The sequence below is a fragment of the Lissotriton vulgaris genome, chromosome 4_1 (genome assembly GCF_964263255.1).
Source record: "Lissotriton vulgaris chromosome 4_1, aLisVul1.2, whole genome shotgun sequence".
Taxonomy (NCBI): Eukaryota; Metazoa; Chordata; class Amphibia; order Caudata; family Salamandridae; genus Lissotriton; species Lissotriton vulgaris.
In genome coordinates, this window is record NC_141691.1 from 1009195779 (window position 1) to 1009484136 (window position 288358).

Sequence of the window (288358 nt, forward strand, 5' to 3'; positions counted from 1 at the left end):
ATGTAGGCTGTATGCACATTACACCTTACCGTGTTACACTGAAACCAGGAGTTGTTTTACCCCGAATCAGACAATACAAGTTACCACCCGATGCTGTAGTGGCTTTACTGGAAATCATTGAAGAGCTCATTGCCCAGGGAGTGGTCGTAGAGACCGACTCCAATATCTGTAATTCCCCTATCATTCCGATTCTTAAACGTACTGATCCCAATGCACCGCCAGTATATCGGCTGGTGATTGATTTACGAGAACTGAATAAATGCATTGTACCACAGTACCCTGTGGTCCCCGACATCTCTTCCCTACTGACTGCTATTGATTCAGAAGCAACGTTCTTTACTGTAATTGACCTCAAGAACGCCTTCTTTAGTGTACCTATTGACCCAGAGAGCCAATATCTCTTCGGATTCAGTTTAAATGGACGAAGTTTCAAATTTTCACGCGCACCTCAAGGATTCACAGAAAGCCCCAGCATCTATAGTCAAGCACTGAAAAGACAACTCGATTGTATTCAAATGCCAGTTAACACCGCTTTACTGCAATACGTCGATGATCTGCTGATCACCGCACAAAGTGAGCCCGAATGTGAACAAGCATCACTGACAGTTTTACATTTTCTGGCCGACAAGGGACACAAGGTGTCTCCTTCGAAGCTACAATTCTGTGTTCAGCAAGTTGTGTACTTGGGTCACTTGCTGTCCAAAGTGGGGAGACAGCTCACTCCTGATCGCATTCAGTTAATTGTAAATATGTCACAACCCCAGACACAAAAAGAAGTGCGGGCCTTTATAGGCCTCACCTCGTACTGCAGACAATGGATTCCTCAATATGCATTTCTAGCTAAACCACTCATTCAGTTAACAACACAGGAGGCAGCGACTTCGACTGTCCTTCCTTGGACTCAGGAACATACACAGGCCTTTGAAGAATTAAAGAAAGCTTTATGCCAAGCACCAGTTCTAGCGACACCATGTTACAGCAAACCTTTTACACTTTTTGTTACAGAACGTGATGGTACAGCATTGTCTGTCCTCACTCAAGACCAAGCAGGTTCACATAAGCCTTGCGCTTATTTTTCAAGTACATTGGATTCTGTAGCCCAGGCACTCCCTGCGTGCTTGAAGTCAGTAGCAGCAACAGCACTAGCAATCAGACAGAGTGACTCAATTGTTTTAGGACATCAATTAACAGTACAAGTTCCACATTCTGTAGAGGTTCTTTTAAACAGAACCCAGACTCAACACTTGACTATAGCACGACTGACAGGTTATGAATTGACGCTATTCCAGCCACACATAGAAATCAGACGCTGCAGCATTCTAAACCCCGCAACATTGTTACCTTCCATTATGACAGATCCAGCCCCGCATGATTGTATAGAGATCATTAATGCAGTAACAAAGCCTCGACGAGACTTAACAGATGTTCCATTGACAAATCCAGACCTGACACTTTATGTGGATGGTTCATGTATGAGAACAAGTACAGGAGAATTAGTGGCCGCGTATGCAGTGACCACTGAAACTGAAGTTAAAGAAACACACCGTATTGACACACTGTCCGCTCAAGCGGCGGAGCTCATCGCTCTGACCCGAGCCTGTATACTAGCCAAGAACAGAAATGTTAATATATACACTGATTCCCGTTATGCGTTCGGAGTTGTACACGACTTCGGAATGTTATGGCAAGAACGAGGTTTCTTGACCTCTCATGGTGCCAAGATTCAACACGGTCCCCTCATTCAAGCACTGTTAGAAGCAATACATCTGCCTTCAGGCATTTCCGTCATGAAGTGTAAAGCACTTACTAAAGTTACGGATTCTGTTTCCCAGGGTAACGACCTGGCAGACCAGACAGCAAAACATATAGCACTGACTCACACCCAGACAACTGACGTGACAAAGACAATAGTACCGACACATTGTATGACAGTCAGGGATCCCGCACTGGATGTAATCGATATTCAGACACATGCTACTACAGATGAAATAAAGAAATGGACCGAACTAGGAGGGATTCAGACAGATCAAGGTTGGATGACGAAGGGAAAATCTACATGGTTTCTCCCCGACTCTATGGTTCAAGTCATAATCAATACAGCACATAGTCCTGCACATCTAGGAGAGAAAGCGATGTTAGACAGTTTACAGAATCTCTGGTATAACAAACACTTACGAGCAGCAGCAAAACAGAAAGTGCGTACTTGCATGATCTGTTGTCAGTTCAATCCAGGAAAAAGCGTCCCTGTAGAGCAAGGTGGATTTCATCCTCCCGATCACCCTTTTGAAGTACTCCAGATGGATTATATCCAGATGGACCGTTGTCGAGGATTCAAATATGTCCTCGTAATTGTTTGTGCACTTTTCCGTTGGACCGAAGCATATCCAGTCCCAGATTACACTGCTCCGACCACTGCCAGGCAGCTGGTTCGAGAATTCTTCCCACGGTACGGCTTGCCTCATGTCGTGTACTCAGATAACGGACAGCCATTCTCATCCGAACTTATGAGACAGGTTTCCCTGCTGCTAGGATATCAGTGGAAATTCCATTGTGTCCGACATCCCGAAGCCGCTGGCCTTGTAGAAATATTTACAATAAGGGGTGGTGAGGGACAGAGTCTCTGAATTAAACAGAATACTCTCACCCAGTCAAGAGATCAGGGCTAGATCCAACACCGTTTTTTAGCTCACTGCACCATCCCAGTTTCAGAACCTGGCTGTATGCAAATTAGTCTGTTCCTGTCCCAGTGCAGGATGGGAACAGGGCAAACCAAACTACAAAAGCCAATTCTTACACTGGGAAGGAAACAAGCTACCGGGGACCGGTTTCTGGCATTTCAGCCTCTTCGGCCCGGCTTGCTTGAATCCTGATGGTGCAATGAGCAAGGGACTCACATCTGAGTATACCCTTCCACGCTTAGGGTGGACAAAAATATTTACAATAAGGGGTGGTGAGGGACAGAGTCTCTGAATTAAACAGAATACTCTCACCCAGTCAAGAGATCAGGGCTAGATCCAACACCGTTTTTTAGCTCACTGCACCATCCCAGTTTCAGAACCTGGCTGTATGCAAATTAGTCTGTTCCTGTCCCAGTGCAGGATGGGAACAGGGCAAACCAAACTACAAAAGCCAATTCTTACACTGGGAAGGAAACAAGCTACCGGGGACCGGTTTCTGGCATTTCAGCCTCTTCGGCCCGGCTTGCTTGAATCCTGATGGTGCAATGAGCAAGGGACTCACATCTGAGTATACCCTTCCACGCTTAGGGTGGACAAAAATATTTACAATAAGGGGTGGTGAGGGACAGAGTCTCTGAATTAAACAGAATACTCTCACCCAGTCAAGAGATCAGGGCTAGATCCAACACCGTTTTTTAGCTCACTGCACCATCCCAGTTTCAGAACCTGGCTGTATGCAAATTAGTCTGTTCCTGTCCCAGTGCAGGATGGGAACAGGGCAAACCAAACTACAAAAGCCAATTCTTACACTGGGAAGGAAACAAGCTACCGGGGACCGGTTTCTGGCATTTCAGCCTCTTCGGCCCGGCTTGCTTGAATCCTGATGGTGCAATGAGCAAGGGACTCACATCTGAGTATACCCTTCCACGCTTAGGGTGGACAAAAATATTTACAATAAGGGGTGGTGAGGGACAGAGTCTCTGAATTAAACAGAATACTCTCACCCAGTCAAGAGATCAGGGCTAGATCCAACACCGTTTTTTAGCTCACTGCACCATCCCAGTTTCAGAACCTGGCTGTATGCAAATTAGTCTGTTCCTGTCCCAGTGCAGGATGGGAACAGGGCAAACCAAACTACAAAAGCCAATTCTTACACTGGGAAGGAAACAAGCTACCGGGGACCGGTTTCTGGCATTTCAGCCTCTTCGGCCCGGCTTGCTTGAATCCTGATGGTGCAATGAGCAAGGGACTCACATCTGAGTATACCCTTCCACGCTTAGGGTGGACAAAAATATTTACAATAAGGGGTGGTGAGGGACAGAGTCTCTGAATTAAACAGAATACTCTCACCCAGTCAAGAGATCAGGGCTAGATCCAACACCGTTTTTTAGCTCACTGCACCATCCCAGTTTCAGAACCTGGCTGTATGCAAATTAGTCTGTTCCTGTCCCAGTGCAGGATGGGAACAGGCAGGGTATACTCAGACATGAGTCCCTTTCTCACTGCTCCATCAGGATTCAAGCAAGCCGGGCCGAAGAGGCTGAAATGCCAGAAACCGGTCCCCGGTAGCTTGTCTCCTTTCTGGTAAAGAATTGGCTTGGTAGTTTAGTCTGCCCTGTTCCCATGATGCACTGGGCCAGGGACAGACTGATTTGCATATAGCCAGGTTCTGAGCTGGGATGGGGCAGTGAGATAAATAACGGTGATGGATCAAGCCCTGATCTTTGGACTGGGTAAGAGTGGTCTGCTCAATTCAGACACTCTGTTCATCACCACCCCCTTTTGTAAATCGATTTTGGCCACTATAGGTGTGGCAGGGTATACTCAGACATGAGTCCCTTTCTCACTGCTCCATCAGGATTCAAGCAAGCCGGGCCGAAGAGGCTGAAATGCCAGAAACCGGTCCCCGGTAGCTTGTCTCCTTTCTGGTAAAGAATTGGCTTGGTAGTTTAGTCTGCCCTGTTCCCATGATGCACTGGGCCAGGGACAGACTGATTTGCATATAGCCAGGTTCTGAGCTGGGATGGGGCAGTGAGATAAATAACGGTGATGGATCAAGCCCTGATCTTTGGACTGGGTAAGAGTGGTCTGCTCAATTCAGACACTCTGTTCATCACCACCCCCTTTTGTAAATCGATTTTGGCCACTATAGGTGTGGCAGGGTATACTCAGACATGAGTCCCTTTCTCACTGCTCCATCAGGATTCAAGCAAGCCGGGCCGAAGAGGCTGAAATGCCAGAAACCGGTCCCCGGTAGCTTGTCTCCTTTCTGGTAAAGAATTGGCTTGGTAGTTTAGTCTGCCCTGTTCCCATGATGCACTGGGCCAGGGACAGACTGATTTGCATATAGCCAGGTTCTGAGCTGGGATGGGGCAGTGAGATAAATAACGGTGATGGATCAAGCCCTGATCTTTGGACTGGGTAAGAGTGGTCTGCTCAATTCAGACACTCTGTTCATCACCACCCCCTTTTGTAAATCGATTTTGGCCACTATAGGTGTGGCAGGGTATACTCAGACATGAGTCCCTTTCTCACTGCTCCATCAGGATTCAAGCAAGCCGGGCCGAAGAGGCTGAAATGCCAGAAACCGGTCCCCGGTAGCTTGTCTCCTTTCTGGTAAAGAATTGGCTTGGTAGTTTAGTCTGCCCTGTTCCCATGATGCACTGGGCCAGGGACAGACTGATTTGCATATAGCCAGGTTCTGAGCTGGGATGGGGCAGTGAGATAAATAACGGTGATGGATCAAGCCCTGATCTTTGGACTGGGTAAGAGTGGTCTGCTCAATTCAGACACTCTGTTCATCACCACCCCCTTTTGTAAATCGATTTTGGCCACTATAGGTGTGGCAGGGTATACTCAGACATGAGTCCCTTTCTCACTGCTCCATCAGGATTCAAGCAAGCCGGGCCGAAGAGGCTGAAATGCCAGAAACCGGTCCCCGGTAGCTTGTCTCCTTTCTGGTAAAGAATTGGCTTGGTAGTTTAGTCTGCCCTGTTCCCATGATGCACTGGGCCAGGGACAGACTGATTTGCATATAGCCAGGTTCTGAGCTGGGATGGGGCAGTGAGATAAATAACGGTGATGGATCAAGCCCTGATCTTTGGACTGGGTAAGAGTGGTCTGCTCAATTCAGACACTCTGTTCATCACCACCCCCTTTTGTAAATCGGCCTTGTAGAAAGGCATAACCAGACACTAAAGACCCACCTTGGTAAAATATGTAAAGAGAAAGGGGTCGACTGGATAGTCGCCCTGCCAGTTGCATTGTTCTACATGAGAATGGTTGCCCACTCGAGATCAGGACTATCCCCGTATGAAGTGGTCTTTGGCAGACCACCGAATATGTGGGGGACGCCCATTCCTAAGAAAATTACCGATGTTGATTGTAATATGCTGACAGATTACCTTGCCTCCTTGATGTCTGCACTCCAATCATGTCGTTCACAGGTTGCCGCAGCCTTCCCTGACAACACTGATGTAAAGCCGCATGATGTCCGTCCAGGAGATCTGGTCCTAATTAGGAACTTCGACAGGAAAAGTCCGCTGGAGCCCAGCTGGAAAGAGCCGAAGACCGTCCTTCTTACAACGAGGACCGCCATCAAAGTGGAAGGCAGAAAGGGGTGGATCCATACCAGCCATATAAAAAAGTGTAACGAACTGATGCCAGAAAAAGACTCGTCCACCCCCTCCAAAGACTGTATCGAACCTAGTGACTTTAAAGTTCCGAAACAAGAGAAAACTCCCCAAGAAGAGTACCGCATGAAACTCCGATCTAGCAAGTCAGACAGTTTAATTGTTTAAGTCCTCCCCTAGGTGAATCGGTTAAATAGTTTCTGACATGTATCCCCTAGATCGAGATAGAGAGAGAGACAACTCAAGAAACGTACATATTGCAAATCACTCCGCAGTCACTGTATAGTGACATTATTGATTATGTTTTTTCTCAGTCTTCTGATTATTGTTGCGAGTATATTGCTTCCTATATACTACCCTATCTTCAAACGTGAACAATCTGCTTACAACGTCACTGCTGAACATTCTTTTAGTGAATTACCTCCCCACGAACTTTCTTACAGACTTGCGCTGCGCAACAACACATTCATTAGTATGTTACATCACTCCCATCAGACCAACAACGCTACCAACTGCTGGATATGTGGCCGACTCCCTCCCTACCAGAAATACAAGGGAGTTCTGCCCCTCTTTCCGTACCCGTTCACTCACAATGGCTCCTGTGGTGCATGGTTTAGAATAATTAATTCCTTAGATTCTGATATTGCTGTTTTCAAAGGGAGCTGGGTTTGGGGAAACTTGAACTTAGTTCTGCTTAATGCCTGTTACCCTGACAAGAAGGGACTTCCCACTAGAATAGGAACTGATCTAGAAAATGAAGTATATGGATTAGGTAATTATACAATTAACCTTATGATTCTTACTGTTGAATCCGAAGCTGCACCAGTTCTCCCCGCTATGTCAGTATTACCAGTAACTGGTGATTTATGTGTCAGTAAGAAAGGTTCAGTACACTTAGGTCATAGTAAATGTACTACTGTGGTCGAATTCAGTGATCAAGGTAAATCTTCCTTTAGAGCTACCCGTCATTCCTACTTTGTTTGTGGTCATACCGCATACATACGCTTACCTCCAGATTGGGATGGTACCTGTTACATTGCATTCCTTCTGCCACCTGTTTTTCTAGCCCCTCCTGATTATCACAGAAATACAAATCTAGTAAAGAATAGGCTCCGAAGAGATCTCCCGATTGTCGACTACACTGAAACGGCATGGGAGCAGTACACAGATTTCAATAAAGGATTCTTTTTCTTCACAGGCCCCGTCCAAAATAGTAAACTAATACGCAGATTAACTAGAACACTTGAAGCAGTAGTAAATGAAACTGCCTCCGCCCTAGGTAACTTAACAGAGGAGCAGTCCGCCATGCGGGTTGTTGTTCTTCAGAATCGTCTTGTTATTGACGTCATCTTGGCAGATAGAGGCGGAGCTTGTAAGGTCATCGGGTCAAGTTGCTGTGTTTTCATCCCAGAAAACGCGCCAACGGTATACCAAGCTATTACACGTCTTCATAAAATTGCAAGTCAGATACATCAGAATCCAGACACCTGGACTTGGTCCAGTTGGTTCTGGACAACGTTGACCGCTTGGGGATGGAAGATCCTATCCTTCCTAGGCATTGGCCTAGTCATAGTATTCAGTTGCTGCCTGTGCCTGCAGTGTGGGCCAGCGATTTGTGGACTGTGTGCCACATCATGTATTGAACATTCCAGTTTTCTCTCAAAACGTGAGAGGAAGAAAGAAGAGCAAATGATGTTACAAGAACAAACTGATCGATTCATGAGGATCGATATATCATGAAGGGTCCGTAGGGAACAAGGAGGGAATGAGGAAATATAAATTTTATGGTCAAGTTGTGTTCCCTAGCGTGTACCCCACCGTCTCCATGTACCAGCTTAAAGTGCATGTAACTTCCCTCCTGTGCCAGCTATGAAGACGCAAATACATTTGCGTCCAACGTTAACATGTCCTCTTTCAGACCCACCCTGAATGGGTTGAATAGTCCGTTCCTAAGTATGCTATGCCAACGTCTTTTTGTGGTGTACTTTACACGTTTTTCAGCTCTGGCGAAGTAGGCCCTGAATTCTGCCATCGAGCCTTTTTCCTGCCTTCTGACTCTGAAAGCCTCAGCCCAGGCTGTCTCTGTACCCGTGACCTCTGCCTTACTCCCTGTGCGGCTCATGGCGCTTAGCTCAGCCTGCTGCCTGCCAAGACTGACTTCAACCTTCGAATTATCTGTTCCGCTCCTCGAAAATACATTCCTGCCTACTAGTTTAAGTAAACATCCCCCCAGCTGCAGAGCAAAGGGCCCGGCCCCACTGTCTCCGTGCAAGTAATTCATAGCCTCCGTTACCATGGTAGGCCTATACCCCTCGCATTCTCATATAGACACTTAGGCGCTTATACACGCACTCACAGTCAGTATAGAATAGCTTCTGCCCCAGAGACCTTTTCCGTTTATATAATATGGTTCCCAAACATCAGATACCAGATATGATAGAGTACGAGTTGATCTGACATGCCAGACTTCTGTCTCTTTCCGCCAGTGTAAATGTCAAGTCCCCTGCACCCTCTGGTTTCACGTCAATCACACGTCATGCAGCTGCGCGCGCATCCAGGCCTCAGATTTCTGCTGACATTGCAACATTCTGCTTTGTACCACCCACTTGTGACACCTATCTGTGACGTTTCTAGCACACACCTCTATGTTCACGCCTAGTTCACGCCTTCTAATTACGTATCACTACCACGTGTGTGCTCTTATCTTGCTTCTCTCAGCTGTTACGCCTACTGTATTGGTTTCTACTGTACGATTTAAGTATATAAGCAATGTATTGTCAATAAAATATTGCTCTATCCCTTCCTGAACCCCTGTGGTTGCACGAACATGATATCCAGTTCTAGAACAATTCATTTTTAAGGAATAAAACCCCTAAGAACTCTAACACCACGGACTCTGCCTCTTTTTTTCCGATTGAGTTATTATTGATTAAGTACTTACCTGCATAGAAATTAGGACGGTAAATCAAATATTTACCACATTAGACCTTCACAGCAATGCCCCAGACCCGTCAACTCACCCGCAAAGAAGTAGAACACCCCCACAAGTGCAGAGTTTTTCTTCATTGGGTGTAATCCAGCCATCTGCTTTGAGGGAAATAGGATTCTGGAGGAGGAGGATAGAGGAGCATGTTCTTGTGAACTTGTGAACCTGAGGAATGCAGACTGCGGCACCTTCAAATCAATAGGCAAATAAGTGAAGACAGTTCTGCTGATGGGCTTGTTTTTGTGATTAGGTGATTAAAGTTTTTTTATATAGATTTTGCAAAACAAAGAAAGACAGACACACAGGAATAAAAGTGAATAAGGACAAAAAAGAAAGTTAGTGATTCATTGACTCATTTTCAGGGCTCGGTGTCAGGGAAGAAGAGCTTGTCCTCAAACTCTGCGAATTCAGACTGAAGTAGGTCATTTAACAGAGAAGAACTTCCCTCATCCAAGTTGGTGTCCTCCTCGTCTTCTTCCTGGTGTATTCTCGTATTTTGTAATCTGGTGGTATAAGGTGTTCATTCATCTTGATCATTGTTAACCTCTCCACATTTTTGGGCGAGAGGCGGGTCCTTTTGGAAGTTACAATGCCACCAGCAGCACTGAAAACACGTTCAGAAGACATGTTTGCGAGTGGGCAAGACAAGTAATTTATAGCCAGGTTGGTGATCTCTGGCCACACATCTCTTTTCCCATGCCAATACGCCAATGGGTCATCATTAACATAGACCTCTGTTGAGTCATTCAGATAGTCCTGCACCATCGACTCAAGGTTCTCCAGGGTCCCTCCACTTTGCTTATTTTTTTCTGGGACCTTTTGAGAAGCAAACCCAAGCTGAGTTAGCCAATCCTCTTCTTCACACAATGTTACTGTTGTGTCTGGTGCAGATGATACGGTTGCTGGTGTCTTTAACGGCTGAGAGGGAAAATCACTCACTTCTGCCACAGCTACAAATGTAGAAGTGGATTTTTTTTACTCTGGATGGCCTGCTGATGCTGATGTACTGCCTTTTCCTTCAATTTCCTGCTGTTATCTTTCAAACCGACTGGCTGACACAGCTAGCCAATGTTTGTACTTTCTAACATCTGCGTCATCAAAAGCTAAGAATACTCTGCCTGCCACTGCCTTTTTGTACCATGGATCCAGAATAGTAGCACAAATGTAATGCTGTTCTGTGTGGATCTTTTGAAGACGTTCATTGCAAAGTAGGCGCTGTAATAACTTCTCCGCTAACTCAAATGCTTCTTGCTTTCCCTCTTTTTGAAACGTAGAAGACACCACCTTCAGTTGGTGCTCTAGCCTGCGCAACAATGGGATAGCTTTTCCCAAATTACAGTCCTCCCTGCTGACTGCACGCATGAAGACCTCAAAAGGACGAAGCATGTCTGTCAGGCTTTTAACTAGCTTCCATTGCTCCACCTGTATCCTCAGGTCCATCATAGGTGTACCCAGTGTAAAGAAATACTGATTGACTACCGCATACTGCTCATACAGATGCTCAAGCATGTAGATGGTTGAGTTCCAACGTGATACCACCTCCTGGATGAGTGCTTTTACTGGCAGTTTATGTTCATGTTGCAGGTACCTCAGCTGCTTCCGGGGCTTAAAAGAATGGTTGAAATGTGTGCACATTCTCCGGCAGGTGGTCAGTAACTCGCACACTGGACTTTCTTCACTCAAGAATTTTTTAACAACCAGGTTTATACAGTGCGCCAAACACGGCACTCTGAAATAGTTACCCTTATCCATGGCCTTAACTACATTGGCGCCATTATCCGTGGAAACATTACCAATCATGCATTTTCTTGGGGACAGCCATTGAAAGACCTTTGTGTTAAACTCATGCAAAATGTTTTCTCCTGTATGACTTTTCTCCATGGCAAACATGGCTAGTGTTGCATGTTTCCGAGCAGCTTTAAAAACTTTGTACGGGTCAACACCTACGTTTAGCTTTGCTTTAACCCCTGAAAAAGAGACCCAGTGTGTAGTGATGCACATGTAATCAACGGCTTGGCAACTGGTCCACATGTCTGTTGTCAGATGTATAGTGTGAACAGCACTGTTCTGCAAAGCTGCCCCAATCACCTCCGGCACATCTTCATGTAGTGCTGGAACCGCAACTCTGGCAAAATAGAACCGGCTAGGAACCTTCCATTTAGGGCAGAGCGTTGCCACTAATTCAAGAAAACCCACCCCTTCCACAAAAGAAAAAGGGAGAAGGTCCAGCGCTAGCATTTTAGCCAGCTTAGTGTTATACAGACGCGCCGTTGGGTGGTTGCGTTCAAATGGCGCATCTGAAAACAACTTGCTTCTAAGGGTGGGCTGGACCATTTTACAGGATGATGATGACTTCTTCGACCCAGTTACGCTCGGTGATGATGAACTTTTTCGCATTGGTGTCTCACTCTCTCCCACACTCTTAGTGTGGCTCATATATCTTGCAGGGGGTGTGCTGCTGACAGGGGTACTGGGTGTAAGTGAAGAAATGTTTGACGCTTCTTCCTCCTTGTCACCATTAAATGAAACATCAACGGATACAATTTGTTGACTTGCAATTCGGGCTGCCTTGATCTCCTTTAGGTGCGCATGCCATTTGATAGTGTGCTGTCTCTCAAGATGACCTCTCTGTCCTCCGGTACCATAGTTGGTACCAAGCTTACCACGACTAACTTGAAGCTTACAAATGGTACAAATGGCTATGTTTTCCCTCGTTGGGCAAACATTAAAGAAGTCCCAAACTGCGGACTTCAAATGTCTGTGGGGGGCGGAGGAGGCGATACTGGGAATGCTAATGCCAGATGAAGAGGTGGATGTGTTTTGCCGAAATTTACTACGTTGTGCACTTACAGCACCACTAATTGAGGAAATGGAGGTGGAGGTAGATGGAGGTCCCTTCTGGCGATAAAATATGGACACGGTAGGTAGTGGTGTACTAGTTAACTGCATTGGTGGTGGTCCCATTGCCATGTCGCCAACATCACGCTCAGCAGCATTTCGGGATAGGGTAAAATGTCTGTTTGCTGCATGCCCGCTGAGGCTGGAGTGACGTGTATGATGACTGCGTCGTCGTCGTTAGAGTCTTCATCAGCAGGAGTATACGCCACTTCTTGTTCAGTGTCATCATCACACTCCATAACTATGAGACTTTCGGGGACCTTCCTTTTACGCTTAGCTACCTTTGTCAGATCATGGCGTGCCTCACTCTCAGACGGCCGTGGTGGTTCCCAATTTTCAACCATATCATCAGAAGGAAGGGGGCTTGAAGAAGATGTAGACACCATCCTTGATCTTTTCCTTGCTGTGGATCTGGAAGACAATGAATCATCAGGAGGAGTGGCTCCCTCAGATGATACCTCGGCTTGAATTTCGATTTCCTGATGTGCCCCTACTTCGGGAGGAACAACTATTGTGGGCACTTGTGCTGCTCCATGCACCTCTGCTTGCGCATCTCCTTGCGCCGCCTCTCCTTCCACATGTACTTGGGCTTGTACTTGCACATGTGGTTGTTGTTGCGGCTGTGGTTGTTGAACACTCGTCAGATGAGTTACAACAACCTGTGTTGATTGAGGGATGCTGCTACTTTCTTGCGATGAGCCAACATCACTGGTTGATGGTGATTGAATAACTATACTGACTGCCTCTGCAGCACTCAAGGGCTTGGACTTAAGTTGGCGTGATGGTGGTGGTGGCACTGAGCACAATGGAGCGGAGGTGCTGCTCCCAGCTTGGTCCCCAGCAGACCCCGCTGCTGCTGCAGGCGTACTTTTTCTTTTTCCCAAAAAATGTGGCGGTCGGCACACCAGTCTCCTTGGTAAGTGGCGCCACTTGCTTCTTCTGCTCCTTACTGGCAACTTTCTTGCTAGAGGAGCTACAGGCAGCTTTTTTTGGGGCCGTCTTCTTCAAATGTCAGAACAGCAGGCCGCAGTTGCACAAGTTGCAGAGTTGTCTGTGGCCACACGTGACGTTGTGCTGCACACACCGCAGCAGGACTTGTTCCTGGCACTGATGAGGAACGATGAGGCTGATGATTCGTCTTTCTGCACCTAAAAGCAAACGAAGCCAGAGGAACATCAGTTAAATAAATGTTGCATATGTAGCGCTTCAATTAAGAGTTTGCAAGTAAGCATTTTTATTATACCCACCCCCAAAATGGAAAGACCAATAAAATGCACCACTGACAGAGTACCCCTGGGCATAATGGATGAAAGCATGGCAGACTGGGTGCAGGCCTATGGCACAACAAAGCACACTGCCTGGCTTCAAAATGGCCCCTAGACCCCCAGCCACATGGCCAGGCCCTGCCTGTACCAGTCCTCAAAATGGCCCCCACTCACATGGCCATGCCCCATCAACACCTCAAAAAATCGAAAAACACACAAAAATCACCACAATCCAATGACATCCATGCCCACAATCAGGTTCAAATTCAAGACACCCCACAGAATGACTAGGCCCATGCACCACTGAGTAACCCTGGGCATAATGGATGAAAGCAAGGCACATTGGATGCAGGCCTATGGCAGAAAGCACACTGCCTGGCTTCAAAATGGCCCCTAGACCCCCACAACATGGCCAGGCCCTGCCTGGACCAGGCCTCAAAATGGCCCCCACCCACATGGACAGGCCCCAACACCACCCCAAAAAATCGAAAAACACACAAAAATCACCACAATCCAATGCCATCCATGCCCTCAATCATGTTCAAATTCAAGACACCACACAGAAAGACTAGGCCCATGCACCACTGAGTAACCCTGGGCATAATGGATGAAAGCAAGGCACATTGGATGCAGGCCTATGGCACAAAGCACACTGTCTGGCTTCAAAATGGCCCCTAGACCCCCACAACATGGCCAGGCCCTGCCTGGACCAGGCCTCAAAATGGCCCCCACTCACATGGACAGGCCCCAACACCACCCCAAAAAATCGAAAAACACACAAAAATCACCACAATCCAATGCCCTCCATGATGTTTACATTAAAGAGACCCCGCAGAAAGACTCAGTCCATGCACCACTGAGTACCCCTGGGCAAAAGGCCCCAACATCACCCCAAAAAATTGAAAAACACACAGAAAATCACCACAATCCAATGCCATACGGGCCCTCAATCATGTTCAAATTCAAGACACCCCACAGAAAGACTAGGCCCATGCACCTCTGAGTACCCCTGGGCATAATGAATGAAAGCATGGCAGACTGGGTGCAGACCTATGGCACAACAAAGCACACTGCCTGGCTTCAAAATGGCCCCTAGACCCCCACCACATGGCCAGGCCCTGCCTGTACCAGTCCTCAAAATGGCCCCCACCCACATGGACAGGCCCCATCAACACCCCAAAAAATGGACAAACACACAAACATCATCACAATCCAATGCCATCCATGCCATCCATGCCCTCCATGATGTTTACATTAAAGAGACCCCACAGAAAGACTCAGTCCATGCACCACTGAGTACCCCTGGGCAAAAGGCCCAAACAACAGCCCAAAAATCGAAAAACACACAACAATCAACACAATCCAATGCCATCCATGCCCTAAATCATGTGGAAATTCAACAAAACAGTTGTATCATGCACCCATAACTAACCCTGGTCCTACTGGATACTGTGGCTACCCACAATATATTTTATTTAATGTTCTGAAAAAGTTCCAAAATTGTAGTTGCAGCAACTGTAATGCCCCAAACAAACTTACTTGTGAAATTTCTAATCCAAAAGTGAACCAAAGAAAGTCAAAAAGGCCTCAAATCCAAATATCCAGCAGCATCCACAAAAAGTAATCCTTCCAGGTCAAGATCCAAATCAAAGTGACCAGGACATGAACAAAGCACTGGGAGTAAGCATGGGCGAATTTTGCGAATCTCGCGTTCGCGAATTTTGCGGATTTGCGAACTCGCAATCCGCAAAATCCGCGAATTCTCGCGATTTTGCGGATTTTTTTTTTGTGTTCGCGCGGGTTTCTGCCAGTTCGCGAGGGTTTTGTACAATTTCGCAAACGCGAACTTACCTGTCGGGTCGCAAGTTTTGTGAACTTGTTGTTTCTACGTGTCCAGCCTGTTTGGGACACTCTTCTTCATCACTGCCACTCTCTGTCACCACTGCCACTCTCTGACTACTCATGCCACCCTCTGGCCCACCCATGCCACCCTCTGTTTCATCACAGCACCCTCTGGTTGTCCAGTCAGTGTACATTATTGTGGCAAAGCAAAGCACACCTTCCCTGCCTCAAGTGACCTGAATTAATTTGGGGCTGATTAATGTGTCACAGAATATTTTTTTAGCTGGCACCTGCTTCCTTAGTGCTTCCTGATTAGTGATCTTTTGCACTTGCTAAGTGCTTTCATTGTTGCAAAATTAGTTACAACACCTGCCCTGCCCCAACTGACAATAATGAATTAGGGGCTGATTAATGGATTTGAACTTCCAGCCTGGCTCCTGCGTGTCTCCCTTAGCTGAAATTCAGGACCTTTGTGGCATATGTGTAACTATTCTGAGGTTCAGAGCAGGGTCACATAATAGTTGCAACTGGCAACTGAACTCTGGAGGGGCCCCTCAGGAAGCACTACAGGAAATGGCTACTAATGATGAGCCTGAAATTTTGAACCTGGTAAGTAGTTTCAGTTTTGCTAAGATCGTATTTCTGCAATTTAGCGCTTATTCGCGGGGCGCGAAGTTGTACTGGGAAGCCGCGAACTCACGCGAACAGCTGCTCGCGGATTTGCGGATTTTGCGGGAGATTCGCGAATCTCGCGGATTGCGAATTTACCGAAAATCCGCAAAATCCGCGAGCGAAACGGATTTTCCGCCCATGCTTAACTGGGAGGAGCCTGCTGGACAGGAAGAGGAAGTTGGAGACTGTGGGGCACTTCCTTCCTCCCACCCCCCCCCCCCCAAAATGGACTCCTTGAAAAAAAAGTGCAGGCAAATGTCAACCTGAGGAGTTATTCTGATAAAAATCATCATTTTCAGAAGGTTTATGCTGCCTGCTGGTGGATTTCTTGTGCAGAATTGCAAATTTTGCAATTTCGCGAGTGCAAGATTGTTGCTGCCCGCCGCATCTACGTTTTCGCAATTGTTTACTCCCGGGATGCGTGATCACGGGCCTTTATGACGTACTCGCGTTGACAAACTCTCGCTGTGGAAGGTGGCAAGCCGCGATGACGTAATCGCGGTCGACAAACTCCCTCGGCATCATGCAGCAAGATCCAAAATGGCGCAGCACACGCAAAACATGGAGAAAAACAACTCTGCAAACGCTGAATGACAGTAAGTGAACGCCGCACGCCGCAATATTGTATCACCAAGCAAATAAATCCGCTGCGTGCAAATTTGCGAGTTGTTGGGAAATTCGCGAGAATTTGCGGATTGCGAATTTGCCGAAAATCCGCAAATTCCGCGAGCGGAACGGATTTTACGCCCATACTTAATTCTGACATCCCAAATTGTGCCTTTATCTTTAAATACACTGAATACTCTGTTGAGTGACTGGAACACCAACAACTGTCTGTAGGGAAGCTAAAGATTCACCTCACCAAACACTTTTGTAAGTAGCAATGTAGCTGGAACACCAGATGTGGCTGTAATATTACTCCAACTCACTGAAATCCTTTTGTATGGAAAATGTTGTGACTGGAACACCAATAGTGGTTGTAGTTGAACTACTCCTACAACTCACTGAAATCTTTTTGTGGCTGGAACACCAATCCGGTTGTAGTTGAACTACTCCTCCAACTCACTGTTGCTGTAGCATTCCTAGGCTGTAGTGTCAGTTGGTGGTGACACTGCTCGTTGGGGCTGTCTATTGGAAGGACACTGGTGGCGCTGGAGCTGGCATGCCAGGATATACCTTCTTTATAATTGTAGTTGCTTGTAGGATCTCTTGGTTTTTCTTGTAGTTCCTTAGTTTTTTTGCTGTACCAAGAGTCTCTAGGGTTCAAGTCTGGCCGTGGCCAAAAATATGTTGTGTCCTATGCAGAAAGCCACCAGGAGCTAGGATGTATTTTTAGGTCTTCTTTATTCAGTCTTCAAATCAAGTTACATCTCTCTTGACTCCAGCCAGCCTAGAGTGGTACCAGCCCCACCAGAAGCAGCCTGCCTAGCTGCTCAGCCCATCTCTGACTGCCACATTCATCCCACTCAGTCACCCAGGCATTCCACGCATCACAGGCACACCAACATTCTAAGACCAAGACACACTCTGGCTGAGCAGCTAGAGGCAGCAGGGCTAGAGTACATGTTATACTAGTAAGGAAGATATAACACCTCGCCTCCACAATTCCTCTTGAATTTTGGGTTAAGTGAGCGAGAAGTAACTTCTCACCCAACAGGCAAGGGACTAAACCCACTACCATTAAATAACAAGAACATCTTCAGACAATGACCTGCCCACTCCTATGATGAAACGCTTAATGTCCCATGGCAGGCTAAACAAAGGTATGTTCCTCTATTGTTTTCATACTATACCAGATCCAGAGGGGATAACACATAACAGAGCTGCTAATCAACCAGAATGCTATGTGCTTTGTCAAAGTATTGTTTTTTAAGATTCACAGTTTATTAGGACAGTTGGAAACAACATACACTGTTTGGGTGCTAACAACAGTAAACTGTAAGGAGCCCTAGAGTGAAAAGTAAGATGCAAATTGTGACCGAATATGTAATAAAGAATACATTTGACAGAGCATGTCTTATACTGAACGTAAGAGCTTGAAAAATCAAGAGTTTGCACTTTATCTGTCATTCTGTACTAAATGCCAGAAAGAGTATTTAAAAAAAGGGTCCGTTCCTGTTTGTCCCTATCCCCCTCTACTTTCTTTCGGCTCTTTCTATTTTTTTTCTTTCTAACTCTATCTTTGTCTCCTTCCCAAATTGACATGAGCTACATGACCCTTCCCTTACCTCTGTTATCTCTCTTTCTGTGTGTGTCTCTCTCTCTCTCTCTCTCTCTCTCTCTCTCTCTCCCTCACATACACACACACAAACACGTACACAAGTTTCCAACCCCTTTTGAATGCAAAAGGAATAGAGCTAATACACCTTGTGTTCCACAGAGATGGGCGAGCTTTCCCTATTAAATTTGATTGGCAACTTGTAAACATGCTCACCATGTATCCTGTGCTTTCATGCATCTTTTAGAAAAATACAAAGGTGATGGATTGGATGACTGCATTAATCTCACCTGAAAGGAATCAAACATATACAAATCAGCCTTGATGTGGCTCCAATAGAAACGTTTATTTTACAATACAAAACTCAAAACACGCTTGAAAAAGAATTGTGTGAATGTGTTTTCCCCATTAATTTCTATTGAAGCAGAGGCGATTTCAGACTTGAGGCTGCTAAGCTAAAGCAATTTCAGGGCTTCACAAATCTGGTCTGTTGGCTTGTATGAAGTTAATAAAAAATATGGTGTAGATGGGAAAAGGTTCGTTGATGTGTTGTTTCTTGTTTCTGAGCTTCACTACTTGTTCGAATTTTGCTTTGAATGTAGAAGTTCTACTGAGCAGCTGCGTTAATGGCAGTGAATTGTTTTCCTGAGGAAAAAATAGAAGCGCATTGATGTTTCATTGGAGAACTGCCATAATTATATGACAGTTAAACAATACGTAAGAGGTAAAGAGACAGGAACGTGCGTGAGATTAATACTTTACCTTTTTAATCTATTCATCGTCCAGTTGGGACAGGGTTTTAAATCCACTCCAGAGGGTCGTGACGTAAAATCATTCCCGTCTGACAGCTTTAAAAGATCACAACTGAAATATCTGAAGACGGCCTCGCCTCCCTTCCCCCTGCATAGTAACAGTCTTATTGAAATATGTCCATATTAGGATACATTCGGTACTCCGAAAATGCCCTTACCTGGAGGGCTTTTTTTAGAATGGGAATGCATTTTTACGTGCGACATTATAAAGCTGGAGGAACATGTTAGAGCAATTTTAACCACAGTATTATTCATTCACAGAAGTGTTCACTGCAAAATTGAATTATGGGCGCAGGACTCTTTCCCGCTCGCCACGTAGTGCTGGTTACATTGAGGTCCTCTGCAGTTATGTGGGAGTGGGACATGTAGGTACAAGGGAGCATATTACCAACAACTAGCGATAATTATCGCTATGTTGGCTTAGCGGCAATATTATTATCGCCGATGTCTGCCGATATTTATCGCAGATAAACCTTGCAATGATCAAGGTTTATCTCAAAAGCGATAAAAATCGGCCGAAATGCATGAATATCGCTGAAAAGTCAGCGATATTCACGCATTACCGAGCTAATGCTCTTAGCCATGTTATCCGCCTACCATTGGATAGCATGGCTAATAACTGCTCTGGGCAGGCGTTAGCTTTTGGAGATATTCGCGCTTAGCGCGAATATTTTCAAAAGTAGGTAATAGGAGATAACGATATTAGCGACTGTTTCCAGTCGCTAACATCTTGGCACGACCACTTTGCATGTCATTAGCGATAAATATAGCTGACATGCAAAGCAGGCCCCAAGATGATCGCTATCTCCTACTAGCTGTCACTAACTGGTGTTAGCGACAGCTAGGTAATAGGGCGATAAAATTATCGCCGCTTTGGCGGGAAAAATTCCCGCTAAAGCGGCGATAAGGACCTTGGTAATATGCCCTAAGGTTTTTGCCGCTGCAATATTTGAAAATGATCGCAGGCAAGTATAACAAGCAGTGGTAACATATAACACAACCCAGGGGCACAACTAGACCCGAACTTCGGAGGGGAGGGGGGTAAGACTCCCAGCCAGGGTTGCCCTAGCACTGGTCACGCACGATGCAAGTCTTTTTTGGCTCTCCTCGCCTATTTCTTCCTTCTCCATTAATTTCCTCACTACCACTCACCAACAATGCACCTCATCTCTCTATAGCCCCTTTCTGAAAAACATGTCATTTTTTATTGGGCTACTCGTAGTTTACTCGCCCTCAGTTCTGTGATCTGCATGGTAGTTGTTCTTTGTAGCAGGCGCATTAACCCTCTGCACTGTGTGGGTGTCAGGAGTTTCCAGGGCACAAGTCCTATCACCATGTGCCATCACAGCACGTCGTCACAACGCATGACATTCATCGAGGCATCACAGTGAGTGACCTCACTGGAAGTGACATCACAAGAAGTGACATCGGATACAAAGATCTCACACATATGTTTACCAGGTGTATCATGACTACATTTAAGTGCATTATGATATAAAACGAATGAGATTTGGAGTCGGGCTGTGCCAAAAATGTGGTGCAACCCTGACGCAAAATATGGGCTAAACAAACAATTTTTTTTTAAAACCATGCCACAAAGAAATTGGCAACAAGGAAACGCATGATAGTAGATCTGTTCTGCTTAATTGGTTGCAAAGTCTGCGTTTTTAAATATTTTGTGGCGTTAAGGCATCTGCTGAAGAGGTGTCCAGTAAAGCTCAGAGAATAATAATAATGGTGAGATAACTCAAGAGGTTAACGCATTTGTTAGCGAGATCTGTGTTTTGGGAAGTCCCAAATTTGAATCAAAGTAGAATCGAAGATTATATTGTCGCCTGCAAATCATAATCACCCACTGTTCCAGGCAGGATGGGATGGGGTGTTTGGGGGCTGTTGAACCTCTATTTTGTTGCTACCTTCTTCAGCTTTGTTATTTATGATATTGCAACACACATGGTGTGCGTCTTATACAATGTTGTGACGATAAATGTACCGCTTAATTATGCAATAGTGCTCTGATATGTGGATGTTATGATATATACCAACTGGAAATGCAATAATTATTTTATGGAGATAGGTAAGTGGATTACTGCTTTGAACACTTTGTTACTTGCAGTTCATAAATTGTAATCCTTCTGGTAGACCACAGTGAGCTATGAAAGGCATTTGACTCCTACACCTTGTAACCCTGACTGTCTCATGTGACACATCTTGTACATTGATTTGCACACTTACATGATTTATTTTGAATGGATAAAGTGTATATTGTAAAGCGCTCTAACACTCTGCATTGGAATAAGTAGCGAGTAGCGCTATAAAAGAAATAAAATAGTACTAATTAAATTGTTATTTGTGTACATACTGCGACAGCCAAACACATCTGACATTCTTACAGTGCATGCACTTATATAAAGGGACTGAACAAAGTAAAAAGCATGCATCTCTTAGGTAAGCTAAGCTGTGCACTTTTTCTTTCCTCTCCGTTGTATTTGCATGTAAGTGTGAGATTCCAGGCCTCCTCCAGTCCCATACTCGCCTCCAGATCCATACTCGATCAAAAGAAGGCTTGATGGCCCCTTAACTTCGGCACAGCTGGAGGTAAAAAAGAAGTCCCCTCGCTGCCTGCAAGTTGCACTGGGATTAGAAAGCAGACAACGTGCAGCAGCTGCTGAACGTTTCCTGGTGTCTAAAAAGTAGACCGGGACAAGTTCAACATATTTTGGTGGGGCCCAACTTCTTGGCAAGGTGGACGGCATCCACCTTGTTAAAACAGTGGGCGGACGCTGTGTACCCATGTGTAGTCCCGACATGTGCCCTGGGAGTGCCCATGTGAGTGCACAGTGAGCAATGCAACAGTGTGAGAGTAGGGTGAGATGAGTGACTTCATGGTGATTGAGGTGATCATGTGAATTTGGGTGCGGATGTAAGCAAAGTGGGACGAATGAATGTATGGTTAGTGATGGGCTTCTTTGTGTGAGATTGCAGAGTGAGCAGTGAGGGGGACAGGTGAGTAAAGTGTCACATGAGTTCAGGGTGAGCAGTGTGCTTGTGTGACTACTGGGTGAGATACAGGATGAACAGCGCAAGTGCATTGTGAGTGCAGAGTGGTCACTGTCAGTGCAGAGTGAGCGGTGCGCTCATGTGATCGCAGGGTAAGCGGAGGAAGAACTGTGTGAGTTCATGGCGATTGGCATCATTGTAGTGTAGTCACTGTGAGTTCAGGGTGAATGGTGTGAGTGCATGGTGATCAGTGTGAGTGCATTGTGAGTGCAGAGTGATCACTGTGAGTGCAGAGTTAGCGGTGTGCTCATGTGACCACAGGTTAAGTGGAGGGAGAACTGTGTGAGTTCATTGTGAGTGGCATAATTGTAGTGTGGTCACTGTGAGTGCAGGGTGATCAGTGTGAGTGCATTGTGATCGCTTTAAGTACAGGGAGAATGGTGTGAGTGTATGGTGATCGCTGTGAGTGCAGGGTGAGTGTGAAAGTGAAGGGCGAGAATGAGGAGTGAGTTGTCTGAATGCAGGGTGCATTCCCAGACACTTGAAGCAACTCAGCGTGATATTGAGGGCTGGCAGTGCGTTTCAGATATGTTAAACTATTGCTAATATGGCATTATTCAGTGTCAGTCTGGCCATAGCGGGCCCCAGGTGTATTCTCTTTGGGCAAGAAGGATTGGAGTTGGATTTAAACTGGTGGGCGGCCATTTTTGGTACAGGGGGCCGGTTTTGCAGCAGTGCTACAATATCGTCCCACTGTACCAAAAGCGGCTGCAGTGTTTTCCATGCGCCACCCGCCTCTCTCCCCCACACAGCGGCCGGTCCAACTCAATTGCCATGGCCGGTTTGCATTCCCAGTCCAGCCCTGTTCAGGGATTGAGGGTGGAGAAAATAAATAGTGTGCTCATCCTGCAACAAACTTCCAGTTTTGTGATTAGGGATGCCAGGTCCTTATATTGATGTCCCAGGCTATACAAAAAAAGCAGTCACCTAAAGCCTATCTTCAGCACTTGTCTGTGCATACTTGTGAACAGCAAATATAAAAAGAAATAATTTTTAATTGTGTTCTAGGGCTGCCTGAATGATCCATGACTGATAATTAAAGGGAACAAGGACAAAAAAGTCACATTACAAATAAACACATACATATATATATATATAATACTTTATTGTTTGATTATTTAAAACCATTATGATTTAAAACACTTTTAATTCACTCGTATATAAAAAAAAAAGAGAAAACTAAATAAAAACTACAAAACAGATTTTTTCTTTAGACTCTCTTCTGCCCTGACAACTGTTAATGTTCGGCTGAAGAGCCAGGCTCTAATCAGCAATTGTTAGCAGGCAAGGATTCTGTGGTTGAGCCAATGAACAGTTTTCAGCACTGTTGGGGTTGGGGAGATGTGTGGTACTGGTGTCTCCCAACATTCAGCTATGTGTTGCCTGGGTTTAAGGCAGCTATTATGGCTTGGCGGCAAGAACGTACTCCTAGCCTGTTTCATTCTTGCCGCAGTAAAGACCGTCTGGCTGTGAGCATTGCAGGGCATACACAATCTACGTGCTCCATTGCTTCGGAATGGTAGCCGCACATTCTGCATTTAATACTAATACTGGGTCGGCACTGTTCAGGAAGATTCTTTAAAAAAGGCCATTCGCCTATCCTCAGAGCAGTAAACGTTTGTTTCTAATAAAGTGCAAATGTGCTTGATAAATAAGGTGACTCAGCACCTGGTTTAAAATCAGAAATCACTGCCCAAGCGTGGTTCCTACTTGACAGTTTTGACCTGTCTGAGTGAAAGGACCACAGCCGAACAGTCTTCTTGATGACTGCCTTTAGTGCCGGCTGCGAGGGAGTTGATCCCCAGAATTCTTTGACTCCCAGTAGTTATAGTCTGTAGTCCAGGTGATGCCGATGTTTATGGGTGATATGGCTTTTCAATAGTTCCTGCCAAAGTCTAACCTCCAGGGAGCACTCCTGAGCATGGTGCAATCTGATGCAAAGTTTTATGAACGCACCAGCCTCTACGCCATGATGGTCTTGCAGGCCTAGTTCGAGTCGAACTTGAGCTGGCGAATCTAATCTTGGCAGGCAGAATGCGCGTTTAAATGTTTGATGGTTTGATTATTTAGTACGGTGCTTGATGTACCCTTCATGATCTCATGCCCATACGAAAGGGAATTGATTATCTTCACCTTCATTAGCTTCAGCATAGGGGTTAGGCTTGGGCCAAGTAGTTGTTTAGACAATTTCGCAGCAGCAGCAGCCTCAAGTGACAGAGCTTTAGCCCGTAGTACTTCTTTCTGCTTAAGGCATGAGCATCTGGTGTCGAGGAAGATCCCCAAATGTTTGTCGTGGGGTGTTGAATCAAGCTTTACGTTGTTGAAATACCACCCTCCTTGTGACCTCTTTTGCTTCCCAAAAGTAATTGTTTTTGTTTTTGACAAGTTCAACTCTAAAGAGTTTCTTGTAGTGTAGGGAAGCAGCTCGACGAGTAGCCTCTGTAGGTCTACTTTTGTGTGGCTTAGTAGCACCAGGAAGTTGGCATATAACAGGTTACTGATGCGAGATCCGTCTAGTTGAGGGGGAGTGGCAGTTGACGCTATCAAGTGTTAAGGATAAGTCCCATATAAACAAGTTAAAAGAAGTGAGGCCAACACACAGCCTTGTTTGACGCCACTTTTAGTTTCTATCTTCCTTGAAACGTGGGAGCCTTCACACAACTTGATTCTAATCCATGTTTCCAAGTGGAGTTGACCTATGGCGTTTAAAATGGTCAGAGATATACCCCAGGACTTCAGTTTTTGCCACAGCAGACCCCAGAGCACCCAGTCAAAGACCACTTTAAAATCGACAAAACAGCAATGAAGTTGAGATTGTTGGCGAGCCGCTTTCTCTATCAGGACGGTCAGGGTAAGTAGGTTAGTCGGTGTGCCAGAGTTGGCCCCAAAGCCCATCTGATTAAAAGGAAGATGCTTTGTTGAGTCGGCCCAGGCCAACAACTCCTCTAATAAAATGCTGGCATAATGTTTGGACTCAATGTCAAGGAGTGCTATCATTCGGTAATTATTGGGGTAATTTCTCTTCCCACTTTTATAAATTGGGTGAATGATAGCACCTTTCCAGGACTCTGGAATAGTGTTATTTAACCTGCAGTGGAGATACAGGGCCAGGTAAGCTTACCATAGTTCAATATCTGATTTGAACATGGCCTGAGGAATACCATTTGGCTCTGGAGCTCATTCAGCTCTAGCTTTTCTCATGGAGCATGAGATCTTTTTTTTTATGCGTCCATGTTCACTGTGGTCTCTGTTGTTATGTCATTGTTTTTCACGTGGCCCGCTTTTGTTAGTTCTTCAATAGCATTGTTAACTGGGGTTTTAGGGGTGAGACAACTTGGTTTTGGGGTTGCTTCTTACGAATGGCTTCTTGCTTACTTTAGTACTGAAAAGGGAGCCGAATTTGTGCGAACAGTGTGGACCTGATTATTTTCTAGTATTGATGGATAATGGGGGGCTCTGTGTTGTTATTTTTATGCCCCAGTTTTTAAATTGATCAGCTTTTGACTGTATCAGTTCGCGAATTGCTGGAGACGCTAGTGTGATTTGAGTGGCTTCATCTGCTTGAGTGCCTGTGGTTGGTACAAATTCAATGGAGACTTTGTCTTTTGATTGCAAAGTGCTTGAATCCAGGAATGACTTGAAAAGTCTTAGAATGTTCCCTTGGTTAAGGATATCGTGGGGGCCTCTGGAAACATATTCTGGAGTTAGCAGCAGTTTGGTGCCAGGGCTATTGGATGCTTGCCTAGAGACCTCGTCTGTGGTTGGTAGCTTTCTTGACTTTAGAGTTTCCTCGGGGGCCTGCTTAATGATACATATAGCAGGGGATGAAGGAGACAATACTCGATGATGGGAAATTGAAGGTGGGGCAGGGGATCTTTTGCGCTTGTCCCCAGCTTCTAGTAGCTAAGTGAAGTTGACGGGTTCCGATTGACTAACTCTTAACTATGCTCAGTGGGGGTGGATTTTAAGCCCCACTGTTGGTGGACAAGTAGCAGTGGTGTCTAGAAGTAGCATCTGGGGGTTTATAGATCCCGGGAAACCTATGTCAGTTGTGAACGTCAAGTGTGAAAATTGGTTGGATCTGAGTGTTACTTGAGTTGATGGATGCAAGGGGAGCCCTATGTCTTGGGACGGTCCTGCTGTATGACTGTTGGATTTTAAGAGTTCTGTTTGAGACATTGATAGGTTCGCTGTTAATTGCAAGCTCGGTTTTGCTCCTGGCATAGCTAGCTGTTCCTGTAATGACTCTGGATTTGTCTTTGTGAGGTTACTAATACTGAGATTTCTGGTTTCTGCTATGAGTTTGTTCCGGCTCTTCCGCTGTCTTTTTTTCCCATTTCAACAACCGATGTTCATTATGTGGTGAGACGGATTGTCGAAAGTTGCTTTGCAGTCCGCTGGCTGCTTGGGAAGCAGGGAAAGAGGTTGCAGTTGCACTTCTGCGGCAGAAGGTCCCGGAACCTAGCTGAGAGCCTGGGGCTCATGATCAGATGGTCCTGGCACTGGTAGCTCCTTAATTTCAGTTAATACTGAAGAGAGAAATTGAGGTAAAGACGAAAGAGAGTTGATGATGGGGGAGCAGCAGCATACTGATTGAACGAGTTGGACTTGGGATTGGGCTTCTGTAATGAGTAAGTTGAGCGCCTCTAGTTTTTTATCAATCCCGGAGGTGTACACCAGAAGTGTATTTAAAAGGTCCACCCGCAGGACCATTTTGTCTGAGTGGTAAATTAGTGCTGCAACCGTGGCTTGAAAAGTTTTAAGTAGTTGAGTTTTCCTGGGCTGTGGGTTTTTAGAATCATTAATGAAGAAGGATAAGTCTAAAGGGGTGAGATTTAGGTTCTCATTGGGCCCTTCAGGAGTGATCGTTTGGTCACCTTGGTCAACAAAGTCTGGGGAGGGTAGCCTTCATCTTTGAACTTTTTTTTGTGGGCCTTGTTGAAGCTTTCCTCACTCTCCCCGATCTCATTCTTGGTGGGGTTTTTGCTGGATAGAGCGGCTGCCCGCTATATTGTTGATAAGATGTTAAGTCTTGTTGGTTGCAAAAAGGCTGTGCTATTTGGCAGCCGGGTTTGATGATTACTAGGCAAGCTGGGCTGCCTGGGGGCAACTGGGGAACAAACTTGGTATCACGTGAGCACCTGCTCCCTCTTCTGGACTTCACCTGGGCTTCTTCTTGTGGGCTACTTTTTGTAGAGTTACAAATAATTATGTTGACGATAGTAGTCTGTGGGACACCTGGGGTCCGATATGAAGATGGAGCTGAGGTGTGTTAGATGAATGGCTGGGCAGACTTTATAACTGCGGCCAAGAGACAAGAGGATAAATTGAACGGGGCTGTGGTGGAGTAGAAATGGTGATGGCGAGGTGACAGGAGGCTGAGACTGCGGGAGGCTGGGGCAAGGGCAAGGCAAGTGTGGCACTCGAGGCTGAGTTGCTTGCTGCACCTGGTCTAGTCAGGCCGCCTCTGCAAGTCGCCAAGGGCTCGCGCTTGCTGCAGCCACCTGCTAAAAGGCAGCCACGCTTGCTTCCAGCTAGCCCCCTGCTGTCCTCCGGGGTGCCTGACAGTCGGGATGTGTGGACCTTCGAGAAGGTGATTGTGATAATGATGGTGGCGAGGTCGTAGAGGGCTGGTTTGGGGGCAAGGCAAGTGGGAAATGCTGGCTGCACCTGATCTAATCTTGCTGCCTTCGCAGTTTACCTGGGGATCTCGCTTACTGTGGCTGCCTGCTTAAGGGCGGCTGCGCTTGCCTCCAGAAATCTCCATCACCCTCCGGGGGCTCTTCTGCCCAGCTGTCAAGTCAAGCCAAGTTGGACGGGGTTGAGTGAGGCCGCAGGACTGGGAACTGGGTGGGAGTGGGTGCAGGGGGACGGGCACAGCAATTGGTGACTTGCGCCACTCGCACCTGTGCCCACGGTCTGCTCACCATTCGTCGGTCTTCCTGTGCGTCCTGCACTCGACGCTGCTCTCGGCACTCGCTCGTTGCCTTCCGGCTCTTTTCCCTCCGTCTGCGTTATGCTGCTCTGCTCCGGCCATCTCCAACTCACGATCACGTGACCGGAAATGAATACATACCATTTTGTTTATACCCCTATCATTGTTAAGAGGAGACCTTTGTAGGCTCTTTAAAACAACAAATGGCTGTTATTTTTCTTTTAGGAACCCAACTTTATATTCCTTTTCATGAAATGCATTCTCACACTACAGCTGTAACAGTTAAATACAAATGTAAGGAATAGGCAGAGTGGGGGTCCAGGGGGTATTGGAATCAGAAAAAAAACTATGTTTCCGTAACCAGTTTACAATAAAAAAAAAAAATTGGCAGAGTTTTTATATAGATTGAACTTGACCCGAATCAGTTATCAGAGCGCTTTACATAGACCAGTTACGTTACATGAGGACACACATTCATTTTTGGTAGGCACGGGGAGATTAAGTGATTTGCCCAGAATCACAGGATGGTGTGTAAATATGCAAATGGTCTTTAAAGATCTGTGAAAAACTCAGGCATACCAGAGATACGCCTCCAGACACTGCCCAGCTGAGCCCACAGCAGCTCGAGCTGCATCAGCTCAGGCTGAGACACACCATGTTGCACCCTGAAACAACCTGTAATAATAATAATCAATGTTCAATGATGTAGCATTTACTGTTGCCTCAGAAAGCCAGACTGTGGGTGACTTATTTATAGCTACTGTTCACCTGTTATTATTTTGATCCCATCTGTCAACCACACATAAAAGTACTAAAAAGATATAGTGATGAAAGACAGCATGGGGTAAACTCATCTAACATGCAACTCCTCTTTGATTCTAAGGGAGTTCAGGGTCTTGAGCATAGTGTATCTGCCTGTATGTGGATAGGGGAATTGGAATATGTTTCCAACGATGCCCTTGTGGGTTTTATGTACTCGTACTCACAATAATGTGGTATAGCAAGAAGAATTTGATTGACACTAAAGGAACGAGAGTTTGATTGGAAAGGGTATGATGGCTTCTGGCATTTTGCTTAGTTTACATGCCAATGTCTAGGGAGGGGCAAACCTCACCCCTGCCATTGCTGCGGTGTATTGGGGCCCCAAACTCTTCAGGGGGCTTTCATTTAGCCCAAGGCCAATGAATATCTGTGAAATTTGGGAGACTTAGGGGACCCTCATCATATTCTGCAGGGCCCCAATCATTTTGCTTTATACCACTGAGTCTCAGGAATATTCCAGAGACATTTCAGCCTCAGGGTTGAGTGGAACAAAAAAGAGGACCTTCGAATGTTCTCATTTTTTCTGGACAGCTGCATTGTAAGATGACATAAAATACATGGAAACCTGCAATCCCTGTATAAAAAGCCTGCCTCTAGTTTCCTAATCATACATGGGGCCTGCATTCCCCATAAAAAAACCACCTCTAATGTCATTATTACAGTTGACTTGTGACATCTCTAATCACCTGTAAAAATTGAATGATGTAACTGCTTAACTGCAATAAGTAATTACAATTGAGTTGTGACGGCATGATACCACAGGCGTAATGAAACTTGAGTGGCCCCCCTGCAAGGTACATGGAGTGGCCCCCTCCAGTCTCATTAGGGATCTCTCCGGGAAGAGTACTCCGCTGAGGGACCCCCTGGAGCGTGGGTGTCCCCCACACTGCAGGGGCTGCGGGGACCTGTGTTATGCCACTGCATGATACTTGATGTCAGAGCCAGCAGCCAAGGTGAAAGACAGGGTGCTGAGCATGATTACACCTGTGGTTTAAACAATGAAAATGAAACCTAGCATTTTGCTGATCGTTTTTTCTAAAATGAATAGTGATCAGCAGAAGGGAGATGTTAATTATGACCTCATATTTATTTTTTGTTCACTAGATAATATTATAGAAAGTATAGCATTTTTTGCATGCTTTTACATACCCTGTACTACATAATGTTATTAATCTGACACATTAAACTGATTCTTTTTTCTTGCAACAAATTAGTAACTGTCTAAACATGTTTTATTGTGCACTTCCATGTTTCACTTTTATTCTTCATGTTTGAACCCATATTAGCTTGATCGTATGAAACACCAATGATTTAATGATTTAAAGGGTTTGAGAGAAGTGATATGGTGCAACCATGTATTATAAGGAATAAAGTACAGAGTTTCAAAAGCTTATAAAGGAACTCAGCTTTGAGCCTCATTCCTCTGGTAGACATGAAATCCCTTTGTAAATTGTAATATGCTCATAATATACTGCAAAGATAATTTATCCCAAATATTACAGTTGATTTGTTAGGTTTCTAGTGACCTGCAGTAAGAACATTTCATATCTGCTCAACTGTAATAACTACTTTCAGTTGTGTTGTGATGTTATAGGACCTGATGCCAGAGTTATCAGCCAAGGAAGGCCACACAGTATCATTATAACTGCAGCTAAAATAATGAAAATTAGACTTTATCTTTTTTCCTCTGATTTTTTTTCTAAATGAACTGTGATCAGGAGACAGGAGATATTTATGGTGGTATATCTATTTTTGCATGCTATCAGTTTTTACAGGAAAGGCACAGTCACTCAGCATGTTTCTACACATTTTGAGGTACAGCATGTTTTAAATCTGGCATAGATTAAACTGATTCTAATGTATTTCTGTAACAAAGCACTGACTGATTTTTGGTGTGTTTAATTTTGCACTACATATTCTACTTCTAGTCTTCATGTCTGCAGACATTCAATCTCTGCCATATAAAAGAGCAGCAAACCAATGATGTAAGCAATTTGTGGCAAGGGTGATGGTGTGCAATGTATTATAAGGAAAAAAGTATCTTGGAGTTTCCTGATCGTATTAAGGAACTCAACCTTTGGGCTTTTGGCCTCATTCTTCTATATAAATACTTTAGACCTGGTTTAGAACTCGACAGTCTTACCGCCGTCACTCTGCGGCACCAGTCCCAAGTACTCTGCCAAGTTGACAGTCTTGTGCCCGCCATATTTAGATGCATACAGGCTGACTCTGCATTGGCATCGACAGTGTTTCCCGTCGCAGTCACGGCTCCCCGCTGCTGATACGGCAGACCACAATGCTGGTGAATAGTTTTCGATCACCTTCAGGGCGGTGGGATCGTGCTGGGCAGATTCAGATTTCACAGTTCTGCTGGTAGTCTCCTAGCAGTTTTTCCCTGATGGAGGGAGTCCTTCACGGTGCACACTTTACAATGCACCATCACTGTGGCCATTAGATGAATGCTAGTATAACACACCTGATGTCCATTGGCCAAATGGAAACACCTGCATACAACACTGTAAAACATACTCTTTTTCAGACCATGATCCTTTGCCATTTCAGTGCACCACAGCATTTCAAAGGTCAGAGTAGGCAGGGTTGTGTTTGTTCACTTTCGAACTCTCCAGTCACTTTTTTCTCCTCATATTTATTTTCTTGGTGTCATTTATTTTGTTGTCTTGAATCTTTTTTTTTTGCTTTGAGATTATGGCAGGGGGGAAATCCAAGTTCAACAGAGGGAGAGTTGGCAGTCACGGTGGCTGAAATCATTATAGTAGGGTACCAATAGTGTGGAGCCCAAGTCCAAAATACAACTGTGGGAAAATGCAAATGTGGACCAGAATAATTGACAGGGTGAATGCTGTAGCAAACAACCTGCACACACAGGAGGAAATTAGGAAGTGGTGGAAATATCTTTGGGGGTGCCCTGGCCTCCAAGCATCACCTGGAGGCCCAGAGGACTGGTGGTAGTTTTTCCAGGCCCACAATACAATTGTATCTCTTGAAGGAGAAGGTCTTGCAGATCCTATGTCCTCGAGGCATAACAGGGACACCGGATGGATGGAGTCTGGTAATTTACACTTTACAAAGCCTCATTAAACTTCAATGTCCTGTTTGTTCTCAATTAAGCCGTTGCCAATGTGTTCTGCACATATTTTCCTATCGAAGAAACCTCAAAGTTATCAGTTTCAGATAATGTGTATTATTTTGTGAATGTATTGTGTTGCATCCAAGATTACAGGTGTCAATCTCCATTAAATGTCACATGATGACATGGTGCCTGTAAGTGTTAGAACACCAAAAACCCATTACCCATATGTGTGTCATATTGTAAGTGTCTCTTTCATTTGAGCTTCATGTGCATCTCCCTGTGTGCCATGCCCAAAGACACTGCATGAGATGCAAGTAAGCCACCCCTACAGCAGGCCTTACAGCACTAAGGCAGGGTGCACTATATCCCATGTGTGGGCATATCTGCCTGAACCAATATACCCTACAATCTCCAAGTCCATTCTTGGATATTGTAAGTGCACAGGGAAGCCTTATAGAGTAAATGGGTTGGACACCCGTCATTATGGGTTCCCTAGCACCATGAGGGCTTCCCTGTACCCAGGGATGTTTGGTACAACAAGTCTCATCCTAATAAATCCACACTAAAACTAGTGTTGGACTTATCAATAATGCACACAGAGGACACCTTAGAAGGTACCCTGAAATCCTACCAAACACTGGTATGGTCTCTGACTAGTCTTAGCAAGTCTGCGACAACCAGACATGTTCATGACTTCATGGGTTAGAAGCCTGCACTCTCAGAGGCCACAGACAATGCCTACTCTGGGCAGAGGTGGTTCACATCTCCTCCAGACCAGAATGGAATTCCGAGGTGGGAAACTTCTAAGAGGATGCTGAATTTGAAATGCAACCCAGGCATCTCTATATAGTGGAGGATGCCAACTCCTCTGTCCTGCTCCCCTTTTGGTGAGAGGACAGGTGGGAACATTAGTTAGACTAGGGGTGAGCCCACACTCAGCCAGCCCTTAGGTGGAACAGTTTCCTCCATCTTGTTTTGGAGGTTATTAGCCAATTAGGGTCAGGGTTATGCCCACTTTCCAAAGGAAGTTGTCACATAGAGGGTGAAGACACCCTAAGGGTAGGTAGCCCATTAGCTACTACTTATCCCTCCCTGTAGCGCCCCTAAATTTAGTATTTAAGTGGCACCCCTCAACCCTGAACTTCAGATTCAATGGACCTAAGAAGACAATGGACAAAGAAGAGATGGTGACCCACGAACAGCGTACCCGCTGCAGAATTTTGGTGCAAAACCCTGCCTGCTGCCTCAAGGACTCGACCATCGTGGTGGGCTATCTCACCCTTCTGCTGTGAGGCCTCCAAGAATGCTGGAGCACTTCAACCCCTTGCCAATTGCCAGAGAACTCCCTTGGAGTAGAAGAGCTACTCCCCTACAGTCAGCAGGCACCACACCTGCAGAGTCCGACTTACCCACCTGATGCTCCCCGACAACACCAATGCAGAAACTATACCAGAAGCGGTACTCCAGCTCCACGGGGTTTGATCTGTCCACCCACCAAGTGAGAGGACCCAAGAACCTAAGGGAGTCATGCTGTAGCAATTCCCAAGGTACCAGCCCATCTGCAACTGACAACGTGACGAAGAGCCTAATTCAACTCCAACTACCCAGGAAGCAAGCATCCAAATGAGGGACATCAAGGCCACTGAGACTCACTTTGTGAATCACCCAGTCATCCAGAAATCATCCCTACTAGCTGCCTACCCGTGATAGCAAAGACTGATTTGACTCACAGACTCCAGCTGGCCTATCTACATCTCCACTAGCCTGCCTGGCCTAGGTACATATGAACCAGCTGTGTTTCCATAGTCCTGATGCCCTTGTGACCCTATCCCTCATTTAGGGTCCCCCTGGATGAACCTGCAACCCCCTGTTCAGCCTATTTTTAGGTGCCCTCCCTTCTAGTAGCACAGCAACCATCAATACCCTCAGCACCCTGCTTTCGGCTGAATTCGGGACCCTCCCAACGATCTGCTGGTGGAACATTGGACCTTGGCCTGCTGTTACCCCAAACCCTGAAGTTGAATCCCTATATCGAATTGCACGATTTTACATGGATTTTTGAATTTTCTCCCAGAGACTATCATTGTGCATAATTGCTCACAATAGTAAGTTATTTTCTGAACTTTGAAAAATCATAACTAAAAAGTACTTACCTGTGAACGAAGATCTTGGTCTTACAAATCATATAAAAATGTTTGTTATTTTTGCAAATTGATATCAGATTTCAGTTCAGCTCAGTTCAAATAACTTTATTTGATTCAATCGAATCATAAAAGTTTGCATACATACATTACATAGTGAAACAGAATATTCATAAAAGAAAACTTTATGCAGTGATTAGACATACAGTACACATATTGTCTTTCCTAAGTCATATTACCCAAGCACAGATTCTAAGAATTTAAGCCTCCTATCGTTCTACAACACATTTATACAAGATATTAAAAAACCCTAAAATAACTGAAAACTTGAATTCATTTTAAGTTTCCTAGGTTTCCTGACTTAAAAAAGCATTTCTAATGAAGTTAGGCACAGTGCTGCAAATAGCAGCAGTGGATAGTGACAGCAAATAATTAAATCCCTCCTGATAAGAACGGGAACGGATTTCCTTTAAAACTGGATTGATGAAACGTGCCCTTGGGTCTTTATAAAGTGTGCAAAACAACATAAAGAGCTTTGTGCTCTAATGGGCTAAATTATTATAAGGACAGGGGGTTAGTTTCTCACACCAGCCTGCCTGTTTGGGAAAAGCCACAAGAAGGTGCAATGTGCAAAGATGGAATCTAGTCATAAAGAAATACGTTTGAACATGCATAGTAAAAGACAAATAAAATTGCAGTTGACTTAGAAGCACACGATCTGGTAATCCACAATCCCCATTAGACGTACCTAATTCAATGCGATATGCATTTTTTATAACTAGTTTCATGTTGTATTGGATACTATCTGGATTATAGCAGTATTTTTCTAAGCCTATTTTATAAAAAGAAGCCATGGAAGTGACATTGCATTATCTAGATTCATGCAATCTCTAAGTATACTCCTTAAAAATAATAAGTCCTCTGAAGTCCAGATTTTCCCCCATAAAATCAATGGGGCAATATTTGTCCTATCTTTTACATAGTCCAGACGCACATCAGAGTGACAGAAAAGTGTTGAAGGATTGCTGGGAATCATCAGTAATCTTTTTTAAAATGCTTTCTTTAAAATCTGAATCTGGGAGCTTTAATGGTAACCCCATACTCCAGCCCCAAAGGTGGCTACTGTCAGACATTTTAATTTGTATAGAGTTATCATTTCTTCTACTGGCTTATGTCCAAGCTTTCAAGCAAAGCGAAACAGCCCCTCTAATATTCTACTGGTATGTTGGACTCTCGCCACAATTAGATGGTCCCAATTAAATTTATTATTAAAAACATTCCCCAGATAGGTAACATTTGGCACCTTATCAATGATTTTTTCCTTCACTATAAATGTTCTTGTTTTAGTTTGATTGGGACTGCATACCATAATAAATGATTTACTAAAATGTACCTTTAGGTCCAATGCCATCATAAATTCAGTAAAGGCATGCAAACATTTTTGAAGGCTATTGGCCGTTAAGGTCATCAAAACTGTGTTGTCAGCATATGAAAGCAATGGAACCCGTTTGCCTTCTATACTTGGAAAGTGCAATTGCTGTTCAAACAGGAATGATTCCAATCAATTTGTATATATAAGAAATGAAAAAGGGGCCAAAATGTAACCCTGGTGTGCCTCCTCAGTCGAGGCTATGGGCCGAGTCTTCTATCCTCCAGGACCAAAACAAAAAGCTACAGTAGTGGACGTGTGTAACCTGTGCAGCAGTCTAATGAGGGGTTCTTCAAAACCCATATTTTCCATAAGTGTCCACAACTTCCCCCTGCTCACAATACTGAAAGCACCGGACAAATCCATGAAGGCCAGGTGGATCGACCCCCCCTTGCCGTCATGTACTTGCAAGGGCACCATGGACGATTTGAGGCACTGTTCTTTTGTTCCCATCCCCCTCCTGAACCAAATTTAGTATTCAATATGAGTCCAGAGGCATTAGACCATGACTCCAGACGTGCAAGGATTACCCTCCCCTAACCTTGATGTAGAATCAATTAACTAAATCAGCCTATAACATGTGGGGTCATTCCTGTTACCTTTTTTAAAGATTAGGACCACTACTGCATGTTTTCATGATAATGGAATACGACCCACTATTACTGCTTTAAAAACATTAAGCATGAGGGAGCCCCAACGTTGAGGATTGCTCTTAAATAAATCCAAGGGCACCCCACCTGATTTGGGGGCTTTCGAGGAAATAACCTGTGCTAGGGTACCCTCAACCTCGCTTAAAGACAGGGATGAACAAGTTGGTATGCGGTTTGTGAATTAATGACTATCTCATCCCTTTGCTCTTGTGATGAGACACCCTTTGTGTTGAATATACCCAGGAAATGAGACTCCAAAGCTTCCCCCATTATAGTAGAGTCCATACTCCTTGTGTATTTAGAAAAAAAGGGATCATTTATGACTTCCCAGAAACTCTTAGAGTCCTTGAGAGCGCGCTAGCTCTTTCATGATCTTCCCAGACCAGTCTTCTCAGTGCACCTTTCCTACGCTTAATCATGTTTTTGTAGGTCTGTCTAACAGTCTTGATCGAAACCCTATAATGGGGGACTGCAAGCAGAGCTTTCTTCAGATAGTATTTGCGTTGTGGAACATTCAGCATTAAAACATCTTATTTCCGGTGAATCCAGTCTCCTCACTGATTTAGTCAGGTTTTAAGCCACATCTTCACAAATTGATTCAAAACATTGAATTATAGCATCTGGATGGGAGTCATAAGCTAAGCATGTCATGACTTGACTCAGATTTGCTTTGAATATGACCTCAAATTTGGAGGGATTTATTGTGCTCCACTTTAACATTACCCCCTGATTGTGATTATGCTTTAATGGGTGATCATCACCCCTACCCTTCTGTGCAATGACATACATAGAAGCCGTAAGGGAATTATGGTCGCTAGCAGGGTTTGGTTTGACCACAAAACTATCTATAACACATGCATACTTACAAGATATAAACATAAAATCAATTGTGCTGGCTCTACCACTACCCTGATAGGTTGGAAACTGGACAGAAGGAATACTGACCAAGGTATAAATCATGTATAAATCATTTACTACAATTATAGTATTTAGTGCTTTGCACTGTGGAGTATACTTAAAGTGAGACAAAGGTTGATCTGCAGTGTATACAAACCCACATATTCTGTGCATGCTGAGCTGACAGTGTACAGTTAAAATCACCTACCCAAATTATGCACAATGGGAAAAATGTCACCGCAACTTTATCAATTTGATCTTTAAGGGTGTTAATATCCCCACAATTTTGTGGGTCAAGAATATTGTAGTACCAGTGAATCAATAATAATGTGGCATCAATCAGATTAGAGTCGGAATAAGCTGGTATCAAGGAGAGTCTATTATATTCTCTATCTTTAGTGATTCATATTGGATGGAAATCAAAGTCACTAATCCTCCCTTTGCCCTCCCTGCAGGTTATGGTTTTGCCTGAACATTAAAAGAACAATATCCATCCATAGTGACATCATCCCTGCTCCAAGTTTCCTGGGCACAGATAATGTCAAACTTCTTCACGTATTGTACCTCAGATTTATTTCTGAGTGTGTGCCTCATTTATTGTCTCTGTGAGTAAAACAAATGCTGAGTACTACCCTCTGATAAGCCTAACTGCTCACCCACACTACCACAAATAGAGCGTTAGTATTATCTACTTTTGCCTCTGTGTAGCAACTTGGCACTCTCTAGATTCTCTGAACAATGTAATTTGTTTTTGTACACTATATAGAGAGGCAGCTCCGTACATTGGTGGATCAGCAGTGGGGTGTATGACTTTGCATTGCTGATACCACTCTGTTCCTAAGTGACCACATGAGTAAATCCGTAAATTGTTTTTAGCTATTTTTATTTTTTAATTGTTCTATTTTTTATAAATTTTAAAATTAACTTATAAGTCCTTGGTTAAGTCCCTGAAACCAGTGTTAAAGTTTGAAAACATACTTTAGTTAGGACAATAGTAAAGTGTTAAGGTGTGTTAGCTTTACCAAAAGGTCCTACCTTCAGAGTAATAATGGATACCCACAGAGGCAAGCTCAGGAGATCGACCTGACATCTTACATGTAGTTGTCATACTCCCATTCATGGACCTTCTGGAAAGGCTATGATGTAAAAACTGCCTCTTATGCTACCAAAGATAAACTTAGAGGGCTTTTGGAAGAATATGAGAGAGATCATCCGGTGGATGAAAATGATTCCCAGGAGGATCATCAAACAGGAGAGAAGGATACTGAGGAGGTGGTAGAGTTCTCTGTCACAGAAGAAGAAAATCCCTCAGAGGAGGAGCTTAACCTAGAAAGATTGGCCAGGAGGTTGGCTTTAGAAGCACAACTCCTGGACACAGAGAAAAAGAGAAAATAGATGGGTCTAGAACAGATCCCATCTTTCCTGGCAGTAATTTCATAACATGGGAGCGAGAGGAATCTTCTGACCCAAAAAGATTATCCTCCAATATACAGATATCAATAACATCACCAGGTGATTTGCTGCTTTTGAGAGAGCTTGCATCTGTAGAAAGGTAGCCAAGAAGCAATAGGGCTCTCCCTTGTGTGAACTGTTCTCAGGTAAATGCAGGGATAGACTCCTGACATTGAATGAGACAGATGCTGGATCATTTGATCTCATGAAGGGTACCCTGGTTAAGGGCTTTGCACTCCCACTGAAGAACATATATTCAAAATCATGGAGACTGAAAAATACCCTATCAATCCCATGTTGATTTCATGGACTTTTCAGTAAAAACACCAGGTGGTTGGTTAAAAGGTAACAATGTGCATGATTATGATGGGCTTTATAATGTAATTATGAAAGAACATCTGTTAAGTAATTGTGGGAAGGAAAAGTTGCATCAATACCTGGGGCCAGTCTGTCCTCAAGAGTTGGGGAAGAAGGCTGATCATTGGATAAGAACCAGAGTGTCCAAGATTAGTCAAGGTGTGGATGCCCAAAGGAAAGTGGCTAAAAAGACCCCCAAAGAAAAGAAAGTGTACAACTCTGAAAATAAAGATACATGTAAAGAGTCCTCAGTAAGTCCCAAAAACACTATCCAGGAGGGTGGGCCTTAAAACCCTCACACAACAAAGGTGGGTACAAGGGTATGAACTGGGACCCCAATAAAACGTTATGCCTTAGCTGTAACAAGACATGTCACCTAGCCAAGGACCATTCCTGTCCTAAAAACAAACCCCCTAGTGTAACTCCAGGGGTTGCCAGTGTAGCCTTTGATGGTGATTCCTCAGATGAGGTAATCCTCCTACCCTTTAACTGGCAAGTAGGCCCAAAGGGGAGCTGAAGATTCCAGAGGGGAGTAAACACTTCCACCGCCTACTGGTGAATGGAATCCCAGCATCTGCCCTGAGAGATATCTATGCCAGTCACAGTGTTGTGCATGACAGGCTGGTTCACTCCATCCAGTATATCCCAGGTAAGACAAAAAATAAGGGTTATCCCAGGGGAGGTCACTATTAGGCCCACATGTCCCCCCAAAAGTCATAACTAGTCGGGCAGCTGTTCAGCTTGAGATGGTTGCTACTCAGCTGACAGGAAAGGTGGTGGAAGAGGGGTGTCTACTAGAGGAGGTAGTAACCCCCCACTCTAACACAGCAGACAGGCAACCTAAACCCCAAGAAACCTGCAAGTTAGCTCCTTCATGTGACAATGAAAAGCTCAAGGTGTGAATCTGGGAACTGACAGTGTCTGTTGATTCTGCTGGGAGTTAGCCTTTATGGCTGTTTTGTTCTCTGCATGGTGGTCTGACCCAATGTCAAATAGCAAGATAGCCCCTCTGTTCCTGTTGGTCATGGTGAGGTTACTCAAGCTATGGGTAAAGATAGGGGTTACCCTGGCTAAGTTAGAATTAGCAGAGGTGGCCACTTCTGAACCCAAAACAAATTGGATGAGAACACTAAATAAATGGGCAAAGGGTATTTTAAATTGAGTCCTGAAACAGTGGAGGTAGAACTATCCCTTTAGGGAATGACCTAGACAGGAGGAAGTAGGGCAGAATAGGCCCTGCAACAATGTGACCAATTTCCCTACTCTTCTGGAAAGGGGCGACCACTCGGTCCCCCCGAACGTATGGCAGAGTACCACGATCCCCCCGGGAAGCCATCTTGGGCGGGAGGCGAGTCTCGGCTGGTATGCCCGAAGCGGCGTAGCCGGGGCGCGCCTTTTCCCGCCCTAGAGTGGGTTGGCCTAGACACGGACGCGGCTGGCCACGCCCTAGGGGCAGGCAGGGGCGGGTTTACGCCCGCCCTGAAGACGGATAAAAGGAGAAGCAAGATCCGAAGGCATCCTCTTGTTCCTGTGCTCTGAAGCTGCACCTCCTCGCTGCACGTGAGCTCGAGACGGAACGAAGAGCCAATTTTGAGCGTTGTAATCGTTCTTGTTTGTTTTGCAGATACTCTGTTGGAGAATGCCGAAGAAGGCTGGAAAGCGCATGACTACTGAACAGATGCTGCGCGTTCTCATGAAGGAGATGACCGAACTAAAGAGGCGAATGGATAAGAACGAGGAAGGGGGACCGAAACGTCCTTTGGCGGGAGCAGCCCCGGGAGGGAAAAACAAGAGGCCCAGGAGGGGAGCAGCGGGAGAGGACATCCCGGGTCCCAGTGCCCCGCTCGAGGCACCAACTCCCGTGCCGAAGGAAGGGAATCCGATTCCCGTTGTGGTCACCCCCGTGTCCGAGGAAGATATGCCGCCCGAGCTGGCAGCACAATTGGCAGCGTGGTTGGGAAAAGGTAGCGAGGGCGCCACGGCTGTCGACGCGCAGGAGCTAATGAAGCAACTGCGTGAGTCACGGGAAGCAGCGAAGGTGTCCACGCCGGCTGCAGCAGTAGAGAAGCCACAGGGGACGGGTTCAGTAGCAGAGACAACGTCCGGTGCAGGTAAGCGGCCATTGCCGATTGCGAGGGATGAGTCGGCACCCTCTCGTAGGGAAAAATTGGGTCAGCATGTTCCTTTGGCTATTAAGGAAAAGATATGGGCAGGGGAGTACGTAAACATATTCTCGTTGCTTACTGATCACTATGAGATGGAGCATGTCAAGGGCCAGAAGGAGCTCATGCATCCGAGTGTTTGGCGCGCAAAAATGGCCGCCTTTAAGGTAAATGAAAACATTGGCAATTGGGGCCAAGCGTGGGGGGTTTTTACATCGATCTTGGGGGAGCGAAGGCCCGATCTGTTACCCGAATTGCCGATTTATCAGTCACGAATCATGGGGTACTCGGTATCACACGAGGGTAATCATTGGTTCTGCTATGATAACCTGTTTAGAAAAGCTAAAGAACATGATAAAAACTTAACATGGGATTGTTATGATTCTGTGTCATGGTCCAAAATGAAGGAGACTGGTATGTTAAAATTGCCATTAGTGGGGAGTATCGTTGGCGAATCTTCCCGCCAGTATGCGGGGACGCCCTTTCGGTCAGGTGCGGGTACAGACAATTACTCGAAGCCTGCCGGTAACACAGGAAAAAGGGGGGTTTGTTGGAACTTCAACAGGGGTAAATGTACTAGGCCCCAGGGATCGTGCAAATTTAGACACGAATGTAGTGGGTGTGGGCAATCATCCCATCCTGAGTCCACGTGCAGAGCCAAAACGGGTGATAACGGGGGTAGAGGAGGCGCCAAACAGGTCTAACATAGTCCGAGGGGCGCCTTTACCTACCCCGATTGATACCTTGGCAATGATTCCTTGGCTCAGTGAATACCCGGATCGTACTTCTGCTGGGGTGTTGCGGAACGGGTTTTCTTATGGTTTCCGCATCCCAGTGGGGGACTTTCATGGTGCAACGAAATGTAAAAATCAGCTATCGGTCTTTCAACATACGACTGTGGTACAGGATAAGATCAGGAAGGAGGTTACTCGAGGTCGAGTCGCCGGTCCGTTTAGTGTACCACCGGTTCCTAATTTTGTTTGTTCCCCTTTAGGTGTGGTCCCAAAGAAGGACCCGGGTGAGTTTCGGCTGATACATAATTTATCAGCCCCACGTGGTCTTTCCGTAAACGAAGCGATAGACCCGGAAGTGTGTTCGGTGCGGTACGCATCCTTCGATGAGGCCGTAGCCATTTTGAATCGCCTGGGGCCCGGGGCGCTGATGGCAAAATCTGATATCGAGTCAGCGTTCCGGTTGCTCCCGGTACATCCAGACGATCAGCGTCTCTTAGGTTTCATGTTCCAGGGTCATTATTACATGGATAGGTGTATGCCGATGGGGTGCTCCATATCTTGTGCCTATTTCGAAAAATTCAGTAGTTTTCTACAATGGGTCTTCACAAGGAAGACGGGTTTCCAAAATGTGATGCATTACCTTGATGATTTTTTGTTCCTGGGGGCAGCCGGGGACCCGGAATGTGGGCAGGCTTTGGCACAGTTTTGTGTCTTGATGAATCAGTTTGGCGTGCCATTGGCACCAGGTAAGACTGTGGGGCCTTCCACTTGCCTCGAGTTTCTGGGAATCGAGTTAGACTCCGCAGAAGGTTGTTTTCGTTTACCAGCTGACAAAGTGTCAAAGTTCAGGACATCCCTGCAGATGTGTATAAGGGGACCTAAGGTTAAGCTGCATCAATTACAGCAGTTAGTTGGCCAGTTGAATTTTGCCCTGAGGGTTATACCAATGGCCCGCCCCTTTTCCCGTTCGATCGCTCAAGCCATGGTCGGCCTGAAGGAGTGCCATCATCGCACAAGGCTCTCGGCAGAGGTCCGCCAGGACATGCGCATTTGGTTGGCATTTCTGGCGGATTTCAATGGTCGAGTCGTCTGGAACAAACCAGCCGTGTCCTCTGAGGAGCTGGGGCTGTGGACAGATTCGGCAGGGAGCATAGGTTTCGGTGCCATATTCGGCACAAGATGGTCTGCACAAACGTGGCCGACATGGTGGCATGACAGTGGACTGACAAGTAACATTGCTTTCCTGGAACTTTTCCCCATTTTAGTGGCCCTGAGAACTTGGCCCGAAGGGTTCAAAGATCACTCTGTGGTATTTTGGTCTGACAATATGACCGTGGTCGAGTGTATCAATAGTCAGGCAGCACGTTGCAAATGGATTTTGAGACTGCTCAAGGAAATTGTTTTACTTTGTATGCAATTGAATGTGCTATTCAGAGCAAGACATGTCCCAGGGGTAATGAACCAGGCGGCTGATGCACTGTCTCGTTTTCGTATGCAGGCTTTCTGGGGTTTCCTTCCCACAGCGGACCCGGAGCCGGCACCCTTTCCCGAAGCTCTCTGGTCTCTCGGTGCCCCGAACTTCGTAACCTCGTGGGAGAGAGTTTAGCACCCAGGACGAGGAAGGCATATGAAGGGGCGTTCCGGTCCTATTTGGCCTTTTTGGGGACTGATAGGGAGGAGCTTTGGGGCCAGGAAGAGTGGGTGGTGGATTTTCTGATGTCCTTACATCGGGTCGGGAAATCGGTGGCCACGGCTCAGAGGCATCGGGCTGCCATTTCCTTTGTTGCTAGGGCTCACGGGATCCATGACCCGACAGCGTCTTTCGTTGTACAGAAAGCGCTACGGGGGTGGCAACGCCTTGAGGGTCGCAGAGTAGATGAGAGGCGCCCGATAGGTTTGGATAGGCTGGCCCAGTTATTATACAGACTCCCTGCTACGTGTTCATCTCAGTTTGAGACAGTGTTATTCCGAGCCGCTTTTATGCTGGCATTCCATGGGGCTATGCGGGTAAGCGAATTAGTGGCGAGGAACAAGCAGGATGTGACAGGAGGATTGTGCCAGGAGCACGTCCAGATCAGAGGGGAGACGATGACGGTCTCATTTGTCAGGTCCAAGACCGATCAAAGTGGGATGGGTGACTGCGTAATCATACGCAGGATTCCCGGGTCCTCCATGTGCCCGGTAAGGTGTCTAGAAGATTATTTAGCACGAAGGGTGGCATCATGGGGGGGGACCTTGTTGAGACACGCTGACGCCACCCCACTGACAAAGTTTCAGTTTCAGCGGGTGCTTGCGATGTCGATTGCCGCTGCGGGCTTGAACCCGGGCGAGTTTGGGACCCATTCCTTTCGGATAGGGGCTGCTACAGAAGCTACAGCCAGGGGTCTGGATGTTGAACAAGTTAAACGGGTGGGGCGTTGGTCCTCCAATTGTTATAAAAGGTATGTGCGGTTGCACATGTTGTGAAGCTGTAGCAATGTACTCACGCTTCTTGTTTTTGTTTGGTTTTCAGTTGCGCAAGCCTACGAGGCGGGCGGACTTTGCAGTCGACCCTACACCGGGCCAGCGGTCAGACATCACCGGCTGTGAAAAAGGAGGTGTGGGTTGTGGGCCACTCATACGTGAGACGTGCCGCAGACGTATTCAAGGCAGGTGATATGATTCACGTAGCTGGGGAATACGGGTACAGTGTGTCCTTCTACGGAAGAGGCGGTCTCTGTATTGACCAGTTTCAATCATTTTTTGAGGGTTTGCTAGGGCGGACGAGGTCACCGCCGTCTGTAGTGATAGTACATCTTGGGGGTAATGATTTGGTCACCACTGGTAGACGACTTCTTCTTGAGGCGATGCTTTCCACTGTAAGTTGGTTAGCGAGGAGAGTTCCAGGGTGCACAATTGCGTGGTCCCATATGATCCCACGAAAAGTGTGGCGGGGGGCTATTTCAGTTCCTGCTTTAAATCATTCTGTTAGGAAGCTTAATAACAAAGTGAGTAGGTTGTTCTGTTCCAAGACACTGCATGCTATTTCACATGGGTGTATTAATGATGACAGTATGTATTTGGGGGATGGAGTGCATTTGTCTCGGGTGGGGAATGAGTTACTCATAGGAGACTTCTTAGCATGGCTAAAAACGTTACACCATGACCTTTAGGTAGGAGTGTTGTGGGGGGTCCGGATAGCCGGTCAACTATCCGGCCTGTGGCGGTAAGGTCATGATCGGTGAGCACTAATTGGAAGATCCCTATGAGTGGGCGTCACCCAGCACGGATGGGAGCGCTCGGGGGAGGTGGCCATTGGCCCCTCAACGGGGAGGCGGTCCCTTCTAAGGATGGGTCGCCGAAAGAAGAGGAAAGGCGGTCAAGGCCCCTTCCTGGGTAGGAGGGGTTACAGCCCCCTCCTGGGGAATTTCCCGGGGCCAGGATGTCTGCGACGGCAGATATGGTAAGTTGTGTGGGGTTTGGGGGGGGGTCTACGCTACCTTCTAGATACCTCACACGAGTCCTCGTACGACCTCTAAGTGGCGTCGAGTTTTATTGGGGCCCCCGTCAAGTCAAGGGAAATTGGTAATTGCACTTGAGGTACGCCTCTGGGCCGCCCCTCACAAGTGAGGGCGATATTTCTGGGTTAGGGATCTTGACACCGGTTACGACCTTGCCGTTGGCCCTTAAACGTTAGGATGTACAATTTCAAAATTTCAAGTAAATGTTTTGCAGGATGTTAGTTCGGCTAGGAGAACCTTTGTATTAGAGAATCTGTTAAGGTTAGCCAAACATCGCAATGTGGTAATGAAATTGTACATAATATGAAACTGTTTATTTAATGTTTTAATTTTGTTTCATATTTTAATAAATACGGCCGGGGGGGTTACTCCCTCCCGTCTTCCAAAGACTTCAGAACTGTTTCCGGTTTCCCATCCTTGGGGATTGTGTTGAGAGGGGGTGGCGGGTATCTCAGCCATATGGAAAGGGGCGACCACTCGGTCCCCCCGAACGTATGGCAGAGTACCACGATCCCCCCGGGAAGCCATCTTGGGCGGGAGGCGAGTCTCGGCTGGTATGCCCGAAGCGGCGTAGCCGGGGCGCGCCTTTTCCCGCCCTAGAGTGGGTTGGCCTAGACACGGACGCGGCTGGCCACGCCCTAGGGGCAGGCAGGGGCGGGTTTACGCCCGCCCTGAAGACGGATAAAAGGAGAAGCAAGATCCGAAGGCATCCTCTTGTTCCTGTGCTCTGAAGCTGCACCTCCTCGCTGCACGTGAGCTCGAGACGGAACGAAGAGCCAATTTTGACCCACCCACCAGCCCCTGATGACAGCAAGTGGTTTTGAATAAAGTTGATGGATAACTCTGATTTTCGTTTACAGGTTGTGGTATTATCGTGATGATTTTGAGTATGTAATAAAGAATGTCGATTTGTGTTACGTTTTGCAAATAAAGAAATTCTGCTTTAGTGTTCATTGGTAAGCATGCTTTTAATAAAAGTATAGTTGCTACTGTATTTTTAGTTTAGTCATTTAGTTAGCATTGTCGTATTTATTTTGGTCGGGCGGTAAGGTCATGATCGGTGAGCACTAATTGGAAGATCCCTATGAGTGGGCGTCACCCAGCACGGATGGGAGCGCTCGGGGGAGGTGGCCATTGGCCCCTCAACGGGGAGGCGGTCCCTTCTAAGGATGGATCGCCGAAAGAAGAGGAAAGGCGGTCAAGGCCCCTTCCTGGGTAGGAGGGGTTACAGCCCCCTCCTGGGGAATTTCCCGGGGCCAGGACGTCTGCAACGGCAGATATGGTAAGTTGTGTGGGGTTTGGGGGGGGGGTCTACGCTACCTTCTAGATACCTCACACGAGTCCTCGTACGACCTCTAAGTGGCGTCGAGTTTTATTGGGGCCCCCGTCAAGTCAAGGGAAATTGGTAATTGCACTTGAGGTACGCCTCTGGGCCGCCCCTCACAAGTGAGGGCGATATTTCTGGGTTAGGGATCTTGACACCGGTTACGACCTTGCCGTTGGCCCTTAAACGTTAGGATGTACAATTTCAAAATTTCAAGTAAATGTTTTGCAGGATGTTAGTTCGGCTAGGAGAACCTTTGTATTAGAGAATCTGTTAAGGTTAGCCAAACATCGCAATGTGGTAATGAAATTGTACATAATATGAAACTGTTTATTTAATGTTTTAATTTTGTTTCATATTTTAATAAATACGGCCGGGGGGGTTACTCCCTCCCGTCTTCCAAAGACTTCAGAACTGTTTCCGGTTTCCCATCCTTGGGGATTGTGTTGAGAGGGGGTGGCGGGTATCTCAGCCATACACATCTGACAGACTAGAAAGACTCTCCCAGGTTTGGCTGAGTCTCCTGGCCTATGGGCTGGGGAGTTTGTGTGGGAAGTAGGACTTTTGTTGCTATATCCCTGTAACGATGGGCAATGAGAGACCAACAGCAAAGAATAATTTAAAGTGAATGTTTCCTTATTATTCTTTAAACTAGACTTGTATGCTTCTTATCGGTCTGGAACCTATAAGGAGATATCACTTTAATTCTTTGTTTCCTTCTTTAATTTTAAACATAAGTCATAACCAGTCCGGTTAACTCATAAATGTCTCGTAAATGTCTATTCCTTAATGGTGATAGACATCTTGTTTCTAAGCGTCGTCTCTTTCATCAATGTCTAGGAATCTTCTCTGGGGCTCCGAGGGTATGGAGCGGGGACAAGAAAGAAAAGGAGACCGTCAGTGCTTTTGCGTGCTGTATTGAGTGCACAGGGAAGGGTGTGAGGGATCACTGGTGCAGCAGCATCTCGGAGTTCTTCTGACTCCTGGTTTGGAGACTCTTCCAGAAGCAGGCTCTTCTCTGTCGGTTCCGGTGTTTCTGGCTGCACCTTCTTCTCTTCGTGTTCCTCAATACAGCTGCATTCTCTTCCGTCTTCCCCCTCAAAAGGATCCCGCGGTTCCTCTATTGGCCAGCTACAGTATACGTCATTGTGACGTTCCGCAATCTCCAAACTTGCATTTTTCTTAAATGGGACGCGCTTTAGGTGGCGTCTTTCTGTGGAATTATCATATCCTTTACATTCTTCATGCTGGAGGAAGAAAAGAGGATGGGTAGAATAAGAGACGTCCTTTACTTGTTCCTGGCTCGGGAGGTCCCTAAAGGAGGTGAATCCATGACAACCCCCCCCACTCCACACTTTTGTGCCTGGTTTTTGATTAGTTGTACTGAGTCCCTGCTAACCAGGTACCCAGTACCTGTATTCTTTCCCTAAAATTGTTCCACAATTGGCACCACTTAAGCCCCCTTGTAAGTCCCTAGTAAATGGTACCTCTAGACAGTAGCAATTCCTCTGCTATGGTGGAGGAGTGTCACCCCACTGCTTTTAAGCAGTGCAAAGTAAAGGAAACATACAATGATAATAACTTTGAATTAATATAATTTTATGTTTCTCTGCTGCTTAGATTGTGGGTGGGCAGGCGGGCTGTTGTGCTTTCGGAGCAGGACAGGGCAGGAGTGGTTTGCCCACTCCTAAATGCACATGACTGTTTGGCCGGCCCTCTAGGTCCGCCCAAAATAGTCATGAGCACTTTCACTTTTCTCCATGCAGGCTGCATTACAGCCTGCATGGAGAACGTACCCAGGAGTGTGGAACTGGGACGCTCAGACCAATCACATCTCTGTATTGCCGGGTTGTGATTGGTCAGAGGAACCTGGCTGTGCTTCATGTTCCTCGAGTCAAGACGAGTCAGCCCTCTCCCCCCCCCCCTCCCCTCCACTCCACCCCACGCGATGTTCCACCCTTCCCTCCCGCGCCCGCCCTTCCACTTACAAGCCCTGCCGGCCGCCACTGCATGTGATGACAAAATTACTGTACAATTCCCTCTACTCTGCGCAGTTGTGTAATGTTATCATTCTCATGCTGCGACGGGTACTTGTGCACGAAACAATCTTTAAAAGTAGGCAACTAGTTTAAAGGGAAAACATTTTTAATTAAGCAGCTTCTTTTTTTATTACAGTCAACCAGGAAAAGGGCGAGGCAGTTGTTTCCAGCACGAGTTGACAGACTCGTAAGAGGTAAATGCTATTATGGGGCTAGAATCGGAATATTTTAGATTGTTTGTTTAGCAGTCTACCGACTTTAGGTTAGTTTGAGAGTTGAAATCATTGCACCGATTTCTCGGGAAAGTGTAAAATACCTCTCCAAAATACTTCTGTACCTGCCGAGCTGTAGAGAGTTTCATTTTACAGTTTCCTGTGCCAGGGACAGACCACTTCCCCTCTGTTGAGTGATGCAGCCAGCCGCTTCACTCAGCAGTGAGTGGAAGGAGGCTTCAGGCCTGAAAAAGAAACCACCCAATCATCATTCGAACATATGGGAGATGCCTTTTTTCTTACTTCTAACATTTTCCCTCCCGTCCGAAACCCATAGGCAAAAGTAGATCTTTCATTCCCAGGAACTGATGCTATCGACATTTGCTTCCTCCGCCAGTTTCCATGCATCTGAAACAAATTGCTTAATTAGGGCTCAGGTTTAACACCGCACTTTGATATTTCCAATAGGCAAACAGCCATTTATAAGCTTCCATGGATACAAAAATGTTAGCCTTTTATGTTTTGTGAACATGCAGAGTCCCATTCATCCGAGAAACCAAATATCGCGATGCGAGTCAGGATGAAACATAATCCCGTGGAGTGTTATTCATGTGAATGTTGTACCTTGTCTTTCTGAAAGACGTCAGGTTGCACATAGTTTAATTCATTATGAAGACAAAATGCCGGGGACTAATCCTGGCACAAAAAAATGAATGTTGAGCAGTAACTCATATGATGGTTGTGTCTGGTCTTTGGAAGATGTCATGGAAGATAAAAGAGGTGTTCATTATGAACCTTGGGGCAGATGTATCAAGTGGTTGCAGTCAAACAATAACTAGGCACAATATCCTTTATGCACAAGTTGAAATATCACACCAACATTGCATGTTCAAATTGTACAGCCAATTGGAAAACATAGCCCTGGCCTTTGTTACTTTTAGTGAAATGCAATACCGAACAAGAAGCTATTCATTATTAAACGAACAGTTCTTTCAAAAACATGTTTTTTTTTTTTGCAGAAGAATCCTTTCACAAAACAGCTTCAAGGCTGGTAAGGTACAAATTATTTTTTTACGTCGGAGTATTTTCTGGTGTCATCCTTATATGATATTTGTTTAACTCTTTTTTATTTACCACTCGTCCACACTAAATATTAAAGAATAATTTAGTGTGGTACTTTAATAAGGAGAGCAAGTTCCGTTGTGGTGAATTTAGGGTTTGTTTTAGTCTGCTTTTGGGCCGTCAGTGACCTTGCTATTTCTTAACACCTAGAACATCATTGGGAACTTATTTGTGACAGCGTAAGTGGAGGCGATAACTGAATTGTTGTTTTCCCTAAAAGCAGTTCCTAAGCATTCGTAAATTACTATGATAAAGAATACATTTAGTTCAAATTGAAAGAATGTAATAATTAAAACATGTGTTTATAGTGCTCAACTTAGAAAAGGCCGCAGAGCTCATTGACGCAGCTAAAAATATTATTTTCTTGCATACACATTTCTATTATGGGTACACTGCTTACACGTTCCTTTACATTGTCCACCTTCTCTCTATCTTGTGAGAAGTTATGCCGAATGTAAGTAAGAACACAATTGTATATAAAAAGTCTGCAAATAATTTTAAAAAAGGATAAAGGCCTCATATTCTGGAGTGCCTAAGTTGGGCGGATCCTGGCTGAAGAGGAGTGAAACCCCGAACTGGTCATAGGATGTTTGTTTCCAATCTCGGGAGGACCTGGCTTGGCAGTTCGGGCTCAACTATCCCCATGAGGTACAGGGTCAAGACTGATTTGCATATGGCTGGGTTCAAACTGGAATGGCATGGTGAGCAAAAAAACGATGGATTTAGGTCCAGATCTCGGCTTTGGGGGAATGTAGGACATTGTTCTGCATTCTGTCCATCAACTGTTGCTTTTGCATTTGTCACCCCGAGTGGGAGGGGTATGCCCAGGTATACCCAGATGTGAGGCCGGTGCTATGCATTGAATTGAATTGAGCTTTTGTATAGCGCAACTGTCACCCTACGGGTATCCTGGCGCTCAGATTTGGAACAATCAGCCTACACGCAACCAAGCAACCATAGGGGCAGTGTTAAGGGTCAGCCCTAGGGAAGAGACAGGTTTTCAGGCTCTTTCTAAATTCCGTCAACGAGTTGGCCTGTCTAATGTTCTGTGGAAGCCCATTCCATAGTTGGGCGGCTACCACGCTAAAGGCTCTCCCCCCCATCCTGGAGCACCTAAATCTAGTAGTTGCCAACAGGCCTGTACCAGAAGATCGTAGTTGCCTTTTTGGATTATACCACATAAATTTCTCTCGTAACGGGATAGGACCCAAGTTGTGCGCAGCTCTAAATGCAATGCAAAGTGATTTGAAATGCGCCCTTTCCCTGATGGGCAACCAGTGAAGTTCTCTCAAGGCCAGTAGTGTTGAGGACCTACGTTGTTTATTCAGCACCATCTTTGCCGCCATGGACTGGACTCCCTGCAACCCCTGAAAGATGTATTGCGGCGCTCCCAGGTACAGGGAATTGCAGTAGTCCAGCCTACTCAGCACTATGCTACTCATTACCAAGGCACGCGTATCTTTAGGGAGTAGTGGAAGGATCTGGCGTAGCATACGCATCAAGGATAGACATACCCCCACAGTCTTGTTAGACTGTGATTCCATTTGAAGGTTGCTGTCCACCCAGACTCCCAAGTTTCTCACCGTTTTAGCTGGGGTAAGAGGTTCCTCTCCAGGTGTAAGCCTGAACTCCAGGGGTAACTGTAGGGACAGTCTGGCCGCGGGGCAGTAAACCACCTCTGTCTTCCCACCATTAAATTGTAGGGAGTTACTCCTAAGCCATCCAGCCGTCTGCCGCATACACTCCTGAAAGAGGTCCATCGACACTGCGTGTCTCCCCTCAAGGGAGAACACCAGTTGAGTGTCGTCGGCATAATTGACCAAGTCAATGCCGAAAGATTTAATTATAGGGAACAGAGGCTGAAGGTAGATGTTAAACAGGACAGGGCTGATCGCAGAGCCCTGCGGTACCCCATATTGCACTGAAGACTCACTAGAGGTGAAAGGTGCCAAATTCACCATCTGCTGTCTTTCTGATAGGTAGGATCTCAGCCATTTTAAAGCCAGACCTGACACCCCTATACTCTCCAGCCTTTCCAACAATATTACATGGCTCACCGTATCGAATGCGGCCGACATATCGAGTAACACCCAAATGGTGTCACTCCCACTGTTGGCTCGCATCCGCAGATTGTCCAACACGGTCGCCAAGGCAGTCTCTGTGCCATGACCTGGCCGAAATCCAAATTGGTACTTGTCCATTAGATGGTTATCCTCCAGATAACAAGAGAGGCTTTTGCTGACTACTTTCTCCAGGATTTTGATTGGATAAGGCAAGAGAGAGATAGGTCTAAAATTTGCTGGTGTGTTGGGGTCCAATGATGTTTTTTTTTAGCAGAGGTGTTACTACTGCTAACTTCCCTGCCTCTGGAACAACTCCCACTTCCAGAGATTAACTGTAAATCTGTTGTAACCAGGGGAACGTTCCATGGCCTACAGTTTTCCAGATTTTATGCGGAAGAGGATCAAGTGGGGAGCCAGAGGACACACTGTTAGCCACGATTTCAAAAGAATCAGCAGTAAAAGCGGGAAATATGTCCAGGGAGATATTTGCCCGGACCACTTCAACTGGTCCCCGAACGGAATTATCCAAGTCACTGCTGCTATTAAGGTCAAGGTCTCCAATAATTTCGCAATTTTATCTTTAAAATGAGCAGCAATCTCCTCGCAAAGTTCTTGAGAGGCAGCTACCTTCTTGCTTTTGCCCGTTGGGCATGAGAGTTCCTTGACAATTTGAAACAGAGCTTTTGTACTATTGGCGGCTTGTAGAATGGAATTAGCATAGAAGTTTGATTTAGACAGGGCAATGGTTTTTTATAGGTGGCTAATACCAGCTTCAAAGCTATCTTATCTGGTACAGAGTAGGTCTTCCTCCATTTCCTCTCCGCTTTCTTACAGGTCGAGCGTAGTAATCTTAGTTCCTCGCAGTACCAGGGGGCTGAGATTTTCTTCCTATTTTTTAAACTCTTTAGAGGAAATATGGGGTCTAAACAATTGGTTATGTGGCTACAAAAAGCTTCATAATATTCCTCTACCGTAATGGAAGGGGAGAAAAGATTTGCATAATGAGAGGCTGTAAATTGTCCCTATCCAGTTTGGCCCACTCTCTACCCCTTCTGTATGTAATAGAGCAGGTATTATCGCTCCTAGGGCGGGGAAACTTGATCCTAAAGTGGATCAGATTGGTGATCAGTCCAGGTCTGTGGCAATACCTCTGTCACCTCTGTCTCTGTCTCCAGAGCAAATAGAAGATCCAGCATATGTCCCACTAATTGAGTGGGTTGCTGAACCATTTGACGTAGGTTAAGGTTCCGACAGGCACTTACCAGATCTCGTAGGTGGCTGCCCAGACTGCCATTATCCCATAGATTAAAATCGCCCATTATGACCATTCTAGAATGGGTTAGACTCAGATTGGTAATTATATCTAAGAGTGCAGGGAAGTGTGTATCCTGTCCCGGGGGTCTGTAACAGATCATTCCAGAGAGCAGCCTGCCTTTGGCCTCTTGCACAGAAAAGCCCAGGATTTCTATTCCTTTGACTTCATCTATCTCTAGCGGCGCAAAGTTCCACTCCTCTTTAAAAATGACCCCTACCCCTCCTTCCCTCCCCACTAGCCTGGGTTTATGAAAGACTTTATATCCCTCTGGACATGCAAATCCCATTTCTACAGAGGAGTCAGGGCTAGTCCAGGTCTCCGTTAGAAAGAGAGCGTCCAGGTTCATATCTTCAATCAAGCAGCAAACTTCAAGATGGTGCTTGACTAGGGATCTACAGTTGATCATTCCACAATTCAGATGGTTTTTGGCCTGACCTGTTCCTGAGGGACGCTGGATGTGCCCTCTACTTACTTTATTACCTATTTCCAGTAGCTGTTCCCTGGAATATTTTATCCATCCTAGTTCTGTAGAGAGTCGAGCAGCATGGCAGGCGCTGGCCGCGTTCGTGGCGCGGACGGGCACAGACGGGCTTGCCTCTGGCGCGCCTCTGGCGCACCATCGGCACACCCGCTGCGCGCGTGCGCTGCGCGCCTGCATAGCCCAGTCCTAAGTAGGCGGTCGCAAAGCAGCCAGCCAGCCACTGGAGCGTGAAGTGCAGTTCAGCCCCACACCCAATATGGCGCCGGTAGTCACTCGGGAGCATGGAGGGGTTCAAATCCCGCTAAAGCAGCATGTGAATTTGTAAAATGTTATAGTGCAAGTGAGGGGAGTAAAAAAGTCACAGGACCACAGTGACTTAACTATAAATTAAAAAAACGGAACAATTTGCACGTTTTTCACCAATAACTTGCCGCAGCGCGGGTCAGCGCGATGGCAATAGTTGCAATCTTGAATCTCGCACCCCTGCAAATCCCAGTCCTAAGTAGGCGGTCGCAAAGCAGCCAGCCAGCCACTGGAGTGTGAAGTGCAGTTCAGCCCCACACCCAATATGGCGCCGGTAGTCACTCGGGAGCCTGGAGGGGTTCAAATCCCGCTAAAGCAGCAGGTGATTTTGTAAAATGTTATAGTGCAAGTGAGGGGAGTAAAAAAGTCACAGGACCACAGTGACTTAACTATAAATTAAAAAACGGAAAAATGTGCACGTTTTTCGCCAATAACTTGCCGCAGCGCGGGTCAGCGCGATGGCAATAGTTCCAATCTTGAATCTCGCACCCCTGCAAATCCCAGTCCTAAGTAGGCGGTCGCAAAGCAGCCAGCCAGCCACTGGAGCGTGAAGTGCAGTTCAGCCCCACACCCAATATGGCGCCGGTAGTCACTCGGGAGCCTGGAGGGGTTCAAATCCCGCTAAAGCAGCAGGTGATTTTGTAAAATTTTATAGTGCAAGTGAGGGGAGTAAAAAAGTCACAGGACCACAGTGACTTAACTATAAATTAAAAAAACGGAAAAATTCGCCCGTTTTTCGCCAATAACTTGCCGCAGCACGGGTCAGCACGATGGCAATAGTTCCAATCTTGAATCTCGCGCCCCTGCAAATCCCAGTACTAAGTAGGCGGTCGCAAAGCAGCCAGCCAGCCACTGGAGCGTGAAGTGCAGTTCAGCCCCACACCCAATATGGCACCGGTAGTCACTCGGGAGCCTGGAGGGGTTCAAATCCCGCTAAAGCAGCTGGTGATTTTGTTAAATTTTATAGTGCAAGTGAGGAGAGTAAAAAAGTCACAGGACCACAGTGACTTAACTATAAATTAAAAAAACGGAAAAATTTGCCGGTTTTTCGGCAATAACTTGCCGCAGCGCGGGTCACCGCGATGGCAGTAGTTCCAATCTTGAATCTCGCGCCCCTTCAAATCCCAATCCTAGGTAGGCGGTCGCAAAGCAGCCAGCCAGCCACTGGAGTGTGAAGTGCAGTTCAGCCCCACACCCAATATGGCACCGGTAGTCACTCGGGAGCCTGGAGGGGTTCAAATCCCGCTAAAACAGCAGGTGATTTTGTAAAATTTTATAGTGCAAGTGAGGGGAGTAAAAAAGTCACAGGACCACAGTGACTTAACTATAAATTAAAAAAACTGAAAAATTCCCCCGTTTTTCGCCAATAACTTGCCGCAGCACGGGTCAGCGCGATGGCAGTAGTTCCAATCTTGATATCTTGCCACTGGACTCAAGATATCTTGGCTGAAGAGGGGTGAAACCCCGACATCGGTCCTAGGATGCTTGTTTCCAGTCCAGAGAGGACCTGGCTTGGCAGGTCGGGCTGGATTGTTCCCATGAGGCACAGGGTCAAGACTGATTTGCATATGGCTGGGTTCAAACTGGAATGCATGGTGAGCAAAACAACCGAAAGATTTAGGCCCAGATCTCTGTACTGGGGTGAATGTATGACATTGTTCGGCATTCTGTCCATCAACTGTTGCTTTTGCATTTGTCACCCCAAGTGGGACGGGTATGCCCATGGTCCCGTACTCTCCATGCTACTGGAATCAAGCTATCCTAGCTGAAGAGGGGTGAAACCCCAAACCGGTCCTTGGATGCTTGTTTCCAGTCCAGGGAGAACCTGGCTTGGCAGTTCGGGCTGAACTGTTCCCATGAGGTACAGGGTCAAGACTGATTTGCATATGGCTGGTTTCAAACTGGAACGGCATGGTGAGCAAAAAAACGATGGATTTAGGCCCAAATCCCTGAACTGTGGTGAATGTATGACATTGTTCTGCATTCTGTCCATCAACTGTTGCTATTGTTTGACCCTATTTCTGAAAGTTTAACATATAATTTAGTATCCTTGCCACATGTGGGATTGAGTTAGCAGAGAATGGGTAATACAATTAAATGGTGTTCTGAACAGCCCCCCCCCCCCCCAAATAGAATGCCTTTGCCTGGAGCACCAACAATCCTTAAAATAACTCGATGACACAAACACATTTCTGTCTATCAGTAGAAGATTGGGCTCACTATAATTGTTATCTCGTTGCCTGGCTGCCATTTAGTTTGTGCTCCCAATTCCTGGATACACTTTCCCAAACTCACTGGCATGCTTAAAGAAACTGTGAGCCACCAGAAAGCATTCTACATTGAAGATGTACAAAGGGTGGGAGCATTAGCATCCTCTCACTCCTGCTCTCCATTAGAAGGCATACACCCTGGATTGCTAGCACATGGACTGGAAATATTCTAGCCACCTGATACCAGGGGAGGGGGGTCCATGGATGTCCCTTTGTTGGAAGATGGGTTATTAGTAATGGTAAGAAGGCATCCACAACTGGCAATAAGGCCACCAACACTGTTTGGGGTCCAGTATAGTTCTCAATAAATTATTCCCATGCTCAACCCTTGGTAGCTTGGCTATGCGCAGGCAGGCTTAACTTAGAAAGACAAGTATGTAAAGCAATTAAAACAGCTATTTAGTAAATAAGTAAGACACAACACACAATAAAAATCCCACACCACTTTATAAAAATAGGAAGTATTTGTATCTTTTAGAATGACACCGAAATGACAAAAACCCAATGTAGGGAACCAGAGATATGAATTTTTAGGTTGAAATCTTTTTATTGATTTGATAAACAAAACGAGATGCAACAGGCAATGAAGCCCAAGTCGTGGGCCAAAGGCCATCATAGTGCACTCAGAGCATCAAAATAAAACAAGATGAACCCCTTTCCCCCCTCCCTTCCCCTAACCCACCCTTAAGCCCCCTCCCACCACCTTCTCACGCCCAAGCTGTCTTGACAGAAAAAGGGGAAGTCAAGCCTGGCACAAGGCTAATCAGCGTGGTAGTGGTTGGGTCATGTCTTGAATCAACGTGGGGAGGCGCAGTAGCCCCAAGTATCTGGGGCAGGAGAGCTAGCGGAATTCAGAGCACAGCAGTGCAATAAAAGGGAGCCACAAGTCAGGGTAAAAGCCCCATCTACCTGAACCGAGAAGGAAATGCGCTCCATGCCAACCACATACCACAGCCAGTGGAACCATCCCTGCACCGTAGAAGTTCTATCCATGCCCCAGTGTTACGAGATATGAGTTTTTAAAGAATATACCCTTTCTAGCATTTAGTCATCCTATAGAGCTTTTTACAAAATTGCTACAAACTTCTGGAACTTCTTCCTGGACTTCCTATTGAGGGTCCAAAGGGTCCAAAACACAATCTAAGTGTCTGGAAGCTCCAAGATGGTCCTTGAAAATTTTGGACGACAATTCCCACAATGCACCTGGCCAAAACCCTTAAAGGTCCACTGGAGGCAGGGACTGTTGATGGTGTTTAGGCTGGTGAGCTCTGTTAACCTGTACATTGCAGGGGGTCCTCTCTCTAATCCTTTTGAAGCAAGATACCTCCACAGGGCTGTAGTTCCAGATTGTGCAAGAGGAGCAGTATGTCAGAATGCAGGGCTTGGTGGTGCACATCACCTTTCTAGCATGCACGTCCTTCTTCTTTTACTTTCAAGCAACAGATCCGAGAGGCTCTGCACCTCTCACATATTTATTCAGTGATCTCTGGGGTCAAGAAAGGGAGCTCCCCTGCACAATGAGGTGCAAGACAACACCCCAAAGCATGACACTTCATTTAAAGTGTGGCCTAATCTTCTCACAGGAAGAACTATTCCTTCAACATTAATCATGGCTGAAATCTCAGCAGGGCATAAAGAGCTAACTAAGCCAACTCTCAGTGTGGCTCATTTCCATACCTCTCCAACCCCTAACAGGTGCAGATTTCTTCCTTAAGCCTCCTATATGGCTAGATTGGAGGGGATGGGGGGAGGTAGGACTGGCATTCGCTCCCTGTCCCATTCCTCCTTTGAAGCCTTATGCTTTTATGGCCCCTCCCCCTGCTCTGCATTCCTATGTAGCAGATCCCTCTCAAGCAGAATGCCTCTCCCCTGGTGAGCCACTTATCACTTTATCAAAGCAGCCTGGCTAATTTTGCTAACTCTGACCAGAATGTTTTATAATTTATTTTCTGTACAATTTAGGATAAATCCAACAATTGCATCTAGTTGGATCTTTCAATACCATTCTCCTTAGTCTTTGAATGATAATTATTCAATTCCTAACAATATTTTTGTGCTGGTAAACGATTACAATATTATCCTATGTGGCTAGGCATCTGCAATGGGGAAAATGAAATGTGAAATTTCTCCATCACCAGGGTATATAGAAACATATTTTATAAGGACACTGCTTATAGTTACATGACCCCTCTCAACTGGGAAACTTAGGGGAGGCCTTGGGCATCCTGAATGTGCAAAAATAGTGTAGATCCTCTCTGCACAGTGCTCATAGTACCAAAGTTGAATTTGAGAGGCACTTTACAACTAATGGGGGTAGTGAAATGTGAAATTTCTCTATCCCCAGGATGTATAAATCATCTTTTATAGGGATCCTGCTTATAATTACACAGCCACCCACTTGAGAAACATCTAGAGGAGAGATTGAGGGTACCTAATATGAGGAAATAATGTAGATTATCACTTTTTAAGTGCCCCTACCCCCAAAGTCGAGTTTGCAGTTAATTTATTTTTAAAAGAATACATGGCTGCTTTTAAAATGTCCCCAGTGGCTCAGCAAAGCAAACATGCAAGTGCAGAAAAGGCTGCTGGCCTCTAAGCTGTCATGCCCTATTACATTCTAGGGACGTATAAGTAATTATAACCTCTGCTCTATTATCCATAGGGACCTATAGGGTAGGTCATGCCAATTCTACGTCTATCCTAATACACAGTGTACGCTAATGCATGTGTGTGTTTTCACTGTCTAATCAGCATAGCACTTTCATTGGGCCTGGTTACACAGAGCCCAGGGACAGTCAGATTCAGTTACCACCAGTTCCAGTCAGCAAACAATGGTGGTACATATGGCACACAGGATGACTTTGCAACAACCCTTTAGAAGTTTGGTGCAACCACATTGTTTATTGCTATGCACATGCCTGGCAGTAATCTTCGACTTGGTCCAAGACCCTGGTAATCGGCTTGGTAATTAGCTGGCAGATGTAAGATGTAGGGAAGCATTATATACTGTTGAGCATGTGGGGTGTTAGCAGCTGTGCTGCAATGATTTTTAGACCCTTAGCAACAAGGAAACAGTTTACTTTAGTTTGTTCCCTTTGCAATACTTACAAGGCCTTTCTAAGCCATTTTTGTAACAAGCTTTTCTTCTGCAACCATGTCTGGTGGCATGTCCTCAAATGGGCTTAACATAGCACAGGCCTTAGATGTGATATCATGACCTCACTGTTTTCCTTTACCCGTTAAACTACATCCAGAAACTTTAATTCACCATCAAACTAACACACACTCTTTTTGCCACCTGATGATGCAGAGAAGTACCACCCCCCCTCAAAAAGAGGTTGAACAATTCTGCATTATCATCTTCAATCCAGGCAGTTGCCTTGCATTGAGTTTGTTAGCAGTTGCAATTAGCCCACCCATAACACATACCTACCAAAATTTAGAGCTGAAAAGCAGCTTAGGCTCTCAGCAGGCAAGCAATCTGCGCTATTCAAGAAAATGTAAGCTGCACTGCAATAGTCTACACTAAGAAAATACATGTTATGGGCTGTCCGAAATATTGTAATTTCTTCCTATGCCAGAAGTCAAGTAGGTAAGTTGAATAATCAGCACATGGGCAGGCTCTTTCATACCATTCTGTTACGAATGCAATGTGCATGTTTACCGCCAGTGGAAGTCTGAGGAGTCCTCCAACATCATTGCTAGATCTGGCATTCATTGTAGGCTGGCTCCAAGCCATGTCCACAAGATTGCCCATCAGATGGTAAAGAACCCTAAGGGCATCACAGTGGTTCGGCTACCTGATTTTAGATTGGTTGGCCTCCACCCTGATTTGCAAAAGCACCTGCTACAAACCATAAATATGTGCATCCCCCATACTATTCATGCCTATATCATTAAGTGTTCTGTGTGTCTGAGCTTCATGGGGGTTTGGTTGTAAGGAAATTCTAAAAGAAGAGATTGAAAATGTAATGATCCATACACACTGAGAACTAGCATTCTGAGTGATTAGTTTGCCCTGCACCTTAACTATACCTCCTGGCCTGATAGGATCTTACTGCACCCTGAATACTGTGATGATAGAGTAATTGGATCCAGGTACCTGGAATGTATCCAATCAAGTATGCAAAGAATTGTAAGTCTGTGAATTATGTATTCCAAGTGGTTGGGGTCCCCCACAGCTTGACTTATTATTTCCCTGAGTGATTGTACTCCTTAATCTTGCAAACTGTATATCTAGTTGGAGAATCATATTTGCCCCCCTCTGTCTTGATAAATATATACCCAACATTCCTCAAAACTGTTGTAATGGGTAAATATGATGTCAGTGAATACCATGATAAGTGCAGGTCCGACAACAGGAATACCAATTAATGTTATGTCAATGTATGCTATAATCTATGCCTGTACAACAGCAACAATACCGGCAGTAGCAATGTCCATATATGACACAATCTATGCATAAAAGACAATGTTGTTACCAGTAAAAGCAATGTCAATGTACTCCTTGATTTAGGAATACATAAGTATGTCAAAATCAGTAAAGACTATCAATGCACGCTATGGCAACTGTACACACATTGTTGAGAATGTCATATTATTTTTAGGCGTTGCAGTGAACCCACCTTATTGCTATCAGACTTACCCAAGGAGACATCCCCATCAACCATGAGTCTGAGATATGTGGTCAGGCAGGTCCTACGACCCACACCCACACCTATTAAATACCAGGTCATAGTTAGGGTCTCTCTTAACCCAAAGACAAATGCTGACTGAGGGAAAACTCTGATCGATCCCATAGAAAGATAGTTGCACCAAAAACAGGTTTGAGGCAAATGACACCAATAAAACACATTTGGGCAAACACTTTTGTTCCCCCAAAATACCACAAAGCTAGATACCACATGTAGATAGAAATACTCAGCCAATCAGAACACAACATGTACACAACACATAGTGATGACGCTCTCCTCATGCCGGACATCTGAACACAATCACACTGGCCCACACTAGATCTTCCCATGGTCAAGAGCCATTTGAGTCCTTATCTGATGCCTGAGATTGTTAATTTATGACTGAGATGCTTTTCAGGAATGCAGAACTTGTTTTATTGTACCTCACAAAATGTATACAATATTAATCAAAACTTGTGCACAAAAAGACTTTCCTCAGACGTATTCTGTTGAGACTCTCGAGGCCAAATGCCTCATGTCTTTTAATTTCTTTAAGGTAAAAACATATCTGAACAACATTTTGGCAAGCCAGCCAGGAGAGATTGGTTCATTGAGCCCAACTGCAGTCGAAGGAAGGACCCCAGCATGAATGGATTCACATCTGTGCAAAAAGAATCAGTACACAAACATAATTTGCATTCATAATCCTTCATTCTTCCATTGTTGTATTGCTTTAAATTCTGGACTACACAAGTCATTTATTTTGCTTTTTCACAGAGCTAAATGTCACAGTAGCCAACATGTGTTTCGCCAACAATTTTGTCTTCGTCAGAGCTCAGATTCTTTAGTAGAGTAAAAGTTTGAACACCACTTAATGCTGAGTACTCTCAGTGCGTCCAGATATCGGTCAAGATATGGCTTAATCAAAAAAGAGGAATTGGCGATGTCAATAATTTACGTCTCGCTTCTGACACGAAGCAGCAGTTAGCTTTCTGGTTTTATATTTTGAAGTGCTAATACGAGAAAAGGAATATACAGCACAAGTGTTGAATATTACAGGATGGGGCCATACTCTAATCCGAGGTGCTTTACCACAGCATGGCTGTGCTGTTAACTTTGACTCTACTAAAGAATCTGAGCCCTGATGAAGTCGAAATTGACAACAAAACACTTGTTGACTACTGTGACATTCAGCTCTGTGGAAAAGCAAAATAAACGACTTGTGGAGTACTAGATTTACATATTGACTTGTGGAGCCCAGGGTTTAAAGGACTACAACAATGGAAGAGTGAAGGATTATGAATGCAAATCATGCTTATGTACTGATTAGTGTGTGCCAACTGGGTTTATATTAAATGTATAGGACCCTATGAGGGGTTCGGAATTTTGGATGTGGGGTGTATATTCTTCCTACATGAACACCACTCTAAATTTTTTGAATTTTGAAATACTATGTTGACTGTCAGGTGAGTGCTGAGCGATATCTTGTTTTTTCACCCCTCTTGTTGATTTAGCTTTATGAAATAACAATATTCCCCAAATCGGAAGTCCATGATTGGTACTTTACTGCTACAAATCAACTCGTACAGCTCTGAACTAACAATTGCCTTCTGTTTTAGGTTGTTACTATTTAACTGCATTTGTCTTTTGTTTTGTGTTAAATGTCAATTTGTCAATGTTTTTGATATTTTATAAGAGCTTGAAACTAGTAGATTGTTTTTGGTGCTGCCTCATGTACACTGTTCACCAACAATTAGAGTAGAATTTGTAATTATTTGAAGAATCTCAAGATAATCCAAATTTTCATAAACCTTAAAACAAGCTCCTCAATCTGTCATGATGTCTCCACTAAGTCACATGTAAGCGAGGCTCCCCACCTAGGGAGGGAAAGTAGAGAAACACTGCTTCAAGTGGCAAGTCCATATCAAAGCCAATACATTTTCCCGGCCTGAGGGGGGGAAAGTTTGACACCAACACCTTAAAACATAGAAAGACTCACACACAAACAAAGTATACAGGACATAAAATAGATAAGCAGGACTCCCAAATAGAACTATGAGCCTTCTTTGAGGTGGCCCCAGCCTATAGGAATATCCTCGAGTCTGCAAGTAAGGCATCTGCACCTCTCCCACCATACACCAGCAAGGATTTTCTCTTTGCTGGCCGCTGGATCTCCCCAGGGAAGCAAGCCACCAGACGGGGAAGAGGATTACAAGTCCAACCAGCCCAGGAGCTGTCAGCCCGGGCTCAGTCTTGTGCCAGGCCTCCTCGGCTCAACCCCCTTACCCATCAGTTTTGACCCATTAGGTCTGAACGGAACAGGGAGCAAATACTCCTGAACACCCCACCGGGCACCATAAGGTCATAGGGAGGTTTGTGGCCCTACTAGAAGGTGATTCAACCAGTGGAGGGTAAGAAAACACCAGTTCCGCAAAGTCCAACTCTGAATGGAGACCTATTGTATGGAGGAAGTATCAGGAAGTGAAATTGAGGCAAGACACTGGCCAAAAGTACAGTATGTAGCACTGAGAGAAGGAGGCAACCCAAGTAGGAGTTACGGATGGAGAGAGAGTGAACTCTTGCCTGGGAATCCAGCAGGGAAGGGAAACAACTCCTTCTCCCCTGGAGGGAGCAGGAGCTAGGCATCTGGCCTCCAATAGGGATGAGCCAGGAGGAAGACCTCTTTCTGAGTTCCACACATCTACTGGCCGTAGGCATAGTAGAGGGGCTCACCAGCAGATAGTAGTCAGGAAAGCCTGACAGGGACACAATTGAGACACAGACGGAGCAGCATGGTTCCCTTACACGTGCATGAGGAGAGTGATGATGATTGCATCCGCTGCTTCCCTGAACTTGCTGGTCAGACAGACCAACCCCTAGAGAAATAGTGTCCAGAGAAGAGGGTGAGGCCTGCTCATGACCTTTTTGTCATCGACTGGCCTGCTGGACTGAAAGGAAGGGCCACCAGTATGATCATTTGTGGCCAGAAGAGGGATCCTTTGTATCCGAAGACATGGCCATTGCAGAAGGCTGTATTCAGCTTGAAAGGGGAGATCTGAAATGGTATTACCCCTACATGCAGGAGTGCTTGAGACGAAGGGATCACCTACATTGGAGAGAAGCAGACAGAGCTCTCCCGAGTCAGGATTTCTCGATACTGCAGAAAGGTGCAGCAGGAACCATCTATGTTCCTTGGGCACAAGTGACAAAGAAGGGCACAGGAATAAACTGGCCCATTGATGGACGGGGGAGGAAAATGGATCTCATGCTTTGAAAAGAATACAGCTGGTATACACTTAGCTTTAGTTGACATTAAAAGTCTGCTCAGCAGCCTGATTGGGGAATAGACTGACACAGTGTTCTCCTGAGTCTGCATCCCTGCACTCACGCTTATCAACACCGAGCATGATGAGGTGCATTTAACTCATTCAGACACCAGATCTGGAGGGCCCTAAAGGAGATTTCCTGACCCCCCAGATGTAGGAGGACTGAAGGAGGAGAGCATGAAACCTGGGGAGACCTTGAGTGAATTCCTAGACAGGATGAGAGAATGATGGGGACAGGAGACAGGACAGCCTAGGACCAACAGGGGTCCCCCGGTTTCATTCTTCTACAATTTCCTCAAGAGAGGACTATCCACTGAGATCCAGACCGGGTTAGATCCTGTAGTAGGGCTGGACACCAAACCTTGGCTGGAAATACATGCCCACATACTACACTATTACGGAAGAGACAGGAGAAGACTAGAGTAAAGAATGAGCAGGTCTAAAGATACAGCTCCAAACTGCCCCAATGTAAGCTGAAGAACATCCAGATGACCCCTATCTTAAAGGGAGCTTTGGCATATGGACCCCAGAGGGTATCCGCCTATTCATGGTGGCCAAGGTCAGGGAGGCTGGGTCTAAACCAGCCTATTAGAGTGCCACTATTGTCACAGAATGGGTCATATGGCTAACCATTGCCGTCTAAAAATGTACCACCATCAGAATTTGATAATACCGGGACAGCCCCCACAGAGCATCCACCCCCCAAAATCAAGCACAGAATAACGCACATGCCTAACACATTCAGCTTCAAGGAAATTAGGATGCAGCCCACCCACTGGGTGGGTGGTGGAGCACAGGGCAATCGCTGTAACAGACAAGGAGTTCAGTCCCGCATGACTAACTGGATCCACAGCCACATCAAGGAAGGGGTAACTGTCTGGGGTGGCAGTATCATAGCAACGTCACAGGATACATGATTGAGCTGAAAGTACACTAATACTGCCGTGGCCTTCCATTCCTTCGATCAAAGCTTTGAATGACTTTCATTTACGAAGCCAATTGCTCAAGCAATACAAAATACATTGACTTTTTGACACACACCCTTGTAAGACATACTTTGCTCTTCTCCAAGACAAGACCCCTCTGGGCCCCCAGACAACAGACACCTCACCTGAAAACGATCCTACAGCCTACAAATGATTTCCAAATTATGTACTTTTGTATTTCTGTTCACACTCTATTTAACCTGGGTGCTCCTGAGTCCCTCTGGAGGTAAACGTGTGCCTAATGTCATATATTCTGCTTCTACATTCTTGCAGCTCATGCACAGAGTCCTCTTTCACCTCACCTCACATACAACTAAACTGAGCCAAACACTAGTATTCCTCCTGCACTATACAGCATGCTCCTACACATCATCTGGTATCAATACATGACCACGGTGGGAACACAAACTACGAACATCATGTTATTTATGTACATTGAAACCCACACAGTAGACTCAGGCAGACTTTACCTATCACAGGAGCTAGTCCCTGAAAGAGCAACATGCAACGTCCACCTGTACCTATGTATGTTCAGGGCAAAGATTCAACACCATAGAGTAGAACCCCTGAGGACACTAGTATATGTAACTCGGTATGAGACCAACCCGACTGCCCTGTATCTCTTCACTGAGCCTAGCGACATCCAATCTGATGTAGTTAGGATGTGCAGTAGGGGCATCATAGGGGAGGACACTGTTTGGCCCCTGGACTTTGTAGAAAAAAGGTTCCTAAAGATAGTAAGATAACCATACCAGTGCACAAATATGTCAGCTCGCTCTGTCTGTGGTCCCAGGGTGTCATTTTACCATATTTGGGACCACCTTCTTTAATGAAAAATGGACACGGTTTATGGAATTCCAGTGCAGGTCCATTCATCTCAATCATGCAGGGCAAACGCTTCCCAAGAGAGGGTGTCCAAAGCTAGCATAGACACCCCGTTCCATTAAATCTGAGATACCAAGATTAATAGGTACACATGGTTGGAGGGGAAGGGACAACCCCTAATTCTATGGACACTTACTCCGTACTCTTTATGTTTCAAAGGTAAACAAATCATACCATTAGGCGCTAATGAGAACAGCGTCATGATACTATACATACCGGACCTGCAACCTTGCCTATACCCAGCTCGTCACCAGATGGCGGTGCCTCTGTACCCTTGTGACTATACACACCTCAACACTGGTCATCTCTGTAGGAGATCTGGCTGAGCTGTCTCAACATCTGTTACAGAAGAAAACAACTCTTTTGCATCAGGCTCAAAGGAGAAGAACTGCTTCTTATTTTGGCTGGGCTCAGTACAAGGACATTCCTGAAGAATTCATACTGTTCACAGAGACTCATGTAAGACCTGAGGGTCAATACCCTTCTTCGCCATGCAAACTAAGGCAAAAAACGCTGGTTATAAATAACCATGTGGGAATTGCTGAAGATGAAAGAAATGCGAGCCATCTGCCTTATGGTGATGGAACTTTGGTAGGTGTTGGACTTGATGACCGCGATGGAGGATGGAGTGTTTACCAAGAGTGGTGCTTCCTATTGTACTTTTATTCCTGGAAATAACATGGACAATGGGACATTGGCTCATGCCATCAAAGAACTGCATTGCCTGCAAGCTGACATGAAGAAGGAGGGAGGTGCCCCAGAGCAAGACTGGTTGCATGCTATCTTTTCATGGATCCCCCTATGGGTGTCCAAACTAATGCCACTTATCGTTATTGCACTTCTGTTATGTGGCTTCCAACAAGTGGGTGCTTCCTGCGGATAAAACACACTCCTCAAATGACGTAGTATGCACATAGCTATGAAAAAAGTAACAGACACTACAGACACACCCGTACTTTCAAATAATATAACTGTTGTGACAGATGAGAAGGATAGAATAGTTGAAGAATCAATTAGACTAAAATGGGAGATGATTGTCCCAGAAGAATTTTTTCATTCACTCGCCCAAGAGTCCGAGGCCAATATGGCAGTGTGCTTGGACCCATCTGCCGAGGGCCCCAAGGTTTTGATCGCATACGAGGAGATTTGTTCAAGGATCAGTAAAAACTTGGAAAGAAGGTCAGTTGGGCAAGCGAAAATAAAGACTCATAAATGGTTCAACAAGGAATGTTCGAGGATACATAGTGCACTTTTGAAAGCCATTAAACAAAAACCGAGAGACAGGTCAATAGTGGCCAAGTTAAGGAAGGAATATAAAAATGTAGTCGATAAGCGTAAAACCCAAATCAATGAGGAAAGCTTGGAATAGCCTTTTATCTGTGGATGTGCTAAGAGATAGCAAGAAGTTTTGGGCCATTTTAAATCAGCCCTTTTTTTCAGATAATGGGTCATCGAACTTAGACTGTGTCATAGAGGATAACAGATGGCTAGTCCATTTTGGCAAAATCTATGAATCTACAGTCCCTGCCTCACCTATCAATACCCATGACCACGCCAACTTGGATATGGATTTCAACACTATGGAAGTTGAAAGGGCGATTAGAGATACCAGTAAACACAAGGCCCCAGGACCCGACGGGGTACCCGCTGATCTCTACATACAGTACCCACAATTCTGGTCAAAGATTTTGACCAATGTTTTTAACGCGATTCCAACAGCTGGCTTCCCACCCTCTTGGTCCACCTCTATAATTGTGCCTATATTTAAGAAAGGGAATAGGGCGGACCCGGCCTGCTATAGACCAATCTCCCTGTTGGACTCTGCCGTCAAGATCTTAGGCAGAGTCATCTTGCACAGAATGGGGGATTGGCTGGAGGAGAGCGGGATCCTTTCAGACTTGCAGTACGGCTTTAGGGCACGCAGAGGGACAATTGACCAATGCTTGAACCTTCATCTAATTATTAGCAAATACACTGTGGTGAAGGGGGGGCTTCTTTATTTGGGGTTTATGGATTTATCTTCCGCTTTTGATTTGGTCAATCGTTCAAAACTATGGTCCATCTTACGAAATATGGGTTTGGACACTACCTTGGTTAGTTTTTTGCATGACCTTCATTTAAATTTGTTTGCGTCTGTTAGGGCAACGAGGGATGGAAGGTGTACAGGAATATAAAAATGTAGTCGATAAGCGTAAAACCCAAATCAATGAGGAAAGCTTGGAATAGCCTTTTATCTGTGGATGTGCTAAGAGATAGCAAGAAGTTTTGGGCCATTTTAAATCAGCCCTTTTTTTCAGATAATGGGTCATCGAACTTAGACTGTGTCATAGAGGATAACAGATGGCTAGTCCATTTTGGCAAAATCTATGAATCTACAGTCCCTGCCTCACCTATCAATACCCATGACCACGCCAACTTGGATATGGATTTCAACACTATGGAAGTTGAAAGGGCGATTAGAGATACCAGTAAACACAAGGCCCCAGGACCCGACGGGGTACCCGCTGATCTCTACATACAGTACCCACAATTCTGGTCAAAGATTTTGACCAATGTTTTTAACGCGATTCCAACAGCTGGCTTCCCACCCTCTTGGTCCACCTCTATAATTGTGCCTATATTTAAGAAAGGGAATAGGGCGGACCCGGCCTGCTATAGACCAATCTCCCTGTTGGACTCTGCCGTCAAGATCTTAGGCAGAGTCATCTTGCACAGAATGGGGGATTGGCTGGAGGAGAGCGGGATCCTTTCAGACTTGCAGTACGGCTTTAGGGCACGCAGAGGGACAATTGACCAATGCTTGAACCTTCATCTAATTATTAGCAAATACACTGTGGTGAAGGGGGGGCTTCTTTATTTGGGGTTTATGGATTTATCTTCCGCTTTTGATTTGGTCAATCGTTCAAAACTATGGTCCATCTTACGAAATATGGGTTTGGACACTACCTTGGTTAGTTTTTTGCATGACCTTCATTTAAATTTGTTTGCGTCTGTTAGGGCAACGAGGGATGGAAGGTGTACAGCAAAGTTTAGATCAGGGAGAGGGGTCAGACAAGGGTGCATCCTGGCCCCTCTCCTCTTCACACTGTACATCAATGCCTTGGGGAAATTTTTGAACCCAGCCACCCTGGACATTCCGCGTATGGGGGGGCTACCTATTCCGGTCCTCCTATACGCGGATGACGCTGTTCTTATAGCACGGACTGGTATAGGTCTGCAAAGACTTTTGGACCATTTTTGCCTCTTCATGGAAGCCCTCGACCTAAAAATTAACACTGCCAAATCCCATGTTATGGTCGTAGGCTCTCGAAAGAAAAATATGAAGATTAGATCCTTTAGTTCAAACAACTCACCAATTCTGAGGGTGCCCTCTTTCTGCTACCTGGGCGTCACTTTTGACGAGAGAGGAACTTGGAAACCACAAATGAAACTTAAGGAAAACGGAGTCATTAGATCCATCACAGCACTTCTGAGCTTCGCCAAAAAATTGGGCTCGAAACCTATGGAAGCCATGACCAGGATCTATAGAGCCAAATGTGTGGCAATCACATCCTATGGGGCAGACATTTGGGGCTATGTCCCAACTCCAGGCATACAAATCGCGGAAAACAATTTTATACGGGCCTTGCTGACACTCCCGAAATCTTCTCCCACACATTCAACCCACAATGAAATAGGCATGGGATATGTCTCTGATCTTCTAAAAATGTCCCCAGTACTTTGCTGGATTAAAACCTGGACAAATGAGGAAATCAGCTTAAATCATTGCATCCTTAAAGATTGTATATCTCTGGACAAAGCTCACACTATTCCATGGCTGGCATATGTTAGAGCGGCATGTGCGAGGCTAGGGCGACCGGAAATGTACTCGCTACCGCAAAATCTTAAAAAAGAGGATGTAAAATGGGTGAAGCAGCATTTTCGGACTTTGTTGGAATGCGAAAGAGAATCGGTTGAACTCAGTAAACCCACGGTGAGATTACTTTTTCAACTTTCCACAACTACAGCTATGGAACCCTATTTAAAATATGTCACAAAGCCTTATCATCGCTTTCTGCTCATAAGGTTCAGATTTAATTTGATCCACCTCATCCTTGGCTCGCATACAGAATGGGGTACTCCAGAAAATTTTCCCCCCTGTACATGTGACTGTTTTTCAACACAGGACACTCTGCACCTGGTCATGTTCTGTGAGCATTATATGGCGCCGCGGAAAAAATTTCTCGTTCCCATCTTGAAACCTTTGAATTTCGTCCAGGTACGGCCAGCACTATTATACCTCCAGATGTTGAACTCGGTGCCGGTTGCATATGGTGTAGCTTGTTTTTTAGTAGCAGCCGCCAGACAGAATAAATTAAGAGCTGCCGCACCACTTAATCATCAAATCTGACTTTCTGTATAAACTTTGGCGAGAATGTTTCCAACATGCTGACATAGGTGTTCCCCTTATCTATCAACCTCTTTTAAATAATGTGTTTATTGTGTACTTAGCAATCAATTCTCTTCATCTGTTTAATTGTATTTTTTAAACTGATTCTATGTATCATGCACTGCTTTTATGGTTTTAATTAACCGAATAAAGTTTTTGACTGACTGACTGACTGAATTAGAGGGGGGAGTGTTGGAATGGTTAAATACAATGTCAATGAATATCATGATATGTGATTCCCAACAACAGCAAAACTGGCAGATATCAATGTATGCCATAATCTATGCCTGCACAACAGCAAAAATAGCGGCAGTAGCAATGTCAATTTATGCCAAAATCTATGCAAAAGGAGCAATGTTACCAGTAAAAGCAAAGTCAATGTACAATTTAATTACTATGTCAATAACAGTAATGACAATATCGATGGACGCTATCAGAGAATGTCAATAAAAATGATACCAGTGACAACCATAATATTTTTTGGAGTTCAAGTGAACTCACCTCATTGCTATCAGATTTACCCATGGTGACCTGGCCATCAATCCTGAGTCAGAGGTCCTACGGCCCACACTCACACCTATTAAATCCCAGGTGGGTCTCTCTTAACCCAAAGACAAACTTGTGCCCAGGGCAAACCCTGATCGATCCCACAGATAGATAGTTGCACCACAAACAGGTCCAAGGCAAATATCCCCAATAAAACACGTTTGCCCAAAGTCTTGTTTCCCTTAAAAATACCACAAACCTAGATACCACGTGTAGGTAGAAACACTTCGCCAATAGGAACACGACATGCACACCACACATAGTGATCACACGATCCTCATGCCGAATATGGCACATTACAACTCAAACATTTACAACACATGCCTTTAGAACACGGTTTTTACATCGCAACATCCATTACAACGCTTGATTTTACAACTCATGCCATCACAATGCTTTTTTAGAAACTACATTTACAATGCATTCCATACAACGCATACCATTACAACGCATAAAACTTACAAAGCATCATACTTTTAGGACAACAGTAGGGTAAGTGTTGGATAGTGTAGGGGTAAAAATTACTATTCCCACTCCAGTGAGTGCAACAGAAGGGTAAGTGTAGGATCGGTTAGTGTAGTGTAGTGTAGTGTATTTCCCATTACGTACCTTATAATGCGTTGTAATGGCATCCATTGTAGTGACATGCGTTGTAATGGCTGCGTTGTAATGGTATGCGATGTAAAGGCTGTTGCGTTGTAATGACTGCATTGTAAATGTAGTACGTTGTAATGAATGCATTGTAATAGTTGTTTCCCCCTCATGGCAGACATCTGACACTGGTCCTAGGATGCTTGTTTCCAGGCCCGGAGGACCTGGCCTGGCAGTTCGGGCTGGACTGTTCCCATTGGGCACAGGGTCAAGAATGATTTGCATATGGCTTGGTTCAAACTGGAATGGCATGAGGAGCAAAACATCGATTGATTTAGGCCCAGATCTCTGTAATGGGGTGAGTGTATGACATTGTTCTGCATTCGGTCCATAAATTGTTCTTTTTGCAGACATCTGGACATAAGCACACTGGCCCACACTAGCTGTCCCCGAGGTTGAGAGCCATCTTTGTCTGATGCTCTGAGCTTGTTAATTTATGACTGAGATGGTTTTCAGGGATGCAGAAATATTTTTTTTGTACCTCATAAAATGTGTATAATACAAGACAAAACTTGCTGACAGACTTTCCACAGATGCATTCTGTCAAGACTCTCCCAGCTGCTGTGTTTAGTTAAACCAACTTGTTCATGTGTTGCCAATCGCCTCTTGTCATTTTATTTTCTTTAATGTAAATTCATATTTGAGAAACAAAAGGATGCACCACAGCACCCTGTGAGCTATTCAGATCATAATATCATATGTATCTGCCTTTACACTGTGTCTCTGGGAGATCGGTGATATTAGGGCAGAGAGAAATGTCTCCATGAGTGATTGACGCAACCTGCACACTTTGAAATGCTCCCTTGATTATATGGTGCCTCCTGCAACTTTGGACCTGTGCAACCTGGGTAATATGCCTCGTTATCCGGCAGTCTTTTTCCCCACAGGGAATTACAACGCAGTTGTTACAATGACTGCGCTGTAATTCTGCATACCATTACCCCGCAAGTCGTAACAACGACTTGCAGAGGGGAGGCGCTGGATGTTGTAATAGTCTAATTTACTATTCCAACTCCAGTCTGTGTGGACATTAGGGAAGGTGTTGAATTTTAAATTCAAAACCTTTTCCCCTTTCGCAAGTCGTTGTTCCGAATTGCGGAGTAATGGTATGCGGAATAAAAACGCGGTTGTTGCAACGACCGCGTTGTAATTCCCTGCGGGGAAAAAGTTTTGTGGTAGGTAAACGTTGATTACCCAACCTGGGTAATTGCACTGTCTGTACACTGTGAAATGTTCCTCTGAGGGACTGATGCCCACTACAACCTGAAACTGAAAATAGCCCAGTGTTGCAACACATTAACGATTCCTTAAAATTCAACTGACAATATAGATTTCAAAATTGTGACTACAAATTACTGATTTGCAATATCTATGTACTTTAATTTCACAAATTTTGAATAGTTGCAAAAATAGAAAATTGCACATGCAGTTTACCATCAGTGCATTATAAATGAGCATATTTTCCAGATCCACCACAAAGGACCTGATTTTGATTTCAGTCGGAGTTGCCTCCGACCGACACCATTTCGGTGTGTGGACCGACCATAGGTCGGCGGTTCTGCACAACTCATTACGATGTGACCACACATGGTGCGGTCGCAAACTCCCATTTCTCTATGGAAGCTTGCACGGCGGGCGGCAACCATTGAGAAATGGGAGCTACAGTAAATCCCCTTGAAGACGCCTCCAGCTGTTTACAAGCTTCGGGAGTGAGCCAGAATAGATAATCTTCCATCTGAAGAAACTGGGACTCTTGACTGTACCAGGATGAAGGAATCAATTGGTCGACCTTTCTCTTTGATCTGTAGGTAAAGAAATGTTCTTGTCTGTCTGTTAGTTTAAGTAGGTTGCCAAATATAGGAATGAAAATTGAAAAGTGAAGGTTGGTAATCCTCCTCTACCATATGTGAGTGGAACCATGCAACGCTCCTAACCGCTATCACTCGTGAATATCTTAATGCAATATCAGAACTTAATTGCTTCCAACAATGTAAGGCACTTCTACTCGCACATGATGGATGTCAGACACGAAGGGCTCATGCACATTGCCGTATTTGGTTTTACTTCAGTGATAAATGAGACTTTGGGATTTGTTTATCTATTTTTGCTTGTTTTTGTTTTAATTTGAAAATTATGGCAGATTATTGCTTTATCTTTTATATTCACTTATTATCTCTCCTGTTTACTATTATTGTACAGCCAGTACAATATTCCTAGTTTGTCTTACTTGTGACATTATGTGCAGCATGACAACAACACTTTCATTGTGTACCCACTGATTATAATTTCACTTACATTCATCGTTGTGTTCTGCTTGTATCTGCAACTTGTTATTCCAATATTATTTTCCAATGTCTGGCAAGTATAGGTTTAATAAAATATATAGATCAATTGTGTTCTGAGGTTCCCTGACCTTGGATTATATTAACTTTTAAAGGCATCTTAGCCTTTGGCTTCATTTCTCTATATAGTCACCGAACTCCTCTTAGACTTGCAATATACCTATAATGCAAGGTGGAGGGTATTTATCCCAAATTTAATTTCAAAGTGATTTTTTATGAACTCTTTCTTCTGATGCCTTTTTATATTTATTGCAAAAATCACAGTAAAATGATGCACTGATTGAATGCAGCAGGGCACTAGGACCTCACACACACTGGTCACTGCACTGGACACCGGACACTACTTCCGGTAAGCAAGGGGAAAGCAGTATATACAGGGGACACCCTCAGGGGCACACACATACTGCACGCAGACATTAGGGTAAGAGAAGTGCCAGGGGCCCCAGCATCCATGTACTGATCCCAGCCAGCACAAGAATAAATAATTGGCATCCCAGCTTCCTTGTCTCCGAGTACTTCTTCTGGGGCAAGGGATGCAAACTGGCGATGAGGATGGGCAAGTACCACCCATTTCAAGAAAGCAAAGCACAACCACATGCATGCACCTCCACGATGAGAAGCTCAATACCCCGTCCGGAGAAAAAGACAGAAAGCAAAGGAAGCCATAGCACAGCGCGTGTGAGCACACCTGCAGGCTTATTCTACTAATGGCTCAAAAGCGCCCCAGGAGGCATGGCACAAGCGTGACCGCCAATCCTTTCCAAACGAAGGCCCAGCAGCAAATATATGATGTTACAATGCAAACAATTACACGCATGCTTTCACAACGCGGTTTTTACATCGCAACTATCATTACATCGTATGATTTTACAACGCATGCCATTTCAATGCATTTTTTAAAACTACCATTGCAACGTATTCCAATACAACGCATACCATCACAACACATAATACATTTAGGGCAACAGTAGGGTAAGTGTTGGATAATGTAGGGTTAACAATTCCTATTCCTACTCCATTGAGTGCAATAGTAGGGTAAGTGTTGGGTAGTGTAGGGGTAAAACTACTATTCCCACTCAAGCTATCCAGTGAGTGCAACAGTAAGGCAAGTGCTGGAAAGTATAGGGGCCATCTTGCAGCCAAGCAAGGCCCTATGTAAACAAACTGGAGCAGCCATCTTCGAGTCAGGCCATTAGGTGACTCCATAGGAAACAACAAGGGCAGCCATCTTGAGGTCGGGAGGGTACAATCTTCACATAGCAGTAAATGGGCATCGCTTTCAAGGTCAGGTAACTCATTCTAACAACAAACAAATGCACATATGAGCCCAATAAAAGTGTGCATAAGCAGACTACAGGACTAGGACTATTACCACGTCTGAGAAAATATCCCTACCTCTATCTTTCAATGCCTTCAAAGACATCTCTGACTGTCAAGTGAAGGGCGCTAGGTGGGAAAGGTGGATCTGGTGTTTTTAACATTATCTGCGAGATACATGCAAAGAATACTCAGATGAACAAGCCGGATAACTTTCCTCAACCTTGTACACAATGTCTCAGTGGATTTGCTTGCAACTTTCCCACCTGAATCAATAACTGTATACAAAGGTTTGATAAAATGTCTCACAGACAGTTTTGAGCCACAGCGGAATGTTGACTACGAACGGTACACGTTCAACATGGCATTCTAAAGAGCAGATGAATCCCTTGACTATTTTGCGACCCAATTGAGAAAACTAGTGACCTATTACGAACCTAACAAATTTAATAATGAGTAAGCACGTAGACTCTGTATTATTGAAGCATGTTCTTCAGCTGGATTTTGAACGAAGATCCTAAAAAAATGTACACACTTGACAAGATACTGGCCAAGGTGAAAGTAAATGCCTGGGTCACATTGCACGCCATCAATTTGGAAAGTGGTAGAACAAGAATGTTCGAACAGACCCATCACATGGTGGTCAACAGCGACAAACATGACAAACAGACAGTGCCACCGACCAAGAATGAGAGACATTGCTATCATTGTGGACTGGCATAACTCAATGTTGGCACCTGCCCGGCCAAGCAACAGAAGTGCCAAAAGTGCAAAAGAGACAATCATTTTGCGAATGTCTATAGGGGCGGGTTCATAGAGCCAGAAAGAGATTGGTCCATTAGCCCGAGTCCAATTCGAGTCATCATGCCAGACACCTAAAACATGCATTTGCAGCCCCTCCAAAGTCTCAGGCGCTGTGACAGAAAGACAATCAGCACACATACAGCTAGTAGACAAACAAGACATCAAGGAAACAGCAACAATGGACCTCCGGATAGGGGAGTCACATAGTGCAGTTTGTGCTCGACAGCAGAGCCACATGCAACATCATGTGTTCATCAGAGTATGACAAAATGAATCCCAAACCACAACTATCGCCCTCCAAGTTTTATGTCTTCACATGGGGTGCAATTTGCCCAATGATGAACCTAGGCAAATTCGTGGAGACGCTCACGCACCAAACATCTGTGCAGGAAGGGATATATTTCCTATGAGGAGATATCCCAGCACCATGTTTGCTAAGCAATGTCACAGCACAACTCATAAGACTTCTGACCATGACATATCATGTGTCAGAACACAGCATCCTTTTTTTGTGTGCAATTTTTTATTGTAAGAACCAAGGCATTACAAAACAATGATAAGTACAGTAATGCAATAATGTTGGGGCGGGGAGAGAGTGGGGTGGGAAAAGGGGGAGTTATAGAGAGCAGTACAGTACATACATACATACCAATCTTTGGTGACTCACTCCCTTTGCTACTGCATTGGTAATAGGTTAGTCACTGTCCTGTCCTACTGTCATGGTCTTATTCATGGTACCAAGTATCCATCATCAAGGAAATTCTTTCCTCTGTTGTCTATATTGGAAAAAGCTGTGAGAACACGGGATGGTCATCTTGCCTGACACTTGATAGTTCATGGAGGATGGGTTGGATATGTGGAATATATGTGCTATATTGTGTTTGGGGAGGATGTTGGATAGGGCACATACTAAGTCCGGTGGGACAGGTCAGAGGTGGGGAGTGCTCCTGTTAATGGTGGTGGGGAAGGGGGAGAGGGGATAACTAAACACTAACAGCATGCCTCTCATGACTATGGGCTTGTTCAAACTCCACTTCTGTTGGGGTGACAGGCCATACTCTTTGCGGAGCGATTTGAAAGTCTTGAGGGTCCCCTTGGTGATGACCTGGTCTAAGCTGTGCATGCCTGCCTCTTACCATTGCTCCCAGTTAAAGACCTTCCCACTAACTCCTCTGTGGGCGTCGCCTTCAAAGGGGTGCATGCACATGCAGTAGGGGATGCACTCTTAGCAGGCGGTTTCCTCTCCTCGAGGATTTCATCATAGCCTGTATCACCTTATTTCCTGAGGGCATCTGAAGCACCTCTTCCCTGTACAGAGGACCCAATCCCATTTGATTTGACAGTAATGAACGTTCAGTCAGTACCCATTGTGGTGGGCCTGGCACCCCAGTGAGCAAGTAGGCCAGCTGAGAGAGGTGGATGACCAGGGCAAGTGGTTTAGTGGTGGCAGCCCAGTCCTCCGCATGAGTGGCATGCCTAGAGTTTGGTGTAGGCTAGTCTCGAGAACCCCAAAACAATGGAATGAAACCCTGCATCCACGATGTGCACCATTGATAGTGGGACCAGGAGAGGTATCATACCAAGTGCATATGTAAATTAAGGGAGTGTGGCCATCCGTACTGCTTGCAATCTCCCCCACATAGATTGGAGAAGTGTGGCTCACTGGTTAGAGCGGCAGACTCTGAAGCAGAGATCGGGCCCGGGACCAGGGTTCAAGTCCCGACGCAGCAGGGTCTTGGGCTCAATGTCCACGGACTCGATAATTCTCGCCTCGGCGCCTACTCAAATCATGGGTCCCACGCTGCAACTCTGGGCAATAGCTTGCTTAATCTCCACAACGGCTCCTACAACACTGGGATGCCTGGCTTCACCTTGGGGGTGCCCAGGAGGGGCATCTCGCAGGGAGAGCCAGGAAGGGTTCCACAGCGTTATACAGCGCCGGGACGCCCCGTTGGGGCAGCTGTGCGCTTTACAAAATACACTACATTTACAAAATACACTACATAGATTGGCCGTGTTGGGACCAATTTTCAGAGTCCATCTTCATATGTGCTATGAGGGGTTCCAAGTAGACAGCCACCATGTGTTCCAGGCCCCAGTGGACCAGAATCCCGAGGTTTTTGAGATACGCTGGTGTCTATTGGAAGGGGTAGCAGTGGATTGCCGCCATCATAGTCACAAGCAATGGGGTAGCTCTTCGGTCTTTCCCCAATTTCCCTGATACCTTGACAACTATGCAAACCAAACTATGATGTCCAACAGGGCTGGAAGTGACTGCTGGATGTCCTTGCAGGTGAGAAGTATATCGTTTGCATACAGGTATACCCTGGATTCCCTGTCTAGCATGTATATGCCAGTAAGGAACTGTGATTGATGGATGGTGGCTGCAAGGGGTTCCATGGTCAGAGGGAACAGCATGGGCAACAGTGCGCAGCACTGTTGTGTGCCCCTCCTGATCAGGAAAGGGTCTGACAGGAAGCCCTCTCAGTTGACCTGTGCAGGAAGACAGTCATACATCCAGTGCATCTTTTCAATAAAGTTCTCTCCAAGACCAAATCTTCTTAGGGCTGCAAAAGGGTATTGTGTTACCCAACGTAGGCCTAAGTAGCAAAGCAACCTTTTACCCTCATTTGTCCCACCTTGCTCTGCAGAACGGTTCTAGCTCTGACCTTTTACCCAGTTAGGTGCTGAATAAATGTTGATTGGTTTCCTTGAAACTGGCCTCAATAATTATGTATGAGGATTCTTGGTAAAATCCCCGGCACATGATGTACATAACAGGATTAACATACTCTGCATGAAAGTCATGGCTATCTTCATCCTTGGGTGACAGAACTACTTTGCATGATTGCAATTATTGATTTAGGCTCATTTACATAATCATACTCACAACATATCAATTGTGGGAGCAACCTCGAGGCTATCCTTGTGGTATAAAAGAACCGCACCTTCACTAGATAGGAAGAGTAGACGCTTCCATGCTGACACAAGACACTGAGGTCCATGCATGCTGAAGCTTTAGCATGCAGCGGTCTGACATCCCTTGCGGGGTGTCCAACACGTGACCAAGACAGGGTCCTTCATTCTCTCCCATCAGGTATTGGGGTGGCTCTTTTCTAGGGAATTATTGGCTTTACACCCACATACATGCTAGGTACACTTAGGTACCTTTAGGTAGGGTCCGCATCGAAGGAGTACACTTGATTACTGTCAAGTGTACATGCCTGCATATATTCACTATTTTAAGCACCATTGTAGAATTCTACCTTCTATTTACTCTGTAGGTGCTTGTAAACCTTTACTTTTGCTTCTGTCTAATGATTGTTGCAGCAAATGTGTTTTATACTAGAATGACGTGGGTTCAATAAATGTTTATTGAAGACATCCCCAACATTTATTCTGTGTATCTCTCTGACACTGAATGAGCACGATTGACTGAGTGAAACGTACTGCACTGCTTTCACAATACCTGAAGGGTCAAGGGTTGTCATGTTCAATGGTTGCCAGAAAATATTCGCTCCTTTTTATGGTTAGGGAGCTTATAGTGGTTCTGTGAGCTAGCTGGTCCATAAGCTGACATATCCTTTGGGGGTGTCCTGAATCCCTCCTTAGTTTATGTTGTCCAACAAATGTGCAGATCCTTTGTATTTTTAGGAACTACACAACAGTATTTCCACTCAATCTGGTCAAACACCTTCTCGGCGTTGAGGGAGAGGACGAGTGCTTCCTCCAGTAAGTCTTTGGTCTTCCATAGCGCATGGACCAGTGTGCGTAAGTGGTTCCTGAAGGAGCGACCAGGGACAAACCCCAACTGTATATTGTGTAGCAGGGAAGGTATCACCTTCCTTAGGTGGGCTGCCAATATGCCGGCAAGGATTTTAATGTCACCGTTGAGCATGGACATGGGCCCTTAACTGTCACACTGGAGGGGGTCTCTTCCTGGCTTGGGGAGAACCGCTATCACCACTCTGTTAGATATAGAGCCTAGTGAACCTGCCTGTTCCACCTCTTGAAAGGAAGCATGTAGAGAGTCAACCCTCCTTCCCATCTGTAGAACTCTGCGGGAAACCTGTCCTTGACTGGAGCCTTATGGTAGGGAAGTCTGGTTATGGCATGGCCATCTGGATCTTGCTGATTTCCCAACAAAATAGGGCCCTTCTTTCCTAACTTGGGCTGGGAAGGAGCATCCCCTCAAAGAAAGCCTCCAGTCGGTCATCGCTAGCTGTCTCTTCTGTAGTATAGAGCGTCCAATAAAAGGATGCACATACATAGACTAAGTCTTGTGGGTAGGTGAGGACCTCCCCGTCCGTAGAGTGATTGGTGGGTATGGCCACTGCTGCATCCTGTTGGTGAAGCTGGGCAGCCAGGAGGGCATCCACATTTTTTGCCTTGCTTGTAGTGGTGACCTTACAGTCTCTGTAACACATATTGTTCTTTGGACATGTATAGCACGTTGAGATCCACACAGGCCTTCTCCAGACAGCAGCATCCCGGGGCAAGAACTCTGCAGCATAAAGGCGCGTGAAGCTTGCAGTTCTCTCTGATGTTTCACTCTCCTTGCATGCACCAAAGCATCCTCTCTCATAAGTTGTCTACTGATTGTCATCTTTGCAGTTGCCCAGAGAGTCCTATTGGATCAGAACAAAGCTTTTGTTGTCATTGAGGTATGTGGAAACATTTGTGCATAATTGGGCTTTACCCTGAAGTGTGCTGTAGATGTTTAGGCACCGTGGTGTGTGGCCCAAGGAAGCGTGACTCAGGTCTAGGGCGAGCAGGACCGGAGCATGGTCTTAGAGCACGGTTTCCAGGATACAGGATTCTCAGTTAACGGCCACCACCTGGTGGGATACCAGCAAGTAATCCAGCCTTTATTGGGTGCTCTGTACCGGCGTGAAGAAGGTATGTTCCCTGTTCTCCAGGTGGGAGAGCAGCTAGTGGTCCATAAGGCTGTGGTCAGTGGACACATCCCCCAGAAGGGCCCTGTCCACATTGTTATCCATGTCCAGCAATCCGGTCCAGTACTGCATCATGTGCTAAATTCCAGTCTCCCCCTCTTACATATTGTGAGGCCTCAGTCTTGGTGAGTAGGTAGTTGAGCTTGAGGGGGAAGGGGTGATGAATGCCCGTTGGCGCATACACCGATCCTGCTCAAAACAATCATTCCCTGAGCTTTGGTTTGACAAAGACATATCGAACCACCGGGGTCGCTCATGACTTGGCTATTGTGACAGGAAGCTGCTAGTTGAGCAGGATCACTGCTCCGCATTTCCTGGTGGACTGTCCCTTGTCTTCCTTGTCATGGAGCAGCTAATATGGACAACAACTCTTCCCACCCATTTCTTACACGGCTTTTGCTAGAGAGGTGCCTCTCCTGCAGTAGGGTTATATCCACCCATTTGGAATTTAAATAGGATAGAACCTGTTTGCGTTTTATGTAGTGCATTAATCATCCCAAGAGATTCATATGGGGCGGTGCTCGCAATTCTTCCTTTGTCTCAGCTCTGCGCCTGCGTGTTTGCTGCCACTGCTTTAAGAGCCAAGTCTCCGTCATCCTGGCATCTGGCCACCCTATCTGGATCTCTTCCTCTGTCTCTTTTACCACTGTTGCGCCATCGGACCCCGGAGGTAAAGGGAAGTGGCTGTGCATCAAGGAGTCATTGGGCTGGTTGTGAGTCCAGCAAGGCAGTATCCATTTCTTGAGCAGATAGTCCCTCTAGGAATAGGTGTAAGGCTTCAGGGTCAAGAAAGTCCTTTCATCTGCCATCCTTCGTGATCCACATTTGGGCTAGCTCAAATGGAGCATATTTGAGGTTTCTGTGCCGGAGCTGGTGCGGAAGAGCTAATAATACCCTCCCGCGATCATTTGTCTCTAGTGAGAAGTCTTCCACTGAAACAAGGGGGCCCCTGAGTATAGATAGAGGTGGAGACGCAGAGGAATATGGGCAATACAATACACAGAAATGTCTCCTCCCGAAATAAATCAAAAGAGTGCTAATAAAGTCACCAGGGATTCAGTCTCCCTCCCGGAAAGAGCAATCAATAAACAAAATTTTCGAACATATCCATAAATAAACTTTAATCAATATTCATGTATATACAGAGATGGATTTCTATGAATGCAATATCACAAAAGAAATATTTAAAGCAAAGATACACAACACCACAACACAGTCATTCAAACACTCAAAACAACACATATTCCTCATTCACTCAATCTCGTTCGTCCTGATCCTAAGGGATCCAGTCATTCAAGCTCAATTAAAACGCTTAGATCTACACAAGGTGGAGGACCACAATATTCAATAGAAGGCCTAGGAGACAAATAGACCTTCCTGAAATACAATGTGTTTGGTCTGGAAATTTACACAAAATCAATATTGAAAGAATATAACAAGAATTATATAATTAAATCAATACAATCCAACTGTCAAAATAGAGGCTTGAAAGGATAAACGAACAAAGACAATCAATTACAAAAAAGTCTATATGTGGTTAACTTCGCCAAGTTCTTTCTGTAGTGGCACCTCCTACTTTGAATATTGATTTTGTGTAAATTTGTGTAATTGTAAGTTGGAACTTGACCCTCAGTCACACTACATCACCATGTTCTCCACACACATGTGGCTGTTCCCCTACAAACGTCTAAGCATTTGTGTGTCATCTGTAGCTGATATCTTTCAGGAAATGGTGAGGAAGGTAATAAGGCCCATAAAAAACTGTCATAACTTCAGTGATGGCATTCTAGTGTATTCCGCTGCACGAAAGAAGAGCATGACACAGCACTAAGGGAAGTTTGTAGTCAAATGGAAAAAGATGAACTAACACTAAATAAAGACAAGTGTGAGCTGGAGAAGTAGGAACTCATATTCTTTGGGTAAATTGTTCCCAGAAAGGAATGCAGCCGGATCCAAGCAAAGTCAAAACACTGTTGAGAAAAGCGCCCCCACGAATGTTGCAGAAGTTAGGTCATTTCTAGGGTTAGCAAGCTGCTGAACCACTCAGGCAGTACTTGTAATGTGTGGTTTATAATCCCAGGGGGTATCCAAGCACTGAGGTTCTCATGTCTTAGTCGAAGAGCCAGGTCTTGGGCCCCTTCCTGAAGTCAGCCAGCGAGGTGGAGGTTAGCAGGCGGAAGGGGAGGTCGTTTCAAGACTTGACAGCAGGGAGGGAAAATGAATGACCACCAATCAATCAATCAATAAGAGTACTTGTAAAGCACGCTACTTACCCGTGAGTGTCCCAAGGCGCTGAGGGGAGGGGGGTGTTGCTACTGCTCGAAGAGCCAGGTCTTGAGGAGTCTTCCGAAGGCGAGTAGGTCTTGGGTCTGCTCTATGTGGGTAGGTAGGGTGAGGTTCCGTGACAATTGTAAGTGGTGTTTTCGACTCACACGAATATGGTCGAGTCTAGTATCTATGAACCGCAAATGACGAGTTTAGCAAGTGTGCGCAGTTTCGCTGTGCTAACTTAACCCGTTCGTTTGTTATGTGGGTTTGTCATCTGTACCCACGGGTTCCATCTTAGATACGGCATCCATTTTGTCTCTTGCCCTCAAGTAGCCAGCGAACGGACGCTGTCCGCTTCGCGACCCTGGGACTCCCAAGATATTTGCGGAAGACACATGTTCTTTGAAAGTGTCTTTATGACGAGGGGGATGCTACTGTAAGGCAGATGGCGCCGCTCGAGGCTCATCTTGCCGCACGGGCTTATTGTCTCAGCCGTGCATCTCATTAGGCACGTCCCTTTGATGCCTGTATCTCGTGCTTCTCGACACTCCCCTTTTACACCCTTTCCGATCTCCCCACTGTTTCCGTCTTCCTCTGCACCTGTCTTCGTTCCTGTTTCGATCTACTTTACTGCTGATTGGAATTTGCTAATGGTGGGAAGATGGGTTTTTACAGTTGGGAACCGCCAAATGTTTCCGCACTTATGTTCCGGATCTTGTGTGTTTCAAAGTGATCTAAGCGACCCCTCTGAGAGCGACTTGTGGGAACCAGGTTGTAAACTATTGTGTATCATGTTATCCTATGGGTAGAAAACTGTATAAAAGGAGCGATCCACAAATACAATTTGAAGCAGTCTCCCCGAACTACACTCGATGTACTTCTTGTGACTTCTGTGTTCCCTGCAGTAAATAAACCTTGACTCTTTGACGCCGAAGGAAGTGTCCCGTGTCTCTGTGATTTGTACGCCGGAGCAGGTTACCCACGAAGGTTTCAGGTGTTGTGCCCTGGCACCGCTGGGTCCAAAGAACCCAGTCCTTCAGTTGGCGCCCAACGTGGGGCTGCATCAGTGGTACCGGTCCAAGCCTGACGATCGTGAGGAACTTCGTGTGAAATCTCCGAGGGAAGGTGCACCCCGCTTCATCGATCCTGTTGTCGAAATAAGTGGCCCGAAGACTTTTCCCGCGAAGATTCCCGCCTCCTAACGGCTGCGACGGACTGCTACCCTGACTGTAGACCTGTTTTGGCGCCTGGCGTAGACCTTGGTATAGCGAGACGATTGACGGGCCTTCCTGAGGACGCCATTGATCTTTGAGTTAAGTATTTGTGGGTCGCTCCCAGAGTTCTTTGTTGTAGACACTTTAGCGAGTGTCTTTGTTGTAAACACTTTAGCGAGTGTTTTTGTTGTAGACACTTTAGCGGGTGTCTTTGTTGTACACGCTGTGTGAGTGTTTTTGTCGGTGACACTTTGCTAGCGTACTTTGTTGTTGTTGTATTTGTTTGACGACTGCAGCCGCCAAAGACCGAGGGTTTTGTTCTTGCTGGGACTTGGTAAATCCCGTAACCCTTGAAGTTTGTGAAACTCGGCTAGTGTGCAAGATGCCTGGTCGCAGTACTTTGTTCAGTTGCTTTAGACCTTGTGGTGCGGATTCCCTGCTGGAGGACTCGTGTCCGATACCTCCGGTTGGAACTCCTACATATGACCTATATAGCAAACATGGGCTAGGCCCGATTGCTTTTAACGATTATTGGATCAAATATACAAAGAAAGACGGCGATCTTCGTTGGCCACCTCACGGTAGCTTCGAAGCGTCGATCTTAGATAATTTGGAAATAAAGTTGTTCGAACGCAAATCTAGGCCGGCCATGTTTGATGCCTTTCGGTTCTGGCGCAAAGAAGCCCGACAGAAAGAGATCAGACAAAATAAACGTAGTCAGCGAGATACTGTTGCTACTATAGTAAAGAAAGCTGAGCAGTTTCAGCGTGATAAGGAGGATAAGGATAAGGAAGTGTTTGAGAGATTACAGCGTATGTCCATAGACAAATGCTATCCTGTTTTGTCTACGGAGTCGGATAAGAAGGAAGAGGCAGTTGAGGATTCTTTAATGTCCTATCTTATGAAGTCGCCACCTCCGTACGTACAGGGTACCGCAGCTCCTGTGGTCCCTGCCGTACCTGTTCCACCAGTTCCTCAACCTGCACTTGCTCTTCCGACTGTTCCTGCTCCTTTGCCTCTTTCTATTCCTACTGCTCCTCCGCTTCCACATACTCCTGTTCCCGCTACTGCTCACGCTACTGCTCCTGTGTTGTTAACACCTGTTGCTGCTAACGTCTCTACTCCTTCTCTTGTTAGTCCTGTGTCTTACTCTTCTCCCTCTACTCGTAATCGTGATTCTCCCCTTGCGACAAACTTCTTTCAGTCGCTCGGACCTGTTTTTGGGTCTGCTGGTTCTGATGGTCCACAGAGACGTAGCCAGCTTCCTGGTAATAGAGAACGTGTTGCGCTATACAATATGGCGATGGGTTGGATGATAAACCCTGTTAGAAATCCACCTCGTGTTGTCCTCGAAACGTTTGATCAATTCAACATACCTACTCAGAGATATGTGTTTGATGAAATGTGCAAGTTCTTACATGATCAGATAGCGGCTGTTGCGCCTGACGAGGTGCTGACCGCCCTGTCTGAACTCCGGCTTCAGTTCGCAACTGGACTGATAGTCGACACTAATGTCCGACGTGCTATTGAACGGTTGCTATCTCTTCGTCCTGCTCCTATTCCTCATGCATTGTTCGTTGAGGACATTGAACAACGAGATGGGTCTGGCCAATATCCTATGCGAGAAGTTCCGCCAGTTTGGGTACCCGCTGATAATACTAATGCTAATGCTCCAATACCAGCACATTTCCAGAGAGTGTGGATACACCTCCCTTGGAAACGATCGGAAGTGCTTCAGGTGAAACAAACTTTGCCTGATCCTCGCAAAAATCCTGCGGGGTATTACAAAGAATTATCGCAGCTCGTAGACGCTACGATAATGAATCTGGCCGATATCGACATGTTGTTTGGCAATGTCGTACCGCAACCGGTATGGGCCAAGATTCGTCACCAAGATCACGCGAATGAATTAGGTGGTGATTGGGCTGCCATTACAGCGGCAGACGCTGGACAAGTGGCTGCTACTAAACCCGATCAGTTGATTGAACTTCTTCCCCAGCGAATCATTACGTTAATGAAAACGCTTATGCCAGCTATGAGGGTAAATTGGGACAAGTTGTCAGCCTGTAAGCAGAAGAAAGATGAGAGTGTTTCAGACTTCTTTACGAGGTTCGAGGAAACATTCGTCGATCATAGTGGACAGGATATGGGTACTGAGGGTGGACAAAGGTTGTTTGTGGATAAATTTGTATCGAACTTATTGCCCGACTTGTGCAATAAATTGAAGAATTCAGAAAGTGCGTGGGCCGTTTCTACCTCAGCTCAGATATTGGCTACGGCACAATATTACGAAAATAGAGAAAAAGAGGAAAATGACCGTGCCGATAAAAAGACGAAAGAGCTGAAAACTAAAGTGTTGTTGCAACAAGCATATCCGCCGCGTTCTAATCAGAATGCGCCTCAGCAGAATAGATCGCAGTCGCAATCAAATCGATCGCAGCCGCGTAATGATTCATCTTTTCAGAGATCTTCGTTGGGGTACAACCAATGTGCTTATTGTAGACAGGAGGGACACATTAAATTCAATTGTCCTGCTTTAAATGACCGTAGTGGTGGTAATTCGTCTAGAGGAGGTCGTGGTGGTTCACAGAACGCATCACGTGGTAGAGGTCGTGGTGCTCAGAACGACCGTTCTGATAACTCGTCAAATTCTAATAATTGTTTTGACCAACGTGGATCATCGCAAGGACGATCTGCGCAGTACAATGTAGACGATTATTACGTCGATCAGGGAACTGACGATAGTAATTACTAGGACAGCCAAAGACAAGGAGAGGGAGTGGTATCAGTTCCGGTTGATCAGAGAGGGCCTTACGTCGCAGTTGCTACATCGGGCGTCGTTGAGCCTTTTCTGTTGGACACTGGTGCAGCGAAAAGTTCTATCATGCATTCGAAACTCCCTGGCGCACCTTTGTCTGGCTTAACAAATGTATCTGTTGGATTCTCTGGCGCCCCCGTTAGCAATCCAGTTTCGCGCCCTTTGCCCCTTAAAATTGGGCCTCGTGAGCTCGAAGCTCCGTTGATTTTAACCACTGGTTGTGGTGAAAATCTTTTGGGTCTGGATTTGCTTAAACGCTTGTATGCGACTTTGTATTGTTCTCCTGCGGGTATAAAGCTTACGTTCGGAGAGAAAGTAGTCTCTCCCATGTATTTGTCCCTCGATAAGCTTCCACCGGAATTGGATTCTCTTCCTGCATCTTTGTGGGCGACGGGTCCAAACGACGTGGGCCTACTTGATATCTCCCCTTATGTTGTTCAGTTGAAATCGAATGTGCGATTGCCACGTATTCCCCAATATCGTATCTCCCTGGATGGTGAACGAGCTTTGTTAGCGATCATCTATGATTTGATCGAGAAAGATGTCATTGAAGAAACTCGGGGAAACGTGTGCAATAGTCCTGTACTGCCCATTCTTAAACGTACTGATCCTACCAAACCGCCTGTTTATCGTTTTGTTATTGATTTACGGGAGGTGAATAAAATTGTGGTTCCTCAATTCCCTGTTGTGCCTGACATTACGGCGCTACTGACTCTGATTCCAGCTACGGCTTCATGGTTTTCGGTGATTGATTTGAAAAATGCGTTTTTCAGCATCCCGATTGCCGAAGAGAGCAGGGACCTTTTCGGTTTCTCTCTTGGTGGACGTAGCTTCCGGTTCAAACGCGCTCCTCAGGGCTACTGTGAAAGTCCATCGATTTACAGTCAAGCTTTGAAGGGTCAACTAGATGCGTTTAGGTTGCCGGTTGGTGCGGCTTTAATCCAATACGTCGACGACTTATTGGTGGCTGCTGATACTCAGGACATTTGCAAAATTGCTACAGTGTCGTTGCTGCAACATCTCTGTGAGTTAAATCACAAGGTGTCACCTTCTAAACTCCAATATTGTTGTCAAGAAGTAACCTATCTAGGTCACTTATTGTCAAAGGAGGGAAGGAGATTGACCCCAGAGAGAATTGCAGCGATTGCGCGCATGGCTGTGCCACAAACCCAAAGAGATGTGCGTGCCTTTCTAGGTATCACATCGTACTGCAGGCAGTGGATTCCTAATTTTTCATTGCTAGCGAAACCATTGGTGGCTCTTACGTGCAAGGATGTTTCGACTCCTTTACCATGGACGGAAGAATGTCAGAAAAGTTTTTCTGAATTACGTGATTCATTGTGTTCGGCCCCTGTGTTAGGTACCCCTGATTACAGCAAGCCGTTCACGTTATATGTTCACGAGAGGGAAGGTTGTGCTTTAAGCGTCTTAACGCAACCTTTTGGTGGTAAGCAACGTCCATGTGCATATTTTTCCTCGACCTTAGACCCAGTAGCTAGAGCATTGCCGAGTTGTTTGAGAGCAACTGCGGCAGCTGCGGTCTCCATCCGACAATCAGCAGGATTGGTCATGGATAATATGCTTACGGTGATGGTTCCGCATGCAGTCGATACTCTTTTGAACCGTACGAAAACTCAGCACTTGACGAGTGCGAGGTTATCTGGGTACGAATTGACGCTCTTGGCAAGCCACATTCAGATAAAACGTTGTAATGTCCTAAATCCGGCAACTTTGTTACCAATTAGTGCAGAGTCAGATGTAGTAGCAGAACATGACTGCTACTTGCGTACAGAGGAGGAAACAAAAGGTCGTGTGGACCTTAAAAACACCCCATTGGAAGACCCGGATGGCACCCTGTATGTGGATGGGTCATGTTTTAAATTGCCGAATGGTGATGTGACTACTGCTTATGCTGTGGTGACATTGAATACTGTTGTTGAGACTGCGAGATTGAATCAGAATTCTGCCCAAGCTGCAGAGCTGATCGCTCTTACTAGAGCATGTGTATTAGCAAAAGGTAAACGTGTGAATGTGTACACCGATAGTCAGTATGCTTTCGGTGTAGCGCATAGTTTCGGACGATTGTGGCGAGAACGTGGTTTCTTGACGTCACATGGCACGAAAATACAGCATGGCCAGCTTGTGAACGATCTTTTGGATGCATTGACTTTGCCTGCTCAAGTTGCAATTGTTAAATGTAGTGCGCATCGTAAGGTGACGGATGATGTTGGTCGTGGTAATGCGTTTGCAGATGAGATTGCTAAGGAGACTGCCCGGAACCTTAGCACTCGAATGTATGTGACGAATTCGGTTAGGTGGCCTACAGAATCAAGTATGTGTGAGAATACTATAGAGAGTGTGAAAGCAATTCAGAATGAGGCCACCGACACTGAAAAGATGAAGTGGAAAGAAAGTACGGGAAGGTTGGATGTGAATGGTTGCTGGATTGATTTGTCAGATCAGAAAAGATGGATGTTGCCTGATGCGTATGTACTGGCCGTTGTGCAAATGGCACATGGGTTAGCACATATTAGCGCGAAAGGTATTTGCAAGTTGTTGGCTGATGTGTGGAAGAATGATGGAATTACTAAGTGTGCTGAACGTTTGGTGAAGAATTGTATGGTGTGTATAATGTACAATCCTGGCAAAGGAACCCCAACTCCCCCTGGCAGTTTTGCTCCTCCTTCGTATCCCTTTGAGGTGATCCAATTGGACTTCATCCATATGGAGCGATGCAATAACCTGAAATACGTTTTGGTTGTGGTTTGCGCATTCTCCCGATGGATCGAGGCCTATCCCCTCAAAGATAATACTGCTTTGTCTACTGCGAAAATCCTACTGAAGGAATACTTTCCTCGGTATGGAATGCCTAGAGTCGTGTGGTCAGATAACGGAAGTGAGTTTGTTGGAAGTGTGATGAAGAGTGTGTGTAAGGGCCTTGGAATTAATCAGAAATTCCACAGCGCCAATCATCCCCAGTCAGCTGGATTGGTTGAAGGGTACAATGGCACCCTTAAACTAAAATTAGCGAAGATCCAGGCTACGACTGGACTTTCGTGGCCTGACGCTTTGCCTCTAGCATTACTGTCAACTAGGGCGACTGTACACTCCCGAATAGGGCTTAGTCCCTATGAAATAGTGTTCGGCCGTCCTGCAAATGTGTGGGGGGTTCCTAGGCCAGGTATGTTCGTTGATCTTGAGTACCCGATGTTGATTGACTACTTACATGACTTGACTGCTAAACTGAGGTTAATTCATCAACAGGTTTACGACGCCTTGCCGACGCAGACGGAGGGTCCAGGCCACCAGCTCCAGCCTGGTGATTGGGTTGTCACCCGAAATTTTTCGCGCAAGAAGAATCTGGACCCCCGCTTTGTTGGACCTCACCAGGTGCTTTTGGCCACGAGGACTGCCGTTCGTCTTGAGGGACGGAAGAACTGGGTACATGCTACCCATTGTAAGCGAGTCCCTATTCCTTTGCCGGCAGACCCGTGGGTGAGGAAAGGCATTGCGTCAACAGAAGCAGCGATATTGCCGGCGTTTGTACCTTTCAGTGACGCACAACTTGTTGGTGAACACTCAGCGCAGCAGAAAGCCATTGTTGGAACATTGTCAGCAAGAGACTCAAGACCAGACCAACGAACTGATCAGCAGGACGCTGTCTCTTCGACAGATCCTTTGTTTGACGAGCAGACACGTCCTGGGAAACATCGATATTCTTTGCGTTCTCATACTAATGACAAATAAATTTTTTCTTGCTTTGCTGAAACTGATAACTGCAATATCTTCGTTTCCCCTGATCAACTGTGAACATTCGTATCATTGAAAATTGTTTTGTACATATATCAAGATTTTTTTCTTGTATCTTTTTCCTTCCACAGCTGAATTATTGTGCTAAATAAATACATATTGTGTATTGAGGGCCGTAGGGCCGCGCGCGTACTTCCTTCTGGACAGTAGGTCTTGACGCTAGGTTAAAGGCCGTCGGTTCCTAGGAACTCCTGGGAATTGACTATTGCTGCACAGAACGAAGTGCGTCAAGAAACGTTGCGGACGGTCGTAGGGAAATGGCATTTTTGAAGCTGAATGATTTGGAAGGAGCTCAGGCATATAGAGTCAAGCTGCAGAAACTTAGTCGTACGAAATGTTTTGTATCCCAATTGTTTGTACTGTTTTTAACTGCTTCTGCATTTTTGGCGGGTGGGGTGTATTACACTATGTCTTACTTCTTACTTCCTACCCCTACTCCTACTCCTTACCCTAACATTACTTCTACTGCTTCTCCTCATTCCTTTCATATGTTACCAGAACACGAACAGGCTAGACGTGTAGAATTCCGCAACAATTCCTTTATCCAGCTCCTCCATCAGCATCAGTTAGTGGTTAACACTACTAATTGTTGGGTGTGTGGGTTGATGCCACATACTACGGGTAAGGGAATTCCATATCTGGTGTTACCGTATAGTTCCCAAGGGTCAGCTCGAGCATACCAAACAATGCTTCGAAGCGCACTAGGTTTCCACCCCTCTCCAGAACGTTCCCCCAAACCGGGTCCTACCTCATGGCAGTGGGTGGTATCGATGATAATACAGGATTTGGAAGATGAGATCTATGATGCTTATCTCATCCCTAAGGCAGAGGTACAAGCCTATAGGGCACCGAATAGAGGGGAATATAGTACGTTCACTAATGAAAAGCAGCTTAGAAGCTCGTCTCCAATATGGGTCGTACCCCACACTGGTAATTTTTGTCTTGTGGGTCGTGGCTCGCAAGCCTCACTTGGAGTAAGTGCTTGCACTGAAAGTTACGTTCTGTCAATGTCCCCGATCCCTGTGTTTCTGGCTGCCAAGGGTACGTACTTCATCTGTCATGATCGTGCATACACATGGTTGCCCGCAGACTTCATGGGCTCATGTTTTGTTGCAAATCTGTTGCCTCAAGGAGCGATCCACAAATACAATTTGAAGCAGTCTCCCCGAACTACACTCGATGTACTTCTTGTGACTTCTGTGTTCCCTGCAGTAAATAAACCTTGACTCTTTGACGCCGAAGGAAGTGTCCCGTGTCTCTGTGATTTGTACGCCGGAGCAGGTTACCCACGAAGGTTTCAGGTGTTGTGCCCTGGCACCGCTGGGTCCAAAGAACCCAGTCCTTCAAGGGTGTTCCATGTCTTGGCGGCGAGGTAGGAGAAGGATCTGCTGCCGGACGTCGTTATTTGGATGCTGGGGACAGCGGCGAAGGTGAGGCTGGTGGAGTGGAGCTGGCAGATGGGGGTGTGGAAGCTGAGGGCCAGATGTAGGTAAATTTTATTTTCCGACCTCTTAAATACCGAGTCATACCGACTCGGTATTTCAGAGGTCGGAAAATAAAAGTACCGAGATGTAGGTAAATGCAGATGTGCAATTACCGAATCGGAAACAGTCGGTATTTTCCGATGCGGGAAATACCGACCAGTTAATGCCCATTCATTCCTATGGGCTTTGAAGCCCATAGGATTGATTGGGCATTTACCGGTCGGTATTTACCACATCACAAGGGTGCAGGGGGTGTCACTTTGACACCCTCTGGCACCCCCAAAAGAGGCTCGGGTGCCATGTGGCAGGCACACCTGCCCTAAGGGCAGGTCTGCCTGTCATATGGCATAGGTGTGCATGCAGATGGAGATGATGTTGAGGTCGTGATGGCGGCCAACTTGTGCAAAGGGGGCCATGTAGATATTGAACAGCGTTGGGCTGAGGGATGAGCCCTGGGGACGCCGCAGATGATGTCGGTGGCTTCAGATCGGAAGGGTGGGAGGCGGACGCTCTGGGATCTGCCGGAGAGGAAGGCGGTGGTCCAGTCAAGAGCCTTCTCTTGGATTCCGGCTTCTAGGAGGCGTGTCTTTAGAGTGCAATGGCAGACCGTGTCGAAGGTGGCTGACAGGTCCAGGAGGATGAGGGCTAATATTTCGCCGTTGTCTAGTTGGCGCCTGATGTCGTCTGTGGTAGAGATGAGGGCTGTCTCGGTGCTGTAGTTTCATCTGAATCCGTACTGGGACGGGTCCAAGATGTTGTTGTCTTCGAGGTGGCGGGCCAGTTGCATGTTGATGATTTTCTTGATGACCTTTGCCAGGAACGGGAGCAGGGAGATGGGCCGGAAGTTCTTGAGGTTCTTGGGGTCCGCTTTGGGCTTCTTGAGGAAGGCGTCGATTTTGACGTGCTTCCAGCTTTCCGGGAATGTCGCTGTTTCGAAGGAGATGTTGATGACCTTCCGTAGTTGGGGTGCAATGGCTGCGTCTGCTTTGTTGTGGAGTCTGGCGAGGTCGGGCGGTTGTGGTGTTGAAGCTGTTGTGGATGTCAGCAATCTGGCGGTGGAAGAAGATGGCTAGTGAAGCGCACAGTTCTTGTGAGGGCGGGATGTCGTTGGCGTTGGCGCTGGGGTTGGAGAGTTCCTTTAAGATGCTGAAGAGCTCTTTGCTGTCGTGTGCGTTGTTATCCAAGCGGTCTTTGAAGGAGGATCTCTTGGCTAATCTGATGAGGTGGTGGTGTTTGCGGGTGGCGTCCTTGTGGGCTGCGTGGTTGGCCGGTGTGCGTTCATGGAGCCATATTTTCTCCAGTTTCAGGCATGCGTATTTAGAGGTCTGGAGCTCGTCGGTGAACCAGGTGGCTGTCTTGTTGGCGTGGCTGTTGGAGGGTTTCTTGAGCGGGGCTAGGGTGTTGGCGCTGTCGTCGATCCACTGTCTGAGGTTTCGGGCTGCAGTGTCTGAGTTTGTGGGGTCGGTGTGTGGGTTCTTGGTGAGGGAGGTGATCAGCTGGTCGTCAGTGACTTAGCTCCAGCAGCGGCGAGGCAGCTGTTGGGTGCGGTGGTGCATGGTTGGTTTCTTGAAGGTGAAATGGATGCTGCAGTGGTCGGTCCAGTGGAGTTCGGTGGTGTGGTCGAAGGTGCCTGTGGAGAAGATGGGATCCTGCGTGTGGCTGGCACCGTTGGTGGGTGGGGTGACGAGTTGTCCGAGGCCCAGATTGGCGATCAGGGTGTCAGAGTTGGCGTCGTTGTTGTTCTCGAGGTGGAAGTTCAGGTACCCGAGGAGGATGTAGTCCGTGGAGGCGAGTGCGTGGGTGCTGGCAAGGTCGGCGATGGAGTCGCTGAACTGAGCCAGTGGTCCGGGGGTCTGTAGATGAGTGTTCCTCTGAGGGTGGTGCTGGGGTCGGTGTGGCTCCGGAAGTGCAGGTGTTCGGCGGTGTTGAGGGTGTCGTCTGAGTGGGTGGCGACCTTGACGGTGGACTTGTGGACGATAGCTATTCCTCCTCCGATTCCGTTGGTGCGATCCCTGCGGGTGATCTTGTTGCCATCCGGGATGGGTATGGAGATGTCGGGCGCTGAGGAGTCGTTCCTCTAGGTCTCAGTCAGGAAGGCCACGTCTGGGTCGGAGGTGTCGAGCAGATCCCAGAGCTCGACAGCGTGTTTGCGTGCGGAGCGGGTGTTGAGGAGTATGCAGCGGAGGTGGTTGGGTCCAGTCCTTGGAGGTTTGGTGGTTCTGTCACAGGTGAAGCTGCAGGTGTGGCAGGATAAGGGTCCTTGGGTGCGTTTCGGGGCGGCCTGGAAGCAGGTGTGGTTTCGGCCGGCGTTTAGTGCGTGGATGGTGCTGGCGTTGTAGTGGATTCTGGTGTCGTAGTGTTTGCAGGGTCCAGGGGTTCCGGTGCTGGGCGCGGTCCAGGTGCGGATGGGCGTGGCGCACCAGCGGCGCGTCCGCTGCACGGCTGCTTCTCGGCCTGCATATGAGGTGGCTTGGGAGGGAGGAGCAGCTGGGAGGCGGGAGATGGGAGGCGAATGGGTGTGCAGGGGGGAGGGGCAGCAGGGATGCAGCGGCGGGAAAGGGTCAGATCGGGAGCGGCGGGGCGGAGGGAATTGGTGCACAGGGCAGAGGCGAGGGAAAAACCCAGGAAACAAGGAGGCAGGAACCAGGCAGTCAGGTGATGAGCAGCGGCGTGGGGGTGACCTGCCTGCAAGCAGGGTCAAAGGTCAAAAAGCACAGAAAGGTCACAAAAAACGGGGGGAAACGAGTGGCAGAGAGGCACAAAGGTCACAAGACAGGGCAGAAAAGGTCACAAAAACGGGGGGAAACGAGTGGCACAGAGGCAGAAAGGGCAGAAAGGCCACGAAAAACGGGGGAAACGAGTGGCACAGAGGCAGAAAGGTCACAAGAAAGGGCCAGAAAAGGTCACAAAAACGGGGGGAAAGGAGTGGCACAGAGGCACAAAGGTCCCAAGAAAGGGCAGAAAGGTGACAAAAAACGGGGGCAAACGAGTGACACAGAGGCAGAAAGGGGAGTAGAGGCAAGAAAAACTAGTACAATCAGGGGAGCAGAGCGCAAGAAAAACAAGTGCAATCGGGGAGCAGAAGGCACGAAAAACGGGTAAAATCAGGGGAGCAGAGGCAAGAAAAACGAGTGCAATCGGGGGAGCAGAAGGCAAGAAAAACAAGTGCAATCAGGGGTGCAGAAGGCAAGAAAACCGAGTGCAATCAGGGGAGCAGAAGGCAAGAGAATGGGCACAGATAAGAATGCAGGCACAGGGGGGAGGCAGGCAACAGCGGTCACAGACACCAGAAGACAGTATGGGCGGTACAGGGAAGACAGACAGACAGCGACAGTGATATAAACCTAAGGCCTACCACTGGTTACCAGGGATGAGGCGCCGGTGGTAGCCTGCGGGTGGAGGAGGGCCTCAACCTCTACAGCAGCGGCAGCTGGGGCAGGGTCAGGACACACAGGCGGAGCTGTGTGGTGGGGGAGCGACCTACCAGCAAGGTCAAGGGTCAAGGGTCGCCTCCACTGTCGGAGTTTGATGTGGGTGGGTCCGATGTTGTGGAGAGCTTTGTAGGAGTGCATCAGCAGCTTGAAGTGGCATCTCTTGTGAACGGGAAGTCATTAGAGGGTTCTGAGGTGAGAGGTGGTGCTTGTTCTCTTGGGGAGGTTGGGGATAAGCCCGACTGTGGTGTTCTAAATGGTCTGAAAACATTTGAGGAGTTGTTTGGTGGTCCTGGTGTAGAATCTGTTGCATTTGTCAAGCAAATGGGAGATGAGGGTTTGGGTGACAGTTTTATCTGGTGGAGATCAGAAGATTTTGCTCAGAATGTGGAAGCAGGAGGAGGATACAGCATTGATCTGTTGTTTCATGGTGAATTCGCTGTCCAGTACGATGCTGAGGTTACGTTTGTGATGTGAGAAGGTCAATATTAGGCCAAGCATGGAGGGCCACCAGGTGTCGTCCCATGGCAAGGTGCTGTTTCTGAAAAAGCCAATACCAAAACTGGTTGGACAATGAACAACAGAAATGCCAATACTGATGCCTATTCACTCATAATTATTTGCAACAAACCACATTGAAGTTAAACAACATGTTCAACAGACCTCTTTTTCCGTCTGGTCGTTGAGGTGGAAGTTCAGTTCTCCCAAGAAGATGTAGTGGTTGGAGTTGATAGCTAGGTTACCACGAAGTCAGAGATGGTTTTGCACAAGCTAGGGCGGATCTGTAGGCGAGGATTCCTCTGATGGTTATTTTTGTGTCCGTTCTGTTCAGGAGGTTGAGGCGTTCCATAATCAGTGAGATTACATCTTCAGAGGTGGTGAATTAGAGGGTGTTCTTGTGGATAATGGTAGTGCTTCCACTGTGCTTTCTGGGGCAATTGAGGTGTAGCATCTAGTAGCCACGAGGCGTAGAGGTGGCAATGTTGAGCATTGATGAGGGGGGTGAGCCCAGTCTCTGTGAGGAACATAACGTCAGGGGTGAGAATGGTTGCAGAGGGACCAAACGTTGAGCAGCCTGCAGTGGAGCTGTGCCCCAGGGTAAGGTGTTAGCTGTGTGTGAGTCACTGGGCGTTGACGTCACAGCTGAAGCAACAACAGTGGCACTTGAAAGGTCCTTCTTGTGATCGAGGTGAGGCGATGCAGCAGTTGTTGTTCAGCTTCCTGGGGGGGGACCGTAGCTCGGTGGAGGTGTATCAGTGGATGATGGGTGGTGGGTGGACAATGATTCCTGTCACTGGGTGCTGTACAAGCGCAGATGGGCTTGCCTTTAGTGTACTGGCAGTGCTTCCACTGCGCTGCCTTGCTGCAGCCTCCATTAAGTAGGTCCTGGGGTGGAAGGGGTGCTTGAAGGCGGGAGGCAGCGAAATCAGTGGTAAAAAGGAGCAGCGCGGGGGCTCTCTAATACCGGAAAACAAAATGCTAGCTGACAACAGTAAAGTAGTAAAGAACAGTGGGGAGGAATACACGTATAAAAACACAATGGTGAAGGAGCTGAAGTGCCAAGAAGCAATTAAGCAAAGAAAAACAGGTCAAACACCTGCTTACCGACAAAAATTGACCGTCAGTAGCAGGAGTAAGGAAAAAGGTGTCAGGGGGAACTGACACAGGGCCTGCTACCACACTCGATACATGAAATATTTTGCCACAGTGCGCACCCCAATTCAAGAACCCACCAAACAAGGGCAACCATTCATCTGTCCACAGAGTATGAAAAGGCATTTGTGGACATTCGGTATACTGTCACAGTCATAGATCACCTTGCTTACTTTGATGCTTCCCTCTGCACTGAACTCACAGAGGATGCTAGCCCGGTGGGGTTAGGAGACTTTCTAGCCCAACGTAAGCCTGGTTGTGACTCACCAAGGTGCATTGTTACATATGCAAGCAGAATTGGAAAGGGCATACTCTCAACCAGAGAAAGAGATCCTAGCCATGGTGTGGGCATGGGGCATTATCACATGCTCATATATGGGAAGCCATTTACAATTGTGACAGACCACCAAGCACTAGTTAAGATATACGGCAACCTGAATGCAAAATATCCACCATGCATCAAGAGGTGGGGACTATGTTTGATGGACTATGACTTCAAAATTGTTCACAAATCAGGGAAGGACTACAACACTACTGAACACATGTCATGACCATCTGCAGAGTGAAAAACAGACACCTTCCATAGCTGAAGGATACATAAATGTTGTGCTACAGCAAAATACTCCAACCCAGATGTCAATGGAGGACATGAAACAGGAAACAATGAAAGATGTTACGCTGGAAGAGGTGAAAAAACATTATAAGGCATCAGAGGTGGAGACACGTGAACAATAACAGCCAGAGCAGTAAAGTTCTCAATAGAGAGAAAGTGCTTGCATTCAAATATGTGGAGGAAGAACTGTCTGAAACTGAGTGAGTAATACTTCTTTAAGGCACCAGAATAGTTATACCACAGACTCTTCACCGACAAACAGTCAGCCTCGCACATTAGAGCCACAGAGGAGGGGTGGCTACCAAAGAAAGTATGAGGTAAAAAGCATGAATCCCAGGTCTTCACCACCCGGTGGCGATGATTCTGTCCTGTCATCTTTATCAGACCACAGTGAGGCCGTTCAAGTTGGAGCAACTATGCATGTCGGACCTCCTCAATGCTGTGTGGTCAACCCTGGGTTTGGACTTCTATGGGGCATTGGAAAATTGCGGATTCTAGTGGTCACCAATGATGAGTACTCTTGTTACTCTCTAGTGCACCAAGTGTTGTCCACCCCAGCAGCAGCCATATTACCCGTCATGGATTAGATTTTTACAGACTACAGTGCTCCCCTGATGCTCAAAATCAACAATTAACCCCCTTCTCAGGTAAAGATTTTTGCAGGATCATGGCCCATCTAGGAATACATCTGTAATACGGTGCTCCGGCTCCCCTGCAGTTCAAAGATGGCTGCACCAGTTAACACATCAGGAAGGGAGGCCGGCAGCCTGATCCCTGACATATGAGTCAACATGACAACTAACGGCGAGCCTGCCAGGAGATGGCGCTGGCAGAAGAACAACGAAGAACGAATGAAGATGGTGAAAGTGGTTAAGAGGACAGGAGGGAGATGGCTGGAGTCGGGAGGTTACAGAGACGGAGACCGAACGCAGCAAAAACACAGAGGCGAGTCCAGGGAAGCTTGACAGGAGAAGCCAGGTAGACTTGTGCGCAAACAACGGAGGAACACACCACAATAAGGCTGTCACATCCAGTGGTTCAGAGGGAAGAGAGGACGCTGAGACGACCCCTGTCATGAACCCAGAGGGCCATGGCCTCAGCAAGTACACATTTTTCGATACTTCACCCTCTGTCGTTGGTGGGAGGGAAGGTCACGGAGCACGACCAGGAGTGGAAAAGGGTGAGCCCAGTCAATCCTGACACTGTCTTAGCACTGGTAGGGTCAACAGTTGCGGCCCGTGGCGGGAGTTCCGTGGGGCAAAAAGGCGGGGTGTGGGAGGGGCAGGGTGGGTTGTAGTAAACACCGGAATATGGATGATTGGAGGCAAGTAAACAATTAAATAAATAAAACGAATTTTGTTGTGCGTCATGCATTTCAAAATGCGATGCAGCGTGTGCTACGAAATTAGTTTTATTTATTTAATTGTTTACTTACCTCCAATCATCCATATTCTGTTGTTTAGTACCCCCCACCCTGCCCCTCCCTAACCCCACCTTTCCGCCCCACGTACCTCTCTTCACTGGCCGCAACTGGGGGTCAAGGTTGCTCTATACACCGTCCGACTTGAAATAGTGAACAAAGAAAACACGGTGTGGTGAGGGAGATACCACTCGGGGTACCCATCCTAAAAGCTGATCCCATCTTCTTTATCCTGAGGGGAAGAGAGCCTACCACAGAAAAGGGGTCTACAACCTGATGCCGGAGAAGAAGGCCACCAAACCAAACCTGTTGATCCCAAAATAAGAGACCTCCTACTGTTTTGACCTTGTTGTTTTCGTTTTTTGTCTTTCTCTCTCTTCTCCTCTCATTTTTTGTTGTTGTATATTCTGGGGTACTTACTCTAACCCTGCAAACACTAGTAATAATACCCCATTAAAAAGGAAACCTTAGGTGTGAAGGTCTCATTGCGTAACCACAACATCATTGAATGTTAACGACACAATGACCACCAGCTAACAGCGTGGTGGTGAGATTCATGGGCAACATAAAGAAAGCAGTCTAAAGAGCAAAGCTAATGCAAATGTCAGTTTGCCAAGCCCTGTGCTAAGTACTTCTGGACTATCATAACATCCCACTCAGCTCCACGGGGTGATGTCCATCAGAACTGGTACTGGGAAGGAAAAACAAAATTTGTTTGCCTCAGTTGGAGGACAAGGTACACCCGAATATAGTGCCATAGTCACTCGTGACCAGGAGGCCCAGGAAAATATGAAAAGGTAGGCAGACACACAATGTCATAGGACCACCTCCAGGTTCAAGTGCCGAGACCTAGTCCTTGTGTGCTAATGTCAAACATGGAAGTCGAATAGTCCCTTTTCAAGTAGTCAGCCCTGACCATAATGTACATCAAAGGGACAATGATCACAGCAGCGACACAGCCCTATTCCATTACCAGAAATAAATCTAATTTCAAAGAGTTTCCTATGCCGAAAGATGATGAAGGGGAAGGAAGCAAGGACACCAAAACACAGATTCAGAGCAATGCCCCCCAAAGAATGGAGGGACAGGTTCTGTCCAATGGTGATGGACCATTTTGTGACGGGGAAGGGCAAGATGGGCCAGGCAGCCGATGACACCAGACTCGAGAGAGAGCTCACACCTATTGCGAATGGTTTGGACACTAAAACAACTAATTGAAGAAATATGATGAGTAGATACAGGGTATAGCTGGCTTTATAGTTTGGCTACTTCTCACTCTTTTGTCTGTCTATTTCTCTCTCTCACACTCTCTCTCTCTCCCTTACTTTTCGTCCAGGGGAATGTGTTTATTTTTCAGAAAGGGGGGGGTCTCAGTGTTGGAATGTGGCAGGTTACTAGGTCCTTGAACACACTGGTCATTGCACTGGACACTGCCTCCGGTCAGTAGGTATGGAGCAGAATGCAGAGGGGGTACCCTTGGGGACACACACATAGTGCACGGAGACACGAGTTCAAGAGGAGTGGCAGGTGTCCCCAGCATCCAAGTACTGATCCCGACCAGCAGAAGAATAAAGAAGCGTCATCCCAACTTGCTTGTCTCCGAGTATCTATTCTGGGGCAAGGGATGCGACGTGAGTGTTATGGAAATGTGTTCTAGTGGGCAAATGGTGATTGATCATTTTTAGGAGGGGGATAATAACTCCAATATTGTCACTCTATTCATCGCATTTAGCATGCAGTGTAATTGGTGATAACCCGCACAAAGAATAAATTCTTATTTATTACAGTGTGATTGTTAATCAAGGTATCATTCCTATTCAACTTAATCTGTTTTGTTTGTTCAGGGAAGAATTCCTATTTTGATTAGGGACGTTGTGTGTTTGGCAGATTCACCTTCTCAGACGCAAGATGTGTTTTTTACAAGAGCTCAAATTTTTTAAAAACTGAAAAATGATCTTTTTTTAAAAAAAATCTCACAAAATGTAACGTGTACCAACACAGACTTTGATTGGAATTTTATCCTGGTAAAGCATTTATTGTGGAAATCTGTCTCCAAGTAGAAATGTGCAAAACCTTAACAACTACATAAAGTTGAGAACTTCCCATAACTGCCTTGGCGGAAACAATATGTATAACCCTGTGTTTTAGATTGTTTTATTCTTAAGCTCATGTCATAGAAAGCGAAAACTTTACTGTTTCAATCTCATTCAATGTATTCTCTTTATTTAAAATGCTTTCCCTGCATTCTACAGAGATTTAAAGGAAGTAGCCACAATGTTCGTGCATTTAAAAATGTGGCTATCTCTGTTTGAAATTGCACACAGGTAGCGTTACGGAAAATCTTGCAAATGTAAACAAACAAAAAGAAAGCATTTAAGTTCATAGAGCCCTATTCCAAACAAGCATTTGCAATGCAATCGGTCTTGCCTTTGGGACCCTATATGTGTTTAGCTATGCACATTACCCTTGATGCTAAAACATCTACTGTTCTTTAACATGGAGGGAAAATAAGCACCAAACTGCGTGACATGCCAGGTATGGGAACACATGGAGAGAAATATTGCCTTTCAGCTGGAAATGGTATAGTCCAAAGCTCTGTTTTAAATATAAAACCAGGGCCTTCGGTGGTCATATCACTGAAAATTCCAAATTTGAAAAAAATATTATTGTCTACACGTGCTCTTGAAAGACAATTTCTGTGGACTGGAATCTAGAGAATGCTAAAGTGATTCTGGTATTTTACTGACCTCTGCTGGTCGTTTTCTATCAAGAAAGTTAAATAGAGGCCATTGCCAGAAAAATTTAAAAATAAAGTCCCTCAGCAGAAAGGCATTCTGGTATTTGACTGACCTCTACTAGTCGGTTTCTATTAAGACAGCTAAATAGAGGCAGTTAAACAGAAAAAAAGTCCCTTAGAGGAAGCAGCAATGTTCTAGGGCTGATCTCCAGAGCCCACAAAGAACATACACATATAAGTATATACTAAAGTATATACAAGGTCTCGAATGCTCGACCTAAAAAGAGGAACATCTACACCATTATACGTAAGCCTATTCATGGTTGTAAATATAAGAGTTTTGAGAATTCACAAACATTTCCTGTAATACGATGGAAAGCTGTGCAACAGTTCACGGCATTCCTGCCGTAATATTAGAAATGGCATGCAACGGTTGCTTTTTGGCAGAAGAGAGTAGAAGGTACGGTAACACTCCGCGCTGGGGAAAGTCAGCATGCTGAGTAAATGTAGATGTTTTTCATCTATTGGGAAAACATTCTTCTCAATGGAGAAGCTTCTTTCCCACCACTCCTTTGAAGTTTGGGGGTTTTGCATTTCCTTTTCGCAATTCAAGAAAGTTGTCAGGACCTTAGCTAGGGTTAGCCCTCAAACCTTCCACAGTTTGAAAGGGTCGGAGAAGAGTTTGGGAATGGCAGCTAACTCAGAAGTTCAGGGTTCATCAACCAAACCTTACTACATTGTAGGTAGCGTGCAGATTTGCAGTAGCAGAATCAGTTGTGCCTTCTGTTGCGTGGTCAGCCGCGGTCAGCAGTAGGAGTTCCTGTAGGGCGGTGATGTGGGGAGGGGGAGGGGCAGGGTGGAGAGTAGTAATGTTTGGATTACGGAGTTTAACCAGCCGCGGTCGGCAGTAGGAGTTCCTGTAGGGCGGTGACGTGGGGAGGGGGAGGGGCAGGGTGGGGAGTAGTAATGTTTGGATTACGGAGTTTAACCAGCCGCGGTCGGCAGTAGGAGTTCCTGTAGGGCAGTGATGTGGGGAGGGGGAGGGGCAGGGTGGGGAGTAGTAATGTTTGGATTACAGAGTTTAACACCTTACCTGCGGCGGCTATTCCGCCGCAGTGCTAAGGGGACGGGGCGGCCGCGCGGTGCACCCATGCTGGTGACGGAACCGCTCCGTCACCAGCCTCGGTTGAGCTGTGCTCACGACGGAGCGGTTCCGTCATGGCCCCGCCCGCTCAATGGAACGCCCAGCGCAGGCGCGGAATCAGCGACGCGCTGGCGCGGCAAGCAGGCCATGACGGAACCGCTCCGTCATCAGTACAGCGCCACCGCGGCTGATGACGGAGCGGTTCTGTCATCAGCATCGAAAAGGTTAACAGGTAAGTAAACATATAAATAAATAAAACAAATTTAGTTGCATGCACTGCATCGCATTTGGTGATGCAGTGCGCGCAACAAAATGTGTTTTATTTATTTATATGTTTACTTACCAGTTAAACTCCGTAATCCATACATTACTATCCCCACCCTGCCCCTCCCCCTCCCCATGTCACCGCCCTGCAGGAACTCCTACAGCCGACCGCGGCTGAGTTTAACAGGTAAGTAAACATATAAATAAATAAAACGAATTTCGTTGCATGCACTGCATCGCATTTGGTGATGCAGTGCGCGCAACAAAATTCGCTTTTATTAATTTATGTTTACTTACCTGTTAAACTCCGTAATCCATACATTACTACCCCCCACCCTGCCCCTCCCCACGTCACCGCCCTGCAGGAACTCCTACAGCCGACCGCGGCTGTATATGCTTTTGTGGATTCCTGATAAACATAAATGAAGTCCTTTACAGCCGTGAACATAGGTATGTTGCTTTAATAGGCCAACAAACAATAAAGAGTTCATAAAGAATACAGTTCCATGCTTGCATGCATAGATATTTACATAGCATGCATGAACCTAGCTGTGAAGCAGTGGAGTGCTCCACATTTTACTGGGGCGAGGTGGAGCAGGAGACAATCTACTTGATAGTGCACATCAAGAGTGCATTGCACAACTAAATTTTACGGCACACATGCATTTGTAAGCGCAGAGAGGTTTAGCGATTTGTCCAGAATCACACCATGTTGAGCCAAGTTCTGAGGTCGACATTCAAACTGGAGTTCGTGATTTTCAAAGTGGGCAACTCAAGCCACTAGGCCACATCTCTTCCGCAATAAAGATGGCACATGGAATTACAATTTGAGTATCCTGCTTGTTACCTCCACTTTAAATTGCTTGTATTTATATAATTTTGTAATGCCCAAAATGAGCCAAATTTAACAATAACACTCTTCAATGCACAACTTGCAATAACAATATTATGAACACTTGCTGCTGACATCAATCATTTCCATTTAATTCATTCTGTGTAAGTATCTTTCCTACATTGCCAGTGTCACCTTGCAATATAAATCTGATATTTTTATGGTTTGAACTGAGTTTGAAGCCTCTAGTCATTCCCATATTATTTTAGGCAAGATGACATTGTTGATTATTTGAAAACTGGAAAGTACAATGGTTGCTATAAGCATATCATTATTGGGAAATCCTTAATCGGCGATGACTGTCAGTCCTTTGTTGAACTCTAATCCATATTTTTGGTCTGAATAAACATACCCCCTTGTGAAGCTTAATGGCAGAGAATCGCAAAAAACCTGGGGATGTGCGAAACTTGAATTACGCCTGTTAAAGTAGTGACTTATGTCTCATGCACTATTTATTATGTTTACTTTCTGCTCAAGTAGTAAATCTCTCTCAGGAACTGATTCAGGGGAAATGTCCTGCAGTAAATATTTTCTCCTCGAGCCAGGCCCCTGTAGATTTTCCTTGTGACTTTTGTATGAAAGATGTACCCTTACCTTTGGTTTGCTCGTGGATACAGATAATTATTTTTCCATAATTTATTTTCATTTTACCAGCACTGCATACTTATTATAAATTCCCATAACGAACTAGAAATGTGTGCATGAAACAGAAACGGGCTAAAACTTGGGCATGGGTGCAAGAATCATGAATTCAGGCACATTCTACGTGCAAAAAAAGATGAGAGAGAGATCTATCCGTGCCAGTACTTTGATGCATGCCTCTCAGAAAAGAAGATATAATATCCGGATTGAAACCACAGTAGTTAAACAGAGTGGCATATAGATATTTAGAGAACATGCCCTCTACGTTGGCTATACTGCTGAGGTTTTGGTAAGCTGTCCTTTGAAGGTCAGCCAGTAAAGTATATTTTTAAAATGCCAACTGTTTTTAAATTATAGTACCATTCTTAGCTGAGCTGAGCACCAGGAATAAAGTGCTGAGGTGGCAGGATGAAGGACTCATGCTGAAGGTGGAACCGGTCATGAGGATACCTGTAAAAATAAGGGAATTATAGAACACTTTTATTCAAACAAGGATAAAAGTATACCTGGCCACACGTGCATGCCGTTTAACAAGTGGGCAAAGGATCATACATTTAATGCGCTGACAATATATGTAGTGTATCTGAGTGTTGTTTTGTTGTCTCTAATTAACAGCAAAGTTCCTGTAAACATGGGGGCATATTTACAAGAAAATGGCGCAGGGCAGCGCTACTGCAAATGTTGCCGTGCCAAGCAGTGTCATCTAAAAAACGCAGGGATGCACCATATTTACAACAAGACTGTACACCCCGGTGTTTTCGCTTGCACTTGCAATAAAAATAGCTGCCTAGCGCCAACACAGGCACCCTTGCCTTATAAAGCAAGGGGGCCTGTGTTGCAGGGAATGATTGTTTATGTGCAAGAAGGCGTCTACCTGCACACAAAAAAATCATTACAGGCGTTGTGCTCTATGTTCTGCAGTGCACATAAAAAAAGCGGACATGGGGAGAAATAAAAGCATTTCTACCTATTGCGCCAATCTAATGCCTGCTTTTGCCTTGTAAATCTGGGACAGCATCAAAAAGCAATGGGTGAAGCAGTGGAACACCCACAGGCAACGCCCCTTTCACGCAAAAAAACTGCGTGAAAAGGTACCATATTTACAAGCGGCGTTAAGCCATGCAAAGTGGCTTAACGTCAATTTGTAATTATGGTGCAGGGTATTGCACCATCGGAACATCGTTAAAAGTGATCTTACGCTGGTAGAATCTCCTTGTAACTATGCCCCATAGTTTCCTACCCAGGATTAGATTATCATTTATCAATGTGGTTATTGTATTTTTAGTTCGTGCTACGATGCTATAATTAGTCCGTGGTTGTTAAATAGTAGTCATGGAACGCACTGATAAACATGTTGAATATGTTGCCTTACTTGTGTGTTATTTAAGTACATATCACTTGCACAAACACAGGAGTATATCAAAGGGCATAGAAAAATGCACATTTCCCTTACCATCATTATGTTATGTGATGCAACAATCATCGTCCCAATCACTGCAGTTACATAGGAGCCAGGGAGATGCAATGACACATTAATTCCCCAGAACCACAATTTCTTTACGTACTTAGCACAAATTGGATGGCTGCTGGGTCAGTGCAGGCCCACTGGAATTATTTGATTTGTCCTGTTATCTGCATAATAGTTGATTTGCTGATCATAACACATAATCCATAATCTGCTGGATAGTCTGCAGGTTTTAACAAACAAACAAATCTTTCTAGCTGAATTGGGTCAAAAGTTACTAGAAACTCAGCAACATGTGCTACAGTGCAGTGGAAGACCCTTTGAAAATGTTGACCGACCGCCTGTCTGTTGCTTGTTGTAGTATTTGGGGGTTAAACCAGTACTAATGGGGTGTGACCTTAGTACAGACAGAGTTACAATCAAACAATGAGAACATTAATAATGCTATCATAAAATGTGCTGCAGTATGCAATATTATTTGTCTTTTCTTGACACCTAATTTAGTCCTTCCTGCAGCATAAGGTGGTCCTCCCTTGCCACATAATTCCATAGGCCCTGGGTAAGTGTAATGGAAGATATCTGTAACAGGTGTGATGAGATACATACTGATGGGATGTGGCGTGTGGGATGATCAAGACCTAATTGTCACTTCTTGGGTGACAGTAATATTCACTACTAAATGAAATCATGACAGCCACGGCTACATATCAGAACAAGAGAGGGAAGTTGAAACTATCTTTGGGATAAAGAAGTCCAGATTTAGCTGTCTGTGTAAATCAGGTGGTCGAATGCTGTATGATTACTTATCCTGTTAGAATATCATAGTCAGGTCCACCGAAATTATATGATTGTGCAGCTGCAGCGTTTTCGGCATATATATGGATTTAATTCATTTTCTATATAATCAATTACCTGCTGCATAATCTGCAGATTAGAAAAAGAAACATTTTTGAGCTCAAACAGAACAAAAATTACTAAAAAAAAAATACTCAGCAGCACGTTACCGTATGATGGAAATTCTTTTGTGAAGGTCGAATCGTCACTTTTATTTTTATTTTTATTTTTTAACAAAATTTTATTGCAGCAGTAATATTTGCATACACTTTTATGTTGCTTATTTCCATGTTTGTGTGTTAAACTAATACTAAAGAGATGGAACCTTTGCCAATACAGTGTTACTCTCGTTTAGGTCCATCTTTAGCTGTTATGCTCATATTTCCTCTGTCACTCAAGATGCAACACTCACCTGTGCTTGACATTAAAACAAACAGAAGCACATGTACCCTATCCCAGAATACCTAAATGCTTCTTAGAAGTGCCGATTAAACGTTTTCAAAACCTGCTCAGATGTGTTGGTACTCTCTTCGTGAAATAATGAAGTGCAGACACTCAGCTGCATATTTAAAAGACCTCATCACCACCACAACACCGCTTTTCACGACATTGTGGTGGCGATAGGGGCATCGTCATATTTACAAGGCAGCGTTAAGCCACTTAAATTGACTTAAAGCTGCTTTGTAAATAAGGCCCCCTTTCATGCTATACTTAGTACGAAAGGGGAGGGCAATCGGTGTTGCGGTGGGCGTTTCACCACATCGCCCATTGATTTTGACGCTATCCCATATGTATAAAGGTGGGGTACTTATGTGGCGGACCCATAATAAGACCAGGGAATACCTGGTCTTACCCTGGTGCAATGAGGAGAAACTTTTAATTTCTCAGTGTTTTTGCTGTTTCATGTTTACTGCGTGGTGCAGCACACATGGATGCTGCGTTGTGCCTCACACATGGAAACAGCAAAACACCCATTGATTGTTTATGTGCAGGAAGTTAACTTCCTGCACATAAACAATCATTAAATAAACGACATTTTGTAACTTCTATGTGTGCTGCATCAAGCATTATGTGCAGGAAGGGAGTCCTTCCGGGTGTGTCTTTATCCAGAAATGTGTGATAACATGAATCCTCCTATAGAGAAGACATCAAAACTACAAATATGTAAATCTCCACCAAACAATGGTCTTTCCTGTTAACTATGTGAAGTAAGGGCTTCTTTGTTGGTGGAGATTTTCTCATATTCCTTGGCATCAAGAACTCCTCACCAAAAACGGCGGGAAATGCGCTGAGGGCCACTTGTTAAGCTGTCCATCAAAAATCAGGAAAACCTTTGCATACTACTTAGATGGGTGGGGCTAAATGGGTGAAGCTTCTATGTGATTTGCACATTTGCAAACTCGTAGTAATTTAAAGGGAGGACCATGGAGTTTGCTCTCACCAGGAGAGGCCAGGAAAGAGCCCTCTCGTCACTGTCACCGTAGAGTGCACTCCAATAGATAAAGATGCAGTCAACATTCACAAAGGATTTCAGATCGTTTTTCGCTTTGGAATTGCTGAGAAAACACACTTGCTTTGCCTTCACCAAGCCCAGGCATTAGGATCATTTGTCCTTTACAGAAGTGGAGCTTCAACAGCGACACCTGCTGTATCTGTATTTGTAAGTGCCTCCCATTGAGGTTTAATTTCTGTGTAATAAGTATAAGGGCCACAACAGCTTCACCAAAACATAATGGAGGTTAGAGGCCACATGACACCCTCCCAGGCCAATTTCCGACACGGGTACTGCATTCCCCCGTGGCCAAGACTTAATGGGAAGGGGGACCGCACAGCCACCCTTCGTGGGCCGATTTCAGCTCTGGGGACCACATCACCAGCCAGGTTTCCCTGGGTGCCCTGGTCCCACCCATGGCACCCAGTCTGCATGTTGGAGACTGTGGGGGAGCCTCAAGGCTACCGAAGTCCTAGATTGATCCCCACATCCTGCGGGAGCCTGCATTGCTGTTGCTCACATAGAGCTGCTTGAAATGCAGCTCCCTGCGCATGAAAGCAATTTTTCATCGCTTTCCTTGCCTGTATGTCTGCAGGCAGGCAAAGACATGAAAACTTAACTTCCAGCAAGTGGAAGCAGTTTGACAGCTTCTGCATGCTGGAAGTGGAGTGTTTGCTTTTGCTTGGTGGAATTGTCAAAGCTCCCACTGAGTAAAATCAAACAGCTATGTCCTGGGGATGGGCACCCTGGTACATAGCAGGATCTGGCCCTGATGGGTGGCGGTCTCAGGGCTATATATGGCCCTGTGTGGTCCACTCCTTTGTTCGGCACGGGCCAACCGTTGGGAAGTGGTGGTCCCTGGGACTGTATAAATGGCTTGGGAGGGGGCCACGTGGCCCCTCCTTCTTTTAAAAAAAGTATTTGGCCCCAGGGAAGTTGTGGACCCAGGGGGTCAGCATGGACCCCCTCCTTAATGCTTATTTTAGCCCCAGGGAGGTTGTGGTTCCAGGGGGTCCACATGGACCCCTTCTTTAATGTTTATTGTAGCCCCAGGAAGGTGGTTGTCCCCGGGGCTTTGGTGGGGTTGTGGGTCTATTTATGTATTTTATTTATAGCCCTGGGGAGGTGGTGGTCTTTGGTGCCCGGGAGTCTGCGTTGTCCCCCTGCATTAAGATAGCCATGAGACCTGGGTACGTTGTTTGTCCTGTGACACTTTCAAGCCCATGGAGGGGGGGCTCTGTGCACCCCTTCCCATAATTAAAGTCGGCATCCCCCCGGGATCTGGCCATCCTGGGAGCTACACTTATAACTAGAGCAGGAGACTGCACTTGTTTAAGTATTATTTTAATTCACAGTGATTTTCGCAAATATTTGCGAATTTTGCCATGAATTTAAAGAAATACTTGTTTGCACTGCTCAGGTCCAAGGCTATAATGTTAGAGTATTCCTACCCTGTCCTCTTTTCTTTTTTGCAGCTTTTTTTGGGGGACTCAGCTGAAGCCTATGATGGCTGCCAGCACTTCCTAGTTGAAGTGTTGGCAACCAATCAGAGCGCTGTAGATCTCTGCATGAGCTTGTTATTAGTTACAAAGGATTTGTAACCCTAGCTAGCCGAATTAGGATTTCCTTTAATTTCTTGACAACTACTTAATGGATTTACACCAAATAAAAAAAATGCATGATCTGAGGAACAAAATTTACTGTTCTGCCAAATTTGGTGTAATTCCGTCCAGCAGTTAGCCCTGCAGGCGTGTCTAAAGACTCAAAGGGAATTAACATGGGAAACACAGTTTTTACCCCCACCCCCCCTTTTTTTTTCTCAGACCCAGCTTGATGGATCACCCTGAAACATTCCATACATGACAAGTCCTAACTTGACACTTGTATAGGAAAAGTTTTTGAAGATTCTTCAAACAGCACTAAAGTGAGAGGCAAGTCAAACAAGGCTTTACCTATGGAAACATGGTCCTAACTATAACTACCTACTGGCGACCTCCTGTAGGTAATATATATACATTGGTGATTGCAAAAGCCACAGTTCCAGCCACTGGAACCATGTTACCCAGCAAGGCTCCAGTGAGATAACAAAACTCTCTGTTCATGGCCAAAGGAGATGTGCAGTGGTGGGCTGGCCACCTGCAGGGATTGGATGCAGGCCTTTAACGGAGGCCAGGCCATGAAGGAAGCTCCCCACTTTTCAGGGTAGGGGGTTAGCTACATGTTGCCCATTGGGGTGTGGCATATGCTAAACTTATAATATGATTTAAAAGAAACAGATACTAACTGAGAAAATAAAGATTAAAGTGATAGTATTGTTAGGTGTTGAAATAAGATACAAACAAAAGTTTAAGAACTTAAAAAAAATAACTTTTATTTTAATTGTTTTAATTTAGCAATAACTTGCACCAGCACATGACTGGAGAGTAAGAAATGTAAAAAAGAAAAAGCAAGACAGTAGACTTTTTTTTCTATGCACCCAGAAACTTGACAAACATCCCCTTACTAATTAGGACTCCTCCACCTCTTCCCTGGTTTAAAAAAAGTTGAAGATACACCATTTGTACAAGCACTATATCACAATGCAGACACTGTATTTATGGTGCCAGAATCCAGCTACCTCTCCTATCACTTGGTAACTGTATGCCTGCCTTTTAACCATATGTTCATGACAGACTTGGTAAGCAATGTGACTTACCGGTTGACAATTCCGTACCTGTTACTGTGTTTTTCATATCTGAAGGAATTGCCAATTGTCATAGGGTTGAGCCACCAATCAGTATGCTAGAACAATAAGGGATCCCAACAAACTAAGGGGCATATTATAAAGACGGCGTTAAAATTATCACCGCTTTAGCGGCAGGAAACGGCAGCTAACGCGGTGATAATGGGCTTGATAATATGCCATAGAGAATTCCAATAGAAGCCCAGTTTCACACCAGAACCTGGGCTTCTATGGGAATTCACAAGGGCATATTATCAAGCCCATTATCGCCGCTTTAGCAGCAGTTTACTGCCGCTAAATCAGCGATAATGTTATCGCCGTTCCTTGATAATATGGCCCTAATTTTCTTCAGCCCCAATTAGGAGCAGTTCCGTGTTAAACCTACGTCTTGTCATTTTAAGACTGGTTAGTTCAGGAGAGCACTCACTTCTGAGCTTTGGAGATATGCTGCACAGACTACTGGTGATGCTCTGAGAAAGTAGATTTTCGCTCAGAATCTATCTAGTCATTACACTACTGTCAGAAGCTTGTCTTTTTTCAAACTGGTTGGAACTGCTTTCTACACACTCATTCAAAAATGGGAATTCTGAGGTTACAATTAAATCTAATTATCATGCATTGCCTTTCACTTTAGTGCTTGCATGGCTAAATTATTGCTAACTACTTTCATCTGTACTATTATATGAATTAGAGGATAATAAATATTGGAAATTCTCCTTTCTGTATCTTTTCCCAGTTTTGTTCACATTTTCTAAAATAGCGTTGCTTTCATTTTCACTCTAAGCACTGTAAGTAAAGACATTCGGTATCCCACAGTACATGCAATGGACTTGTATACTAAACATGAGATAAAAACGACATATCTTCATTGGCTAATTGTATTTTTTGTAAGTCCCTTGGAAGTTGGCACAGGTAAAAGACCAGCAGCATAATAGTTAATTGTCACATGTGGACTGCAGTGCAGATTCACAGAATCCTTACAATAACTGGAAAAATATTGCGGCCTACCATCATGGTCTGACTGGCTGCAGCCCAAAACACTGCAGTAAGGTGTAAAATTGTTTTAGCATGGATGCAGAAGAAACCCTGTTTTTAAACACTAACTAAGTCACCTCCAATATGCCTTTCTAAGAAAGTTAACTATTAATTGGTAGTCCACCACAATTAATAAAGTCATTACAATGATAGGTCCAAGCAAAGATTTCAATCATGTAAACCTGCAATTAATCTCTGGAAGCTATGGAACACAGCAGACAGGCTTAACTTAGTGAAAATGTTTAAAGCATTTAAAGTAAGTAAAATTGTATTGATCAGTTCATTAAAATCTTTACATGTTTGCGTCTGTAGGAAAGTGACCCTTTTACCATGGTTACCCCCCACACTTTTTGCCTGGTAACTAATGCAATCTTAAATGAGAGTGTACTGGGTTCCTGCTAACCAGGCGTCCACAATACCAGTGTTCTTTCCCTGAACTGTAGAATTGTTCCGCGATTGACACCCCTTTAGGATCCCTGTAAGACTCTAGTAAGTAGTACCCTAGGTACCTAGGGCCTAGGTCCCTTAGGGCTGCAGCATAAATTGTGCCACCCTAAGGGAAGTACCCCTCACCAAGCTCATGCAAACTGCCATTGCAGCCTGCATGTCTTGGTGCAGAGAAAGTGAAAGAGTCAATATGACACACATCCTTGTGTGCCATTCCTGCCAGCACTACATGTGGCATAGGTAAGACACCCCTAGGGCAGGCCTTACAGCGCTAAGGCAGGGTGCACTATACCCATGTGCAGGCATATCTGCGGGAGAGGATATGATATTTAAGTACACCTTTAGATATTACCAGTGCACAGGGAGGCCACAATGAGTACATGGGCTGGACACTCTTCATTCCCAGTTCCATGTCTTAATGATGGCTTCAGTGTACCCCAAGGTGTTTGGTACTAAACAACTTGTTTTATTAAACCGACACTAATGCCAGTGCTAGAATTATTAATAAATGCACTCAGAATGCATCTTAGAAGTGCACCCTGAAAAATGTTTGATTACTAGTGTGTTGACTTACTGGTCTTGACCAACCAGCCACCATAGACAGGTTTCTGACCTCCTGAGGTGAGATCCTTCACTCTCAGAGGTTGGAACAAAGCCTGCTCTGGACAGAAATGTTTACACCACCTCCAATCAGGATAGGCATTCCAAAGCGGGTAGCTTCAAAGGCCCTGCCACATTTGTTATACACTCCGCATCTCTGCAGATAGTGGAGGTGCAGACCCCCCTGTCCTGATCCCACCTTTTGGTTGCAATACAGGCGGGATAATTTTTAAGATTAGGAGGTGTCCCCACATTTACCCAGCACCACCCCTAGGACGGGACAGCTGATGTGGACCCCGCTTTTTCAGATTCCTACATGCTGATTTGGATGAATATGCCTCTAGGTTCAGGGTTATGTCTACTTCCCATAGGCAGTGGTCATTTAGATGGTGTTGATACCATGAAGGTAGGTAGCCCATTGGCTACTACCTGTCACTCTGCGAAAACACACCTAAATTGAGTATTTAGGTGACACACCTGAACCCAAGAAATCAGATTCAACGGATCAACAGAGAAGGACGACTAATTGTCACTGTCTGGCGAAAACTACAGCAGGCCTTTGGACTTTGGTGAAAACCATGCTGTCCTCAGTCCTTTCTCGATAATAGCAACAGAGTGACTCATCCTGTGAGCTGGAGAGCTGCCAAAGTCTTGGGTAGCCTGCCAGCATTTTGAAAATGGCCTACTGGTTTCCTTGGAGTAAAAGAGCTACTCCCCTGCAGTCCGTTGGCACCGACAAGCATAGTCCAATCCAGTTCTTTGGCCTGACTGATACCACAGATGACCAGCCGAAGATATTTGTGCTATGAAGGAACAGTTCTGTCTGAGCACCAAGTGTGAAGACGCCAGGGCCAACCAGAGCCGTGCGGTATCAACCCCGGGGTACCTGATACCCTTCAGCAAACATCAGCAGTGAGAGTCCAGTCTGGATTCTCACTGTACCAGGACCAAGCATCCAACGAGAAACTCTAAAATCACTGAGACCCACTTTGAAACTGCAAAATCACTGAGACCCACTTTGAAAGTTGGCCAGCTGCCTAGATTTTGCCCCTGCCAGCTGTTAGTCCCTGAGCATGATGTTTACCTTTGCGCACCCAGAGCAGCGGACCAAACCCCTCTGATCCTGAGCTCCCTGGCCCAGTTCCGTCAAACTGGCTGTGCCCCATGCTTCAAGACACCTTGCAACCTGAGCACCCATGTGGGAACCCTCTGACTTGTCCACAAGTCCCCCTGTGCAGCCTCTTTTCAGGTGGCCCCTTTCTAAGCAGTGCAGCAGATGTCAGCCTCAGCAGCACCCTACTCTAGGTAGATTGTGGGCGGTTCCTGAAGAACAGGGTATTATTGTGAGCCTTGGCCAACTACTATTCAAAATGCAGAAGGTGAACCCCTGAAACCGACTATACCTACCTTTATGCATCTTTGACTTTTCCTCACATAGGATTGCATTGTGCGTACAAGCACACAGGTTTGGACATTTTACTTTCCTGTGAAGATTTCTATTGAAAGCTGTACTAACCTTTGAATTAAGTTCTTGAGTTTTAAATATATATAAAAAGAAGTGTTGTTTTTCAAATTTGGCCTCAGATTTATCCTTGAATGTCTTTCTCGTTTTTATTTTTGTAAACAAACTTTATTCATGTTTCCATTTCTTACACATACAGCATTCACATGTTCTTATGGATAACTCATGCAGGTGCGCAACTGTGTATCCCCATGAGATTATAAACAAATCATAGTTCTGCTCAATGCTAGATCAGCCACCTCTTCATCTCCTTCTTCGCTAGTGGTATTGTTCATTAGGTGCAGGAGCCATACCCATTCTGACTTGTGATGCAGTCCTGAGGGGCTGATCCATGCTACCCCACGATTATGCTTACTCTATCTTCACCAACCCCCCTATCAGGCTACTTAAGAACAAAACAAACCCCAACCATCTCCCCCCCCTTCCCCGATTCCCACCATTATCCCTACCTCCCCCTTCCCTCAGACATGTCGCTCTCCCTTACAGCGTTGAGTGTCTTTCTCATGTATTGCCCCTGTGAGTACAACAAATGCTCAGCATTACACTCTGATAAGCCTATCAGCTCACCATACTACCACAAAAGAGAGCATTAGCATTAACTACATTTGCCTCTGTAAAACAATTGGGGACCTATTTGAGTCTCTGTACAGTGTACTTCGTTTTAGTACACTGTATATAGAGCCAACTTCCTACATTGGTGAATCAACGGTGGGGTCTATGACTTTGTGTTTGCTGATACCACATGATCAATAAGTGATTACATAAATAAATCCAGAAATTGCTTTTATTTAAAAGTTACATTTTTTATTGGTGATTTTTTCTTAAAGTCTTAAAATTAACTGTTCGGGGCTTGTTTAAATCCCTGAAATGTAAAACTATTTATGATTTAAAAACTTACTATATATAGTACCAAGAAAATATGTTAGAAATTTTTCTAGCTCTAAAAAGGTCTCAACTTTAGTAATATAATTAATCCTTCAGGGGATGTGGCTAAGGATCAACCTGACCCTAATGTGCAGCTAAGACGCTCTGCCCAGCGTACAAAATAAAAACTGTCTCAAACCCTACCACTGTAATACTTCAGGAGCTGTTGGCAGAGTATGAGCTGGGCCATCCTGCTGATTAGGCCACAGACCCTAGGAATCAGGGCAGAGCAAGTGAGGACAAATATGCCTCAACTCAAAGGAGAGGACAAGTACCTCTACCCCAAAACTGACCCAATGTGTCAAGGGCAACTGCCTCTAGTGAGGAGGGCTCAGGCCTCTCAAGGTACACTGAACAACTCTCCGAAGAAGAGACTCTTCTTGATAGATTGGCCTGCAGAATAGCCATGGAGGACAAGATACTGCCATGGACAGGGTGAGGGAAGATATGGGATTAGGATCCATAAATGGTGGTAGCAACATAATACCTAGGTACAGAGAGGAAATCTTTGACTCTAAAATCCTTTTGCAGCCTGATTTACCTGCCTCCGTTTCCTCCGCCATACAGATAGAGGAGACACCAGTACCGCCAGGACCGGAAGACTTGCCTCTCTCGCCCCGGACCACACTTCCAAGCACCCCCTTGCCTGCGCACGTCCACGCGTCACGGGGAAGTGCCTGGAGGCGCTCTTAAGCGTTGTGTGGCTCCCGCGGCACGGGAGGCGCGCAGCCGTAGCCCGGGCCGAGGGCGGGCCCGTTTGAGCCCGTTCAAGACAGGGAGAGGCTGGGCTGGGCTCCCCCTTAAGGCCTTTGAAATCAACGGCTGACCTGTATTACAAGTAAGTGGTCTTAAAGACTGGTATCTGAGCTAATTTCATTTTTCCTTTCTTTCTGTATTAAAATGGCAGCACGTGAGGGGAGAGGGAGGAAAGCAGCTGGAATTGGGTATGTTGCAGGAACTCTCAACCAATTCAGAACTAGGGCTACATCCGTGCTTACCCACGAGATCGCCATCATGGAGTGACGTCTTTCTATGGACCCCGTGATTCCAAAAAGATCATCTTTGGGGGCTATTATGAATGTGTGCTCGCCAGAAAGTCACTGTCAGACTGCTCCTATCATTGGTTCCCAGATTGTGAATGTAAACTCACAGCAAACATCAGTATCCTCCAATATTGATAGAGACCCTTTGAATCCCTCATCACTGCCACGCAGCGTATCATCAAATTTACCGAAGAGCACGGTTATGTGCATGGCAGAAGTTCATAAAGAACCTTTACAATCAACGGAACACACGCAGGGGGTTGCCTCTAAGAGAAAACGAGGAGGCACATGAGGAGGCACGCAGCAGAAGGGAAAGAATCCTAAGATCTCTAAGCCAGGTAATCAGAGAGAGCCGCTAAATATAGATCCCCCAATCATTGAAGTCTTACAGGGATCTCTGTCTGCACCAAATGCCATGAATATGGACGAGACTGTTATTGGACTACCGCAGACAGAGGAATCTTATTGGCAAAAAATAGGTGCCCTTATAACATCTTCTTTTGAGCCCCTACTGAAAAGACTCACACTAAATGAGAATAGGCTGGAAAAATCGGAAGGACTGATAATGCCCACCTTGGGAGGTATCGAGCACAAAATAGTGAGCTGTGGTCATGCCAATGAGTTGGTGAGGGAGGAAGGAAGGGATCCTGTAGCCTGCCTGAACATTACTGTGCCACCCATTGCGGATCAGGCTGTGCAATTAATGGGCCTTAATAAGTTAAGGGGTGGAACTGCAAGTGGTGGAAATACAGTTCCCCTAAAGTCATATGGGGTAAGCAGCAGCAACGATGGGGATAGGAATGAGGCAAAGAACTCGCACCCCCACCTAGACCTACCACCAGAATGTACACCCTTAGTTGCTGTTTTGACCGGTGTCCCTGAATTGGAACACAGTAAAGTTGAATCTTATGACCAACTAAAAAACAATTTACAAAAAGGGGGTGGTGATAGACAGAGTGTCTGAGTTAAACAGACCACTCTTACCCAGTCCAAAGATCAGGGCTTGATCCATCACCGTTATTTATCTCACTGCCCCATCCCAGCTCAGAACCTGGCTATATGCAAATCAGTCTGTCCCTGGCCCAGTGCATCATGGGAACAGGGCAGACTAAACTACCAAGCCAATTCTTCACCAGAAAGGAGACAAGCTACCGGGGACCGGTTTCTGGCATTTCAGCCTTCTTCGGCCCGGCTTGCTTGAATCCTGATGGAGCAGTGAGAAAGGGACTCATGTCTGAGTATACCCTGCCACACCTATAGTGGCCAAAAACGATTTACAAAAAGGGGGTGGTGATAGACAGAGTGTCTGAGTTAAACAGACCACTCTTACCCAGTCCAAAGATCAGGGCTTGATCCATCACCGTTATTTATCTCACTGCCCCATCCCAGCTCAGAACCTGGCTATATGCAAATCAGTCTGTCCCTGGCCCAGTGCATCATGGGAACAGGGCAGACTAAACTACCAAGCCAATTCTTCACCAGAAAGGAGACAAGCTACCGGGGACCGGTTTCTGGCATTTCAGCCTTCTTCGGCCCGGCTTGCTTGAATCCTGATGGAGCAGTGAGAAAGGGACTCATGTCTGAGTATACCCTGCCACACCTATAGTGGCCAAAAACGATTTACAAAAAGGGGGTGGTGATAGACAGAGTGTCTGAGTTAAACAGACCACTCTTACCCAGTCCAAAGATCAGGGCTTGATCCATCACCGTTATTTATCTCACTGCCCCATCCCAGCTCAGAACCTGGCTATATGCAAATCAGTCTGTCCCTGGCCCAGTGCATCATGGGAACAGGGCAGACTAAACTACCAAGCCAATTCTTCACCAGAAAGGAGACAAGCTACCGGGGACCGGTTTCTGGCATTTCAGCCTTCTTCGGCCCGGCTTGCTTGAATCCTGATGGAGCAGTGAGAAAGGGACTCATGTCTGAGTATACCCTGCCACACCTATAGTGGCCAAAAACGATTTACAAAAAGGGGGTGGTGATAGACAGAGTGTCTGAGTTAAACAGACCACTCTTACCCAGTCCAAAGATCAGGGCTTGATCCATCACCGTTATTTATCTCACTGCCCCATCCCAGCTCAGAACCTGGCTATATGCAAATCAGTCTGTCCCTGGCCCAGTGCATCATGGGAACAGGGCAGACTAAACTACCAAGCCAATTCTTCACCAGAAAGGAGACAAGCTACCGGGGACCGGTTTCTGGCATTTCAGCCTTCTTCGGCCCGGCTTGCTTGAATCCTGATGGAGCAGTGAGAAAGGGACTCATGTCTGAGTATACCCTGCCACACCTATAGTGGCCAAAAACGATTTACAAAAAGGGGGTGGTGATAGACAGAGTGTCTGAGTTAAACAGACCACTCTTACCCAGTCCAAAGATCAGGGCTTGATCCATCACCGTTATTTATCTCACTGCCCCATCCCAGCTCAGAACCTGGCTATATGCAAATCAGTCTGTCCCTGGCCCAGTGCATCATGGGAACAGGGCAGACTAAACTACCAAGCCAATTCTTCACCAGAAAGGAGACAAGCTACCGGGGACCGGTTTCTGGCATTTCAGCCTTCTTCGGCCCGGCTTGCTTGAATCCTGATGGAGCAGTGAGAAAGGGACTCATGTCTGAGTATACCCTGCCACACCTATAGTGGCCAAAAACGATTTACAAAAAGGGGGTGGTGATAGACAGAGTGTCTGAGTTAAACAGACCACTCTTACCCAGTCCAAAGATCAGGGCTTGATCCATCACCGTTATTTATCTCACTGCCCCATCCCAGCTCAGAACCTGGCTATATGCAAATCAGTCTGTCCCTGGCCCAGTGCATCATGGGAACAGGGCAGACTAAACTACCAAGCCAATTCTTCACCAGAAAGGAGACAAGCTACCGGGGACCGGTTTCTGGCATTTCAGCCTTCTTCGGCCCGGCTTGCTTGAATCCTGATGGAGCAGTGAGAAAGGGACTCATGTCTGAGTATACCCTGCCACACCTATAGTGGCCAAAAACGATTTACAAAAAGGGGGTGGTGATAGACAGAGTGTCTGAGTTAAACAGACCACTCTTACCCAGTCCAAAGATCAGGGCTTGATCCATCACCGTTATTTATCTCACTGCCCCATCCCAGCTCAGAACCTGGCTATATGCAAATCAGTCTGTCCCTGGCCCAGTGCATCATGGGAACAGGGCAGACTAAACTACCAAGCCAATTCTTCACCAGAAAGGAGACAAGCTACCGGGGACCGGTTTCTGGCATTTCAGCCTTCTTCGGCCCGGCTTGCTTGAATCCTGATGGAGCAGTGAGAAAGGGACTCATGTCTGAGTATACCCTGCCACACCTATAGTGGCCAAAAACGATTTACAAAAAGGGGGTGGTGATAGACAGAGTGTCTGAGTTAAACAGACCACTCTTACCCAGTCCAAAGATCAGGGCTTGATCCATCACCGTTATTTATCTCACTGCCCCATCCCAGCTCAGAACCTGGCTATATGCAAATCAGTCTGTCCCTGGCCCAGTGCATCATGGGAACAGGGCAGACTAAACTACCAAGCCAATTCTTCACCAGAAAGGAGACAAGCTACCGGGGACCGGTTTCTGGCATTTCAGCCTTCTTCGGCCCGGCTTGCTTGAATCCTGATGAAGCAGTGAGAAAGGGACTCATGTCTGAGTATACCCTGCCACACCTATAGTGGCCAAAAACGATTTACAAAAAGGGCCCCTACTGAAAAGACTCACACTAAATGAGAATAGGCTGGAAAAATCGGAAGGACTGATAATGCCTACCTTGGGAGGTATCGAGCACAAAATAGTGAGCTGTGGTCATGCCAATGAGTTGGTGAGGGAGGAAGGAAGGGATCCTGTAGCCTGCCTGAACATTACTGTGCCACCCATTGCGGATCAGGCTGTGCAATTAATGGGCCTTAATAAGTTATAAGTGGTGGAAATACAGTTCCCCTAAAGTCATATGGGGTAAGCAGCAGCAACGATGGGGATAGGAATGAGGCAAAGAACTCGCACCCCCACCTAGACCTACCACCAGAATGTACACCCTTAGTTGCTGTTTTGACCGGTGTCCCTGAATTGGAACACAGTAAAGTTGAATCTTATGACCAACTAAAAAACAAGACAACACACTGGCTAAATAAAAATAGACCACTGCCTTGACATGTACAGTGTAAGATTCTTTTTGTGAGGAGAGTGAGCTGGGTAAGATATAGGACAAAAAATATAGCAGGGGACTGTATTGTTATTCATTTTAAAGATCCTAAGGCAGCGGACCATGTTTGCTGGGGCCCTCAGACACACTCCCAATCCACTATCCAGGCTTGGAATTTAAGCTACTTTTACACTCCACCAGATCATATGCCTAATTCTGGGCATTTTGAGCGCCACAAGGACAAGATTGGCCAGCTAGGTAGGATGAGAGGTGGGGTTGATGGGGAGAGGAGCGAGTTTCTGGCAGCAGGACCAGGGGGAGGAGACATATACGGCCATCAGGTAGCCCCCCAGAGCGAGGTAGGAGGGTCAGCACTCCCGTTATTCAATAAATATGCTCCGCTTCATTGGGGTAGACACCTTAGTGAAGTGGACTGACTACAGGGTGGGGAGTTAGGCCAAGATAACATGTCAAATGTGGCCTCCCCAAATTTAAAACCGCAGGCAGAGGAGCATCCAAGATGTGTTACCTCGAACATGATCCAGCTTGCCTCTGGCAAAACAAGGCCATCTAGGATGCTTCTCAAAGTAGTGTTAGGCCTATCATATGTAGTTGCCCCCCCCCCCAAACCCTCAAGGGAGTGCCTTCGAATTAGTATCCTGGAACATAGCAGGTCTGTGAGCTAAATTCCAAAACCAGGAATGGCTGGAATATATCAATACATTCAAATTAATCTGTGTACAGGAAACCTGGGAGGTAGACTACACTAATTTCCATCTAGTTGGGTACAAATCGTTTGGGGCTCCGGCAAGCAAGTCCACGGCGGGAAGAGTGAGGGGTGGTCTTTTAATATTTGAAGACTTATGTTTGGAAGGGATTTGGGTTGATTTAAAATGGAATTCAGATTATATGATAGGCCTCTGGTTAAAAAATTGAGGCCTCAACATCATTTTGGTCAACTTCTACAATGCGGGAGGGTCCAGAGCTAGAGAGCTTGACGAAAAACTTAGTTTGGTGACAGAGCAGAAGCAGGGCACAATGGCACCCATGCTTTTAATAGCCGGGGACTTTGATTGCCATTTGTGCCCAAATCTGTTACCCATTAAAGAAGACTGGACCTCATGCAGTTTGAAGGAGGGACTACACTTCGAGCATACGCTTGAGGGCAGGGAACTGAGTAGGGCGATGAAAGGGCACATGCTCGAACACTCGATGGATCTACTGGCCTTGAAACTAATAAGCAGGTCAATCCTACCTTTAAAGGAAGGGGGTTTAGCTCATATATTGATTTTATATTAGTGTCCCAATTGTTTAAGAAGTGGCTACTGGGTTTTTCAATAGAGTTGAGCGGTTTTAGTGACCATAACCCCCTAATAATGGTGGTAGCAGAGATAAATGTAAGTAGGGTTACAAGGAAGGGGGCTGGGAGAAACACAGAGAAGGTTACGGATCAGGACAGGCGCCTGAAATGGTCTAGGATTAATGGTGAAAGCTTGTATAAGTCCCTTGCAAAAGATGGGAAACAGTTTCTAGAGGAATGTCTATACTTAGCAGTGGAAGGACCATCCTTAGTGGAGGCATTTGAGGAAATAGGCCGCCTGATAGATGGTCTCATGCAGAGATGACAGGGCAGGGCAAGCCTAAAAACGATCTCAGATGGTTTGATAGTGGGTGCTCCCTTGCACAGAGGAATCTAAGAGCTGCCCTTAGACTTAACCCAAGGGACAAATACAGGGTTATGCAATGTAGGTTAACTTATAAGCAGGCAGTAAAGCGCATGAATAATGCACTCCAAACTCAAACCTGGGAAGACTTGAGAGAAGCCGCCGAAAGGAAAGACATGACCACCTTTTGGAATATAGTTAACAAACCCGGCTTTCAAGATGTTAATAGCCCGCAGATAGGATCCAACATTCTTCCCGAACAGTGGGTGGAGCATTTTAGAGGGCTCTATAATCGGGGGAATATTGAGGCACAGGATAATGAGGAGTGGGTGAGAAGGTGGAATGTTGCACTAGAATTCACCCTGGAAGAGATTACTGCTGGAATCATGGGTCTTACTAGAAATAAAGCACAGGGACCGGATGGGATCCCTCCGGACCTCCTTCTAAGTAAGGTGGACCTATGGGCGCCAATAGTAACAAGAGTAATAAACGCTGTTATAGCTATGGGGTTCCCCCGCTCATGCTCAACTACCATAATAGTCCCCATTTTTAAAAAGGGGAACAGAGATAGTCCTCATTGCTATCGCCCCATCTTCCTAGTAGATGTAACTGCCAAAGTGCTAGGACGTGTTGTTTTAAATTGTCTGTTGAGCTGGGCTGAGGAACAACATATCCTTACTGACGTCCAGTATGGATTTAGAGCTAAAAGATCAACAACAGATCAATGCTTAAATCTATACTTACTGGTCGCTAAACGCACCATCCCCAATAATGAAGCAGTCTATTTTGCTTTTATGGACCTTACCGCAGCATTTGACTGTGTTAACAGGGAGAAGCTGTGGGTTTTAATGAGTAACCTAGGGGCGGACCAAGACCTCATTAAGATTTTGAGAGCTCTACATTGGAACACCTCGGCCAAAGTTAGGTATAATCTAGAGGGTGAAAGCACTGAGCCTTTTCTTTGCACTAGTGGTGTACGACAGGGGTGTACTTTGGCTCTGGTTTTGTTTTCCCTGTATATAAATGGCCTAGAACAAGCCCTAAGAAGCCTAAATGTGGATTCACCTAGAGCAGGAGGAAGAGCAATACCTGTCCTGCTTTATGCAGACGACGCGGTCTTGTTGGCACGCACTCCACTGGGACTACAGAGACTGATAGATGGTTTAGTGGATTTTATGAATAATTTAGATCTGCTACCAACCTGACCAAGTCGCACATCATTGTGATTATAGAATAGGCGAACATAGCCTAGAGAAGGAGCAGTCCTTCTCGTACCTCAGCATTTTATTAGACAGGGGTTTACATTTTAAAGCATTAATTGAGGAGCAATGCAATAAGTTAGTGTCTAGCACAGGGGCAATTATGAATTTTTGCTGCTGACTAGGACGGTGGTCCCTGGAACAAATGATGAACCTATACAACTCAATCTGCTACTCTAAAGCTGCATATGACTCCGACAAACTGCAGGTCGAGGAGAACAAATATTTGAGAAGGCTCCTCAAAGTCCCACAGTGCGTTCCCTCTCACATCGCTCATGAAGAACTGGGTGGAGCGTTTATAGAGGACAAGGTGCAGGTTAGGCCCTTGCTAGCATGTCTAAAGACCTGGGTCAACCCAGAGGCCATGACGACCAAGCATATAATCTTGGACTGCCTGGGTAGGGACAGGGGAATGAATATCCCATGGCTGAAGTATATAAAGCAATAGAGGATTGTGCAGGTGCACACCTAAGTAAAAAATATTTTTGTTTTAGATTTCTAATGGTGTGTAGGGTACTTTTTAAGGTGTGTAAGGAAGTTGCGTGCTATTCCCTGTGTGGAAAACGATCCTAGTTTCCCATTTATAACTGCAAAAAGAACTGTGGGAGCACCCACAGTGAGGGGAGTGCACAGCTATTAGGACTGAATGTCTCAAGACAGATTTATGATCAATCACTTTAAACTGTAGTGAGAAATGCTCAAAGGCACCAAAGTTCATTGGAAATCATCAAATTTAGTTAGTGTTCTATCAAACAAATTATATACAAAATGTCATTTGCATCATTAGCAAAACAGTTTAAATGAGTATAAACAAAACAGTCTATTTTGAAATGATCCTAAACAAACACAGAAATATATACATAAACATGTGACTTCATGTGAATGTAATTTCTCTTTCAAAAGTCCCAATGCATTTCGGGTTTGTTATAAAACCCTTCGTCAGGGGAGTCAATTGCATCAATGAGGTGGTCTTCAAAATCAGAAGTGCGTCCACAGTAATCTAAAACACAACAATGTTGCGGTAAATATACTGCTGTATATGTAGGATTTGCACCCCAAGATGTGCTGTTATAAAAAAAGGAAAAGAATGTGCTCAACTATATAGTAGTGGCCACAACCCATAGTAATACAAAAAAGGCACGTTAAAATGATGTATGAAGATAATGATCCTGAAAAGCCCGAAAGAGCAAGGTAGGTATGAGAAGTAAGCTTGCCTGAACACTCCGAATAATCGGCGAGTGCGGCAAGGAGTTCCTTCTAGCTCGGAATTAAGTGTGTACCAATCTGCCAAACAAAAAGAATGCTCTAATAAGAAAAACATGTAAGAGAAATCCTCGTGAGAAGGTAAACAAATGCTGAAGTCGGCTTACCGGAAGCCTAAGGGAGTTCTCGTGGGTTGATGCCCGGAGCAAAAAGATTCGGAAGTGATCTGTGAATGAATCCATGGCGCACGGTTAGTAAACTGTGCGCGTTGAAATAGATGCAACAAATAGAAACGGAGGCATATTGAACCTACCCGAAGTGAAGAAGTGTAGTTGACCGCCAATGTTTTCAGTCGCCGAGACGCGAAGTGGATGAAAGCTATCCCAAAATGCTGCACGATTTAAAGGGGACGTGCTCTACACTGAGGGAAATTCGGAGTGTTCAGGCAAGCTTACTTCTCATACCTACCTTGCTCTTTCGGGCTTTTTGGGACCTTAATTACTTTATCTTCATACATCATTTTAACGTGCCTTTTTTGTATTACTATGGGTTGTGGCCACTACTATATAGTTGAGCACATTCTTTTCCTTTTTTTTATAACAGCACATCTTGGGGTGCAAATCCTACATATACAGCAGTATATTTACTGCAACATTGTTGTGTTTTAGATTACTGTGGACGCACTTCTGACTTTGAAGACCACCTCATTGATGCAATTGACTCCCCTGAAGAAGGGTTTTATAACAAACCCGAAATGCATTGGGACTTTTGAAAGAGAAATTACATTCACATGGAGTCACATGTTTATGTATATATTTCTGTGTTTGTTTAGGATCATTTCAAAATAGACTGTTTTGTTTATATTCATTTAAACTGTTTTGCTAATGATGCAAATGACATTTTGTATATAATTTGTTTGATGGAACACTAACTAAATTTGATGATGTCCAATGAACTTTGGTGCCTTTGAGCATTTCTCACTACTGTTTAAAGTGATTGATCATAAATCTGTCTTGAGACATTCAGTCCTATTAGCTGTGCACTCCCCTCACTGTGGGTGCTCCCACAGTTCTTTTTGAAGTATATAAAGGTCATTTCTGAAAGCATTGGCTGTAAGGATGTCTTCTTAACGCTGACCAGAATTATAGGTCTGGATCGGGATAGGGTGAAGGAGATGTTTTTTAACTATAAAGCCTCATCTAGAGAAGATAGGGAATGGGGCAAACAATCAGTCTAAACTTACGGCCTGTGGAACCTTACCATGCCCTCATACATAATGCCCAGGACAGATTTTTAATCACACGTTTTAGGCTCAACTTTTTACGTTATCTACTGGCTGATCCGGTAGGTTTTACTAGTTCAGTTGAGTCAAAGGGTCCCTGCGGCTGCGATCAACGATCTCCCCAGGATACCCTTCATTTTGTATTACTATGCCTCTTTTGTTCATTGCCCAGGCGTAGTTTTTTAGTTAGTCTGCTGAAAAAAACCAAATTTAGGCACGCTAAGGAGACCCTTTTATATTTACAAACGGCCCAAGACCCCTTGACCCTACTTTCTATAACGAGTTTTTTAAGGTTAGCAATCAAATTAAGAGAGACAAGAGGGATCTGTAGTAGTAAGCCCCGCCGAAATTATGAGTAATATGAGGGGGTGGGACAGGGGCTCAATGAATTGCAACAGTAATAGTCTTAAAATGTTTACTATTGTTATTTTAAACTGTACTTTTATGGTGTTCATGTAAAATGCCGAATAAAGAAACTTGATGATGACTCTAAAATCCCAAAAGGGATGATTCCAAAGTATACAGAAGATGATAGCATCACAAAATGATTTGTTACATTCGAGAGAGACTGTAGCACAAGGAAGGTCAGCCAAAAGTACTGGGGATCTCTCTCCTTTGGGAACGGTTCTCGGGTAAATGCAAGCAAAGACTCCTGACACTGACAGGAACAGAAGCTGAGTCCTATAACCACATAAGGAGTACCCTCATTGAGCGGTTTGGACTCATCAGTGAAGAATACAGGATCAGGCTCAGGTAAACTAAAGAAACTCAGAGTCAGTCTCGGGTAGATAGTATAGACTTTTCAGAGAAAACACTAGGTGGTTGGTTGAAAGATAACAATGTGAATAACTATGATGGGCTGTATGATGTAATTATGAAAGAACATCTGTTGAGTAGTTGTTATCAAGAACGTTGCACCAGTACCTTGTCGACCTCACAACTGTCAGTAGACTGGAAATTGAATTGGAGACTCTGCCTGTCGCAATAGGAATCCCCCTACTACTGCTCTAGCTGGCACTGGAATAGCCAGTCTCCAGGTGGGATCCTTAGTGTGCCCGGATCAAATCAGAGTAATGGCAGAAGCTATACTAGACTCTGAGAGTGGGGTGGACCTTGCAACCTTAGTTGTTTGGCCTACTATTATGGAACAATACAAATAGCATCCCTTGGTTAATGGAATTGGTTAGAAGCCCTCAGAGATACAGGTGCCAGTGTCACCATAGTAACAGAAACTGGTTTCTGCAGGACAGTACCTGACTGGACAGACGTATTCAGTCACCAACTCTGATAATGTCACTAAGATCCATCCCATGGTGATGGTGACCTTATGATGGGGAGGGTTTTTTGGCTTGAAACAGATAGTGGTCTCTTCTGTAATCCCAGTTGAATGACTGCTAGGGAATGCTCAGGAGTCCCCAGCTTGGGCTGAGATCGAGCTTAGCCATCCTGAGAATTCCTGAATATGTGTGTGTGGGAAAAACCTGAGCACGGAGCAAGGCCCAGGGTGAAAAAGAGGTGTTGGAAATTGAAATTATGGACCTACCCTCCAAGAGAGAAGGTAAGGAGACTGGCAAATCGGCTTCTGATCAGCCACAAGCGCAGGTCCCCTCCCCTGGGGAGAAGACCTATCAGCCCCAGGATAAACGGAGCCACAGGACCTTTTCACTTATACAGCAGAGCTTCAAGGCTCAGGGGGACCCCCTAGGGAAGAGCTGTGTCAGGGGCAGAATATCTGTCCTACTCTTAAAAGCCTGAGGCAGCAACCTTCAGCTCAGAAACAGGGAGATGTCAGTGGCTCCCACAGGGCATATTGGGAGGAAGGGATCCTATACAGTGAGGCCAGAGACTCTAAAACTGGTGCCACCAGGCAAATGGCAGTGCCTCAGTAGTTCAGAGAGTTTCTCCTCACATTGGCACATGACACCCCCCTAGCACGGCATCTTAGCCAGAGCAAAACTTGGAGCAGTCTTGCCAGCTGCTACTACTGGCAAAACATGTCCTACATGATGAAGGAGTTTTGCAACTCATGTGCTACATGCCATACCAGTTGCAAAGCAGATGACCCCTCAAATTCCCCTTAATTCCACTTCCAGTGGTTGTGGTACCCTTGGAAAGGGTATGGATTGACTTTGGGGGTCCTTATGATCCTCCAACTGCTTCAGTGAACCAATTCATTATTGTAATATTGGATTATTCTACCAGGTATCCTAAGACAATTCCACTCAGGACTACTACTACTCTTGCAGTGGCTAGGGCCCTCACTGGTATCTTTACCAGAGTGGGATTTCCTAAGGAGGTGGTGCGAGTTATACGTACAAAGTTCATGTCTGGCTACCTGAAAGACATGTGGACTTAATGTGTAGTGACTTACAAGCTCCCTCTCCCAAAGCACCCACAAACTAATGGCCTAGTTGAGAGACTTAACAAGACCATCAAAGGCATGATCATGGCACTCCCTGAAAACTCAAAAGAAGATGGGATGCCCTTTTGTCTTGCCTCCTTTTCGCTTACAGAGAAGTGCAACAGAAGGGAGTAGATTTTCTCCCCATTAAACTAATGTTTGGCCATACTGTGAGGTTACCACTTTGTCTGGTTCTGGAAGGCTGTGAGAGACCTCTCAAAAAGCCTAAACAAGATGTTGTGGGCTATGTACGAGGCCTATGTTACAGGATGGTAGAGTACATGGATAAGGCAAGCAAAGACCTAGTGGCCAACCAAGAGATTCAAAAACTCAGTTATGACCCAAAGGATGCTATGGTGGAATTCCAACTAGGGCAGAAGGTATAGGGGTTGGAGCCTGTGTCACCCAGAGACCTCCAGGATAATGGAGTGGTCCCTTCCCTATCCTTGAAAGGAAAGGTGAGGTCACCTATTTGGTTTACCTTGTCACTAACAGAAGCCCTAAAAGGGTCATTCATATTAATCACCTTAAACCTTTTCTCGACAGAGCTGAAGTGACTATACTGAAAGTCACTGATAAGGATCTGGAAGCAGAGAGTTAACCTTTCCCTGACCTCGTTTTCAGCAGCCCCAAAAATGGGTTAGTAGATGGAGTGTTCTATTTGGACACCCTCTCTGTTCAAGAGCAAACTGATTGTATGCAAGTCCTGGAGCAGTATGCTGGGCTCTTTTCCTTAACATTTAAACACAACAGAGCTGTTCCCAGAGAGGGGGATCTATGTTTCCTAGTTTGTGAGTGCAAGCATTGAAGTGACTACAACTACCATGAAGTACTGTAACTGTAACTCTAACCAAGATGCTCTACTCCTTTTGCAACTTCTCATTTGTCTGCCATGTTACAATGGATGGTCACTGATCATGAATGTTACAATTTGTCAAGTGTTGGCAAGTCTACATAGATTTCACTACAGCTACCATGAGACCCTGTGAAGGTAACTTTAACCAAGATGCTACATTCATTTTGCCCCCTCCTCACTTGTCTGCCATGAGACAGTAGATGATCACTGATCATGCAGGTTACCATTTGTCAAGTGTTGGTAAGTTAAGATACAAATCATTCCAACTACCGTGAGGCCCTGTAACTGCAACTATAACTAATACTTCTCATGTGTCTGCCATGTCACAATTGATGTTCAGTAATCACAGACTGTGCAATATACATAGAATGCTCTACTCAGCTAATATACTTTGCTTGATGGTGTCCTGGTCTCATCAACTGAAACTATTGATGGCATGAGTAACACCATGAAGGAAACTCAACTGATTAGCAGTGTCAGGTGAGCTGTTGACTCTGCACTTCTTACATGATGATTAGTGCTAAATTTACAACCAAGGTATGTGTTTGCCTGTATTATATATAGCTCGGTATTGGAATGATCAAATACACATGTTGCACTGACACTTTGTGGTTTGCAATGTTTTGGAGATGTCATGTCTATCTCTAAAGCCAAAATGCTGCATATCAGCACATCTAATGAGCTGATCAATTCTACTACATGTATTGAATGCCTTCAAATGTCTAGTAACGAACTTTAACTCCACGCAAATAGATGACAATACTAGTCTCCACCTATTTTATTTCACCCTAGGCCTATATTTACTTTGACACAAATGATGTGGATGTAGATACCAAACTTAGACCATAACAATGTTCTCTATTTCTCAACGGGTCAATCAATCACAGCACCTGGCTGGAGCTTGGACATGTACAGACTTCCGTTCCACCCCAGGATGAAGCCCTTAGTGATGACAACACTCTTGGACATCTGGACATGGGTGCCTGTCCTGTCCCATCTGTTCAGCCTCGGCAGACGGCAGGAGTGGGGCTCACTGTGCCCATACCACCTCCAACCCCAGCTGCACACTAAGTACAATCCTGTGCTCACCTAGTCTTGGATTCCGAAGTAGATATCACCAACCCAGTCACTAAGGAACCAGGACCCAGTGGGATGTTGCAGCCTGTGCCACAGGCCCATGAGGTAGGGTCAAGGGAGGGTACCTGTGGGCCCGCAGAGTGAGCCCATATGGGGTATGGACGCCCAGGCTGCCATTTCCCAAGTCTGGGAGTCTACTAGGACTCCCAAGGTGTAAAGGGCCAGTTACTAACTGAAATTGGAAAATTAAGCAGCTTCCATGGGACACATACCAGGAGTTGCCGACATCCACACAGAGGTGGCCGGCATCAACACAACATGGCCTCCCTGGTTGGGGTGCTGCAGCACATTAACACCACCCTCTTCTGGGCTTTTCCACCTGTATCTACCTGTTCCTGTGGTCAAAGTCCATCCTGGCCATCACCATCTGCTGCATACACAGGAAGGGAGGCCCTGTCAGAGAAGGACATGCTTGCACGTACCCCTATCTCAGCTTCTGCGGATTCCCCTCCAGCAAAAAAGGGGATATCCATGGAAAAATCCAGGAGGTGGGGATGGCAAGAGACCCACCACCGCCAGTAAGAAACCTTAACCCTAAATTCCTCCTGTGTGTGTAACACATTCACCTTGTGGACTATTCCTGACCACTTTTCCATATCTGATGGGAGTAGTATGTTGTACTTGTTTGGACTCCAGACATTTTGGACCCTACAACGATGGTTACATCCACCATGGCTGACTACTTCACTGTTGGTTTTCACTGTTTAATTTTTAGTACACTTTTTAATCTTATCCTTGTTCACTTAATTAAATAACAAGTCACCAAATCATTGTCTCCTGTTGTAACTCTCACATATACCAATGTAAATGTACTACAGTGTGAACTTTGCAATGTCAAAACTAGGTACTTCTGGTAGTATGGGTATGTAGTATGTAACTAATGTTCAACTCAGGATCACTACCATGTCACAACAGTAGTACATAGATACATGTGTCTGATCTTATAACATCTTTACTCCATTGTTCAAATCGCAGGCTGCAATGATGTCAGAAACAGAGCAATTAGGACATTACTCCTTTTAACGTTTTGACATCAAACCAATTAATTAGAGCAGCAGTCAGTGATGTGTTACAAGTACAAAACTCAAAAAGAAGGAAAACCGAGGGTTGGTTTGATACGCATGTACTCAAACTTATAAAAACCCAAAAAAAGTATTACATGATGGGACCTCCTAGAAATCCTATCGCCATGAAACAGGCTAGAGTTGATTATAGATTAGCCCTTATAAATAGAAAAAATGAACTGCATAAGGGAGCTTGGGAAGCTTTGCATAAGGCCTCTTTACTGGGTGACAGTTCAGCTTTTTGGAAAGCTGTCAAAGCACCCCTTTTTAACCCAAGTTATGGCCTGTCCATGGAAATTACTATTAGTGAGGACCTTTGGGTTGACTATTTCTCCAGGGTTTATAAATGTGGCAAAATTTCTGAAGGTGAGACTGGCCAATTTTCATTAGACTCTAGCATGCAACATTGTAACCTTGAGTTCTCTTTGGATGAAGTAAACCGAGCAATCTCTGTAAACCTTGGCGGTAAAGCACCTGGACGGGGTCCCGGTTGATCTGTTTGAAGCTAATCCGGCTTTATGGGGCCCCATCATTACTCAAGTAATTAATGCCTGCTGTTCTGCTCCTTTATTGCCTACGTAGACCGAATCAGTGATTGTACCCATTTTTAAAAAAGGTAATCAACAGGACCTGGGTTGTTATAGGCCCATTTCGCTTTTGGATTCCCGCGTCAAAATCGTGGGCCGAATAATTCTAGAGCGACTCCAAACTTGGCAAGAGGAAAACAAAATATTCTCCGATATCCAATATGGTTTTCGGGAGGGCCTGGAAAAACTTGAGCAGAGCTTAAACTTAACCATTTTGATAGGAAAGTATACATGGGAGAAAGAAAGGGGGCAGATTGTTTTTAGCTTTTGTATATCTCACTGCTGCATTCGATTCGGTGCATCATGAGAAACTCTGGGAGATTCTGAAGGTGATGGGTGTGGACATTTCAATAATAAGTTTTCTCAGGCGCCTATATAATAATGCTCAAGGCCTAATTAGATTCAACCTGAGAGGGGAAATTACTGCTCCATTTCCCATCAAGAGTGGGGGTCAGGCATGGTTGTGTTCTGGCTCCTTTCTTTTTTACCTCTATATCAATGGTCTAGAACAAGCATTTATTAAGAAAAGTCATGATTTCCCCCAGATAGCTGGACGTCCTATTCCCGCACTTCTTTATGCAGATGATGCGGTTTTGTGTAAAAATGTAAACTGGGTAAGAGACCTCTGTGGAGCTTATTAAGACATATAAAGCTAAATGTATCTCCGCAGCAATGTATGGAGCAGGGACATGGGACCTTGCACATCCCCTCCCGCTTCAAAAATTAAAAAACACGTTTTTGAGATGCATCCTGTGCGTCCCATCTAGCACATCCTCATATGTCTGCCATGCAGAACTAGGCCTGCCTCATATATCGGATCTTATTAAGCTTGAGCCCATACTCTTATGGCAAGGTGTGTGGACAAAAACAGAGGTCCAACTAAATAGAGATATATTGATGGATACCCTGCAACTGGAAGGGGATTTAAAAATCCCATGGTTAAGATATGTCCGCAACTTTGTGGAAGATCTCGGAGTACTTCTCAGACCCTAGTATTTTGTATAAAGTCAGGAGAAAGGACTTGAAAAAGGAGGATCTCCATTATTTAGAAGCCCTAAGATTGTTGTCTGAGGTCCTGAAACATAGTGTCCAGCAGAACCACAGATTTTCACTATTTCTAATATTCAACCATACTAGAAAGCCGTTCCTGATGGTTATGATCGTTTCTTATTAACCAGGTTCAGATTGAGCATCTTCCACAGAATTGTGAGTCTACCAACAATAAACGACTGGACCCGACAATTGCAATTTTGTACATGTGACAATGTCTCAGAACAATCCACCATACATGTGATATTGTTTTGTAAATTTTACAGAGTACAGAGAAAGGCGTGGATCCTTCCCATTCTAAAACACATGGGGATCGGGCAATGTAGGCCAGCTTTCATTGCACTACAATTCTTAGACAATGTGCATAATATTTGGAAGATAGCAATGTTTTTAAAACGTTTAATAAACTTAAGGAAAAGGATGGTATTTCAAGTCTAATGGCACACATATTGCATTAGGACCAACACATTACAAGGAACAAAGCCAAAGGAAGGCACATAACTTCCATACTATCACTTTGCATGCTGTCTTGGTAACAGCTTTGTTCGCCCAAAATCTGTGAGAGACATTCCCGGAACCAATCCATGCACCCTTTTTACATCCAAACAGCATCGTATATCGGCTAATGTCACAAAAATGAAATGTCCAAATGAAGATGCCATGGTGAAGGAATCTACAACAGACCAACAGTGAGAGTGATTAGCAAGGAAACAATACATATGGCACAAATCTTATAGTTAACTCATAAAGAACACAGTCCAAGACAACATTTACAGCTACTATTACAAAACAAAAACCTTTCCCCAGATATTGTCAGAGCCATATATTGCTAGTATGTAGCATTAACATCCTCCTCACAACATCACAACAAGAGTTGCAATAATATTCAGTCATCATATCTCACACCATCTCGTCATTTTGCTTTTCAGGTTCCTCACCTGATGGCTCTTCATGCCCTACATCCTCTGCTGTGTAAGGGATGTTCCATCGCAGGGCAATGTTGTGGAGTATGCAGAAGGGCACAGTGATCTTACGCACTTTCCCGGTGAGTAGAGGAAGGCTCTCTTAGTCTTGTTCAAACATCTGAATCTGGCTTTTAGGACCCCAAAAGCCTGCTCCACTGGCTGCTGTGTTCTTCTATGGGCCTCATTGAACCTGACTTCCCCTGGTGCTGTAGGACAACCATGGCCAGCTTTGGATACACTGAGGTGCCTTGATAAAAGACAGACAGAAGTGCAACAATGAGTCATACGCTTTAAGATTATACTACCTGACATTACACACAAAGATAGGACAGACCACACTTACCTACAGGCCAGGTCCTCTATAATAGTGGTTGTGACATCAGCTGGGATATAGTGCTGTTCCACAATATGAATACATAAGCAACAGGGATATACCCAAATGACCCTTTAATACCTGGGCATGGGACGTAGTTTTATACAATCAAAAGTTGCTACAAAGGAAACAATATTCAACACTTTTTCGAGTAGAGCACATTTATTACCCTCTCAGCAATGAGTATTAATCATAGCGAATATATAAAAATTAGTATATCACACACACAGTGCATAGACGCCTAACCAACCGAGGCAAAACAATTGACATCAATCACAATGTGTTTTTACATACAATATAAAACGAATAATGAAACACATAACATTAACCCTACAAACAATATTCACACAAGTGTCCCTCCTATACTTCTGGGTGAACCACTAAGAGGTACTCTAATAAGGTGCAACACTAACTGGCTATTCCCCTGGTTAGCCTAAATCTAGTGTGGCACAATGCATTTAAAACAAATCACTGCTATTCCCAGACTCCTCCAAAGAAGTGTTGACCCAACCATGTTTCAGCCTTGTATTCTTCGGCCTCTTCAGGACAGCGTTTAATACAATATTAAAAACAAAACAATATCACAGCATTACTTCTATCCCCAAGTTCAGCGGGGAGCATGGCGACAGAGGGTGGTGACTGCCCAATACCCCAAGGAGACCAGTGTGCACCATAACTCTCTGTAGTCATAGAGACCCCCCAGCTACAGAAAGGAATAATGAATAAACCGAACTTCCATTAATCATGGTGCTTTAGTTTCTTAAAAGGAAGAATCCATAGCAAAAACCAATCAGCACCAAAAACCTCCAAAGTGAACCATCAAGTGAACCACTCGCCCGTTAGTGTCTTAAATTAATTGGTTTGTCACGCTGCCGCTGTGAATTGCTGCCTTCATTTTTAAACACTGGTGGAGTATTTAGACTCCTTTTTAATCGAATTTGTTGTGCTGCTGTAAATTTGGAATTGGTGCTTGCCTAATACTTTTATTGTACGCCCATTGCTCCCTCGACAATCGCATTGCCCACACATTAAAATTTTGACCCACACTACTCACCACTTGGGTGAGATTCGCGCCGCCTCACTCCCGACCGTCATCTTGAGTGGGGGCTCAGGGGATTAGAGACGCTCCCAAGATACCTTCTGGGGTAGCGCTCTAGTGTCTTTAAGGATTCCTTGTCATACTCTACTTAAAGAACTAGAATGCAAGCACGCAGCATGCGCGCGCAGCAGGCGCGCCGCCGGCACGCTGGAGACGCGCCAGAGAGAAGGCCATCTGCGCCCGTCAGCGCCAGGATGGGCCGAGGGGCCAACACCCCCCAACAACTTCTAATCTACTTCATGGAGACCCTCCGGGCGCTAAGATCTGGTAACAAAAGTCTTGACCTGAGGATATTAGCTAAACCTCGGGAAGAAGGTCTGTTGCAGGGAGAGGGCGAATCTAGACGTCCCAAGATCCTGCCACATCCTCACAGGACTCATTGGATAAAAATAGTGACGTTAAACACACGCTCACTGCAAAAGCACCATCTGGAAGTATTTTCTCTCCTGGTGGACGGCGAGATTGACATTCTTGCCCTCACAGAGACCTGGCTAGGGGCATCCTCTACACCTGACATATTGGCGTCACTGCCTCCTGAATATGAGGCTCTGTGGTATAATCGCCCTAATGAGAGTAGAGGGGGGTGACACCTCAGGGTGACACAGGTCGTAGCTGAAAATTGTGATATCGCGGAGCTTTTGGGGATAAAAATGTCATTAAAATCCTCCTGTATTCTGCTGATGGTAGTGTACCGTCCACCACAGAGCTCGCCAGACTTTAATGAAGCTTTCTTGAAGTTACTAACGGATCTGGGCTCCAGATATAAATCCCTCATGGTGGTAGGGGACTTTAATTATTACTGGGATAAGCTACCCAGAGACCCCATAGAGGCGGAGTATGACAACAACCTCTCCTCGCTTAACCGACGGCAATTAGTAGTGGGACCCACGAATGTGAAGGGCCATATGCTGGACCTAATCGGGTCCTCCATATCCCAGACAGAAATAAACAAGGTCAGTCCTTGTATATGGTCAGACCATTCCCTGATCAAGTGCTGGGTCCCAGGGGACCTCTCACCTGTAACGTTCAATCCACTGCGGAGAAAGGTTCGAACATGGAGGTGGAGGCAGACCCTTTAATCTCTACGCTTCTGTCCATTTCACCGACTGAGAGGAGCGGTAGAGGCTTGGACTCTGACACCACAGCACTCATAGCTTGGATCCGCGCTGCTCTGGACAGGTTAGCCCCTGAGCGGTTGGAGAAGACCATAGCCAAAGGAAAGGGAGCACCGTGGTTTGACACCTCGCTTAGGGAAAAGAAGCAAGCTCTTCGCAAGGCGGAGAGAAGGTGGAGACTCAGCTATAGTCCAGCTGAGTCGGAAGCCTATAAAATACTTCTGTCAAAATATAAGGCGGACATCCTGGCGAGGATGGCAAACTTTTATGAGGATAGAATCAAAGGGGCTGCGAACAAACAAAGGGAGACGTTTGCAATCCTCAGGGAGCTAACGCAGCTAGAAGGGAAAATTCCTGCTACTGACCAACCGGACTGCGATACCTTTCAGAAGTTTTTTCTCCAGAAAGTGCAAGATATCATTAGGGATATTAGGGAGACCCCAGTGGATCCTCTATTACCATCTGACCCTGCTTGTCAGGAGCCGACAGGGCTGCTGAACAGTATCCCAGGTCTAGATGAAGAGAGCCTGGCGGTCATTGCTTGCCAAATAAAATCAGGATCTAGTACGGATCCATGCCCTCCGAGAATCTTCCAGATGGCCTTGCCCGGCATTCAAAGTCAGCTGCTGAGCCTAATAAATGAGTCATTAGAAGTGGGCTATCTCCTGTCAAATTTGAAAGAAGCTAGGGTCACTCCACTCCTGAAAAAAGCAGGAGCGGACACTAAGGTCTTAAGGAACTACAGGCCCATCTCCCAACTGCCATTCCTGGGTAAGACCCTAGAAAAGCATTATTCTGAATACACTGGCTGGTTACCTGGAAGAACACGGTTTACTCCACCCAAGGCAGGCGGGCTTTCAGCCTCAACATAGCACTGAACTGGTAATGGCCACAGTTGCTGATGAGCTGAGAGTCCGGGCAGATAATAAACAGCCTTGTGCCCTCATTCTATTGGACTTGTCTGCGGCGTTTGATACGGTCAGCCACACCATCTTGCTGGACCGGATCAGGAAGCTGGGAATAACAGGGCAAGCGCTCAAGTGGCTTGAATCCTCTCTTACGGATCAGACCCAGAGAGTGCAGTTGCGTTATCAGCTCTCGGAGGCAGAGGCGGTGGAATGGGGGTACCCCAGGGGTCCGCACTATCCCCCCTGTTGTTTAACATCTACCTGCAACCTCTTGTGGAGGAGTTAATGCATAGGAACTGCCAAATATTCAACTATGCCGACGATACCCAGCTATTGGTTCAGCTGGAAGACTCAATGGAAGCACAGGAATCGGTAAGGAATTTGCTTAGATTTACTGTAAACTGGATGAACAACAACCTCCTGAAAGTAAATGCTGAAAAAAGAGAGGTATTGGTCCTGACTAATCAAGTAAACCCCTGGTGCGATTTGTTTTGTCCCCCAGAATTAGGGAGTACACCAATCCCTGGAAAAGTGGTCAAAAGCCTGGGCCTGAAGATTGATGCAGACCTTTCCATGGCTCCCCAAGTCTCAGCAGTGGTTGGGTCGTGCACTGGGGTGCTTAGGCAACTCCGGAAGTTAGTACCCATTCTATCGGCCTCCACACTACAACCTATAGTGTCAGCCACAGTCATCTCGTGACTGGACTATGGGAATGCCCTGTATCTAGGCCTTCCGCAGAAGCTCTTGAGGAAACTGCAGGTTGTCCAGAACGACGCAGCCAGATTGATCTACTCACTACCCAGGAATTCGCATGCAACCCCTTTGCTACGTAAGTTGCACTGGCTGCCCGTTGGACTCAGAGTGCAGTTCAAATGCCTCTGTGTGGCCCACAAGGCCATTTTTGGTAATGCCCCAGAATACATCAAACAACGGCTGAGGAAACACATCCCAGGTAGAGCCTTGCGCTCGAGTAAAGTCTCCAACTTGTTTCAACCTAGATTTAAGCTAAAATCCAAAGGGGGCAGAGCCCTGTCCGTACTCATCCCGCAAATCTGGAATGAGTTACCAGCCAGCCTGAAGGAAGACTCGCAATTACTGTCTTTTAGGAAAAACCTGAAGACCTATCTGTTAAAAAAACTAACATCCACACCCTAATCTGAGTGTGATTCAGGAGGCAGCAGGTTATGTACCTTTTCTGTTAAGCGCTTAGAGACCAGTGGTGATTTGCGCTATAGAAAAACCTTTTAACATAACATAACATAACAAAAGGAAGAATCCATAGTAAAAACCAATCAGCACCTAAAACTTCCAAAGTGAACCATCAAGTGAACCACTCGCCCTAAGGGCGTCTATTTGTGTCAGCCTGTCAGCGACCAAGGACATGCACAACCCAACAAGGACACTTACATCAGGAGATCAATCAGATGCGAGGATCTCTCTTGGGTGGCAAGATATCACAGTGACCCTGGTGCAGTATCTGTGAACAATAGATACCCAACAAACAATGGAGGAGTAAACATCTGCCTCTTAATAGAATCTCCATACAGCCTTAAACTTGCCTCTAAGTGTAAATATAGCCATAACCATGCTGGGCGCTTACCTCCCTGCTCAATCGGTGGGTCCGGTCCCCCCGGTACTCGTGTTCCTTCATGCCATATTATACGCGAATGCCAAAGTCCTTAGGATCAAAAAATGTCTGTGAATATAGACGGGTACCATTAAACCAGTGCCTAATCACAGGGGCAGAACTATCCTCTCTCTTACAGTACCCCATGGCTCCAGGACAAGCCCTAAGTCAACGAAAAATGGATGGAAAGTTACACTGCGTGTGCTGAAAAAATCAGCTGGCACGTCCTCGCTGTCTCAGCGTATCTGTGTCTACTCGGGAGCAACAGCTGCTAAACACACGCATGCACACGGATAAATACGTATGGCAACAACATTTCCTACATATGCTCTTTGCGCCCTGCATGAGCATGGACATCCAAGGAGGACAGTTTCTTAAAGCGGCCCGTCTAACTAGAGGCTAGTAAATATAGTGGAAAGCAACAGAATGTCCCTGGCACTACAGAGTATTCAAGCGTATCTCAAGGACTACAATTATGGCAATCAAGCAAAATCTAGTTAGCAAGCTCGCCCGCCTTCAAATGCATTCGGTAGACGTTAAATTAAAAAAAACGGCCAGTAATACACAGATCAATTTCCTAGACGTATGGATTATTGACAAAGATGGAAGGCTGGAGGTTGATTTGTATACCAAGTCAACTGACCGGAACACCCTTCTTGATTACACATCTGGGCACCCGTGTAACCTCAGGGACAACTTGCCTATGGGCAGTAATTGAGGGTACGCCGCGATTGTACCAATAAAATTGACTACTTCAAAAACGCTAAGATCTTACAAGAAAAATTGATTGCAAGAGGGTACACCAGAAAATTTATTAGAGGGGTACTGAAAAGAGCCTGGTACCCCCTGCTAAAATCTACTCATTCCTAAAAGTAAACCAGAATCTGAACAATTGTTATGTATGCTTACCTTTAATCCCCAGGCAAACAAGGTGAAACTGATTATTCTAAGTAATTTGAGGCTAATAAAACATCTCAATATCCCTAAACCCTTTTTCACCTTTAGAAGAGGTAGAAACTTGAGAAACCATCTAATGAAAGCTAACCGCCAGAAGGCAACCCCAACAGACTTTAGAGGCCTCTTGGGGTTGCAGACTGTAATAGAGCATTACAGATTTTATTTATTTTATTTTGCGTGTTTGTAGAGCGCTAGAATAGACTCCCAGGGGAGTATCTCCGCGCTTTATGACTGCCGAACCTACAGGAGAACAAGTTACATAACTGCAATCCAATTCTGAGACTGTATAGTTAGACCTGGAACAGAAACGTCTTCAGCTTTTTCCTGAAGGCCAGATGATTTTCAAGCTGCCTAAGCTGGAGGGGGAGGCCATTCCAAATCTTCGGTCCCCTTACCGACAGAGCCTTACCCCCTTGCCTTGCCCGCTTGATCCTAGGAATCATAAGAAGCAATTGATCACTGGACCGTACAGCACGGGAAGGGACATACGGCACAAACTTGTCTGCGAGATAGAGGGACCCAAACCATGAAGACCCTTATGTACCGTACAACAGATCTTAAAGGTGACTCTCTGACGGATGGAGAGCCAATGAAGCCTGGCAAGAAGTGGTTTTGATGGTGTTCTGGGAGGAGCATTTACCACCAGCCTAGCTGCAGTGTTCTGCACAACCTGCAACCTGTCCAGATCCTCCTCATTAGCTGACAGCAAGAGGCCATTACAATAGTCGAGACGACTGATAACCAGCGCCTGGACCAGGGTCTTTCTAATAGTGTCTGGAAGCAGTGGAAAAACTCTGCGCAGTAGTCCTATAGTTCGAAAACAGGACCCCACAATGTTGGTAACATGCTGCTTCAGGCTGAGTTCTTGTTCCAGACGGACCCCTAGGTTCTTGACTATCTGCTTAGGCTCAGGGACTGGGCCTAGGTCTAGAGGCCACCAGTCAGGAGCCCAGCAGATTTTAGCCTCACCAAAGAGCATAACCTCTGTCTTTGAAACGTTGCACTGCAACTTGTTCAAAGACATCCATTGGGAAACTGCTCTCATCCCCTCAGAGAAAGAATGTAATACCTCTGGAGTTAGATGGTCAAAGGGAAAGAGCAGCTGAGTATCGTCAGCATATGACACTGGGCAAAAACCAAAGGCTCTCAGGATATTCGCCAGGGGGGCCACATAGATGTTGAATAATGTAGGGCTCAAACAAGAGCCCTGTGGCACCCCCTTAGTAATCCTGGTCTCCTTGGATCGAAAGTCTCCCATGGTGACACATTGGGTTCGATCCAGAAGAAAGCTCTTTAGCCAAGCCAGTGCCATGCCCCCTAGTCCAGTCTCAGTCAGGCGCTCGACCAAAATTTCATGTGAGATGGTATCAAAAGCTGCCGATAGATCCAGCAGCACCAGGACAGCTGATGTTCCTTTGTCCTGGAGCATGCGTAGATCATCGGTAATTGACAGCAATGCTGTTTCCGTGCTGTATTTTGGTCTAAAGCCCGACTGAGATGGATCTAGTGCACCAGTGTGTTCCAGGTGATTAGACAAGTGCTTGTTGACATGCTTTTCTATGAGCTTTCCCAAGAATGGTAAGAGGGAAATGGGTCTCAAATTGGTCATGTCAGCCCACGCAGTGGCGGTATTCTTGCGGATGGGTCGCACTTGGGCTCTCTTCCACTCTAAAGGGACACAGCCTGTATCCAAAGAGAGGTTGACCAAACTTTGGATTTCTGGTGCCAATATGCTCCTCACTGAGATCATCACTCTCGGTGGAAGCTGATCCATGGGACTCCCACTTTTTATAGTTGTAATGAGTCCCTCCACTTCAGCCACAGTGATGTTAGGAAAATTAGTGAAGGTGGGGGCGAGGACCTTTTTACTCGCTGGGACCACAGTGGGAAAGATAACATGTCCAATGGATGCTATGGAGACATGAATCTTTTCATAGATGGTTTCAATCTTGTTCGTGAGGAAGCAGGCAGTATCGTCACAAAGTTGTTGAGATGAAGTGTCAACACTCTCACATGCTGCCGGCTTCAGGAAGGAGTTCAGTATCTGGTAGAGTGTCCTCGGCGCATTTCCTACCGCCTCTAATTGTGAGGTGATATGTTGTTTACGGGCTGTTCGAATAGCTTTATGATATGATTTTAGCGCCGTCTGATACTACCCTTTATCTGACTCCAAATGGGATGTACGCCAGATTTTCTCTAGTTTCCTAGTCCTCCGTTTCATGGACCTTAAGTCCTCTGAGAACCACACCTCCTGATTTTTCGTCGGGCGGGTCTTAAAGGTTTTCATTGGAGCTATATGCTCAATGGCAGTGGTTACTGCCTTTTCATAATTTTCTAGCGCCACATCGATATCGTTCGTTGTGACATGATCTTGAATAGAGAAGGCATCCCTCAAAGATTCGTTAGTTATCTTGTGCCATTGTCTCCGTTTCATAGGAATCTGAGTGGATCTTTTAGGAATAGGTCCTATCTCAGTAATAGAGAATTCTATCGTAAAATGGTCAGTCCATACATTTACGGTAGGGGCAGAGCACTCAATTCCAGGAAACCTGGACAAGATGAGGTCCAGAGTATGTCCGGCCCTATGGGTAGGTCCTGTATTGCGGAGCAGGAATCCCAATGAAAAAAGATCATTTAAAAAATCCTGGGTTTCTTTTTCCTCCTTTAACTCTGCATGTATATTAAAATCACCCAATAATAAGAAGTCTTTATCTCCATTAACATGGGGGGCCAATAATTCCAATAACATATTGGAAAAATTGTTCATGGGTCCGGGAGGCCGATAGATCAGAGCACCATTCACAAAACATTTTGGCGAGGTACAGATTTTAAAAACCAACATCTCAATCTTTGCAGAGCAATATTGCTCGAGAATGGAGACCATAATGCTATCCTTGTGCACAATGGCTAGGCCACCTCCCTTTTTTATGGGTCTATCCTGGCAGATAATTTTATATCCCTCCGGTATTCCCAAAGTAATAGTAGGTGCAGTGTGGGGCTTTAGCCAAGTTTCGGTGAAGAAACATAAGTCAGGTTCTGCCTCTGAGATGAGATCCCAGATCTGCATGTGATGTTTAGGCAGATGCAATAGTTGTGCGGCATGTCCGCAAACAAAAGATTCTAAATCTGTAGAGATACATAGGAAACAACATAAACAATTGTGTTCCTCGAACTGCAACAGAAAAAATGTAATATATTGTGTGACCTGTCCATCTGAGAAAACATACATCAGGCAGACGACACAGGCAGCTAAAATGCGGAAACTGCAGCACAAGTCACGCATACGATGTAAGATCGCAGGAGCTCCTATGGTCCAACAATACATTGAAAAAGGTCATGGGGAAAATGAATTGGAATGGTTCATCCTGGTGGTGGTGAAGGCACAGAATAAAACAGTATTACAAAGCAAATTGAACCATCTAGAAGCGCGCCTGATAGAAAGATATCACATGTCAAGTGTAGGACTGAATGACAGGGACGAGATTTGGGCGCTCATCTAATACTTGAGAACAGTATGACTATGTGTATATGTATATATTTAGACTCTTGTGTTGAGGTTTAGCCACCATTCAGAATATAAGGTTTTTATGTGTATATGTGTATGTAATGATTAATACTATATGGGTTGTTGAGATAGATTGCTTCCCACAGTTGAGTGGGGTGGTAGCTGACTTGGAGTGGTGGGACTGTCCAATCTTCTGAGGTATGAGTAGGTGCGTATTTTTCAAAGAACTCGGTGCATAGGTGGTGAGTTTAGTTTTTTATACATACATTATATTACATTTGCTCAATTTACTGAGGGGCTCTCTCTCACTGGATCGTGGTTTATGTATTGAGCCACTTTCTGTTTTATATCAATAGCGGGGTAATTCTTTTGAGTACACATGTACCATTTTTGGATACCCATTTTACCCCTAATTATGTAGTTATGGGCTTTTTCCCGTTGCCAGTGCGTTTTTTTAATATTTGGATTAGTTTGCTTATTCAGTTAGCCCTCTGAATTTTATATTGCATTCCAGCAGCATGAAGGCATTTGAAGGTGGGCGAGCTTGCTAACTAGATTTTGCTTGATTGCCATAATTGTAGTCCTTGAGATACGCTTGAATATTCAATAGTGCCAGGAATGTTCTGTAGCTTTCCACTATATTTACTAGCCTCTAGTTAGATGGGCCGCTTTAAGAAACAGCCCTCTTTGGATGTCCATGCTCACGCAGGGTGCAAAGAGGTTAGGTAGGAAAGTTTGTCGCCATACATATTTATCTGTGCGTATGCGTGTGTTTAGCAGCTGTTGCTCATGAGCTGACACAGACACGCCGAGACAGCGAGTATGTGCCGGCTGATTTCTTCAGCACTCGCAGTGTAAGTTTCCGTTCATTTTTCGTTGACTTAGGGCTTGTCCTGGAGCCATGGGGTACTGTAAGAGAGGTTATAGTTCTACCCCCGTGATTAGGCACTGGTTTGATGGTACCCGTCTGTATTCACAGGCATTTTTTTGATGCTAAGGAGTTTGGCATTTGCGTATAATATGGCATGAAGGAACACGAGTAGTGTGGGGACCCAAAGCTTGAGAGGGAGGTAAGCGCCTAGCATGGTTATGGCTATATTTACACTTAGAGGCAAGTTTAAGGTGGTATGGGGATTCTATTAAGTTGCAGATGTTTAAGCCTCCATTGTTTGCCGGGTATCTATTGTTCGCAGATACTGCACCAGGGTCGCTGTGATATTTTCCAGCCTAAGAGAGATCCTCGCATCTGATTGATCTCCTGATGTAAGTGTCCTTGTTGGGTTGTGCATGTCCTTGGTCACTAACGGGCTGACACTAATAGACGCCCTTAGGGCGAGTGGTTCACTTGATGGTTCACTTTGGAGGTTTTTGGTGCTGATTGGTTTTTGCTATGGATTCTTCCTTTTAAGAAACTAAAGCACCATGATTAATGGAAGGTCAGTTTATTCATTATTCCTTTCTGTAGCTGTGAGGTCTCTACAACTACAGAGAGTTATGGGGCGCACTGGTCTCCTTGGGGTATTGGGCAGTCACCACCCTCTGTCGGCATGCTCCCCGCTGAACTTGGGGATAGAAGTAATGCTGTGATATTGTTTTGTTTTTAGTATTGTATTACACCCTGTCCTGAAGAGGCCAAAGAATACAAGGCTGAAACGTCATTTGAAGGAGTCTGGGAATAACAGTGATTTTTTAAAAATGCGCTATGCCACACTAGTGTTAAGCTAACCAGGGGAATAGCCCATTAGTGTTGCACCTTATTAGACTACCTCTTAGTGCTTCACCCAGAAGTATAGGGGGGACACTTGTGTGAATATTGTTAGTAGGGTTAATGTTATGTGTTTCATTATTTGTTTTATATTGTATGTAAAAACACATTGTAATTGATGTCATTTGTTTCGCTTTGGTTAGGCGTCATTGCCCTGTGTATGTGATATACAAATTTTGATATATTCGCTATGATTAATGCTCATTGCTGAGAGGGTAATTAAATGTGCTCTACTCGAAAAAATATTAAATATTGTTTCCTTTGTTCCAAATTTTGACTGCATAAAAAAGTTCCGCAATATGAAGGCATCATGTGCAGGTCCTGGGAACCGAGCACAGATTTTTGAGATATACAAATATGGTAAGTAGACAACTTGTATCTTGATAAAATAGCAGTGCTTCCTATTGCTGTTCACTTGTTCTATGGTATGCGGTGGCACTAATGGCAATATATGTGCCATGAATGGATCCAATCACATGTGGGATGTGCACTAAAACCATAGAAATCAGCCTTCAGATTGGCTAAATCCTTAGGTCAGGGGACTGGATGTAGCTGTCTATGTGTCTCAATATTGCTCTGAGCAGCTCTTGGAGTACACAACTGAATATTGGTTGTGACTTACCACAAGAAATACAGTCAGCCAATTGAAAGGAACCTGTGGCCAGAAAATGCAAAACTGACATGTTTCACAATGGGTGTGATAGATGTAGGATAAGAGATGTGAGATAGAAAGTCCCGCTGAAACTGATGACATAAATCCAGGATTGTTTGACGATTCAAACAACATTTTTGGATCACATGTCTCTCTTCCATGGTCTGAAGGTCTGGAAATGAGCAGTACACTGAAGGCTGGCATCTCCTCCCTCTCCCAGGGTACCTATGTGAGGAGTAAAAATAAAAATGTACATTGGTCACAGTGTCCTGAGTAACTTAGATGAACAATGAGGCTAAAGTCATGTGTTAAAACATAACAGCTTCATGAACCATTAAACATATCCCACCTCATCATTATCTACTACTACACATCCACCAATAATCCCCAATGTGGCAATAACATGTCTGTAACAGAACTGTACAAATCATCAATTTTGAAAAGTTAAATTTGCACTTTATTAACCTTTCTATTACATTTTATGGGAAATACCACTAACTGCAGTGTACAGAACACCGTGCACAATTTGGCGATATGCACAGTAATGCACTACACAGATGAGGTATTGTACAGGACATGACTTGTGAAGGGAGTCTATGAAATGTAAACCTGTTAGGCCTCATTTACAGGGGTAGTGATGCACTTAACAGTCCCAATCACTGTCTTTCCCACCTCTAAAATATCGAATGTCTGACCTTGCATATAGAACATTTGGAACGACCGCCGCCGGCGGATGTCGCCTTCACTGTGGATGACTGCCACCACTGCAGACACAGCCATAGGCTAACCTTGGTGATAGTGACTATTGCAGTCCAATTGCTGTGTGCATCAATGCTGATGACCTCATAAGTGGCATACATGTACGCCATCGTTTGAAACATAACTCACATGCCTCCTGACACTGCTCAGATCAACACCACCTCCACTTTAGCTGCTGTTTGCCACCTCTGGGAGCAATCACGCCAGGACAAGCAGGGGAATGGGCCCATCCCTTCTCTCCAGAGAAGCTAGAGACACTATTTTAAGAAGACCTTCCCTTGTATGGACATCTCTTTGGCTCACCAGATGATCAGGCAACTATCTCAAATACAGGTTTTCACTCTTCTCAACTTCTTGCTTTTAATTCCCATAGGCTTCAATGTACCTCTGAGCCCATGAGTGTAACCATATTGTGCTGTTTGGTGAAATGGAGTGGTCCGTACATAGCACAATCATGTAATGGATGATAAAGCACTGTATTGTATGATAATCCCTATATTGGTCTTTTGTTACATGCAAAGATATGTGCTTGTGTAGGTTTCCCTCATCAGATGATGGTATATGTGCAAGGATAAGTATAGGCTCTACACCACAAGCTGTGAATGTATACTGTTAGGAGCATTTGAGGATTTTATTAGCCATGTGTACAGTCCCACAGATCACTCAGCATACATCAGGCATGGCAGCACTGTTGTCGGGGAGGTGGCTATACCTCACAGACGCCTTCAGAGTGCCACACAACCTTATGGTCACATATTAGATGACCAGAAGAATCACGTTTATGTATTGATTTGCTGGAAATGCGAGGTTCATGTGGAATCAGTATGCTCAGTCTACAGAGAGCAAGGCCTGACAATGAGTTGTGGGCAGTCTGGGCCATGGCCCATGCTTGGTCAGAGTTACTGTGGCAAGACAACTGATCTGATGCACAGAGTAGGAATCCTGTAGACTTGCAGATCCATGAATGTTCCAAAATGAATTTTCCATATCACTAGTAGCCCAGATAGCTGTTATATGGACCATTTTTGGAATGGTGACTGAGATAACCCCTTGACCTGACACTACGTAAAAACAAGGTCAACCACTGGTTTAGGGACATTTGGCACTGCTACTCAATGATAAGAGATGATATAAAAAATGTTAAACAGGTAGAGGTCCCGGGGCTACAAAGGTCGTGGTTATTTTCTCTTTTTTCTGTTTGGCCCCTTTTGGTGGTCTAATGTAAACTGACTCTCATACTATCCCCACTGTTAATAACTCTATTACGATTAGACATAGACCTCCAGAAGAAATGGATAAAGAGCTTTTAATGACTCCCGAGTCTCCATTGAGTGGAGAGCCCCGAACTAAAACAAGTAGTCTAAGTGCACAGGTATGACTGCAGAGAGGAGGTTTGCTGCACCTAGACGAATGTGTAATTCTTGCTGGACAAATTCAGGAAGGGTCTGTAGAAGAAGTAGTTGTAGGATCAGGGTGCCTGCTACAATGGAGGGAAGTAGTGTGCATTGGAATATAGACTTAGGAGGAGAGGGGGCTAGACCTCTCCCCAATGTTGAGCCAGGGGAGACAGCTGATAACAATACCAACTGTATCCCTACAAATCCTCACTCAAGTCAACTAAGAATTCTGGTTTGGAATGTGACAGGGATTTCTAAACTTTTTGCTGATCCCGATTGGGGTTCTCTTGTGGACTCACATGATATAATACTCTTTCAAGAAACATGGAGTTTGCATACTCCATATAGGAGCAGGTTCTCTACTTATGTCCTAAATGCTACAAGGAAAGAGAAGGGGAGGCCATCTGGAGGCCTGGCAATTTGGGTGAGGTATGCCCTTGGTCTAAAAATAAAATCGATTCATATAGATTCCCTTGATATATTAGCTATAGATCTTAAAACGTGTGGTGAACAAAAACTCAGAATCTATAATTTCTTTAACAGAATTGACCGGGACTCTGAAGATAATAATACTATTAAAATCCTATACCACGTACTATCTGAACCCACTGATGGTGCCCCAGCCCTGGTAGCAGGGGACTTATATTGTACCTTTGAACCCTTAGCTATGATCCCTAGAGACCTGACCGAGGATTGGGATAAAGTCTGGCTGGTCCCTCAGCTAGATCTCCCCTCAGTTAGGTAGACAAACAGAAGTAGTCAGGTGTGGCCCTCTTCTTACAACATGACGTGAGAGCCACAAACAGGAGACCAAAATCAGACTAAAAAGGGGAGCTAACCTTTAATCGACCTGGCCATGCCAGCAGGATTGATTACTGCCTGGTTGCAATTTGTCTTTTGCCACTAGTTCATGACATGCTATTGGGCAATCGCCTAGATAGCGACCTTAATGCCCTGACCCTGTCCCTAATGACTTTGGGTAAACATTCTATTGAAATAGGTAGTCGGTGAATGAAGGATGTGGGAGAATTGTCCATTACGAACAACATAAGAATGATTAGATGGGACTAGGTGGAGAAACATTTTGAGGCCCTGGAACTAGTAAAATGCATAGTACGTCAGAATGTGGAAGAGTTGTCCAAGGGTCCCAAAGATATGATAATCGAGAAGCTGCCTACCAGGCATGAAGCAACTTAAAAAAAAAATCTGGGATTCATTGGCCACACCGTGCAGAGAGCAGAAATTGGAACACAGACGGACCCAGGCAGTATGGTACAATCAGCACTGCAGGAAAGCCAAGGCTGACCTTCTACAGGTAGCAAAATCCAATGCCCACCCAGACTTAGTGATATGTAGAAGAAACTATAAGAAAGCTCTAGAGTTAGCTAGGGATGGGAAGACTGCCTTTGGTCCACCCTTCAAAAGGCATCTCTAGGCAAGGATTCAAAAACCTTTTGGAAACAAGCGGTCTACTGGCTCAATGACAGGGACCTGAAATTGGAGTTTACAGTCCAGCCAGAGGAGTGGGTGTTCCATTTTGGGGGGCTTTATGCACCAAGTGGCTGTGAGCTGGAGGCTCCTCTAGGAGAACGGGGAGAAACCAGAATGAAGCTGTGGGGAACCTGGTGTTCCCCATGGAAGAAACCCGGGTGGCAATTTGCTCCAGTATTGCAGCCAGATCACCAGATCCTGATTGAATCCCAAACGATTTGTATAAAGAGGATTTAATTGTCTGGGTCCCCTACATCAACATGATTACAAATGCCATTACAGCAGGCATGGATATTCCTCCGTCGTGGAATATAGTGGAGATTATCCCAATTTTTAAAAAGGGTGACAGAGCCAGCCTGGCCAGCTATAGGCCTATAAGCCTAATCGCCTAAAAGCTGAAAATGTTCTGCAAGCAGGTGTTGCGGCAAGTCCAGGAATGGACTCCAGAGGTAAATATTTTGAGCGATTTTCAAGCAGGCTTCCATGCGAACATTAGAACTTTGGATCAGATTTTCTGTTTCATGTGTATCTACTGGAGGGAGGTTAGTATTACAGAGGGGAAACTATATCTTGCCTTTGTGGACCTATATACTGCATTTCATCTGGTACCGAGAGCAAAGCTGTGGAGAGTGCTGGCCGAAATGGGGTTACCTCGCAATCTATTAGAAATTTTAATTTGGCTGCACTCTTCAAACACTGCACAAGTTAGGTGAGGTAATAACAATCAACTCACTAAGCAATTCCCTGTCAAATGTGGAGTGAGACAGGGGCAAGTCCTAGTGCCCATGTTATTCTCCCTTTTTATGAATGCATGATTGAATATTTAGACTGGGATGAATGTAACGCCCTAAAGGTGGGGGAGCGAAGAGCGAAGAGCGAAGAGTACCTGCAGCAGCCGCTGGTCCAATCTCATGCCCTGTCCATTCCAGGAAATGTGAACCTCATTGTGACAATTATTGCAAGGTCCTGAAGTGTTCTGGAATGTTTTCCAGAGCTACAGTCTAGTCTCCACGGAACTAAGAGACACCATGGATTCATGGGAATTGCAATTCAATTAACTTCATGTGGGCACCGATATCGAAAGAGCTGCTGATGCTGGGATAAATGTTTTTTTGCTTGGCATGGAAGAAAGGGTTCTAACACTTTGACTCACCCATCATGTCAGTATAAACATGGTGTGTCTAATGTACTATTTTTAAGGGACTTAATAATGTTATGTTGGAGAACTATCGTGATGTGTTATATTCGTATGCCTGCACATCCCATACGGGGGATTGCCAAGTACAAAAAATGTTGTGCACAGCGGAATGTGTAAGAGTAATGTCTCTGTTTATTAGTAATATTGGGACACATATTGTATATTACTTTTACTTTGGAAGTGATTTCTACTCCTCTATCACTTGAATCACTATGCAATGTGCATTGTGAACTTTGGAATACACTTTTCAATTAGGAGACAGCTGACTCCAGGGAATCTAATATTTGAGACCTTACCTATATATATTGAGTCTACAGACCCAACATTGTTCTTTCTCCAGTAATTTGTGTGTTTGTCCCGTGATGCAGATTACTTTCTCGATCAATGTCCATTTTATATCTCTTTCAGTGTGTCCCTTGTCCGTATAATGTGCTGTTAACTTTGTAGACGACCTTTTACACTGTATAGCAGTTCTGTGTTCATTTATATGTGTTTTTACTTTTCTGGTGGTCATCCCTATATAGCAATGATCTCAAGAGCATGTGCTTATGCAAATAACGTTATCTCTATTGCAATTTGTGTGATGTCTCTGTCCCCATGGAGTGGGAAGGCTTAGGTCAATAGACTTGGATTGTGCGGTGACTGACATACAGTGCAAGAACCACATGAGAAATGTCTTTTGACTTGTGGTTGATCTCATAGTGTAAGTTGTTTATTTTGTGGGCATTTCCAGCTGTTGCTATGGAGAAGTAAATCCCTGATGCTCCTATTCCGTTTGAATGAGAAAAGTTTTTTTTAAAGGTCAATTGGTTTGAAGTTAGGATCTGTCATTTTTTTGTTTACTCTTCTTTTTATGGCATTTGAATAAGAGCTATAAGTAGTGACACATATCACTGAATTAGTTTTTTCCTTTTGATTGGTTTCTAGCAGTGCCGAATGTGGGGTATTGCAGGCTCTCCTCTGTGCTTGTTTAATTATCGTTTTTGGATAGGCCTTTTTTTTTGTTGTTAGTTTCCTTGACTCTTCTTTGAAACTGTGTAGGTCCGAACAGTTTCTTCTGATCCTAAGGTATTGTCCCACTGGAAGATTTTCTCGTAAAGATCATAGGTGGCACTCTTAAAGTGGAGCAAGCTGTTGCGATCTGTCGGTTTTGTGTATAATGCACTTTCAAGTTTGCCATGTTTGGCTGAGTTGTTAACATCCAAAAAGGAGACCATGTTAGTGTTGGCGGTCATGGTAAAGTAAAGGTATGGATTAAGTTGGTTGAGCCATCCTTTAAAACCCTTGGCGCTCTTTTCATCCCTGTGTCATATCACAAGGATGGCGTCTATGTAGCAGCGCCATAAGCGTATCTCATTTTGGTAAGGGTTGTTCAGCCAGATGTTCTCTTTCTTGAACCAGCTCATGTAAAGGAAGGCTAAACTTGGGGCGAATGTAGTGCCCATGGAAGTTCTGTGTCATTGTAAGTATATTTGATCTTTTAATTTGAAGACATTTTCTGTCAGTTCTAGATGTGCTAATGACATAATACATTTGATCGGTGCTTGCCAAGTCCAATCTTGTAGTAAGTTGGTTATTACATGGAGGCTTTCATCTTGTGGATTACTCGCGTAGAGGGCCTCTACGTCCAGGCATATCATGGTTTCTTTTGTTGGGCCATACTCACTTCAGTCAAGATGTTAAGAAGATGCTTAGTATCCTTAATGTAGGATTTGACTTTTGTAACCAGGAGGTGTAGGAGTGGTTCTAGGAGACAGCCTATGCTCGATACGATTGGTCTACCTAGTGGGGGTAATCTTTCTTTGTGGATTTTGTGGATTGTGTAGAACTGTAGAGTTTTTGGTTCAGGCATGTCATTTTTCTTGTTCATATTTGCTAAGGTTGTGGAAGTTATCTCTCCTCTCATTTAGTTTTCCACCTCCTTAATTACTGCCTCTTCATTAGCAAGCACCTCTGGGGGCATCGTGGAGGCTGGTGCATTAAATCTTGATTTCCTCCTAATGTTTGTGTATCCATTGTCCATCTCTTTTATGGGATTTCCTTTATTTATCCACAAATGGAGGGAGTTAAAATGTCATACCTTTGTGGAATTTTGTCTGGAAATATATCAGTTTTCCAGGGTGTACCTTACACCTACTTTATTTAGATGTGTGAGAAATGCTCTTAGTGCTGTGTTTGCCTTCCTAACTTGCAGTTACACACTACCTACACATGCATGGCACTTGGTAATGCTATTGGTTGCCCCTGATATACTTCAATTCACAGGTTGTGTGCACATTGAGATTTTCAACTATGTGCAAAATTTGCTGTGTCTCAGATTCCCGGTACAAAAGGGGGTGGTGATGCACGGAACATCTGAATCAATCAAACACTCACACCCAGTCAAAACATCTGGGTTTGATCCATCACCCTTCTTTAGCCCACTCTGCCACCCCAGTTCAGACATGGCTATATGCAAATCAGTCTGACCCTGTGCCTCATGGGAACGGTCCAGCCCGAACTGCCATGCCATGTCTTCCCTGGACCGGAAACAAGCTTCCGAGGACAGGTTTCTGGCATTCCAGCCGTCTTCAGCCCGGCTTGCTTGAATCCAGTGGCAGAGTGAGCAAGGGACTCACGTCTGAGCATACCCTGCCACACTTATGGCGGCCAAAAGCGATACAAAAGGGGGTGGTGAGGGAGGGAGCATCTGAATCAATCAAACACTCACACCCAGTCAAAAGATCTGGGTTTGATCCATCACCGTTCTTTAGCCCACTCTGCCACCCCAGTTCAGACATGGCTATATGCAAATCAGTCTGACCCTGTGCCTCATGGGAACAGTCCAGCCCGAACTGCCAAGCCATGTCTTCCCTGGACCGGAAACAAGCTTCCGAGGACCGGTTTCTGGCATTCCAGCCGTATTCAGCCCGGCTTGCTTGAATCCAGTGGCAAAGTGAGCAAGGGACTCACGTCTGAGCATACCCTGCCACACTTATGGCGGCCAAAAGCGGTACAAAAGGGGGGGGGGTGATGGACAGAGCATCAGAATCAATCAAACACTCACACCCAGTCAAAAGATCTGGGTTTGATCCATCACCGTTCTTTAGCCCACTCTGCCACCCCAGTTCAGACATGGCTATATGCAAATCAGTCTGACCCTGTGCCTCATGGCCGCCATAAGTTTGGCAGGGTATGCTCAGACTTGAGTCCCTTGCTCACTTTGCCACTGGATTCAAGCAAGCCGGGCTGAAGACGGCTGGAATGCCAGAAACCGGTCCTCGGAAGCTTGTTTCCGGTCCAGGGAAGACATGGCTTGGCAGTTCGGACTGGACTGTTCCCATGAGGCACAGGGTCAGACTGATTTGCATGTAGCCATGTCTGAACTGGGGTGGCAGAGTGGGCTAAAGAACGGTGATGGATCAAACCCAGATCTTTTGACTGGGTGTGAGTGTTTCATTGATTCAGATGCTCCGTCCATCACCACCCCCTTTTGTACCACTTTTGGCCGCCATAAGTGTGGCAGGGTATGCTCAGACGTGAGTCCCTTTCTCACTTTGCCACTGGATTCAAACAAGCCGGGCTGAAGACGGCTGGAATACCAGAAACCGGTCCTCGGAAGCTTGTTTCCGGTCCAAAGAAGACATGTCTTGGCAGTTCGGGCTAGACTGTTCCCATGAGGCACAGGGTCAGACTGATTTGCATATAGCCGTGTCTGAACTGGGGTGGCATAGTGGGCTAAAGAACGGTGATGGATTAAACCCATATCTTTTGACTGGGTGTGAGTGTTTGATTGATTCAGATGCTCCGTCCATCACCACCCCCTTTTGTACCGCTTTTGGCCGCCATAAGTGTGGCAGGGTATGCTCAGACGTGAGTCCCTTGCTCACTTTGCTACTGGATTCAATCAAGCGGGGCCTAAGATGGCTGGAAAGCCAGAAACCGGTCCTCAGAAGCTTGTTTCTGGTCCAGGGAAGACACAGCTTGGCAGTTCGGGCTGGACTCTTCCCATGAGGCACAGGGTCAGACTGATTTGCATATAGCCATGTCTGAACTGGGGTGGCAGAGTGGGCTAAAGAATAGTGATGGAGATTAAACTCAGATCTTTTGACTGGGTGTGAGTGTTTGATTGATTCAGATGCTCCGTCCATCACCACCCCCTTTTGTAACATGTCTCAGATTCCCAGCCTTTCAGAGTTCTCTATTTAAGAGGCATACCTATTCTGCAGAGTGTGTTTTCATTGTGTATTTACAACGCCTCTCACACTGATTCTTAGAAATCCCATTTACTGACATTGCCTTTTAATGTTGCCGATGTGTGAGAGTCCAATACGGAGTTCCTGCAGAGAGGGTGAGCTTCATTCTAATGACACATCCATACAGATGTATCTTTGTCATCAAAATAGTACGTGGGTTATCTGCAATGTGAGTATGTCACAGAGATTAAAAGGTGTGATATTGATGAGGAGGGGCTGTTGTGTGACACTATTTAATAAACATATCACTATCACTGAATATGAGTTGTAAGCACATGTACATTTGTGAACAATGTTCATGTGCAGTAACAGTGATTTGGGGACGGGGCATCATACTGATATATTTGGGTTATACATTTAAAATAATACCACACAGGGTCCCAGTAAATATGTTTGACCAAGCCACCTCAACACCCTTGCCTCGTCCTTGGCAGAACACTGTTTCAGTCAGGAGTCTATGGAAACAGCTATTACTATTACTTATCATTGGTTGTGTCTTCAATTATGTGGGTTTTGGATGTGATCAAGCATGTACAGCAGTAGCAGGGCATGTACGATCAACTCCATGGCGGCACAGGACATGTATAGGTGATTAGAGGTGAGTTTCAGGCTCATATACCTCCCTTTCTGCCTTTTAAACCCCTTCTGTGCTGATGAGGAACCCAGGCTCGTCATGCAGCAGGGTGCTCGTGTGCTGGTGACGAGCCTGGGCTCGTCATGAGCCGTGGAATGCTCACACGCGGGGATAATTCCCATGCTGTGCTGAGCATTCCATTGGGCGGGCGGGCTCATGATGAGCCCAGGCTCGTCACCAGCACACGAGCACCGTGCTGCATGACGAGCCTGGGCTCGTTATCAGCACCGCGGCGCCGTATGCGGCTCCCCTCCCCCCTGCGCCGTGGGGGAATTAGCCCCGCAGCGAAGGGGTTAAATGTGGTAGTTGGTTCACCATGTCATGCCAGCTGTACGGCAACTTGTAATTTGGCTGGCGGTTTCACTGGTAGTCCGAGCCTCAGTCAGACTCATTGGCCTATTCCGGAGCCGCTGCTTTCAGATTTGGCTGGCGGTTGATGCTGAACCGTGACAATCATTCATCTATGTAAGAGCATGTCTTGAAATATGGTGGTCGGACTGCCGAGGTTGCAGCAGTCGGACTGCCAAACTCGTAATCAGGCCCTTAGTACATTTCTTGTTCATGGTTTCTGATGATGCACTTTATCGACTATAAGTGTAGCCCATATGGTTTAATAATGGTTTACCTTTCTGTAAAATTATATATTTAGCCTCTTCTGTCACCGTATCGGTAAATAGTTTAACAGTATAAATATATCAAAAATTGACTATTGTATCTTTATTATTAATAATTTAAAAAACATAGTTCTTTTTTATTTATTTACTTGTATGTTTTGAACAGTTTTGACTTTTTTTTACTTCATTTTAATGTGAAGCAGGTGCTGAATTCTCTGTTGGAAAAGAAAAAAGTTATAGTAATTAAATATTGTCTTTTTTTGTAAATATGTCAAGGTTTAGGGAGTCCGGTTTATTTTTGATCATTGTTTGGGAGAGTTTTTAAATTAATATGTATGCATAATTAATATCCTATATATTCTTGGTGCTTTGCTAAAGCCGATATTTTAGGGCAGTTTGTTTGTTTGAAAGTTGGTTGCATTTACTTTAGGTAGTCTATGGAAAAGGATAAAAGTTACAGAGTATGTTAAAATGTATTTGTCAAATTATATTTTTTAATTTAATAACAGTAACATTTTAGTTTAAATATATGTATTACCTACTTGAAATTGTAGTTGTTAACATGATTTATTTCTGTATAACTCATTTCTTGCAAAAAATTGGCAAAGCTTGCTCTTTTTGCAGCATTTATCGCTTTTGAGTATTTAGTTGTAGTCATTACTGTGGCTTTTATATTGTTGGCTTAATTGTTTGTTTGATTTTATTGATTAAAGTTGTTTATAGTATTACTTTTTTGGATGGTTTAGTAAAGTTTAATTTTTTATCAGTTGAGTCTATGCTTGGTAAATGCTAATTTATGTTTTTTTTGTAGTATAATTCATAGTTTGTTTTATTTATATATGAATTATATTGAATGTATATTCAAATTTGTATAAATAACTATTTTAAAATGTTTATAGTTAAGTACAATTGTTTTGCTAGTTTTAAATATGCCTGTTTTTGCTTTATGATTTCATTGGGGTGTTTGTTTATTTTTTGGTTAATTAAATTTATTTTGTTTAATATAGCTGTTTATTATTAGTTTGGGGTTTATTTGATGCAGTTGTTTTAAGTACAATTTATCATTATGGGTGTACTTGTAAGAATTTATTAGTTATGTTGGTGATAAGATTGTGATTGATATTCTATTAAGCGATATTTTTGATACATCACATGTTTATTTATAAGCGACAATATATATGTTTTTCCAATATTTTTGTTAGCGATATATGTAAAAATCGATTTTATTGTACATAATATTTGTGGGTTTGATATGAGTGAATTCAATAGTTAAGTACAGGGAGGTGATATTTTTGTAATTGATATTAAAATTCCGATATGTGTGTAAATCGATATTTGTAGGATCGATATGTCAAAGATCTGATTTAACTTACATACCTATTGAATTCACAATCTTTGAGCAGCAAACATAACATGCAAAGACAGTGGTCATAAACATTCAGGGCCTTATTTAAAAGTCCCTTGCGCCACTGGTGCATCACTTTTTATATGGGAAAAAGTGACATCCCGGCAGCACAAGGGTCTTGTAAATAATCCCTTCAGCGTCTGTTGACTTTGAGTGCTACATGCAAAAGAATTACTTTTTTTTACTGTGTTGCCAGGTACGAGTGCTCTAAATGGAAGAAACCTGAGATGTTGAATGCCCTATTAATAAAGGCAACAGGATATTTCCAATCGTAATTAAAACACTTAGATGAGGATTTAGTCTGGAGGTTTGTTTATTGCCATAGCTGACTCTATTGAGGAAGATTTAATGCACTTTCTCTTACTTAGTATTGCCTCTTTGCTGTACACTTGTTGGTTAAAAGTAAACACAGAGCAAATACTTGATTTTTGCAGTTACCTGTTACTTCCTACCTTGTATTGAGCACAACTCTTGAGTTGAAAATCTTACATCTTTGTGCAGCATTATATAAGAATGTAAATTTATCCAATGCTTCATTACTATCAATGGTTATAATTCTAAAAGTGATGGCACCAGTGTTAGGGAAAATGTGCACAGACATGTAGCTTGTATTTTCGATTTACTGGTATGAGGTATAAAAATGCTAGGTTTGGAGATAATGAATTTGTAGAAGAAAAGACTGAACATGACATGGAGATAACCCATGGCAGCCTTCCACAGTCATAGGTTCAGTGCATTGACTCTATACATTTATTCCTGGTAAATACTTTGGATTTTGCAAGAGTTTTAAGATAAAACATCAGCTCATTTCCCTTCTTATGTTTCACCACTTAGGTGAACCTAAATTGAGAACAAAAGTTCATCTATAATCAATCCGTCCTGTAATGTTTTAAAGAAAATAATTTGGTCTGTTAATCTGAAAACAATACAACTCTAGAACATTGAGACATTTTGGGCCAGATTTAGGTAGGAAAATACCGGTCGATAATGGCCGAAAATACCAAATTTCAGCCATTACCGACCGGAATTTGCTTTTTGAGATGTAGGAGCCAAAAATATACCTATTCAGTAAATACGAGTCTGTATTTTTCAGACTCGGAATTTACCAAATTCTTATTTACCAAATTCCTATTTACTGAATTCTAATTTACCCAATTCTTATTTAACGAATCGGTAAATAAGAAATGGTAAAAAATGACCATTGAGATGTAGGAAACCTCAAAAATACAGAATTTCATGAAATTCGGTATTTAAGAGTCGGTATTTACCATGGAGTTCAAGCAGGTGGTAACCAGGTGCAGCCTATAAAAAAGAACCCAAAATGCAACAGTTTGATCAGAATGGCAGCATTCTACATCATTGTAAGGCAGCTACGGCTACAGGCAGCAGAAGAGAGGGTCTAGAGAAGGGAGGAGCAAGTCTACAGGCAGAGGATTACGCTTTTCCAACTCACTGAGCCAGAGATATTGCAAAGGTACAGGCTTCACCCCACACCATCCTAGACTTGATCAGGGACCTGCACCTACTCCTGGAGCACCCAACACCCAAGGGCACGCGCTATCCCACCCCATGTGCAGGTGCTTTGTAGCATACACCTGCTTGCATCTGGGAGTTACCAGAGTGTGATTACTGCGGTAGGTGGTGTGTCCCAGAGCTGCCTGTCCCGTTTCTTTAGGAAGTTCCTGGAGGCCATGATGCAGAGAATGCATCATTTTATTAGCTTCCCTGATACACATGCGGAACTGGTGAAGACCAAAACTGATTTCTATCAACTGGCACACTTCCCTCACGTCATAGGCTGCATAGATGGCACCCACATCCCAATCTGCCCACCTGCAGCTACAGAATATATATACAGGAACCGGAAGTCAACACAATCAATCAATGTGCAGGTGATATGCAACTCTGGCAACATCATAACAGACATTGTGGCTAAATTCCCTGGGAGCACCCACAACTCCTACATATTCCAGAACAGTGGGATCTACACACATCTTGCTGCTGGAGATTTTGGGGAAGGATACCTGCTAGGTAACTAACTGTGACACACCCTGATAGTTACTGCAGATGAATGTATTATGAGTATGTAACTAGTGGCACTCTCTTTTCCACCTAGGCGATAGCGCTTATGCTGTGGGGTTCTTTGTGCTCATCCCCTACCTTAATCCATCTACCAGGAGTGAGAGGCGTTACAATGTGGTACACAGAGCAACACGCAGCGTTGTAAAATGCACATTTGGACTTCTAAAAAGCAGGTTCCACTGCCTCCACAAGAGCGGAGGTGCACGGCAGTACACTCCTATCATCTGCTGTAAGATCATTGCCACCTGTGCCATGCTGCACAACCTTGCCACCAAGAAAGGCACAGAAGTGGAAATGACATATCATGAGGACATTGATGATGGAACTGAACAGCCAGAGCCCTATGCAGCAGGAGCAGCGCAAGCCACAGATGGGAGACTGAGACGGGCAGAGATCACACGCAGCTATTTCTAAGTAAGTAAGGAGACACAGCTAGGCTTTGTATTTGAAAGACGTAGTTCAATGTGCACTACACCAATTTACTGATAGCACACCATGCTACTTCAATGTCTGAATACCCCACTGGATGGTCACAGGTTACCTCACCGTGACATGTCTTGTGGGTTGTGGGCATCATCAATGTTTGCGCCCAAGCACATCAGTGTGGGATGCACGAGGCTGGGTGGCAACGGTGGCAGTGGAGCCTGGGTCAGCAGATTGGCACCTGCTATTTCTCCGAATGTCAGGAATAGGAGTGCTATCGCTACTCCTGCTGGTGGAGTCCTACGTGTCCCTACACCTGTGTCCCCAGCAGTGGCTGCCTGGTTTGTTATTAATAGTTCCATGGCAGAGGTAACTCTCCCCATCCCCCTGGACAAATCCGTGCAGCAGTGCACAATGCCATCGTGCATGGCGACAGAGCGCCAACATAGCAGGGAGGTTGATGTGGCAAGCCGGATCATGGCCTTGGTGTGTTGCAGCATGCACTGTCGATCCTGACACCTCTCTGTGTGATCAGAATCCAGTTTCTCAGAGAGAGCAATCATGCACTGCGACATGTCCCTCATTCCCTCTGCCGTGGACTTTATGCTCTCTGCCATGGAGCCAATCCCCCGGTCAATGTTGCCCTTCCTGGTATTCAAGTTGTGCACCTGTCTATGTGCTGCTAATATGCCCTTTGCTTGCAGGTGCTGGACTTTGACCATAGTGGCCTCAAGACCACAGAACACCCCCTCTCCATCCTGGGCATCGCCTCTCTCCCGTACCCTTGGGCCTCTGGCACCGGTACACACTCCTCCAGATGCGGTCTGCTGCCCAGCGTTGTCTGCCTCAAGAGGATCTGTTTGTGTGTCACCCTCCCCATCATCCTCATCGGACGTCTCGAGAATCCTGAGAGGGGGCACATCATGCCTCCTTGGCCTTACCAGTTCAGATGACTCTGAAGTTGGTGTGGGGGAGAGTGCTGGTAGTTCCAACTGTTGTGAGCCAAACAGCAGAGGTGACAGAGGCTGTGGTGTGGTGAGTCGCTCAGGTGTTGTTGCTGCCTGCGCTGTGGGTGTTGGTGGTGGAATAGTGCTTTGCCCTGTACTTGTGGCTGCGTCCTCACTCCTGTCCGTTTTCGGTGCCCTCTCCTCCCTTTCCTGCGCTGTCCTGCGCAATGAGTCTCCTGTGGACAGATATGAACATTGGCTCAATGATGATGTACACCTGTATGTCATCATTAAATCACATTCCTGTCACACAATTGCGTAGTCCTCAACTGCTTATGGATGTAGTGTGTAGCATGCCTTGCCGTTTTCTGTGATGTATGTATTGATGTATGTTCCTATGACTACGTCTCCCATGATGCATTGCAAGTAAATCCTGAAACCAGTACTGGAGTGTGATATACACAATAACATTGGGGAAGGGGGACAGGGAAGGGGGTGGGGATTGATGTCCATGCAGCTAACCTTGTTTTTTTGCAGCTCTGGCTGAGCTGTCAGCATCCACTATCCCATGGACACTCTCTGGCTCCAGGGTGGACTCCACCATCAGCTCCAGGTTTGTTAGTGCAGGTGCACGGTTCCTTCCTCCACCTGTGGCACCGGCTTCTTTTTTCTGGGCTGCCAGCTTCTTTTTGGTTATGATCTGAAGATCATACCACCTTTTTTTAAGGTCATCAATGTCCCTGGTTGTGACCCCGATGGCATTCACCTTGGACTGGATCCCCAGCCAGGTGTTCCTTTCAACAGACTCTGCAACATGCAGAGACTGCTTGCCAAAGAGCTGGGTGTGGCGTCTCACTACCTCCTCCACCTGCACCTACAGTTCAGCTGTGCTGAATTTAATTTTCCTTTTCCGCTCAGCTCCATCCTTCTGGGCATCCTGGGACTCCATTGTTCACCTCAGCTCAGCTCTGGGCAGCCTATTCCTCAGTGGCTCACTGCTCTTAATGCTGTTCAGTTGCTCTGCACCTGCAAGGGTGTGGCCACTTCCTGGTAGAGGGGTGGGGTAGATGCATTTGATTGGTTGGTTCCTCTGTTGCTTTGTTGTGGGGTGTGGTGAGTGTTCCTGATTGGTTGACAGGCTCAATTGGGTGTTTTTTGTATTTCCGATTCGGTATTTACCGATTCGGTATTTACCGATTCGGTAAATACTGATTCGGTAATGCACATTCATTCCTATGGGCCTCCAAGCCCATAGGAATGAATGGGAATTACCGAAACAGTATTTACCGAATCAGTAAATACCGAATCAGAAAATACCGAATCGGACTTTCCGAATTTTACCTGAATCTGTATTTTTTACCGAATTTTATGCTACATCCCATTTTCCAAATCTAAAATACTGAATCAGTAAAATTCGGTATTTTAGAGTCGGTAAAATGGGATTACCTACATCTGGTCCCTTGTGTACTATTTAACACACATTCAGAGACCTTGGTACTAGAGCCCAGTGACATTCTCATGTGCCTTCCTTTATTGTGCTGTAAACTGTGAATCCAAAAGCACACTCTTGTGCACCTTGTGTCTAGTGTTCAACAAAGAAGGTGTACCTTAGAGTGTCATGTGAAAATACGATATAGCATCTGCAGGGAGTGGCGCAATTTCAAGGGTAACAGTTGATTATTGAAAGTCTATGCAGCAACAGATTCATTATCGTGTACGTGACTTTTGGTACACATGTCCAAGGCGGGAGGGAATATTTCATTACTACTAGTTTGTTGAATATCTTCTCCACTTTATTTGCAGTACAGCTCACCGTGTTCTACGTTATTCACATATCACAATGATGCTCTGCTGGACTGAAAAGAGACATGCGCATGATTCCAAGAAGATGGTGGTTGATCTTGATGGCACGCAAGTCTCTCTGTTTGTAATTTTATCCCAACCTCCTTCCTTTCTAATGTGCCAGTTGATTCACAGTTACAATTTCTTGATCAGATGCCACTCAAGGAGAGACAGGAGGTCCATCATCGTCTCTGCGGACTAGAGCCAGGTGGATGACATGACACTGCCAGGAAGAAGAACTGATGTACAGCTACAAGGATTGCCACTCTGCTGGACTCCTATTTTTCTGACCTGCTCTCTGCTGCCATCTTACCTGTGAGTGAAAAGGACTGGAACTGCATCTCTCCAACCCGAACCAAAGTGACTCAATGGGAATGTCTGCTTGCCTCCTGTTAGAGGTCTCAGGGACATCAAAGACTTACATCCCATCTACCTTCAGCACCTGGGCTCTGCCATCTGATAGTCTTGCCCTGCCAAGTGGTGCCAATCTAGTCATGGACCCTTGAAAGTAGGAATTAAGTGCTGCCACTGCCAAAATCCATGCATTGATGCTGTTGCACAACTTGGAATCGGCTGACGCATTGCTGCTACTGCGAGGATCGAGGACATCGCATCTCCTTCTACATCAATGCATCGCTGCTGCTGTGAAGTTCGAGTACATCACATCTACACCAACGCTGATGCATCATCTCTGCTGGGAGGATCGGGGACATCATATCACCGATGGAGCCAACGTATTGCCTCCTTTGCTACTTGCATCTCGTCCTTGACGTCAACGTAATTGAGAATCAAGGTACTGTTTCAGCGAGTCAAGTCTGGTCCTGTATCCAACCCATGCTCCATCACAGTTTATCTGACTTTTTGGATTTAACCCAGTCTAGTGTGATCAGAAAGCTCCAGTTAGCACTTTATGCTTTTTAAGCACTGCATTTCTTTGTATTCTCAAAACATTCATACTGACGGTTATACATATTGGATTTTTTTCATTTTGGTCATGTTTTGTTCGATAAATTTAGCTCTATTTTTCAAACTAGGTGTGGTATTTTTTTATGTGGTGTTGTCACTGTTTTACTTTTTGAAGTGTTGCACATATACTTTACACATTACCTCTTAAGCTAAGCCTGTGTGTTCTGTGCCAAGCAACCAGAGAGAGTTCACAGGTTAATGTATGGTGTGTATCTGACTTACCCTGACTAGGATTGTGATTCCTGCTTGGACAGTGTGCATACCTCTGCCAGCCAGAAACCCAACTTCTAACAGGTATATTCCATTTGCACCATTAATCACCTGCTTTTCAGTGGTGCTGTAATATTTGGCTTTGCACAACACACCACCCAGACTGCAGAAACCCACATGAGCAGGCAAATCTGACTTGTGCTCCTGCTGTTGATCCACATTAGGTGAATGTGATTGAGAGCCAATGCAAATTAATGATCCCTGGAAGTAAATGCCACAGTACATTGACAAACCACTGACCACTAGGGGGTCCATTATGATATTGGGCGGATTGCCTCCGCCAGGCTGGCGATAGCCACCGCCAGCCTGGCAGAGGCAATCCGCCCGATATCATAAGCAGATTTCCCCCCCACCATATTAGGATGGCGGGGGGGACCACGGCGGACGGAAAGACCGTCTGCCGCTTTTCCGCCCCAGTCGCCTTGCGGCCGGGGCGGAAAAGGAATAATATGCTGGCGGTGTCTAATAGACACCGCCAGCCATATTATAATATCTAGTTTTCAGTGCCTTTCCGCGGTGGCGATGCCGCCACGGAAAGGCATGCGGTCTTCACTCTGGGGGCCCCCTGCGGGCCCCCAGAGTGAAGTACAGGTGGGGGGTGCACATGGGGGGTACCTGTGGTACCCCCCTTCATTTTCATTTACAAAGTTGCTGGCACCGCGCGGTGCCTGCCGCTTTGTAAATGACAATGTGAAAGTGCATTTTCAGCATTGTGGCGGGCGGTGCAGAAAGCTGTGGCGGGCACATCCTAATAGCACCCCCGGGACCCCCGCCCTTATGGCGGGCGGTCCCGATTTACGATGGGATGACGGGCGGGCAAAGTCCGCCCGTCATCCTAATAAGGCCCTATCTTTCTACAGAGAAATGCACTAGGTGTGTTCAGCATTAGAGCAACAGCAAATGATTCCTAAATTCTTATTTCTTTCCACATCACATCACACTTATGTATTTCAATGAAGTGATGCCAAATGTGTCCTGGTTCTAGGCTCATAACAACCAGACTGCACAAGCAGCTCCCTTCAGTAACACACTTTCTTCTAAGATGGCCTCTGTACAGGAAAAGGTACCCCAAGCACTGAGAACAGCATGGCAGACTAGATAACGATGGTAAACAAGTGATAACAGCAACCAACCTCTCTCTGCTACACAGCAAAGAAATATTGAGCAACGGGCAAGATCTAGAGGGATCTATCAATGTTAAATAAGATTGATGGGTCCAAATCTCAAGCAAATTAAACAGTAAGGCCCTCAGTGCGGGTTAATCCTTACTTACTGGATATGATAATTATCACATCCTATAAAAACTGGCACAGATGAGCTTGCATTTTTCTGATGTGATAATAATCGCCTATCACGAGTTTTTGAGAAACAATATGTTGATCTAGGTGCTATTACATCATAAACTGCATGTTATGGTAAATCCATTTTTCCCCTGATTGGACCTGACAATGTATTTCACAAAAAACTCATAATTCCAATATGCGCCGTAATGATGATTACGATACCATAAAAAAAGAAGAGGGACAGCATTGTTACAGCTGAAAAGTGCTCGTTTGATGACCAGAAGACCAAAACCTTCCGGCACAAACAATTTACAAATTGTATCACACTTACATGGGTTCCGTCATTAGGTTGGAAAACGGCACAACCCATCTGCAGAATAGCACCGTGTGTCCAACCACTGCACACCCCAAACCACAATAAACGAATTGAATTAGGTCAGTGACGCTCAGGCAAACCCTGCTGGCAGAAACTTTCCATGAGTAAACCTACAACTGCCGATGCAGTTTTTGAAACTAAAAGTGCATTGATCTTGGGTAACTGTTGAATGTGCACTTTATAAAAGGCTGTAAAATTATTACACAACATATGATTCTTTTTTCTCGATTCGGGTTAAATAGAAATACAACTGTTGCAAAAGAGCATCCCTTACACTTTTGTGATACTTCACGGAATTTTTACATTTGTAGTGACAGCAGCTGAACAGACTGGGCTGGCTTGTTCGACTTTCATACACACTGCATTCTGAGCACTCTGATTGATGGTTACATTTAGGACACTGTTAATTAACAGAGAGTCTCAAGAGGGACTGCAACATGTTGCACCTCCTAATGATAGGTTCACTTTAATGTTTGTTATGTTGAACAATAATTGCGGGCAATTAACATTATGCAGGTCTTTAAGAATTCAATATCTTTCCCTGTCGTATACCTGTCACTCATCCTGCCCGAAGCAAGTTTCACAAGTGCTTGATAGATAATGACATATTTTACTCTGCTTTGTTGACACCCAACAATTAGAGGCAATGAAAGATGACCACAGGTTGGAACAGTCATTCTGTAAACTGCGAAATAGAGATTTGTTTAGAGTATTCACTGTCGAGAGGACAAACGAAAGAATTCACTGTTCCTATTACTCTAAAACATACCTAATGTTTTTCGCTTTTTAGGCTTACATCAAGCTTACACCCTAGTGTCAAAACCACGTGATTCTTTGTCTCGACCACGTGTCACATTTCTGGACCTGTTTTTCACTCGGCAGGTGTTGCTTTCATTTAAAATGTCCGGTCTTTCTTTGCAAAAACAGCAACACGTATACATTAGCCCTAAATAGATGAGAGCAGTGCCAAACGGAGAGAGCTCTAAAAAGCTGCATGACAGATGAGACCACATTACATAAATTGAACACATGAAATAACAGTTTAAGAGTGACACGGTCTCTGTTGTAGTTTCGGGCTGACTGACGTCTTAAATAAATGAACAGCTATAGCAACGCTATTTTACCACTATAGTCCCCCGTTATGTGCGGTCTGGTAATTGGTGTGATTTTTATCGTGCCATATTACATAAAGTGAACACTTGAAATGCTAATTTAAGAAACTTTTTCTGCCACAGTTTTGGGCTGACTGGTGTCTTAAATAGTTGGAGTCAGCGGTATTTTAGCACCTTAGTCCCTCATTCATCGAGAATGACCTGATCATTGATTGGATATCAATATTAACTGATAAAACCGACTGCGCCAAAATGGAATTTACCACTTGCAATAAATATCATCCAGTTATGGGTTTTTGAAGAGTAACATGCAGAATTTGATTTCCATTGCACCAAAATCCAGATATTCCAGTAAATACTGGGGGGCAGATTTACAAGCCCCTTATGACACTTTTACACTGCTGTTGAATCACTTTTGTGACGCAGCGGTGACATAAACAATGCGCCATGTTGCAACACATTTACAATGTGATGCATCTAGGGAGATGTGTCACGTTATAAAGCCCTGCGTCACATTATACCTGCGTCAGGTATAATGTATGCAGGGTGAGCGTTCCGACGCAAGAAAGTCTCCTAGCAGTGACGCAGTGAAATCTACAAGATTTCAGTGAGTCACTTCTACGATGCCACTGCATCAAAATCTTATGCCTGCTTGAAGCAGGCATAATGAGTGACACAGCACAATTGAAATAGCCATTGCTGGAGTTGCGTTGCGCTTGTGACACGTCTCCAGCAATGAGTTACCTTTACGACAGCAGATGCGTGACGCCTCTGTCAATCCTTGCTCCACGGTGCGCTGCATTGTAAATGTGACGCATCCATGGTGGTGCAAGGGTTTTTTTGTGTGACGCAATAGAACTGACACATCCCTGCTAAAATGCAGAGATGCCTCAGTTCTTGTAATACTGCCCCTGGGTATTTTTCCCATGGTGAATATCCAAAGGTTTGGCCTGCCAATTTTTTTCACAAAACTCGTAATTGCGAAAGGTGCGCTAACATCACACATATATCAATTGCCAAGCTGCGCAAAATATTGGGTTTTGTGGTAAATGATCGACCATATAAATTTAAAGGACTGTGCTGCTTTTGCTGGAAATTTAGCAGCATTTGTTGACATCTTTGAAGTAATTACAGAGCACAAAAAACACAATACAACAAAATGACTTAACTCACTATCAAAACAACAACGGAATAAGAACATAAAAAAGTGCAACACAACAAAACAATCTAAACAGAATACAACACAACAATCACAGTACAGTGCAATAGTAACACAATGCAATTATGTTGCACAAAAAAGAACAGCACTAAAACAGTATATCACTGCCACAATAAAATGCAACTCACCATATGTACAATTATTCATGTCATATATCCATAACAAAACTCTGCTGTCAGGATATGGTGTTAAAAAGGGTTTACACCAAGGCTAGACGTATTTACCAGTACCAAGGCCTGACTTATTTACTAGCAGGAGATGTATTTGTGACAGTCAAATAGGTTTGAGATCCAGTCATTCTTCATTTGTGTTAACTTAATTTGGCTTGGTGAAGATGACGCACTTCCTGAAGGTACAGTTTATAGCAATAATTAAGTGGTTTCATATAGCAATGAAGATCACAATGCAGTCTGACCTCTGTCCCAGGTGAAAGCATTTTCCAACCTGTCCTGTCTGCAACAATTTTATACTGCTCCAGGAGTCGCTTCTGCCTTGTCCTTCTCCTGTGTTTGGGGTTCTTCGCGTTTCACCTTCTCGTCTCTTGTGTATACCCATCTGAATCGATTCACATTCTTCAGCCTTTCATGCACTTTGCCCATTGTGCATAGGAAGCATTAGTGGCTGCTACTTGTCAGGGGTGGAGGGGGTTAGGAGGTAAAGAAAAGGCTTACCTGTGCGGCCAGCCGCTGCCTCCCTCCGTCCTCTTTCGGCTAGCAGGAAGCACCCGGGCTCCCAGGCTTCCCTGAGCCAATCACAATGCTGCAATGTAGTGTTGTGAATGGTCTGAGTGCCGTGGTTCGTCGCTCAGACCTGGACTGTGAGGCTTTGCATGTTCCTCATCAGGCTGTGTGATACAGCCTGGTGGGGAAGATGCAAAGTGCAGATGACTGTTCAACCTGACAAGAGGCCGGCCAAACAGTCATGTGCACTTAGGGAGTGAAAACCACTCCTACCCCCGCTCTTGCCTGTGTGTTCTGTGCCAACCATTACTTTAACCATTCTGTGCCTTTGCCTGTCTCTAGAATACACATATGGGTCAGGGGGGCAGCTGTTTTTTGTGAATTCAATCTAAACAGTCACACACAAAGGGAGCTGAGGTGTGCCCAGCATACCCTGATGGCCCATCACCGGACTGATTGGTCTTCCTGAGCTAGCGTGAATGGAGGGGTTGACACTTGCACCTGAATAGAGCTTGTGCACAGAAAATGCCTTTTTGGAAGCCTCCTTACTTTAAAGGCTGAAATGGATATAATTACTGGACCTCTGAGACCATATACTCAGAACACTTCTGGACTGAGGACATTCTGCCATGAATATTAGCTGATGTGCTACCAGGAGGGACTGCCACTTTGCTGCTGGCTTTGCTGGTTTGGCCTGATATCTGCTGCTTCTTGCCTGGGAGTGAGCAGAATTGACTTTACTCTCTGCATCCCGCTTTCTAAGGTTCCACAAGGGCTCGACTGAGCTTGCCTTCTGTTGCTTAGGCTCATGGACACCAAAGACTTCACCTGCATCTAGTAACCAGCACCTGGGCTCCTCTGCTGTGAGTCCTGACCTGCCAAGTGGTTCCAAAATCAGTCCTGGGACCTTGAAACTGAATTTGGTGCTGTAACCAATAATTCAATGCCTTGACATCAAAGGCTCTGTTGGAACCAGCGCCTTTCTGCAAAATCAATGCAATGGATCTTTCTGCACCAAAGCCATGAACACTAATCACCGGGTGTGTAGTGCAACAATGGCAACTTCCACGCAGCCCGATCTTGCTACAGCACCTCTGTAGAACCACTGCTGTGTCAGTCTTGATAACCCAAAACTGATGTCTGTGGGTCCTTTCCCAACTCTGACACCTTCCTGGCCTTGCTTGACACCTGATCAACGCATCACCTTGGGACAAGCGGGAACGACTTTGAATAAGAGGAATCAAAGCCTTTGCTCTCAACATCAATGCCAAATTGCCTTCTAGAACCAAGGTCTTGCACCCGCAACAGACGCATCACTTCCTCTGTGCAACTTATCGTCCCCGGCCTGCAAGCTTCAAAAACCCTGCCCCGCCTAAAGGAACCAATGCCTCACCTGCACCTGCAATACTTCACCTCAACTGCATGACGCAGCGTCCTTGGTTTCCTATGCAGTGACCTTAGTTCGATGCTGTGTTTTTGTTTTTCAACACCACCAAGATACTGAATCAAGAACAGATAGCCCTATTTGGAGCTGTAGACTTCTAAGCACTGCATTTTTTATTTAATCTTTAAAAATTCATATCTTGACTTGCATATGTTGGATTTTTGTTGTTTTGGTCTTGGTTTACTCAGATAAATAATGGTTAGTTTGCTAAACTGCTTGGTGTGGAGTACTTACGTGATTTTTTCACTGTGTAACTGTGTGCGTTTGCACAAATACTTTACACATTGCTCTTAAGTTTAGCCTGACTGCTCTGTGCCAAGCTACCAGAGGGTGAGCACAGGTAAACTTTAAGAGTGTACAATATATTTACTCAGACTAGAGTGTGGTTCCCCACTTGGACAGGGGGCATACCACTGCAAACTAGAGACCCCATTTCTAGCAATGGATTTTCCAAGTGGTTGTGTATATTTGTTCTTTTGAGTGGGGCTATGTTTGTGACTTCTATGCTGGGGTGTCCGAGTATGCATAATAGCGAGCACCTGTCTGTGCCTTTTCACAGTAATTGTGAATATGAAATATTATTTTGTAGTGGTTTATTTCAACTATGAACTGGTGTGTGTTTGTGTGCTGAAAGTGAGTGGATTTTATATATATATATATCTAAATATATCACAAAAACAAGGTTGCCCTCATAGAGACGCCACTCACGCTGGGGGAAACACACAAATGCTGCTGCTGGCCGCCAAGTCAGCGCTCCCCCTCATTTCTCATCGCTAAAGCCAAACGCATTTCAAGCATGACTGCTCTTGATCACTGGCAAATGGGCAACTCACGGAGAAGGCAATCATTTGGGACCACCTGGTTTATTTTGTTATGTGAGACCCGCCCCAGTGGGCGTTAACATAGATAGCATGGTGGTTGTTGTGGTCCACAAGACTCATAGTTCCTTTTCAAAACTCCAGTGGTTGTTGCTTTCTCCATGACGATAATAGCTCCAATAACATATCAAACAATTTCAAAATCCCCCAAAAATTGGTGGGTTAGAAATTATGAAGGTGCACTGGCGCTCCTACCAATATATACCAGCAGCTCTGGTCCCCTGCGGTCTGTTCGCCAGGCTTGCGGTTCCGAGCTCAGCAGAGATGCCCTTCAGGTGGTGGGGCATCTCCACGGGATTGTGAGGGCATTGGGGCACCCCCATGGTCCCCAACTGTAAGGCTATGCCCCAGGGCCAAAAATGTCCTGGGAGGGGGACCACACAGTCCTCCCTCCTTTTTATAAAAAAAGAAATTGGCATGTCTCGGGGGATGGGGTCCACAGGGCAAATATAAATGACTAATAGTAGACTTTTTTTTTGCCAAAGTTTGGAGTCCCCCTGGTGTAAACACAAGGAGTGCGCGGTGCTCAGCGCAGCCCCTGGTGTGCATGTGAGGGGTGCATGGCCCCCTAGTGTGAAAGCGATGGCAGCAGGGTGCCCAGCGTGGCCACCTGGTGTAAACACAGGGGGTGTGCAGCACCCAGCGCTGACCCCTTGTGTGAACGCGAGAAGTGCGTGGCTCCTTGCGTGGCCCCCTAGTGTGAAAACGAGGGGTGCGCGCCGCTCTTAGTCACGCTGGGTGCGCGATTTCAAGCAAAGAAATATATATATTGTTCATATAAACCTAGGTTATAAGTTGGGTTATTGAGCGGCTCTAAAAAGAGCCCTTGTTTTCATTGGGAGATTGTTGTAACTACATGTAAGTGCAGATGCAGAGCTTCAGATTGTTGAGAAACACTCTGTTGCCTTCATCAGTGAAGTGTACTCCATCACTTCTGTAGATGCCATCCATATTGAAATGAATATTTTTGTTATAGATGGAGCCCATCCTATGGTCTCTCAGGTAAGCAGAAACAGCTTTATTTAATTTTTTTCTAGCTTTCCCAATCTGAGTACAAAATTGATTGGACCACATCAATTTCTGTCTTTGGCATATGTTAGAGTTTACAAAGACAGTTTGGGATAAAAGCAACATCAATTCTGAAAAGGTGTCCTTCATTAGCATTTCCAGATCTACCCCAGTCAATGTGCCTAGGTCATTGCCACCACAGTGCACAATTATGAGGTCAGGGGCGTGGAGATGCAAAAAGGTTTTAATCAAAGGCATCAATTGGTACCACTTTAATCCTCTCTGTCCAATCCATTTAATGTCTACATTTTGCAAAGCTAGGTCTTTGTCAATAACTCTGCGTTCAGCATACCTTTTGCACCAGAAAACAAAACTGTGTCCAACAATCCACACTGAAAGCATTGTGAAGTGATGACTGTAGGGAATAAAAGATGTCTGTACCTGAGGTATTCAACAACAAAAGGAGAGGTAGGGAGAATGAGGACACTCTCTTAGTCCCCGGTTAATTATGCAAAAACAAGAAAAGAGAGGTCAGATCAGGCTATTGATCAATCTAAACGCAAACTTTACAGACCACAGTTCATGGAGTTAACACAAGATTCGACTATCACAACCGATTTGGGTGATAAAGAAAGCCCTCACACACTGACCTAGTCAGTGTCATGCTTCATCATCGGGCCCCACCGACAGAGGTATATTTAATAAATGATCCCTGAGGCACAAAATAAGGAGTATTATGTGTCTGTATTTACATGCCAAGGTTTAAGGTTGGTAAAATACAGAATATACTCAATTTTTTAGTCAACATGTTTCAGCCATAAGGGTGGTATATTACCGTGGCATTCTTCAGGACTACACCCCGGCGGTATGGGCTCTCTAATCACCCACCCTAACCTGGGGACGTGAAAGTGAAAAATAAGAAGTGAAAAATTTGGAGTGTCACTGCACTTTCAAAAGGGGCGCTACTAGCACCATGGGTCTCGGGGTCCGGATCTGAGGCCACAAACAGGTTTAACAGTGGGTCGAGAGCGCTGAGGGCGATGTGCCAGGTCGCTCCGATCCCCTCCCGAGACCCATGGTGCTAGTAGCGCCCCTTTTGAAAGTGCAGTGACACTCCAAATTTACGGAGTATTTTTTGGAATTGAGTAATTCACTCTTCCATTATTTTTATGCACTTTTTTCACTTCTTATTTTTCACTTTCACGTCCCCAGGTTAGGGTGGGTGATACTCCTTATTTTGTGCCTCAGGGATCATTTATTAAATATATTTTTTTCGATACCCTTTTTCAGGCACTTTTAAACCTTTCACTGTAAACAAGAGCACGCCCTCCAAACACAAAACCTGCTCCGCAGTCTTTCTGGCGTCGTAGCACACCACAGAGGCATTCGGCCTCTGTCGGTGGGGCCCGATGATGAAGCATGACACTGACTAGGTCAGTGTGTGAGGGCTGTACCTGAGGTAGTCAGTTGAGGTAGTCAGTTGGTAGAATGAGAGATATCTAAAATGGTGGACAAGATTCTGATTTACGAAAGTAGAGATTTGATTTGCTGTTTAAGAACATTGTACATTCAAAAATAGGGTGCATTTAACTTTGTTTAAAAAGCAAGTTTCTTGTGTTTAGTAAAAAAAATTAAAAGGTACAGCAGAAAGGATACGGTCATGTTATGCAACACCAACCACACCTGCTGTTTTCATTTGCAACATTGTGTGGTGAACCTGTGACCTGTAATTTGAATGTTTCATGACCTGTTGCTATGTAAACTGACATTAGGCAGAAGGGGTGAATAAGTCAGTTGATAAGGTTTATTATCTGTGACCAATGGAAATGTGTTTTACAATTTGAAAATCTCTGGGAAGCAATGTCATTTGTTTTTGCTTATGTGTATTTGTATGGAAAAAGAGAGGGAAACCTTGCCATTACTAGTTTCACCTTGCAGCGTCTGGTCATTTATATTGACTGTGTGTAAAAAAAAATCCTGTGTGAGATTTTTCATTCAACAGATTTATTTGCAAGGTGAGCTATATATTTTTGAGGTTTATTTAAAAAAGATTTGTTAGACCTGGCATCAATGGCGTGGTTTCCCCTTACATTCTGCCTCTGCCTCTTGTAGTTTTTTACGCTGTGCTGGATTTCGTTTTTACTGGTTTAGATGCTTTGGGCACTTTGCCACTGCTGATCAGTGTCAAAATGCAAGTGCTCCCTGAGAAAATTGTTATTAGGATTGGTTATCCATGATTGGCAGATTTGTTTCATCAGTAGGTCCCTAGTAAAGTGCACTGAGTGTGCCAGGACTGGAGATTCAAATGCTACTAGTGGGCCTGCAGCACTGATTGTGCCACCCACATGAGTAGCCCTAAAATAGTGTCTCAGGCCTGCTACCGCAGTGCCTGTGTGCAGTTGCTAACTGCCATGCTGACCTGGCCAGTGTCCTCACTCGTCAGGCCTAACCCTTACCTTTCTATACACATTGGACATCCCTATGGAAGGCCCAAGGTACCCCTTTGGGCAGGGTGCAGTGTATGTGAAAGGTAGAGCATGTCCTAATGTAGATGACATCCTCTGATAGTGAAATACTGCCAAATTCATTTTTCACTTTTGAAAGGCTATCTTGCCCATAGGCTATAATGGGGAATTCTGTGTATAATGTTTACCTGCATATCTTCCCATAGGAGCAAGATGGAAAATTAAAGCCTGGTATCCCTGAACTCAGAATGTAATAACCCATCTTTTAGGAAGGATGGTTTTTAAATCCTGTGTTTGAAAATGGTACTTTTAGAAAGTGGTTGTTTTCTTGTCTGACCTTTCTATGTGCCTTGGCCTGTTTGTGAATTCACTGCCTGGTTTGTGAGCGATAGGGGCTGGGGTGGCTTCAGGAGGGTGAGTGAGTCAGCCCTAGGCAGAATATTTTTATCTGCATCTTGAGTGGTGGGAGGGGATAGCACCTGGGCCTGAATAGGGTTGTGCCTGCCTTCCACAATGCTGGCTCCACCTCCTGCTGGGCGGCTGATGACCCTCCCCCTCTCTCTCAAAGGAATGAAGGAGTTTGGTAAACAGAGTGCTCCAGGACTGACCAGAACTGGTTTGGACTAGGTCAAGGTCTCTCTGCGTTCAGAGAACAAAGAGAACATTGGTATAAAAAGGGATACCCAGACCCCAGAAAATTAGATCATCCTGGAATCAAGAAGGAACCTCTGCCAAGGAGAAAAGCTGGAAGACTGAAGAGGAAGGACTGCCCTGCTGTGTGTTTGTAGGCTGCCCAGCAGTTGCTATTCTACCAAGGAAAGGTGAAGGACTTTGCAGTTGCTGTGTCCCCTTGCTTGAAGAGATATCCAAGGGCCTGAGGAGAGCTGCCCTCCTGTTAAGAAGTCCCAGGAACAAAAGGACTTCACCCCCAGCTTTCCCCTGAACTCTGCTGTGTGAGTTCTGACTCAAGCCTGCAGTGCAGACTGCTGCCGTGAAGGAGACGGACACCCCATCCACTACTTCTGACGTGAGGGGAATGGCTTTCCATTTCTTTTGCCGCAAACCAGCGCATGAGGGAAATGGCCGATCAGGGAACTACATCCCCCAGAATCACCTGAGCCTGCACTCCCAGTGACGCCGCGACTGCACCAGGAGGCGCAACAAAAGCACTGCCAAACTCACGCGGCAAGGGTTGCAAGCCTGCAGTGCTTACTGCTGCCGTGAAGGAAACAGCCACCCCGTCCACTACTTCTGCCGTGAGCAAACGGCTTTCCATTTCTTTCTCAGAAAACCAGCGCTGTGAGAGAAACAGCCAATCGGGGAATTACATACCCCAGAATCCCCTGATCCCATGCTCCCAGTGACGCCGCAGCTGCACCAGGAGGCGCAACAAAAGCACCGCCAAACTCATGCGGCGTGGGACGCTAGCATGCAGTGCCGACTGTTGCCATGAAGGAAACGGCCACCCTGTCCACTACTTCTGCAGTGAGGGGAACGGCTTTCCATTTCTTTCACCGCAAAGCAGCGCTGTGAGGGAAACTGCCAACCTGGGGAACTACATCCCCCAGAATCCCCTGAGCCTGCGCTCCCAGTGACGCTGCGGCTGCGCAAGGAGGTGCAACAAAAGCCCTGCCAAACTAACGAGACACGGGCCAAGGGCGGGCCCGTCTGCACCCGTCAGATGCCAGAGGAGGCTGGGCTGGGCCACTCACCTGAGAGGGGCTGTAAAAGCAGCTGTGCTGCTGGATCCAGGTGAGTGCCAAATAGACACTGCGATATGGGGAAGTGCACCACAACACCAAGCTCGCGTTCCACCACCACAACTACCATAGACAGTATGTTAGAAAGGTCAGTCAACATCGTCTCAACAGAAATTGAGCTAACAGAAGGGCGGCTATCCCTGGGACTGTTAGCACCTAGACACACTATGATGGGAGGGGAGGAGCAGGAGGACTGTATTGCCCTCCTCTAATGCCAAATATAATTGTTGACATCAACAGACATTCATTAACCCGGAGAGGTGGCTGTGAGTTGGTAAAAAATAAAGGCGATAAGGACATTGAAGTCTTCACGGAAAATCAAACCATGACCCCCACAAAGGACATTGTTCCAAATAAAGATGTCTCCCCAGGATCCAACAACAGGGGCTAAAAGAAGAAGAACTTCGGCTAAACCAATCAGTTCCAAGAGGAAACAACCATCACGTGCCAAAAACAATGTACAGCTCTGAGTTCATGGATACAAGGCACGGCCACCCGGGCAACAACAGCAAATATGGAGCCTAACATTGCCACAACTGACACCATTGTTGATCTGACCCCACCAGAAGCTCTAACTCACTCTATTCACATGCAAACTCTGCATACAATAGCACTGACGACTTGTACCAGGCCTGGCGACATTTTAACTGACACTATAGTGGACATGGTATATGAACATATGAAAAACTTGGTGGATAAAAATGTTAGCGCTCTTTTGAAACGTCTAGATCATTTGGAGGTTTTGATAAACAAATCAAATACACATACAAGTACAGTTAAAGTCATAACCAAATCAGGGGGGGGGCTCAGATTCTAAAACCTTCCGGCGTAGCAAACTCAAATACACAACAGCAAATTGTAAATTGTATATCACCCCACTTAAAATTGCTAGTACAATGCGTGGTATATCGAAAAAAAAAACTAAACAATAAATCCATCCCTAGTGAGAATATCTCACTATGCGCAATGCACATCAACAATATTAGCAGCTTACATTGTAATACCCCTCTAGCCAATCCTACTGTAACCAACAACCCTAAAATTATGGCCCCCTTGGGGCCTATCAAATTGAGCGCTACCTCCTCTACAGACAATCATGACATAGGGCTGCTTCTAGAACCCAGGAGTGATGTTCTTAACCTACCACCTGCAGCATGTCCCTATGTTTTAGTCTTAGCAGGTGTCCCCCGTTAAGAAAAAAACAAATTGAGACCTAGGAACAACTGCAGAATAAAGGCGCTGATTGGCTAGTTCAACATAAAGGCATTAGTGTGTCAAATGTTAGTGAGATACTAATGGTGCACAGGGTGGGCTAGGTAGGACCCTCGCAAAGAACATCAAAGGGGATTGTGTTGTTACTCATTTTAGATGACCGTTACTGGTAAAATTGTTACTGTCAGCACAGGAATTTATTAATAACCTCCCAACTCTCATTTGGTCGCTGCCCCTAGGTTTTTTCTATAAACCAACCCTGGGCCTAAACACCTTTGCTATCCCCCCACACACCATGCACAACAGGTTCTCTGCTTTGTCTGGTTTGGAGTGGACAGTCTGGATTGACTTCTTCTCCAAAACCAGCTGCACCTACTATTACTGAACATTTGTCGGACCATCCTGTTGTTACTACCCCTGAATTAGACGATTTAAATTTGCAGGTGCTTAGTTGGATCGTCGCAGGCTTAGCCTCTAAACTATGCTCCACAGACTGGGTTAACACAGTCCAAAAATATGACATCCTAATGTTCCAGGAAACACGGTGCACAAAGGAACTATTCTTAGAAGGGTTCGTATGTCTTAATGGTATTATACCATGCCCTAAGGTAGGCCGCCCATCAGGCGGACTCTCAAACTGGATTAATATCTCAGCAGCTGGGAGCAAACAGTCTCTTGTGACAAATAACGTTAACTTTCAAGCTACGATTTACACATGAGGGGCATCAATTTGTTTTATTAACTTTTAGAATAATCATTTTATAACACCACCTAACATGAATTTTATTAATTTGTTTGAGTTTATTGTCACTTTACAAAACCAGTATGTGTATGATAAACTGATTGGAATCTGTCTGGGTGGTGATTTCAATGCTAGACTTGAGGTTCCGTGAGAATCGTAACGACGTTTTGGGCTTGTTCGGATATGGATGAGTTTGGTATCTACGAACCGCAAATGATGAGTTTAGTAGGTGTACGTGTTTTCGCTACACTACTTGTAAGGGTTCGTCTTATTTACGAGATTTTTCCATCTGAACCTTCGGGTTCCATTTTAGATACGGCATCCATTTTGTTTCTTGCCCTCACGTAGCCAGCGAACGGACAATGTCCGCTCGATGACCCGGGGATTCCCAAGCTCTTGCGGAAGATGCATATTCCTTTGAGTGTGCCTTTATGACTAGGGGAATGACACGGCAAAAGCAGATGGCTCCGCTCGGGGCTCATCTTGCCGTGCCGGTCTATTGTTTCAGCCTTGCATACGTTAAGCTCGAATCCTTTGATCCTGTGATCACGCTTCCGATATTGCCCCCACACTCTTTTCAATCTGTTGTCTGTCTTTGTTTCCTTGCACCTGTTTCTGTCCTATCTCTTAGGTCGTTTACAACTAGAATGGAATGTGCCTAATGGTGGGATAGCGTGCTTTTACAGTTGGGAACCTACAATGTTTCTGTAATTATGTTCCGGGCTTCTAAAAACATGAATGCGATCCTTCTGAAGTTTACTGTGGGAACTGAGTTGTAACCTTTTGTTCGTTATGTTGTGCAATGACGAAAATGTGTATAAAAGGAGCAATCCACTTTTGCAATTGGAAGCAGACTCTCTGAACCTACACTCTGTTGTACTTCTAGCGATCTCTGTGTCCCTGCAGTAAATAAACGCTGATCTTTGACGCCGAAGGAAGTGTCCCATGTCTCTGTGATTTGTACGCCGGAACAGGTATATCCACGAAGGTTTCAGGTGTTGTCCCCTGGCACCGCTGGGCCTTAAATTAGCCCAGTCCTTCAGTTGGCGCCCAATGTGGGGCGATATCATGCGGTACCGGTCCAAAGCCAGACGATCGTGAGGAACTTCGTGTGAAATCTCCGAGGGAAGGTGCACCCGCTTCATCGATCCTGTTGTCGAAATAAGTGGCCCAAAGATTTTTCCCACGAAGATTCCTGCTTCCTGACGGCTGCGACGGACTGATGCCCTGACTGTCGACCTGTTTTGGCGCCTGGCGTAGTCCTTTGTACGGCGAGACGATAGACGGGCCTTCCTGGTGACGCCTTTGTTCTTTCAGTTAAGTATTTGTGGGTCGCTCCCAGTCCTTAGGTTAATCCTTTTGGTTCATACTTTGAAACTTGGTTGTTGTTGTTGAAACTTGGTTGATTGCATGGTTCCATTGCATTTGTGGTCCTTAGTTGTTGGTTCTCTCTTTTGGTTTTTTTTTTTGACAATTGCAATTGCCAAAAACCGAGGGTCTCGTATTTTTGCGAGGATATCGTAATTCGATAACCCTTGAAGTTTGAAACTCGGTTAGTGTGCACGATGCCTGGCCGTAGTATTTTGTTTGGCTTCCTTAGATGTTGCAACACGGATTCCCGGTTGGAGGACTCATGTCCGATACCTCCAGTTGGAACTCCAATCTATGAGCTCTATAGTTGACATGGAGTGGGCCCCATTGTATATAATGAATTTTGGATTTGTTATACTAGAAAAGATGGTGTTCTTAGTTGGCCACCCCATGGTAGTTTTGAAACTGAGATTTTAGATAATCTCGAAGCGAAATTGTTTAAAAAGAAAGCTAGGCCAGCGATGTTTGATTCCTTTCGGTTATGGCGTAAAGAGGCCAGACAGAAAGAAATCAAGCTGATTAAGAAAAATAAGAAAGAGGGTGTCCTTTCGATAATGCAAGGTGCAGAACAGCATCAGCGAGACAAGGCAGAGAAGGAAAAGGAAGTTTCTATTAGACAGCATAACATGGCGGTGGATAATTGTTATCCGGTTCTACCGTCGAGTTCTGAAAAGAAGGAAGAAGTATCGAAAGAGGATCCTTTGTTATCTTACTTACTAAAGTCACCACCTCCTTATGTACAGGGTACTATAGCTCCTGTAGTTCCTCCTGTTCTTCCGCCTGTCGTTCCAGTGGCTGCTGGTCAGCCTGTAGTTGGTCCTGTTCCTCCAAATCCTCTTGTTCCTCAAGTGGGCCCTGCTCCTTTACCTCCTCTTCTTCCTACTGCTCCTTTGCCTGTAATTTCTCAATCTACTGCTCCTACATTTAGTCCTAATATTGTTGCTCCTGTTCTTCTTTCCTCTACCCCTTCTGTTTGTAACCTTATACCTCATTCTGTTGCTACTCTCTATTCTCCGCTTTTCGGATCGTTATTCGAATCTGATGACTCTGAAATCTCCCAGAGACGAAGTCAAATGCCTGGTGGTAGGGAGAGTGAGACGTTAGTCACTATGGCGCGTAGGTGGATTAGACATCCTGTTAAGTACACTTTGCGCATAGTTTTCGATACGTTTTCTCAGTTCAATGAGCCCACACAAAGATTCGTGTTCGAGGAGATGTGCAAATCCTTGAGAGAAGAGTGGGATAATGATGAGCTAGATAACGTACCACCCGATTTGACTGAACTCCAGAGTCAGTTTTCGAACGGTATGATTGTAGGTGGTGATGTACGGCGTGCATTAGAGCGTTTGTTAGCTTTTAGGTCCACAGTGCCTTCACGAGTGTCGTTTGACGACGACTCTGATGATTCGAAAGCGAAAATTGGTCAGTATCCCATGCGAGAAGTTCCCCCAGTGTGGATGCCAGGTGATGCTGCTGCTAATCCTGCAATTTTGCCACACTTCCAGAGAGTTTGGATACACCTCCCATGGAAGCGATCAGAAGTCTTGCAGGTGAAACAATCTTTGCCTGACCCCCGGAAGAATCCGGCAGGTTATTATAAGGAGTTATCCCAACTCGTGGATGCTTCTATTATGAACCTTGCTGACATCGACATGTTGTTTGGTAATGTAGTACCGCAACCAATCTGGGCGAAAATTCATCAAGAGAATCATGCAGCTGAGTTAGGTGGTGATTGGGCTGCTCTTGTAGCGGCCGACGGACGGCAAGTTGGTGGGGCTAAGCCTGAACAGTTAATTACGGATCTGCCCCAAAGAATCATTACGCTCATGAAAACACTTATGCCAGCGATGAGGGTGAACTGGGATAAATTGTCTGCTTGCAAACAAAAGAAAGACGAGAGTGTCTCCGATTTCTTTACTAGGTTTGAGGAGGCATTTATCGATCATAGTGGTCAGGATATGAGCACTGAGGGAGGTCAGCGATTGTTTGTCGATAAGTTCGTGCTCAATTTTTTGCCTGAATTATGCAACAAATTGAAAAATTCTGAAAGTGCATGGGCTGTTTCAACCACAGCTCAAATATTAGCAACGGCTCAATATTATGAAAATAGAGAAAAAGGGGAGAATGCTTGTGCAGACAAGAAAACGAAGGAGCTAAAAACTAAGGTTTTATTGCAGCAAGCGTATCCTCCGCGCTCGAATCAGAATGACTCGCAACAGCAGCATGTGCAGTATCGACCGCAAGCGCAGTCTTCTAGGATGCAGTCGCGCTCTGACTCCTCTGCATCCAGATCCATGCTTGGGTATAATCAGTGTGCATATTGTAGGGGTGAGGGCCATTTAAAGTTCAATTGCCCTGTTTAACGTGACCGAACGGATGGTGTTTCGGTTCGAGGAGGTTGTGGTGGTCATCAGCAAGCCTCTCGAGGTAGAGGTCGTGGCACCTCTCGAAATCAAAATGAGCGTTCTGCTCCTTCATCGGACACGGACAATTGTTTTGATCAGCGAAATACATCGTCTGGTAGATCTGCACAGTATCATGTGTATGACTATTATGTTGAGCATGAGATTGGTGTAGACAACAATTACTAGGACAGCCATAGACAAAGAGAGGAAGTAGTATCAGTTCCGGTTGATCAGAGAGGGCCTTTCGTCGCAGTTGCCACATCGGGCGTAGTTGAGCCTTTTCTGTTGGACACTGGTGCAGCAAAAAGTTCCATCCTGCATTCGAAACTCCCTGGCGCACCTTTGTCTGGCTTAACGAACGTTTCTGTTGGATTTTCTGGCGCCCCGGTAAGCAATCCCGTTTCTAGCCCTTTGACCCTTACGATCGGGCCACGTGAGCTAGAGGCTCCTTTGATTTTAACCACTGGTTGTGGTGAGAATCTCTTGGGTCTGGATTTGTTGAAGCGGTTATATGCGACTCTGTACTGCTCTCCTACGGGAGTAGAGCTTACATTAGGTCAGAGAGTGATCTCTCCTATGTATTTGTCAACTGATAAGCTCCCGCCGGAATTGAGTTCCCTTCCTGAGTCTTTATGGGCAACTGGTCCCAATGATGTGGGCCTATTGGACATACCACCTTATGTAGTCCAATTAAAATCACATGTGAGATTACCACGTATCCCCCAGTATCGTATCTCTCTTGATGGCGGTCGAGCGCTATTGGCGATCATTTACGACTTGATCGATAAAGATGTTATTGAAGAAACTCGGGGAAATGTGTGTAATAGTCCTGTGTTACCTCTTTTGAAACGAACTGACCCATCCAAGCCTCCTGTGTACCGTTTTGTAATTGATTTGAGAGAAGTGAATAAAATCGTAATTCCACAGTTTCCAGTGGTGCCTGACATTACAGCTTTGCTGACCCTGATTCCAGCCTCTGCCTCCTGGTTTTCGGTGATCGACCTAAAGAATGCTTTCTTTAGTATTCCGATTGCTGAGGAAAGCAGAGATCTATTCGGCTTCTCATTAGGTGGTCGTAGGTTTAGGTTTAAACGCGCACCACAGGGCTACTGCGAGAGTCCATCGATCTACAGTCAAGCCCTTAAGAGTCTACTTGATGCCTTTGTGTTACCTGCAGGTGCGGCCTTGATTCAATACGTTGATGATCTGTTAGTGGCTGCTGACACTGAGCAAATTTGTAAAACTGCTACGGTATCGTTGTTAAAGCATTTATGTGACTTACATCACAAGGTGTCGCCTTCTAAGCTACAGTATTGTTGTCAAGAAGTAACCTATTTAGGTCACTTATTGTCAAGGGAGGGAAGAAGGTTGACCCCAGAAAGAATTGCAGCGATTGCTCGAATGACTGTGCCAACAACTCAGAGAGATGTACGTGCCTTTCTAGGTATCACGTCATACTGCAGACAATGGATTCCAAACTTTTCATTGTTAGCGAAGCCATTGTTAGCTCTTACGTGCAAGGATGTTCCGACTCCTTTGCCATGGACTGAAGAGTGTCAGAAAAGTTTTTCTGAATTGCGTGATGCGTTGTGTTCGGCTCCTGTGTTAGGTACTCCTGACTACAGTAAACCGTTTACACTATACGTTCACAAGAGAGAAGGTTGTGCGTTAAGTGTTTTGATGCAACAATTTGGTGGTAAACAGCGTCCATGTGCATATTTTTCTTCGACTTTAGACCCAGTAGCAAGAGCATTGCAGAGTTGTCTAAGGGCGACCGCAGCAGCTGCGGTGTCCATTCGACAGTCCGCAGGTCTGGTCATGGATAATATGCTTACAGTGATGGTTCCGCATGCAGTTGACACTCTCTTGAATCGAACGAAGACTCAACACTTGACGAGCGCAAGGTTGTCCGGCTATGAGTTGACACTTTTGGCAACTCATATACAGATAAAATGTTGTAATGTGTTGAATCCAGCGACATTGTTGCCGATTAATGTGGAATCAGGTGATGTAGCACCACATGACTGTTACTTAAGAACTGAAGAAGAGACGAAGGGTCGTATCGACCTGAAAAACACTCCATTGGCAGATCCCGATGGTACTTTGTATGTTGATGGTTCATGCTTCAAGTTGCCGAATGGTGATGTGACGACTGCGTATGCTGTAGTGACGTTGAATACGGTTGTGGAAACTGCGAAATTGAGTCAGAATTTGGCGCAAGCGGCAGAGTTGATTGCTTTAACGAGAGCGTGTGTTTTGTCTAAAGGAAAGCAGGTGAATGTGTTTACCGACAGTCAGTATGCATTTGGCGTAGCGCATAGTTTTGGTCGACTGTGGAGAGAAAGAGGATTTATGACTTCGCATGGCACGAAGATCCAACACGCACAGCTTGTGAATGATCTTTTGGATGCACTTACATTGCCTAAGCAAGTGGCAATCATTAAATGTAGTGCGCATCGAAAGGTTACAGATGATGTTGGTCGTGGTAACGCGTTTGCGGATGAGATTGCTAAGGAAACGGCCAAGAATCTGACAAACCGAATGTATGTTATGAGTTCAGTGAGATGGCCGACGGAGACTGGTATGTGTGAGGACACAGCTGAGAGTGTGAAAGCGATTCAGAATGAGGCCACCGAAACTGAAAAGACTAAGTGGAAAGAAAGCATGGGGAAGTTAGACGTGAATGGATGTTGGGTTGATTTGTCAGAATATCAGAGATGGATGTTACCGGATGCGTATGTGCTTGCCGTTGTTACTATGGCCCACGGCATGTCACATATTAGCGTGAGAGGTGTATGTAAGTTGTTGTCTCCTGTATGGAAGAATGATGGGATTGCTAAGTGTGCTGAGAGAGTGGTCAAGAACTGTATGGTATGTTTGATGCATAATCCTGGCAAGGGCACCCCCACTCCACCTGGTCATTTTGCTCCTCCTACATGCCCCTTTGAACTTATCCAGTTGGACTTCATCCATATGGAGAGATCCAATAATTTGAAATATGTATTGGTTGTGGTTTGTACGTTCTCCAGATGGATTGAGGCCTACCCTCTTAAGGATAATACTGCCCTGTCCACAGCAAAAGTCCTACTCAAAGAATATTTCCCCAGATACAAAATGCCACGGATCGTATGGTCGGATAATGGAAGTGAGTTTGTGGGAAGTGTGATGAAGAGTGTGTGTGCGGGTTTGGGTATCCGCCAAAAATTTCATAGTGCTAACCATCCTCAATCGGCAGGTTTGGTGGAAGGGTACAATGGGACTCTGAAACTTGCCAAAATCCAAGCAACGACTGGTTTATCATGGCCTGATGTATTGCCTCTAGCTCTCTTATCGACCACGGCGACTGTGCACTCTCGAGTAGGGCTTAGCCCATATGAAATTGTGTTCGGCCGTCCTGCGAACGTTTGGGGAGTTCCGAGGCCTAAGGAATTTAACAGAATTGAGTATCCAATGTTGATTGACTATCTTTACGATCTGACTGCTAACTTGAGTTTGATTCATCAACAGGTTTTTGAAGCTTTACCGGCACAAACAGAAGGACCTGGACATCGGCTCCAACCTGGCGAGTGGGTGGTAATTCGCAACTTTGGGAGAAAACGGAATCTCGAGCCAAGGTTCGTGGGACCCTACCAAGTCTTGTTGGCAACGAGGACTGCAGTTCGGCTGGACGGCAGAAAGCACTGGGTGCACACCACCCACACGAAGAAAGTACCTCTCCCATTGCCAGCAGAAAATTGGATAAAGAAAGGGTTTACCCCGACTGAGACCGATGCCATTCCACACTATGTGCCATTAAGTGATGCTCAACCTGTAGAGAACGATTCAGTTCAGTCAGATACACCTTTTGAATCATATGGAACTGTACCTTCGTCTTCAGCATTGGAGAATTCAAGTTCTGAACTGTCACCTGAACAATCGAACACTGTTTTGTCATCTGAACCGTTGTTTGAAGAGCAAACTCGACCTGGAAAATGTCGACATTTTCTTCGATCGCGTGACAAGGACAAATAAAATTCCCTTTTGTTTTTGAATATACATTACCCCCTCACTGTTGCTGTGACCATTGTGGACATTTGCAATTTTCTCTGATTTTGAGTTCTTCAATTTTGTTTTACATATCTTGTGTGTTCCTCTTCTGTGCAGCTAGGAGACTTATATTAAATTGAATGTTTAATTGATTAAAACCTACCATCTGGGTTGGCCGTAGGGCCGTGCGGGTACCTACTTCTGTTTAGCAGGTTTCTGACACTAGGTCGGTTACTTTTGTCGGTTTCTGGGAACTCCTGGGGATTGATAATCGCTACTCAGAATTAGGTGCGTCAAGAACGTTACGGACGGTCTTTAGAGGATGGAGTTCTCTAAGCTGTCAGAAATAGAGAGGATGTCGGCGCAAAGATCTAAATTGCATAATATTTTACGAACAAAATGTTTTTTGTTTCAGGTTTTCATGTTGTTCCTAACTGTTTCTATGTTATTGGTAGGTGGAGTGTATTTTGGGATTCAGTCGCTATTGCCTTCCACTTCACCTACTCCCCCTCTCATGATCTGAATTCTGTTCTCGTACCCACTATTTCTCCACATTCCTTTCATCTTTTGCCCCAGCATGAACAGGTCAGACGTGCGGAATTTATGAACAATTCCTTTGTCCAACTTTTGCATCAGCATCAGTTGGTGATGAACACTACCAACTGTTGGGTGTGTGGGTTAATGCCACATACCATGTATAAGGGTATTCCGTATTTAGTTTTTCCCTATAGCTCTCAGGGATCAGCTCGAGCATTCCAAAACATGTTCCGTAGTGCACTAGATTCCTACCCTCGTCGAGAGCCACGCTCCACAGACCTTGGTTCTGGCCCGTACCACAAGTCTTTGGCAATAGCGATTGCTGATCTGGATAGAGATATTTTTGATCCATCGCTTATTCCAGAGGAAGAGGTGCGAGCCTACAAGGATCTGAGTGAGGCCGAGTATAGTATGTCAGTGGGTGATAGACAGCTTAAGAGCTCGTCTCCGATCTGGATCGTACCCCACCTTGGTCATTTTTGTCTGCAAGGTCTTGGTCGAAATCCGAGAGCTCAGCTTGGGAAGAGTGCTTGTACTGAAACATATGTTTTACCGATGCTCTCTTCCCCTGTATTCCTGACTGCCAAGGGTACCTATTTTGTGTGTTATGATCGCGCGTATACATGGTTGCCCCGTGACTTCTCGGGCACATGTTATATCGCGAATCTTTTGCCACCGACTTTTACAGTTGCCTCAGACTATCACAAGACAAGAGTTGTGAGAGGCGTTATCAGCAATGAGTACACTGCCGGTCAAGAAGCAGGAGACTTCTTTAAGAGTTTCCTACCATTTTGGGGACCTACGGTTAACAGTAGGAACCTGAGACAGTTAACTCGTGTGGTAGAATCGACTGCTAACATAACTGCAAATGCTCTTGGTAACTTGACAGCAGAGCTTCAAGCGGATAGACTTATGACGTTACAGAACCGTATGGTTCTAGACGTTGTACTCGCAGATAGAGGTGGTATGTGCAAGGTGATCCATTCGAGCTGCTGTATTTTCATACCTGATAATGCTCCAACTGTTTATCAAGCCATCTCGAAGTTGCATAAAATCTCCGAGTCCATACACGTGGACGAAGGTGATTGGATGCTTCTAGGATGGTTTTGGGGTCTGATGTCGACTTGGGGTTGGAAAATTCTGATGATTGTGGGGGTTGTTGTGACGTTTCTGTTCACGTGTTGTCTTTGTGTGCAGTGTGGTCCAGCCTTATGTGACCTCTGTGCTACAACGTGTATAAGAAGGCCATCTGTTACCAGAGAGACATTGATGGATAGAATAATGTTCCAGCAACATCTAAACGATCTGATGAATATCAATATTGATTCTGATATCGACTAGTGCTTGCCTACATGAGGGCAAAAGGAGCATCTGAGGTTCCGTGAGAATCGTAACGACGTTTTGGGCTTGTTCGGATATGGATGAGTTTGGTATCTACGAACCGCAAATGATGAGTTTAGTAGGTGTACGCGTTTTCGCTACACTACTTGTAAGGGTTCGTCTTATTTACGAGATTTTCCATCCGAACCTTCGGGTTCCATTTTAGATACGGCATCCATTTTGCTTCTTGCCGTCACGTAGCCAGCGAACGGACAATGTCCGCTCGATGACCCGGGGATTCCCAAGCTCTTGCGGAAGATGCATATTCCTTTGAGTGTGCCTTTATGACTAGGGGAATGACACGGCAAAAGCAGATGGCTCCGCTCGGGGCTCATGTTGCCGTGCCGGTCTATTGTTTCAGCCTTGCATACGTTAGGCTCGAATCCTTTGATCCTGTGATCACGCTTCCGATATTGCCCCCACACTCTTTTCAATCTGTTGTCTGTCTTTGTTTCCTTGCACCTGTTTCTGTCCTGTCTCTTAGGTCGTTTACAACTAGAATGGAATGTGCCTAATGGTGGGATAGCGTGCTTTTACAGTTGGGAACCGACAATGTTTCTGTAATTATGTTCCGGGCTTCTGAAAACATGAATGCGATCCTTCTGAAGTTTACTGTGGGACCTGAGTTGTAACCTTTTGTTCGTTATGTTGTGCAATGGCGAAAATGTGTATAAAAAGAGCAATCCACTTTTGCAATTGGAAGCAGACTCTCTGAACCTACAGTCTGTTGTACTTCTAGCAGAATTCGCGATCCTCGAATTTGCGGATTTGCGAATTCGCAATCTGCAAAATTTGCGAATTCGTGCGAATTTGCGGATTTTTTTATTTTTGCGTGTTCGCGAATGTTCGCGGGCCGCTTTGCATGTTCGCAGGGTTTTTTTTTGCCTGGTTAATCACTGCCACCCTCTCGTTTTTTATGCCCTTCTGCCCTCTGTACCATTCGTTTCTGTGCCCTTCTGCCCTCTGCCCCACTCATTTTTTATCCCCTCCTGCCCTCTGTCCCACTTTTGTGCCCTTCTGCCCTCAGCCCCACTTAGAATAGCGCCGGCAAGCTGCCAGCGCCATTCTAAAATAGCTACAAAGAACTTCAACAGTAAGCACCAATAGATAAAGTAAAGCAGGTGCTCGAGTTGAAGGTCAAATTAAGTTACACAATCATTAATCACCCCAAGTTTGGGGTGATTAATGATTGTGTAACTGAATTTAAGTTTCAACTCGAGCACCTGCTTTACTTTATCTATAAGAGCTTCCTGTTGAAGCTGACTTTTGTAACTATTTTAGAATGGCTCTGGCAGCTTGCCGGCGCCATTCTAAAAGAGTTACAAAAGTCAGCTTGAACTTTAGACCCAATCCGTTCCGCTCGCGGATTTTGCGGGAAATTCGCGAATCTCACGGATTGCGAATTTACCGAAAATCCGCAAAATCCGCCAGCTTTGAAGTAAGTTCCTAAAAGCGACCAATTCGAACCTGAGCCTTCCTCAACCAAAACTGGCAGAGGTAGTTTCACCCATAATCAAGATCTACAAATCGCAGTGCATTCCCACCGCCACATATGGTGCCGAAGTCTGGGGCTTTATAAACAGTGGTGGGATCCAAAGAGAGGAAAAAATATTCTGTAGGAAACTTTTAGGGGCTCAAATCTTTTCCCCAAATTGTGTCTGTCATAAGGAACTAAACTTGCACTACATAGAAGATTTTATTACGTCACTGCCAGACATATTTTGGTTAAAAATCTGGCAAAACCCTGCAGCGACCCTAACAAGGGAGATTATAGTAGACAGCCCTAACTGCGATAAGGGAGGGTGCATACCCTGGCTTTCTGCTGTTAAAAAAAGTTTAACCAGTGTGAACCTTGAGCATATCTTCTCAAATCCATCGGACCTAAAGGGCATGAACAAAAGAGTCCTCATGGCTACATTGTACAAGTCTTATAACAAGGCAAGACAAGTTAAAGAGCGCTCCAAATCATCAGTTGTTAGGTACATGCCTCTATTGGAGCCAAACAGCCTCTATACGCATATGCCATCCAAATATCTCCTGAAGAGAACACCATCAACCTCCTTAATTGAACAGCCCCGGACCACAATAAAGAAAAAAACAAGAAAAGTGCTAAGGGTTTCAAGGAAAGTCCCATTAAAAAAGCCTTTGCTCCCCAGGTGGTGTCTGGCAACCCACATAGAGACCTCCCACTCCCTCTGGAGCTACACCCATGGACACTCCTATGGACATAATTTTGACCTATTTTGACACTCTATTTTAAACACTGAGACTGGAATTAATTAATTGTATGAATTATGGGGTGGATGGAATCATGAAGAAATTGTCTAATTTTGAGAATAAATGGGCGGGTGGAGCAGGTGGGGCACCTACGAATGTTACAAAATGGAGTGAACATGATAATGGCAAAAGTGGCCAGCATGATGTAGCCAGCAGGAATAGTAACCTAAATAGTACTACAAATTTGGGTATCGGGTGCGTTACAAGTGTAGCTTGTCCTAGAATTCCTGGTCCTGAACCCCCGGAAGAATGACGATTATCCTCAGGAAGGTAGCAGTATTTTGGCGCAACAAGGCAACTTGGAACGCTATTGAAGGGATTATACCAACTCAAAGGTCCAATTTCCCAATTCAAGTGGTTTGATGAGTCAAGTTCGGATCCACTTGCCTCCGGAATCTACTCCATCGGTCGCAGTCCTTATCGGGGTACCGCAACTTAAAGTTAAAACAAGGGAAACTACAGAAGATCTAATCCCTGAAGTAAAATGTTGGTCCTCTAGACATTCTAATGGCATCTTCCCATTTTATAATGGCAGGACATGTTGATTGGGTTGGTCATTGCCCCGAAAACACTGAGGGAGATTGTGTGGTGGTTAATTTTGATAAAAAGTAATGTAGCAGGTTGGCTTTTTGATGGTAAACAGATGGGTGATACTGTGGGCATTAGAACTCTCCCATTGGGGGTGTTTTATCCCCCTAAAACATTTGAAAGGCCGAGTAATAGACCAAGCTTGGAGAACAGATCCTCTTGCACAGAAGAACAACACTTAGCTAATGGTACTCCTACTTTCCCTCTAACCACTCGGGGATGCAGTAGAGTTGGCTCAACTACTAGTGGGTTGGAAACTTCGAAAAGATATGATGCCCTTTCACACCTAGATGGCAATGACTGACTAATCACCACCTCACCTATTCGTGTGGAGGAGTTAAATGTACAGAGTAAGCATATGCTTATTTTACCCCAATCCTTGCCATCTGGGGCCGCAATAAAAATACTTCGTTGGAACATTGCCGGGCTAAGAAATAAAATTGAGGACGACAATTGGGTTCTCTTCTTAAAAGATTATGATGTTATTGGGCTTCAGGAATCGTGGGAAGAAAATAGCCATTTATGGTTAACTGGTTTTCACATCCTATTTTGAACCAGCTAGACCATTTATCATGGGAAGATCAAAAGGTGAATTGATTACTCTAATTGCCCTAAAGGTTGCTGGAAGTCACCGTAAGCTAGAAACTGGACTACCAAATTGTCTAGTTGTTGAGATCATCCCAGCAAATTCAAGTAGGATTTAAATTGTGAATTTTTATAATTCATTTGATAGGATTACAGTCACAGAACACTTGCTCAACCTAAAGACCTACTTAGAGGGTTGTAGGGAGAATTATTCTGCGCTTTATTCGGTTATTATTTTAGGGGATTTTAATATACATCTATGTCATAAGCAATGTGGTATTTTTGATTGTTTAGGGCCCGACAGGTTTCCCGAGCCCCACTTTGAACATAACATACAAGGTGAATATTTGGAGCAAATTATAGCAGATCTGGGCCTCATTTATCCATCTAATTTAGGAGATATAGACGCTATTCCAACATTTAAAGGGAAGGGAAACAGTACAATTATCGACCATATTTATATAAATACCGCTCTCGAACTATTTGTCAAGGATTAGACAGCCTTGTGTTCTCAATTTAGTGACCGCAATCCTATACATCTGGTTTTGGGGGGTATTAGCCTTAATTTGGAGGTTAATAAATGGGTTTCCACTGCAGTAGTTAAGAATATAGATCAGGGTCGTAGACTGAAGTGGAGTATGGTCATTCCTGCAGAATTCTGTAATGGACTATCCAATACAGTAGGGCCAGAATTGGAGTTGTGCTGTGATAGTGAGGCAGGAGATGATGGTGTTCTAAGTGCATACGATAAAATTAGTAGGCAAGTGGCACAAGATCTTTCACACCCCCTCAAAGAACACGTAAATAAAGGAGAAAGGTGGTTTGATCACAGTTGTTCAGCTACACATCAAAAAATTAATGTGTGCATTAAAATATAGCACACAAGATAAGACCTACATTGCTCATTGTAGGAAAGAGTATAAATTAGCTATAAACACTTGTAAAACTCAGATAAAAAATTATGCTTTTATGGAATAAACGTCTATTGACGTGTTAAAAAACAGCGACAAATTTTGAAGTGTAGTGAATAGACCCCTTTTCTCTGACTGTAAAAGTGGTATGTTGGAGTGTAATATCCCTGAAGAGGATTGGTACAATCATTTTAAAGTTATATATGGGGACCAGGGAGAAAATTAACCGAGGGACTCAATTTATGTAGGTAAGAAATATCTTCTAACCTAAACAGTTAGTTAGGTAGCAAAGGCTACAGCCTAAATGTCTAAAAATAAAGCCCCTGGACCGGACGGGGTTCCCGCCGACCTCTTCTTAACAAATATACCCCTTTGGTAAAATTGCTTGCCAATGTTTTTAATAAAGCCTGAAAAGTGGGTTTACCTAAATCCTGGTCGTTGTCAATGATAGTACAAGTTTTTAAAAAGGGTTCTAGAAGGGACCCGCGCTGGTATAGGCCAATTTCTTTTATCGATTCTTCTGTGAAAGTGCTAGGACGAGTGGTTTTGGTCAAGCTTACAGATTGGCTGAATGATGCTAATATCCTCTCTAACCTTCAGTATGGTTTTAGAAAGGGGAGAGGTACCACCGATCAGTGCCTTAACTTACTCTTGTTGACCAGGAAATATACCATTCGGAAGAAGCGCACACTTCATTTAGCATTTATGGATCTTTCTTCTGCATTTGACCGAGTGTACAGGTCCAAGTTATGGCATCTGCTCTTGAAATTAGGATTAGATGAAAATATAGTACATTTTCTGGCAGATCTGCATCAAGATCTGGGCGCCACAGTACGATACGATCAAAGAGGTGAGACAGGGCTGTATTTTGGCCCTGTTGTTATTCACTTTATATATTAACAATCTTGAAATTGTTCTATCGAGTGCTTGTAGTGATGTCCAGCGTATAGGAGAGAGATTAATTCCGGCCCTGTTATATGCGGATGACGCTGCTCTACTAGCTAGAACGGGGAACGGCCTATAGCAGCTTTTAACCACTTTTGCTTCATTCATAAAGTTCTTGGATATAAATTTCTCTAAGTCCTACATTATGATCATGGGGGCCAAAGAACTGTAAAAGTCACTATTGTGTGGGAAACAATTTCACACGGGTAGCATCATTCTCATATTTGGGAATGTTATTTGATGAAAGGGGTTCCTGGATCCCACAAATGCAGGCCAAAAGAAATTTAATGGCAAGATCAACTGTTGCTGTTTTAGATTTTGCTCGCAGATTGGGCTCTAAACCCATACAAGCTATGTTAAATATCTACAGGGGTAAAATGTCTGGCCATTGCGAACTATGATTCAGAACTTTGGGGCTACAGAAATGCCGGGAACATGCAAATAGTGGAAAATAAATTCCTAAGAAATTTGCTAGCCGTACCATCAATGACATCCACCTATATTATTCATCAAGAAATGGGCATAGGTTATATAACAGACACCATTGGAATGGCTCCTCTGCTCAAATGGATAAGTATTTGGACAAATCCGGAGCTGTTATCATTCGTGACTGTTTAACTCTTGACTTGGCAAATAGCATCCCATGGTTAAGTTATGTCAAAAGGACTGCAGCTTATTTAGGCAGACCTGAGCTCTTTGGTTTCCCGGAGAAATTGTTAACAGCCGACAAATTGTGGGTGAAAAATATGTATGTTCAGGTATCTCAAAGTGATAGAGAGTAGAATGAGTTAAGCAAACCGTCTGTTCGGGCTCATCAGCTGATTTGTACATCATTAACAATTTTGCCATACTTAACCATTGTGTCTAACCAGCACCATCGCTTCCTATTGGTTCGATTTATGTCACAGCAACTACATTTGCTTTTTGTCGAGCCAAAGAGATGGAAAACGCTGGAGGACTTAGATGTGTGTACCTGTGACAATTTCTCTACTCAGGATTCTCTGCATTTTGTGAATATTTTTTGCATATCCGTATTTGTTTTATAATACCGATTTTAAAAGGCAAAGGTTTTACTCATGCAAGACCGGCTTTCATTTATTTGAAAATGTGAAATAATACATGGGTCATCTTTAATATAGCTAGTTTTTTAACCGCGGCTGTCAGGATTAAGAAGAAAGGAAGTGCTGCTAATAATGTGCATCTGGTGTCAGGACTTGTATGAAATTTTCGCCTTTTTATTCTATATATTAATGATTTAATTATGGTTTTTTTATAAATCGTGATGATTATGTTTATTTAATATTTTTTGTAAATTTCCTTGTAATGTATTTTTGTAGTATACTTTTATGGTTTTAATTAACTGAATAAAGTGAATTTGACTGACTGACTGATCTCCTTAAGATTAGTGGACATTGGGGGAGAAGCCTGCTTTTTCGTCTTTATGATGGCACCTTAAAATACCCACTTTGCTTCCCCTTGGGATTTAATACCAATCTTGACCAAATGCCCAGCGTTTGATTGCTGTCATGTGGCATTGGCAGCAATCAAACGCTGATTTATTTCTTAATTTTTTTCTAAATTTTATGAAAAATATACTAAACAATACCTGATGCCGTATTTCAAGGCATTTGTTAATATCGATTATAGTACAGCATACCGAGAGATCCTCAGACTTGAGAGCGATCACCTGATTTTTTTGTGTCAGCTCCTTTCTGAGAGTGGCAGTCGGCTCAAACATTTCCATGAACAATCTTTAATGTGATAAACGCATTTGAACACATAATATTACACCACTGTATGCCCACATCTTCATTTCACATTGGAATACTAATTAAAGGTGCTACTTGCGGTTTGAAACATGCTAAAAGTTTGAAACTTAATTGCACTAACATTATGTTGCTAAAAAAAATGTTTAAGACTGATTGCACTTTACCATAACATGCTGCTATATGTTCGTCCAACCTTTTAATGTGATAAAATCTTAATGGTTTTATTTGCCCGTCTGATTGCAAATTTTAATCATGATACTGCTGTTTGAATATTATGCCCTTTTTTAACATCTGTACACAATCGTAGTTTTATGATTTTGAAAGATCTTTTTAACTATTGCTTTATATGAATGGTTTTTCTATTTTTTTTTATAAATAAGAAATTGTATTGTTGCCGAATTGTGCTTAAATTGATACTCATACCGAATAAAGATTACTGATTCGACTTTGATTTGAGTTCTGACCTGCCTAGAATGCTTGAGCCAGTGGTGGGGCCTCTGGAGGTTGTTTCCTGCTGTTTGGGGAGATGGACAAGAAGAAAAGGAGAAGATCTTCAACTTGCATGCATCGCTCGGTTGCGGAGCGCATCGTTGACAGTGTGAGAGAATTCCCGTCGCTGCGAAGATCGTTGCAGCGCCTGTTGCCGCTGCATGAACCGACTCATTGTTCGCTTGCGGAGCGCATCGCCTCGGTGCGGGAAGATTCCTGTCGCTACTAATATCGTTGCAGAGCCTGTCGCTGCTGTGAGAACCGTCGCACCACTTGCTTGCGGACCGCATCCCATCGCTGCGAAGATCTTTGCAGAGTCCAACGCATCGAGGGGCCGCGACAGAAGAGGAACAATGCTGTGCCCCACATCGCCACTGCACCGAAGATAGTCGCTGTCCCAAAGAACGTCGCACCGTGCCTGTGCGAGACGCTTCTACTGGAGAACCGGCACCTCAGAATCCATACAAGGTATTGCATCGCTCCCCATACAGATCGGATTCATCGCAACAAGCTCACTGTGTGCAGTGGAGTTGTCGCATCGCCTCCTCAGGGTCTCAGGAGTGACACTTGCTTGTTTTTTGACGCTGCAGTTGCCTCTAGGAACTTTTGTCGCATTTACCGGTACTTTGGGCTAAAACTGACGCAACTGTGGATTATTTTGGCGCAAACCCTAGAACTCTTTGAAAATCATATTCTTGAACTGTGTAGTTTGGATTTTTGTCATTTTGGTCTTGTGTAGTTTAGATGAGGATACCTTTTTTTTTCTAAACAGGTGTGCAGTCCCCTTTGTGGTGTTTTCACTGTGTTACTGTGACTGTTCGCACAAATACTTTACACATTGCCCTCGATAAGCCTGTCTGCTTGTGCCAAGCTACCAAGGGGGTGAGCAGAGGTTATCTAAAGAGTGTATCCCCCTTACCCTGACTAGAAGCAAGGGTCCCGATTTGGACATTGGTATCCACCTCTGCCAACTAGAGACCCCAGGATCTAACAAGATTTGACATTTTATTTGAAAACTGTGTTGTTTGAAATATATTAATAAATGTAGAGATGCATATTAGAATTAGTTTCATTGTACTTGAACGTTGTTTAAAAAACAGTCTGTACAGTAATATATATATATTTTTAAATCTGTTCAAAGGTATACCTGAATGATGCCTCATATTTTTAGATAGTTGGTTGAAGATGCAGTACAAATGTGTATTTTGAATGATGTTCATATAAGGTGTAGTTTATTAGGCTTCATTTTTTCTTCTCTCCACAAAGGTATAGTTGAATGATACTGCATAATTATAGATACTTTGGTAAAGATGCAGCTCAACAGTGGTGTTTGAAAGATGATCGTATAAGGTGTTCTTAATTAGGTTTCTGTTATTAGTTTGTACTGAAGGTAGAGTTAATTTTGGCATATAATTAAAGATAGAATGGTGAAATAATGTGCTGTTAATTAGGATGATTATTTTTGTAGTTTAAGCAAATGTATATTTGAATGATGCTCCATAACTTTAGATACAAAGCTGAAGATATATGTGGTTTTAAAAATTATCATTAAATGTATTATTAATTGCTCTTCTTTCTTAAGTCTGTTGTGAGGAATATTTTAATGATGTTGCATATTTGTAGATTGAATGGTCAAGATGTAACTCAAAAATAAAACAACATATATTACCCTTTGTGGCATGTTGCATTTATTTACTTAACTATATAGCATGTAATGAGTTGTCTATGTGTTCAGATACTATTTATACAGTTGCATGTATGCTTAGTGTACTCATGCAATGACCCAGGCACTAACTCATGCACTTCTACAATCCCTTGAGCACTACATATACAGTTCAGTAATCTCCCTGTCACTACCCGTGCATTCCTCCAATCACCCAGCCAGTCCCATGTCCTTATCTAATCACTGCCCCAAAACAAAAGCATGTATAAATTCACCATGCACTCTCCTTGCAGTACTCTAATCATCCGGTCAATACCCATGCAATGACTTAGGCACTAACTCATGCAATTCTACAATCCTGTGAGCACTACCTATATAGTTCACTAATCTCCCTGTTACTACATATGAACTACTCCAATCACCCAGTCAGTCTCATGTCCTTATCTAATCACTTTGCCAAAACCCAAGCAATTATAATTTCACCATGCACTTTCCTTACATTACTCTAATCATCCAGTCACTACCCATGTACTCATGCAATGACCCAGGCACTAATACACGCAGTGCTACAATCACATGTGCACTATCCATGCAGTCCTCTAATCACCTACACACTACTGATTCACTCCTCCAATTAACCATGTAGTTCCCATGCAGTCCAGCAATCACACTGTCACTCCCCGTTCACTCCTCCAATCACCCAGCCAGTACCATGTACTAATCCAATCACTCCACCAATACCGAAGCACTTATAAATTCACCATGCACTCTCCCTGCAGTACTCTAATCATCCAGTCAGTACCCATGTACTCATGCAATTACCCAGGCACTAACTCATGCACTTCTACAATCCCTTGAGTGCTACCTATACAGTTTAGTAATTTCCCTGTTACTACCTATACAGTCCTCCAATTACCCAGCAAGTCTCATGTCCTTATCCAATCACACTGCCAAACCCCAAGCACTTATAAATTCACTATGCAGTTTTCTTGCAGCACTCTAAGTATCCAGTCACTATCCATGTACTCATGCAATGACTCAGGCACTAACACATGCAGTGCTACAATCGCTTGTGCACTATCCATGCAGTTCTCTAACCACCTACACACTACTGATTCACTCCTCTAATTACCCAGTTAATATTCATGCAGTCCAGCAATCCCACTGTCACTCTCTGTGCACTCCTCCAGTCACCCAGCCAGTATCATGTACTAATCCAATCCCTCCGCCAATACCCAAACAATTATAAATTCATCATGCACTCACCTTGCAGTACTCTAATCATCCAGTCACTACCCATGCTGTAACCCAGTCAGTAACCCATGCACTTTTAGAATCCCTTGAGCACTACCTATACAGTTTAGTAATTTCCCTGTTACTAGTATGCACTCATCGAATCACCCAGACAGTACCATGTCCTCATCTAATCATTGCAAAACCAAAGCACTTAAAAATTCACCATGCACTCACCGTGCAGTACTCTAATCATCCAGCACTATCCATGTACTCAAGCAGTAACCCAGGCACTAACACATGCACTGCTACAATCATCTGTGCACTTCCCATACAGTTCAGTAATCTCCCTGTTACTATCTATGCACTCCTCCAATCACCAAGTCAGTCTCATGCTCTTATCTAATCACTGTGCCAAAAACCAAGCACTTATAAATTCACCATGCAGTCACCTTGCAGTACTTTAATCATCCAGTCACTACCCATGCTATGACCTAGTCAGTAACTCATGCACTTCTACAATCCCTTAAGCACTACCTATACAGTTTAGTAATTTCCCTGTTACGAGTTATGCACTCCTCCAATCACCCAGCCAGTCTCATTGTCCTTTTTTATTCACTGTGGCAATACCCAAGCACTTATAAATTCACAATTCACTCTCATTGCAGTACTCTAATCATCCAGTCACTACCCATGCAATGATCCAGGCACTAACTCATGCACCTTTACAATCCCTTGAGCACTACCTATACAGTTCAGTAATCTCCCTGTTACTACCTATGCATCCCTCCAATCACCCAGCCGGTCTCATGTCCTTATCTAATCACTGTGCAAAAAACCCAAGCACTTATAAATTCACTATGCACTCTCATTGCAGTACTCTAATCATCCAGTCACTACCCATGCAATGACCCAAGCAGTAACTCATGCACTACTACAATCCCTTGAGCACAATCTATACAGTTCATTAATCTTTTTTTACTACCTATGCATTCCTCCAATCACACAGCCAGTCTCATGTCCTTATCTAATCACTGTACCAAAACCGAAGCATGCATAAATTCACCATGCATTCCCCTTGCAGTACTCTAATCCTCCAGTCAATACCCATGCAATGACACAGGCACTAACTCATGCACTTCTGCACTCCCTTGAGCACTACCTATAAAGTTTAGTAATTTCCCTGTTACTAGTTATGCACTCCTCTTATCACCCAGACAGTCCCATGTCCTTAACTAATCAGTGAAGATAGTTGGGTCTTATATTTCACAGGGATCTTTGACCCAGTCAGGGAGACCCCTGCTAACATCTTTAATAACCCCATTATTCCATCTGAACCCCTGGGAATTATGATGCATGAAGTAGATATGGCTATTAACGGGAGCAAAGGAGGGAAGGCTCCGGGTCCAGATGGGGTCCCTTTAGACCTATACAAATTTAATCTGGCCTTGTGGAGTCCTCTATTGACCCTAGCTTTTAATGCCGCTGCTGACAATAACACCCCCTCAACCTGGAGGGAATCCATTATTATTCCAATCTACAAGAAGGGAGATAGAGGAGAGGCCAAGAACTACCGCCCTATCTCCCTCCTGGATTCCTCATTAAAAATCATGAGTAGGGTTCTATTGATGCGATTGGAAGAATGGGCCGAAGACAACAATATTCTTGCACCATCCCAATATGGCTTTAGAAAGGGCCTTGGTACTGTAGAACAATGTATTAACCTAAACCTCCTAATAGGAAAATACACAAAGGCCAAACCGGGCTCTCTGTTTCTGTGTTTTGCGTATCTCTCCAGTGCCTTCGATTTGGTCGACCATGCCTTATTGTGGTCAACCTTACTGGGCATGGGTGCCCCCTCTGCTATTATCCACTTCTTAGCAAGACTCTACTCCAACCTATCAGCCCAAATCCGTTACGGTCCAGCGGGAGAGTGTACTAGAAAGATCAAGGTCAGATCTGGTATCAGACAGGGATGCGTTTTGGCGCCGTTGCTTTTCTCGCTTTTTATTAACTCAGTTGAGCAGGAACTAATGAAAATCCAAGCCGACGCCCCACAAGCGGGAGGTCTACCTATACCGGTATTACTCTATGCCGATGATACGGGTTTACTTTCTAGAACCGCAATAGGCCTCCAAAAATTGATGAATTGTTTTTATGCCTTTATCCAGGGGAAGAAACTCAAAATCAATAACTCAAAAACATTTATCCTGGTGTGTGGCAAAAAGGTAAAACATCTTAAACCATTTTATTTTAAGGAAAATCGTATTGAGGTTGTCGAAAATTTCTGTTATCTGGGCGTTACTTTTAATAATGGAGGCTCCTGGAGACCAGAGCAATTAAATGTTAAAGCAAGGACGGAGAAGGCTTGTCTAGGCGTTTTCAGCTTTGCTTCAAAAGTAGGAAGTCGCCAAATTGTAGATATGTTGAATATCTACAAACATAGATGTGCATCGATAGCATTGTATGGTTCCGGGGTATGGGGACATTGTAATGTAAGGGGTCTGCAAACTATGGAAAATATGTTCCTCAAAAGGTTACTCTGCCTCCCACCCTCGGCATCCACTGAGTTAACACATCTAGAATTAGGATTGGAATATTTAGCCGACCTAATTGGACTAAGACCATTATTGGTGTGGAAATCCATTTTTAGCAAGTCCGAAACGGGCTTTACCAAAAGAATCATCAAGGATTGTCTACATTTGGAAAAAGTCTCTAACATCCCCTGGCTAAAATATGTGATTTCAACCCTTAAGGACCTATTTGATATGGATGTAAGTAAAGATCCTGTATGTAATAATTCCTTGTCTAAACAGGAGGTCAAAGGTGAATTTCTGAGGGTTAAAACTGATATGCGGAAAACAGAAACAAGAGAGTATTCAACCCATGTTTTTTATTATTCTCTTAAAGATGATCTTTCGGGCATACCTATGTACCTCAATGTCATTAGTAGACGACCCCATCAATTTGTCCTTTCAAGGCTAAGACTTGGCATTGTGCATAATTTGGTGGCATTCCCTATGATGAAATGCCACCCTGTTACCCCTTGTCCGTGTGACGGTTTAACTAAACAAAGCACCTTGCACTTTCTCCTACTCTGTCCATTGTACAAAGCTCTGCGTATTTTCTATCTTAAACCTTTGTTCATGAAATATTCTATGTATACCACAGGAAATGCTATGAAGTTATTATTTTCACTTGCGAGCCCGGATATATGTTTTTTTACTGCAACCTTCATCTTAAAATCAATTACAGCAAGAAAAAGTATGGTTTTCCTTTAAACTTTGTATTTTAACTATCGTAGCCTATGCCATATTCGCTAGTTAAATTGTATGAAATGAATCTCCTCTGTTGCTGCAATTTTATAAGCATAATGTTTTAATCTGTATACTTTTATGATGTTTTAAAACATTCGAATAAAGTTTATGAAACGAAACTAATCATTCCGCCAAAACCAAAGCACTTATAAATTCACCATGCACCCATCTTGAAGTACTATAATCATCCAGTCACTATCCATGTACTCATGCAATAACCCAGGCGCTAACACATGCAGTGCTACAATCACCTGTGCACTTCCCACACAGTTCAGTTATTATCTCCCTGTTATTACTTATGGAGTCCTCCAATCACCCAATCAGTCTCATGTCCTTATTTAATCACTGTGCTAAAACCCAAGTATTTATAAATTCACCATGCAGTCACCTTGCAGTACTTTAATCATCCAGTCACTACCCATGCTATGACCTAATCAGTAACTCATGCACTTCTACAATCCCTTAAGCACTACCTATACACTTTAGTAATTTCCCTGTTACTAGTTATTCACTCCTCCAATCACCCAGCCAGTCTCATTGTCCTTATCTATTCACTGTGGCAAAACCCAAGCACTTATAAATTCACAATGCACTCTCTTTGCAGTACTCTAATCATCCAGTCACTACCCATGCAATGATCCATCACTAACTCATGCACCTTTACAATCACTTGAGCACTACCTATACAGTTCAGTAATCTCCCTGTTACTACCTATGCATCCCTCCAATCACCCAGCCGGTCTCATGTCCTTATCTAATCACTGTGCAAAACCCCAAGCACTTATAAATTCACCATGCACTCTCATTGCAGTACTCTAATCATCCAGTCACTACCCATGCAATGACCCAAGCAGTAACTCATGCACTACTACAATCCCTTGAGCACAATCTATACAGTTCATTAATTTTCTTTTACTACCTATGCATTCCTCCAATCACACAGCCAGTCTCATCTCCTTATCTAATCACTGTACCAAAACCCAAGCATGCATAAATTCACCATGCATTCACTTTGCAGCACTCTAATCCTCCAGTCACTACCCATGCAATGACCCAGGCACTAACTCATGCACTTCTGCAATCCCTTGAGCACTACCTATAAAGTTTAGTAATTTCCCTGTTACTAGTTATGCACTCCTCTTATCACCCAGATACTCCCATGTCCTTAACTAATCATTCCTCCAAAACCAAAGCACTTATAAACTCGCCATGCACCCATCTTCAAGTACTCTAATCATCCAGTCACTATCCATGTACTCATGCAATAACCCAGGCACTAACACATGCAGTGCTACAATCACCTGTGCACTTCCCATACAGTTCAGTTATTATCTCCCTGTTATTACTTATGCAGTCCTCCAATCACCCAATCAGTCTCATGTCCTTATTTAATCACTGTGCCAAAACCCAAACATTTATAAATTCACCATGCACTCACCTTGCAGTACTCTAGGCATCCAGTCACTACCCTTGCAATGACCCAGGCACTAACTCATGCACTTTTACGATTCCTTGTGCTCCATCTACACAGTTCAGTAATCTCACTGTTACTACCTATGCATTCCTCCGATCGCCCAGTCAGTCCCATATCCTTATCTAATTACTGCGCCAAACCCCAAGCACTTATAGATTCACCATGCACTCTCCTTGCAGTACTCTAATCATCCAGTGACTACCCATGTACCCATCCAATGAGTCATGCACTAACTCATACACTTCTACAATCCCTTGAGCACTACCTATGCACTACTGTACTCTGCCTGTTACTACCTAAGCAGTTCTCTAATCACCCTGCCAGCACTATGTACTTATCCAATCACTGTGCCAATATTAAAGTGCGTATAAATTCCCCATTTACTCTCTTTGCAGCATCATCCAGTCACTACCCATGTACTCATGCAATGACCCAGGTGCTAATACATGCACTATTAAAATCCTCTGTACACTGCCCATGCAGTCCTCTAAACACCTAAACACTACTCATTTACTCCTACAATTATCCAGGTAGTACCTGTGTACTGCAGCAAATGCATTGTGATTTCAAAACAAAGAGTTTAAATGTTTTTTAAGTAGAACGTGTGTGTTTAGTAATAGAATGCTATATTTTATAGATTTATATTAATAATATTATATTTTATTTATTTATGTTTTTTACAGATATTATTCATCATCATTAAAAAAGACTTACCGTGACTTAAAAAACAGTAAAGAGGAAACAACAAAAGAAAGAGTGTTATTTAAAGAAAAGACAACAGCAAGAATTAGATGAACTACAACATGTGGAAAAAAAGAAAAAGTCTTGCGGTAAGAGAACAACATCATTTATTAAAAGACTTTCAAAGACTTGAAAAAGTTTGCACAATGTAGAAAGTAGAAAGAATACCACAACAACAAAGAAGAATAAAAAGAAAAAAGGAGAAATTAACGGGAAATCACGTTTTCAAAAAACAATCTATGGTAATAGGAGAAAGAATCAATTTGATGAAATGAGGAAAATAATGTTTCACAATAGAGTAGTACTTAATTTATTAAAAGATGACAAGACATATAAAAAGAATTAGCATTTTATAAAAAGAAGAAACAGGTTGAAACTAGTGTTGAGAAGGCTTTGAATCAAAAAGGAAGTTATTCATTTTAGTTTTAAACATAATTCGATCATTACATAAGCCAATATATTTTATGAAGGCCAAAAGTAAAAAGAAGAGACTTATTAACAGAACAAACATTTGTGATTTTTTGGGGCTAAATGGAAGCACAGTTCAAGTTCAGAGCTTTTTTGTAATGAAGAGATCTATTTTCAAACCAATACATTAGTGCACAAAGTTGATACCAGTGGTTATGCTTATGAAGTGAAGAACGGTTGTCCAATTGAAAAAGAAAAGCTGGTTCGTAGAAATGTAGAAGAAGTGATAGCTGATGAAGTTCTAGGGAGACGCAGTAAAGCCCCAGTGTATACTTGGGATTGTAGTAGTGTTTGTAGTATACAACAGGAGTCTATTGATATTTTATTAAATTTCTCATGAGCGTACAGTAGAAAAGTGTTAAACTAAAGATTAAGATGCTGTAAGGACTAGTAGCCAGATGAATGAACATATTTTCCCTTAGACACAGAATGGGTAAAACTGTTTGATACATCTGGCCCATGATCCTTGCAAAGTGAGAAGCAGTACTGGCTTGCAAGGTCATTCTCTGGCTTGTCTTTCTAGAAAAGTCTTTTAAAGTGTTTTTCATCATTTCAGAATGTTAGCAGTACATCACTTTCAAATGATGAAGTTAGTCAGAAGATTGTATTACGCAAAAAGTCCAGCAATAATTTAAATGACTTAAACAGTGCTCTTTTGCATGGGTCAATATCAGATGTAAAAAAAGTTTGTGATGAAATAGAGTTTTGTTACTTTGGGCCTGAACAAGAGTGTAGAGAAAGTGAGACATTCATAGAAGTAGGTGTTGAAGAAGACGTGCAAGATTGTAGTACTGAGAGGTTTCAAGAAAAAATTACAAAGTTTAAGGTAATTTGTTGTGAAAGACCAAATTATGGGGGTCATTACGATTGCGGTTTTTCCGCATCCTCGGGCCGGCGGAAGCCACCGCCGGCCCCGAGGATGCGGAAAAACCGCAGCGGACTGACCAAAGACTCACCGCCAGATTAGGATGGCTGGTGGGTCCTGGTTTCCGTCCGCAGCTTTTCCGCCGCGGTCGGATTACAACCGCGGCGGAAAAGCTCTAATATGGTGACAGTGTCTTACAGACACCGTCCACCATATTAGGATGGCCAGTGAGTTATGCTTTTCCGCGGCGGGTTTTCCGCTGTGGAAAAGCATACGGAACTTCAATGCGGGGGCCCGTTGCGGGCCCCCTAGGTGAAGGGGGGGTGGGGGGTGCACATGGGGGGTACCTATGGGACCCCCCTGCATTTGCATGCAGAAAGCGGCAGGCACCGCGGGGTGCCTGCCTCTTTCTGCATGCAAATGCAATGCGTGCATTTTTAACATTGCCGCGGGTGCAGCTTGAAGCTGCACCCGCCGCAATGTTAAAAATAGAGGATGTGACCGCCAGGGTGGCGGTCACATCCTAATTGCACAGGAGGGAACTCCGCATGCCATGCGGAGGTTCCCTCCTGCTCTGGGGTCGCGGACGGACACAAGTCCGTTCGCGATCCTAATCGACCCTTATGTTTGTATGTGTTGTCGACAAACTCACTATAAAAATCAAGCTAGGAATGGCGAACTGTATTTAAAATGTGAAAAAGAAAACAATGATAAGTGGGAGGAATTTGCATCTTTTTTGCTAGTAGAAGATTGCTTTGATGTGGGTACTGGTTAATGCATTTGTAAATATTGTTTTACCAAATTAGAGGAAAACAAAATGCCAGCTAGAGCTGTATAAGCATGAGCGGAAAAACCATTCCGCTCGCGGATTTCGCGGATTTTCGGTAAATTCGCAATCCGCAAGATTCACGAATTTCCCGCAAAATCCGCGAAAGAAAATCCGCGAACGGAACGGATTGGGTCAAAAGTTCAAGCTGACTTTTGTAACTCTTTTAGAATGGCGCCAGCAAGCTGCCAGAGCCATTCTAAAATAGTTACAAAAGTCAGCTTCAACAGGAAGCTCTATTAGATAAATAAAGCAGGTGCTGCTCATATTCAGTTACACAATCATTAATCACCCAAAACTTGGGGTGATTAATGATTGTGTAACTTAATTTGACCTTCAACTGGAGCAACTGCTTTACTTTATCTATTAGTGCTTCCTGTTGAAGCTATTTCTAGCTATTTTAGAATGGCGCTGGCAGCTTGCCGGTGCCATTCTAAGAGGGGCTGAGGGCAGAAGGGCACAAAAGTGGGACAGAGGGCAGAAGGGGACAAAAAATGAGTGGGTCAGAGGGCAGAAGGGCACAGAAACAAGTGGTACAGAGGGCAGATGGGCATAAAAACGAGAGGGTGGCAGTGATTAAGCAGGTAAAAAAAAAACCCCGCGAAATTGCAATGCGCCTCGCGAACACCCGCGAACACGTAAAGCGCCTCGTGAACACCCGCGAACACGCAAAAATAAAAAAATCCACGGATTGCCAATTCGCAGATCTGCAAATTCGCGAATTGCCAATTCGCAAAATTCGCCCATGCTTAGAGCTGTACATAATAATCTAGAGTTGGTAGCTATTCCTCTAGAGCTGATAGATTTAAATACGTATAAGTCCATTCTGATTCAATCTGTGCACCGTTTCAGGCTATTGCACATATGGAGCCTAAAACAAATACGTTTGTCCCACAGATTTACAAATTGGATTAAATGTAAAAGTTCTGTATTTACCTTTACATTTAAAGAAAAATATTGTAATTATTGGTGTAGAGAAAGAGGAAACTGAACCTGTAGTTATGCTAGTTAATTGTGTTCCTACGAAGAGTCGGAAAATATGGCAAGAATTAGTAGATGTGAGCAAAGTGAAAAAGGCTATGTAATATCTCATAAAAAACAATGATTACTACAACAATGTGTATGTGGAAGAAGAAGAAATACTTTTAGGAGATGATAGCGAAATTTCAAGTGGCCAAATTGAAAAAGTACACATGACCAAAACTGAAGAAATTTATGAACATTATAGTATACATCCTTTACATTCCAAAGAAGTGATGGGAAATACTATTGAATTATTCCAAATGAAGAAAGCAAAGGGGACTCCAATGAGTGTTTGGGAAATAGGTTTGAAAGCTCGTTGTTTTCCACAGCTCTTCCCCACTGGAAAAGGTGGACGATATGATGAACGACCAGTACAGATTCCTGCATAAGTATATCGGACAACAAGATTGTACTCAGGAGATCCAAGATTTTGACAATGTATCCCATATATATTTCATCTTTTGTTTAAAAGTGACGTGTCTGGACTTTCATATGCAGTGAACCACATATTAAAGACAGGAGTTCATCTTCAAAATGTTTCTGCAAAGGAACTCTTGGACAAAGTACATCAGAGAGATATGATCATTTAGAATCTCAATTGAATAATTTTATGGTGTGTCAACATTGATATTGTTGTCATGGAGAACTTAAATGTATGTTAAGGAACTTAGGAACTCATACGTGATTTGTTACGCTAAGCTGTGATGAATATGCATGGAACGATTTACTTGAATTTCTTTGAGAAGTAAATTCAAATATTAAAAGCATTAAATTCAAGACACCTGGAGAACTGTGTTCCTTGGATACTGTAAATGTGTGCAGATTTTTTATTCATAGATTTCAAGTTATGATGTTTCTTATCTGCAATAAAAACAATCCTCCTCTTGAAGAAGTTATTGATTTCTTTTGGCAAAAGGAGCATTAAGATAGAGGTGCTACTCATTTACATATGCTTTTATGGATCAAGGATGCACCCAAATTTGGAACTGATTCGGATGAGACTGTTTTATCTTTTATTGAAGACTATGTTACATGTTCTATACTAAAACGAAGAGATGAGAACACCTTAAGCCAACAAGTTTTACGGTTTCAACCTCATCGATATGGCAAATACTGTAGATGGAAATACAAGTTGAAGGAAAAGTTTTATACAAAATGTCGTTTTGGATTTCCACGTCCAGTAATATCCAAAGAAAGAGTCACCAATTTCATGTCAGCAGCGAGACATACCATCACTAGAAAATCTCCCAAAAATACTTACAATTTAAAAAAAAGTGAACAATCAAAGTATATTAATGAATATAATCCAGTTATTTTGTCAATGGGGAATGATAGCATATGGATATCCAGTATGTTGTGGATAATTCCTTTGCTGTTGCTCGGTATGTAACATCATACATAACAAAATCAGAAAGACTGAGTTGAAAGACATTCTCCATGGGAATAGTCCTAGTAAGAAATTGTACAGCTTTGGTTTGAAGATGCTGTCCCATCGAGAGATTGGATCCTACGAATGTTCATATCGGTTGTCCTCTGCAAGTTTATATTCAATATCAAGAGGAATTGTTTGGGTTAGTCTAGGTCTTGTTGCAACACAAAATTGAGTACTTAAATCTACACTAGAAATTGAATATTTAGCATTAAATGAACCGGAAAGCACAGATATTGGTAAAACAAACATGTTGGATATGTACTATCCAAATAGAAGTCCTCATCTTGAAAACATATGTCTCTATGAAGTGCTGCAATATTACAGTTTTAAGAGAAATATTACAGAGAACATAAATGTAGAAAAATATGCAGTGATTGGTTCAGAAGGATGTTTGGGAAAACATAGTAAAGGAAATCGGATTAATCATATGAAACTGAGTTGTGATACTTCAGATAAAAGGGAATTTTACTATTTAGCACTTCTGCAACTCTTAAAGCCTTGGCGTACTGAACTGGAATTACTTGGAGATTTTCAGCGCTATGAAGATTCTTTTAATGCATGTAAAGATAGCATTTAATACACAGTTTTTCCAAATAATCTTCAAATGTTGAATGAAGACATTGAACAGGAAGCTAGTATTTCAGCTGAGATTGCTAGAGATAGTTCTCAAGTTAGTCAAAGTTCTGCTCCACTGAGTCAAGATCCACTAGGATAAATAATTCTTGAAAATGAAGAAGCAATCGCTATGACTGAAGTGGAAACAGCAGTTCATCAAGCACAACACAATATTATGGACTTAAAAAATTTGGAAGAGCAACTAAATATTGAACAGAAAGAAATATATCAGCAAGTGACACAACAGATCGATTATGGTTTACTTCATGATAAAAAAGAATGCAACTGCACATCTTTTAAACCTAGTCAAATGCATATCAGTGGTCAAGCTGGTAAAGGAAAACATTTCTTAATTAAAGTTTTGACGATTTATTTACAGAAAACCACTGAATCACATTTATCTTGTTTTGTAACAGCTCCAACTGGGTTATCAGCACGCAACATTAAAGGGATTACCTTACATTGTATGCTAATGTTACCTGTTCAGTGGTCAAGCTGGTAAAGGAAAAAGTTTCTTAATTAAAGTTTTGACGATTTATTTACAGAAAACCACTGAATCACATTTATCTTGTGTTGTAACAGCTCCAACTGGGTTATCAGCACGCAACATTAAAGGGATTACCTTACATCGTATACCAATGTTACCTGTTGAGCATGAACACAAGTTGGAATATCACAAGCTTTCTGGAGAAGCTTGTTTAGAAGTTTCAAGAGTACTAAAGACAATGAAACTTCTGATTATTGATGAGGTAAACATGGTCTCAAACTTAATGCTTGCCTTTGTGCATTTAAGAATGCAGGAAATTTTGAAAAACAGAATACAAAGTGTTATTTGGAGGAAAACATGTGATAGTTTTTGGCGATCTACTGCAACTTACTCCTGTAAAAGGGCAACCAATTTTTAAAACACTTGTACAAGAAGACACCAGAAAATCTTTGGGATGTATTGGAAATGTCAACATTTGGCCATATTTTGAATACAAAGAACGTATTAAAAATATGCGACAGGCAAGTGATGAAGATTATGGAAGCATTCTCCAAGATATAAGAATTGGTGTATTGACAGAACATGGAAAAAAAGCTTTGCAAAGTCGGCTACTTACAAACTTGTTTCCAAATGAAAATGTTGCTCTGGAAAGAATATACAAAAAACATTGGATAAAAGAAATCTATTATTTGCCTAATGCCAACACTGCGAGAGTGTTCTACATTCAATGAAGAACTTTTAAATCTGGAAAAACAATAAATATTAAAATAGAAGCCATTGATAAAATAGAGCACGAAGAAATTACTATTATTTTGTCAGAAAAATTAAAAACAAAATTAGATTCTTTGAAAAATTCTATATCTAATGCTGCTGGTTTCTAAAATAATTTATATGTATGTGAAAACTGTAGGGTAATTTTACTGTGTAATTTGGATGTGGAAAAAAGTTTAGTAAATGGAGCAATGGGAAAAGTTGTTGATTTTGTTAACTATCAAAAAGTGATGGAATTGAATTTTTAAAGATTACATTTGATCAGATTGAAGAAGTAAAACAGATTGGACGTTGTTCTGTTCGTTTTTTGATTGTTAAAGATTTGTATGTTCGTAGAAAACAGTTTCCTCTTTCTTTAGAATATCCGGTGACCATTCATAATTAAGCATGGGCGAATTTTGCGAATCTGGAGTTCGCCAATTTGCGTATTTGCAAACTCGCAATCCGCAAATTCCGCAAATTTTCACGAATTTGCGGATTGTTTTTTTTGTGTTCGCAAGGGTTTCTGCCAGTTCACGAGGGTTTTGTACCAGTTCGCAATTGCAAACTTACTTGTCGGCTTGCAATGGTTGCAACTATGTTGTTTCTACATCTGGTTCATCATCACAGGTTCACAGCACCCTCTGTTTCACCACTGCCACCCTGTTTCACCCATGCCACCCTCTGGTACATCAATGCCACCCTCTGGTTCATCACTGTAGATTATGGGGGGGAAAAGCAAGCACACCTGCCCTGCTTCAACTGACATGAATCAATTTGGGGTTGATTTATTAATGTGTCACTGTTTTAAAATTCCAGTCTGGCACCTGCTTCCTTATCTGTAATTTGCTTTCTGTTGCAGTGCAATTTTTTTCCAGGACCTTTGTGGCCTACTTGTAGCTATTCTATGAGCCTGCTGTGAGGGTCAGAGCAGGGTCATAGAATTGTTGCAACTAGCAACTGAACTCTGGAGGGGCCCCGGTCAGGAAGCACTACAGGGAATGGTTACTAATGATGAGTTTGAACTTTTGCACCTGCTGAGTGCTTTCCGTTTTGTAAAACTCGTTGTTCTGCAGAACAGCAACTGTAATGCCCCAAACAAACATAGGCAACTGAACTCTGGAGGGGCCCCTCAGGAAGTACTTCAGGGAATGGTTACTAATGATGAGTGAACTTTTGTACCTGCTGAGTGCTTTCAGTTTTGCAAATCTCGTTTTTCTGCAGAACAGCAACTGTAATGCCCCAAACAAACTTACTTGTGAAAGTTGATTTCTAATCCAAAAGTGATCCAAAGAAAGTCAAAAGGCCTCAAATCCAAAAAAGTGCAGGCAAATGTCAACCTGAGGAGTTATTCTGATAAAAATCATCATTTTCAGAAGGTCTATGCTGCTTGATAGTGGATTTCTTGTGCAGAATTGCAAATTTTGTAATTTCGCGAGTGCGAGATTGTTGCTGCCCGCCGCACTTACATGTTCGCAATTGCGAACTCTCGCGATGCATCGCCAAACTCCCGCGGGATCCCACAGCAAGATCCAAAATGGCGCAGCACTCGCAAAATATCGAGAAAAACAACTCGGGCAACGCTGAATGACGGTAAGTGAACGCCGCACGCCGCAATATTGTATCACCAAGAAAAAAAATCCGCTGCGTGCGAATTTGTGGATTTTTGGTAAATTCGCGAGAGTTCGCGGATTGCGAATTTACCGAAAATCCGCAAAATCCGCGAGCGGAACAGATTTTCCACCCATGTTTATTCATAATCTCAAGGTTTAAGTGTAGACAGCACTTTGGTAAAAATTGGAAGTACCGTGTTTAAAGAGGGAATGGCATATGTTGAATTGTCCGGAGTCAGAACTTTATCTGGATTGTATTTGATTGATTTTGATGAGCGAACGATTAGTGCAGGTACAAATTGTGTAAGAGAGTATAATTGGTTAAGAAGACTCTATGCTCCCAATTTAGGTGAATATCCTGTGTATGAAAAGCATGTAATTGGTTGAAAAAGAAGTTATGAGAATCTCTTTTTTTACATATTTTTTTTATTGGAAATCATACATATTTAACATACATTATACAAAACAATTATATTAGTTTATCATCATTGACCTTAAACATTAATATTTCATGGCATCTGATCGACTTTGGAGGTGGTCTCCAAATATTAACAGTTTATGGGGTACACACCATTTACATCTATTTACATTCATATACATTAACCAATGCCTTGTCTGTCCTGTTTCCCCATCCAGACAGTTAAGCGTTTCCAGATATTCAGGCCTTTTTTCATAGTTTTTATCCCTTTACATTTTAAAGGGAGGGTTCCTGGCGCCCAATATATATATTAACCTGTATAACCATTGGTGGAATGTTGGAGGTTCCCGGTCCTTCCATGCTGTTGCAATCAAGAGACGTTCAATTGCTACTGTTAAAAACACAAAATCCCTCTGTACCATGTCTAGCTGCACTCAACAGTCAAATTCCAATAACATCATTGTGGGAGAGATTGTTATTTTTTTTTTCAGCGACTGAAACAAAAAGGTCTCTATCCCTCGTTTTAGCTTATCTAGCTCTCCACAAGAATAAAACATATGCACCATGTCTGCAGGACCAGTTTGACACCTCAGACATTCGTCTGACTGCCTCTTTCCCCACTTGAAAAATGTAGATGGTGTATAGTAAAGGTTATACAAAGTTTTATACTGTTGAGCTTTTAGATTAGCTGACATAAGATTGTTATCCCCAATCTCCAAAACCATATCTATATCTACCTCCCCTTATTCATCCATCTCGATTCTGTTTTTTCAATATCATCTGGGTTATTTTTCAGCAGTTCTTGATAAAAATCCTTAATTCTATTTTCTGAGTTACCTATAATCTGCTAAATTGGTACCGGCCACAGATTGATGCAGTTTTTAGAGATTCCTCTTATACGGTTACGTACTTGGAAATATTTAAAGCAGGAGTCTTGCGGTAGACCAAACCTTTGAGCTAATTCAATAAACGCCACCAATTCCTGATTGGAATACAGATCTGCTATTGTGGTGATCCCCGCCAGTTCCCATTTTTTGGCCAAGACATCATTTACTATCAGTCGTAGGAAATATGATTACCAGAGTAGTGTATATTTAGTGTATCTACTTTTTTTTACATAGTTTTTCTATTGTTTTCCAGATTTCAGCTCACTCTCTATGCATTTATAACCTTTCTTTTTGTAATGTTTCAGATGATCCTGACGATGAAGTATTCCTACTGCAGCTTCACCTATGGCTAGCTGATAGATAGTAGGTAGCGGTGGATTGCCTATCTTTCTATAATCATAAAAATAAGAATACCTAGTTGTTGTAAAGCAGTAGCCCAGCAGTATATCTGAATGTTGGGGGCACTCTAATCCCCGCGTTCAACTGGGAAGGTCAGGTATTTATATGCCCGACGAATCCTTTGATAACCCCAGATAAAATTAGATAACCTACCTTCAATTTTGTGTATTTTGCTTGCAGCTAATTCCAGAGGAATGGCTCGGAATAGATGTAAAACCTTTGGAAATATCTTCATTTTAATTACTTTGATCCTGCCAATCATTGTGAGATGTAGATGGTCTATACATCTCAGTTCTCTACTAATTGATCCCATTATTGGATCTATATTTACCGCCCAAAGATTAGCTATTTTTGATGTTAAGATAACCCCTAAATTTGCCGCTGCCTCAGTTACACGTGTATCTTGTAGCGAACATTGGGAGGAGCAGATGATTTGGGTCTTGGTTTTATTTAAAATATATCCAGACTTCCTCCCAAATTTTTTTGCCATCTTATCTATTTCTGTGATTACCACCTGAGGTGCTGATGTTACTATAGCAATGGCATCTTCATTTACAAGAATCTTTGTCTCATAGCCTTGTGTAACTACCTGTTTGACTAATTGATTATTCAAGACTTGGGCAATAAGTGGATCTAAATAAATGCATATAAAATAGGGGAGCAGGGACAACCTTGGCGTGTACCACTTGTGATCTCAACCCTCCTAGACGTATAACCCATTATTTGTATCCTTGCATGGGATTCATAATACATGGCTTGAACTGCCCTAAGAAATCCCAGGGCAAAGCCTCTCTCGATCAGGTTAGCCCACAGGTATTGCCAAACCACCTGATCAGAGGCCTTCTCTGCGCCCAGGAGAACCACAGCCTCCTCTCTATTCTCTACCTCTGCAATATCCTGTATTGAAATTACACACCTTATGTGGTTCCCCTGCCTGGAACAAAGCCATGTTGCCATGGTGAAATGAGCGCAACTATAGTCCTTTGCAATCGGGTGGCCATCATTTTAGAGTACAGTTTTGCATCTGCATTCATGAGCGAAATTGGTCGATACATGAGGGGCAGTTCTGGGGGTTTACCTTTCTTTAAAAAAACTACAACATCCGTATCCTGCCATGACAATGGTGGTATCCCTCAATATTGTATACCCTTAAACAAGTCTTAAAGAATCAGAAGTATTTGTAAGGAGTGCATTTTATAAACTTCGATTGGGATTTTATCCGGCCCGCAGCTTTTCCAGATGAAAGAGATCCCAGTGCCTCCTGCACTTCTTCTAGAGCAATTTCCTGTTCTAATTCTTGAGATATTTCACTATCTACCCTAGGGAGTAGAGGACCATTGCTCTCTGTATCTGATTGATCTACTTGATCCTCTGTCAGGGCATCAGATTGATATAGTCTGCTATAGAATTCCTCGAAAACTTCAATCATTTTTTCTGGGCTTGATAGTAAAACATCATTTTTATCTTTTATTTTTTAATATATTGTTCTTAACACTTTTTTGCCTGGTTCTAATGGCCAGTAGTCTCCCTGTTGTTGCTCCATATTCTTAGAGTTCTTCTCGATAAATCGGAAACTTTTGAGCCACCTTCTCCTGAAAATACTGATTAATCTCGGATTTAGCCATTGAAAGTTTAACCATATGTTCAATCAGTTTGTTTCCCAGATCTCCTTTCTTTATTATTTAAACGTGATCTATTTCTAATTTTGAAAGATTACTGATCAATCGATCAGTCTGTACCTTGCGTTGTTTCCGTGCATGAGCTACAAACCCAATCACTTCTCACCCTCAGGGCAGCCTTGAAGGTATCCCAAACCACCCCACTGGAGGAACCATACCCGTTGCAGTCAAAGAATTCTTGAGCTCAGTATTTAAGATGTGTGCAGAGCTCTATATCTAATAGTAACTTTTTATCAAAATTCCAGGGGTCAGCCTACTGGTATCAGCACCTCCTTAACTTCCAAAACTAACGGATTATGATCCGAATATTGTTGTGGGGCAAAGATGCAGTCTTAGGCGGACGTTTGAGTGATGAGCTCCGCATCGTTTCCCCTCTCCTCGTGAAATTCCACATGAAGGGACCTTCAGGGATTGAAAACAAATGGAATATGAAAGCGGCATGTAGGAAAGCAGTATTTTATTGAAAAATCTACAAAAAAAGAAAAATCGAGCAGACTATACTTGAGAGCCCTCTGACTGAAGCCTGGTTGGGCTGCTGGGAGGTGTGTCAGCGGGGTTGAACAGTTGCTCTGGAGCTGGACTCGGAACCCGGGGAGCAGGGTCAAAGTGCGATTTCTCTGCCTCGATAATCTGGGGGGGTTGGATCTGGGACCCAACCAGCCGAGCAGAGAAGGAGCGGTGAGTGCACAGGAGACAGCGCTGTTTCTGTATGCCGGGGGTCGCGTTACTACTAAGCAAAAGCGGTGCTCATGGAGAACGTGAAAGCTCCCAGAGACATTATATCAAAGAGTGTAGAAGAACGGAAAATACGTTAAGATGCCACCTAAAACTGCACACGGAGGTAAAAGCAGGGGGATGTCTGAGACACCGGTTGGCAAAAGATTACAGAATATACTGAAGGGAGGCAGTAATACAAAAGTAGCTTTGGAGGAGGAGGTGAGCACACTAGTGAAGGAAAGAAGAAGGAAAGTTCCCCAAATGTTTGCAGCATCCAGAAAAGAAAAATTTACGACAATATCTTGTAATGAGATCCAAGGGAAAGCAATACAAAGGGGAGAGCCAGTACACAGTACTTTGAATATTGAACAACCTCATAACATTTTGTGTCAACAAAAATCCCAAGTTGAATTAGAGATCCAAACAACCACTCTACAATCAGGGGGAGAAGGTTTGCCTGTGGGGCAGTCTGAGACCTTGATAAAACAGATAGAGACTGTTTTATGAACTCAGGATGCAGGAGTAAATGATTTAGATTTAGACCTCTTGGCTCTCGATTCCTCTACTAGTCATGACTTAGAACTGGGGTTGAATGTAGGGAATTAAATTAAACCTAACAGGGAGACCGACTCAGGTGAACACTTTTACTCGCTTTCAGACCCATCAAATGTATCAGACAAAGACCAAGATGAAGGGCTGAAAGGTGGGTCTCTGGACGGTTCAATCACAAGCTTAGCTATTAGCATAGTGACTCAACACTGGACTCAATACTGGAAGAAAAAAGCTTGGATGCTACCATGGTGTGGAAGAAACCCGAGATGAAAAACATAAGAAGGCAGGGACAACTCAATCAGGGACATACAAGAGCTTGATGTGCGAAATATCTCTTTTCTCGAAAACTACACCTGATGTACAAGGTGTTGAGGAACATCCTTTGGGAGCTGCAGCTCTACCTCCTAACACGGATGAAGTATAGCTGATTTCAATTCACCAATCAATATTACAACATAGAGCAGGGACTCGTATGGAAAATCAGAAGACACATACTGCCTACAGCAAACTCCAAAATATGGTTAGGAGAATAGAAAAAACCTGTAATGAGTGCACTGAGAGAATTAATGCAGTGGAAGGGTGAATATCTGTTCTAGAGGATGAAATGGTGGTACAGAGAGCTAATATTGATATGATAACGTCCCATAGAGATGATATGCAACTAAAAATAGTGGATTTAGAAAACCGGCTACGCCGAAACAACCTCAGGATACTAGGAATACCAGAAGGGCTAGAATGTGCAGATGTTTGCAAGTTTGTGAATGAACCATTTACCGATTAAACATTCTGTTATAAAAAATGGACAAAGAAGTGTGGCTCAATGGTTAGAGCGGCAGACCCTGATGCAGAGGTCTAGCCCGGGACCAGGGTTCAATTCCCGCCTCGGCGGGTCTTGGGCTCAAAATTCTACGGACCTGATAATTCTCGCCTCGGTGCCTATTCTAATCATGGAGTCCCACTCTGCAACTCTGGGCAATAGCTTGCTTAATCTCCACAACGGCCCCCACAACGCTAAGGATGCCTGGCCTCCACCTTGGGGGTACCCAGGAGTGGACGCCTCACAGGGAAAGCCAGGATGGGTTCTACAGCGGTATATATACAAGCGCCTTGAGACCCTTGCGGGTGAGTAGTGCGTTATACAAGTATCAATTTACATAAAGTCGGCCAAGGGCAATCTTGATCTGTCTGAACAACTTTTTGGTTTGTCAAGCACTGTACGACTTAGCACGACCTGATAGGAAGTGACAAGTGAATGGGGTCCAATTTTTCGTGAGACCTGACTTCTGCCACCATACAGTGGAGAAAGATGGTACCTGAGAGAACTTATAGGTACCTTTATGAATAAGGGCGCACAGTCCTTTCTGTTGAACCCAGCAACAGTAAAGGTCCTGAACAAGGACCAAACACGTTTTTTTAATATGCGCAATTCAAGCCAAAGAATATTTGAACACTATTTGAAATCTCTGCAGACATATAGGGAAATAAGAATGCTAAGAGGCTGAGAATAGAATAACTCAATTATTTAAGATTTGGGATATGTGAATAATGTGAATATAATTAAAGGTCAAGAGCAACTTGTATATCTATATTTAGGAATGTTAATATTCAGACATCCAGTGAAATAGAATATTATCCAAATACGAACATGAGGATAGGGGATACTGGGGCGCAAATCTCTCCCCATTGCAAGGGCTATTTGCCCTTTTGCCAGAGTAACGGGAGAAGGGTAGGAGGGTGGTGGGGTGTGCAGAGGGGTACAGGGGGTAAAAGGGTGTGGGTTATTGGGGACACGAAGGGGGGAGTACGAGGGAGGGAAGTAGGGGGTGGTTTAAGTGGTGGTGGGGTGGGGATAAGCAAAAATAAAAAAAGGAAATCAGGTATATGCATATGTACATGCAATGAAAAACACAGTATTATGAAAAAAGCTCATAAATCTTGGCATTGGTTAGTCAAGGTACTAATAGTGCAAAAGTTTGGTTAAATACACGCTTTGTTCATCAAATGTTTGTGGTCTAAATGATAAAATGAAAGAGCAAGGGTTTTTTAGATAATCACAATGTTGAATCCGGATTTGTTATGTTTACAAGAAATGCATATTCCCTACGGCAACAAAGCTCTGCTTGAGTTTAGGGGGTACAGACTGGTGGCGTGCTCTTCTCAAACATCTACGACTAGAGGGGTGGCAATCTATATAAAGCAAGAGAGTGGATGGCTCTATGAACAGTAGCTGGTAAGTGGGGTTGCTGGGTGATAGCAGAGCTATCCCTGGGACTGACGGTGGTGAGTGTATCTATATATATATCACATATGGATGATTCCAGCATCTGGAAAGAATTGGAAATTGAGTTAGCTAACTGGCCTCAGTAACTGATAATATGTGGTGATTTTAATATACACCTAGACGGAGATAGAGCCTAAGGGCCCGATTCACAGAATGAGCTTAAGACTCAATCCTAAACTTACTACTATTTTGGTATTCACAGAATGCACTTACTACTTTTGGCATTCACAGAATGCACTTACTACTTTTGGTATTCACAGAATGAACTTACTACTTTTGGTATTCACAGAAGTTAGGATTTTGTCTTAAGTCTGTCTTAAGTCTGTCTTAAGTTTGTCTTAAGTCTGTCTTAAGTCTGTCTTAAGAAAAACTTAAGACAAAATCCTAACTTCTGTGAATACCAAAAGTAGTAAGTTCATTCTGTGAATGCCAAAAGTAGTAAGTGCATTCTGTGAATGCCAAAAGTAGTAAGTGCATTCTGTGAATACCAAAATAGTAGTAAATTTAGGATTGAGTCTTAAGTTCATTCTGTGAATCGGGCCCTAAGTTCTTATGTAGGAAAGAAGCCTAAAGTATACAGGGTACTCTCTGCTCTTACAAAGTACTCACAAATTAGCTGATGTTTGGGTAGAAAAGCAACAGAATGATCCAGGCTATACATACTTCTCTCACCCACATAGAAAATGTGTGCGCCTAGATTATTTTTTAGCCCCCAGTCAAATGCTTGATAATTTAGAGATATGAGAATCTCTGTAGTGAAGTTGGAAAGAAGAACAAAATCAAAACAATGTTGAGATTCCAAACAAAAAGAAAAAGGACACTATTGAAGAGATTGTAGGATATCAGTTAGAAAATAGTTCAGATACATCAACTGCTATGCTAATGTAGTGGTGAATGTCGTATTTTTTCTAGAAAATCTCCAACAGCAAATTATGGAGAATCGAGAAGAAAGGTTGTGTTCATTGTATTCTATTTTTGAAAACTTGAGTACTGATAAAGCTAAAATCCGAAGTGTTTCTGGCATTCGGAATCTTCTGGAAATATGTTCTGGTTCTTCACAATTTACACAGAATGTTCAACAAGATGCTCAGGAATTTCTCATGTTTATGCTTGCAGTGTTGGAAGATGAAGGAATACAAATTGAAAATCTGTTTGGACTTCATTACAGATGGAAACATGAATGTGAAGACTGTACGTTTACGTCTACTACTGAAATAGACACTGAAAGATTCATATATTTGACAATACCAGATTGTAAAACAGTGTCTTTTAAAAAGTTAGTAAAATCAGCAATTCAAAATATGGAATGTAGTCAGTGAAAATCTGAAATGTTATTAACATTATTTATAGAAAGATTCGGACAATATGTCATTTTAATGATACAATGTTGCAGACCAGATGAAAGAAAATTGGAAACTAGTATTAAAGATTTTGTGGCAAGTCAACTGTCAATTTCAGGAAGAACTTTCAAAGCAGTTGCAATTATTTTCCACAATGGAGCTTCTACAAAATCTGGACACTACACTGTGTATTTAAAGTGCAATAACGGATGGACACATTGTAATGATGCCTATTTGCAATTCAAATATCGGTTGCCCTATGAATTACAAAATTCATAACTAATATTTTTGATTCCAAAGTTCTGAGAAAATCATTCTGCCTATTGGGACGATGTCAACAGGAATAAATTAGGTTATTTAGGAAATTTTCCACACAAACAAATTCAGAAATATCATTCGGCCTATTGGGAAGATGCAAATATCAATTAAGAAGGTTATTTTGGATGTTCTCAATACAAATGATTTTGGAAACATCATTCTGCCTATAGAGAAGATAGTTACAATTGCTGATTCAATCATTGTTTCTGTTCTTTAGTATTGTATTTACAAAATTGTTTTAGAATGAATATTTCATATATTTGATCTTTGTATTATATCCAATGTTATTGAGGATGTTTATTTTAAGAATTCTGAAGAGATAGTTAAGTTTGTTGTAAATATTTTGAACAAAGATTTGTTTTTTTTAACAGTCTAATTGATTTTATTTATTTGCCCACTGTTACATGATGAGCAACATTGAAATCACTGTCTATGGTGAAATTCAATAGATTCCGAGAACAGCAAAAAAGGCAAACTGAAATTGTTATGTAATGGTAGAATTATGTTGTGTTCTTAAAACTATAACATATTATATTATAACTGTATTTTTCCTTCTCTTTTACAGACCCAAATTCTAAAGTTTTAAACTTTTTAAAATGTAGATTATAAAAAACAAGTGAAAAAATTGTTTCAAAGACTTTCATATCTACTATTGAAAAGGTAAGATTAAGTAACCCAAACACTACCCATGCACTACTACATTCATGTAGTTGACAGGTCCGTGATTTTACTCTGCCAAAACCCAAGAACTTATAAATTCACTATGCAGTCTCATTGTAGCACTCTAAGTATCCAGTCCCTACCCATGTCACTACCCATGTACTCATGCAATGACCCAGGCACTAACTCATGCTTCCCATACAATCCTCTAACTGCCTAGACACTATTCATTCACACCTTTAATTACCCATGTAGTATCCATGCAGTTGATCAATCGTTGTGTCACTACACATGCACTCCTCCAATCAGCCAATCAGTCCCATGTCCTTATCTAATCATGGCGCCAAAATGCCTCTTTTTCCAACTCTGTTTGTTCTTATGCAACTCTTTTGCTTTGTTCTGTACTTTACTTGCCTCTTTCTGTATCCCTTCATGCCTCTTTCTGCTCCTCTGTTGGTACTTTCTGCACTGTTCTGTCTTTTTTCTGCACCTCTGTTCCAAATTTCTTCATCCTTCTTGCCTTTTTCTGCACCCCTCTTCCTTCTTTTTGCACCTCTCTTGCCTTAGTCTGCCTACCTGTTCCCTCTTTCTGTACCTCTGTTTCCTGTTTCTGTAACTCTCTTTTCTCTTTCTGCACCACTCTTGCCTCTTTTTATACCTCTGTTGCTTCTTTCTATACTTCTCTTGCATCTTGTGGCACCCTTCATGCCTCTTTCAGCACCTCTGTTGCTTCTTTCTGCACTTCTCTTCCTTCTTTCTGCACTCCTCGTGCCTTCTTCTGCACCTCTGTTGCTTCTTTCTGCACTTCTCTTGGCTCTTTCTTCAGTGCTGTTGCCTCTTTCCGTATTCCTTTTGCCTCTTAGAGCACTACTTTTGCTTCTTTCTGCACTTCTCTCCTTTTTCTGCACCCCTGTTGCCTCTTTGTGCACCTCTGATGCTTCTTTCTGCACTTCTATTGCCTCTTTCTGTACTTGCCTTGCTTCTTTCTGCAGCTGACTTGCCTCTTTCAGCCCCTCTGATGCTTTTTTCTGCAGATCTCGTGCCTCTTTCTGCATCTCACTTGCCTGTTTCAGCACATATGTTGCTTTTTTCTGCAGATCTCTTGTCTCTTTCTGTACCCCTATTTTCTTTTTCTGCATCTCTTGCTTCTTTCTGTACCCCTGTTCCCCCTTTCTGTACCTGTCTTGACTCTTTCTGTACCTCTGTTGCCTCTCTCTGCACTACTCTTGCTCTTTATGTACCCTTTGTGGTTCTTTCAGCACCTCTGTTGCTTCTTTCTGCACCCCTCTTCCTTCTTTCTGCACCCCTTGTGACTCCTTCTGAACCTCTGTTCCCTCTTTCAGCACCTCTGTTGGTTCTCTCTGTACTGCTCTTGCTTCTTTCCGCACCTCACTTGCCTTAATCTGCACTTCTCTTGCTTCTTTCTGAACCTCTGTTCCTTCTCTCTGCACCCCTCCTGCCTCTTTCTGCACCCCTCTACCCTATTTGTGCAACTCTCATGCCTCTTTCTAAACCTCTCTTCCCTCTTTGTGCACCACTCTTGCCTCTTTCTGTACCTCTGTTGCTTCTTTCTGCACTTCTCTTGCCTCTGTATGCACCCTTTGTGACTCTTTCAGCACCTCTGTTGCTACTTACTGCACTTCTCTTCCTTCTTTCTGCAACCCTCATGCCTCTTTTAGCACCTCTGTTGCTACATTCTGCACTCCTCTTCCTTTTTTCTGCATCCCTCTTGCCTCCTTCTGCACCTCTGTTGCCTCTTTCAGGCCCTCTCTTGATTCTTTCTGCACTGCTCTTGCTTCTTTCTGTACCGCAGTTTCTTTCTGCACTTTTTTTTACTTCTTTCTACACATCTGTTGCTTCTTCCAGGAATTCTGTTGCCTCTTTCTGTACTCCTCTTCCTTCTTTTTGCACCCCTCCTGCCTCTTTCTTTACCCCTCTTGCTTTTTTTTGTACCTCTGTTGGTTCTTTCTGCACTGCTCTAGCTTCTTTCTGCAACCCACGTGCCTCTTTCTGTACTTATCTTGCTTCTTTTTAAACCTCTGATGCTTCTTTCAGCATTTCTATTGCCTCTTTCTGCACTACCCTTCCTTCTTTCTGTACCAATCCTGCCTCTTTCTGTACCTCTCTTGCCTCTTTGTACACCCCGCTTACCTTTTTCTGCACCCCTCTTGCCTCATTGCACCTCTGTTGGTTCTTTCTGCACTGCTCTTACTTCTTTATGCACCTCAGTTGCCTCTTTCTTCACCCCTGTTCCCTGTTTCTACACCTTTCCTGCCTGTTTATGCACTTCTCCTGCCTCTTTCTGCAACTCTGAGTTAGAGGTAGTTTTAATACCCCTGCCCTATTACGTACTAGGGCCTTACAGGGAAGTTCATGCCAATCACAGGGATACCCCAACCAATGTTCCCTCTAATACTTTCCCTCTGAGAGCGGCAGTGTAGGGTCTCTGCAAGCTGAAACCATGGCTATGTGTGCCAGGAACCAGCCGTGCATGTGTGCAGCGCCAAATATCCCTCCAAACTTTAGCTTAAAAAACTAAAAAGATGATGCATTTCCACACATACAGCGCCATGTTAAGGTGCTTAAGGCAGATTTGCAATTTGGATACACACGTCATGACATGAATTGGTTACACAGGCAAGTACATTTCAGGTTTAGAAAAGCATAAGACTCCAACGGTGGAAACAAGCCAGTAACCCACTGCCATTAACAGTGAGGGCCACTGGAAATAAGCCAGAAATACACTGCTAGAAATGGCGAGGAGGAATAAACTGGAAATAAGCAAGATATAAACCGCCATTAAAAGTGAGGATCTGCTACACTGGAAACAAGCCATAAGTACAAGCTCAATATAAGTGTGTACTCAGACACTGGAATTGAGCCAGAAATCCACTGCCTTTAAAAGTGAGGATCCAGACACTTGAAATAAGCCAGAACTATACTGCCATTAAAAGTGAAGGCCAAGATACTGGAACTGGCATTAAAAGCGAGGACCCAAAACCATGGGCCTAAGCTGCCATCAAAAGTGAAGGTTTCATTAATAGAACTAAGCCAAAAGTACACTGACATTAACACAGAGGGGGCTGATTTGCTGCTATGTTAATGGTGGAGCAAATATGTTGCAGTTTCTCTGAACCTCATGGGCCAATGAACATATTTTGCATGGTTTCGCGCCCTATCACTGTTTTGAAAGTTTCTCCCATGTTGAATGTGGTGATTTGCCACAGAGACCGCGCCAAGGCAGCTCATCTGGAAATGAGGCACGTGAAGATGGCTATAAGGTTGACTTTTCAGCAGTGGCAGAAATTTCTACCCCTAGCACATCAAATGTCTGAGTTATGAGAGTGTTCATGCGCTTAATGTAAACAGACCTTTTTTCAAAAAATACCTACATCGCCGGTACAGTTGTTTGACTTTGATTTAGCAGGCCCTCTGAATCATTAAAATACATGAATCTAGCCCCAGGGTCCCCAACTGGTCTACCATTCTCCATTTTTCACAAAACAAAAATAATTTTACAATCTGTTTAATACAGCAATTGCTGCCTTAAATACTGCCATTTTAGAAATACGGTATAGTCACTGTGTTGACAACTGTATATCCAGACGACCTGGATTCTAATTAGGCATTCTTAAATCAATCACACTATGTGATCTTGAACCTCTTTTCCACTGTCTTGCTTCTTATATAAAGTGGGAAACACATAGAAGGAGGTTAAATAATGGTATGAGCACTGCTTAATTTGAGCCATGTGCTTTCAGGCGATGGGTATCGGCCTTCACTTTTGGGGACTGGCACTTATGTTTCTTCATCAGACCTTGACCCAGATCAAGAGAAAAAAAGCTAGACAAATGGGAAAGAGTGAGGAAAAGAGAGATAGAGAAAAAGTGAGAAAGCAGGGACAAAAAAAGAATGTGGAAAAGTGAAGGAAGGCGAAAGGAGTGTATGGTAGTGGAAGAAAGAAGCATGAGATGGAGTGGACGCTGGACTAGACAGCCCTACTTCTATAGCACCTTGGCATGCTCACAATGAACACTTTTATTTTACAAATTTCCCACTAATGTATGATGCAATATATAAAAAGCTGGATATTACAAGTCAGCAGCGTTCACTTACTCACCCTTGGGAGGATGACAGGTGGCATCGGGTGTATTGGAATAAAATCCTGTGAGCTGTAGGGAAGCTACAAACCTCGGCAGGCAAACTCAGCAGACTAACTGGGAGAGCCCCCTTACCCTGGGTACATATCCTGGAAGTGGCATTGCCTTGTAAGCTGATAAGATCATAAGATTCTAACATGCACCTCAAGGATAAATGGTAGCACTGCCCTATTGTGACTAGTAGCAACAACAAATTTTTAAAAGGAGACGGATTATTATGTGGTTAAAAGCCACCAGCTTGGTTGAGTATGAACCCATAACGCCATATAACCAGTGTCAATTAGTAATTCTTTGGCCACAGTTGTTTCCGCATCATTTTGGAATTACCAAAGACTATCCTAAAAGAGCCCGCTGGATAGGTTGTGGTAGGCTTCATGCCTCTTCCACATCCTTCCGGGCAGTGCTTGAAATGGAAAAATAGAAATGCAGGTACTCTGAACCAGAGTACCTACTTGTTTCTTGTCTCTCCAATTAAACATATTACGTCATCCTTCAAAAGTGCCAGTACTCTCCCTCTCCGAATTAAAAAGTGCTGGTACTCTCCCTCTCAAAATAAATTTAAAGCAATTGTTCTGGGTGATCCAAGGTATAGATGTGTTCAAAGCGAGTGTATCCAGCAGGCAAGAACTTGATTTGGTCCACTGGTTTGACCAATCACCCTCTCGCCCCACCCCTTCCCATGCTTTCTAGTTTCCTGTCAGCCAAAGGGCCGAGCTCTAGAAACTGGCAAAACCCATTTGTAAAGCCCTTAGACTGAAGCAGGTATCAAAGACCTCAGGTGAACCGTTTCTCACTGGTTACCCGGAAGAAGACAGGCAGGGCGGTGCCTTTGGACACAACAGCAACTCACAGGAACATATTGAAGACTCAAGCCTGTAAAGTGAACCACTGAAGCTATGAGGGGGCAGTGGGCACCGTTGTTCAATGCCAAGAGCAGAGTACCAGCCAGCTTCTGAGGAGTGCTAGCGGAGAAAAGTAAGACTTGGTATCTCCCCAAGTGCCTCTTCCTGCAGGCTGCTGCTCTCTCGCCTCCCCCAGAGCTGTATTTATTTTCAGAGCATGTAGTGACCAGATAGCAGCCTAATCCCCAGGGCCAGCATGCTGCGATGTCAGCGGGGACATCCAAGTAACGTCTGGGCAGGCTGGGTGGCTTGTGTGCACCTCAAGGCCTTCAGACAGCCGCTAGGTACCCCGCAGTCACGCACCTACTAAATCCTTCATCCAGACACTTATACATCCACTCATTCTTCAATATGTAAAACATATTTAAACTTTACAGAAACACACAGTCACTGGATGATGTCATCAGTGATGTCATCAGTGATGTCAAATGAGATGTCATCAGTGATGTCATCGGTGATGTAATTTGAGATGTCATCAGTGATGTCATCAGTGATGTCACTGACCATGTCATGAATGATGTGATATGTGACATCATCAGCAGTGGATTGCGGGTGCGCGAAATATAGTTAGTACAACTAACTATATAGGAGCAATTTCAATGGTTTTTTAAATGCTAATTCTTAACTATATAAGGCCTGAAACCTATGGTTCTTTAAGTGAATTTGCAAGGTTTTTAAAATGCTAATTCCTAACTATATAAGGCCTGAAACCTATGGTTTTATAAGTGAATTTGCAAGGTTTTTTAAATGCTAATTCCTAACTATATAAGTCCTGAAACCTATGGTTTTTTAAGTGAATTTGCAAGGTTTTTTAAATGCTAATTCCTAAGTATATAAGGCTTGAAACCTATGGTTTTTTCAGTGAATTTGCAAGGTTTTTTAAATGCTAATTCCTAACTATATCAGGCGTGAAACCTATATTTTTTTTCAATAAATTTCAAAGGTTTTGTAAATGCTAATTCCATTAGCATATAACGTTTATAAATGTTATTATTCTTCTGGGACCACCTGAGCAGCCATCTTTTTTCTCAGGAGAAGTGAGGCACAAGAGAGCACAAAACAAGAGTGGAAAACACGAAAAGGGGGCAGTGTTGAGACCCCCTGACTCCCTAGCCCTTCTCAGGGGGTCCCAGAAGGACCACCAAGTGCAAAACAAATTTGTTTTTTTTTTTTAAATCGCGGGGTACGCGCACGGTACGCGTACCCCGCAATTTATTTTTTTGTGTTTTGTTTTTTTTGCCCTTGGGGGTCCTTTTGGGACCCCTGAGAAGGGCTATACCTACTGGCGACCGCCAGTAGGTAATATATATATATATATATATATATATATTACCTACTGGCGGTCGCCAGTAGGTATATATAGTTAGGATTTTTTCTCGATGGGATTTTTGAAAATTCTATGTCTAATAACTTTGGCGTTTGTGGACGGAATTGGCTGAAATTTTCAGGAAAATGGAACATTTGGTTTCTGAGCAGCCCCCGAAAATCTGGGGGGGGGTCGTCAAGGGGGGGCCGTGAAAAAAGGGGGGTCCCAAAACGCGTTTTTCCCATGTTAATTTCCATAGGGCGGTTGGCCTCACTTTTAGCCCGAACGGCTGAATGGATTTGCACGAAACTTGGCAAAATTGTAGGGACTGTTAGCCCGATGTGCCTTTGCTAGGTCTCAATATATGTGCTCCAGTGGATTTTGAGAAATTAACGTTCAAAAAAAGATATATATCTGTAACAGCGCTCCGGGCAGCGCTCCGGTTCGCGTACTTGACGCGTAACGGAACTTCGCGAAGCGAAGCTGATTGGCTCTCCGGTGTCTGTCAACATTCTAAACAGTCCGGAGCGGCCGCCATCTTGTCTCTCGGTAGGATCGAGAGACAAGAGGAGGCCAAAACAAAGGGGGAAATGACCATAAGGGGGCATAGTAGATCCTCCCTGACCCCCTAGGTTTGATGTGGAGGTTTTAAAAGGGCCCCGCGGGGTAAAAGAAAAAAAATATATATTTTTTTTTTGCGTGGGAAGCTCCCGGTTCGCGTACCGGCGAGCGAACCGGGAAGCGAACCAAAAGAAATAGAGCTTGCCAGAGTGCTAAACATTCTAGCAATTTTTTTATAAAGGGGAGGTAGTTCTGAAAAGAACTTTTTTTTATGTTTTTGTTGTTTTATATATTTTTTTTAATTTTCTGAATATGTTTTTTTTTTTTTTTTGAACAATTTTATGGTTTTTTTGTTTTTTTTGGAGGGGAAAGAACAAAAAACAGGCATTGGAAAGGGCTCAACAGGAGCAAAAAAAAAATTATTTTTTGGGGCGTTTAGAGCACTTGTGATTTTCAAATGCTCTGTTTACTAAGTTAATGCTCATATTGGCACATGAAAGTAAGGTACCGCAATATATACAGACAATCTTCATGTGACAAAGTATTCCTGTATGTTTGGCACTGTGTCCCGTGCCTCTGGCCCCGACAGAGATATCTGTGTTGATGTCCTGGCCACAGGAGTTGGTGGGTTGTCCTGCAGGTCACGCATCTCTGCCCGGCTGTAATTTAGAGGATGCCACCTCTCCATGTGACGGTGCATAGTATAGTTGCCGTAACTATACTTCTTATTTGTGCCTCTAGATAAGTCCTCTTTGCATATTAGGCACGTCACATACCGAGCATTAACTTTTTTCTGTCCTTCAGGAAATGAAAAAAACTGCCAAATGAAACTATTTTTATGATGAGATACCCGGGGCTCCTCTTGTAAAAACTGTGGTGCTTGTTCTTCCTCTTCCTCTTCTTGATCCTCTTCCTCCTCTGTGTTGGCAAGGAACTGTGGAGGTGTTCCTCTCTTCCTATGAGGAGGTGGTGGTGGTGGTGGGGGTCCACCAGCTGAAGCTACTAGTGAAGCCATTTTCCACTGAGCAAAATAGGTCTTCCTTTCACAAAGTTGAAAGTCAGAGTGAGAAAAAAGGTGGGGGCTTTCATCATTTGGGAAAAAAAATAGTTCTAAACCAATGAAAAGTGTTATTTTTAGGTCACCTGACCTAGCCTTACATCATTAGGAAACCAAAAGTGAAATGAACCAATGAAAAGTTTTATTAACAAGTCACATGACCTGTTACGCTTATGTTACGCGCTGCGCGCCGCGCCCCGGATCGCTTCCGGGAAGCTGCGCTTCGCGCCTCTGTTCGCAGTCCGGAGCACTTCCGGGTGCGCTAACGCTGCGCGTCATAAGACGCATTACGCGACAACGTGATATGTCGCACTTCCGCGACGCGTCACGATGTTGATTTCTAACGCGGCAGTTGCACAAACGGAAAGTTTACCGGTTAGCGGACCGGGTCGCGGCATCAAATTGAGCTAACGGAAAGCTTCCCGGTTCGCGAACCGGGAGCGTACAAAAAAAATATTTAAAAAAAATTATTAATAAACATATAAAATATATTTTTGGATTTAAAGAAAAATACATTTTACAGCTACAGATATTAGCTTTTAAAAAACCAATGAAATTCACTGAAAAAACCATAGGTTATAGACCATATATAGTTAGGAATTAGCATTTACAAAACCTTATTTTACTAACACAAAACCATTGAAATTTCATATATAGTTAGTTGCACTAACTATATATCGCGCACCCGCAATCCACTGCTGATCATGTCACATATTACATCATTCATGACATGGTCAGTGACATCACTGATGACATCACTGATGACATCACTGATGACATCACTGATGACATCTCAAATGACATCACTGATGACATCACTGATGGCATCTCATTTGACATTACTGATCACATCACTGATGACATCATTCATGTGATAATACGGTGAACCTCTTCAGACTCTAATATAATCTTAGATACACTCAGAGTAAATAGACGCTCACAGACTGTCACTCATCCATGGAGTTACTCACACACCTAGTCAGTCATGCAAAGAATCAATCACACTTCCATTTCCTCAACTATACAGTTATACACACCTTACTAATTCAAACATATACTAACACATATTTACTCTCGTATACAATCCCTGATACAAGTTCACAATGATCCATACAGCCACTCACAAATTCACTGGCTCTTATGCACAGTTATTTATATATGTCAACTCTCACATGTACTGTGGTTTACATATGTACTTACTTTGACATGTAGCACTGAGATATCCATTCACTCACCAATACACTCATGCACACAGTCAACCGCCCATACAGCTGTTTCCACATGCAATTTTGAACCCATACATCTAGTGAATCAACTGCTCACACATCTATGCACAGAGTCATACACCTCCCAGCCACCCACACACACACTCAGTCTCCCATACAAATACTTGGGCAACCAATCAATAACCCATATACTTAATCATAAAGCTACTGATCAACACATGCAGCAGTTTACAGAACAACAGATATAATGATGCACAAATTAAGACAGTTTAGTCACTAACCCATGCACTCAGTGAGACACATTTAATCACTCACTCATACAGTCAGTCATGCACCTACTAAATCCTTCATCCAGACACTTATACATCCACTCATTCTTCAATATGTAAGACATATTTTGACTTTTCAGAAACATACAGTCACTGGATGTTGTCATCAGTGATGTCATCAGTGATGTCATTTGAGATGTCATCAGTGATGTCATCAGTGATGTCACTGACCATGTCATGAATGATGTAATATGTGACATGATCAGCAGTGGATTGCGGGTGCGCGATATATAGTTAGTGCAACTAACTATATATGAAATTTCAATGGTTTTGTGTGAGTAAAATAAGGTTTTGTAAATGCTAATTCCTAGCTATATATGGTCTATAACCTATGGTTTTTTCAGTGAATATATATATATATATATATTCACTGAAAAAAACCAGAGGTTTCACACCAGTTATAGTTAGCTGGAAATTTTACTGACATAAAACCAATGAAATTCCCACGTTATAGTTATTCGGACTCACTATAACTTGCGCGTGCAATGCACTGCTGATGACATCACATATTACATCACTCATGACATGGCATTACTGAATTGGTTGTTGTAACTGGTATGGGTATATGCACTTTTTTTAAAATGTTAGTTTCTATTTTTGAATATGTGTTTCAAAGGTTACTTTACAGTGAGAGGAGGTCTGTCACTGTGTCACAAGGATGGTGTCATCAGCAGTGCATTGCACGCGCAAGTTATAGTGAGTCCGAATAACTATAATGTGGGAATTTCATTGGTTTTATGTCAGTAAAATTTCCAGCTAACTATAACTGGTGTGAAACCTCTGGTTTTTTCAGTGAATTTAATAGGTTTTTTAAATGCTAATTCCTAACTATAACTGGTGTGAAACCTATGGTTTTTTCAGTGAATTTCATAGGTTTTTTTAATGCTGGTACATTCTGTCATTGGGCTACAGTTGTGCTACATCTGGCTGATATTTGGGCAATTTTTTTTGTCTCTGGTGGCCATCTTTTGGCTACATTGGGCTATATTTGGCTACATTGGGCTATGTTTGGGCACTAACATATATATAGCCCAATGTATCCCAATATATATTTTTTCAAAGTTAATTTTCATAAAAACAACTTAAAAATAGGGCTTCCAGTCAATACAATTTTTCCCATCTTTTTTTATTTATTCTTTTTTTTTTTTTTGGGGGGGGGAGGGGAGCGCTCCCGGAGCGCGCCCCGGGGAGCGCCCCGGAAAGCGCAATTATATGAAGCGCCCCGGGGCGTGCACCGGGGAGCGTCCCGTAAGCGCCAATATCGCGAACGAAAACATGATCGTGACGTATCGCGTAGCCGCGTATGCGTGAAACGCACGACGTAAGCGCACCGACGCGCTTACGCTACGCGACCCGGGGCACGCCCCCGGGCACGCCCCGGGGCGCGTAGCGTAAGCGCGTTGGGTCATGTGCCCTAAAAATAACACTTTTGATTGGTTCATAACAGTTTTGGTTTCATAATGATAAAACCCCTAGTCATGTGACCTAAAATTAACACTTCTCATTGGTTCAGGATATTTTTTTTTTCCAAATGAGGAAAGCCCCCACCTTTTTTCCTTATTCTACCTTTTTGCTTTGAGAGAGGAAGACCTTTACTTTTATCTATAGAAAATGGCTACATTAGCTGCAGCTGCTGGATCTTCTGGACCACCACCACCACCACAAGGACCTCCTCAACTTCACAGTGGTGGAGATCCAGAACAGGAGGAGGATGAGGACGAAGAGGACAGTAGATTCGTCCCAGAGGACAACATAACATACAAACCAAAAGAGCACATCATTTGGCAATTTTTTTCTATCCCGAGTGACAAAAAAAAAGTGAATGCACCTAAAGCAACCTGCCCTATCTGTCATCAGGAGATGTCAAGGGGGAATCCCAACAAGAAGTACTCCTTCGGCAACCACACAATGATTAGGCATATGGTTAGAAAACATCCCAACAACTATTCTAGGGCAGAGGTCAGGGAACTGGCCAAAAACCCTGTACAATCTCCTGCCAGCACCTCCAAAACTACTGTTCCCACCCCATCAGGACCGGAAGTTAGGGAGACATGCTCCATCATACAAACCAACTTTTCAAATTGTAAAATGGTTTGTAAATTTTGTGGTCAAACGATTTGCTATGGTGAGCAATGCATCACTCTTATTAATCGTGCTTGGGAAAACCACAAGTGCCAAAGGAAATATCAATTTGTTGCCCTTTTTTTTTTCTCCTGTTGAGCCCTTTTGAAATGCTTGGTTTTTGTTTCTCTCCTTAAAAAATACAAAAAAAACAAAAAATGTTCAGAAAAACCAAAAAAAGCAAGAAAAGTTTAAAAACTCCGAAAAAAAATATAAAACAACAAAAAGAATAAAAAAACAGTTCTTTTCAGAACTACCTCCCATTTATATAAAATGACTTAAATTTTAAAACTCTGCCATTCTCTTTTCTCCCTGGTGCGCTCCCCGGTGCGCTCCCCGGTGCGCGTACCAGGCGCGCCCCCCGCGATAATCAAAAAAATATATATTTTTTTTGACCCCGCGGGGCCCTTTTATGGCCCCCACATTAAACCTAGGGGGTCAGGGGGGGTCTACCCTGCCCCCTTATGGTCAATTCCCCCCTTTGTTTTTGACACCTCTTGTGTCTCGATTTTACCGAGACACAAGATGGCGGCCGCTCCGGTCTGTTTCGAATGTTTTCAGACACCCGACAGCCAATCAGCTTTCCGTGCGCACCTCACGTGGCGCGACCGGAGCGCTCGCCGGTGCGCGCACCGGGGCGCGCTTACAGATATATATATTTTTTTAAACTTAAATTACTCAAATTCTACTGGAGCACATATCTTGAGACATAGCAAAGGCACATCGGGCTACCAGTCCCTACAATTTTGCCAAGTTTGGTGGAAATCCATTCATCCGTTCGGGCTAAAAGTGAAATCGACCGCCCTATGGAAATTAACATGGAGAAAACGCGTTTTGGGACCCCCCTTTTATCTCGGCCCCCGCTTGACGAATCCCCCCCAAATTTTCTGGGAAGGACCGGAGCTTGACGAGGCCATTTTCAGGAAATTTTCAGGCAGATTCGTCAACCGGCTCCAAAGTTATTCCAAATAGAATTTTGAGATTTAACATTGAAAAAAATCCTAACTATAACTACCTACTGGCGACCGCCAGTAGGTAATATATATATATATATATATATATATATATATATATATATATATATATATATATATATATATATATATATATATATATATATATATATATATATATTTACATATATCAATAACAAAATATTTGAAGACCAGACCATTTTAAATAAAATAAAAAAGTAAACAACATAAATTTCTTACAACTTTATAAAATTATTTTACACATAAAAAATAATAATAAGTAAAAATATTTTAATTTTAACCAAGCAAAACATAATAATATAACTTGTAACAATATAACATCAATTATAATTTTACATTTAATACATACTCTATTCTCACTACAATTTATGTAAAAGTAGGGAAAGGTTCTACGAAAGATGTATAAAATGTACTACTCCCACTTCATGCAATGCAACAGTAGGAAAACTGTTACATCACATGGGTAAAATGTACTATTCCGAACGCAGTCGCTACAACAATAGAGCAAAAGTCGAATTGCTTAGGGGTCAAATATATTATTCCCACTCAAGTTGGTGCAACACTAGGGAAAATGATGGATTGCGGAGGAATAAAATGTCCTATTCTCACGTCAGTCAATGCAACAGTAGGGAAATATTGGCTTGCGGAGGGATAACATTTACTATTCCCACTCAAATGAGTGCAACAGTAGGGAAAGTATTGGATTGTGGAGGGGTCAGATTTACTATTCCCACACCAGTCAGTCCAACAGTAGGGTAAGTATTGGATTGCGGAGGGGTAAAACTTACTATTCCAACTCCAACAACTTCAACAGTAGGGAAAGTATTGGATTATGGAGGGGTAAATTTACTATTCCCACTCCGTTCAGTGGAACAGTAGGGAAAGTGTTGGATCATGGAGGGTTAGAATTTACTATTCTCACTCCAGTCAGTACAACAGTAGGGAAATTGTTAAATTGCGGAGGGGTAAAATGTACTATTCCCACTCCAGTCAGTTCATCAGAATAAAAGAATTGCAAAATCATAGTAAACAAATACAAATATAAATATGTAAAAAGGAAAATACAAATATATTTTATATTAAAAATTAAATTAAATAAATGCATATTACAATGTTAAATACATATCATAAATGTTATTACAATTAAAATAACACAAATATTTTTCATTCAAAATTAGTTAATAACCAAAACATATTTATTAAATAATTTTATTTTAGTTACTTCCCACCCTATACTGACAACCTGCACCTAAAACGTAACTTTAAAAAGATAATTATTTACACTGTTACCATCATTATTTCTCATAAACTAATTATCATTTATTGAAAATTAATTATTACTTAGGGCCTAATTATGATGACGGTGGGACAGCCACCGACAGCCCGTTGGTGGTGGTCCCTCCACCATCAGACCCATGGTATCCGCCCGACATAGTACAACGGCGAGCGGATGGGTGGCAGTCAGCAAGACTGACTGCCATGTATCCAACGGGCTCCTTGAACCGGTCGGTGTGGTGGAGTGGATTGTAGTCCCTAACACGATGGCAGTGCCTGACAGGCACCGCTGTAGGTATTACAATATCCCTTTCCGCCCGCCTTTTCATGGCAGTTAACCCACCATGAAATGGCTGCTGGAAAGGGACTTTGGGGGCCTGTATCGGGCTTCCCTTCTGCCCTGGCCCTCCGATGTGGGCACATAGGTTCCCCCTTACATATCCCTGCACCATGTGGCAGACACGGTATGGTGCCTGCCACGTAGTGAAGGGATATGTTCAAGGTTCCTATTTTGCATTGCAGCGGGTGCTGATAGCTGCAGCACCCGCTGCAATACAAAGTATAGGCATTTCAACCGCCGTGGTAGCGGTCGTTTTGCAATGCCTATGTCTGGACCGCCGACAGCCTGTTGGGCGGTCCTGATTCCCAACGCCCACCATCCTGATCAGCCCTTATATTATAATTAATTTACTTCCCACAATATACCCCCCCAAAACAAACTCCTAAAATGTAACTTAACGAAAAATTAAATACACGCATAACATAATTAATTATCAATTTATTAATTAATTTTAGTTAAAAAAGATCATAAATGAATTCAACTTAATTTACTTCCCACCCTATACCCCTACAAAACCCACCACCCATACCTAGAATGTAAGTTAAAAAAATGTATTGCAAAATTAACGTAATTAATAATCAATTGAATAATTATTTCTAAATACAAACGAAGACCCATATGATGTCGGGCGGACTCACGTATGCATGGCACCGTTGCGGAGTCGGAACCGATCAACCTTAGGTCGGCGATTATTAAAACTGCTTTTCAATGTTACAACACATGGTGCAGTCACAAACTCCCATTTGTCAACGGGAGCTTGTGTGGTGGGTGGAAACCGTCCACAGCAAAAGCTCCTGTAGAGAAACGTGTTTTGTATACATCCCTTCATAATGCCTGCCACACATTGCAGGGATTTACAGGGGGGCACAGCCCCCAACTAGAGGCTGCAGGGAAAAGGGGGTCCTGCTAGGGGCCCCCAGAGTTGCTTACTGACAAGCTTTCCATGACTGAGAGACCAACATGGAAAGCCTGTTGTAAATCAATATCATAAACCTGATGGCGGAAATACCATCTGCACAGGATTATGGTGGGTTTCCGATTGGCCGACAGGCTCCATGAGCCTGCCGGAAGCCAATTGAATTCTGACCACCGTAATCCTAATACGGCGGTCGGAATTCAAACCAAGGATGTCGGTCGGAAAGCTTCTGACCTGTGGTCAGAGGCTTTCTGACCGACATACTAATAAGGGCCTGTATAAATGACTTATAATGAACTTACGTCCAACCCTCTACCGCTATAAACCCCACAACCCACACTCAAAATTAAACATACAAAAATAATTACACAATTATCATAATTACTGATAAAGTAAATGAATAATATTAATTAACAACGAATTATTAATTAATTAAAATGCATTTACTTCCCACCCTGTACCCCTACAAACACCACAACCTGCACCTAAAATTAAAAAATACATATATTTTCACAATTAACCTAATTGATTAGCAATTAAACTAATAAGATTAATTATCAAATAATTTTTTTATTCATTCAAATTAAATTAATTCCCACCCTATGCACCTATAAATACCACAACAGGCACCTACATTTTTAATTGACATTTTTTTAATTGCACAATTACCATAGTTAATTACAACTACATAAATAATATTAATTAAAAAGTATTATTCATTTATTATAATTAAATTACTTCCCACACTTTACCCCTATAAACTCATTACTGGTTATAATACTAAAAATCCAAACAAAATGATTAAATAAAATGTCATAACTACTAAAACATGTAAAACTATATTCAAAAACATACAAAATAAGTAGACAAAAAATTCACATCATATGCATTTACAATACATACAAAAATAAATAAAAATAATTTAAAAAATTATATTCTAAACAGCTATATTTCTGTAAACTACATTAATGTCTTGGATATTTCCATATCAAAATATTTGTAGAAAACATATTGGTATGATGACATTTTAATTTTGATATTTTGTCTTAATACTCCCCTCCAACCCATTCATGTTCAATAAGAATGCCTGATAGCTTCTTCCCACAAACCTAAAAACAATGCCACCTGGTCCAGCTTTAAAACCTTCGATGAAAGTGACATCTCAAAACTTCTAACTTCTCTGAAATACTCCAACCACTTCTACAATCTCCTTCCCTCCAAACTCATCAATGAGTCCATTCACCCCCTACTCCCCTTATGTACTAGGATTCTTAATGATTCACTTATACAAGTCTCCATACCTGAAAGCCTAAAAAGAGGACAGGTTGCTCCTATCTATCTCCAACTAGTCTGACCAAAACAACTACCGCCCTACCTTCAACATCCCAACTTTGGCCACTTTCTAGAAAAATGTGTGCACATACAGCATCGCAATCACACTGAGCAATGCCATCTCCTCGCCCAATGTCAATCCAGTTTCAGACTTGGCCATTGCGCCAAAACAGCTGTGGTCCACATTGTTGACAACGCTCTACGCTCACTCGAATCTTGCTTACTAATCCTACTTGACCTATCAGCTGGTTAAACACTGTGAATCATCAAACACTTTTGAACTTTCAGAACACAGGAAGGGTCTCCCCGGTATCGTATTAAGAATAATCTTCTCCTTCCTTCACAACAGATCTCAGCACATTCTTATGAAACACGATCTTTCCGACCTAACACCAGTTACACTAGGCATCCCACAAGGTTCCACTCTCCCTGACACTGTTAAGCATGTAAATTGAGCCTTTGACCAAAATCCTCAAACTTTCTCACATTTCCAACACAGGTATTCAGATGATATTCAACTCTACGTGAAAATTACCTCAACCGATGACATCAACGCTCGTAATAACACCTTGACAAAAATGCAACATTGTCTGACTCGTAACCACCTCAAACTAAATGCCCTCTAAACAGAACTCCTATTGATCTCACCACCCAGTATTGCCCCTTATATCAAAAACTGGTTTCTACATCTTACTGCCTTAACTATACCCCCCACATCATTGACTCAGCTAAATCCCTAGGACAATACCATCTCCTTGCATCAGAGCTGTTGTTACCAGAGCTGCTAACTATCAACTACATGCATTATGAAAACTAAAACCTTTCCTTCCCGCGACTGGTCATAAAACAGTGGTACAAGCACTTGTGATAGTCATATTAGACTATGGTAGTGTTAAACTTGTGGCCCTTACAAAACCAAAATCACTCCACTGAAGGCTAACTTGAACGTGGTAGGAAGACTCCTCACTGGTTCAAAAATAAAGATATATCTCACCTGACATCCAATTACTGAAATGGTTACCCTGTGAGGGTAGGATCCATTTTAAAAATACCTGTACAACCTATAAAGCACTGCATCACAACACTCCTTTTTACCTGTCTCAGAAATTGACCATCTCTGGTGGAAACAGAACTTCCATAAATACAAGATCCTTACTACTTAAACCAAGACAATTCAACAAAAAGAAACCTACAATCCATCATTTTCTGGAATGCCCTCTAACATTTAAAATTCTCTTCCTCCAGACACCAGGTGCAACCCCTCCACCTCCATTTTCAGAAAATAAGTACAATTTCTACTAGCCAAGAGATTTCTCTCACAGTTAAGCCATACCTCCCTCTCCTCAAGCATGATGCGTACCTTCCTGTGTGAGTCTTCACTTATCATGCCTCGTCCACATATCTGTGATTTACTTTATTTGTCTGTTTCTCAACAATCTACACACCACCCGACATCTATCGAACTCAACCCATGCCAGCATTTTGAATGACTATTTGTTCCTGTACTGTTCTTCTTATTATTTTGCCTGTATTATTTGCTTTTGTAACTTTTGTTGCATGCCCTATTCCACGCATACGTGCATAGCTTATCGTTTGTATCATAACATCCTTTCATTATTATTGTAAAGCTCTCTGTCATCCAAAAGGATGCTGTTCAAGTTACATAAAATTCTTTAAAATACAAAATATAATTCAATGGCAAGGCCATGGAGAACAGGCTTAAAGGCTTCCCAAAGAGTGGTCCGAGACTCATCTGAGTCCTACTGGTGAGGAACTATGAGGCAGCCTCTGCAGCTAGATAGGAGGTGAAATCTACATCAGTTAGCCTTCACGCATTAAGCCTCCATGAATCAACTAAAGGAGCATTAGACCGTCCCAAGGTGAGGAGAAAAGGTGTGTGGTCAGAGATAATCCTAGAAAAGGTGTGTGTCTCATACAGCTGCAGTGAATGAACCATTGGGATGAACAAATAGTAAAGTATCTTTAAGACTTGTGTAATGCCCATTAGACAGCAATGAATAGTCCACAGAAGTGGAGTGAAGGATTTGTCATTGTATCCATCAACCCAAGGGATATTACAACATTTTGAATGTAGTGATGACCATGTGAGTGAAATTTTTAGTTAAGTCTCTATCTAGCACCCAGTAACTCACCCTCGTAACTACTAGAATACCTGGTGTGGCTTCCAGTATCACTTAAACTTTGACTTGGAAGATAGTGGCAGGAATTAGAGAGAGGGTATATATATTTAAGCAAGTGAGGATCTTCCCCCTGATTGTGTCTGGCACTATAATGTATCAAAGGATGGGGAATTCTTGAAAATTAAGATGGCCACCCTTAGGGAGTCATGAGTGAAACCTCCATGTAGGACATTAGAAGCTAAATCTACTTAGAAACAGGCAATGGATCACAACAGATGAGTTTATTGCCTAAAAAGTATGTCAGGTGAGTGATACTTAGGAGCTTTGAATACTGTCCCACTTTTCACTTGATTGTTAAGCCCCATGACATTCTAAGAGCTCCATTTACATAAAGTACAAATCGAGTCTACAGTTTGTTTAATTCTGACAAAAAAGAACACCATGCTACTTTTTCTGAGAATAATATAGTGAGTCTCAACATGAAGCACGTCCATTAGTTCCATTAATGGCCAAGACAAGTTGGTATTCACATTGAGATTTTAGCATACCAGTTCTAACTTTCCACTTTGTAACTTACATATTATACAATGCCAGATTTGAAGTTAAGACACAAATATAGCTTTGACAAAGGTATTTAGGGGATGAAAAAAGTGTCTGTTGTCAGTTCGTGATTCCATGGTCGGCTGGAACATTCCACCGGGATTAAAATGCACTCATATGGACCTGTAAACCAGGAAATACAGACTCTTTGGAACAATTACATGTTAGATTGATGAGACATTGCTTTTTCTAATATTGAGCAAGATCCTCTCCAATTTCGACTTGAACCAGAATTTTGTATGCAAATCTGTTAAATTCTTCATTTGTTTAATACACACTTTGTATAATGGAATCTAAGTCCAAATCGTACACCTTGACTGTGATTTGATCGATATCTTGTCTATATTACCACCATTATTCATTCTCTTTTATTTGACTTCTGACATTCCAAGACAGCACCTGCAGGAAAGGGTGGTTGTGTCTAGTCATCAAGGGGTCCATTCTGAGTGAAACATACTGAATTGTCCCACCTGGGGGTTATAGTACAGTCACCAACTCAGAATGGCACCGTGTGACAGACAAGCAATAGCATCAAAACCAACAACTACAAAAGCAAACCCCACCCCACTTCATATGTATGCCATCCAAGCCCTATTTGCATGGAGAGATGGTTTATTACTCTAGATCGGCGGTACTCATAGTACGGCCCGTGGGCCATTTGCGGCCCGCCAGACCTTCCCTTGCGGCCCCCATGGAAAACAACAGCAGCCAGGGACTCTGCGCCATTACTACTGTTGTGATTCCTTAGGGGCCGCATTTTCTGAGAAGAGGTCAAAGGATCATGCGCTGACAAGTAGTGTCTCGCATGCTCACCTGCGGCCCCCGCCCTCATCTGCCCTTGTGAGGTCATAGGCTTGGGTCACGGTGAGGATTTTAAAAAAAGGCACACAAGTTGCTGCCTTTATTTATCTGCCCTTATTTATTGCGAGTGGTTTTGCAGATTCATTTACGTGAATGCGACAGTAGATGGCGCTGTTGTGACCAATTGTGAGTTAATCATCAGCGAAATTTACTTTTGATGCATGTTTGTTCTCACTGAGTTAACTTGCAGGGCTTTTAGTGGGCCAAGTGCTTCAAAGCAGATGCTTAGACGGGTAGCTATCGGGGGAGGGGGGGGGGGGCTCCATTTTTGCCTTCAGGGTGGAAATATATATATATATTAACTCGGTAGCAGTGCTGCTAAGAAAGCCCTTGTCAGTTCAAATAGACAAGTTTTCATTCTTTCAGTCTTGTTATTTCAGACCTGAAGCATTTTCTATATTATGTACAACAAAGCCATAGTTTTATTTATCTTATGCAACAGGAAGATAGGAATGTGGGGTTATGTAGCCTATATTCCTCACCCTGAGCTCCCCTGAATGGTAAAGATCAGCCATGTCACTATATTCCAGGCTGCTAGCATTGGTCGTTTTTTAACCGAAACACTCAGTAGTAAAATCTTCATTGGGGAGTTTTTCATCACTGTGCCTAACCTGCCTGGTTGTTTATCCAAAATTCCTGCAGGAGTCGTCTTCCCTAAGTCATACACACTGTAAAACCGAATAGTCCAGGGTCCTTGTCCCAACCTGAAATATTAGTAGCACCAACACACTTTGCCAGTAGCTAACAGTGCCAAAGGCCATGCAGATTTCACTGTGTCACACTTCAAGAGTACTAAACACAAATGAGATGCGTGACTTGGACTGCTTACAGCACTCTTGCATCTATCGGAGTTCCAATGCTTCTGGGCAGCCCCCTTCTTATTCAACTCCATTGGTCACATTAGATACCCCTCTTACCTAAATTAATACAGAGCACCCTAGAATACACTAACACGTCCCTAAATAACTTGCATGCTTTGTTGCATTGAGCAGAGGCAACCACTTCCTTTTAAAAATGGAGAAGAACACGCCCTCCTCAAATAGTTTGATTTTACTTCTTTCACAGTCTCATCTTTTCAGAACTGACGCATTTTCAATATTATAATTTATATACAACAAAGCCATAGTTGTTGCTTATTTATCTCATGCAACTAACAACTATTGGCAAAGCCAATAGTCCTGACTTGTTGCAGGTATAATGTTACTGGTTGTATCTGATTATCTGGATCCAATGACAAACAACAACATACCAGTAGGGTGGCACACTATGCTAAACAAAGATTTTTGTTTACATATTTTTAAGCCAACCCCATAATGTTATCGGTCATGGCCCTTTGAGAAAACCCTCAGGTTTTTCATCCCACTAAAAGCCCTGTAACCAGGCAATCCATGTCGGTTATGTGTTAATATCGCCGTAGTTCGTTCTAAAAATCTATTTTTAGGTTCTTTTGCATGTCTGTTAATAGTAGAGAAATACTGCTATTTAAAGAGTGAGAGACTGACTGACTGACTATGAGAGAGAGACAGAGAGAGCGACTGACTGACAGAGCGACTTACTGAGAGAGAGAGAGACTGACTGACACAGAGACTTACTGGTTGAGAGAGAGAGACTGACAGAGAGAGACTGAGAGAGAGAGACTGACTAATGGAGAGGCTTACTGGCTGAGAGAGAGAGAGACACTGACTGAGAGAGAGAGAGACTGATGGAATTGGGGTCAAAGTGTGTATTTAGCTATGCGATGCCTCTTAAGGCACAGGGTCAAGATTGATTTCCATATAGCTGTCTTAATTGAGGTGGCAAAGTGAGCTAAAGAATGATGATGGATTCAACTCAGATCTGTGGAGAAGTGTGGCTCACTGGTTAGAGCAGGCAGACCCTGAAGCAGAGGTCAGACCCGGGACCAGGGTTCAATTCCCGACGCGGCAGGGTCTTGAGCTCAAATGTCCATGGACTCGATAATTCTCGCTTCGGTGCCTGACCTAATCATGGGTTCACACTCTGCAACTCTGGGCATTAAGCTTGCTTAATCTCCACAATGGCCCCCACCGCGGCGGGATGCCTGGCTTTCACCTTGGGGATGCCCTGTAGGGGCTATCTCACAGGGAAAAGCCAGGACGGGTTCCCAAGGCAAGCGCGGAGATACCCCTTCGGGGGTTGATTCAGGCGCTATATAAGAAACATAATAATAATAATAAGATTGCTATTTTCTGCTAATATGAATATATTGTCAAAATGTGCTCTTTGTAGTTACATCTGCTTTTGAAATATAGCATTGTCACATTGTGTAATGTTTTGAAACAGGTTTGATTTTTTTTACTCTAGCCCCGCCCCCACTACCCTGCCCCCGCTGACCCCGCCCCTACTGGTGCGGCCCTCAGCCACAACCCACACTGTAATTTTGTCCCCGACAGAAAGTTTGTGAGTATCCATGCTCTAGATTAACCAGTTCCTTTCTAACTAAACAACCAATACACAAGACTAACCCACAAATTCTCACCAGGTTCAAGCACTATAAGCTCAACAAGCCCTTTGAATGCCCTGTCACCCGTTATTTTGTAATTGCAGTTCAACCGATTTTTTGTAATTTGGCAATTAAGTCTAGAAGGAGTGATATTTTAAAATGATCAATCTTGGCCATTCTGTGCATATCAAGAACTTGAGTACCTATGGAGTATCCCCAAATAAATGCCATTTATGGGTTTAAGTATTTAGCCTTAGGCCTATTTCAACCTTTCTTCAGTGTCGCCCAGCCCAAGCCCAGGAACTGGGTCCTTGCCCTTTCCACTGCCTCCAACCACCCAATAAAGACTACATTCATTGTGCAACTCCTCTAAGCTGTGCTAAGACACTTGTACCCTCTTCATCTGGCGTCTTCGAATTCTCTAGCACCGAGCACACAGGGACCTCAAGGTAGGGGTTTCTGCAAGTCGGCCTATTTCATTTGAATGCTTTTTCTCTACTTAACACATTTCCAAACCACTGCTGCAGTCTCAAAGAAAAGTCATTCGGATAGAAAATGTGGTTTTGTCTGCATGGGTACAGCAACTTATATCAAATATGTATTGTATAGGGATTCCATTTGATGTCCTCAAAGTATTTTCATTGGACCAATGCAAGCCTTCGTAATCGAGGAATATCATTCCATGCTGACATTAATGTTGGCTTATTGGTAGGTGCCTAGAAGTTATCGGACTTTCATCTTTGTCTTATAGATGAGGATTTCAATGGCTGAGGTGGAGTGCCCAGGAAGAAATGGAGGTTATGTATCAGGGTCCGATAATGCTCTTTATACTGCAGAACAGGAGGAAGGATCACCTGAAGGAATGAAGTTTCTAACTCCATGTTCCGACAACTCTTCAAGATTTCTTCACTTTCCAGAATACTGACAAAGTGTGAATTGTTTTATTGTGCACAGTCGTAATGCTTTTTGTCATGGTCTTCAGGGCTTTCAGATGATGTCCTCAGAAGAGAAACTGGTGAATTTAGTTTTTAAGTCTTTCCAGCTTGAAGATGTGTGAGAAAGTGCCATCTTTGTTGCCTTGGTATGCCCCACTTTTTTTCTGAATTGCTGATGTTCTTTGACTGAGTGTGCCCTGGGCTCCTGCCAACCAGGTACCCAGGGCCTGTGTTCCTTCCCTAAAACTGTACTGAAACAAAACCCAATTGGCATCTATGGCCACCTGTCAGCCCCTAGTAGTTGGTACCTTAGGTACCCAGGGCATGGTGACCAGAGAAGACCCCTGAGGGCTGAAGCACTTATTGTGCCACCCCCAGGGGTCCGGTACCCTGGCATTCACACACTGCCTTTGCAGGCTGAGTGTCTAAGTACAGAACTAAAACCAGAGTCGACATGGCACACAACCCTGTGTTCCATGCCCACAGAACCCACTGCCCTGGCATACTTGTTATGTTATGTTATGTTATGTTATGTTAGTGCTATTTGTATTGCGCACGGCTGCTCCAGCGAAGGAGCGTCCCGGCGCACCGACAAGGTGGCGAACACAACACAACAGGAAAACAGAAAATATTATTAAAAATGGGGGAGTTGAGGTTTTAACATAGCTCAGAAAATAGATGAGTTTTAGCGGCCTTGCGGAAAGAAAGCAAGTCGCCAAGGGTCCGGAGTTTCAAGGGGAGAGCGTTCTAAAGTGCGGCTGCCCGCACCCTAAAAGAGCGACCCCCCGCCCGACTGAGTTTGAACCGAGGGGCTACCGCTAATTCTTGGTCCAGCGAGCACAAAGTGCGGCCCGGGATATAAGGGCACAAAAGTTGGCGCAGTAAGGGAGGCGATAGGCCCTTCAGAATCTTGAAAGAAATGCACAGTACTTTAAAGTGGATCCGCTGCCTAACGGGTAACCAATGCAAGGCTCGCAAAGTTGGACCGGCCGAGCAGAACCTAGGAAGACCTACGATTGCTCTGGCCGCTACGTTCTGCACTCTTTGAAGTCGGGTTAGCTCGGCCTGGTTTAACCCTATAAAAAGGGAGCTGGCATAGTCCAGCCGAGCCAAAACCGTTGCTTGTACCACCAGTTGACGAGTTGCGGCATCAAAATATTTAAGGGCAGGTCGCAGATTGCGCAAGATGCCAAAGCAGCACGCCGCCGTCCTTTTGGTGTGGCCAACAAAGTTGAGGGAAGGGTCCAGCCAAACACCAAGATTTTTGATCTCCGCAACCGGAGTGGGGGTCGGCCCCAACTCAGGGGGCCACCAAGTATCTCCCCATAGGTCCGTCTGCTTCCCAAAGACCATCACCTCTGTTTTTTTGGCGTTTAGTTGGAGACAGTTGGACGTCATCCAACCAGCCACCGCCCTAAGTCCTTCTCTGAATCTTGGGGCATCCACCCCAGAGTCCCCGCTGATCGTGACCGCTAGCTGGGTGTCATCTGCGTACGACACCATGGTCATACCACAGAGCTTCACAACCTCAGCCAGCAGCCTCACGTAGATGTTAAACAACGTGGGACTCAGCGAGGAACCCTGCGGGACCCCAAGAGACAGAGGATGACATTTGGACTGATAGGGCGGGGACGCCACACAGAAGGAACGATCCCTGAGAAACGAACAAAACCACTGGTGCGCAGTGCCGATCACCTCTATCTCCTCAAGACGCTGCAGGAGAATATCATGGGAGACCGTGTCAAAGGCGGCGCTTAGGTCTAACAAAACAAGCGCCGCCGTTTGACCTGCATCCAGAACTACCCGCAGGTGCTCGACCATAGATAGCAATGCTGTCTCCGTACTGTGGCCGGCCCGAAAACCATTCTGGGTGTCGTCCAGAATGTTGGCACGCGACAGATGATCAGTGAGGGCGGTGTTAACATGCACCTCCGCAAGTTTGGCTGGCCACGGGAGAAGCGAAATCGGGCGGTAGTTCTCTGATTTTGTAGGGTCGAGAGATGTTTTTTTCAAAATGGGCATTACTACCGCATGCTTCCATTTCAAAGGCACCTGGCCAGATGATAGCGACATGTTGATTAAGTCGCAAACCGGGCGAGCAAAAGTCTGGTCTCTGAACATTGGTGGCTTGAGCGGGTCGACCGGCGACCCAGACTTAACTCGGAGAGCCAGGGCCGTGTAGGACTCCAAAGAGAGATAGGGGAGAGAGTCTAGCACCACCTGATCTGGCAGGATGGGTGGCCCCATACTGGTTTGTGCAGTGGTGGGGAAGGCCCTATAGATGGTCTGGACCTTCTCCAGGAAGAAAGCCGCCAGCGCTTCACAATGGGTATTGGAGCTGATGGAATTACTGGCAGGCTTCCTTGCCACAATGTCTTTAAGGGCCTTAAAGATGGTTTTAACAGGATTCCCACTGCTGCGAAACTCCAGAGCGTAATATGCAGCCCGGGTTCTACAAACCGCGCGGTGATAAGACTTGACCGTAGCCATATACAGGGTTTTTTTGCTCCTGTCATACCTCTTCCTCCAGTCTCTCTCTGCACGTCTGCAGACACTTTTCAGAGCCCTCAGATTGCCATCATACCAGGGGCTAGTCACCCCTCTAGCTGGGTGCCCTATGCCAGAGGTGTGGGCACAGGTGCATGAGCCATGTGCCCCTACAGTACCCAGGGCCATTCCTGGGCACTGTAAGTGTAGTGATGCCATTAAGAGTATGTGTTTCTGAGAGGTTGGCAATACGAACTCCACAGCACCATAATGGCTACACTGAAGACTGACAAGTGTGGTATCAAACTTCTCAGCACATTAAACCTGCACGGATGCCAGTGTGGGATTTAATGTAAAATGCACCAGAGGGCATCTTAGAGATGCCCTCTGAAGCCCTAACCTACAATCCACGTCTGGCTGAGTGGCTGCAGAGGCTGCCACACAGCAGACATGTTGCTGGACCCCTGGGTAGGAGAGCCCCCGCTCTCCTGGGCCTGCAACAATGCACATCCTGGACGAGGTGCTAGGTCTCCTCCCCCAGGATAGGCAGGGGAAAGCTTCAAAGGCATACCGCCTCTGTGAGCTTCTCCAGACCATTTGCTGTACCCAGCAACCAGCCCTCACCAGTCCTGCCCTCCACTCTGGCGGGAAGACTGGCGGGAAAAACTTCGTCAGGAAGGGGGGGTGCCGGCCTGTGCCAACCCCACCCTCAGAGGTGAAGCACGACCCCGGGCTCCGGCCATCTTGAAGATGGGAGCCCTGCACTATCACAGCTAGGCTCCTGTCCCCCTCCCACAGGAGAGGAGCAGGCTAGGGGGTGTACTCACCCCAGGGCAGGGACCCATTGGTCCATGTCCTTGCCCTACCTGTAACGCCACTAAATTCAGTATTTAGGGGCTCCCTGAACCTTCCTTCCACAGATTCCAATACGAAAAAGAAAAAAGAAGATCAAGAAGAAGAAAACCCGCTGTGCAGCTGCTAACAACAGGACAACAACAACTGACTTGGCCCCAGCCCTACTGGCCTGTTGATCCTGGAACCTGCTCCTGCCTAAAACCCGGTGACTCCTGCAAACAGCAACCTTGGGACACCCAGAGGACCTGCCTGCCTTGACCCTCTTGAAGATTGGGACTCCCATCAGCAGAGGCTTTGCTGCAACAACCCCCCTGGTGCCAGCCAGGAAGCTCCGGACCAGCCACTCTGCACCCGCCAACCCCAGGCCGGGCCTAACCCAACCAAGACCACGAGGACGTCCCCCCGGCGACTGGGACCCACAGTCCAGTGCCCAAAGACCCTCCTCGACGAACCAGCCGTCGCCTGCAGACTCAGAACCAGGGGCCACCCTAACCGCGACCAGCCGAGGGTAAGCTTTTCCAACACCCAAAGAACCCCTGCACCCGGCGCCCTACACCCCTCTATGCCTCCCTTTGGGGTACCTACCTGTGCTTCAAGATGCCAACTTACCTCTCGAAGTGCTGGTTGCCCCTGGAGAGTCCCCGTACCCGAGCCTGCAGCCTTTGTTCCTTTTTACCTTTCCCATTGGATAACATTGAGCGCCCGACTGCTCAAAAGCACCCTGCACCCAGCCGCCCGAGTGCCGCTGGCTGTGACCCCTGTGTCCTATCCTACTTCCCCCTTTGCACTGAGCAAGTGACAAGGAGCATAACTCCCACAGCCGCGTGGCTTGCTAGCCAGCAGCCACCAACCGAAGGCTCCCCTTCCCTCATTGGATATCATTGGGCCTACCTACCTCTGCACCCGGCCGCCCCTGTGCCGCTGGAATTGAACTAACTGTACTTACCTGACCCTGGGGGACCCCTGAGTCTATGCCTGTAAACTTCACTTCACCAACCAAGTACTCAACTAGAAACCAGTAATTTACTTAACTGCCATTGGATAACATTGCCCCATTTTGACTCAAAAAATTTCTAAATGTGATTTTTTTTAAAACGGAAAATATTCACATAAAATCAGCCAAAGTCCGAATTCCGAACTACTCACCTGTGATCAGGGTAGAAGCCAGTACTGTACCTTCCAGCCCAGTTCTGAACCGCAAAAGTAATCCCTAGCGGCGTTACTAGTAATCTGTATTTTCTCCATAGGAACCCATTATCTGCTTTTCCATGAAATTTCTTGTGTCTACTTTTGAAAACTTGAAATATTCTTTAAAAATCACAGGAAATACTGAAACACAATTACCTACCTGTTTTGAGTTAAGACCCCAGTGCTGGCCCTAGGAGGCCCGTGCTGGGTTACAAAAGTAACGCAATCGTACTTTACCTGAATTTTCTCCCATTGAATAACATTGTCAGATTTCCATTGAAAAGTTTTTAAGTGTGAACTTCTAAAACAGCTTTATATTCATCAAAATTCACTACAGTAACTAAAACGTTTTTGCTAATCTGGTTCCAGCTTAGACCCCAGGACTGAATCTAGGCTCTAGTCCTGGGACTACTAAAGTAATCTATATAGTAATCAACTCTACTTACTTGTGGAAAAAACATTGAGCTCAATGCTATAGTGTGTTTTGGGATTGTGTTGCTTAAAGACAAGACTGTATTAATTTTGTGCACAAACTTGATTGCTCCTTTGCAAAGTAATTACATGATAGAACTCATAACAAGAAAAGTATATTTTTATAACTGTTGGTTTTAAAAATAAAACACCTATATCTGTGGATATAATAACAATTGACCTGGAGTTCAGTACTTGAGTGTGTAAAACCTATTGCTGACTAAGTGTGTACAACAAATGCTTTACACTGTCCTCTGGTACTGCCTTACTGCTCGACCAAGCTACCACTTTGGAGAGTAAGGTCAGTTCTGACTTTAACCTCTGTTATACCTCTGGGGTGGGTGGACTCTATACACACTGTACTTCATCCTAGTCCAGTATATATAGAGCCACTTTCTCACAAGATGCAAACATCGACTTCGGTGATTCTGCCCGCTGTAACGTTGAAGTCCTGGTGCAGTAGGACCTCATTGAGACCCACTTCACCTTACTTTACCTATTAACCGTCTCAGAAAGACTGAATGGCCTGTAAGATGACCCCCATTAATGAAGCGAGGGAGCTTTCTTCGGAATTTCTCATTTTCCAGAGCCTCTGCTGGCATCAATTGTGCTTTGGTGGCAGCATGTTACTTTTCCAATTTCCCTTGATTAGGGATATTCCCTGCCTTGTCCTTGCCCATTGATTGGCTATATTTCGAAAGTGAGAGCAGCCTTGGCTCCTAGACTCTTGGTGATGTATTTTCGTTGTTCTACTAATTAGGTGGAACCAAAGGGTGGAGTTGGGATTTTTTAACTTAAACCTCATGTCTACAGTCAGGAAATTGACACCACAACCACAGTGTCACCAGGCCACCCTGGAGTTACATGTGTCAGGTTGGGCATATGAGGCAGCACCCCTAGGCATGACTCAGAGTCAGGCATGTCTTACTTAAGTGGAATTCTCCGCATGCCTTCACCAGGACCCTCTGCTACATCAGAACAAACCGCTTTATCCGAAATTAGTAGGGAAGGTCCCAGCATGTGCCCCCCAGGTCAGAAAAGTACTTACCATTAAGCATGGGCGGAAAATCCGTTCCGCTCGCGGATTTTGCGGATTTTCGGGAAATTCGCAATCCGCGAGATTCGCGAATCTCCCGCAAAATCCGCAAATCCGCGAGCAGCGGATTTTGCTCGCACTGCTCGCACTGTTCGCGTGAGTTCGCGCCCCGCGAATAAGTGCAAAATTGCAGAAATACGATCTTAGCAAAACTGAAAGTAACTACTTACCAGGTTCAAAAGTTCAGGCTCATCATTAGTAGCCATTTCCTGTAGTGCTTCCTGAGGGGCCCCTCCAGAGTTCAGTTGCCAGTTGAAACTATTATGTGACCCTGCTCTGAACCTCAGAATAGTTACACATATGCCACAAAGGTCCTGAATTACAGCTAAGGGAGACAAGCAGGAGCCAGGCTGGAAGTTAAAATCCATTAATCAGCCCCTAATTCATTATTGTCAGTTGGGGCAGGGCAGGTGTTGTAACTAATTTTGCAACAATGAAAGCACTTAGCAAGTGCAAAAGATCACTAATCAGGGCGCACTAAGGAAGCAGGTGCCAGCTAAAAAAATATTCTGTGACACATTAATCAGCCCCAAATTAATTCAGGTCACTTGAGGCAGGGAAGGTGTGCTTTGCTTTGCCGAAAATAATGTACACTGGACAACCAGAGGGTGTGGTGATGAAACAGAGGGTGGCATGGGTGGGCCAGAGGGTGGCATGAGTAGTCAGAGAGTGGCAGTGGTGACAGAGAGTGGCAGTGATGAAGAAGAGTGTCCCAAACAGGCTGGACACGTAGAAACAACAAGTTCGCAAAACTTGCGACCCGACAGGTAAGTTCGCAAATTGCGAAATTGTAAAAACCCTCGCGAACTGGCAGAAACACGGGCGAACACAAAAAAAAAAAATCCGCAAATTCGCGGGAATTCGCGGATTTTGCGGATTGCGAATCCGCAAATCCGCAAAATTCGCGAACGCGAGATCCGCAAAATTCGCCCATGCTTACTTACCATTCAAGTGCCAGTAGCACGTCAGGTCCAGGATTGGTGTGATCTGCACTCTTCACCTCACCATGGTACCCATTTAGCCACTTCATCATTGAGAGCAGATCCTTGCTGTTCTGCCTGGGCTTTGGGTCATCTTGTTTTTGCATTGGGTCTTCAGGACATCTCACGCTAGAAAGGTACACAAGAGCACCGAGAGCAAGCTTCGGCAATGTCCCTGGGCAATGGGCCACAAGAACCTCAAGGACTCTATCAGTAGTTCATTTTGGGGGGGGAGGCAGGAGTAGTCAGGCCCTATCTGATTCAACAATAAGCCAGGCCCCCAATCACACCGTAAGTACTTGGAAGCGGTACTTGCCTTCTGTGTTCTAGTGTTGGGGTTGCACTAGCTCAACAGGCACCACTTCCCTGTGCCTCCCAAGTGGAACACTTCTGATCCCCAGGCACAGGCTTACCGCCCATGCCGCAGACACCTCCTCCTGGCATGTCACCTGCTACCGGATGACCCTCAGGGGTGACCATGCCCATCAACTCAGGCTATCGCAAAGTAACTGGTTGTCTTGTGTTATGACTAATCTTCTGTTATACATGAAATCAAATATATTATGCATTGCACCATAGTCCGTAATTGTGTTAAGTTGGCCAGCTTTGCATTACAGATGTTTTGATCATGAAATATGAATCTTTGAAAAATGTGAAAGTTTTTTAATGCAAATTGTTTTAACAAAATTGGAATAAAAATATTGCTTATAGCTGGGCCATGGATATCATAAATGAAAATGAAACTTAGAAGAAATACTGGTCGCATCGGGGTTCTTCTTGTTTGTGCTTCAAAATGTCAAACTCAATAAAATACACCCTTTATGGCAAAGCCACCTCCATCTAATGCAAGATTAACATATTGACTTTGCCAAGGTCAACATCCTTCATAACGCAAGGGTGTGTTTGGCGGTGTTGGGGTATATGTTTTAGGGGTACAGGGGTATTTTTAGGGTTCAGGGATAGGTTTGGGGTACAGGGGTATTTTTAGGGTTCAGGGAAAGGTTTGGGGCTTGGGGTACAGGGGTATTTTTAGGGTTCAGGGCTAGGTTTGGATTTTGGGGTACTGGGGTATTTTTAGGGTTCAGGGATAGGTTTGGGTTTTCGGGGTACAGGGGTATTTTTAGGGTTCAGGGATAGGTTTGGATTTTGAGGGACAGGGGTATTTTTAGGGTTCAGGGATAGGTTTGGGTTTTGGGGTACAGGGATATTTTTAGGGTTCAGGGATAGGTTTGGGTTTTGGGGTACAGGGCTTTTTTAAGGGACCAGGGATAGTTTTGGGGTACAGGGGTATTTTTAGGGTTCAGGGATAGGTTTGGGTTTTGGAGTACAGGGGTATTTTTAGGGTTCAGGGATAGGTTTGGGGTTTGGGGTACAGGGGTATTTTTAGGGTTCAGTGCTAGGTTTGGGTTTTGGGGTACAGGGGTATTTTTAGGGTTCAGGGATAGGTTTGGGTTTTGGGGTACAGGGGTATTTTTAGGGTTCAGGAATAGGTTTGGGTTTTGGGGTACAGGGGCATTTTTAGGGTTCAGGGGTAGGTTTGGGTTTTGGGGTACAGGGGTATTTTTAGGGTTCAGGGGTAGGTTTGTGTTTTGGGTTACAGTGATAGTTTTAGGGTTCAGGGCTAGATTTGGGTTTTGGGGTACAGAGTGTATTTTTAGGGTCAGGATGGGTTATTGTTTAAGGGTGCTGGGGTGTTATAAGGAGTAAGGTGGGTTCTGATTTTGGGGTGCAGGGGTATTTAAAGGGACCAGGGTTGGATAATTTTTTAGGGTTTATAGGGTAATTAAAAAAAATTACATATATATATATGTGTATTAAATATATATATATATATATATATATATATATATATATATATATATATATATATATATAAATTCAGTGTTGTACGCTCTCAGAAATCAAACACAGTCCAAGAATGAAGTGGAACCTTGGTTTAATCACACAACGCGTTTCGGCGACCTGCCTTGATCACACGCGGATGCCAGCTCGTTCCTGCCGCTTGTTGAACCGGAGCCTCCAGCGCACCTCTGGCATGTGCGCGAAATAGATAAGTAATCGGACCCCTCACAGGATGGAAAGGAGAAGAGGCCACAACAAGGAACTTCACAGGAGCCGTTTAATAGAAGACAGCGTGGCAATATGCATTTCGGCGAATAGCCTTCTTCAGTTGCAGTTGCTGTCACGTGGTGACCCCGCCTGCACCTTTGAAATGTCCAGTACCACCCTCATTGGAAGGTGAGTATGCTCCCGCCCCCAAGTCACATATGTTTACAACCATAGTGGCACAAATGGGACTCCAACTCCCAGAAAACATCTCTTCTGGTGAGCATAGCTTAGGGACGGCAGACAAAGTCCAGGGCAAAGATGCAGTGTTGGAAGGCGGTCAGCACGTTAAAAATGAAAGTCACACGCACTCCCTTCAGTCCCAAAGCAGTTCAAACCCCGAGTGCAGTGCAGCCAAACAATGAGCCAAGTGTAGAGCCGAATATTCAATGAATACGGCTCCTCGTTCGGTAACAAGCTGCCACTGGCAGTAGGCTGTGGCAGACAAAGCACTTGAGGCGGGCAGGAAATATTCCAAGAAACGGAGAAACAAACATGCCTTGACAGCGGATGCCAGCTCGTTCCTGCCGCTTGTTGAACCGGAGCCTCCAGCGCACCTCTGGCATGTGCGCGAAATAGATAAGTAATCGGACCCCTCACAGGATGGAAAGGAGAAGAGGCCACAACAAGGAACTTCACAGGAGCCGTTTAATAGAAGACAGCGTGGCAATATGCATTTCGGCGAATAGCCTTCTTCAGTTGCAGTTGCTGTCACGTGGTGACCCCGCCTGCACCTTTGAAATGTCCAGTACCACCCTCATTGGAAGGTGAGTATGCTCCCGCCCCCAAGTCACATATGTTTACAACCATAGTGGCACAAATGGGACTCCAACTCCCAGAAAACATCTCTTCTGGTGAGCATAGCTTAGGGACGGCAGACAAAGTCCAGGGCAAAGATGCAGTGTTGGAAGGCGGTCAGCACGTTAACATATATATATAAACAAATATAATTATAAATAATTCAATTTAAATATATATATAAATAATGTACTTTTACAAAGTATATGCCTTCACCACACATGCCTTTGCGTTGTGATGGCATGCGTGGTAAAGGTATATGCGGAGTGAATGTTTGCGGGATCATGGTATTTCGTTGTAAGCGCACTTGCGTTATAAAAAATGCGGACTAATGGTATGCGGGATGTTATCCTGCGTAATAACGTCACATATTCCTTTGCCAATGCTCGTTAACAGCGGGGCTGAATGGAAAGAGTTGAACAAATCTAAAGAGAGACAGCGTCTTCTCCCTTCAGATACGTTGCAAATGAATTGACCATTTATCCTTTTAAATCTTAGTTATAAAGTTTATAGGATTCAAGCAACCTTTTCTAATCGCTAGACAGTAGTGAATTCCTGACCGGTACAACCTGCAAATTTCCTCACGCGCACGCATGGCGCCCTCTTCCACTGCGGGGTATGTTACTTATCAAACAAGGAAATGCCCACTTGCCAACACACACTAAATCATCAATCTACACTTTTGTGAAAACCGCACAGAATGCCACAAATTAATTCACGGCAGTCCACTTGGCTATAAAAAGAATAAATTACATTTTTTTTAAAAATTGAGAAAACAAACACTTACTTTAAAATAATTGCTTAAAACACAGTGGCACTTAGAATGAGTGCACTGTTAAGCTTGTCACAAAATTTAGCCCATAAATCATGGAAGCAGTTCAGTATTCAGCCTCCATTTCTGGAATAAAATGATGAAAGCATAATTATGTGGCAGAATTACGCCGAACACTTCTGAGAGTTGCTCGGGATTGAATTGACTGTCTCTCCCCACCTTGTCCTCAGCCAAGTGGCAGCAAACAGCTGGTCAGAATTTCTGAGTGCCTTTAATGAAGTGAATTCTTCGACGTTCGGATTTGGTGATTAAATGAAAGAAGACTAATATTCCTGTGTGGGTTGACTGAAAGATGATTTCCCTGAAAGGCAGACTGTTCTCCAAACGAGTCACAGTTCTGGCTGGGGAGGGAGTCAGGGCATCCAGGAGGCTGGCAAACAGCAGCGACCTTCGCCTTTTAGGTGAAATGTTAAAGTTCTAACTACCATCTGTGATTTTGAAAAAATCTACATATAAAGCATCATTTATTGATTAAAAACAATAGTGTATTTTTTCATCATTGCCATTATTTAGCTATTGTTTCCGTTTCACATTGCAAACGAATCTTCAGGAAAATAAATGAAAATATCAAAATCCATTACATTTAATATGACCTTTGTTGGCATATGTATCATAAAATGGAAATGCCGTACCACGGTGTAAAAGTTACCCAGGATGTGTGAGGTTGTCCTCGGACCACAAAGACCTTCATTTATGAGGTTTTGCCGTAGGAAAGCGCAGGAGGCCTTCCTGCTGCGCTTCCCTACGGCAAAAGAAAAGGGCAGAAATGCGCCGTATCTATAAGATACGGCGCATTCCTGTCCATTTCCCCTGCACCGGCGCACAATGGGCTGCCTGCGCCAGCTCAGGCACCTTTGCACAATGGTGCAAGAGTACGGGCCTTGCGGGGATGATTATTTTTGTACAGGGAGGGAAACCTCTCGGTACAAAATAATCACAAGAGGTTTTTCCTCTTTCTATGCAGCACACATAAAAAAAGGTAAAACGAGGAGAAATAAAGATATTTCTCTCCATTGTGCCTCCCTTACGCTTACCCTGGGGAGGCGAAAGCTTTTCGCACTGCCTTAGATTTACGATATATTGTAAATCTGGGGCAGTGTCATAAGGCCATGGATGTTGCTGGGAACACCCCCAGCAACACCCAGTGCAAGCCCCTTAAACGCAGAACACGCGTTAAAGGGACTGATATTTATCAGGAAAAGTATGCCAAAAAAAGTGGTTTAGTGCTGCCTGATAAATATCAGGCAGTCTTCTGCGCCACGGAACTTCAAAAAAAGTGAAGTTCCGATGGCGCAAGGGGCCTCATAAATGAGGCCCAAAGTGTCTAAGGAGGTCAGCACTGTATAGGGTTGCTGGCTGTGTGTTGTACGATGATCTTGTTGAAAACAAAGGGATAGATTTACTTACATTATGTACCCAGTTTGCATCATAAATTGATGGAAGCCATCAATGATTATTGCTGCAAAATCCTATCTACCAACAATAGAAGACAATTGTCTGCTCTAAAAACAATGCTTCTTTGAGGCAAGTGTTAAAAGGAGAAATGTTTTTATTTCTCCAAACGTTTCCAACTTTTCATGTGTGGTGCACTGTAAGGCACACAAATAAAGTGGGACAAGTTTTAACTTTTGTCTATGCATTATACCTTGTATTGGAAGGGTGCCTTTTCAGTTGACAACCTACACTAAACATGACACAGATACCTCTGCACTATTGTACAAAGGTGTATGTGTGGCACTAGCCATCCTGATTGTGTGCCAACACTACTAGGGAGACAGAGGAACAGTATCAAATCTTAGTAGATATGGTGCTGGCCCACTCTTTCCCACTTACTCAAGACAGTGCAGCAACTTTGTTTACTTTGTTGCTTTGAGAGAGATTTTAGTAAAACTATGCCAAAATGTTTGACAGGGCAATTTTCATTTTTAAGAAACACAACAAATGTGCCAATAATTAACATTATACCACCAGTCTAGCAACATAAATTGAAATTAATGTGGGCCTTTAACATTTGCACGCATATTTATTTTACCATATTTATAGAGTGCACAGCTACTCAGCTGAGTGTCCCGGCGCTAGCGGACAGAGCGATTAGAAAGAGGCGTGGGTGGGGGAGAAGCGTCCGAGCTACTATTGGAATAACCATGTCTTCAGTAATTTCCTGAAGTGCAGAATATCAGGCGCTTGCCTGACTGTTAAAGGAAGTTCGTTCCAGAGGTTAGCGACCAGGACTTGGAAGGAACGTCCTCCCAAGCAGGCATGGTTGACTTTTGGCACACTCAGCCGATACTGGTGAGAAGATCTGAGTGCTCTACCAGGTATGTAGTAGCTCACTCTTTTCCTCAGATAGGTGGCCCCTAAACAATGCAGGGCCTTGTAGGCAATGGATAGAGCTTTGAACTTGATTCTGTGTCGGATGGGAAGCCAGTGCAGCTTCTTTAGGTGTGGCGAGATATGGACTCTGGGTCCCAGCATAAGGATAGCTCTTGCGGCCGAGTTCTGCACGACCTGGAGTCTTCTGGAAGACCCAAATAGAGAGCATTAGCGTAGTCCAGCCTGGAGGTGATAAGGGCCTGGACCATGGTCCTTCTGTGGGAGAGAGACAAAAGGGGGAGGAATCTCCGGAGCATTTTCAGAGTTCTGTAACAGGTGCCTACCACAGCTTGAACTTGGGTCTTCATGTTCAATGCGTTGTCCAGTTTGACCCCTAAGTTTTTGGCTACTCCCACCAATGACTGCGGGGGGGACATGTCAGGTGGCCACCACTGTCTCCAGACATCCTGGTCCGAGGCTCCAAAAAGAATTACTTCGGATTTAGCGGAGTTGCACTGAAGCTGGTTGTGACTAAACCAGGAAAAGACCTGTCTTAAACAGTTCTTGATTTTGTCGCCATCCAGATCCTCTCCCTTCTTACAGGTGAACAGGAGCTGGGTGTCATCAGCGTAGGATATAATCCGGGCTCCAGCAGCTTCGGCCAGCAGGGCAAGAGGGGCCATGTAAAGATTAAAAAGTAATGGGCTCAGGATAGAGCCCTGAGGGACACCCACCTCCGTGGGAGGCATGAAGGAGGAGAAAGGTGGGATCCAGACTTCCTGCCTTCGATCTTGAAGGAACAAAGAGAACCACTTCAACACCGTGCCCCCAGCCCCACATTCTCTCAGTCTCTGAAGGAGTCTCACGTGGGGCACGGTGTCGAAAGCTGCAGAAAGATCGAGCGGAATCAGAGCAGCTGTCCCCCCGCGTCAAGGTTAATTTTGATGGATTCAGATATTTCGAGGAGGGCTGATTCAGTGCTAAAGCCCGCTCGGAAACCTGATTGGCTCGTATGGAGGCAGTTGTTCGACTCCATAAATTCAGTGGTGACCGAGTTCACATGGTTTTCGATGACTTTAGCAATGGACGGCAGGAGTGAGATGGGTCTATAGTTAGACGCTGTTAGAGGATCTGCTGTGGGCTTTTTCAGCAGTGGCAGAATTTTGGGGTGTTTCCACATAGCTGGAACCTGGCCACTGCTTAGTGATAGGTTCAGCACAGTATTGACCTCGGTATTCATCACCTCTGCTACAGATGCCAATATTTTAGCTGTAACAACAAAAAGAGAATGCCAGTACTGATACAAATAACCATTTAGTAATTTAAAACACTTAACCTGAAGTAAAATTCAAGGCTTGGAGCTGATCAGTAGCTTTTTTTATTTTGCTTAAAGTTATCAAAAGAAAAATAGTTCAAAATTCAACAGTATTACATGCTAGGTACAAAAATGTGGGAAGGAAAGGTCTATCATTATATCAGGCATATCACAGACTTACAACAACCAATCATACAGGGACAGTGGGGGGCATGAAGGTTCATATATTACAGTGGACAGTATTTACAGTGAACAGACAAACATAAGAATGATGAAACAAGCCACAGTCTGCACAATTTCTGGAGAAATTTAGTTATACAATTATTTACATAAACTGTACATTCCTAACGCAGATTTAGATAATCACAATTTTTGATGCAATCAACAAAAAAGGGGATGAGCAAGGTAATGTACAACTGAGGGTGAAAAGCAGCAAAACAATTCAGGTCAACTTGTCACCCAGGCAGACTTAAAGGTGGTGGAGGGCCTACGCGTTTCGAATCCTACAGGTGTACGAGGATTCTCATCAGGGCCTTTAATTCTGGAGAAAGAACAGAAAGAAAGAAATTGTAAGATCAAAAGTTCAAGAGTATTTAAAAACGGATCACCACTAGAGTCTAAACTCAGTCCACACCCTCTCCTGAACAGCTTACCAAAGCACGGTGTAGAAACATCCGAATGTAGTCTTATGCAGCATATATACTGAGGGAGAAGATTTGTACCTAAAAAGTCCGAAGCAGACTAGAATTACATAAAGGACTTGGATGCATAACGGACTTGGATACAAGTAGTTGAGAGGTGGCATACAAATGGATTAGGAGATTAAAACATTACCTGGTCCCGTGTTTACGGATGACGCTTTATCAAGAGCAAAAGTAAATTCACATAGGAAGGCTGAAGGGGTCCCTGAAAGTTAACGTATAGAATTTTAGGAAGGGTTTGTTATAATTGTTACACCAGCAAGTTGTCAAAGAATAGCAGGGCACCTTACCTAATATTTTTAAATCTATATTTTTATTTTAGACCACTGTCGCTGTATTTTGCGTCGCTGTCGCTCTAATTGAAACACTGTTGCCATACGATTCGAAGATGAGTTTAGTCAGCTGCCTGCGAAACAGGAGTGGGTAGAGTTTTGTTGTAACACGCGAAAGCTTTAAAAATTAAGCGTGATAGACAAGGGCCTTACAAATGTCTTACCGGAGGCACTGGCGTCTAATTCAGCAAATAAACTCGCCAACTCTAAGGTTCAAATTGACCTACAAGAAAGGAGCACAGACGGCGCTTATCAGTATAAATACGACATAGAGACAGCCCTTAATTGCGTGCGGGGGAGGAAATACCCAACGGCTTACCGTATTTTAAAATACTGCGGGCGTGGTCCGCTAACCGTGGATACAAACATTCACAACAATTCCACGATCCTGCAAAGATGTGAGATAACAGCGTGTCAGCGGGCTATTTCTGCCGAATTGCAAAACGAAGTTTATATAAGAAAAACAGAGGGAAAAGTTTCTCGTCAATTCTACAATGCACATTGCGGAAGGATGATTAATCCCTGCAAGAGAAACGGTTCTGCAACATGGGGTATTTTTACACGCTCCTAACGCGGAGAAAGCTAACCCAAATACTCACTGTCAAAAGGTTCAGGCTCAAAACCTTGGCGGCAGCGGACACGAACAAAGTGGTTCCCTTCAGGCGGAGACCTAGGCGAACTGAACTGCTAAGGAAACACCCTTATATGCCGGTCTTTGACACGGCGACTCCTACCAGGTGTGACGGCCGGTTTGGATGAGAATGAAAACCCGGACCGGAGTAACCAACCCATAATCACTTCTAAAACTTGAATAGTAAACACGGGAACCGCAGCATTAAATAAGCGGAACAGCCAGTTAAAGCTTGAATATCTCACTTAATTCATTTAAGCCTGACACTGCAGTGTCGAATTTCAATATCAAAAGGGCTTCCCGTTTTGACAAGGCAAGGTTCTGATCACCACCTCGTGGATTTTTTTCCACTTTGGAGATTACAGTCCACTTCAGGTCACTAACATTGTGTTGCATACATGTCCAGTGGAGCACCAAAGGTGCATTTTCGACCCGCTTTTTTATTCTAGATTTGTGCTGCGAGATCCTTTGCCGGATCTCCTGATTGGTTTTGCCTATATAGAGTAGGCGGCACGGGCATATGATACCGTAGACAACAAACTTGCTCTTGCAGTTACTGAATGATTCATGTTTCCAAAAAATTCCGTTGTGTTGGAATAATGAGCCCTCAATAGAGGATTCGCAACAGAGGCAAGTGCCACACTTATGGTGTCCAAGGATCGGGGGCATCCCCATCATTTGGCGCAATGTAGCAGGTTTGGATGTAGGCATCTCAGCCCGAACTACATAATTTGCAATGTTATTTTCCTTTTTAAAGGCAAATAAAGGGGTGTCTACTAAGCTGTTGTCCAAATCTTTCACTAAATGCCAGTTTTGTTTTATAACTTTCTTCAGTTGGTTGGCATTGGGGCAGTATGTCGCAACACAAACCTGTCTTTTTAATTCAGGTTTCATCTTACGTTCTAGGGTGGTCTCACGCGGTGTCCATTGTGCTCTCCTCATACAGCTCTTCACGAGTTTTTTGGGGTAACCTCTTTCGCATAATTTGGATGTTAATTTCTCTGAATGTTTATGGAAATCCTCTTTAAATGTGCAATTCCTACGAACTCGCAGGAACTGCCCATATGGCAGGTTCTCTTTTAGGTTCCTCGGATGATTACTAGAAAACATCAGTGATTTGTTTCTGTCCGTGGGCTTGCTGTATAAGGTCGTGGCCAATTTCCCTTCAAAGGGGAAGACTTCCACGTCTAGAAACGCAATCCTTTTGGTTGAGCTGGAAATGCTGAATTTTATATCAGCGGTTCTATTATTCAACCATTGGTAAAACTGTTCGAGGGTATTGCTATCACCTGTCCAAGTCATGAAAACGTCGTCAATAAACCGGAGCCACGCTCCGATGTATTGAATGAAAGGGTTGTTCTGGTAGATGTATGCCTCCTCATACATAGCCATAAATAGTACCGCCAGTTCCGGCGCAAAGGGGCAGCCCATGGCTACTCCCTTGGTCTGGTAGTAATACTCGCCATTAAAGCAGAAATAATTCTTCTTTAAGGCGAATGCTGCCAGGTCGACTATGAATTTAGTGGGCACCTGCATAGGTCTTAGTCTGGAATCAAGGTAGTGTGTTAGAACTGCTATCGCCTCATCCTGAGGGATCTGGGTGTATAGAGCAGTTACGTCCAGCGTAACGAGTATGTCTCTGTCTTCACGGAACTCAATGTTTTCGAGTTTGTTAATGAAATCAGTAGTGTCCTGGAGGTAGGACTTAACGCTGGTCATGAATTCTTTTAAGAAACAGTCTACATATTTGGCTGCCGGTTCCAATAACGAACCACACCCGGCGACAATAGGTCTGCCGGGGGGTTGGTGTGGGTCCTTATGTACCTTGGGCAGTACGTAGAACAATGGCACCTTAGGGTGTAGGTTTTTGAGGTATTCAAGCTCTTTAGGTCCGACAAAGCCAAGATCAAAACCTTCTTGTATGATGGAAAAAAGTTGGTTTTGTAGTTCAGAGGTTGGATCTTTCTTTATTTTACGATAGCAGTTGTTATCTGCCAGCTGTCTCAAGACTTCGGTCGTATAGTCATTGATGTCCCATACTACGATCGCTCCGCCTTTGTCGGCCTGTTTAATTATGACTGTATTGTCATTCTTAAGATTGTTCAGAGCTGTCATTTGTGCCTTAGAGGTGTTAAATTTGATGTATTTTCTTTCTTTTTCCATCGCTGATATGGCTGACAAAACGCTTTTTTCAAATGTCAGAAGGTTTTTTGGGACTTTACTCGCAGGAGGACAAAAGGAGGATTTATTCCTAAGACCAGTCACCTCCGTAGACTGGGAACTTGGGGTATCTTTGAAGAATAGAGTAAGTCTTAGTTTCCTGCAGAATTCAATGAACTCTGACTTCATTTTAACGAAGTCAGTTTTTTTAGAAGGGACAAATGATAAGCCTTTAGCCAACAAATTTTCCTCATCAGCTGTTAAAACTCTCTTAGATAGATTGAAAATAGGCGACATATCTAATTTTTGTAATGTTGTCGTCTGGTTTTCATTTCCCACGGGGTGTTGGTTCTTACTCGACCCCTGGGTAGGGATTGGCCTCTCCCTAAAAAATGAGGGTTGGAAGTTTGGTTTGATTGTTGTTGGTTGGCGTTCCAGTTCCGGTTTCTATTTGGACGGTTGTAGTTACTGGTGGAATCACTGTCCGTTCCTGATGACGAAGTATCACTGAAGGAAATAAACTGCTTACGTGATCTTCCTTGGTTTCCTTGAAGGAAACGTCTCGATTCTACCTTGGAATAAAAGTCGGCCTGCAAGTAGGGGTATATGTTGTCTAAAGAAAAGCCCTTTTTGTCCTTCTCAAATTGATTTGATTTTTGAGTTATCGTATAGTCTTTGAACTCTTGGACTTCTTTGTTAACTTTGTCCAGGAGAACCTTAGCATCAGCTATGGTAGGGTTACTACTAATGTCTGCCTCTAGTTTAGAGATTTCAGCCAATTCCTCTTTTGATATGCGAACTGCTGTCTCTACTGTTAACATCATCAAATCTCTACTACATTTAGTTTCTATCATAGAGAAGCCTTTCTTGAATATCGGGTCTTCTGTAAAAATTACAGGTATGTTTTTAATTTGCAAACCGGCGGGAATGGTGCCTTCCCGGAGGTGTTGCAACAGGAAGTGACCATGAAGATCAGTCCTTATCTGCTTCTTCTTAAGGCGGATTAATTTGTCCGATTCGTTTGATGTTGTAGCTGTTTCGCTTAGCGTAACTGAAGAGAAGACAGGTGGGTTACTGAGGAAGTCTCTAATGTGATCCTCCGTGTAGGCAAAGGTATCTTTTTCTGCCATTACTCTGTGGAAACAGTGAAAAAGAAGAAAGTTTTTTAGAAACCTAAAACAGGAAAGAATTTTCGAACAAATAGCATGTACATGAAACACAATTTCTCTACGGATGTAAAGAGGGGGGATAGCCAATGGTCTATCCTGACTTCGAATCAGTGAACCATAGAACCTCGCGGGCCAGCGCCCGCTATTAACACTAGAAAACTACAAAGGGGTGGCTCTAATCAGTATGGCTGAGCCAGTATCTATAACAACAAAAAGAGAATGCCAGTACTGATACAAATAACCATTTAGTAATTTAAAACACTTAACCTGAAGTAAAATTCAAGGCTTGGAGCTGATCAGTAGCTTTTTTTATTTTGCTTAAAGTTATCAAAAGAAAAATAGTTCAAAATTCAACAGTATTACATGCTAGGTACAAAAATGTGGGAAGGAAAGGTCTATCATTATATCAGGCATATCACAGACTTACAACAACCAATCATACAGGGACAGTGGGGGGCATGAAGGTTCATATATTACAGTGGACAGTATTTACAGTGAACAGACAAACATAAGAATGATGAAACAAGCCACAGTCTGCACAATTTCTGGAGAAATTTAGTTATACAATTATTTACATAAACTGTACATTCCTAACGCAGATTTAGATAATCACAATTTTTGATGCAATCAACAAAAAAGGGGATGAGCAAGGTAATGTACAACTGAGGGTGAAAAGCAGCAAAACAATTCAGGTCAACTTGTCACCCAGGCAGACTTAAAGGTGGTGGAGGGCCTACGCGTTTCGAATCCTACAGGTGTACGAGGATTCTCATCAGGGCCTTTAATTCTGGAGAAAGAACAGAAAGAAAGAAATTGTAAGATCAAAAGTTCAAGAGTATTTAAAAACGGATCACCACTAGAGTCTAAACTCAGTCCACACCCTCTCCTGAACAGCTTACCAAAGCACGGTGTAGAAACATCCGAATGTAGTCTTATGCAGCATATATACTGAGGGAGAAGATTTGTACCTAAAAAGTCCGAAGCAGACTAGAATTACATAAAGGACTTGGATGCATAACGGACTTGGATACAAGTAGTTGAGAGGTGGCATACAAATGGATTAGGAGATTAAAACATTACCTGGTCCCGTGTTTACGGATGACGCTTTATCAAGAGCAAAAGTAAATTCACATAGGAAGGCTGAAGGGGTCCCTGAAAGTTAACGTATAGAATTTTAGGAAGGGTTTGTTATAATTGTTACACCAGCAAGTTGTCAAAGAATAGCAGGGCACCTTACCTAATATTTTTAAATCTATATTTTTATTTTAGACCACTGTCGCTGTATTTTGCGTCGCTGTCGCTCTAATTGAAACACTGTTGCCATACGATTCGAAGATGAGTTTAGTCAGCTGCCTGCGAAACAGGAGTGGGTAGAGTTTTGTTGTAACACGCGAATGCTTTAAAAATTAAGCGTGATAGACAAGGGCCTTACAAATGTCTTACCGGAGGCACTGGCGTCTAATTCAGCAAATAAACTCGCCAACTCTAAGGTTCAAATTGACCTACAAGAAAGGAGCACAGACGGCGCTTATCAGTATAAATACGACATAGAGACAGCCCTTAATTGCGTGCGGGGGAGGAAATACCCAACGGCTTACCGTATTTTAAAATACTGCGGGCGTGGTCCGCTAACCGTGGATACAAACATTCACAACAATTCCACGATCCTGCAAAGATGTGAGATAACAGCGTGTCAGCGGGCTATTTCTGCCGAATTGCAAAACGAAGTTTATATAAGAAAAACAGAGGGAAAAGTTTCTCGTCAATTCTACAATGCACATTGCGGAAGGATGATTAATCCCTGCAAGAGAAACGGTTCTGCAACATGGGGTATTTTTACACGCTCCTAACGCGGAGAAAGCTAACCCAAATACTCACTGTCAAAAGGTTCAGGCTCAAAACCTTGGCGGCAGCGGACACGAACAAAGTGGTTCCCTTCAGGCGGAGACCTAGGCGAACTGAACTGCTAAGGAAACACCCTTATATGCCGGTCTTTGACACGGCGACTCCTACCAGGTGTGACGGCCGGTTTGGATGAGAATGAAAACCCGGACCGGAGTAACCAACCCATAATCACTTCTAAAACTTGAATAGTAAACACGGGAACCGCAGCATTAAATAAGCGGAACAGCCAGTTAAAGCTTGAATATCTCACTTAATTCATTTAAGCCTGACACTGCAGTGTCGAATTTCAATATCAAAAGGGCTTCCCGTTTTGACAAGGCAAGGTTCTGATCACCACCTCGTGGATTTTTTTCCACTTTGGAGATTACAGTCCACTTCAGGTCACTAACATTGTGTTGCATACATGTCCAGTGGAGCACCAAAGGTGCATTTTCGACCCGCTTTTTTATTCTAGATTTGTGCTGCGAGATCCTTTGCCGGATCTCCTGATTGGTTTTGCCTATATAGAGTAGGCGGCACGGGCATATGATACCGTAGACAACAAACTTGCTCTTGCAGTTACTGAATGATTCATGTTTCCAAAAAATTCCGTTGTGTTGGAATAATGAGCCCATTATTCCAACACAACGGAATTTTTTGGAAACATGAATCATTCAGTAACTGCAAGAGCAAGTTTGTTGTCTACGGTATCATATGCCCGTGCCGCCTACTCTATATAGGCAAAACCAATCAGGAGATCCGGCAAAGGATCTCGCAGCACAAATCTAGAATAAAAAAGCGGGTCGAAAATGCACCTTTGGTGCTCCACTGGACATGTATGCAACACAATGTTAGTGACCTGAAGTGGACTGTAATCTCCAAAGTGGAAAAAAATCCACGAGGTGGTGATCAGAACCTTGCCTTGTCAAAACGGGAAGCCCTTTTGATATTGAAATTCGACACTGCAGTGTCAGGCTTAAATGAATTAAGTGAGATATTCAAGCTTTAACTGGCTGTTCCGCTTATTTAATGCTGCGGTTCCCGTGTTTACTATTCAAGTTTTAGAAGTGATTATGGGTTGGTTACTCCGGTCCGGGTTTTCATTCTCATCCAAACCGGCCGTCACACCTGGTAGGAGTCGCCGTGTCAAAGACCGGCATATAAGGGTGTTTCCTTAGCAGTTCAGTTCGCCTAGGTCTCCGCCTGAAGGGAACCACTTTGTTCGTGTCCGCTGCCGCCAAGGTTTTGAGCCTGAACCTTTTGACAGTGAGTATTTGGGTTAGCTTTCTCCGCGTTAGGAGCGTGTAAAAATACCCCATGTTGCAGAACCGTTTCTCTTGCAGGGATTAATCATCCTTCCGCAATGTGCATTGTAGAATTGACGAGAAACTTTTCCCTCTGTTTTTCTTATATAAACTTCGTTTTGCAATTCGGCAGAAATAGCCCGCTGACACGCTGTTATCTCACATCTTTGCAGGATCGTGGAATTGTTGTGAATGTTTGTATCCACGGTTAGCGGACCACGCCCGCAGTATTTTAAAATACGGTAAGCCGTTGGGTATTTCCTCCCCCGCACGCAATTAAGGGCTGTCTCTATGTCGTATTTATACTGATAAGCGCCGTCTGTGCTCCTTTCTTGTAGGTCAATTTGAACCTTAGAGTTGGCGAGTTTATTTGCTGAATTAGACGCCAGTGCCTCCGGTAAGACATTTGTAAGGCCCTTGTCTATCACGCTTAATTTTTAAAGCATTCGCGTGTTACAACAAAACTCTACCCACTCCTGTTTCGCAGGCAGCTGACTAAACTCATCTTCGAATCGTATGGCAACAGTGTTTCAATTAGAGCGACAGCGACGCAAAATACAGCGACAGTGGTCTAAAATAAAAATATAGATTTAAAAATATTAGGTAAGGTGCCCTGCTATTCTTTGACAACTTGCTGGTGTAACAATTATAACAAACCCTTCCTAAAATTCTATACGTTAACTTTCAGGGACCCCTTCAGCCTTCCTATGTGAATTTACTTTTGCTCTTGATAAAGCGTCATCCGTAAACACGGGACCAGGTAATGTTTTAATCTCCTAATCCATTTGTATGCCACCTCTCAACTACTTGTATCCAAGTCCGTTATGCATCCAAGTCCTTTATGTAATTCTAGTCTGCTTCGGACTTTTTAGGTACAAATCTTCTCCCTCAGTATATATGCTGCATAAGACTACATTCGGATGTTTCTACACCGTGCTTTGGTAAGCTGTTCAGGAGAGGGTGTGGACTGAGTTTAGACTCTAGTGGTGATCCGTTTTTAAATACTCTTGAACTTTTGATCTTACAATTTCTTTCTTTCTGTTCTTTCTCCAGAATTAAAGGCCCTGATGAGAATCCTCGTACACCTGTAGGATTCGAAACGCGTAGGCCCTCCACCACCTTTAAGTCTGCCTGGGTGACAAGTTGACCTGAATTGTTTTGCTGCTTTTCACCCTCAGTTGTACATTACCTTGCTCATCCCCTTTTTTGTTGATTGCATCAAAAATTGTGATTATCTAAATCTGCGTTAGGAATGTACAGTTTATGTAAATAATTGTATAACTAAATTTCTCCAGAAAGTGTGCAGACTGTGGCTTGTTTCATCATTCTTATGTTTGTCTGTTCACTGTAAATACTGTCCACTGTAATATATGAACCTTCATGCCCCCCACTGTCCCTGTATGATTGGTTGTTGTAAGTCTGTGATATGCCTGATATAATGATAGACCTTTCCTTCCCACATTTTTGTACCTAGCATGTAATACTGTTGAATTTTGAACTATTTTTCTTTTGATAACTTTAAGCAAAATAAAAAAAGCTACTGATCAGCTCCAAGCCTTGAATTTTACTTCAGGTTAAGTGTTTTAAATTACTAAATGGTTATTTGTATCAGTACTGGCATTCTCTTTTTGTTGTTATAGATACTGGCTCAGCCATACTGATTAGAGCCACCCCTTTGTAGTTTTCTAGTGTTAATAGCGGGCGCTGGCCCGCGAGGTTCTATGGTTCACTGATTCGAAGTCAGGATAGACCATTGGCTATCCCCCCTCTTTACATCCGTAGAGAAATTGTGTTTCATGTACATGCTATTTGTTCGAAAATTCTTTCCTGTTTTAGGTTTCTAAAAAACTTTCTTCTTTTTCACTGTTTCCACAGAGTAATGGCAGAAAAAGATACCTTTGCCTACACGGAGGATCACATTAGAGACTTCCTCAGTAACCCACCTGTCTTCTCTTCAGTTACGCTAAGCGAAACAGCTACAACATCAAACGAATCGGACAAATTAATCCGCCTTAAGAAGAAGCAGATAAGGACTGATCTTCATGGTCACTTCCTGTTGCAACACCTCCGGGAAGGCACCATTCCCGCCGGTTTGCAAATTAAAAACATACCTGTAATTTTTACAGAAGACCCGATATTCAAGAAAGGCTTCTCTATGATAGAAACTAAATGTAGTAGAGATTTGATGATGTTAACAGTAGAGACAGCAGTTCGCATATCAAAAGAGGAATTGGCTGAAATCTCTAAACTAGAGGCAGACATTAGTAGTAACCCTACCATAGCTGATGCTAAGGTTCTCCTGGACAAAGTTAACAAAGAAGTCCAAGAGTTCAAAGACTATACGATAACTCAAAAATCAAATCAATTTGAGAAGGACAAAAAGGGCTTTTCTTTAGACAACATATACCCCTACTTGCAGGCCGACTTTTATTCCAAGGTAGAATCGAGACGTTTCCTTCAAGGAAACCAAGGAAGATCACGTAAGCAGTTTATTTCCTTCAGTGATACTTCGTCATCAGGAACGGACAGTGATTCCACCAGTAACTACAACCGTCCAAATAGAAACCGGAACTGGAACGCCAACCAACAACAATCAAACCAAACTTCCAACCCTCATTTTTTAGGGAGAGGCCAATCCCTACCCAGGGGTCGAGTAAGAACCAACACCCCGTGGGAAATGAAAACCAGACGACAACATTACAAAAATTAGATATGTCGCCTATTTTCAATCTATCTAAGAGAGTTTTAACAGCTGATGAGGAAAATTTGTTGGCTAAAGGCTTATCATTTGTCCCTTCTAAAAAAACTGACTTCGTTAAAATGAAGTCAGAGTTCATTGAATTCTGCAGGAAACTAAGACTTACTCTATTCTTCAAAGATACCCCAAGTTCCCAGTCTACGGAGGTGACTGGTCTTAGGAATAAATCCTCCTTTTGTCCTCCTGCGAGTAAAGTCCCAAAAAACCTTCTGACATTTGAAAAAAGCGTTTTGTCAGCCATATCAGCGATGGAAAAAGAAAGAAAATACATCAAATTTAACACCTCTAAGGCACAAATGACAGCTCTGAACAATCTTAAGAATGACAATACAGTCATAATTAAACAGGCCGACAAAGGCGGAGCGATCGTAGTATGGGACATCAATGACTATACGACCGAAGTCTTGAGACAGCTGGCAGATAACAACTGCTATTGTAAAATAAAGAAAGATCCAACCTCTGAACTACAAAACCAACTTTTTTCCATCATACAAGAAGGTTTTGATCTTGGCTTTGTCGGACCTAAAGAGCTTGAATACCTCAAAAACCTACACCCTAAGGTGCCATTGTTCTACGTACTGCCCAAGGTACATAAGGACCCACACCAACCCCCCGGCAGACCTATTGTTGCCGGGTGTGGTTCGTTATTGGAACCGGCAGCCAAATATGTAGACTGTTTCTTAAAAGAATTCATGACCAGCGTTAAGTCCTACCTCCAGGACACTACTGATTTCATTAACAAACTCGAAAACATTGAGTTCCGTGAAGACAGAGACATACTCGTTACGCTGGACGTAACTGCTCTATACACCCAGATCCCTCAGGATGAGGCGATAGCAGTTCTAACACACTACCTTGATTCCAGACTAAGACCTATGCAGGTGCCCACTAAATTCATAGTCGACCTGGCAGCATTCGCCTTAAAGAAGAATTATTTCTGCTTTAATGGCGAGTATTACTACCAGACCAAGGGAGTAGCCATGGGCTGCCCCTTTGCGCCGGAACTGGCGGTACTATTTATGGCTATGTATGAGGAGGCATACATCTACCAGAACAACCCTTTCATTCAATACATCGGAGCGTGGCTCCGGTTTATTGACGACGTTTTCATGACTTGGACAGGTGATAGCAATACCCTCGAACAGTTTTACCAATGGTTGAATAATAGAACCGCTGATATAAAATTCAGCATTTCCAGCTCAACCAAAAGGATTGCGTTTCTAGACGTGGAAGTCTTCCCCTTTGAAGGGAAATTGGCCACGACCTTATACAGCAAGCCCACGGACAGAAACAAATCACTGATGTTTTCTAGTAATCATCCGAGGAACCTAAAAGAGAACCTGCCATATGGGCAGTTCCTGCGAGTTCGTAGGAATTGCACATTTAAAGAGGATTTCCATAAACATTCAGAGAAATTAACATCCAAATTATGCGAAAGAGGTTACCCCAAAAAACTCGTGAAGAGCTGTATGAGGAGAGCACAATGGACACCGCGTGAGACCACCCTAGAACGTAAGATGAAACCTGAATTAAAAAGACAGGTTTGTGTTGCGACATACTGCCCCAATGCCAACCAACTGAAGAAAGTTATAAAACAAAACTGGCATTTAGTGAAAGATTTGGACAACAGCTTAGTAGACACCCCTTTATTTGCCTTTAAAAAGGAAAATAACATTGCAAATTATGTAGTTCGGGCTGAGATGCCTACATCCAAACCTGCTACATTGCGCCAAATGATGGGGATGCCCCCGATCCTTGGACACCATAAGTGTGGCACTTGCCTCTGTTGCGAATCCTCTATTGAGGGCTCATTATTCCAACACAACGGAATTTTTTGGAAACATGAATCATTCAGTAACTGCAAGAGCAAGTTTGTTGTCTACGGTATCATATGCCCGTGCCGCCTACTCTATATAGGCAAAACCAATCAGGAGATCCGGCAAAGGATCTCGCAGCACAAATCTAGAATAAAAAAGCGGGTCGAAAATGCACCTTTGGTGCTCCACTGGACATGTATGCAACACAATGTTAGTGACCTGAAGTGGACTGTAATCTCCAAAGTGGAAAAAAATCCACGAGGTGGTGATCAGAACCTTGCCTTGTCAAAACGGGAAGCCCTTTTGATATTGAAATTCGACACTGCAGTGTCAGGCTTAAATGAATTAAGTGAGATATTCAAGCTTTAACTGGCTGTTCCGCTTATTTAATGCTGCGGTTCCCGTGTTTACTATTCAAGTTTTAGAAGTGATTATGGGTTGGTTACTCCGGTCCGGGTTTTCATTCTCATCCAAACCGGCCGTCACACCTGGTAGGAGTCGCCGTGTCAAAGACCGGCATATAAGGGTGTTTCCTTAGCAGTTCAGTTCGCCTAGGTCTCCGCCTGAAGGGAACCACTTTGTTCGTGTCCGCTGCCGCCAAGGTTTTGAGCCTGAACCTTTTGACAGTGAGTATTTGGGTTAGCTTTCTCCGCGTTAGGAGCGTGTAAAAATACCCCATGTTGCAGAACCGTTTCTCTTGCAGGGATTAATCATCCTTCCGCAATGTGCATTGTAGAATTGACGAGAAACTTTTCCCTCTGTTTTTCTTATATAAACTTCGTTTTGCAATTCGGCAGAAATAGCCCGCTGACACGCTGTTATCTCACATCTTTGCAGGATCGTGGAATTGTTGTGAATGTTTGTATCCACGGTTAGCGGACCACGCCCGCAGTATTTTAAAATACGGTAAGCCGTTGCGTATTTCCTCCCCCGCACGCAATTAAGGGCTGTCTCTATGTCGTATTTATACTGATAAGCGCCGTCTGTGCTCCTTTCTTGTAGGTCAATTTGAACCTTAGAGTTGGCGAGTTTATTTGCTGAATTAGACGCCAGTGCCTCCGGTAAGACATTTGTAAGGCCCTTGTCTATCACGCTTAATTTTTAAAGCATTCGCGTGTTACAACAAAACTCTACCCACTCCTGTTTCGCAGGCAGCTGACTAAACTCATCTTCGAATCGTATGGCAACAGTGTTTCAATTAGAGCGACAGCGACGCAAAATACAGCGACAGTGGTCTAAAATAAAAATATAGATTTAAAAATATTAGGTAAGGTGCCCTGCTATTCTTTGACAACTTGCTGGTGTAACAATTATAACAAACCCTTCCTAAAATTCTATACGTTAACTTTCAGGGACCCCTTCAGCCTTCCTATGTGAATTTACTTTTGCTCTTGATAAAGCGTCATCCGTAAACACGGGACCAGGTAATGTTTTAATCTCCTAATCCATTTGTATGCCACCTCTCAACTACTTGTATCCAAGTCCGTTATGCATCCAAGTCCTTTATGTAATTCTAGTCTGCTTCGGACTTTTTAGGTACAAATCTTCTCCCTCAGTATATATGCTGCATAAGACTACATTCGGATGTTTCTACACCGTGCTTTGGTAAGCTGTTCAGGAGAGGGTGTGGACTGAGTTTAGACTCTAGTGGTGATCCGTTTTTAAATACTCTTGAACTTTTGATCTTACAATTTCTTTCTTTCTGTTCTTTCTCCAGAATTAAAGGCCCTGATGAGAATCCTCGTACACCTGTAGGATTCGAAACGCGTAGGCCCTCCACCACCTTTAAGTCTGCCTGGGTGACAAGTTGACCTGAATTGTTTTGCTGCTTTTCACCCTCAGTTGTACATTACCTTGCTCATCCCCTTTTTTGTTGATTGCATCAAAAATTGTGATTATCTAAATCTGCGTTAGGAATGTACAGTTTATGTAAATAATTGTATAACTAAATTTCTCCAGAAATTGTGCAGACTGTGGCTTGTTTCATCATTCTTATGTTTGTCTGTTCACTGTAAATACTGTCCACTGTAATATATGAACCTTCATGCCCCCCACTGTCCCTGTATGATTGGTTGTTGTAAGTCTGTGATATGCCTGATATAATGATAGACCTTTCCTTCCCACATTTTTGTACCTAGCATGTAATACTGTTGAATTTTGAACTATTTTTCTTTTGATAACTTTAAGCAAAATAAAAAAAGCTACTGATCAGCTCCAAGCCTTGAATTTTACTTCAGGTTAAGTGTTTTAAATTACTAAATGGTTATTTGTATCAGTACTGGCATTCTCTTTTTGTTGTTATAGATACTGGCTCAGCCATACTGATTAGAGCCACCCCTTTGTAGTTTTCTAATATTTTAGCTGGGCAGGGGTCTAATGGAGAGCCGGATTTTAGATTCTTCATGATTTTCAGGGATTGAGCTAATGAAATGGAGGGGAATTGAAGGAAGGTGGCGGTTGGTAATGGTTTGACGTGTAGCGGACATGTGCGCGTTTTGGATTTGGCCTTCCATTGCGTGTGTTGTCAGGTAATGAACTCAGCTAGAAAGTAATGCCCTATTTCTTACTGGTAATCTTCATTACTCCTGGTCCCCTTGTCCTTGTCCCATTCATAAGCAAACTGAGATAATCCTATCTCACCAACAGAAAAAAAGAACAGAGGAATGCCTGCTCTACCCCACCGCTTCCCACCTATCCCAGCATTCCCTCTGAATTACCAAGCCACAGATAAAGGGCAGCAAGTCCGGGAGGGAGGGTAGTAATGAATAGGACGTAGGCAACAGAACTAGGAGCATGGAAGATTACCAGTAAGTAATAGTGCATTATCCCTAGGTCACTCCTGTCCTTGTCCCATTCATAAACAAAGTGAGAATACCCAAGAAACCACTGGCATTCATCAACAACAAACCACCAAAACACAAAGAGGACAGCAAAACCCACTGATTTTTTGAAACAACAGAACAAGAAATTCAGGAGCACACAGCCTGCAGTACCCCCAAACCGAAATTAGTATCATCCCCCAGCAAATTCTGGATCCGAAAATGCCTCACAAAAGTATTAGAGGACCCCCAAGTAGCTGCCCTACAGATCTTAGACAGGAAAAAACCCGAACCTCAACCCAGGAGGCTGCCACCCCGAGGTAGAACACCCTTGAACCCCTGCCAGAGGAGGGGAACCCAAAAGTGAGTGAGCCAACATAATGACCTGCTTCAGTCAGCAACCAATGGAAGAAGAAACCTCCCCCCACAAGAGGTAACCCTAAAAGAGACATATACTATCAAAATAGACACGCAAAGAATATCATCAACAAATTCCTGATCTGCACACAAAGCTAGTAACACCAATTCCTGTGAAGACACCTTTGGGGACAAAAGCTGAAACCAACCTGAGAACCACCCCATCATCTGAAAAAGACAAAAACAGCTCCGAGCCATCAGAGCCCCCAACTACCCAAGTCACCAAGCCGAAGTAATGGCCACCAGAAACAACATCTTCAAAGTCACAAATGTGATGCCCACATCAGACAAAGGTTCAAATGGATAAGCCACCAGAGCCCACAACACCAGGGGAAGATCGCAAAAGGGAAAGGATGGTCGCATCATCTCACAAATTCTCCCAAGGGGAACAGAAAGCCTTAATGGCGGCCCACTGAGCCCGCAAAGGAGAAACAGACAACTACTTCTCAAAGCCCTCCCAGATAAACTGCAGCACCTCTGGCAAAGAGCAATCCAAAGGGGTCAAACCCAGAGCCCAACACCATCGCTGGAAGTTCCCCTAATGACACCCTTAAGATTTCAAAGTAGAAGGCTTACGAGACTGTTGCAGAGCCAAGGCTAAATATTCAAGGAAACCCCGACGCTCTCACCCCTGCCTCTCAACTTCCACACAGACAGCCGCAGCCATTGAAGAGACAACATTGGAGATGACCTCAGGGGAGTTGGAAAGCAAGGGAGAAACCGGGGACCCTGCACTGCCAACACTCTCAGACTGGGGAACCAAGACTAATGAGGCCATAACAGAACCACTACAACCACTTCCTGGGACTCACTGCCCAGGCGAGCCAAAAACTGGGGGATCAGTGCCAGTGAGGGAAAAGCATCCAGCAGGCCTGACGGCCAAGGAATGGTCATTGCATCCACCCCCAAGAACCCTCCTGACGGCAGCTAAGCATTGTGCCGGGAAGCAGGAGGTCGAGATAGGGAGACCAAACCTCTTGCAAACAAGCCAAAAAGCCACTGGAATTAGAGACAACTCCTGGGAGGTGGGGAAATAATGACTAAGGGCATCTGCCACCCTGTTGTCCACACCGTGAATATGAACAGCCGAGAGAGCGAACAGAAGCCCCTCTGCCCAACAAAACAAGGGAACCACTACAGCTTTCAAAGACTTGGACCTGGATCTCCCGTGATGATTCATGTAGGCCACTGATACCATGTTGCCTGAACGTACAACTACATTGCACCCCAACAACTGACTGCGGAAACCCATTACAGCACGGGACATCACAGTCAACTTCCGCCTATTCAAAGAAAGCTGCCGCTCCTGAAAGGACCAACGACCCTGAAGTGACCTGGACTCCAATGTCGCCCTCCACCCAAAAGCACTGGCATCCATCATCAGGACTGACGGAGGAGAGGGCTGCAATGGCAGACCCTGAGAAATGTGGTCCAACAACGTCTACCAGCGCAGGGCCGGGAGGATTGAAGGAGAAACCAGAATGAGAAGGGCCAAATTGCAGGATAACAGTTACAACCACAGAGGCCTGAGATGAAACTGTGCCCAAGCCACTGTAAACATAGTCGCTGCCATGAGACACAGAAGCTGCAACCAGAGGCTAACCGGAAAAGAGCACCCCACCAATAACTCCTGAGCAAGTGAACCCAAGGTCACTGCCCGAGAAACAGGCAGGAACACCCTGTTCAGTTTGGTGTGAGAGCATGCCCTAAAGAAAGCATGTCCTACAAGCACTCCAGTTGACACTTGTGAAGGTTTATAAGAAATCCATGAGATTGCAACACAAAGCACACCACTTCCCAATACACCAACAACTGATCCTGAGAGGGAGCATGGATCAACAACAAGTCGTCCAGGTATGGGTAAACGAGAACACCCTGAAGATGTAAGGAAGCCATCAACGGTGCCCCCACCTTGGTGAACACCCGCAGGTATGACCTCAGGCCAAAAGGCAGGACCTGAAACTGAAAATGGCAGCCCTGAAGACAAAACCACAGGTACCAACAAGAAACGGGGTGAATCAGAATATGATAGTAAGCGGCCTGGATATCAGGGTTCACAAGAAATGGCCTGGGAAAACTAACTGGATAACTCGTTGAAGAGTCTCCATCCGGAAGGGCAAATTAACGACAAACTTGTTGAGAGTCTTCAAGTCCAGGACCATTCGGAACACCAGAGTCACTTTGGGAACCAGAGAAATCAGGGAGTAAAATCTCCTCTTCACAACAAGGAGCTTTAGAGGGGGAAACAACACACACCAGGCCACCCTCCATTCATCAATCATCAGTACAATCAAAGCCTGGCTATTACAGAGAGTAAATACTTTTAATCTCAGGACAGATTTCTGATGTGGGGATATCTACCTCCAGCCAGTCTCTGACAATGTGTCTAGTTTAATCCAATCCTGGAACCCCCAATTCAAATGTCTTAAAAAGTGAACTGCAGTCAGTCAATCGGCAAGCATATATCCTACGCCACAACATAGGGGAGAAGATCACTCAAAAATAAGTGAAAGAGTAAGTGGGCACCTCACGTACGCAACACCAGAGAGGCTACTGGCAGGTTCTCACCATCATGCCCACATATCATCATCGGTTACCCACTTACTGAAAAAACAGTGTCCAGTAGAAAGACAAAAGAACAGAAAGAAATACTTAAATGTTCCAAAACACAGAACCCTGTGATTCACAAAGGACCATGTGTTCCAAATAATTAAAATGGAGATAAGACTCACTGTACTGATGATTGATGAGTAAAATCCCCTCCCCACTTCCAGAGGAGCAACTGCCTGAATAGCCCCCTTCTTCAAGAGAGACTCGACCGCCAGAGACAATCACAGACCTCTTGGCCTGACAGGACTGCCAAGGAGTTGGACAAATTCCTGCATCTGGAGGAGGCTCCAAAAATTCGATGTGATAACTCTGATGAACAATGTCCAGAACCCACACATCGGAACAGGACTGCAGCCAAGCCAGTAGAAAGAACTTCAGCCGACCTTCGGACCAATAATCCTGGATCTGCAGCCATATAATCAGGAACTAGGTTTTGGCGGGAGAGACTTAGCCTTCCTATCCCAAGCCTGACCAGAAGAGAAACTCTAGTGGACCGTGGGAAAATGCTTACATGAAGGGGGGTGAAAAAAGACTTAGGTTTGGTAGAAACAGTCCCAGCGTAGGGGTGTTTAAAGGACGAACAGTGCTTTTTCCCCTTAAACAGCTTATGCAACTTGCCCTCCAATTCCTCTCCAAACATCATAGTCCCATGAAAAGGTAAGCGCAAGGCATCAGCCTTCTGAGCAGAATCAGTCTTCTAGTCCTTCAATACCAGATTGCTGTGGGTCGCCACACCAGCTCCCCTGGAAAGGGCCGAATCCCTCACCACATCAAAGGACACATCAGAGAGGAACTCCACCTGCTGATTGAAGTGCTCAAAAATCCCAAAACAGTCAGATGTATCAACCATCGACTGAAATAGGGCCTTGATATCTGAGATCGGAGACTTAGCAACGTAAATGCCATAAATGTCAGCCCGCAGGGCCAGATGATACCCAGAGTACACCTTCCACAGGGGAGCATCCACCTTTTTATCAACAGGATCTCTATTCATGGCATCCTCAGCCAAGGAAGCCTGACCCACAAGACTTGCCACAAAGGAATCAATCCGAATAGAGTCTGGAAATTTCCTAGAGATATCCTGAAGTGGGTAAAGTTTATCCATAAACCTTGAAAGCATGATACGATCAGGATCCTTCCATTCCCGCTTCAGAACTACATGGATGTAGGGTTGGACTAGTACATCCACCACAGCCAAACTCTGAAACTGCTGCAGCAACGAATCACCAGACGTGCTGGGCGCCTCATCATCAGGAAAACCCATGTTGGATTTGACATGTTTAAGCAATTCAGGCAACATATCCGTGTCAATGTATTTTCCCTCAAGTTCCACACCCCCCAACCAAACCTCCTTAGAACCAGAAGAATAGGAGTAATGAACAGGAAGAGAGCCCTTGGAACGGGACCCCATATCACACAGAGTCTCTTAAATCAACCTATTGATCCGAGCATTATCTCCCTGCCTGCGGCGTTTAGACAGCGCCGGAGAAGGGGAAGAAGAAGACTCAGAGGAGGAGGACGAGACGTGCTCCACATGCATGCTCTTCCTGGAATGCTCCCCCATGACAGATATCCAGATGCCACCAGGCTCCAATCAGTGCTTGGAACTCCAGGTGGACCCGCAACTGAGGCCCCAACCAGTACTGACCCTGTGCCAGAAGTCCAGGAACCAAGGGTAAAAACAGCAGGGCAGAACCCAGCAGAACAAGAACAAACCAAGTGAATCCAACCGCCAGATGTAAGAATGGCTCCTGGCAAATCCAGGTAGAGCAATGGGGGCCCAAAATCAGCCCAACCCACCAGATCGCAGGAGAATCATCAGCCCACAAGACTGGTAAACAGTGCTCTGAAATAAAAAAAAACGCTATGCAATACTTATACATGCTGGTCACTAAATACTGAAGCTCTCGCTTCAGACCCCCAACCCAGCGCCTGACTTCCGGCCCGCCTCCAACCCGTAAGTCAGGCCACGAGACCTGGAAGCAAAGCCTTCCGGGGAACCACCACAAGGAGGTGGACAGACACTGCACCTCCCGACGTGCCCGGCGACCCGGGAGGCACGGACCAGAATCCCCTGCCACAACAACATGGCAGCAGGAAGCAACCACTACAACTCCTCCCAAGTCTGGCAGAGAAGGAGATGAGACATCGCTGCAACACTCCAACTACCTGGCAGTGAAAAATGTGAGTAACCCAGGAGCTCCCCAGCTCCTGTTTCATCCCATTCTGTCGGAAGACATAAAAAAAGAACAGAGGGAATGCTGGGATAGGTACGTTTATGTACTCCCAGGGGGAGGGTTGAGCTAAGGCCAGCATTCCTTCGTTCTTTTTTCTGTTGGTGAGATAGGATTATCTCACTTTGTTTATGAATGGGACAAGGACAGGACAGACATGGGAGTAACTCAGCTAGAAAGTAATGCTTTTCCTTAAAAAAAAACCTGTCAGAAAGAACTACTTGTTCTTTTTGATATATCTTTTGATTACCTTCATCAGACATTTCATGGCAGTATTATAGAGAACCCACGCATTCTAAACATTCACTGTTAATGCTTTTATTACATTTTTTAAATCAGCTCATTGCCTACACCTTTTTATTTTTGACAGTCTAAAATACCCATGAAGAGTGGTACAGATAAAATCTAAGACAAAGTCTTGTTCACTCAATCTATTCTTATAGAAATGGGTTGCTCTATAATATATGGCAGCAACAAAGTAACAGGCATAACAGAAAATGTGTATTGTAGTCTCAAAAGGACCTGCATACTGTAATGATGCAATAAAACTGCTGGTTCTCTCTAGGCTCTTTATTTGACACAGTGGAGGGAAACGTTGTTTAGAAGATGCTCAAGAAGAAGGCTTCATAAAGCCCATTGGAAGCAGGCGCACATTTCGTACGCCAACGATACCCAGCTGCTGTTTAACATCGGCCCAAACCTCGAAGCACATAGACTCCGTTTTGCTAATCTCTGAAATTTCAAACTGGATCACTAAAAACTGTCTTCAGTTAAACCCGGGCAAGACGGAAGTCATGTTTCTAGGGAAAGCAGCAGCAGTCTGGTCCAAGGACTGGTGGCCTTCACAGCTGCCCCCCCCCCATGCCAAAGCAGTGTGTTAACAATCTTGGCATTAAACTAAATCACTCTCTCTCAATGCAGGATCATGTAACTGCGGTCCCGGGGGCCTGCTACTACAGGCTCAGACTACTGCGAAAAATGTTCCCTTTCATCCCGATGGAACACCGCAGAACGCTGACCCAAGCTATGGTGATTAGCCGCCTGGATTACGGGAACGCCCTATTAGCAGAAGTTGGAATAACATCCTTAAATAAACTGCAGGTAATCCAAAATACCGCGGCCAGGTTGGTCCTGAATATGCCGGTGGGCTCCCCCTCAAGGCCATTGCTGAGAAATCTACATTGGCTGCTGATAAAACAAAGAGCCTTTTCAAAATCTGTTGTCTGACCTTCAGTGCTCTTCAAGGTTAGGGTCCTCTGTATTTACAAAATAAACTAAAAAAACATGTCCCAAGCCGTCCTTTGAGGTCTAGCTCGCATCAGCTACTACATGTACCCCGTATCAGACTTCATAGATCCGGGGGTATGGCCTTTTCCTATCTTGCTCCCAAATACTGGAATAGCCTTCCAATATCTTTGCGAGAAACCTAAAGGCATTTTTGTTTTAAGCTCCTCCCTCCTCCTAGTTATCCTTTTCTTGGGGGTTTTCTGAGTAAGCGCCGAGATGCCCCACGGTGATTCGAGCGCTATACAAAAGAGCCTAACATAACATTACATAACATGCACTGTGCTGAACCAACATCTTCACCAGCAGTGCCAACTGGCCTGGCAAAGCACACAATAGCAAAAGAACAATCCAGATCCCACCGTTCTTAAACAAGGAAGGACACAAGTAGCTAACCAAACTTCTAGATCCACTGACAGAACAATAAATGTGCCTAGAATGGAGACAGCCCAAACAAACCCTATGTTTTCAAGCCATCTGAACATGATGTGGCATGAGATATGAAAAGTAACACGACATAAACCAACAATAACCTTTTTAAAGGTCAACTTGATGAACCCTCAGCAGAAATGCTTCAATTTTTCTCATATCCTACCATTTCATCTTATGACGTCTTAACAACATACATGTGCATATAACTTGGTTTAGTCTAAATTCTATCAAAGAGTTGTTCAGTAGTTGTCCACAAGGAGCAGCTTGATGATAGATGTTCGATATAAGCACTATGAGTACTGATGTATTCCATGAGGATATCCTGAAAACCAGGCATCGATATGGGCAACGTGAGTAAGCATGCACATCCTTCCACGATTGGATGTAGTTTACAGTCTACTGTCCAGTGGATACCTAAACTTGAAAAGCCACTGGGCTTATGCTTCAGGTTCATCAATTTCCTGATTTGTTAAAACAAATATATAATTAAGGGCAAAAAAATTACTTGAAGTTTATTTGAGATAAAAGGCATCAGCCATGTTACAAAAAGAAGTCTCTTTCTTTTCTCTGATACTATTGTAATAGCCTGTTGATAATGAACTCGCTACTGTATTTGCTATTCTTGTCATATTCTCTAGTGGTCGCAGATAGGATGTAGAATTTTATCAAATCTTCTCTTCTTCAGTGAGGCTTAGATTATATAAATACAGTTACTTTGATGTTCCAATGTGCTATGTATAATTGAAAGGCTAGTGTAGATGTACAAACCTTTAAAATCAATTTGTAAAAATTAAAATTTTTAATTGTCCCTGGCCTGGTTAGGAGATTGCGATGGAGGTGGTTGAGGGATTGAAATAATTGTAAGAGGTGAAGATGACGTGTCTGGTTCGCCTTTTCTGATGTGATGTGGGATTGAGTTTAGACATTGCTCTTCGGAATTAACCCTGGTCGTAGTACTACGCTACTCTCGCGGAGCGTGCGCAGTTTGCACTACTACGCAAATTGCACAAAGCACAGTGCAAAAATGTGTAACGTAGCGTAGCAGGCATTTTTTGCTTGCTCGGGGTCCTCAACGTCAAGTTGGCGACCGCGAGCGAGCAAAAACAACATCCCGGCGAGACTTATTCTTCGTTCGCGATCAGCAAATTCAAGTTGCCGATCACGAGTGTCGAAAATAAACCTCCCGGTGAGATTCTCAAAGCGGGGAGGTCAGGTTTCTCATTGCGAGTGGTCGAGTATGCTCACGACCGCTTGCGATGAGAAACTACCAGTCCGCATTGAGAAAGCTGCAGCTCGAGTACAAATCTACTCAAGCGGCAGAAAACGACTGCTTGCACTGTGCAAGATGCCATTTGCAATGATTGTACAGTGCGGACAAGCATCCGGCACTGTGCAATAAGTGCCAACAGCATTTTCCCTACCGCTCTAAGCAATTTGCGTAGCTACGCATAGCATGCAAAGTACACTTCGCGTAGCTACGCGTAGCGCTACTACGCAAACAACGCCCAGGGTTATTCGGAATGCTATGACTGACGGTTCCGGATTTCATTTCTACCTCTTCGGTATGGTTGCATAATGTGTGCTCATACTTTTTTCACACCTTCTGTGTCAGGCTGGCACAAGATTTGTGAAAGCAAAACAAGGGCTTAGAGAAGATTCTACTGTAGAGCTTCTGCATACATAATTTATTATGGTCTGTGAGCTATGAGCAACTTAGGTTTCTTGACAATTGTGGCTCCAACACAAAGCAGGTAATGCAGTTAAAGTACCCTGCTACCTCTGTGGTAGTCAATTAAGACAGCTTTCTCTATTTTTGAGGGCAAATTCTGTCACTTGAGACTGCTGAGGAAAGCCAGAACAGCACTTCTCCTTATTGGAAAAGGAGATAGCAGCTGCTTCCACAAGTAAACCACTGTTAGATGCTGTGAAACAGTTTCACATCTTCACAAAGTAAAACCATAATCTTATTGTTGCATTTTTAAAACTTCAAAACACTGAACCTAATTTTACCAAATATGCCCTGCACTCCCTTTAATTACAGCGTGGCATGGTTTGTTGTGTGGCTACCAGGTTCATGCTACCTTAATTTCTCAAATCTCCAAGCTGGATCACACACTGATTCATACTTCTGCTCTTCTATGACATAGAAAATGCCAGCTGGAAATCCGGGGCAGTGGTAGGGGTAGTGACCTAACTGAATAAATGTTCTGCAAGTTGAGCTAATTAGCATCTTAATGGATCTTCCTATGTTTATTAATTCGGATAAGAGGTTTCAAGGAAATTTAATTAACATTTTGGGTGATCAGCCTGCCATGAGCGAACACTACATGAATTTAATGTGGTGACTGTAATAAAACAAAACTTGTTCAACCTGTTTTCTAAAGTATAGGTTGTAATTAGCCCTCACCAGTAGCAATATAAATTATAGGGCTTTAGATCAACAAGTGCGTAAATTCCAAAAATAGTGCCTTTAAGTGTTGCCAATTATCAAGTGCCTTGTCAGTGCTTGACTTACAGAGAGGCAAGTTGGATCCCATTAGTTTCATAAAGCCCATCGAGGCACTGAGGAGCATATTCTATGGGAAAGGGTTTGGTGATTTGTGCTGGCATCAGTTGCTAGTTGGCAAACTGTGAAGACTTCTCACATCACCTCTACTTTTAGCATTGATTTTAGTATCCTTTTGTCAGACAACATACACTAACCTTACTTAAATGTTTGAAACAAAATTAAAAATTCCCTTTTCGCATATTGGAAGAAGAGACTTAGGTCTCTGGGGAGTTCAAGGGAGGGGCGCAGGGTGACCCAACGGGCGTATCCCCAGTTGCATATGGATTTACAAATTTACAATACAATTTTAGCAGGCCTTAATTAAAAATTCTTGAGTATCAGTGCTGATAGTTATTAAGGATGTTATACACTAGATGTCCAGTTGTTTACAAAAACATATATTTTTATTTGAAGATATTATTTTCTGTTCATACAAAACATTTCACATAAATTTACACATTTATTCATAAAAACCATTAAAAACATTTGATGCAGCAAGTTATCATACAGATTAACAATGTATTAAAAAAATATTCAAAATGCAACGAATTTATCACACAAAAATTGTCGACGCGGCGTTTCAGTGATTTGAGTTGTCACCTTCTTCAGGACAGTGTTATGAATTAAAATCACTATAAATTTAAAACAAAAGAAACACAATATTATCATTAATATTTTGCTGCTATCGTGATTATTAGTAGAACAGAACATTATTCTGGTTATCTCTGTAGTACTTTACATTATTCACCTCATTATTACATTCTCTATCTAAGGCACACTTCATAGTCTTTCTAACACCCTTATCCATTTGATCACACTGATATAGTCAGGGTATACATTAACCTTCGGGGAATTCTATTCTGGAGACACATCTGAACAGTATTTGTAAATCCTGCAGCTGTCGTGTGGTCACACCCTGGCCATTGCATCCCTTCAGGGCCTAGTTGTTTTTTGCATGGAGGGGGGGTTAAAGTTTGTACCGCCTCAATTCTTGTACCGAGATATTTCACTGGGTTCCAGAAGTCGGTTCCAGTATAATTTTTATCATATCTTTTGCAGTTTTACTTTGAGATATGATCCCATTATACGTACCTCAAACTTAGCTAGTTTATTGATCGCTTTGGTAAATTGGCGATGTCTGACCGTATGCAAATACACTCGGTTTCTGGAAGTGTAAGAATGGGCACCGTCAGAGTAACTATATTTCTTTATTTTATATAGTTTGATATACACTGGTTATCAAATATTACCTTTCTTGGGTATCTGTTCCTTTTCAATGTGATGGTAAATTGAAGATGTCTGACCATATGGGAATAAACTCGGTTTCTGGAAGTTTTAAGAGAGTGCACCGTCAGATCACTACATCCCATATTTTTATATAGTCTGGTTATACATTGGTTTTCAAGTATTACCTTTCTTAAGCATATATTCCTTTTCAGTATGGAGGGTGTTTCTAATAATCTTCTTTTATTTCAGCAGCTAGGTCAAATTTCAATTTTCCTGCAGGGGAATTTGCATTTATTAACCGGCATAAATCCCTCTTTTATTTTCCATTAACATAAGTCAAAGCATCCTTTTACTTTTTTTAGTACTGTTGACTCTTTAACCTATATGGTGGGGTACCTGAATTTCCTTTTGAGTGAATCCTATGGAGGACGGTCTTTCCTTTCTTCACCCGTTGTTTTATTCAAATTTTATTTATTTCTGTTTAAGAGAAAAAGTTCTCATTAGGTATCCCGCCTATTATTCTCACTTTTCTATGTTTTGCCTGAGGACCTACTGTTCTTACCTCAAAGCATGTCTTGTCAGGTCTTCACTCTTGGTTATTTGTAGTGAATATCTTTAAAAGGGAGGGCTTCCTATTCAATCTAAAGAAAAGGAATTGGTACATTGAGTTATTCTATTTACCGCTTTTATGCAGTACTTCAAGGGCTTGGGGTTTTACTATCGGCGCCGTTTTGTACTTACTCAAAAAATCTCCTCCTCTGATATTTCGGGCGTCTACCTCGACGTCCTTCCGTGTTATAATAGACTTTCTACATTTCGCTGGGGGTTTATATACGCTTCTAAATTGGATAATTGAGCGTCACTCGTCTCACCTGTGTTTTCGCCGGTAGATCGTGTTGTTTGCCCTTCTTCTTGCGGTGGCCATCTTAACATGGGGACCTGCCTTTCAGTTTTCTCTAATCCACAGCTATAGTCTTTTATTCAATCGGCTGGACTTTATGGGTTTTTCACAAAAATTTGTTTATGAACCTTTTATCCTTATTTCTAAACTTTAATCTTTCTGTTCTGTTTGTGTATGGTTCTCGATATTCAATTGGAACGACATTATGGTTATATACTTTGTCAGGGAGACGGGTATTTGATATACGAAAACGGCGGCCATTTTGGAAGGTGTTATTTACTCGTCCCGCTGGTTCGTATTATATTTAGTCTCCCGAGTAT